The following is a 285,516-nucleotide window of genomic DNA, read 5'->3' on the forward strand; positions in this document are numbered from 1 at the left end:
TGCAGCGGAGCGCCTGAACTTAACCACTCGGCCATGGAGCCGGCCCCTCTCCTTGGATTTTAATGTTATGTGACAAAAGCCAAAAAACACTTCACATCGAATCCAAAATATAGAAAAGAAATGTGCATAAAGATGTTTGAGGGAAACATGCCTCATTTAGAGAAGAATGCCGAGCATTCCACGGCAGGGAACGGTCAGGCCAATGGGGATGGGACAGACGATGACAGCATTGCTCAGCACTTGAAACCGATGTGTCTGAAGAGCTGCTGACGACCTTGCAAACAGCCATCATAATGTTGGGTTAAGAAGAAGCAGGGTATAGCATTGTGCATTTTGTATGATTTCAGTTACATGAAAATATGTCTAGGACAAAAAGCCAAAGGGATGAAAGCTTTCACTGCATCACATTGCCCTGGAAGCCAAGGGCAGCGCCCGAGCCCCAGATGGGCCAGCAGCCCAGGACTCTGGTTCCCGACTCCCAGCGCAGAGGCAGGAGCGCACTGTCAGCAGCAAACGCCTGGCTTCTCCCTCTCGTGCGAGTATTAGGCACACAACCACATTCTTCAAGGGAATCACTGGGGGCTGCGCTCTAGGGTGCCTGGCCTTCTCAGAAAACAGAAAGATTATCATTGACACTGGTGTGACGCAACCTGAGGGCTTCGCAGAACCCCCTGCGGCTCACATAGGGGCGAGAACCTCCACCACACGGAGGTGTGGGAAGAGGAAAGCTCTCACGATGCTGTTAGTCACCTGACTGGGAAAATGGGCACTCGCGGCTGAATGGGTGGGAACCAACGTTATGGGCCAGAAGAACAATCTTTACAGCAGAGAATCCCTCACCTCATGAAACACAGACACACACACACGGTACACACATCACGCACGTGCACACACCTACACTTACACACAACACACACACTGCACACATGCACACACAATACACATTCTCCAAACACACACACACACACACAATATACACATCTACACACACCACACACACATTACACAGCATACACATATCACACACACGAACGCACTTACACACACATACACGCATGCATACATTCACACACAAACACACAAACTTATATAGGTGTATACACACGCACAGTGACGCACAGGCACACACACAGTCACACATATGCACATGCACACACAGAGGACACACATGCACATGTACACTCACAACACACACACTACATTACAATGTAAATATTTAGCAGAGGAGTACAAGGGGCCCCAGTTGTGGTCAGATGGCCTGACACTTAGTCTGAATTGTTAATAAATGAACCATACAATTTTGTCTAAATCGCTTAAACTCTTTCCTTCCAGCCCCCAAAGAGCGGTTGAACCAGACCCTCTGTGAGATCTCTTCTCATTGTAAAATTCTGGGATTTCAGTGGGACAAGACACCTCATCCACCTCGAGCTGGTCTCGGCCCCTTCTCTGTACCCCTGACAGGAACCCCACAGGCTGGAGTCACAGCCTTCGGCGCCTGGCCAGGCCGCCCCACCACGCATCAGCCCGAGAGTGCGGGCGTGCCACAGCCCCACCCAGGGGACCTCTGCCGCTGATATCTGTGGGACTTCATCCTGCCCCCTCCTCACGCCCACACGCATCTTCACTCCTTTTTGATCAAAGAATGGCCTTGTGAACAACAATCAGGAGCCCACAACAATCTGAGGCTGGGCGGTCCTGGGAAGATTAGCAGCTGTCCCCTGGGGTCGTTTCCCACTCTGCCACGTGCATTTCCAGGGGTGGGGGCTGATGGAAGGGGGCTGATGACTACTTAAAACCCCCTTTCGGGGCATCTCCCTGGCACACCCTCTGGCCAGGACATTCAGCTGTGACAGATGCTCCTGTCCCTGTCTGGGCTCACGTCTAGAAGCCACTGAGTCCTGGGTCTGAGGGGCTGGAAGCTCCAGCCTCTCCCCAGCCCATGACTTGGTTGAAAAGGAAAATTCTGACCTTACCCTCAGGTGGCCACCACAGCACAGCCACAATGCCTGCAAACAGCCCCCGAGAGCGAATTCCTCAGGAGCCGTTGAGCTGAGCCCAGTGGCTGGCCCAGGGGAGCCCACAGGCCCACTTGGCTCCACGCCCACGTTGTGAGCCTGGGGCTGGTGCCCACACTAGGGGCTGAGCCAGCGTCTGGGGAATGGTGGGTCAGAGCATGTTACTCCTCATACACAGTTTGGCCTGATGAAGGCATTAAGAATTCAAAGTCCTGAAAAGACTATGCCACCATCCCATGCATGAATTCAAAGCGAAAAAAAGAAAAAAATGAACAGCAAGCAAAAAGAGAAAAGAAGCCAAGGGAAATTCTTACTTCTTCCTCCTGTGATAACCACTTTAAAGATTTTTTTTGAAATAACAAATACCAAATATACCAAAGAATAACAAATATTCTTCCAAAAAGCAGTCCATCCTTTTCTCTGTCCCTCCCTGGGGGCCGGCGTGGCTGGGCTGCTCTGAACACATGGGGCGTCTTGTACATTTTTCTGCAAGCTTTGCTGTTACCTGGATAGTCTCAGGTTCCTACTTCACCTTTTTTTCCCCTTCTTTTAAAAAGATTGTAGTAAAAGAGAGATAAAATTTCTCATTTTAACCCTTTGTGACCACACAGTGCAGTGGCACTAATTATGCAGTGACGTTAATTCACATTGTGGTGCCACCATCACAACCATCCACGGCCAGAACTTTTTTCATCTTGCAAAACTGAAACTCTTGTCTTACTCTCAACGAAGAACTTCCACTCTCGAGCTCAGGTCTCCCAATGACCCTCCCGGACTCACAGCCGGGCTGGCATCTAGCCACTGTTCACGCAGGAGCAGCCAGGCTGGCTCTTCCCTTCGGAGAGGCTTTTCTGGGGTCACACTGTCAGGGTTTAGTAAGACTTGTGTGGACTCTGGACACTGACAGGGCCGAATGTTGTTTCAATTTCAAGGAATCCTGTAGTTGTTATTGGAAACCCCTGTCTGCAAAAAAGGCCACCAGAGTCGCCCCCAGAGTTCCGATTCCTTTTCGAAGGTGTGAGATCCAGATTTTGGAACCAATCAGAATTCCCCGAAGTGCCCTCCAGCCCATGCCACAGAGGCCCTGCGTCCCATGTGGAGACCTCAGGCCCCCCAGGGCAGCCGGCATCTGGGCTTTGTACCAAGGGGCAGCCACAGCCCAGAGGCCATGAAGAGCATGTTGTCCAAGCGCATTTCACGGCAACGCTAAGAAGGGCCCCACGGAAGGCTTTGCTTTCTGGCTCCTACACACTTGCACCCTTTGATTCTCACTGTGCCCGCAGGAAGTAAGCTATGGTCTGGTTTCTTCCCGCTGCAGGAGGGACAGCTGTCTACACATGGTGGGGCTTTGCCAGTTTCAGCCTAACCAGGTTCATGGCATGACCCCAAAAGGCACGCTGAACGCCCCTCAAGGCATTTCCCAGGATGGGGCAATGAGCTCAGTGGTCCTGAAGCTCTTCAAATTCGGGTTGTACTGAATCCTAAGTATGGCTTCAGCACCTCAGGAGCCCAGGAGGCCACGTCACCTTATGAACTCAGGGCCTACAGAGAAGTGTGAGGACCCTGCAGCACTCTGCGCTGTTGGCCACCATCCTCCCTCCGCCCTTCTGTTAACACAACTCCCAGCTGGGGGAGGACTGCTCCTTCCCAGGAGCCACTCTGGGCCACTGGGGCCAGGCCAGTCGGGTAACTCTATCTCCCCCAACCACCATGCTTTGCGTAAGGACAGCTCTGTGACCCAAGATGGACCGGTCAGAATCCTTCTCTGGGACTGGACATACAGATGCTGCCAGAGGCGAACCCCTGTCCCTGAGGTCCAGCTGCCTGGCGCTGTATCCCCGCAGCGGGAGGCACTCTTCCAAAGTAGGAGCGAATGAAGTCAACATCTAGGAGGAAGCTGACACAAGAAAAGGAGATTCCACTCTTCCAAGGCAACTAGAATTTCATTTTCCTTGTCCTCCTTTCTAGGCAAGTCCATGTGTAGCTTTCAGGTTTATTTCATTAATATTTCTTTCCTCATTGTAATAGTAAATCATGTTTACTGTGGACAATTTGGGCAAAACAGAGACAAACTGTATTCCCACCATCACAGAGAAAATCGTCGTCACCATTTCAGTCTTTTTCCTTCCAATTTTTTTTCTTCACCCATTTCTTTTCAAAGCTGTCTTGAGATTTTGCTAAATAGAGGTCTTGTCACTCAGAGCTCCCAGCGGGTCACAGCTGGAGTCCCAGCTGCTGGCCTGGGTGGGGGGCCCAGTGAGACAAGGGGAGGCAGAGGAGGGTCTTCCATGCAGGGTGTCCTTGCCGCTGCAGGGCCCCACGCCCTCCACCTGTGTCCAGGGACAGGAGGCTTCCCCCGCCCCCCGCTGCCGAGACTAAAGGATTCAATTTGGTGTTTGGTTCACCCAAGGACATTGGGATGAGCCCCTTTTCTTTAAAGTGAGAACAAATGTGATCATCTGGGCTCTTTTTACTTCCTCAGACCATTCTCAATCTGAGGAATAATTGAACACCTAAAGAAACTGGGTTGTCTTCCACCCCCAGGAGTTTAGGTTTAATGACTTTGTGCATTTCAGATTGGTTGTCCCCCTGGGTGGAGTACTGGTAAGTGAAAACAAAGCAAAGAAAAAGAATCCTTTTTGAATTGAAGACCAACAAACTAATGTAACAAGCAACAGTTTATTTTTTAAAAAAGGAAAAAAATAAACAAAAAAGAAAAGAAAAACAAACAACTTTTTACTACATCTTATAGATTCAGTAAAAATACCTGTATTAATATATATGTATATACATATTGCATATATATATATATATACACACACACATATAACATTAAAATTACATGCTTCTCAGGACAGAAGAATCAGGACATGTTCCCTCATATCAATTTAAAACTATCACAATTTAAAACCACTGCAAGAAAAGTTGCTTCTTTTATTTTCTCTCTCGGACTTCAAGTACAGGAAATTATCAGACAGGATCTAAAGTGGAAAGCCACCTGCTCGCACAGACGACGGTGGCCTGCACGAGTCAGGAGGCAGGGTCTCCGGGGTCCTCACGTGGCCTCCCCACCCTTCTGCGGAGCAGCCTCCTCCTGAGAGGGCAGGAGCGAGAAGCGGGACATCCTGAGGTCCATGTGGACGTTCACACGACGTTTCAACAAAAGCAAACGAGAACATGTCTACCGTAGCAACAGCACTGGCCGGACGGCGCTCTGGGGGGGCGTTCCTCCCTCCCCTTTCCTTGACAAATGAAACACGAAACCGCTGGGAACACAACTCAGGGTGAAGCACCTCTGGCGATGATCAGCAAACAGCAGGGGACAGAGGGGGCGTTTCCTTCGTGACAGCTGCTGGCTGACTCATGATTTCAAACACACCCTCTTCTGCAAAAGGCACTCACATAATGTCTGTTTATAAATCATACAGTGCGATTCCATACATGGGAGTTTTTCCTACAAATATAAAAGAGAGAAGCTGAGGACATGGTATAACAAAGAAAAGAGTATAAGAAATACACCTTTTGGATAAATGTGCGCTTTTTTTTAAAGGACAATCTATATAGTAGTTAAAAAAATTTTCATTGAAAAGTTAGGAATTCCAGTAAAATTATCAGTAAGAAGCAAGGTACTAGAGGATGAGAGATGGGGTCCAGAACACAGAGCAGAGGGGTGCTAGTTTTTCAAATGGCCAAAGGAAAGGATATGGTCTGTTCTTAAACTAGAAAGACCATGTAATACAACGGAACGTGTGGGAAGGAGGGAGGTAGTGGCAGAGAAATAAGTGATGTGGGAGGGAGGGTGGCGTCCCTCAGCAAGTGGGCGGACGAAGGGATGCACCGGAATCTCTGACGGGAAGACGGGCTGATCCCCCTTGCTTCTGCAGTCCGAAGAGACCCTGCCCAAAACGAAGGCTGCCCTCACCGGGACACGACCGAGCTAATGGAATTATAGGACGTGCCGCTGTTGCAGCTCGAGGCGTAGGCCTCCTGGCCACTGCCGTCCAGGTTGATTTTGAACACAGAGGAGGCCTTCAGCAGAAAGTCGGCCGCATCCCGGCGCCCCAGCTCCCGCAGTTTGGACATGAGGACGCCGACCGTGCTCTCAGGGTAGGAGGTCCATTCCCGGAGCAGGGCGTGGAGCGGGCTCGGGAGGAACTCCTTAGGAGCCCCATTATTGGTGTTGTACTTTGCCACAAGGTCAGGGAGGCCCAAGTTCATGGCCAGAAGGCACCAGTCCTTCCCCATGGGGTCGGGCGGGTCCAGCAGGCGACTGAGTTTCCTCCGGGTCAGGAGGTTCAGGTCTGATGCGTGGATGTCCATCCCCAGGCTGGCCTGCGAGTAGATGTCATGGCAGCCGAAGCACATGATGCTGCTGAAGCTCTCCCTGTACCCGCCCATGGTGTTGGTCAGCGAGGTCTCCTTCAGGGTCTGCGCCCGGAAGAAGTCTCTCGGCTGGTAGATCATGACCGGCTCGTGGTGCTCCCTCAGCTGCTGGGGGCTCAGGTAATGCTTCACCGTCAACAGCCCAGGCAGCGTGGTGGCCATGACGTTCTCGATGGTGCTGCACACCGAGTCCAGCAGGAGGCAGCACTTGATCTTTTCCGTCTCCAGACCACGCACCTGGACCTCGATGCCCTGGCCGTGGTTGACCAGCAGCACCAGCAGCTCAGCCCCGCGGTTGGCAATCTTGCAGCCATTCACCCACAGGCGGATGTCTGCGTCGCCCTCGGTGCTCTGTTGGTGGATCCACCGGCAGAGGTTCACCTGGACCTTGTGAAAGATGCCGCACGGGAAGGGGGTGAGGTGCTCCACCGGGACGATGCGCACGCCGCCATAGACCATCACCTCGTCCTCCTCGTCCGTCCAGGAGCGGTGCAGGCTGTCTGTCTTGATCAGGGCGGGGATGTCCACCATGGTCCCACTGCTCAGGTCCCGGGCGCAGATGTCCATGGCATCCAGGATCTGCAGCAGCTCCTCCACGTCGCTGTCGGGCACCAGGCGCTGCACGTCCTCCATGGTGTAGCGGCCCCGGTAATGGTGCAGGGCCCGGGGGGTCTCGACGGAGAGCAGCTTCCCCAGGACGCTGGTGCAGAGCCAGCGGGGGTCCAGGAGCAGCACGTCCTGGACTGTTTCACTCTGCATGATGTTGATCTGCCAGAGGGGACAACAGGAGGTCACACACAGGAACATAAATGGATGGGTGCAGCAGCTGCTCAGAGCACCCAAGGGCCCGAGCAGTGACAAGATCTGTGCGGATGTGGCAAGGAATGACCCAGGGCATTCACGTGGATGGATCTGGGAAACCAAACGCTGAGCCCGAAACCCAGCTTGGGAATGTCATAAGAGAGATTCTGAAAAGACTATCTTGGACTCTAAAAAATGTAATGAAAGGCAAAAAAGAGGGAAAGAGATGGCAGCCAAATGTAATGAGTGATTTTTGACTGGATTCTGAATCCCAAAATAAATACATAAATGAATACAAACAGCTATATAAGAAATCATTGGGACAAGTGGCAAACACTTGAATGAAAACTACATGTTTAATAAAGTATGATATCAATGTTACGGTTCCAGAATGTGAAAATTATATTGCGGTTATGTGGAAGAATGTCCTTCTCCTTAGAAGATACAGGCTAAATTATTTAGGGGTAAAATGCCATGATATTTAAAAAGTAAATAGACAAATAGACGAGAGAAGGGTAAAGCAAGTGTACCAAAAGGAGACAATTGGTTAATTTAGGTGTGGTGTATACGAGGATTCGCAGTACTATTCTTGCAACTTCTCTGAAGGCTTGAAATCTTTCAAAAAAGATTCAGAACAATGTTCTATCACTACATAAATTTCTCACACACATTCATACAAAAGGTGTGGCAGGACATCCACCATGACAGTGGCTGGCCCTGGAGCGGGGAGGGAGCGGGCAGGCTGCAGGTGATCCGCGAGCCAGCATCTACTTCTTGATAAGGCATCTGGTGGGACACCATCTGCAGTTGAGACCACCTGTCAGCTCAGGGTCATCGAAGACAGACTGATAAACTGTCCCATATTGGAGAAGACTAAGGTTGGCTAAGCGCATTGTGGGGTCCTGGGCCAGAAAAAAGTCGCTAGGAGGACAACTGGTGACATTTAAATAAGATCCGCAGATTAGTCCTGGAGGGCAGTAACAACGCTGGAGGAGAGGCTGGCGGCCCTCAGAGGGCCACCTGATTTGGAATTCCCTTCTCCTTACCCCCCCCTTTTTTTTTTTTTGAGTAAGATTGGCCCTGAGCTAACATCCGTGCCTGTCTTCCTCTACTTTATACGTGGGACGCCTGCCACAGCATGGCCCAACAAGCACCCGGGATCTCAACTGGAGAACCCCGGGCCACCAAAGTGCAACACGCGAACTTAACCTCTGAGCACTGGGCTGGCCCCTTTTTTCCTCTACTTTCAAGTCTTTGTTTATTTACGTGCTACATCTCATGGGCAAGGAGGTATGTGATGCCAAATAAAGTGAATTATAGGCTATGATCGAGAAAGCTGTTGATCAAATCCTAGACATGAGAGAATACCGTGCCAAAAGGAGTGAGTGTATGATTATGATGAAAACATCTTCTCATATCCAGCAGCATTTTATAACGTGGCCTTTAACCCTCCAGCTACCCCCATCCTCAGACCCACTTTAAAGTGTCGTGGGAGGGGCCAGTGGAGTAGCGGCAGTTTCATGAGTCCCAAAGCTGAAGCCATCCCCGCCTGAGGCTCCAGTTTTCAGGGTCACTGGCTCTGGACTCAGTTTTGATTTCAAGCTGATACGATTCACACAAACCAGCCACAGGGTCAGAGGTGGCACGTGAGATCGGAGGGGCAGCTGCTGTGCTCTAAAATTCTCAGAACTGCTCTTCTTGGCCCAGATTAGCCTACGCCGTCTCCTGACTACACACATGGAGAATGGGAAGGCTATGCCCCCCCTTCTGGAGCCGGGCACACAGTGCAATTTAGAACAGGTTCTCCACTGCATCTCAGTGCCGAATGTGGAGCAAAGACTCCCATCTCTTGGTCATTCCTGCGGGTCACTGTGCCTTAGCGTCTCCAGACATCGCATTGTCACAGCCATTTCTTGACTGCCCGTGAACCCAAGAGGTCTGCTTGGAGCGGTACCAGCCCGTGGAGAGCAGCCATCCTGAGGGCAGCTCAGCCCCAGGTGCCCCAGGTCGAGAGCAGGGAGGCCCATCCTCCGGTGCACTGGGAACTGTGCTCCTTAACTAAGAATCTGGAAAACAAGCCAGAGTGAACAAAACCACAGCTCTTGGGGTGGAGAGGGGCGCAGGGAACGGCTCAGGCGGTCACTGAGGCCCTGTGCAGCAACCTCGTGTCTGGACATAGTGTGGGGCATGGGGCGGTTTCCACACCGCCTCCCCAGGCCCAGCCTACCCTCAGATGCTGGGACTGGTGACAGAAATGAGTCCCCGGAGGCACCTCAGAGCCCCACCTAGCTGGAGAAGCCCTTACCTCGCCCGCACTGTGCAGCTGCTGGGCTATGCGCCGGAGGTCCTCCTGACTGGCCAGGGGGTTCAGCTGGTCCTGCACGTCACACACGAACTGCTGCAGTGACATCAGCTGGTTGGGCCCGTTGAGCTTCCTCCAGGAAGGCAGCGTGGAGATGATTTTCTCGCACAGGTGAGTCATTGGAGGGCAGACCTAGAAGATACAGGACCGGACAGGTCAACGGACGGCTGTGGCGACTCAGGCGGAGCACGGCAGAAACGGCGCCACTCACGTCTGCGCCGACGCTCGCGAGTCTTTGCGTAAGTTAGGGCTCTTTTGGTGAGGCACTGGGCAGTTCTTACTCCAGCGTGGCCCTTAAGCAGAACCTACGTATGAGTCACGCAATTTGCAGAGGCTTTCATTTCTATTGCTCACGTTAGCCAGATGGTGAGGCTTCACAAGGACGTTTCTGGAATTGTGGACTCAATCAACTAACGTTCACTAATTCCTGATGTTTTACTCCCTCCCTCCCTCACATGGAATGACAGTGTCAGCCAGAGGATGGTCACTTCAGGAACACAGAGAGGAAAAGAGAATAAGTATCGTGATCAATACCAGAGTGGGTTTTTAACAATAAATTCGATATTTATGGAAATTGTTGTTGAAATATTATTTCAAATTAGCCTAATTCTTGGTAATTGGCTTGAAATGGCTTTTTAATCTCTTAACTTAGTTAAACAGATCAGTCTATGTTACAGACTCGTATAATCAGCACCCCTTCCTGACTAGAACCACACCAGCCGGACACTGCACTGCATCACTAATCCGGCAGCCCCTTCTGGAATCCTGCCTTTTATGTCAGTTACGTCCACTCCCTATTAACAAACACAACTCCCAAGGAGAAAGGGAGTTTATTTGGTGGGCTCCACCTGCCTGACCTCAGGAGTTGGGGGGGGTGGAGCAGAAGGCACGTCACACCCCCCCTAAAAACTCTCCAGGGACTCCCTCCCCCTGCAGCATCCACAGATGGCCGTCCACTGCTTTCTGTGGCCAGGTTGCTCTGAGGCCCCCAGTCTGCTCCTCGCCTGCTGGCCGTGCCACGGTGGGGCCCTATCAGAAAGCGGGGGCCAGGCTTCATGAGAGAGCAGTGGGTCCCTGCAAACCCCGCCAGCTCGTCTGGGACCGGAGCCTGGCGTCGGAAGCTCAGCATGTCCTGCCGGGCAAGCCGTAAGCTGTCACTAGAGGGGGCACCCGCTGGGCAGGGGGCGAGAGGCACGTTCCCCGAGTGGACACTGGCTTGTGCAGCACGAACATTTCCGGGGGCATTGCAGCATTTTCCCCTCGGGACGCTTGCCCTTTCCAGACCAATTTTGGAGAGTTTTTTGAATAGTACAGATAGTAACCTGTTATGTGTCAAAGACATTGAGAATATTTCTCCACAGTCTATCTCACCTTTTAACTGTGTTGATAGAACTTATTTGCCAGAAAAATTTTTTTAACTTTTATTTTGTCAATGAGGCATATTTTCTTTGAAAACGTCTGGGGCTTCCTATCTCGGTTTAAAAGTTTTCCCAACCCTTCCCAAGTTGCTGTAAAAATACATTCTCTATTTCCACTCAGGATATGTTTTATTTTTTTCCATTTAAAGCTTTAATCCACCCAGAATTTATTTTGCACCATGCAGTGACCAGGACTTCGACCTTATTTCCCTCTAGGCAAACAGCCAGTTGCACCAGATCATTCATTAAATAACATTTTCCCCATCAAACTGAACAATGTCTTTCTTTTCTATTAAATTTCTGTAGATGTGATTTACTTCTAAACCCTAATCTATTCCAATTATTTATTGATCGATCAATTACAGAGCCTTTCTCATACGTTTTATTTATTCTTCCATTGGAATTTTAAGATAAAAAGCCCAATCTCCTCAATCCCGTCTAGCAGTGTATGAAGTCTAAACAACCCGGGAAAGCTAACGTACGTTAGTAAGATCTTGCCATCCAAGAATACAGTCTCATTCCACTTGTTTATCCACTATTTCATGCACCTCGATAAATTTTGCTGGTAACTGTTTTTCTACTTTTCTAAATGTTTCATGACAAGCACTTTTAAATTGATTTTGTACATGTGTAAAAAGCAGCTTTACTTTCACACAAACCTCTAAAACTGTCAGAATTTCATACACTCTAAGGTGGTCCACCTTGCCCATAGCAACCCCTGCACCTCCTGGCCCCCTTTGTTTCTCAACTCTTCCTTCCTCATCCCAGAGCAACAGAATAAAAACATGTCCATCGGCCACCTCTACTGGGCCCCTGAAAGCCGAACCAAACCAAGCCGGCCACTCAAACCTCACGGGGCCACTGGATGTGACTGGACGGTCTGGGCGAGGCTGGGTTCCAGCCCTCCCGGGTGTACTCACTGAAACAATCTGGCTCCGTATTTCTTGCAGGTGATTTCGAAGCACCTTCATGTCCTTAGACCCGGAAGCCCCGGCGTCCAGAACAAACAGCTTATTTGAAATGTGAAGATCGTTCCCAAACCTGAGGGAAGAGCAGTGCCCTTATTAGAGTGACTCAGTGTGACCAGGTGTTCCCGTGGCTGGGCCAGGCTCCTACTGGTCCAAAAGCCTGGCTGGAGGCGAGGAAGCTCTGGTGACCTTGCAAAGTCCCCTCCACCCTGCTGTTCACTGGACACTGTCACGTTACCCTGGTGCCGAGACTTGGGGAAAACTCAGAGTCATGCCGATGGTGCCTTGGCTTCCACAAAGCGGCAGGAACACAGCATGAAAAGATAACAGCTTCCCCAGACACAGGCAGGGTGAGGCCTAATGCGCTCACCTTACAACTTAGGAGAAGAGATGCTGTTGAAAGTCAACAGACTAAGAATAGAGGGACGAGTATGAGTTACTCCCTAGACCTAAAAATACTAATAGAAGCCCTATTTTTCATATCATGAAGATAATATAGAAGTGTCTTCGGTTGATAAACCAAGAATTCGAGTTATAGCACGTTATATAGAGCTGCAGGTTCAAACTTTTTTGACAGACATTAAGTAAAAATACGTATTTTTACACTGTGACCCTGTGCACATTCACATTTATAAGTGAAACAAAAGTTTAACAAAAATATTTGACATGAAATGCACTCACATCTTCCATTCCCCTCCATCTACCCCGCTCCACCCCATCCCACTTTACAAGGACGTCGGTAGGACCTCCTAAAGGAGTTTCATGACCCTCCATTGGTTTTAACTCATAGTGGTATGATGATAACCGCCAAAAGAACTGAAAGCTAAAAACTAAAATAAGTGAGGAGCTGCTGTAAAGCCTGGTGGCTACAGTTGGCGACACTGCATTATAGGATCAAAATTTGCTGCAAGAGCAGAACTTACATGTTCTCGAGAAAAAGAGCTAAGTGTGTGAAGTGATGGACGTGTTAATTAACTAGATGAGGAATCCTTTCACAATGTATACACACATCAAATCTCCACGATGTACACTTTAAATATCTTACAATTTTGCCAATTATACCTCAATAAAGATGAAAAAAATACCTGAAACAACGAGAAGAAGTCCCTTCCGGGCAGGGGTATCCGAGGGGAGAAGAGGAGTCGGAAGACCAGGGAGGGGTACTGAGGGGAGAAGAGGAGTCGGAAGACCAGGGAGGGGTACCCGAGGGGAGAAGAGGAGTCGGAAGACCGGGCAGGGGTACCGAGGGGAGAAGAGGAGCAGGAAGACAGCTGCCTTGTATCCCGCGCTCTTGATACTGTTTGATTTGTCATTATGTGTATTGAATGCTTTGATGAAAATAAAAAATACAACGAAAAAGGCAACTGAAGGAAAGAGGCCTTGAATTTCTTTAATTCGTTTCTCTGGCTCACACGACCTGGGCTGTGTTACCCTGAAGACCCAGCACCTGCCCCTTACCTGTTCCTGATTTCTTTCAGCAATGACGTGTCTTTGTCATATCCAAACTCGCCTCCGGCTGGACGAGGCACATTCATGATGTCGGCGTGTGTGGCCACCAGGACGACTCGGAGTGGGTTCTTCAGCTTGCCGCCGAAAGCTGGGGGGGGGAGAGAGAACTGTTTCGGAGAGGGGTTCTCCTCCCCGGCCATCTCTCCTCCCCAGGTGAGGAGGGGCGCGCTGGCCTCAGGCCCAGCTGTCTCTCCAGGTGGATGTGCACCCTGCCCAAAGACGCGAGAGCCCTGTGCCCGCAGTGAGGCGTGCCCTCTAGAAGGCCCCAGGCCCAGCCAACAACAAGGAGCCATTTCCTGCGCCTCAAGGAGGCTGCTCCGAAGTGGCCCAGAAACAACGTTGGAACACAGGCAGCCTCTCAGCTCTTCCTCCAGAGGCCCGGCTTGCACGGCAAGGGAGCTCTAACCTCTGCCTTGACAACACCAAGCACAGCCCTCTGAACGCAGCAAACCGCAGACACGGCTCAGAAGAAGAACTCCTGCAGCTCACACGGACGGAGAGCCTCTCACTACGGGAGTGTTTAAAAGAAACCAGGAAAGGGAAGGAGAAAGAAAGGCAAAACGGTGGCACGCCGAGAGTGATTAAGCCCCAGTTATTGGATTGTTAGATGCTTTTCAAGAGAAAATTGACTGCCGAGTTTTATATTTCACCACGGAAGGCGGCTGCTTTTGTTGTATGAAAAGAAGAAAAGCACTTTATTCCACACGATCGTCTCTTCAAGGAATAAAGTTAACGCCTTCAGTCAACATGGGCCTCCTCCTTCCATTCCTGACGGAGCTACAGCAGGAAGGGGGCTCACCCTGTTGACTAATCCCGGCCATCAGGTGAGGCACAGTCGCCCTCAAAGGAGCTGTTTCACTTGGCACCCAGCAAAGGCGACCACGCCGTAAAGAATGTAAGAAAAGGATCTCAAGCAATTGCTCAGACTTTTGTCTCCATGGCAGGAAAACTCAATCGTGAAGGAACTCCTGGCAGAACAAAGGAACAGGGGAGCCTCAGAAAGCCTCCACCGTGGGAATCTTCCAGGAGGAAGGAGGGCCGAAGGCAGCCGCAGCTGTTGGCCGCAAGCTGCAGGACCTGGGCACAGCCGGGGCGCAAGGCTGGCGGGAGGGGCCTGCACTCCCCCGCATTGGAGCTCACCTATGGGCTCTTCAACCGGCACAAGAGACTTCAGGAAACTGAGCCAGAAGATCACTTGGTTCAGCTGGATCTCGTAGGGTTCTTCCAGACTAAAAACGATGACATGGATCGATGTGGGATCGTTTGCAGCAAAATAGTCATAACAGCAGAAGTATACAGGATTTCCAGAGAACTCCCACACACTGAAATCGCCAACTCCTAAGGAGAAAAACGAAGATGACTACGGTGAAACAGCACTGCCAAATCTCAATCGCTTTTCCTAGCACTTTAGGGATTCCCAGTAGGGATGTCCACGGCATTCATCTGTTTATCTGTGTATCTGCTTAAGCACAGATCTATGTACGTAACATCTATATATCCCTATTACGGATGCCTATGTGTGTTTCTATAGCCACACCTTTTACCTGTAAATCTAAAAATCTACTTACATCTCTACCTGCTTATCCATTTTGCTAAACACTTTCATCATTGTATCTGTATCTATATCTCTATCATGTCTACTTATAAATACCCTGGAGTGGTATAGACACACACACAACACTCTCACACACGTGTGTGTGTGCATGCCTATAAGCATACATGGACATGTGTGTATACATACATACTTTGTTTTTCCCTCCTAAATATTATGAAATTGAAATGCACTATGAAATTATTATGCTCTCTGAAATGCAAGCTTAATTTTGGTTAAGCAGTAACTAAATTCACCTTCTACAGGGAGTGAGCGACCTGCTCAGGCTGGTCAGAATCAAGCAGGTGCTGTGCACAGGTGTAAGATGCACTAGCCCATTAGCAGCTCTGCATATGAAGGATGTAGGTGGAACTGGAAGGAGTCGGTAGGGGCAGAGTCAAGCAGGGTTCCAAGGTTTAGTGTATGTGTCTATGGGGGGGGTCAGCTGCTCCCCCACACTGGAGCTGCAGGTGCCCTGGTTTTCCTAAAGTGCCCGAGGGTAAGATTCTGACCTGGAGTTCCCAAGGCACCTAGAACCTCCTAATGACTGTCCAGACACATGGACGCCCCCACTTCTATACTGCCGCATCCCCCCAGGATGGTGACCACCTACCCAGCGGCCTCTGGGGTGGCCTGGCAGAGCCACTTATGTTACAGGATTTCAGGCTCTCTTTCCCTAATTTTTCCCCTCAGTGCTTATTCTGTGCCAGGAATTCTGCAGTTAGGAATCATTTTGGAAGATTCATTTAGAAAAGTCAGGGCTTTTCCAGAACTTTCTCTAGGAGCATGGGCACTCCTGGGGGGATGACCCTCGAAGTCTGGCAGCTCGAGCCTCAGTGTGAAGAGTTCTGGAACTCAGAAATAGGCCCTCTGAGCCTCGGGAGCACTGTCAGCCAGACTTGGAACGGGGTGAAGGCCTATGGGGGACAGGGGGTGAGGGCCGGGATGGTGGGGTACCGTGCACACGCCTCTCCCCATTTTACAGATGCAGGAACTGAGCCTCAGAGAAACTGCTTTATTCCTGCTCTAAACTGCATCTCAACAAGGCAGGGGGCTGGGGTTCTAGTGATCTGGGCCCAGCTGGGGGCCCTGGGAGCTCCCGGGCTGCAACACCGAGAAGGCAGTGGTCACTGGAGGAAGCAAACCTTCCCTGGGAACATTTGAAGCTTCACCCCCTTGGAAAGGTTTGAGAGCAAAGAACACACTTAAAATTTAGCCTAAAAAAAAAAAAATGCTGTGTCTCTATCAGAGCATTAGCAATGAGTGTAGATGATTTAGAAATAATTCTTCAAATGGCTAGTGGGAACTTTATGAGATTTCCCATCCAACTGGGTATTTAGCTCTACTTTAAAAAATGTATTCATTTACTCAACATTTAGTAGGCACCTACTGTGTGCCCATGCTTTGCTGGACGCCAGGGACACCAGGCTGTTTAGTTGACTTTTTAGGGGCATTAACCAGCCACACTTCAGTCCTGGGTCACTCCCAACGGCACTTGCACCGGCTCTCCCCTGTCCTTTGTGCAGCCGTGGTGGACGCCCATAGGACAGGCTCCCTAAGGGGAATGACTCACAGCCCTGGCAAAGGGAACCTGAGGTCCTGTCCCTGGGGGTGGGTGGGCCATACCGTTCAAATAGGCATTCTGGATGTCGATGGCCTTGGTGGACTGGTCATCAGCGGAGCAGTGCGGGTGGTGGGACGGTGCCACAAACACCTCCAGCATCCCTTTGGTGAGGCCCGGCTCGAACATCATGCTGCGGCTCCTCACGCTCACATTCTCGCAGCCCGGGTACAGGTTGTTGATGCTCACGGAGACTGCAGGCCAGAGAGGACGCAGGTCAGACCTCGTGCGTGCGTGCGTGCTCCCCTCCTAGCCCTGGCCCATGCGTGGTCCCTTTCCAGTACACTCTCTGTCCCCACTCTACTCCTGCCTCAGGCTGGGTTGTATGTATGCCCCCGACATGTGCTGTGCAGCAAGGTTCCCAGGGATGTTGTCCTGATTCTGTTTGCTCCACCTGCCATCTCCCTTTCCCGCACTGCCCTGGGCCCCAGCACTGCAGCTCCCAGACTTATTTGCCATTTGCCTTCTGTCCAGGCCAGCCAATGGGAGGCAGGGGAGAGGCTGGGAGGAGAGAGGCCGAGGCACTTCTTTCCTCCTCGCTCCCTGATGCTTCTCTGATACCAGTTGTGTCTCTGACTCGAGACCCCCCTCAGCGGCTCTATCCCCGGAACTCCAGCTTTTCCAGAACATGATTTTCTCCTCTTGTCTTTCAGCCCCCGGGGAGGTGATGACTTCCCTCTGTTAGCAGCCTCCAGACGCCTGTCTCTCGTACGTTCCTTTGAACTTTGCCCAGGAGTCTGCTCTTTCGTTTAAGTCCCCACCAGGACCCTGATGGATGCAGACGAGGCGAGTACCACTCTGGTACATGAGACTGTTTTAGGTTGGCTGCAAAATGACCTGCGACAGTGGCAGGCCATGGCATGAAATCATGCAGAATGATTGAGACAGTCATTCCTTTTAAAAATTTAAATAAAAAGTTATTTCTTTTCAATTTAAAAAATTTAAAATGGGAAACAGTACACAGCCAGATTTTAATCACATTGTTTGCTGTTCATTCTGTTTATTTTAACTTATGGCAGTGGTATTGGTTTTTCATTTATAGTAGGGCTATTAACAATTTATTTTCAAATCAACATATTCTAGTAATAAAAAAGGTGAATCAGTTTTAAAAAATTACATAAACAGTAACAGTGGAATTTGCGGGGCAGCTGAATAACCCTGCTTGGGTCCCCTGCATCTGGACACAGAGCCTGTGCATCCCCAGGAGGGGAACCTGTGCTTAGTCACTGGCTTGCCTGTCTCTCCTAAGAGACCGCGCCCCCCCCCCCCCCCACCCCCGACCCCAGTGTTGTGAAGGCAAAGCCGGCCTCTCTGCCTCAGGGCCAGGGCTCAGGGAGGCTTGAGGCGGGGGCCCCATGGGTGCATGGGGGAGGGGCTTGCCCTAGAGTTGGCACCTATGGTTTGTAGTTAATAGTGACTGACATTGCAAAGAAATGACAATTTTACCTGGGCCACCTGACTTTTAAAAATGGTGATCCAAATGCAAAGGTAACTCCTTGTTTAAAGACCAAAGATTTCAGACTGAGGATGGGGACAAGGAGAAAATCCAGGGGGTGGGGGCAGGGAGGAGACAGGCGGAGCTCAGGGTCAGGGTCAGGTCTGAGGGAAGGAGGAAAGGTAATAAGATGGGAACAGTTATTAATATATATACACATATATATTTCTGATTACAAGTAGAAATCTTGGCAAACAGAAATGTAAAGAAGACAAGATGACAACTCTCAGTGTCAATGAGGCTGACATTTCAGTGTCTTTCTTTACATATCGTTAGTCAAATCTGACAAAGGTTATGGGGCTTCCCAGAATAGGCTTGTTCATTTCCCTGTGCCCTGAGACCGTGTCTGGGCCGACCACTGTCAGGTCACACTTGTCTGGGGGTCGTGCGGGCTCATGCAGGCTGAGGCAGAGCAGGCCAGATCTGGTAAACGAGAATGCCCCTCCCGGATGTTTCGCTAGGAGGATAAAAGGGTAGGACAGGGTGTGTAAACAGTATTAGTGAATAACAACTTCACAGGGAAAGGGTGAAATTATAGGAGGAAACCATTCCCTTTTGCTAATCACTGACCCCTAGTGGTAAAACATGGCAGGCCTGATGGAGAAGCCACCTGTGCTCTGGGAGAGCTTCCTCCCTGCGGCCTGCCTGGGGAGGGCAGGCTCACCTCCTGCAGGGCTCCTCCTGGACCTCGCTCCTCCTCTGGCACTGGGTGCTCCCTTCCTCCTGCGAAGCCACAAACCAACAGCTACGACACTCAGCTGGCCACAAAGCGAGTGTGTGTGTGGCAGCCACACAAGCAGTGTGGGCTGGACCATGACCTGTGGTGAGCGGCTGCAGGCAGGGGCGCCTAGCTCCTCCCGTGCCACCTGATCCTGTCTCCTGGCTCGTGGCTCAGCCTTTAGCCTCCAGAGTTCTCAGGAGATGGCAAGGCAAAGGGCCAAGTTTCTAGAGGTGAACTTCCTGTGCCTGATGATACAAGTGTGCGCCGTGGGCATCCCTCCGGGGAAAGGAAAAGGCCTGTCCATTCTAGCAGAGGTCATGAATGTCCAGAGTCTGGCCTAGGAGACAGCAGAGCAGGGACCCCTGGCACTGGCAGTGCCACTGTGAGGTGATGATGCTGCTGTTTCTGGAACCAGACCTCCTTCCCTGGAGGCGACACTCTGGGCAGCCTTTCCTGGGTGTCCTTTCTGCAGTATCCATCCATAGACACTGAATGAGAGCTGGCCGCCTGCCCCCAGGCCAGTCTCCTCCAGGCAGCCCTTAATGCTGTTCTGTGAGGGCCAGGAAGTGACAGGTGAGCTGGCTGGTCTAGGACAGGTGGCGTCCAGGCCCTGCATGTTGCTGTCTCCGCCAGCAGCTCCCTCGGCTGGGCACACTCGCCCTTGGGGCAGGATGCAGCCTGCTACAGAGCCCGCGGGCAGAGCTCTGGGCTGTTCCCGGCCCCGGGCCGATATTTACCTGCAGAGTCTGGTCTCTTCCAGGGGCTGTTTGGGGGAGAAACTCTACCCATCCTGGGAGTAGATCAGCCACCTGGGCACTAAGCAGCACCAGCCTCTATGGGGTTACCCTCTCTTCCATCCTTGCCTAGGCCCCCCAGGAGGGCGCCTGGCTTTGGTCAGACAGATCTGGGACTGACGTCCCCCTCTGACATTGACTAGGGGTGACCTCAGCCTAGGAGTCATGTGCTCCAAGGCAACCTCATTTCTGTCACAGGGCAGAATTTCGTACATGGGGGCGGGAGTTGGCTCCTGAGCTCTCTCCTGGCCCATCGGACTTGTGGGGTGCGGGGCTGGGTGGAGACGGGGACGTGGTACAGAGCCTCTCGTGGGGCGGCCGCCCTCCTCTCGCTAACCAGCACTGGGCAGCAACGGGAATCCAGTGTGGCCAGAACTCCCAACCTTCCCCAGGAAGTCACACAGCCAACTTCTTAGCCGAAATCTCCTGATTTTTAAATGTTGGCAGCTAATCCGATTTTTCTCCTTCTCTCCCCCATATTACACAGAACACTGCAGCTCACAGGCTGCTGGACATCCACCTGGGCCTCAGGCAGCCATGCCTTACATCTCCGAGCCTTGCTTACTTTGCTCTGGAGTGGGTTCATGACACAACCTCACAATGGTGCGAGAATCCGAGAGGACACGTGTGCACAGGCCAAACTGATAATCACACGCGTGCCTTTCCACACTCTTTTGCTTCTACATAGGTTTTGTCTTGTCTCCCCAAGGAGCAGCAGCTCTGCCACCTGGATAACCCAAGAAAAGCCCCTTGGCCTTCTCTCACGTCTTTGAGGCATTTTCTACTGTCTTAGGTCTTGCAAATCCCCACATGGACTTTCCTCAGACAAGTGACCGCAGAGAGCAGAGTGCCTCCTGCGAGAACGACGATGTCAGCTCCCAGGAGAAGGGAGTACATTTTGAAAGTTTTCTCCCTTCAGCTCCTTCTGGTAGCAAAGCCAGCGTCCTCTGAGATGACAGGACTTCAGAAGGACTCTAAAGAACTCAGTCGCAGGGGACATAAGGCAGAGCAGCGTCTGCCTCCTGACAGTCTTTGGAGGAGCCCGGCCCCGCTGGAGTGCTCCCTTGACAGAGACACTGACGGGCAGAGGGGGAGGCAGCTCTGAACCCAGGGCGGCCGAGAGGACAGGAGAGGCAGCCTCCCGAGACGCGCGCCTCCATGCTGACTGCGGCCGGGCGGCTCGTTTGGTCCAGAGTGCGCATCGTCCCCGAGAGTCTTCTGTCACTGTGCCCCAGGACCAAGTCTCTCCCAGCACTGGCTGGAGGACACATGGTGAGCTGTGCTGACAAACCGGCCATCCTGAGCTGCGTTCGTCAAGAATCTACTTTCAGATGTGGAAAATTGGCCAGAAGGAAGATGGCGATAGTACTCCTGAGGGGTGAGGACTGAGCAGCAGGTAAAAGCTCTCCCTCCCAGGGGGCCCACGTGCCACCTGATGTGTGGCCGCTGCAGTTCAGTTCCTGGGCTCCCGGCGCAGAATCCTCACACCCAACGCAGACTTACAAAATCTGTCTGTCTCCCTCTGTCTCTGTCACACACACACAGACACACACACAGACACGGTCTTCTTCTGCGCTCTCCCCCAACAGTGGGTTAGACTGGAGTGACCTTAACCCCCAGCAGGACAGAGTGGGCTCCCTCTAGAGTGACATGAGGAGCTGCCAGAGAAGTCACCTTGAAAGAGAAGCACTGGCCTGGTCCACACACACAGGCTGAACCTAACCATTAAATCTGGAAAACTAGTGGCTTCAGACAAGGTGTCAGCCATCTTACATCCCAAAACTGAGCCAAAACTACAGTGGAAAACGGAAAACATGTGCATGAAAATGCCCCTACTCAGACGGAGTTAGAAGTGTCGTTAACCAGCACTGGCTCTGGAACCAGACACTTCATCACTGCCAGCTGGGACACCAGGCAGCCTACTTGACCCCTCCAGCCTTCAGTAAGACGGTGGGAAAAACGCCCCGTAAGGCTGTCGTGTGGATTCAATCAGGTGTCACACGTACCAGATTTTGCTCAGTTCCTGGCACACAGTTAGTGCTCAATAAGTATTAGCGATATGTATTAGCAATATCACAACCACACTAATTATAAATCTGTTTTGGTTACTATTTATTCCCCAAGTTTCAATTCTATTGCTGTGTTCAGAGAAAAGAAGGCGAAAGTGGCACGTAAACTCAGTCAGCTGTCCCCTGGCTAAGGCTCCCCAGACACCCTCCTCATGGAGAGAGAAATCACACAGAAACACAAACTCTAAATCATTTGTTTTCACCCCAGGAAACAGCTACGACACCTTTGTAATATCATGTACAGAAAACCGATCCCAGCCACAAAGTGTCAAAATTGACATTGCTGGGAGGCTCTTTAAAGATCTCTATTCTTCACAAAATTTAATCCCCTCACTCTATTATCATTTTTGTGTGTGTGTGAGGAAGATCAGCCCTGAGCTAACATCCGTGCCAAACCTCCTCTACTTTGTAGTGAGATGCCTCCACAGCATGGCCGATGAGTAGAGCAGCTCTACACCTGGGATCCAAACCCACGAACCCAGGCCACTGAAGTGGAGTGTGCAGAACCTTAACCACTGGGCCCTGGGCTGGTCCCCTAATATCCTCACTCTAAAGGGGGATTCAGGAGAAATAACACCCCAGATTGCACAATCTCCTGTCTCAGTGAGGGTGCTTCCCCTGGGGAAGGACAGGTGACATTCAGCTCCGTGGCTCCGTGTCCTGGAAGGAGAGGAAGACAGTGAGCCTGCTTCCCGAGAAGGTCAACGTGAGCAGAAGGGCCCACCGTGACTGCCACTAAGGGGCTTTCAAAACCACCACCCAGCTCCGGGAGGCGCAGGAACGGTGCTTCCCCGTGAATCCAGCTTCACGGCTCCATGGGCGAGGACCTCTGCTGGGGACCGACATGCTGCCCGTGCAATCTGGGACCCATGTCAGTCCAAGCTCTGTGACTTTCAGGGCAGAGTCCTCGAGGAGGACAGGATGCAGCCCTGCTACCTGCACACCTGCGACTGTGACTGTGATTTCAGGGAGGCCCCTTCCCGCTGTCTCCGGGCAGCCTGCAACTGCCAGTTGAGAGGAGATGGACACAGGGCCCACAGCTGGTCTAGACCACACCGGAAAGCCACCAAAGCGGCGGGGTCCAGCCAGTATGGGTCTAGCGATCGAAACAGCGCCATCGCTCAACCTGGACCTTGACCGGAGGGAGCAGGAACGCAGCCCACAGAGGAGGGCCGGACCTCGGGGCGGGGCGCCTACCTGCAGGCCTGGAAGCCAGGGGCGAAGGCGGGAACCTGGCGGAGCTGGCGGAGGAGAGGCGGGGCCGGCGCCTGCGGAAGAAGCTCCGCAGCAGCCCGCACTTGAGAGATTCCACCAGCGTGGTTTTCCCAGAGCCCGAGTGGCCGAACAGCTTCAGTTTGATTCTTGGCTGGAGGGTCTGCGTGGGTCGCAGCTGCTGGATGAAGAGCCCTCGGTGCGTATCCTGAACACAGACGAGAGAGGCCCGTCAGTCACAGAGAAGAAGGCCCCGAGCAAGCAGCAGGCGCCGGTTCCCACCATCCGAGCCCCGCGGCGTCCCTCCCACGTGTGCCCGTGGTGCAGATGCTTTTCGTTCTGTCTTCCACACGTGTAAAACATTCATGTACAATGCACAGAACACACAATTCACCATCTTAACCAGTGTAAAGTGTACCATTCTGAGGCTTTCAGTACATTTACAGTGTTTTACAACCATCACTGCTGTCCAGGTCCAGAGCATTTTCATCAGCCCCAAGGAAACTCCACCCCCCGTTAGCAGTCACTTCCCCCTCCCCTCCCTGCCCAGCCCCTGGCAGCCACCCATCTGCTCCCGTCTCTAGGGATTTGTGATTTCCATTGCATTCTGATGCATAACGAATTGGGTGGCGCCATTCCTGTGACGTGATCAATTTAAAAGTGGAATCTGGTCAGCTGTGTTAGACTGGCCTGGGACATCTGCTCCTCGCTGTTGGGAGGGGCCTGGTACCTTCACGACATGTCATAGTAGAAGCTGACCAGAAGGAGGGGCATCACAAAGTACAAAGCTAAACACCGTGGAGGAGGCCAGGGCACATAACCTCTCCACTGTCCCTCCTCAGCCCCACAGGGAGAAGCAGGAGTCTCCCCAACACAGGGCCACTCCCTCCCTCGTTCGTTCATCAACAAACATTCATGGAGGGCCTCGCATCTGCTAGACAGAGCGCTGGGAGTGGGACGGTGTAGAGCCCCCAGATCTGTGGGCCTGGGGAGACACAGGCATATGAACGGTCTGACGTCAAATCTAACATGAGTGCCTTTGACGGGATGGTGTTGGCGAGGTGCTCTGTGCACCCAGAGAACCCACCTCAAGGTCTACACAGTGGGGCCTCGATCCTGCCACCCTGACCCCACGCTGGCCTCCCGTGCCAGCCTCGTTTCTACCACCCTGGCCTAGGTTTGGCTCCCTAACAATAGCAGCTCTGTTGGACCAGAGGCATGCAGCCTGGGGGCAATTCCTTGCCCCAACCCAGGATGGCTTTCTCTGCTTTCGCCTGTTAACTTCCACGCATCCCATGAGACCTATCTTGCTGTGATCTCTCCCGGAACTCTCCTCCCTGGCAGGCTCAGGCCCACGTGTGGTTCTCCACTGACCCCACCTGACTGTGGGGTAACTGTGTGGCGCTCTCCCCCTTTAGCCTGGGAGCCAGCTTGAGGGAGAGATGGTGTCCCCAGCACCTGGCACAGTGGGATGGCGCTGCAGAAATAACTGACTTGGAGGTGACCCACGCAAGAGCATTTCAGAGATGAGAGCCCGCCTTCATGTCACAGTGGGATCTCACACCTAGCCAGCCACTGCTTCCCGTTCTAAATCCTGGGGGTGCTGAGTTACTGCTGGTCTCTCCCAGCTGAGCCACTGTCACGGTGCCCACTCTTGTCAGAGCAAGCTCATGTAACACTCGTAGCTCTCCTGAAGGCTCCAGTCTCTACTCCCATTTTCTCCCAGGAAACTGTGACCCACTTTTTTCAACAGAGGCAACACTGCCCCCGGCGGGCATTGTGGAGATGGGAGGGGGCATTTTTCGTTCTCAATGTTGGGGAAGCTACTGGCGGTGGGTGCTAGGTGCCCAGATATGTTCACACAGAGTCCCCAGTGGTAAGAACTCTCCTGGGTCCCTGGACCTCTGAGTGTGTGCTGAGCATTGATATAGGAGAAAAACCTGTTTATGATCATCTGAGCTTAGGACTTAACTGCATTTCACCTACGACCCCGAGGGCCTTAGGGGGCACTGTTTGATACATACTGACTTTTTCAAGAAAGTACTATTTTATAAGTTGGTGGAAGAATATACATATACACATAGATCTGCAGATCTTTCACGAGCTCTGTCTCCCGCTTGTGAAGATCACGACGGCATGCAGCAGCAGAGCTGGAATCCACCCCAGCCTGCAGTACCCCAGGCGCAGGAGGCGGTGCGCTCAGGGTTCCGCGGATGAGGCCCTGGAGCTGCTGGTCCCACTCCGTCCCCTCAGGCCCTGTGCCCGGCTTTTACACACTGAAACACACTATGTTTTACTTAAATATCTTCCTTTGATGTCTTTGTTACATTAAAGTTAGGGCATTCTACTGATCTTCTAAAATTATCTGTGTAGGTGCGTTGTTATCTATGAGTTTTATTTCAGGAGAGTAAAAGGGTGTCACAAAATGTATGTCCTAAGATGCTGGGTTGGCTACGCTTGGAGACCACGGCTTGCATGGTGATCTGCAGAACATGAAGTTGTCCGTGTTCTGGTTTCTTCTTCTAATCTCAAGTCTCCACAGGTTCAGGGACAAAGCACTGCGGGGGCGTTGAGGGGCCGGGCTATCTCGCCAGCACTTCCCCTGAACTATTACCGACTCAGCACAAAAGCTGAAAAGGTTCTGTCCTGGGACAGTTACTCAGCGGGGTGCTGCCGACCAGGCTGGAAGAATCGGGCGCTGGCACTCTCCCCGATGCTGTCTGCTGCTGCAGCTAGGCCAGGAGCCCTGAAGCAAAGGCACCTTCCCTCATTCTAATTTAACCTTCTGAACCAGCCCTTCGTCTTCCCCGTAAACCAGGCGCCCTGCTCACAGCTCCACCTCGTGGTGAGCAACTGAACTGCAGTCAGCAACTTGGGAGCGCCGCCTTCCATCATGAGCATCTCACTGGGAAGATTGAAGAGCTCTCCACCTTTCTCGTGACACACCGCTTACTAACACACGCAGATCCCTTGTGTGAAGCCAGTGGCTGCTTCTCCTGAGATGGAGGAAGGCAGAAAACCCGTTTCCGACTTCAATCCAATCACTGGGTCCCGGGTGCACTGTGCAATCAACTGGCTTGTGGCTCTTTCCTTCTGTTTCTTCCCCTGTTGATCTTGACACTTTGCACGCTGGCCAACATGTCTGTCCCGTGTGAAGGAGCGAGGGCATGCCTGTCCCTTCTGCATGAGTCCTGTTGGCCCTTCGCGGTGATGAGACGAATCATTGTGACTCTGGGACACTGCTGCTGCCCTGGCATTCTTCCAGAGGCCACTCTGAACCAAGCCTGGCTGGCTTCTGTGTGGCAAAGTAGCGTCTGTGCCTTGCTCAGTGGTGGGCTGGAAGCTGCTGGCAACCTGTCTGCCTCCTTCCCGGGCCAGCCCCAGAAATGCAGGCGAGAGGGAAGAGGCAGCCTAACCCTAGTCAGGCTCCCCTGAGCCCTCAAGTTCCCGAGCTTGGGCTGTGTCCTTGGCCTGGTTAGTCCAGTTTCAGCAAGAAACCTGCCGGGTCAGTTTAGTGAAAATCCCCCACCCTTGATAACTGATCAAATCCCCGCCCCACATCTGACGGCCTGGCTGCCTTCAGCAAGAATCCTGGTGAGTCGGGGCACTGTAACCTTTAAAACCCCCCTATCTTTCTGCTGCCTCCGCATCCCCAAATGGGCTGTGAGCACCCACCCCGGTGCGCCAGTGTGACAAGGTGCTCCCCACAAGTTCTCCCTCCTGCTCTCCAGCGGTGACCCCGACATTCAAGGCAGCAGTGACATCTCCTCACGTCTCTCCTTGTGTACCCCACCCTGATCCCCAAAAAAGGCCCTTGCCACGGTCCTCTCTGCTCCCCAGCTTGGCTGAGCCCACGCCTGTGACGCCCTCTTGACCGCTGTCTCTCAGGGACCTGTGAGTATAAGGAACTTCGTTTCCTCCCGAGCCTCCCCGTCTCCTCTTGTGGCCGCAGCCGCTGACCGGCTCATAAAAGAGTCCAAAGCAGTCTGTGGAGCAAGAAGCCCCCAGCCTCGAGTTTCCTCTCAGCAACTCTCCGCCCACTGTCCCCGCCCTGCCCTTTGGCCATGATGCTCCACTCAGGAGCTGAGCCACTCTCTCTCCCCTGCCACCCCCCACAGCCCCCTGAAGCGAGTCTGCCTTACCGTCTAACGGCACTAGGAATTATTTCTTCTTTAACACCTGGAGGAGTGGAGACAGGTGCATTTCCTGTCTGTAGCCGTAAGTTCCATGTGAACAGCACCTTCCAGCTTACTTTCCTTACACTCCTTACTCAAACCTCAAACAAACTTTTGTGGTTAATGAGGTCATTCTCCCTTCCAGATGAGGAAACTGAGGCTCAGAGAGGCCAAGGCACTTGCCCAAGGCAAGGACAGAACTCCCCACCAGGTCTTCTTTCTACCGCTGTTGGCCACGGAAAGGGAGGTGGTGGGATTCTCAGAAGCAGGGGAGAAAGGGATGCATACGGATTAGCAAGGTGGGGGCAGGACCTCAAAGCAGGGCGTGCTGGGGTGAGGCACAGCACTGTGGAGTGCCTAAGGAGGGCACTGCCTGTGCTCCCGCTCAGACACTCCCCGTTGGTGCCAGGGCTCCAGTGCCCGGCTGCCGCTTTTTACACTGCATTTACACTGCATTCCCCGGAGCACTTGCTGTGGCTGCCTCCTTTTTCTGTCCTTCAGGTATTGGTTTAAGTATCACCATCAGAGAGGTGTCCCCTGACCAGTCAGTGGAAAGTAGTTGCCTGCCCCTCCCCCAGTACTTTCTCTCATTTCACCCAATTTGAATCCCCTGCACTTACACCAGGGGGCAGCAAACCTTTCTGTAAAGGACCAGGTGGTTTCTGTTGTGACAGCCATGTATGCAGAAAGCAGCCATAGATAGTAGTGTGTGGCTGTGTCCCAATGAAACTTTATCCACAAAAACAGGCAGTGGGCGGACTTTGGTTCTAGGCCATTGATGCCAACCCGACTTATCCACCTGGCACTGTATGTCTTTATTGGCTCCGGTGTGCCCCTTTTGTTCACTGTGGTCTCCCTGGTGCCTAGAACAGTTCTTGGCACACAGTGGACGCTGTGAGTACTTTTCACTGAATATTATTTGATACCTGCATTGCTCTCTGAAGCCCTGCTGAGTCTGGGTTTCTAGTTCCCTTTCTTCAGCACCTTGCCCCCTAGCAATTTAGCTTTCACTTTCTCACGAGCAAAGGTGACTAAACATCCGCAGATGGACAGGGAAGACCGCAATCTGGGGAGCCAGATAAGAGCATGGAGAGGTGATGTGGCTTTCCGCATGTGGCAGGGTGCAATTAGACCCTGCTTGGATGGGAAGAGCAACTCTTAATTATGCAAATGCAGTTACTTGTGGTGAATTTTAAATTCTGGGCAAACTCCCAACTTTGTCCTTTTTTCCAAAATATTCCTGAGCACCTTCTTCACTGTCTAGTCTTAGGCTTAGGAAAAGCAGCTACTTTTAATATCAGCTTATGGAAAATCTGATTTGAAGGACAATCAAACAAAATAAAAATGAACCAACTCCGCAAACCCCCTGAAACTAGTATTTTAAAATCAGGCAAGAATGGGAGTCCCAGTGACAGTGAAAATGGGTGCCGATGGAAATCTAAGTGCGAGCCCTCCCCGCCTGTCCTGACAAACACTGACCGCCTTTTTTCTATGAAAGCTGGTTTGGCTAAGCCACAGCACAGTCCTGGGGCGGGTTTGGAGGGCTGAACTGGGCTGTTAGCAGCGGGTGAGCATGGGGGAGAGCAGAGAGGCAGCTCCTTTTTGTAAGATGGTACCTACAACCCACAGTGTGGCTGTGGGGGCTTCCAGGGACCCCAAAGCAATGGTGTGCTGGTAAACCAGCTTGCTGGGGGAGAAAGGCCCTGACTGCAGTGTTTGCTGTGCCTGTGGTGTCACACTGCCACCAGGGCTGATTTCAGGCCCCCAGGTGGCGGCACTGACTCATAGTTGGGAAGGGATGCGTACGGGGGCTCTCCTGGACAGTCCCGAGGTGCCAGAACGACTACCCCTAAATCCTCGTGGTGACGGGTCCAGCTGTGTTCTTCCTTCCCCACGAGGCCCAGCCTCGACTGCCCTCCTTCCCCCCTGCCCCGCCCCCCTCACAGATGCACCGCTGCAGGGTCTCATCTCCCCACGCTGGCCCCTTTCACTGTCTTAAGAATCAAACATCCTCTCGCTCTCCTCTGGCCCGGCCTCTGCTGCCCCTGCAGGTCAGCAAGACGACTTTCGTTTTACTTCCTGAAGACAGAGCCCCAAGGCCTCCCTTGCAAGTGGCTGTTTAAAAATACATTCCAGGCACTGTCAGAGGTGAAAACACAGGGAGGGGTTCTTTTGCTAATTTGGCCTATTTGGAAATCAAATAGATTGACAAGGGAATTTAAGGCCAACATCCCTGCTGTCCCCATACGGACTTACTCCTCTAGGAACGTGTTTAGGATCAACACTCAGTGGGTCGACGACGGAGGGTGGCACCACCCCAAGAGGTGTCAGGAAATGTGTAGGGGGGGATACTATGACGTTAGATGCTTGGGGGTCCTCGCTTTCTGTAAGGACGGGAAGTCCCTCCCACCCAAAATGCAGACAGCTCCCTGGTGAGAAAGACTGGAAAATACGGAGGAGAAAACGACATTGATAGGAAATTGGTGACAAGATGCTCCCCAGTATGCTACCCTCTTTCCCTTCCCCTCCCCATTGTGTATGGTTGTGAACAGTCTCTTCCTCCAGATGATTCGAGTTATAACTGCAAGTCAATCTATTTGTTGGCTTTCTCTGCAGGTGTTGCTGCTCCCGGCGGCAACCTACCACAAATCCTTGCCGATGTACTCTCCAGGGAGGTGACTGTGGCATCTTAGTCACTTTCAAGAACCACGCTCAAGTACAGGTGTCCCCAAATCCCAGTCAGTTATTTATTTTGGGATTTATTTTAAAGAAAAAAGTATGTTTAGAAATGCTTGGCAGCCACCTCCTCCTTCTCTAGCTCATCAGGAAGCTGAGATCTAGAGTCATCTGAGGGAATGATTCGGGCGACCAACATGCCGGGCTCACTGAACATGGAGTGGAAGACTCTGCTAAGGGAACGGCCCCTGGTTACCCTACAGAAGGCGATCCGTGCTCGCCACAGAGGGGGTGAGCTCAGGCAGGGAAAGGACCGCCCCGGCTGGCGAGAATCAGCACCGAAACAGCCCTGAGCCCCCTGAGTGAGCTCTGAAAGCAGCTGTTTCTGTTTCCGGTCTGATCTGGGCCCTGCATGTTGCTTAACCTCGTGGAGTCCCAGTTTCCTGCAGGAACATGCCCATCTTGGGGATGCTGTAAAATTATAGGGCAAGCCACACATATGGAGGATCAAACGGTGGCTGTTACTGAAAATGACTCTAAGGGTACTCCACCACAGTTGCCATTGTTGACACGCCAACATCTGCTCCCAGGGGCAGGGTCACAGAAGAAGACCCCACGGGGAAATCTCCATGTATCCCCAGGAAGTAGATGGTCTGCAGAATACCAACAGTGATGCTTACTGTGGCAAACACATGGTGCTTCCTATGTGCAGGCACTGTTCTAAGGGCATCATTTACATCCACCCATCCGAGCCTCATCACCCTCCGGTGAGATAGTACCCTACTCACCCCATTCGACAAATGGGGAAACTGAGTCACAGAGCTGTTAAGCAACTTGCTAGTTCACTCAGCTAGAAAATGGCAGAGCTGGGATTTGAACCCAGGTCGTCTGATTCCTGAGTCAGTGCTCTCAGCCATTACCCTATATTTTGTCTCTCAAAGCAAAGATGAGAGGGGAGACTTTCAGTGCATTCTGGGCTCTAAAAAAGAGGATGTCCTTTAATCACAGGCATTAAAACGACTCTTGTCTTGATCTCTCCTTAGAGAAAAGTCACAGAATAATGGTAAAATATTAAATAAGATAATATTCCCTCTCCCATGTCCCTTTTAAAAATCTAGGCACCAAAAGACAAAGGTGCAAATCAATGGAAGAAAATAAAGGAAAACCCACACTAGGGCTGTGCTAGAACTCACTCTGTGCCAAATTCACAATTCTCGACTGGAAAACAGCCGCCTTTCCCTGAGGCACAGGGAGCTGGCAGTAGCACCAGGCCAGCTTCTTTTTATTTATATTTCTAATTACAAAGTTAGTCTAAGCTCGCTGCAGAAAATATGGGAATCAGATTAAGGGAGAAAGAGCACCAACCCAGTCCACCCAATGCTGGCTACGGGTCAGGTGTGCCCCCTTTGCGGCTTTATTCTGGGCATTTATTCATTGTTTCAGATCTGTCAATGTAATGGACATCACGTTTGCACCCAGCATAGCAAATCTGTTCTTAAATAAAGGAAAAGACCCTTCCGAAGGGGGAGATGGGCAGGAAACAGCCTTGCCCAAGGGAAGGCCGGGTGCTCCGCCTGGGGAGGCCTTTCCCGGACGGGCAGTGAGGCGGGGACAGCGGCTCTGCAGCGGAGCTTCCTTTAAAGGCGCAGCCTGCCCCGCCCCAGGTGCCACTGCTCTGTGGTGAGCGTTTCCGAGAGGGTGCACACCTCAGCCCAGGGAGAAGGTGGCAGGGCATTTCCAGGATGCCACACTGCGAGAGGCCCTGCTCCCGTGCTGGCTGGGCCCGCAGACACCGGGCAGGGACAGTGCTGCTGCTCAGGGCAGGATGGCGGCACGGGGGATGGTGGGCAGAAAGCTGTCTCTGTGGACTGGGAGATGTGCAAATAGCTCAGCCAGCACGTCCGTAGATCTGTAAGGCCTCAAGGCCAATAAAGTGTTTCCTCCTACCATGGACCACAGCAGAGACCAAATAATTCACAGTGACAATGCGTGCTCATCCAGGTGTGGAAAGGTGGATCTCATTTCAGTTTCTTTTCACTAACAACGGATACTATAATGGGTAATGGATATAAAACAGCCCCTATATTGTGACACTTGGTCCATAAACCTATGCCTCTATACTCCAGTGCAGGGCTCCTACCATAACCCCGCAAAGGCCGGGGGTGCTGACCAGCCACCTGCAAGTCAGCGTGGCCTGGAGGTGTGTTTTGTTGGGCTGACATATCACTTCAAACAGAGTGAGCTTAAAGATGAGGCTTTCTGTGGAAGTTCATTATTGATTTGCTGACAATGACTGACCCTTTGGCGCCACCCTCCTCTTGTTTTGCTTGTAAACAAAAAGTTTCCCTTGTTTTTCTAGTCCAAATTCTTCTCACAAGGAGACAGCCCCTGGTGGTAGAGAGCAGAACACGAAGCATACTGTTAACTTACTATTTCCCCTAAGAACGTGTGAGTAAGGCTCGGGAAACTTTTCCAGCCTCATCTCTTTCTGGAATTTCGATGGAAGCCTGGCAGCTGCTGGGAGAGCTCAGTCTTCACCAGCCGTCTCCCCAGGGCCTTTGTGCCCAGTTCACATACTGCACAGCACAAAGGTGTGAAGACGAGTTATCCCCCCACGTTAGCTCCCAGCGCTGGGAAGGAAATTATTTCAGCCTGCATGTCTCTTCCCGCACCGGGACCACGGGACACCAGGGAAATTCAGAGTGTCAGCGGCTGTGAAAGTTACAACATTCCCACCCGTGCCTAGGCACTTGTCAGTGTATGTGGCAGGACCTTTGTGGGATACGCTGAGCTTATTTTGGACAATACCTTTTCCATGAGCACTTAAATCGACTGAATTAGTTTTTAATTTCTCTAAGTTTTTTTGAAAAATTATTACATGATTATTATAAGAAATTTGAAAGAACAATAAAGTTTAAAGAAGAAAATGTTCATTACAATAGCAAAATTCAAAGACACCACTGTTAACATTTTCTTTCTGTGCATTTTTTTTTTTTTTTAAAGATTTTATTTTTTCCTTTTTCTCCCCAAAGCCCCCCGGTACATAATTGTGTATTCTTCGTTGTGGGTTCTTCTAGTTGTGGCATGTGGGACGCTGCCTCAGCGTGGTCTGATGAGCAGTGCCATGTCCGCGCCCAGGATTCGAACTAACGAAACACTGGGCCGCCTGCAGCGGAGCGCGCGAACTTAACCACTCGGCCACGGGGCCAGCCCCTCTTTCTGTGCATTTTTAAAAGATATACTACGGATTATAACGTGCACATAATTTGTCTTCTGCTTTGATGCCCAGGAACATCTTAAGCATTAAACTCCTGTTACTAAAACCTCTTCAAAAATAATTTAATGGCCAAAACCCATTGTATTCTATGGCGGTATGACAATCTTCTGGACACTACTGTTGGATATCTGATGTTTCCAATTTTCAATATTGTATTATAAATAACACTGCAGTGAACATCTTTGTTCATAAAACCTTTTCTCCCTACAATTTTTTTTTTAAAGATTGGCACCTGAGCTAACAACTGCTGCCAATCTTTTTTTTTTCTGCTATTTCTCCCCAACGCCCCCAATGCTCCCCTCCCCCCATATAGTTGTATATTTTAGTTGTGGTCCTTCTAGTTGTGGCATGTGGGACACCACATCAGCGTGGCCTGATGAGTAGCGCCATGTCCCGGCCCAGGATCCGAACCCTGGGTCCCCAAGCGCAGCCCCAAAATAACCGCTCGGCCACGGGGCCGGCCCCTCCCCCCCACGATTCTTTAGGATAGAGGCTCAGATACATAGAGTTCCCGGCTTAGAGAATTCGACTGTTTTGAAGTCTCTCCACACCCACTGCTGTGACGGGGGCTGGAAGGCACAGCTGCAGTTACTTATTTCTGTGATGTTTCGCTAAACCTCAGAGCAACGAGGTGGGATAAACCGGAGCGCACGTGGTGCGTGGGCGCGCCAGGCTTGAGAAGGCCGGGAGCAGAGAGCAGGCGTCTCACTTCCTCTCTCCTTTCCAGGGGGCAGTCGTCACCCAAAGGGCGGGAGGTCGGAAAGCAGGCACAGCGACTGCCAAGCGGCCAAAGACTTTCCAGTCCAAAGACAAGAAACAGGAGCAGGGCAGGCACATTTATGCAAATTGTATGCAAATCACAGGGCGGGGACAGACGCCTTCTCAGACCCGCTGTGCGCCCAGAGCCTCACTTTATTTCTCATGTTTACAAGGGAAAAGACAGAATTTTTCACATAAAAACAGAGCCTTTCAGACCAATAAACAGAATTTCTCACCTTTCGGAGTCTTGCAAGGAGACCTGCTACATGTTCGTGCTGTTCCGATTTGGCAAGATCTTCTGCCGTCTTTCCATCCTGTTGGAGAAAAATAATTAGTTCTTTTCTTCCCAACAGAGAGCTTGTGTTCCATACACCAGTTCCGTCATCTGAGGCAGAAGCAAGCCTAACAGGTGTCGGAAGAAAATGAGCTGGACAGAAAGAGCACACCCTGCACTCTCACTGTCTGGGGAACCTCTACTTTGTCTGACTGTCCAGGACAGCAGGGGAAGAAGCAGGAACCCAGCGTGACCTGGGGTCCCGCGAGGCACCGTGAGATGTCTCAGGCCCACAGGCGTTGATCTGACTCGGCCCCTCGTTAGTGGGCAGAGGACTCTGTCCTGAGCCTCTGTCCAATCAGGCGGAAAACAAAGATGGTCATTAGATGCCAAAGTCTAGTCGGTGCAAGCTAGCGTCTTAAAAGCCACCCAAGCACCAAGGTCAGCACGCATGGATGCCCATCATCGGTAAGTGCCGTGCATTTTGAGGAAAAGCCTGAGCTGTACAGACCACTTTGACCTACAGATTTTCAGTGAACATAAAAGGAGGAAATAAGGGTCCACAGCACTTCACTGTTTGCTTTTTAATTAGGGAATGTTCATAGGGTGCCGTTTCATAATGAACGAATTCACGTCTGTCTCTAAGCCGTGAATACGCACGACCCTGGCTGACCCGGCCGAGCGCCTCTAACACCGCGAGCCTGACCCAGCTCTCAGTGCTTGGTGTGCAGTAACCTCAGTCACTCCTGGGTGGCCGGAACTCTGCCTGTTCACAGGCTGCGAGGAGGAAACGGAGGCTTAGGGGCTATTCTGCTGCAATCTTAGAAATCATTACAAATTTAAAAGTAGAAATATGGGAAGGAGTTTCCACATAAATAAAGGCGATATTCTTTAAACAAGAAAAACAAGAACCATTCCGGCCCATCTCTCAGTGTTTCTCACTAACAGTTTAGTTCCGTCCCGTGGGAGCTTAGGGATGCCCGCAACCTGCTGCACAGCACACCTTCCAATTCCTCCACTCAAGCCACAGCCCGAGCCACGGCCGGGCCCAGGAGAGCAGCTGGGCATTTTGGACGGGATAATCCTCTTTGTGGGGGCGTCCTGTGCACTCCAGGATGCTGAGCAGCATCCCTGTCCTCTGCCACTAGATGCAGTAGCACTCCCCCAGCTGTGACAACCCAGAGAGTCCCCAGACACTGCCAAGTGTTCCCGGGGGGCGAACTCGCCCCCGCTGAGAACCACGGCCTCAGGGGCTTGTCCAAGCTCAGCTAGGGGGAATCAGGGATCGCGTCAGCGGTTCCTGCCCAACTGCCAGATCCCCTCCTGATGTGGTAGGAACGGCCTCAGTGGCGCAGTTCTCAAGCCACCGCACACTGGAACCCCGGGGCCTCTCAGAGCTGCTGCTGCCTAGCTCCCTCCTGGACACGCCACCCTCACAAGGCTGGGGTGCCGCCTGGGCCTCGGGCTTCTGAGCACTCCTGGGAGACACTGTTATGCAGCAAAGAGGGGAAGCACTGTCCTCGCTGGATGGACCTGCAACCTCCACCAACACTTTCTGTCTCTGGCATGTCTGGCCGTCTCAGTTCCTTCCCTCGGAGATCCCGACCTGCACGTCGCACAGGCAGAGGAGGCACACTGGCAGAGGCTGCTCACCGCCACAAGGCCTCTTGAGGGACAGGAGAACCACCGTCAACAGTCCTTACATTGGCGCCGCACTCTACAATTTGCAGACATGTTGCTCTAAAGGACACTCTTCAGGCTTCCAAAGGAAGCGCCTGCCCGAGTGGTGGCAAGCCTGAAGTTTGGGGTTCAGGGACCCAGGTTAAGTCTGACTCTGCCCCGCACCAGTTCTACAGGTAGTCACTTGGCCTCCGCAGCCCGGGTTTCTTCATCTGCAAGATGGGAGACAAGCCCCTCACCACACAGGTTCTTGAGCAGAGTACAGAAAACCAAATGGAAGGAGCCAGCCAAGTGCTGGGCACAGAAAAAGCAAGCAGCAGGGGCTTTCAATAAAGAGCTGAGAATCTCCCCAAACTCCCTGGCTTTCTGTCCAAGAGAGAAGTAGCAGCAACTGGGCCTTTCCATTGTGGCCTTGCTCAGTCACTGCGCCTGGCCCATGAGCAATGCTGACACTTACTGCCCTCCTTGTTACAAACAGCGGTCCGGGAAGGCCTGAGGAGGTGATATCTGAGCCAAAACCTGAAGAAAGTGAGAGAGTAAGCCATTGCATACCTAGAGGAAGTTCTGCAAAGAACGGCAAGTGCAAAGGCCCTGAGGCAGCAGGATGACTCTCATGTTTGAAAAGTATCACAGAAGCTCATGTAACTGGTGCAGGGGAAGCAAGAGATGGGGTCAGCGAGGTAATGAGAAGGCCAGATCTTTAGGGGAGCCCCCACCCTAAGGACTTTTACCCTGATGGAGGGTCTGAGCAGAGGAGGGACATGATCTGACTTTTGTTTGAACAGGGTCCTACAGGCTGCTGTGTGAGGAAAAGACTGTGGACCAGTGAGGAGACTATGACAAATTAAAGGAGATCATGGCCAAGAGCTCACAGCCTTGTGAGAAAATCAGCAGTCGATTCCAACAGAGCAAGGAAGTGGGCAAATCGTACCTGCTGAAGGGGGCTGGGAGGGGGGGACTTCCTGGGGCTCCAGTTGAGTAAGGAAAGATGAGGAGTTAGCGTCCCAGAATCTTCCTGCCACTAATGTCACCTGCTGCTGTGTGCCTGGTGCCTGCTCTTAGGCATTACAAGTCTCTCACTGTGAAGGCAGAGGGGTGTGTACATGTGCACACGTGCACAGGGAGTGTGTGCAGGGATGGAAGGGGTGGGAACTGAGGAGGTTCCCAAGGGAGAGCACAGCACGTGCCAGATGATGAGGGCCAATGAGCGAGGGGCACCCAGGACCTGCTAATAGCCCTGCTGGGTTGGGTGTAGCTAAGGGAGCGCACAGTAAAGGGTGAGGCTGGCAGTGGGCAGGGCCAGGTCATGCAGTCACATCCTGCAGGCCACAGAGCTCCAGAATGATCTGAAATCGGAGTGCACTGTAGGTGGGCTCCTCCAGAACAATAAATGTGGTGCTGGGGTGGAACTGCCAGGAGGCCACGAGGCTACAGTCAAGGGACCCGTTCTGAGGCTGAGCTGGTCCTGGGGATGCACCCAGTGAGGTCCTTAGCCAGGTGGAGGCAGGCGGATGGAGCACTGGGAGTTCAAGAAGAATCTAAAACGTGGACACCAGTGTGATGCAGGGGAGGGGAGCTTCCCCGTTTCTGGACTGGGCAGCCAGACCCAGGCTGAAGCCCTGTGCAAAGGTCAGACAGCGAGAGAGAAGAGCAGACCTGGAGGAGGAGGACACCATGTGTGCAGGCTGGGGCCTCCCAAAGGTGGTGTCCACCAGGCTGTGTCCCAGGGTGGTGTTCGGGGGCAAGCAGGGACCGGGGACCCGGACATGGGCCTGAGTCCAGGAGCAGCTGCAGCCCCGGAGGCTGGAGAGAGCAGCAGGGAGCGGATGGCAGGAGGGCAGCGGGCAGGCACGCAGGAGCAGGGCAAGAAGACCTGGAGCCCGAGGAGGTGGCAGAGCGGGAGGATGGGAGGAGGCAGGCAGAGAGTGCCGACAAAGGGTCAAGTCCAGGGAGGAAGACAGTAGAGAAAGGCAAGGAAGTGGCCACTGCCAACGTCAGAGCAGGGTCACACTGCAGGGAGAGGGCTACCTGGAACCGGCCTAGTGGCTTCCAGGGCAGCCTGGAAAGTTCTAGTTCTTGACCTCAGTGGGGCTACAAAGGTGTTTGTCTTGAAATAATTCACCAAGCTTTACTTCTGTTCCTGTGCTTTTTGAAAAAAATCTGTTTTACTTTATAATAAAACAGTTTTGAAGGAGAGAGCTACCAGGAAGAGCCTGGGACTCTGCTGAGAGGCATGTGGAGTGGAGGACGGGCTGTGGAGGTGAGGTGGCCAGGCCGCAGGCAAGGGCAAGGGGAGATGGACGCCCATGGCTGGCAAGTTGTCTTGGCTGGGAAGGTCTGGGAGGGCCTCAGCTGGAGTGCTGCAGGGCCCAGGGCTCCGGGAGGCCTGGAAGAAGCGCCAGGCTCGGGCCCAGGTGCCAGCTCAGGGGGAAAGGCAGAGGCTGGCGCAGTGCCCAGCGAGGGGCAGCGCCTCGCCTCGTGGCTACTCAGCACTCGAGGTGTGGCCGAGGTGACATGTTGTGGGTGTAAAACACAGGGGATTTCAAAGACTTAGCACAAAGAATGGGAAGTGTCACAATAATTGTACAATACTGATCACAGGTTGAAATGAGAAAATTTTACATATTTTGTGCTAAATAAAATCTATTACTGAAATTAATATCCTCAGTTTTTTTCAGTTTTGGATGTGGCTTCTAGAAAACTCAGAATGACACACGCAGCATGCGCCACCTTTCTACTGGATGTGGCCTCGGCCCAGAGCGCAGGGGGCAGCCCCGAGACCGCAGCGTCCTCGCGCCCTCGGGCGGCCAGGCCCAGGCCACCCGCTGCTCCTCCTGGGCCAGCCTGCCACCCACCGCAGTCCGCTGTCCCTGCACCCCACCAGGGCCCGAGGCCGCCTGCTCGGCCTTCACAATGGGCACTGCCACGCCCCATTCAGGGCCTGGCGCCGAACTCTCTCTCTGTGACTGTGTTTACTGCCCTGACTGATGGTTCCCCCTCTCTCCTGTCAGCCTAGGAGTTTGCTGAGGGAGCGGCGCCACCTGTCTTGGCCCCTCGTATTCCCTGGCCTGAGCAGTGCCTGGTGCACAGCCTGCGCTCAGTATCTGTAGAAAGAATGAACGAGTGAAGAAACGAGTGAGGCTCCGTGAGGTGGACTCGCAGGTACCAGGGAGGGGCAGTTACTACAGAGGAGGAGCGTCTGCAATGAGCTGGGAAGGGGGAGAGCAAGGAGGCACACCCAGGGCCTGCCAAGGGGGAGCAACGGCAGGAAGCAAGAAAATGGCTGTCGTGGGGAAGGACAAAGGGAGATGACGGGGGCTCACAGTCCTGGGGTGGCCCCAAGGACCCCGCTGAGGCCAGAGGACACACATTTCAGGGGCTCCAACCTGACTGCCAGGTTTGGCAGAAGCCAGTTGTTGGCATCTTCAAAGCCATCCTCAACAGTTAATTTTTTTCAAGGCAGTATCTGTGACAAAAAAATACTTTTTCTCATAAAAATGCATACAAATGCTCTATTGTAGAGTAACTAAACTGTGTACCAAGACAGGGTTGGGCAGGTTTTGGTAATAACTGATCAGGCCTAGAGGTCCACGCATGGCCGAGTGTGGGTCTGTGATGGGCGAGGAGGTGCCCTAAGAAGGGGACAGTCCCATGAGAACTGGTAATCACTGGGCCTGCCAAAATGCCCCACTCGGGACACTGCAGAGAAGGGACCCACTACTCGTGGGGCGAGAAGGCCATCAAGGTGACATCAGTGCAGTCGGAGGCCGTGTCCTAGACCAGGCGTCAGCAAACACTTTCTGCAAAGGAGCAGACAGTAGATATTTGGGGCTGTGTTGCAAGTGCTCAGCTGTGCCCTTGCAGCATGAAAGCCGCCAGAGACAATACGTAAACATGGGCATGGCTACATCCAGATAAAACTGCTGACACAATCAGGCAGCAGGCTGGGTCTGGCCCTCGGACCGCAGATTGCCGACCCCTCTGACTCTCCAAGAAACGAGGCTCTCCCACCAGCCTCAGGGTCCCGATTTGCCTAAAGTTTGCCGCCGTATTTTAAAACTCCAATGAATGTCCTCAGAGAAGCGCTTTATGTCAGCAAAGCCCTAGTGAGTTGCAGCAACGTCCCCGGAGAGCGCGGAGACTCAACCCCGTGGGCCCGAAACCAGTCACCACCGCAGTAAAACGGCTACCTCATCTGCACAGCTGACGTGTCCTCCCTGCGTGGTAGCTCGTGAAATGTGACTCAGAGGACCGCTCCTACAGGGAGGTACCAGGTCTGCAGCGGGGAGTGGGAAGCGAGGGGAACTGAAGAAATCTCACTTAAAGATACACTGCATGCCTAAGAACTCGGCCAGACGTTTTAAACGAGACAGCAGCTCTTGGCCCAGCGCTGGCGGCCACCGTCCCACCCGCCCCGTGCCCCCGCGCCCCGCTGCCGAGGGCAGCATTCAGGGGCGGAAGACATGCGCGTGCCCTAAGCCAGGCACAGACAGCGTGCATCAAAAGCCAGCGGGAAACCACAGGTCTTCCTGGCAGCGTGGCCGAGTGAGATGGGGACGGCGCACTCCCGAGAGGTGGCCCGGGGTGCGGCTGCGTGTGCGGGGCCGCAGTGCAGATGCCCAAGCGCCGCGCAGCCGGCCGGCTTCGCGCAGTGGCCAGGCAACCCCGTCCCTCCGGCCTTGAGGCCGGAGGCGTCTTAGTGGCTTTCTCCCGCCAGCAGGTTGCTCACCGAGGTCAGCGCCTCCACGTTGGCGCCCGTCAGACACAGGTAGCGGACCACGTCCAGAATCCCGTTGTTGGCGGCCAGGTGCAGAGGCGTTCGTCCATACTGGAAGAGACAAAAAGACCCGAGAGGGTCCTTCGCGATTGCTGCGAGGATGACATCTGTGGCGTCTAAGCACTGTGTGAGGGGTCTAGGATCTGCCAGAGGGAAACGCGAGGTGCGGTCTCCCTTCTCGGGAAACCTGCTGTCTCCTGATGGAGGCAAGCCAAGCAGAGTGTTTTCAAGTATTTTTCAGTTAAAAGAGTAACTTCACAATAAAACTTCAAAGGATGAAAGAGTGGGAGGCCATCGTAAGATAACTAAATCAGGTCTCCTGCTGCACTGGTGGAAAGGAGACTTGAGTCAGGGCCCCAGGCCCAAGCTTCCAGAAAGATCTGCCCGACAGTTCAAATTCAGACACAGCAAGGGAAGGGGAACGGAGGGACAGCCATGGAAGTCGCTCTAACGAGGTGAAATTCCAAGGCCATGCCCACCATTTTTCATGCCTGTGGTTCCCAAACTGTGCCAGGCACTTCGGGCAGGCAGGGAAGGCACGGCGTGCTGGGGAATATTCTGAACTTCTGACGGAACCAGCGGGTTCAGACGCCAGGTGAACCACTAGCTCCAGGCAGTTCTGTCTTACGGCAGACTGCACTGCCTTCCTCCAGCGGCAGCATATCCACCCAGCCAGGGTCTGGTGGTTGCCGTAAAAAGAAGGATCTTCAGAAAATCAGTGTGAATGGGAAATAAGCGGGGTGGTGTCTAATCTGAGTCCAAAATTTGAGGAGCTGTGAGGTGCCCAACAAGCACACATCTCATTAGTATGCAATTGTGGTTATGTAAGAATGAAATAAAAATATTAGTTTTCTTTTGATTTATGTGGATCGTCTATTCCAATAGCTACTAAGTTGTGAGGACATAAATACTAAGTTGTTTGGGCCAAGCTACTTAATAAACAAAACTGTTAGGTATTTCTTTTGCCCTAGGGAAACTGTAAAAAAAATTACTGAGACACCATGGACACTGTGAACTGAGAAAGTCTGGGCATCTTTGCTTTATGCTGTCTATTTGCAAATACAGGTTTTTGTTATGAAGTTAACACATGCTCATTTAGAACATCCAAACTACATAGACAGATATCTGGTAGAGAATGGAAGTTCTCCTCCCATCCTCCACCCCTCCCGACAAGTTCCCCTGCTCAGAACTAGCCCTACTTAACCCTCTGGTGCCTGTGCTCCAAGCTTTTATCTATGAGTCCATAAAAGGAGATAAATAATTTGAAAAGCAAGAAATGATCATACTCCACGTTCTGTTCTGTCAATTGCTTCATTCACCCAACAATAGAGCACAAATACCTTTCCATGTCTGTAACTAAATCCATCACCTTCTTTCAGATACCTGGATGATATTCAACATACGGATGTGCCATAATTCATTCAGTCAGCCTGCTGAGGATGGATACTTAAGGTGGTTCCAATTCTTTGCTATTATGAATAATGCTGCAATGTGTGTCCATGTTTATGTTTTGTTTACTCTTATCTTCTAGAGTGATTTGGAAAGTAGATATTAAGCTTTCAAATATTGTCCAGTTACAGTGAGAAGGAAAAGAGAAGTTCTGGAAGATCTGGATGAAATGTTTGGGTCCATGTGTAAGGAAGATAACCTTAGCTTAGGATGTATAGTTTCATAGGAGGGAAGAGGACCATGAGGAGCAGAGTGCTGAAGAAAGGGGACTAGGAAGTTTACACTTTTGAAGGGCCCCTCCCCTCCTTTTTTTTGCTGAGGAAGATTTGCCCTGAGCTAACATCCATCGCCAATCCTCCTCTTTTTTTGCTTGAAGAAGACCAGCCCTGAGCTAACACCTGTGCCAGTCTTCCTCCGTTTTGCGTGTGGGATGCCACCACAGCATGGCTAGTGAGTGGAGGAAGTCTGTGCCTGGGATCCGAACCCATGAACCTAGGCCACCAATGCGGAGTGCGTGGAACTTTAACCACTGGGCCACAGTGCAGTGGAAGCCCCCATTTTTGATAGAACAAACCCCAAACTCCTGAGCATTAGATTGAAGGCCTTGTACCATCTGGACCCAACGTTCCTCTCCAGGGCTATTTCCTCTCTTGCCCCTAGTCTCTCCCTCCCTAAACACCTGCCCACGTGCCAGCTACAGACAGTCAACAGCCCCCAAACACACACGTCCACCTCCCTCGTCTGAGACAGGCTTTCCCCTCTTCTTTATCTGTCAGAATCCACAGGTACCACTGTAAATGATCGCCTTCCCGGGTTTCTCTAATGTCCAAGTGTCTGTGTTTCATTAGGACCCATGCCTCTGCTATGCAGTGACCACAGCATGAGATGGTTTTATATATTGGGATGTCTGTGTGTCCATCTAGAAGCAGCCTGAGGGCAAGAACCATTGACTCTGCTATCCACGAGCTCCCCTCTCCCCATGCATGGCACAGTCCCATCAGAGAAGGGCATCAGGAAACGCAGACGGCCACGGAATTCTCTCTCAGGTTCCCGGATATGTGTGTGCATGTGTATGCATCTCTGAGTATGTCTGTACACAAAGGGTTAAGGCCATGTGTCTGCGCCCTCTATTTCCTCCCCTCCCGTGCATTCTCTAACACATCAGGAGGGTTAAATAGCCACTCTCCTGATTTTCCTGTGAGAAGAATGAAGACAGAGAAATGTCTGTTTCACTGCAATGAGTGTCAAGGAGAGTGACAAGTTCTGTCACATAATGATGACGGGTAGGATCTGAATGGACATATTTATCTCTGGGGGAACTTAATCCAGGTAAGGAAGAGGCAGGACACACCACGGGAAAAGAGTGACAGTCTGCCTGTGGGACGTGGGCTGTCACTGTGCCACATCCACGCTGACAGCCAGTTACTAGGGTGGGTCCATAAAGCTGTGCTTTCTGGGGAAATGATGTCTTCCTCTTATTTTTCTTCACATCTTTTAAGCTCCTCTAAATCCCTCATTATCTTTCCTAAAATAAAAATAACAGAGAAAGGAACAGAACAACAAAACTGACACTGAGCCCCCTGAAGAAGGCGTGCAGCCTGCGAGGGTGCGGTGTGCTGAGCTCTGTGCACTGGAGGCGAGCTGGGGGCCCGCTGCTCCGGGGGACTCTCAACACTGGCCTCAACTTGGCTGCTGATGCAATAGGCTGAAATTGTGGCACTAATGCGTTTCGTGTCAGCTGAGCTTAACTCACTGACAGACTCCTCCACTGGATGCCTGCATGTGTGCTGCGGGGCCTCAGGTGGTCAAAACCCAATCTGTGTCGGCACATGTGAACTCCCATGGCCATCCGCAGTACCGGAGGAAGAGCTTTCCCATTAATAAGCCAGTTGTTTTTAAACACGAGATCAAGGATTATCTTGTGGCTATTTTAAAGAGCACATTTAACAAGTGCACCCTTTGCATTTAGGCGTGAGGTGAACACCTGTTCCCTTCTTTAGCTCAGTGCAAAGCAGCACGAGACGCAGGAGACAGCTAATCCCAGATGCTGTGCACACAGTAGGCCAGCTGTGCGCACAATGGCAAGTCTGAAGGTATTCAAATGAGGACCACGATGTTCCTTGAAGCCGCTTTGTATTCACTTAGACTCCTGGAAGGAAAGCCAAGGTCTTGATGCTGCTTAATATCACATTTGGCTCTCCCCTTAAGCCACTTACGTAATTCACTTGGCAAGATTAGAATGGGATAAACTAAGAAAGCAAGCAGCAGCTAACGGCTAAGACCTAGGGTACTGCCTTTTCATATTTCCAGAACGTGAAAATTACCCATTTCAATTTCCATTAGAATTAATCACATAATATGTAAGAAGAATAATTTTTTTAGAAGTAGAATTTTTCAGCTGCTTCAGATATTAATTCTTTTATCTTAAACAAATCCTAACAAAATTCTGCTGTCATCATGTCTGCCACTTATAAACACACATTTCCCGCAATTAAGAGTTAATTCTACTTGGACTTTGTTTTAAACACAATCATAACAGAACAGTGTTTGCCTTTTATGCAGCTACAGGGCTGAAACCACATGACTAGCTAACCTTATATGGTAATGAAAATCCAGATTATTCAGGGGGAAGGGAAGGTGTTCTAGAAGTCAACATAATGGGATTTTTTTTTTTTAATCAACCTAGGAGCATGTAATTATTTCTTTTCATTTCTTTATTATTCACCAAATTATAGCATCCCCTTGTCTCACCAAATTTATTTAGCTAAAAAAGATGTTATGAACTTTTGGCCATAAAACTCTCATGTGGGAAGCTAAGGAGAGAAATCTGGTCCCAGGAATCCCAGTGACATCACAGCCTGTTAGGTGTTCTCCTGAAGGCCTGGTGCTCAGAGAGATGCCCCAACTGTACCACATTCTCTGACTCCTTCCAGGAGGACCCGGATACCCTCTTTTTCTCTCTCTGGATGGCCAGAAGCGGTGAGCCAGGCTAGGCAGGAGTGCTGGTTAATTATCTGTTATTCTAGGAAATTATTCAAAAGTATTATGTAAAATATGACTTAAAACGGAGTACCCTATAAAAAAGAACAGGTCCATATGAGCAGTACCGACTTGGAACAATGAAGCGATGCAAAGAGAACCTTGGCTAAAACCCAGAAGTGGGTTGACGGACAGACGCTGCCGGACCCTGCAGGGGTCCCCTCTCCGGCTGTACCTTGTTTGCGATGTCCAGATTGCAGTCTGCCTCACAGAGGGCCACCACAATAGGCACGTTGCCATCTTTGCAGGCCACGTGGAGGGGGGTGTTGCCATGCCTGTCTTGGAAATCCACAGAACATCCCTGGCTGATGAGTGTCTGGATGACCTCCGTTTGACATCGTCTTACAGCAAGATGAAGAGCAATGTGTCCATCCTGCAACACACACAGGGGCCATGAACACCTGCGCTCAGGCACACGGGCCTGGCCACTCGCCTTTCTAGCCGCCATCGGGCCAGGTTTAATTGGCAACGCAATCACTATTGCAAAGCCTGAAGGAGGATTAAAAACCACCAACTTTACTCCTGGGGGGTGTGGGAGAGGCTTCCTACATCCCACTCTGAATAATTAGAGGCTAAGCTGGCCACCAGCTTGATTATTCTAGGTGTGGCCAGGACAATCAGATAGAAAGACTACTCTTTCTTTTTGTCTCTGAATTTATAGGATTGAAGTAATTGTTGGTACTCCAATGACCTGTTTTATCAAGTATTTGAAAAACACTTTTAAAAACATTCGCTTAGCAATCTTTATCAACTTCCTAAGTAGAAAGCCCATTATTTTAATCTACACCAGAAGAAACTGAGAAAGTGAGGTGAAGCCATTTGCTCAAGGGCTGTCACCTCTATGAGAGGTACATACGTACGCTGAACCTCTGCACCCACTGAAGACCAGCCTGGGCGTGCCTTCCAGCCATTCTAGAACATTCTATCCCTGGTGAACAGAGGTGCTGCGTTCCAGGAGAGTTTGGAGACATTTCTACAATTTCTCTGCTCTGGGGTTTCTCAGCCTCAGCACGACTGCCATTTCGGGCCTGTCGTCCCAGCCGCAGTGTGCAGTATGCAAGCAGCCCCACTGGTCTTCATCCACGAGATGCCAGTAGTAACGCCCACTCTTGGCACGCGGACCAAAAAATGTCTCCAGCTATTACCAAATGTCCCCCAGGGGCAAGGGCGCCCCCAGCTGGGAGCCACTTTTCTGTACCAAGAAAATACTCCACAACTGGCAGTTACTAAATTAACTGGTGTCAAATCTAACTGTGTATAGCAACATCCCAGCCTCATTTTAAGTACAAGTTCACAATAAAAACAGATTATGCTGAATTTGCTTAATTAAAAAAGGAATACCTGTTCTAGAATCGAGACTGCCAGACAAATAAGAGTGGTTTATTGTCTTTCTACAAAATAGCAGGTGTGGAAGTAAATAAACCACCTATTTCTTTGTTTATCTACAAATTAAGGGTGCCTTGCCAGTTTTCGTCCTAAACGAGGACGGCCTTGGCCTCGTGACCAACACTGCACCTGCTCCAAAGATAAAAAGGCTAAAAATAAAAGAGACCAGAGTCATCCAGCCAATTCCTAAATTCTGTTACGTGCCACAAACGAATATTAATTCTTACAGAATCTAGAAAAGTTCACAGGATCTTTGCTGCATTCCAGTTTGGTTTTTAGGGAATGACTGAGGAGTCTTATGGTCCCTCCAGCCCCCAGGTCAGTGCTCGGCGAGTGTGACCCATTCACCACAGCACCTTGTCAGAGGCATTCAGGTCGGCTCCGTGCTCGGCCAGACACTCCACGATGTCGTGGTAGCCCCTGGCGGAGGCCGTCAGGAGGGGCGTCTCTCCTTCTCGGTTCTTAACGTTCACATTGCAGCCGGCCTCGCAAAGGGCTCTGGCCACAGAGTGGTAGCCATGCCAGGCCGCACAGTGCAGGGGGCTTTCTTCCTCCTGGGCAGGGACACAAGCGCAGACAGGAGAAGGTGATAATTTGAAAGAAAGCAGAGGCCCGGTGAGGCTCCAGCTGAATTCGGCAGCAAAGTCAAGGTGGCAGAAAGAGCTCATGGCTATTGGGGCAAAAACGGACACGGGTCTGAGGTCTCTCCTGCACTAGTTCGCTTTCCTCAACGCCTTGAGTTGGACGAATTTGGCTTTCTCAGCACTTTACTGACAACCGACTTTAGGGGGCCCGCGGGGCCACGGGCTCAGCTCTTCTGAAGGAGAGCCCCCGCCTGGGCGGCTGACAGCACCATCTGTAAAGGGCCTTCGTTTGCCTCACCTGAGACTGCAGACAGCAGGAGAGCATGGCCCTGCACAAGAATCCCTTCGACAACCTTGAGGCCTCACGCTTCCGCCACGCACATGACGTAAGATGAGCCACATAACGTACTGTTGCCGTGGCCAGGGAGCAACCGAGACAACCACGCTTTACCAGGTCGAGGAATGGGCCGGCCACAAGGCCTGTGGGACTGGAAGGCCTAGTGCTCCGTGAGCGACACCATCAGACGCACACATCTGTCTGCGAGAGGCCGTTAGAGTGCAGCGGTCACGAACATGGACTCTGGAACCAGACTGTGTGGGTCTGCCCCCGGCTCCACCACTTACGAGCTGTGTGAGCTTGGACAAGTTACTGAACCTTTCTCTGCCTCAGTTTCCTCATCAGCAGAATGACAGTAACCGTGACTCACCTCGTAGGGTTGTCCAGAGGACTGAGTGAATGAATGAATGTTAGAGAGTGCTTCTGTTTGAGTCCCTGCCCACCGCAATCTAAGCAGAAACTTGGATAAAACTCCAAAGGACCAGGCTGTATCACTTGGCTGCCTGCACGTCCGTGCAGAGCAGAAGGAGGGGAGCACATCGGCTACCAGGACCCACCTTGTCCTGGAAATCGGGGTTAGAGCCGAAGCTGCACAGTAACTGAACCACGTCGGCGTGGCCATAGCGAGCTGCCACGTGAAGGGCCGTCTCTCCAGACTGCAAAAGAAACAGCCAGAGGGTCAGCGCGCCCAGGACCAGAGGCCAGGCACGCCTGGCTCCACGTCCTCCCCTTTGGGGTGCCCGCCCCCCGGGGCCAGAGGCCCTTTGGTGATGGGTCAGGCACCTGGGGGCGAGTGACCATCATACAGCTAGTGTTAAACCCACACCGCTGGCCCATGCTGTTTGTCATAAAGCTCCCCAAACGAGAAGAATGCTTTCCTTTCTCTGTGACGGCTGCTCTCAATCTTCTTTACAAAATGATGCTTTTCACTGTGATTTTTTTTAAAAACACAAAATTCCCTCTTAATACGAAGTGCATCACATAGCAGTTATTTATTAACAAGTTTCTGATTTCACTGTCTACGTGTAGAATCTTGTTTCTTATGTTCTCAGAGATACTTAAAACCATCACTCTCAGCCCATACAATAACTTGCTGTGAATTAGTAATAGCTGCAACTTCCTTAAGGCATTTTACTTATATCTGCCAAAAAGTCATCAGAATAAACTGATTTAAAAAAATAAACAAGATACTTTATTGCCAACTGATAGAAAACTGCCATAATACATATGTGTCTTTGTTGCGAATGTCATTCTTAGATATGGTGCAGTGCACAATCCATACAACTGTATGTGGCAGCCCTGACTGAACATGACAAATTAGTCTACAAGCATGAGAAGCAGAGAAGGGTTGTAGTACAGTAGACTACAGAATGGATGAAAAGTAGGAATCCTAGGTGCAGCTTCCAGCATTGACAGCTCACAGGACTGTTGTGTAGACTGCATGAAACACGTATATATGAAAGTAAGGTATCTTGCTAAATCAATAATTTTTATAACATCTTTGCCCAAAAAGCCTTACTTTCAGTTGTCTCATTAATCTTTCTAGCGTCGGCATTGTCAGCCACTTCAAAGATGAAGACAATGGTCAAGAGTTGTGCTTAGAAGCATATGTTGAGTCAATAAGAGGATCAGGACTCAGATCTCTCTCTGGTTGTCTTTCTAGTAGAGCTCTGAGTTTTGATGTCATGGAGAAAGGAATTCACTGCTTGCATGTTATGGCGACTACCTGGCAGATTTCAGCAAAAGGCAAATTTTAATACTAGACCAAGCCACCAGCAAAAAGAAACTTCTAAATTAAACTCTCTGCAGGAAGATTTTGGTCCTGAACCCTTGTTCTTCGGGTCCTGGTGCACACAGCACGCCAGAGCTCAAATGCATCCTTTCATTACTCCTTCCTGTCCCCAAGAAGAGAAGTGGCCTTACCTTGTCTTTAACATCTAACGGGCATTTGTTCTCAATGAGAAATTTCAAGGTGTCCACGTGGCCATGCCGCGAGGCCCAGTAGATGGCATTGGATCCGCCCTGTAGAAAACCAACATGGAGTCACATTCCCAGGGCGCCGAGGGATCTGAGGGCTCAATGGCTCACACTCACTCACTTCCCTTCCCACGAGGCTGCAGGCTCCAAAGGAGCAACTTTCAAGAGCAAGAAAACTCCCATTTCTCTTTTCAGTTGGGACAAAGGGGCTGAGGCCAGGGAGACCTTAACGTTGCGGGAAGCTGTGTGAAGGGGCTAGGGACCTCTCCGTACTATCTTTGCAGATTTTTTTGATAAGTCTAGAATTACTTCAAAACAAAAAGTTGTTTTTCTTTTCTGAAAACTCTCCTCTGGCCTCTGGTTGGAATTCGCTCTACTGTCAAGGGCCAGAGCCAGTCGCCCCCAGCTCTGTGGAAGTGCTGTGGACGCTGAGGGCGGAGCCACCGAAATGACTGTGTCCTCCTTACTCTGTTGCCCTGTAAACCTGCCAGCAAATACATTTCTGATGAGGCTAATTAGATAATAAAAGCTTTTCCAAATGTGACATCTAATAACACTGTGGAGTAAGTGTCATCAGCAAGGAGCAAATCGGGGTGTTTCACAAAGAAACGCTGACGTCGAGCAACCAGAGCCGAGAAGGAGACACGTTCGCCTCCTTGTCCATGACCTGTGTTGGACTGGACCAGGCTGCGTGAGCAGTTCATCTTCCTTTATAGGAAACTCAGAAATGAAGGAGGGCATACATGTTATTTTTCTCTGTTACTTCTATGATTAGGAGACATCTGGAAATACTTAAAACATTAATTCATTTGCAATAAAACAGAATTATGACCTTATCCTGGACATCAATTCTTGAGCCTCTTTTAATGAGCAACTGTAGTATTTGAATATTCCCACAGCCAGCAGCAATAAGTAACGGAGGTGTCCCATGCTGGAAAAGGAGAGAAAAAAATACTATTTTTCAGGTTTGGTAGGAAAGAAAAAGCCCAGCCGTCACTGCTGCCCCACACCTTCCCGTCTCAGCAGCACACACCTACTGCTGCGGGACAGGAACGGGGTGGTCAGAAGACCACAGCCGCCCTTCCGCTCTGGATTCACAATCAAAGGCGACATTTCCATTTGCAGGATAAGCACACTCAGAATTTCACAGGTAAAGGAGCAATCGGTGCATGCAGAAAGGCCCTCAATGAAATAAGGCCTTATTTCTGACTCAATCCACGCTTTAAACAGAAGTGACTTTTTCCACAGTATGGAGTTTGCAACAGGAAGGGAGAAGGAAGAAGCAGATGGGGTCTTTCCACTTTAAACTTGGAGGTACACGGTCTCTCTGACCAACCCCTCCACTCCCCCTGGCAGGACAGCATCTGACCTTGTTGGGTTGGTTAACATCGTAGTTGGACAATGAGCCCAGGAGGTGCTGCAGGCCTGGGACGTTGTCGTCGTTGATGGCGTGGATGATGGCTTTCATCACAAAGGAGTCTTCCTCATCCTCGAGAGACACAGCGAAGAGGGAAAAAGAGTGAGCTTGCCAGCCACCATCCTCTCATCAACATAAGAGAAATTCAGGCTCATTTGTTAAAAGGAGCATTCAGAGCAAAGCAAGCCATTTAATGCCAAAATCCACGTGGTGATGAAGGGAAGCAGGAGGTTAGTTTTGCCCCTGCCGTGTTGGAAACTAGCACCATCTACTATTTACCTGTGCCTCATGTCACCTGCATCATAACCCAGAGAGCGAACAGCTTTCAAGATTCAGATTTAGAACAATGATTGATGACAAACTACCCTTTGTGTTTATCTTAGGAATCTTTCAACATGTAGGCCCAGAAATGATGGGTGAGTATAATTCAGATTCTAAAAACCATAAAACCAAGGAAATGATACCTTTGAATAAGATACTCTTAATTTGTAATTTTCCCAATTACAGAATTGTCATTTTCTGATCACTGGAAAATCTTCCTTCTCTAGGTACAGAATAACGTGGCAAAACTCACTGAAAGTTGGTCACAATTATTAAAAAGTAATTGGCCCTTAAAGGGAAGAAATATAAAAATAAAGGCCAGAAAAAAGAAAACAGATACATTTCTAATTACAAAGGGAAAATAACCAGAGAATGTTGAACAAGTTTGTTAAATCTTTGCTACTTTGTCAAAGTTTTCTCATAATAAGAAATTCGCAAAATATGGTACATTAAAACCAAGGAATAAGCTAGAAAATCCCAAACAAAATTTCTGCACTTATAGAGGCCACTAAAATTTCGCATCTGGAAAAGTATATCTCCAGAGGCTTGGTCTCCGCCTGTGGGCGGAATGGAGGAAGCCGCTCTCTGAACTCTGCTCTCTCTTCTCTAAGACCCGAGTCCAAGCACACTTCGTGAGGGCTTTAAGGATATCTGTATAGAGGACACGTTTAAGAACGGCACTGGTTTTGCTTTTGTATCACAATCCAAGTTGATGAATAAGAGACATTTTCTTGAAAGCGACAGGAGAAATGCAATAAAGTGTGGTCACGACCAGCAGGATGCTGGGGTGGGAGAAAACCTGAGGTCTGCGAGGGGTCTTCCTACCCGGAGCTCCCACACAACCCTGGGCCCTCTCCTACCCTAAACTTTCCATTGTGACCCATCTATTTTCTCCATCTGATGATTCGGGATGATTTTAATTTATAATATTTAATCACTCCCATTACTTTACTTAGATTAACTGTTTTTACCTTGTCCCTGATCCCACTGCCACCTTCAAACAGTTCCCAAACCCAGCCTCCCCCCCTTCTGCTCCCTTCTCCTCCTGACTTGCTTCTCTCACACTTCTTTCCTCTTTTTAACATCTCCTCTTTTGACTCTACAAGGCTGGGCCTGGAGCCTCAGTGAAACCACTGGCTTTGGGGAGGAAAGACAGGGCAGGGCGGGTGTCTGATGGGCGACCCCGTGCCGGAGCCCAGCCTCCACTCAGGAAGCTGACCTTCAGCTGCAGCCATGGAGCAGGCTGGGGCCCACAGACCACCGCTCCCACCTTTTCTGGAGCTCTTGCCTCCAGGGTTACAAAGCCCTGCTGCCTGACTCAGGGGAGAGTCTCGTGAATTCAGATGGGCCAGTCAGACCTGAAGGGTTACCTTGACATTAGGTTTCAGTTTGGATTAGGGGAGAGAAATCATGGAGTGGTTCCCAAGGATCTTGGGCAGTCCATACAAAGCCAACACAGCAGGTGGGTAAGTGGGTTTAGCCTTCTGGTCTACCATGAACTCCACCCCAAGCCCCACTGCACTTCCCCTGACTTCAGGCTTTCTCAGTTGTTGAAGCAATTGAACAACTTAAGCTTCTAAATACACAGTGCTGAGCAGGAGCCTCACCAGGGCACACAGGCATGCTTACCAGGGTATCGTCACTTCTGGCAACACTCATGTTACTTCTGGACAAGAACGACCTGGACAATCTTTGGCACAGTGATATCAAGCGAACGGATTGCTTTAAAAAAAAGAGAGGAGAAAAGGGCAGGGGGAGGAGGAGAGAGATCTGAGGTAACAATACTCAAGTCCGTGCACCTCACAGTCTCTGCGACGGCGCTCACGGCTGGCAGCACGCAGGGGCGGGTGACGCCACAAGTGCATTTGCTTAAAGAATGCTTCTCACGGTCTCGTGAATCAAGACAACAGGACAGAGAGCAGCCTCCTGCAGTTCATCATTAAATTGCAGGACCGCACCCCCTGCCTCCCTTCTCTCAGCATCTCGTTCTCTGCTCCAGGAACGGGATCTGACCTAACAGCCCCACGCGTGCCCCTGCAGAGAAGCCGTACGCAGGCACCTTGCCCTGTGTCCTGGGTGCCCAGACAAGCTGGCAATGGTGGATAACGTGACTATCAAACCCCATACAGTGGCTGGGAATGACCCGGTGGGGACTCCTCAGACTACAGGACAAACACCCCTCCACTTACTCTCAAAGTAGACATACAGGTAAAGAACGCGTGTGTGTGTCTGTGTGTGAGGTGGTTCACTCTACATTTAAAGCCTTCTTCTAAGGGCTTCCCTGAGACTGACAGTTAAACCTTAAGTAACCCAGTGCTGCGGTCCCCCTCATCCCTATCGTGCCGCCCCCAACTCCATGTGTGCAAGAACACGGCGCATTTCCCATCCACTGCAGGGTAGACACGGCAGGGCCCTGCTTCCTCTGGACTGGACGTGACTCTGTGCTCGGGAAGCCATCCTGTCACCTGCCTAACCCTGAGTTTTGATTTGTTCGGGGATGGCTGGAATGCCCTTTAGAGCCACATCCCCCACAGAGGCCGTCCACACCGAAAAAGTGCAAGAGACCACACTGCAAATGCTCACCCCCCGCCCCCCCCCCCCCCCCCAGACCAAGGCTGGATTCAGACAACCATCCACACGAGTTCCGGTAGGAACATAATACCATGCTGCTTACCACAAAGAAGACATTTATTTAAAGTGGGGCTTGCTGAATTTAGAAAAAGACTCCACTAGAATTTTCCGTGCTGATTTAAAAATTTGCCTTGGGAATGGTTTTGATTTTAAAAAATGCAAAATTACATGCGAAGATACAAGTTAAAGAGGACTGATACTATTTTTGCTTATCTTTGAAAATAAGGTAATAGGGCAGAAGACTACAGAGTAAATTAAACAAAAAAAAAAAGGATGCACTTTTGTACCAACAGTATCAGAAGAGATGAGCCCTGACACGGGGAGCCTGACAGAGGAAACAGAGTTAGCGACTCTCTCCTTAGCAAACAATCTTACTTTCCATTTTTTCCGGGCTGCGAACTTCTTGAATTTCTCCATGTTTACGGCCGAGGCTTTTCTACTAAGTGCTTGTTGGGTATCTTTAGGCTACAAGGAAAGTCCAAGAAAGAAATTTAGAGCTCTCAGATTGTGGAACTGTGGTACCCAACAACTTTGCGAAACCTCTCATTCTTCAGGATGCTCACACATTCACCTCCCTAAACAACCACACAAGTTGGAATAATATGCAACACCCAGGAACCTGGTCTCGGGAGGCTAACTTCTGTGGCTAAGGGTGTGATACAATCCACAAAGACGGGATCTTGGGGAAAAGTGCAAAAGTTGAGCTTGGATCAAGCTGAATTACAACTTTCCACAAGTGAGTTTGGGAATGGCCAGATTCACGGTGAGGCCACCCATGTTGAGGCATCTGAACTCAAGGTCATCAAGTAGGGACCCCAGAGGTCAACAAATACGGCCTACCCTACAGCATTGGAATCCCTTCTACTGCATCTTTTTCAGAAGCCATTTAGCTCCACTGCTGAGAGACGGAGACCCCACTGCGTTCTGGGGGGCCCAGGAACTGCTGGGAGCTCGCGCAGACAAACAGTTCTCCAGCTGCCCCAAACCTACTTCTGTAATGCAAGTTACTGCATCGCAATCTGCTTATAGCTTCCATGATTTTATTCTGTAACTGCCATATTCCCCACCCTTAGTCCTTTCTGCTCCAGCTGAAGCAACTTCAGTTCTGGAACCCAGATGCTGACAGGCATCAGGTAGGTAACATCTAGGTGTAACATGTTAGCGGGTGGCCACAGGCCCGGGCACAAAGGCAGCTGTGCGAGCTGCTGGTGACCTCGTGGGATGAGTGCTCAGTGTTGGTGGATCTTCACATTTTTCAAGAGAAGCTGGAAATCCAGATTTGATATGATATCTAATGCTAGGAATTAATTAAAAAATTTTTAAAAATATTGTCTGGGCCAACATCCCACAGGTCAAACCAAAATTGGCTGTTGAGTGGACTTAACCTTCAGCTCTGTGTTTATAATCCTGCGTTCTGATAGCTTACTCCTCTCCACCTCTGCTATCATTAGGATACGCTCATCTCCAGTGGTCTTAAAATACGGCATAGCAGCAAACACAACACTCCAGGTGCGACCTGTGGTTAGGACCCATGGTAACTGGTAGTGCCCTAGGACAAATGAGCCAGGATGCCCTGTAACACCCAAACCCACCACAACGGGCCACTTACCTTGATCCAGGGGTGCTGCAGACTATCTTGAATCGTCATTCTCTTCCTTTGTGGGGGAGGGGAAAGAAAAAAAATGCTGTGACCAGAGAAGCAAACACGAAGGCTGTCCGCTTGCGGCCAGGCCTGCCAAGCAGATGCCTGAGAATGCAGACTGGGGCCCGCCCCATGGAAGGAAGCCCAAAACAAGGTCAGTCTCTGTGCGACCATTTCACTGTGCCCGCAGGGACTGACTGAGCAGGTACACAGGGCCCGGCCTGCATTTTCTGAAGTGTTTCACGTGGCACGCTTCCCTCTGCCAGGCAGAAACAACCAGGGTGTCATGAGCACAGCCATGAGCACAGGACAGGTACTAGCCCTCGTCCGCCGAGGCCAGGGCTGAGCCCTTTCAGGAATAACGGACACTCACTTTGGATCCTTGACGAGGAGTCTTCTTATGAAGTCCTTGGCTAGGGCACTGGTATTACTGAAGTATTCTTCCTCAAATTCATAGTTGACGGCAGATACGTTTGCTAACGTTTCTTGCTTAGTGTCTCCAAGGAATGGGGAGGCCCCACTTAGGCTGTTAATAAAGTGGAGCACAGAACACGAATAATTACCTGTCGTGTTGTCATTTCATTCCTCTAACATCTGACAAGGGGAGTGAGGATAAGATGATAATCTGGTGCCTGGGCAATGACTTCAGAATTCAATTACACTTTATAGGGCATGTAATTGTCATGAACAAAAGCTTCAGCTTAATGCAAAGGATGCATTTAAGAAGTTAATTTGGAACGGCATCTAGTAGTTAAAAAAATCCTCTCCCCTTCCCTCAGCAGGGATGGACAGCCACGGTTTCTTTCAGTGACTATGCGGCAGTTTCTGATGACTCATTTCAAATTAGGAGAAAATGTTTAATAGTATAAACTAAATGTGTTCTGGGGGTGGAAAATGAATATGTTTACATTAAAAAGCATAGATAAGCTGAAGAGATCAACGTGATACACAGAATGGTTAATACAACATACGGTCTCACAGACAGAGGAAAAGAACGTGCGTTTGGATTCTGGTACTTACAGAATATAGGTTATTACCCCAATACTCCTAAACACAAAACAAAAACGAAATAAAAAACAAAGGTCAGAAGAACAGTAAAATAAAACAATAAATCAGAAAGATGACTACATCGGGGGGGTGCTCCTTACCACATATCTGCCTCGAGACCGAGAGGTTCATAGTTGACTATCTCAGGAGCTGAGAGGAAATGAACGCACAGTTAGTTTCAGAAGGAAGCGAACTGATAGATTCTATCTTCTTGTATAAACCAGAAACAGGTACCAGGGAAATGATGTCACAGCCGGGGAATTTTGCCAGCATCATGTTTATGAGAAATAAGTAAACACATGAGTAAAGAAACTTACCAACAAACTCTGGGGTTCCAAATATGTTTTTGAATTCATTTCCAAAGTCAATTTTATGGGCCAACCCAAAGTCGATGATCTTGATCCGAGGTTTAGGGACATTTCTATCCAAAAGCATTATGTTTTCAGGCTTTAAAAAAGAGAAACAGTACAGCAATGCTCATAGTAGCCTTATTCAAAATAAGCAAAGGTGGAAACAACCTAATGTACATCAGCAGATGAATGGATCAACAAAATGTGGTGTCCACCTAGAATGAAACATTACTCAGCCTTAGAAAGGAAGTAAATTCTGACACGTGCTACAACATGGTGAACCCTCAAGACACGATGCTAACTGAAACACGCCAGACAAACAAGGACAGATACTGTATGATTGCACTTGTATGAAGTACCTAGAACAGGCAAATTCATAGACACAGAAAGCAGAATGCGGTAGCCAGGGACTGGGGCGGGGAATGGGGAGTCAGTGGTTAAGAGGTACAGAGTTTCAGTTTGGGAAGATCACTAAGTTCTAGAAAGGGATGGTGGTGACAGTTGCACAACAGTGTGAATGTACTTAATGCCACCGAACTGTATACTTAAAAAGGGTTAAAATGGTAACTTTTACTTTATGTTTATTTTGCCACAATAATAATCTTAAAAAGCTATCATATGTTACGCTAAAGACAAGGTGGCAGAATAGTTTTCCCTCTTCCCTGAAAAAACAACCAAAAAATAGGGATAACAGGGTAGTTGAAAGAGAACACCAGGAAAAATAAATGTCCTGGTTTAGGTTCTCCCAGAAGCAGACCTGAGACAGCGACTTGGGTACAAGCGGCTTATGTGGGAGGCGCTCCAGGGAACGCGTGCTGGAGAAACAGGGAAAGGGAAATAAGGAAGCCCATACAAGGTGTCTTATCAAGGCGGGGGTGACTCAGAGTTTCCCACCGGAGCGCAAGGGAGCTGGGGTGTTTACCCACCATCTCCCTGTCCCCTGCAGCTCAGAGCTGCTTCTGTGGCATTCGCCCTTTGGCGTTTCCAGCTCCCAGCGCCAGAAACCAGGTGCAGGCAGAGAGCCATGGCGTTCGCAGCAGCAATCCCTGCGGTGAGTTAGTGAGTGCTGGGGGATCTGGATGGGGTCTGGACAGCTCTGCTACAACAAGGAAGGAGAAATTCCTCCCTCCTCTGATGTCTTGTCCCAGCTCCAGTGATCAAAATCACTCACCTGGCTGCTTTGGGACACTGTCCTCACTACCGTGGATGGAGCTTGAGTCTTACACTGTCACTTCCTGTTGCTCATGTACATGTCTTCCCTTCCCAAAGAGACCACAACCTCTGTGACAGCTGGGAGTACGACATGCCATTTTAGCTCCCATAATGCCTTGCTTCTAGCTTGGCAAAGACTCCAATTAGCCAGTCTCAGAGTTTGGCAATTGCCAATGACAGTCCCGCTCGTAAGCCTTCGTATCAAGAGGAAACTAGAGATCAAGGCATCTTCCATCTTATGTGCCCTCAGCCACAGAGGGATGGAAACTGCATAACCGGTGGCCACTCCAGGCTGAAAATACCCCATAACCAACAGCAGCCCCCTTGTTTAAGGACCTGACTGAGAAAGCTCCTTAATTCTTGCCCAAGGATTCTAGAATATAATCATTAATCTCAGCCTCCATCCCACAAAAAGGTTAGGAGTTCCTGCAGTAGGCATGCATGATATACTTGCTGATTTATATTGATAACTGTTTGTTAAGCCCATAGAAGAAAAAAGTATCTCTTTCAGACGCCTCAAGTCTTCTTAGCAAACAAACAATCAGGGCCGTGTTGGCATAAGCCTCTCTCTGGCTCATGCTCAGTGACATACCTTCAGATCAAAGTGGGCAATCTGGAGGGAGTGCAGGTAGTAAACACCGTTAAGAATTTGCTTGAGAAATTCGGTTGCTTCCTCTTCAGTCAAAGATTCCTTTTCAGCCAAGAAGTCAAACAGCTCACCGCCTGCAACGCTGCAACCAGGAAGCAGAGGTGATTGATGCAGCCGGCCTTCCATCAACCTGTCTCGCACAGACTGTTGGTGCGCTCAGATCTCAGGCAAGAAATCAGCATGAGCACATGCTGAGACTGCCAAGCCAGGAGTCAGAATCTCGCCTCTCATCACTGGATGAGAATTCGGCCTTCAGGTACATTTGTACATTTGTCCTTGGGTACCATTTTCCTAATGTGCTAATGTTCACAAATGAGGGGAGGAAGCAGAGATGTGATGGGGGGAAAAATATCAATTGATCTTTAAAACATCTTAATCAAACAAATTTAAAGGCGAAGACAATTCACCGATTTAAAAAGGACCTACAAGCCAACTTTGTACAGAATTTATAGAATACATCTTCCTAGCCCAATCAGAGAGCACCTGGGAAGTTCATAATCTGTGAGTTAATCATTTTGAAACTCAAAATCACAACAGAGCCTGACAAAAATTTTTCCTTTTTTGTTTTGTATTTGTTTATATGTAAATACATACATATTTATAAAAATCACATTTAGTAATGAATTTAACAAATACCTTAACTCATAAGAATAAACTTATCACAATGCACAAAATCACAATGCACGTGGTTGTCTGGGTTACTGTGTCTGTCTCTCTGACCAGACTGGAAGCCCCTGGAGGACAGAGGTCAGCCCTGGCTGTGGCCCGCAGCTGCCCCCACCTTCTTGCACCGTGCCAGCCACATAGCAAGAGCTCAAAACATCTTTATCAAGTGGTTAAATGAACAAACTCCCCTAAAAAATTCACGGTAGTGATAAATGGCAAATAACAGGGAACTTTTAATAAGAGTTTTTATAAGTTAATCTTGATCAAGTTTAACTGTACATTCACAACATAATAATTATCTGCAATTACCCATGTAACTGCTGTGTGCGTTATCTTTCTTTCCACAGATGGCTCCATAAACATACCTACCATGTCTACATCCAGAACAAGATAGCTACTGCTGGTGACATTAAACTCAAACGACAAAAAAGCCGTTTTCTTAAGGAAAAGCTTCAGGTCCGGTCCCTTCACCCTCTAAGTCCGTGTTTTGCTAAGCCCGTCCCAGGGTCCACTGGCATCAGAACTGCTTGGTGTGTTTTAAAAACACAGATTCTGGGCCTGACTTCCAAACTGCTGCCTGGGAGTTTCAAAGGGTGGGGGCCAGGAGACAAGCACCCCAGCTGATTCTCAGCACACCATAGACTGAGGCCAGTTTTCAAAGTCTTGATTACATGGTCCTCCCTCTGATACATAACTTTGGGATATTTATCCAGAGGGCGAGGTGACTCCACCCCTGGGACCCCAGTAGATAGCCGGCAGATCTGCCACATGCCACATGGTGAGAAGCCCCCGTGGGTGGCAGAGGCCTGCAGCTGGCACCAACACTGCCAGGCAGTGGCCTTCCTGCCTGCCCCCTCCCAGCCTCGCTGCCCTCTCCTCTCCAAGCGCCCTCGGCCACGCATCTCGAACCGGCTCCCACTCAATGCCACGAGCCCTCCGCTTCTCACTTTTCTGTCTTCTTATCCCTCTTAAAACCAACAAAATGGGAAGAGGGAATCTTTCAACTATAGGGAACAAAAAGGAAGAAAAAATGGGAAACTGTGAACCGACCAATGCTGAGAAAGATGCGCTATCATCTGCTTCTGTGCTCTCTGGCGTTGGTGGCATTGCTTAAGTGACTGCAGCATCTTGGGCACATAGTGTAGGGATGGTCCAGAGTGCGTGCATCCGGCTCGTCTTAATTCTGCAGCTGGAAGGTTATTCCTTCCCCCTGAGCCTCATTTCCTCATCAAACAGGAATAATAGGACCTATTCCTTTGCGGGTTTTAAGGATTAAAGAAAATAAATATATGTGAAGCAGCTGGCAGGTCTGGCTTGGGGCTGAGGGCCTGTCAGTGGCACTGTGCCATCATAAAGGAAGGAACCACCATTCCTGTAGAATGCCAACGCTCTCCCTCCCCCGCCCCGGGCAGCCCACAGGATGGGAGCCCCTCCCTGCCCTGCCTCTCCCCTCTCCCCCTCACATCCACTGGTCTGGCCTAACCATGGCACGCCCAAGATGAGGGGGCTCCTGGCCCCAGCCTTTCCTCGCTCTGGCTCCCTTCAGGGTCTTCCCCACTCCCCATCGCTCGCACAGACTGCTTGTGCTTTTACTTATTTGTTTATATTTTGTTGAGGAAGATTCGCCCTGAGCTAACATCTGTGTCTGTCTTCCTCTGTTTTGTATGTGGGTCACTGCCACAACATGGCCTCCAACAAGGGGTAGAGGTCCGCAGCCAGGAACTGAACCTGGGCTGCCAAAGGGCCGTGCATGAAATTTAACCACGAGGCCACGGGCTGGCCCCAGAATGCTTGTTCTTTTAAATACATCAATACGTCTCCTGACAATGAGAAATGCCTGGGGTTTCGCTGCCTGCATCTCATAGCACCCAAACAGCTCAGTGGGGCGTGGAGATCCAGTCCTTCCTAGGAACCCGGCCACTGCCCCAGGCCAGGCCTTTGCTCCTCTTCTTTGGCTGGCTTTCCCTCCCTCACATGTCCCCTGAGCTTCCTCCAGTCAGTGAAGAGCAGCCTACTTCATCCTCCTGAGGGCTCTAGGCTCTGTGAGGCAGAAGGGCAGAGGGCAAGGAGACCCGGTCGAAATCCTGCCCAGTTACCCAACCTTACCGCATCTGGGATTCCTCTCTGTAAGAGAAGGGACAATCGCACCCTGTAAAGTTGTTCTGAGGTTCCAGGACGTGTAGAGCCTGTCAGGGCTCAAGAAATGCTGCTTTCTTCCCATCCGGCTTCAAACCAAGGGTCCTCCCAGAGCAGCAGTGGTGTGCTGGACTGTAGTTAACAACCGGCTCTCTGGGGTTGGGTGGGGCAAGCTCATTCCCAAGGGGTCATATTCCCACCATGGTCATTTCAAGCTACTCACGTGACGGCAGTGACTGTGGAGTTGGGAGAGGATGTGCCCTGGGGGAGCCAGCTACCTGGCCCACTGAGGCATTATGTATTTTCCAAAGATAGTGTAAAAGCATGTCACCCCATGTGTTCGTCTGTGCTGTGATCCTGCATCTGTGGCTTCACCTCCTTGAATCTGCCATCGCCACACACCAAGGGCAGGAGTGTGCACTCACCAGCGGAGCGACGGTGGAAACAGGTGACAACACCCCTACCCAAGCCCCCCGCGATCACTCCTAAGCCCAGGGGGGATCCCCAGGGTCCCGCACCCACCAGCAGGAAAGGCCTCCCCTCGCCATTAGCAGGGAGGCCCTGCCCAGAAGCCAGAACAAAGAGAAGCTCCTGGTGGGCCTGGCATGGCACCAGACCGCAAGCTGCCACTGAGCTCACGGTCTCCGGCGCACGGCTCAGTGCAGGGGGCACTCGGACTTCCCGTAGACGTGCTTGGGGACACGGCTGGAGCTCCAGCGCCTGGCTCTGCGGCGCGGGGGAAGGCTCCGGGGTCCCACATCTTCCCAGCAGGGAAAGCCTCTGCTCACCATTAGCAGGGAGGCCATGCCCAGAATCCAGGACAAACGGAAGCTCCCAGTGGGAGGATCCCCTGGGGTGGCTCCAGGCCGCAAGCTGCTGCTGGGCTCATGGTCTCCTGCACACGGGTCGGTGCAGGGGGTGCCCAGACTTCCCGTGGATGCGCTTGGGGCCTGGGTGGAGCTCCAACACCCGGCTCTGTGGCCTGGGGGGTCGCTCCAGGGTCCCGCACTCCCCCAGCAGGGAGGGCCTCTGCTCGCCATTGGCCCCGCCCAGCATTCAGAACACCAGGAAGCTCCCTAGAGCAGAATTCCCCACAAGGCAGCAGCTTACAAGCCACTGCCAGGCCCACGGACTATGGCCGTGTCCCAGACGAGGCAAGGGGCTCCCAGAGATCCCGTGAGAGTGAAGTGGGGCAGAGTAGAGCTCCGGTGAAACAGCTATGTAGCCCGGGGGGATCTCCAGGTTCTTACGGCAGCCTCAGCGAAAGCCTCTGCACAGCACTAGTGGAGAGGGCCCAACTGGCAATCGCAAGGCGGGAAGGCCCTGGGGCAAAAGCAGCACAGCTAGGTGAGCTAACGACAGACTGCAGAAGATACCCATAGCTCTGCTGGGACCTATAGTGGACAAGTGTGATCTGGTGGGCTCTGTTAGAGACAAATCGGAGATTATAGGTGATCCTGCTCCTGGCTGACGGGAAAGCCCACAACACCGCTGCAGACCACAAGGAGGGAACGCATCTAGGTGGGCTGCAGCAGTAGGCACCAGCAGCCTGAGGCCCCCTTGCGATTGCCCCCACAACTGATGAGGGACCCCACAGGACCACTGTGACTACGAGGAGGGGTCCAGGCCCAGTCAGTAACAGCTGACAGGGTTCCTGGTTGGTGCAGTCTAAACAGCTTCCCCCCCACCCCACACACACCAGACGCAACAAGTGGAAGCAGCAACTAAACTCTATCTCTATGAGGAGGCACAAATCCATGCCATCAAGCAGTATGAAAAAATATATTAAATCTCCAGAACAGAAGGAAAATGATAAGCACCCAGAAAACAATCCCAAAGACAATGAAATCTATAACCTAAATGACGATGATTTCAAAACTGCCATTATGAAAAAACTCAATGACCTAAAAGAGAATTCAGATAGACAACTCAATGAGTTCAGGAGCTATGTCACAAAAGAGCTTGACACTATAAAGAAGAACCAATTAGAAATACTGGAGAGGAAGAACACAATGGAGGAGATTAAGAAAAATCTGGACTCTCTGAACAGTAGGGTCGATAATATGGAGGACAGAATTAGCAATTTGGAGGACAGGAATATAGAAATGCTGCAGGCAGAGGAGGAGAGAGAATTAAGACTAAAAAGAAATGAAGAAACTCTCCAAGAATTATCCAACTCAATTAGGAGATGCAACATAAGGATTATAGGTATGCCAGAGGGAGAAGAGAAGGAGAAAGGGGCAGAAGGCCTGTTCAAAGAAATAATAGCTGAGAACTTTCCAAACTTGGGAAGAGAGATGGAACTTCACGTCACAGAAGCCAATAGATCTCCAAACTTTATTAATGCAAGAAGACCAACCCCAAGGCATATAGTAGTGAAACTGGCAAAAGTCAACGACAAAGAGAAAATACTGAGGGCAGCCAGGCAGAAGAAAATAACTTACAAAGGAAACCCCATAAGGCTATCAGCAGATTTCTCAGGAGAGACCTTACAGGCTAGAAGAGATTGGAATGAAATATTCAAAACTCTGAAGGACAAAAACCTGCAGCCAAGAATACTCTACCCAGCAAAAATATCCTTCAATTACGATGGGGAAATAAAAACTTTCCAAGATAAACAAAAGTTAAGGAAGAAGTAAAGCGATCCCAGGAGTTCACCGGTTTGGATCCTGGCCGTGGACCTACGCACCGCTTATAAAACCATGCTTTGGCAGGTGTCCCATACACAAAGTAGAGGAAGATGGGCATGGTTGTTAGATCATGGCCAATCTTCCTCAGCAAAAAGAGGAGGACTGGCAGTGGATGTTAGTTCAGGGCTAATCTTACTCAAAAACAAACAAAAAAAAAACCACAAGAAGTAAAGCGATCCCAAAACCATTGTGTGGTGAGGAGAAACCCTGGAGACGAGACACCCCATAAAGAGAGAAAGAAGTGAGAAGCACTGAGCAAGGAAGGAGCCCTGGAAGTGGACCCTCCAGTCCAGCTGAGGCCACAGAGGTCAGACTGTCCACCTGAGCCCTTCCAGAATTCCTGACCCACAAGCTGTGAGCACAAGAAAACGGCCATTGTAAGCTGCTGTGGTGGACACCACGAGCATCCCCTGCATTCCTCCTGGAGGAAGGATCTGCTGTCCCCACTGCTGAGGATGGAGGCAGCACAGCCCTCCACCCTCACCCCTCCTGGGCTGGCCTCTGCTGCAGAGCTGCTCGCTCAAGGTCACGTCCTTTCCCAGGAAGCCCACAGCCAATGGCTGATCAGTGCGGGAGCATAAAGCAGGGGTGGACAAACTTCTATGAATGGCTAGAAACTAAGTATTTTAGGCTGTGTGGGCCATACAGCTTCTGTTACAACTAATCAACTCTGCCCAAGCAGCATGAACCGGCCTTACACAATATGCAAACGAGGGGGTGTGGCTGTGTTCCAATAAAACTCAATTTACAAAAACAGGTGGCCACCTGGATTTGGCCTGTGCACTATCATTTGCCCAGACCTAATACAAGACCAGGTCCTCTCAGCCGGAGCTGCGGCGACTCTCAAGGGTCATTCTGGCTCCAGGACTCTGTTGGGCCAGCTGGGGCTGTCACTGAGCTGCAAGGCAGCACGACTTCTGCCCACTCCTGCTCCTTCCCCCGCTTCCCAAGTCTTGATCCTAAGGGCAGTTCTTAAGAAACATCCTGCACACTTGTCGCCATCTCGGAGTCTGCTTCCCAGGGATCCCAACCGGCACCACCCTGAGCTTGGCGGTCATTTGTTACGCAGCAATAGATGACCAGGACTCTTACCACCTTTGAACTGGGTCTCTTTATGCGGCTCAGCCAATGGAAATCAGGTTTGCCTTTCTCTGGGCCTGGTCACCTGGTGCCCCATTCAGTCTTCTTGCGCTGAGCAACTCAACTCCAACAGTGCTTCCCGACCACAGAAGTGAGAACCAGGCACGAACCCTGGAGCCCCCTGGGCGAGGGACCAGCCTGCAAAGTGGCAGTGCCTGATCAACTGAGAGAGGAGGCTCAGTCGGCTCCAGTTTCTGCCTCTCCCCTTCGCCAGGCCTGTGCAAATCTCATGTTGTTCACAATGCGGTCCACACTGCCACTTGCCCAGGCGCCAAACTGTTCAGCTAGATGCGAAGAGGGCTGGGAGAGCCCCCATCTCCCTGGGCCCATCACTGGCTCCCTGATGCCCTGAAAGCCCTATATACATATTCTTCCTCCTTCACGCCAATCTGGGAAGGCACATGTTCTAGCCATGAACCTCTACTTATAAAATCTTTAGTCAGTAATGAAAGTAATTGAAACCGAGTGATTTCAGCAAAGGTTTGGGAGCACAATAAGCATCATCTGATAATCTACCCCCTGCAGGTAGCCCCCCAAATCTCAGAAGGTAGACAGTGACTGCAAGATGCTTTCCACATGGGAACTTGCACAGACGTGCTAGAACCGGAAGGCAAACGCTTCCGATGCTGCTGCTGAACGGCAGAAAGACGCTAACGAGGAAATCAGCCAAGACCTTAGTACTTTTGCTCGTTGTTCCAAATGTTACACCCTGCTTAAGAAGGAAGATGGAGAGAGAGATGAGCAATCTGAGCAGCAAATTTAGAAAGCGTTTCACCTCCTTTATTAGGTCTTTGAGCCAGAGGGTTTTAAATTATAGCATCATCATGAAAATTGTGTGAAATGCATGCTAATAAGCATTGGCTGTTTTCACCAAGACAGCTGGAAAATATGAAGGTTCCCTCTCCTCCCCTACCCCCAAGGCCTCCCAGAAAACCTAGCGGGAACAGAATGTAATTAGGACACATCACAGCTTTAAAACAAAGTGGGCCTTCAGGGTGATGTAAGAGAAACTATTAACGGGATTCCAATTTCTAGATTAACACTATTCACAGTCCCTGCAGCCATCTTTGGAAAATATAATGTCCTACTACCTATGACAGACGAACTGAAGTCCTCAATCTTATTTCAACCTAAATGTCTATTTTATAAGGGTTAGGGATAGGTAGTTGTCTTAATTTGCTAGGGCTGCACTAACAGACTAGATGGTTTAAAATAACACAAATGTACTGTCTCCTAGCTCTGGAGGCCAGAAGTCTGAAATGAAGGCGCCAGCAGGGTCTGCTCCGCCTGAAGCCTGCAGGGAAGTCCTTCTGTGTGCTCCCAGCCTCAGCAGGTTGCCGGCAGCCTCCGGTGCTCCCCCGCTGCGGACGCACCACTCCCAGCCTCCGCTGCACGGCCCTCTCCCGGCCTCTCCATGTCTGGGTCTGCGCCTAACCTCCCCCTTTCTGTAGGTTCACCGGTCAGGTCAGAATGCATTAGGGCCCACTCCAGCGGCCTCCTTTTAACCTAGTCACATCTGCTAAGGCCCTGTTTTCAACTAAGGTCACATCCTGAGGTGCTGTAGGTTAGGACTTCAACAGAGCTTTTTGGGAAGGACACAGTTCATCCTGTAAGGTGGCAGTTGCTCACAGGCTACAAATAAATGTTACAGAACGGCTACAGCAGCTCGGGATCAAGGATAGGAGCAATGCGCAGGGGCAATCCGAGTCCACTGACGCTTTTTGCTAGTCTTGCTGTCAGATTCTCTGCTGTTACGACAACTTTCACATTCGGGTCAGGAAACGTGGATAAGAAACGCATATCTGGTCCATCCTGAAGAATGTCCCCAGCACCTTGAGATGATTCTCTCCCAGAGCTGATCTGCGGGTGGATGACGATGTGAAGGCGCGCCTGGAAGCACCCAACCACCTCTTGGCTCTGCCTTCAAGTGCAGCAAAAATCGGAGCTTGGCTCCACGGCCCAAGCCGCGTGCTGAGCACCCTTCTCGTTAAGCCAGGGACGCGGGCGGGTTTTCAGGCTCTCGCAGCTCCCATTCTAATGGAAATGCCTCGGTTCCGCTGGCTCACGTTCTAACGTTCTAAGAGGAAGTCCCCGGGTAGCCGAGAACCTTGCGGAATGTGAAAGGCAGGCTCTGTGCATTTGTGAAACAGGTGTGAATCTAAGGTCGGAAGCAGATTGAGGGTTTGAGAACACCACTCTTTGCCTATATACTGTGTTGCCCCTTAAATCACATAAATAGTATCAAAGGAGTTCCTGACCTTCGCACCTCCTCTGAATTAGCCTGGCTTCCTTTGAATTCAAAATCCAAGCTGCATCTGAAAATACATTTTCTGTCTGTCTTTACCTCAAATTCAAGTAACAACTTAAAAACAGCTTTGGGGATACTCATGGAAAAGAATGCCTGTCACTCAAATTCACAGGGGAAGTGACGTTTCATTTTACCAGGAAGTTGTGCAGAAGCAGGGAGGAGCCTGTGGAAGCTTCTAGAAGGAAATCCCTAGGGGAAGGAGATCCCTCAAGGTGAACATGCGGTGGAGGCAGGCATTCTGGGTTTCCATCTGGGCTCTGTGCCCTCAGGGAGTTCAGTTACTTTCTGAGGCACGGTTTGTTCGTCTGTAGAGTGGGGATATTAATACCTACTGTTCATTATTACTACTGGGGGTGAATGGGGATAACATGACTTAGGATATGAGCGTCTGTCACATGGTAAGTATGTCAACATTCCCTCAGCCATCCTTAGCTCCTCTCAGCCACACACGTCTGGGTAAGAGAAGCCCCTGACGCTCCTCTCTGTGTATCTCTTGTGCAGATGCTGGCCTGTGGAGTGGGACTCCGACGTGGCTGTCGTGGGAACAACGGAACCAGGCCACACACACACTCCTGTGGTTAAACAGCAGGCGTTTCCGGAAATCGGTCAACACTCCTGGGGCCAAAAATCTGGGGGAGAAGCGGGTTCTTAGATATGAAATAAGTTGGAAAGTGGTCTTGGCTCCCTGAACCGTCCCTTGGGTCTGGACACAGAGGAATCCACATGTGCTTGAGAGCAGCCGGGGGAGAGAGGCTGCCCTGGGAGGAAGGGGACGGGGGCTGAGGGCGGGGCGCCGTGCCGGCAGCCCAAACCCAACGCCACCCATTTCTTGCGATTCTCTAGTTCCCTCCTGTTAAACAAAGACTTAACTAACATGCTTCTGTCCAGTCTCAATTACGCAACGGGAAATTAAGGACAAAAGGCTTTTCTTGCCTAGGCAAAAGTGGTAAGAGAACACTGAGGCCAGTACAGAGGTGACAGATGATTAGAAAGAGGCCTCAAGGGAAGTTCAATCTCAGGGGCCACAGCGCCCCCCACAGCCAGATGCCCCTCCCCTGCGCCCCCAGGCGCCAACCCAGCAGATCCGGGCTAACCCAGGGAAATGGCCCGTTCCCTTACAGAAGCCACTCCATCTGGGGAGGACTGAACTTTAGCTTGGTCTCTTAAAACTATTATACAAGAAATACATATATTCTCCTTAAGAAAAATTAAAACATCCATATATAAAACTGAAGTCCCTCTGTCCATCTCCAGCTGTGGCAGACGAACGTGCTGTGGCCTCCCAGCCTCACTTCCTTGGTATTACTACTTTGGGCCAATCTGATGATGAAATAATGAATCAGTGTCTTATCCTGCATTTCCCTGCTCAGTAGTGAGACATACTCTCTCACTTTGAAAGAGTGATCATCTGTCATATGTTTATCGGCTGTTTGTAGCTGTGTCCCATTTTTCTACTGGACTGTCAAGTGTTTCTAACTTTAACTGATCGAGTCCCTTACATCCTTTTGATACTAAACTTTGATCTCTTATATATTCCAAATGTTTTCTCCCAATCTATTTGCCATTTAACTTTGCTTAAAGTGATGTTTAGTTAAACAGAGATTCTAAAGTTGCATGCAGTCAAACTTATCACTCAAGAAATCAAGATTTTCCAGGGGGCCGGCTCGGTGGCAGAGCGGTTAAGTTCACATGTTCTGCTTCTTGGCGGCCTGGAGTTCACCGGTTTGGATCCCAGGTGCGGAGATGGCACTGCTTGGCACCCCACATATAAAGTAGAGGAAGATGGTAACGGATGCTAGCTCAGGGCCAGTCTTCCTCAGCAAAAAGAGGAGGATTGGCAGTAGTTAGCTCAGGGCTAATCTTCCTCAAAAAAAAAGATTTTCTAAACCAAAAGTGAGGACAATGAAATATCAGGTGGAGTTCAGCAGCTGTGTGATCCAGGGCACGGAACTTCATCTTGCTGTGCCTGTAGATCTAATAATGGCTGCTAGTGAGCTCAGAGAGGCAGAGGGAACTTCAAAGGACTTTTTCCCAGCACTATTGTTCCTCCCCAAACGCCTGCCTGTCTCTCGATTAGGAGCTGCACAGGGGCAGCTCCACATCCCGGCGCGCCCCTGAATCATTACAGTGGTACACTGGAGCGCCGAGAGCCGCTGACACGCATCTCTTCCCAAACCCACTGTTTGTGACATCGCGTCAGAACTGGCAATTGGCCTTGGTGGCATTTGTACCATAGAAATAGACAACGTTACAAATCAGGGCTTTTCTTGCCTGGAGAGCCGGTCGTTACCCATTTACCAGCACACCACCGACCTCCAGTGTCCGAGGCACAGACACCTGCTGCACGACCTGGGTTGGGAGCTGCTGCTCCTGTCAGAAACTCCCGCTCACGTGGCCTGAACTCCGGCTCTGGTACCGCAGGTCCTGATTCTGCCTCTAGCACAGAGGTTGGCACGCTTCCCGGAAGAGGCTTTGTGGGCCAGAGTCTCCGCCGCGACTTCAGCTCTGCTACATGTGCTTCTTGCCTTTGTCCTCAACCATTTCAAACGCAGCCCCTTCTTTTCTTGAAGTCTCGACATAAGCAGCCGGAGGCTTTGGCCCACTGGCTGCAGTTTGCCAACCTCTGCTCACGGACAACACAGGTCGCAGAATACAAGCCACACTGTGACCTATGCAACTGTTCTTCCCGTCTCTGAAAATGGCTCTCGCACACCCCTGGGTCTTTTCTTCTCAAGCCCAGGATTCTGCCAGGGTTGCTCCTAAAGTCCATTTCAAATACAGGGGAAGTGATTTAGAATGTTTCTAGAATCTGCTTTACCAGGACTCTGTAGCTGTGGTGGGCACTGACATTACAGACCAGTTAATGGCAGGAAAGGTACAGAAATCTGGACTGAGGTCAGTCAAGGGCTCTGGCCAACTCCAGAGTGTCACAAGACCCAGAGGAAGCAGAGCACAGGGGACCTATCCATGTGCTAGCTGTGTGATCCAGGGCAGGGCACTTAACCTTTCTGGGCCTCTGGCAGAATAAAGATGGCCGCAAATTCTCTGACACTACCCAGTGAGAGCTGCGGTCTCCTTCCCCTCTCCGAGAGTCTGTGCAGGCTGTGACTGCTCGATCAACAGAAGATGGGAGAAGCGATGCTGCATCGGTCTTAAGACACGGGCAGCCTTCTCGTCCTGTGTGGAACACCTGCTCTGGGTGCGGCTGCCACCTGGTGGAGAGCCCAGCAAGACCAGGAGAGGCGCACACGGAGCGGAGCCAACACCCCCGACTGCCTCCCGGCAGCAGCCAGCACCACCTTGCTGGTGGGGTGACAGAGACGTCTCAGAAGGGGGCCTGCAGCACCAGACAGTCACTCCACTGATGCTACAGGGAGCAGAGAGGAGCTGGCCCAGCCAAGCCCTGCCCACGTCGTAGACCCACGATCAAAATGACTGGTGCCACCTTAAGCCAGTAAGCTTTGGAGGGGTTTGTCAGGCAGCAAAAGACACCCAGAATGGGCCTCAGACCCCACCTCCCTGGGCCTTCTCGAGGGTTAGACTTGTGCTGGGCTCAAAGCCTGGCACACGAAAGTCCTCAATGAATGACAATTATTACTCAGAAAAAATACAGCTGCTTGAGCTCCTTCCAGGGAGGGACAACATTTTACCTCCTCATCTCAGGCGGTGTGCTCTTGCAGGCCAAGCTTCCTGAGGAGGCTCATGTTTTTCGTGGCTTCTTCATTAAATGAGATGAAATGAAAAGCACTTAGCACAGAGTATGGCAGACAGTGGTTACCCAGGAAACGTTCACTCCCTCCCTTTCAAAAAATCCTTCCGCTTTTACACCCAGAAACTTTCTAAAAGCTTTGTCTCACTTGCACTCCCTGCCCATCACGTAATCACCTGGGCAGCTATGCCCAAGGCCCAAACTCTCCCCAAACTAACGATTTTATTTCAGATCCTTTGCCTCCAGGTAGACATGGGGCCTCCAGGATTCAAGGGGGCCAGACTATTGAAACTGGCAAGAAAAGCTGAAATTGTATCGAATAAGCAGAAAGTTGGTCTATATGCTTTTAGGAACGTACACTTTGTGCATGAGGGCCCAAACCTGTTAGCTCTGCCAGCTGTGGCAAGAAAAGGAAGATTCCAGCTTATAAAAAGACCTGCGTTTGGAAATAATTTGGGATCCCCAAAAGGTCCCTTGCCTCAAAAATCTGGTCTTCTATTGTCAAGGAGAACTCATCTGTGAAGCTGGATTAAAGTGTGGCCTCTATGGAAAACTGAAGATTTTAAAGCAATCACTTTCATTCATAAATGAAAGAGCAGAATCACGACTTCCTTTCTGTATCCAAGATGGAAACAGAACGCTGGATTAGTAAACAGAAAATGCATCATGATTTATCACCACCAGCGGGCGTGACATGACACAGGACCAGCACACATGACTGAGCTGTTCAGAAGGTGGCAGCAGCTGTGGACAGAGAATAATCAGGACTAGCTCCAGTCCGAGCGTCCCCTGACACGCTCCCCCAGCCCTCACTGAGATGACCGCGTGCACAAAGTCAAGGCCAAGTGATGGAGCGGCAGTCTACTGAGGCAGATTTTCAAACAAGAGGCTGCAGTTCTCAGCTAGACATGGCACTAAAAAATAAAACCTTTATTTTTTTTCAAATCGAAGAAGCTTTATGTGGAATATAATGCGGCATTTATAAAACAAGCCAACAAACCAAAAACACTTTTGCTTCTCTCTTTCTCTTCCTCTTTCAGGGAGCAGAGTCTGCTTGCCCTCTACCACTGACTAGATCAAAATGATTCCAACTCTTGAAAACATGAGACTAGTTCCGAGATGTGGTTTGTAAGAGCCAGCTCTCTGGAGAAGAAAGCCTTCATGGTTGTTTTTTGGGTGATCCAGGCCTGCTGCTCAGGCCGCGGGGTGACACTCAGGCCTAAGGCTGCCTTATATAGGCAGTCATCACACCCACGGTGCATTAACCTGAGCCACAGCCCTCCCACCCCTGACTCTGGGTCCTCGCTCATTTCTGATTCCCTACTTGCATTTTTGTTTCCAAATTGGAAAGGGACAGAGGGGACATGGGAAAGGGAATGGGTGGGGGAGGTAACATAAAAATATTACAAATAGATAAAATCAGGTTAAAGCTTCCAGAAATGAAAACGATGGAGTCCATCCGTTCAGGAAGAGAAACAGGAGAAAAGTAAGACAGCAAGAACGGAAACCTCAGTAGAACAACGGCTCAAAGTGCTTCCCAAATTATTATATGAGACTAAAGGATGCCCTTGGAGAGAGGTAACAACGTGCAAGGAAGGGCCGTGTCGGGAGCCCGACGTGGATGCTTGGAGAACCTCGGGTCTCTAGGTAAAGTGGTCAGGAGCCCCGGACCTGGAGCCCCCAGGCCTCAATTCCACTGAGGGTGGAGGGAAGAAGAAAGGGAGGGCAGAGAGGGAAAGGCAAAGGCATCCACTCCAGTTGAATGATAAATTCAGATGAGAAAAAGCAGGTGCCAGTGCACGTGAAAGGGACCCAGGGTCGGAGTAGGTCCTTAGCTCCCCGTGCTGGGAACGCAGGGTGCATTAAAATCTGAAGCACAAGGCCAGGCCCTGTTGTTCAACATCCTGAGGATGGCAGACAGCCTTGGGCCCTACATTTTAAGAGAGACATGGAGACTGGAGAATATTCAGGAAATGCCACGCTGACAATGAGGGAGACACACGAGGCTGTCAACAGAGACTGTCCCCTCCCTAGGAAGTTTAGTGAGGCCGGGAGGTGCAGGAATGCTGGGCACTGTTGGCCCCAGGAATGAAGGAATCATTGGCTGCGCTGGTTCAGACAGGAAGCCCACTAGAAAGGCCACATGTGGCCTTCTGGGCATGGTGTCCCAGAGTTCAACGGCCAAACCTGCCAACTGGGTTACCACAAATGGGGTACAGGTATTCAGAGGTACAGGAGCCCCAGCCCTCAGGTGTCTGGATGGGGTCCAGAGCTACCTGGCTGGACCTTGAGGGTGGTCATCTCCAGCCACGAATGGCCTCATGCATTTACTCAGGGCTCTGAACAAATGATCACGTGCAATGTGCACTGGCATGATGTGACAAAGGGACGAGAAGCACGGCTACAGGCAGTATGGTGGGGGAGCGTGGGTGGGGAGGAGGGGCTGAGAGGCAAACTGTAGCTCCAATCGGTCCACGCAGGTTTCTTGAACTAAAGAATGCACTCATATAAAGGGAAATCAGAAACTCAGCAAGACTGACCACAGCGGACGCCAAGCCTTTTTTTACTCTAATGGCTTCAGTCCAAGCTTTGGAGACCCACAAAAATAACTAGGCCAATCAAAAGTGGGGCAAACGGAAAAGCCGGGGCAGCCAGACCTCTCTTCAGCCTGGGTCGCTAGAACAAAAGGCCAGTGGGAAGTAAACCAAGCTGGGGCAGCCGTAGATGGAGGGTCACTCCAAACTCAGCCTGTCCCGTCTAGAAGGAAACAAGGAAGGCTATCATCCAGGGATGCACAGCCACCCATCTCCTCCCACTCTGCGACTGGGTTTATCATGACAAGCCAGTGCAAAGGGCTTAAACGAAAGCTGCTGATTGTTGTTAACGACCCGGAAATCTTGGGATGAAAGACCACCGGCCTATCAGATAGGGGCACCAGCCAACCTGGAGGATGGTGCTGCCCGTTCTTTAGCCACCCCTAGATGTGGAAAGCTATGATTTAAAATGGGAGTGAAGTAGAGTGGTCCTTCCTGAGTTTGAGGATGGATTAGAGGAGGAGGAAGATGACTTGGAAGAGGAAGAGGTGGAAAAGGTGAAAGAGCTGACATTCACCCAGCAGGTGGTGAAGCTCTGACATTCACCCAGCAGGTGGTGAAGCTCTCAGACCACTTCCTACCTTAGCTTCCCCTCTTCAAGCTCTCAAGAGCCTGGCCACTGACAGAAGACGGGGACTACAGTAGAGAAGGGGCATGGAGCTGGGTGCCTCCCACCGACCACCTAGGTAAAGGGAAGGGTGGGCAGCCTGAAACCCCACTCTGTTGGAAGAGGAGGCCCAGAGCAGAGGGCCATGCCCACCGGAGCCTCTAAGAAAGATGGAGATGGGCTCTGGATCTCTTTTTCAACAGCACAGTCAGCCTGGGCCAGGCCAAGGCTGGAGCAAGGCTGGCTGGATGCAGAATGCTATAATGGGCAAGGTGACTTTCCATTGTCTGAAGAGCTTACTTTCTTTCTTGCTTGATTTTTTTTCTTTGCATAGATGTTGACTGAGTGAGTACCTGCCCCATGATGGGCATTATTATACTAGATCAATGACAATCAGAAGCTTCAATCTTAGCCACCCACCTCTGACTGTCATTGGCATTCAGCATCATAAAGTCAGGCATATTGTATGTTCTCAGCTCCTGTCCCTTGGAATCCCATCAACCCTCCTTCTAGCCCACTTTTTGCCCCATCCTGTGCACCCAATTTAAACACATGGTCCTATGTCCCAACCCTTTCAGGCCCAAGGTGGAAATTAGCTAGGGTGACAAACTGCTCTGTTCTCAGGAGAAAAGGCTGCTTTCACAGGTCACAAATGATGCAGCGCTCTTGGCTTTGTCTCCTCCTTTCATCCCACTGTCCTTACTCTAGAAAGGCCCCTCACTGCTGTTCATTAAGATCTCCCAGCTGGTCTTCCTGACAGAATTCAGCTTTAACCACTTTTACCGGCACCGACCATGTGCTGGTATTCATGCCCTCTGCTAGAGGCTTGAGATAGAAAGACAAATTAGTAAAATGCTGGCACATGCCCTGGAAAGCTCACAGTCCACTACAGGAGAAAGACACACAAACATTTAAAACATAGTACAGTAAGTACTATAATCAACACACTTCTAAAAGGTGACGAAAACACAAATAAGAAAGCAATTAAAGCTAATTGGGGTAGGCAGGAAAGCCAAAGAGAGAGAGGGTGATGTGTGAGCTGGGCGCTGACAGATGAGCAGGAATCCTCCAGGTGGACAAGGTACATGCCAGGGAGAGGATGCGGCAGAAACAGCGGGTTGGGGGCGCCTGAGAACAAGGCAGAAGCTGGTGAAGGCAGGAGGTTCTGTGTGGGTTGAGCATCAAGGGCAGAGGCAAAAGGGGTGGAGGGGAAGCGGCTGGATATAAGAAGGTGGCCAGACGCAGGTTTAAAGATCCTACACCATTCTGTGGATCGTGGGCTTCATTCCGTGGGCAGGAGGGAGCCATCAGAGATATTTTCTAAAGCTTTACTGAACCCTAACTCACATACCATATAATTGTTTCTTTTAAAGTGTACAATTCAATAGTGTTTACATTTCATATAAGTCAAATCGTATGATATGTGGTCTTTCGAGACTGGCTTCTTTCACTTAGCATAACGTTTTCAAGGTTCATCCAGGTTGTAGCAGGTACTAATTAGCACCTCATTCTTTTTTATTGCCAAGTAACAGTCTACTATGTGGATATACCACATTTTGCTTATTTATTTATCAGTTGATGGACATTTGGGTTGTTTCCACTTTTTGGCTATTGGGAACAACACTGCTATAAACTTCAAGCGTAACTTTTTGTGTGGACATATCTTTCCATTTCTCTTGGGTGTAGTCTGAAGAGTGGAAGTGCTGAGTCATATGATAACATTTTGAACATTTTGAGGAATGGCCAAACTGTTTTCCAAAGTAGCTGAACCATTTTATTTCTCACTAGCAGTGCAATTACATTACATTACATTGTTACATTTTGGAGAATGTTCCAATTTCTCCCAAATCCCCACAAACACTTGATATTGTCTGTCTTTTTGACTACGGCCACCCTAGTGGGTGTGAAGTGGTCTCATAGTGGTTTTGATTTGTGGGGATACCTAATGACTAACGATATTGAGTATCTTTTCACATGTGTATTCATCAAAGATTTCTGAGTAAGAGAAGTAGCTGTTCTATAATAAATCTGAGGGCAAGCTAGACAGGAGAGAAACTAGAGGATGTTGTAATAATTCAGGGAAGAGTTAATGAGATGCTAGACCAGAGGAAAAGTATGAGAATGGCAATAAAGAGAGATTCAGGAGCATTTGCAGAGGCAGAACCCACAGAACTTAATGAAAGATTGGCTATGAGGCACAGTGGGGAGTTGAGGGGGAGAAGGAAGTGGCAAGGATGGTGCCAAGGTTTCCAGTCTGGGCAACCAGGATGACAGTGATGCCATGAACTGAGCCACAGAAGGAGAGGGGATAAGTAGGCTGAGAGGGGAGACTATGAGTTCAGTTTGGGGCGTGTTAAGTTCAAGGTACCTGGGGGAGATCCACTTGGATAGAGACGTTGAAGAGGCAACTGGAGAAGCAACTGTGGGGCTCCAGAGAGACCTAGAGATATAGCTTTAGGGATTACCAACATATTGGGACGTAACAGTCAAGTATCATGGGTTGCATATCTATTGAGGAATTTTGCAAACGAGGAAGCTTTGGCAGTCGTCCTTTCAGTGGCAAGTAGAGAGATGAAAAGTGGATTAAAGTGATCTGAAGAGGGAGTGAGAGTCAAGGAAGAAAGGGGCAGGTACAGATTGCTTCCCATCTCCATGAAAATCCTTTCCACTGCATCATTAGACACATGGAGGCGAAGGAGCATGGAGACAGCTCCCATCCATTCCGAGAGGGATGCAGCACGCGAGGGGTGGGAGAGGCAGGATGAACACAGCTCTCCTGCTGGAAGAGCTGCCCTGGCAACGGAAAGCCATAGAGCCAAGACTTCTACCCTGGCCCTCCGTGTCTCCACCTCCTCATTCCAATAAAGCTTTTAATAAAGTGAAAAATAGGGAAAACACAGGGGGGTCAGGCTTCAAAAAAATGTACTTCCTTTTTAAGAATCTGTAATGGGCACACAGCCTTTGAGAAAAGAGGGCATGAGATCAAATGGATCCCAACCATCCTGTGACAAATTGTATTCTTCAGTAGATTTCATCAGGGGGCGCCAGAAAGTTTGGATTCTAACTACTTAGTGTCCAAAGTACTACAGAACCAAGAGAAACCCTTTAAACCCAGAGCAAGATTACTTTCTATCTCTGGCTCCAAGTCTGTGCCCCACCCTTCTCCATTCAGTTCTGGGTGCAGGCAGGCTGCTCACAGAGACTGAACGAAAGGCTCTGTTGTCTTCTGGTCTGGTCTGGGCACAGCAGCAGCACAGGGAAGGAGAGCGAGGTCAACCTCACTTCCCCCTGCCAGGCTGCCATGGGTTGGCCCAGTCCCTCTACTGGGGGCTTAGCTCAGGTCAGGTGGTCCTCTCTATGAGGTTATCCTTTTGAGGTTCCCCAAGCCACTGCCCTTCTCCTCTTCAGGTCTAAGGGTGGTGAGAGCTCACAGCCATCACCACTCCTAGGGTGCATCCCCATCATGTAATTCTTTATCCCTTGGACACACCCCTGTTAACAGCCTCTTTATTAAATGCTCTTCAAACTTCCCTGTTTGTGTGCACCATCTGTTTCCTGGTAAAACCCAGACTGACTCAAACTCTAATGTTCAGAGTTTATTCCTTATTCTCTAGGAAACCTGGTCAAGATGACATTTCCTGAAGCCCAAGCAGGTAGATCAGCGTCTCACAAAGAAAAGCGTCTCCATCAAAGGTCAACTGGCTCTTGAGCACACATGACCCTTCCATCACATCACTTTGTTCTTCTTGCTCCATTGGACTTTCTGCACTTTTATTGGGCCGAGCCAGTCTTAAGCGCCACGGGCCAAAGCAGGACACGGTCTTGCCTTCAGAGAAACATACTGAGGAGGCAAATATGCACGTGCAGCCTTAACACCAGAGCCCTCACAAAGCCATCCCACCTCCTGGACTTCTTCTTTCCCACAGGAACACTAGGACACTTTCTGCCCTCTCCCAGCACCATGGAAAGGCCAACCAACAAGGGGCAAAAACAACACGGCTGCCAGAGGAGCAGCGCTGGAGAAAGAGACGGAAAGGTCTGCAAAGTCCAGGCTGGCTTTCAAAAGTCGTTCAGTCACTGCTTTGAAACTGAGGAGGACAACGTGGCTCCAGAAGGACCGATGCGAGAGAATCTCTGCCCAGGAGGATGGTCAAAGGTGACCGGCAGCCCTGCATGGGAGGGAAAGTAGGGCAGCCTTGCAACGTCCTCCTGCTCCAAAGTGGTCTTTTCATTTCACTCCCCCTCCCCCAGCCCCCAGAGAGGACGGCTTAGAGAAGATGGACAGTGGGCCTTCTAGGCTAAGTCCAACGGGGGCTTGGCAGAATTTTAGGACTCAAACAAAAAAATTCCATCCCCAAGAAGCTACTGTCTGAGAATTAGAATCCCCACCACCTATATCCGGATAGAAGGGGCACAGCCTTCCGAATGTGCAGGGTGGTGACAACACCACCCTCCTGGGGGCGCACCAGGTTTAAATGAGATAATGTAAGGCAGGGAACCACAGTGGCTGGCCCAAAGATCAGAGGGAGTGCAGCTTCCCTTTCTTCTCCACGGAAAGCCTCTCTTGTCCTTCACCTATGGACTCATGGAGGCTTGCAAAGATTCACACCAAACTGGAAGTACCTTAAAAGAAGCGACCATTCTTCCCTATGTTTCTGAAACAACCAATTCTACCTGAGTTTTCCCATCAAAATATTGGAAGAAAAAAGTTCCTGACACTTCTGCCATCTAGGGAAGGCCAGTCCTCTAGCCACACCTCACTCACAGCTAACTCTGTCAACACCGCAGCATTTGCGCCACCCTGCAGCCACGCCTGGCAACCACGGGCATTCAGAGGCCGGAAATGAAACCAACATATTGGAACGGAGCAGGCAGATGCTGACTGCGGTCCTACCCAGCTCAGAGGTTCCTCATGTGCATCACAGTAAATATGACCTTATTAAGAACAAGAAGATGAGGTAATATTCAGGTACTTGGAGATACAAATTAAGATAAAAAAGCAATACTGGTTATTTTAGAAGTATTTCTGTTTGCTTTTTAAACAATGTTTGCGATGACATGAGGCAGAAGGGAGGCTCCTAGGGGCTCCAGGATGGTCTGGAGAGATGGTTACTGACCATCCTCGGACACTAGCCTAATAAGGGAACCCCCCATGGCCTGTGCTCTGGGCGCTCTCTCCTCTGGAGCTCCAGTCGGCCGAGTCCCTCTGCTTCCTCTCTCCAAAGCTGACCCCAAGCACTCTCCCAGATGTCTGCGCACGGCGTACCTGGACATGGGTGCCAGATGACCAGCACTTAGGAAAGCCAGGTGGAAGGTTTGGGCTGAGCCTGGACCACCCAACTGGCAGCCCTTGGCCTGGGAGGGACCTGGGTTCTGGGGACAAAGAAGTGGCCGCGTGGTGCAGGGAGCCTGTGACCAGACGGCCTCCCCCATGCAGAGAAGAAATGGGAGCAGCAAGAAGAGGGAACAGAGCAAGAGGAGAAACCGCAGCGTCGAAAGGGTGAGTTGAAGCCACAATTCCACAGTTCCCTTCTGTCATGTGCTTTCGAGACGGTGGCTGGGAGAGTGGCTGGCCAAGACAGGAAGAAGAAGAAGATTTGCGACATGGCTCTGAGTTTCCAAGAGGAAGTGTGCACAATTCCCAGGGATTTAGACTATTCCAGAGTGTCATAAAGTCGAGTCTGTGGTCCCTGGGGTGGGGTCTAAGCCCGTGACGGGAGCTAGGGAAGTCCCCAGGGCTGGCTGGCCCCAGATTACTGAACCTTAACAATTACAATCACGGGTCCCTTAATAACGGGGTATGTTCTGAGAAATGCGTCATTAAGCAATTTCATCGTGTGAACATCATAGACCTAGACGGTCCAGCCTATACCTAGGCTGTATGGTACTAATCTTATGGGGCCACTGTTGTATACATGGGCCACCACTGACCTAAATGTTGTTGTGCGGCGTGAGACTGGATAGGTCTTTCTTGGAGAAAAGCAAAGATTCCAATACCTTCTGTCCTATATAACGTATATACAGCACAGAAAACATCAAGCCAGATACTAAAATTACGAATATATGATAAACATCATGATAGATCTATGAGCTCAGATACCACGTCATTGGTTTTTATGATCTCCATTGTCCCAATTTTTCTAAGACCATCCAGAAATCAAGTAATCCACTTGAGTAAGTAAAAATGCCCATTTAATAAACACTAAGGAAACACTGTTCAAGTGAACTGGCAAGAAGTCAGAGAGTGGGGGAAGACATACGCACAGGGTTTTATTTCTCTGAGAATGCCTGAATGGAAAATAACCTATTTTACAGGATTTAATTCTGTTGTGAAAGGTTGAGACTGTTGCCAAAAGCACTTCAGTTCTCTTTCTTGCCTAATAGCAGATATCTGAGGGGCCAGACGCCAAAAGTGCAACCCAGAACAGTTCTTGAAACTACCTTTGTGAATAAAAACAAAAGTGCAAAAAGTCAAAAGAGTTGGCTGGAGCTCAGAGAGGAGAGAACAAATGTAGCAGCAGAAGCAAGCATTTAAGAAATCGGAGTGTGCTTTGCGTCTTGTGAGGAGCGGGAGAGGAGGAGAGGACCTGTCGGGAGGGAAAGCCCCGGCATCAGGGCCACCTCATTAGCCAGCATTGCTTACGTCCGCACAACTGCACTCAGTCTAACGCAACTCTGCCCCTTTCCAGCTTGAAATCAGCGCTGAAAATCACGCATTCGCTTCTTGAAAGGCTTATACAACTCTAGATTTGCTGACAGCGCAGCACGAATTCATCCACTACATCTGCTGCGTTGATATACAATGAAAAGAACTCATTCATATTCTTATTGGTTTGCATCTTGCTTTAGCTAGGAAAGAGAGTGAGCCAACTTAACGATCCTGCATAGAGTGACCGAATATTGCACAAACGTTTGAAGGCAACTCAGCAGTTGTTAGCAATGGACAAACTGAATTCCAGAAATGATTAACTTAGCCAAAATCAAAAAGAGAACTAAAAAGCGGAGTTGTTTCACAGGTACAGAGTGTCAGTTTTGCAAGATGAGAAGTTCTGGAGGTCTGCTGCACAAGGTGCTATGCTAACACTACTGTACTGTCCACGTAAACACGGCTACGGTGGGCAGCTTTATGCCTTTTCCCACAATAAAAAAATTAATGTTACCTTTTTAAATTAAAAAAAATAATAGAATGCATTATTCATTCCACGTCCTGCACTTGGCTACAACCACAGCATATGCACTAATTAAACTGAATTTCCTGTCACTAGAGAGAGAGACAGAGAGAGAGAGAGAGAGAGAGAGAGAGACAGAGCGCCTGCGAGTGCCAGCTAAAAAAGGGTTACTCGGATTTAAAGAGCTGCTTTAAATTCCAAGCAGAGCAAATAAGGGGAAAACCTGAGGGTTGGAGAGCCCACACTGGCTTGATCTCTGGAACAATCTGCCACGCCAACACTCACACTGCACACTGCAATTCCCAGAGTGCTACTCTACAGATCTGACAGGTAACCATTCACACAGGTGAGCCAAAGCTATAAGGCGGCTACTCTGAGGCAGGTGGTGACGGGTGACCCAGCACGGCCAGCTCTCTCTCTGCCCAGCCGTCCGTGGGGAGGGAGGTTTACGCCTTGCATCGGTTCTCAGTTGCCTGATGGAACCGCCATGATCAGGTGTTCTCCTTTGCTTTTAACCAGCTTACAGAACTTTAGGTTAACATGTGAGTGGGCCCCCCATCTAGGAATTATCATTTCTATTCAGCTAGTGTTTCTGGCTCGTCTGCTGGGGCTGCAGTAGCAAAGGACCACACACTGTGGGGCTTAAACAACAGAAACGGAGTCTCACAGTTCTGGAGGCAGCAAGTCCAAAATCAAGGTGTGGGTTGGCGGTCCTGGTGGAGGGAGAATCTGTTCCAGGCCTCTCTCCTCGTAGCTTGTGGGTGGATCATTCCAACCCTCCATCTTCACCTAGCACCCTACCTGTGTCTCAGTCCTCACATGGCATCTTCTTCTCAGGACACCTATCATATGGGATCAGTAGCCCACCCTGCTCCTGTGTGACCTCATCTTAACTAATCACATCGGAAATGACCCTATTTCCAAATAAGGTCACATTGTGAGGTAAAGGGGGTTAGGATTTCAATGTATCTTTTTTGGGTGACACAATTCAACCTTTAACAGCTTCTTCTTCTTTTTGGTTTTTTTGCTGAAGAAGACTAGCCCTGAACTAACATCTGTGCCAGTCTTCCTCTATTTTATATGTGGGTCACTGCCACAGCATGGCTGACAAGTGTTCTGGGTCCACACTCCAGATCCAAAGCCATGAACCCAGGCCACTGAAGCAGAGCACACAGAACTTAACCACTATGCCATGTGGCTGGCCCCTATAACAGCTTCTTAAAAGATGAACCCCACACCAGCAGCATCAGCATCACCTGGGAATTTGTTTAAAATGCAAACCCTTGGGCCCTACCCTATACCCACTGAATCAGAAACTCTGGAAATGCATCCAAATAATTAAGAAGCCTTCCAGGAGGTTCTGATGCATGTTCAAGTCTGAGAACCACCATTTTAAACCATACTCTGCATTAAAAAAAATCATTTTGTAATGCTAAGCGTGTATCCTGCCCTTCCAACAGAACTGCTAGCCCTCTGGGCTGTCTGACTGCAGTACCACACCTTTCTTCCTCCACAGCAGCGATCAACTAGTACTTCCTGCCACATAAAGCAGGCTAGAATCTGGAGGCCTGGGCAGCCCACACATGGTCTTCAGGTAGGTTTTATTTTGTCTGCTCATGAGTACTATGAACTAATTGCCAACATTAAAAACCTAGATTACAGACTTGAAAAAACTGTAAGATCTGCCAACATTGGGTCCAAAATCTCACATGGCAACAGTCAACCAACTGATGGCTGCCTCTCTGAGGTAGGGCATGAGGGTTCCAGTTAAGCCGCAGTCCTCACCATTCCCAGACGTCTCTCTGACACTGGGGCTTCACGCAGAACAACCTCACTCATTTACACTGCCTATCTGGCCCCTAATGGCATTTGGATTTAAACCACGGCTGCACAGAGGGAAGCGAGACCGAAAAATGCATCACTCTCCACAGCCTGAAATACCTAGCTATTTCTGATCAGCAAGTTAGGATCGGAGTTCTAGAAGCCAGTGTCTCTGATTAGCACCGACTTTAAGTTCTGAGAGTTCAGCTTCACTTTTCATTAAGTAACAGGGCAAGTTATGAAATGACTCAAGCAGTGGAGACCAAAGTTTTGTAGTGGCCTGGCTGTGCGATGATGCGTGGGCAAGCAGAACTCAGGGAGAGGGGCGTTTGCACCGGCACGCTTTCTTCAGGGAGCCACGCAGTGTGGGGGACACGCAGCGTGCTTCTGTGCATCACACTGCCCCCTCCATGTCCATGCTCCGCTGAGCCCAACAGCAGAGTGGCTGTGAAGAGGTGACCATCCAGTGAAGCAAGTGGGGAAAGTCCCTCTCGAAAGCTACTTCCAGGACATACAAAATTTTTAAAGAGCAGATCCAGACCAGGATTTAACAACTGTGCCTTTAACATAGACACCAAACCGTTTCTGTACAAAGGACAGAAAAGATCCCATTTCTGTGCCTCGCGCCGGTCACGCGGGTGGCTGGTGAAGCCGGGAGCAGAGCGGTGTTGGGGCCCCTTTACCTCTGCAGTGAGAGTGGGCCTGGAGTTTGGAGGCGAGAACTCACACACACGAGCGGGGACAGGCACACGGTTCCGACGAGGGCACAAGCCTGAAGGGAGCTGGACTCGCCCCGGAGTTCACCCCAAAGAATACAGCGACAGTACAGCCACTCAGAGAGGCCAACCCAGAGGGTCCAGACAGGTGGCCCCATTACGTCACAGGGCTATTTTCTGACAAATTCCTAAATTTCATTCTCTCCTTAACTGCCACTGTACCGCAGCAGTCCTAAGAAAGGAAAGAGGAGATGGAATATGCCACCAATGACTAAATTTGCCTTTAAAGCTACTGGAACTTAGAACAACGATAATTTTCGCAAAGGCAAAGAGGACTGTTTCTCCCAGGCAGACCTAATATTTTGAATAGTCTATCAAAAATTATAACAGCTCTCCACAGCAAAATAACTATATACAAAAGGGAGCAGGCTTGTGATGTGGAAACAAAGGTGCCCTTTCCTTCCTTGGTACTCATACTACCACATTAGCCAGGGTTCTCCGGAAAACGGAACCAATAGGATGGACATACACATAGAGAGAGAGAAAGGGATTTATTATACGGAAGTGGCTCACATGATCATGGAGGCTGACAATCCAAGAGCTGCAGGGTGAGTCAGCAGGACCCCAGGAGAGCTGATGTTTCAGTTCCAGTCCAAAGGCAGGAAAAACCAATGTCCCAGCTCAAAGGCCATCAGGGAGGAGGAATTCCCTCTTATTCAGGGTAGGGTCAGTCTTTTTGTTCTATGTGGGCCCTCAACTGATTGGATGAGGCCCACCCACCTCAGGAAGCCAATCTGCTTTATTCAGGCTACTGTTAATCTCATCCAGAAACACTCACAGACACAACTAAGGAAATGTTGGAGATGTTTTAGCACCCCATGGCCTAGGCAACTGACGTACGAAAGTAACCATCACTACCCCCACATGCCTGGTGGTTGAAAAGGCAAGGACAATCAGCCCACAGGAAACGCTAGAACCTGTGAAGAGCAAATACGCAGGGAAGAGAAACACAGGTCTGATGCTCTTGCTGAGCTCGCTGAACTGTCATTCAGGGTCACCACGCGATGGCCTAGGTAAACTGCGTGTCACTATGCACCTCCTAGAATGCCTGCAATCAAAAACAAATACTGACAACGCCAGGCGCTGGTGGAGCCATTGGGACTCTCGCCCCTCGATGGAAGGACTGTTACATGGCTCAGCCACTGTGGAAAACAGCGTGGCAGTTTCTTATCAAGTGCGACGTACGCTGACCACACAGCTTAGCAATCCCACTCACAGGTACTTACCCCAAGGAAACAAACACTTACGCTCACACACAAACCTGTGTGTGAACGTTTACAGCAGCATCACGCATGCTCACCCAACACTAGAAACAACCCACCGTCCTTCAAGGGCAAGTGCACCAACAACCATCCGTGCAGTGGGAGCACTCAGCAATGAGCAGGAGCACAGGCTCACGCACGACTCTCAAAAGCGCTACGCTCAGGGAAAGCAACCAGCCTCAGAACAGTGAAGACTATCTAATTCTACTTATACGGAATTTCAAAAAGACAAAACTACAGCGATGGACAAGAGCTCAGTGGTTGCTGGGGCCTAGGGGTGGAGGATGGGGTGACTGTGAAGGGATAGTACCCACGAGTTTTCGGGGTAATGAGACTGTTCTGAACCCTGATTTCGGTGGCGGTTACAGAAATCTACACGGTTAACTTTCACAGAATTATACAACCCCCTTCCAATGTCAAATTTATTGTATGGTAATTTTAAAAGTTTAAAAATCAAACGGTAAAAAAATAATCATATGTCGCCCATTTTATGTATAGAACGGGTGGGAAATATCTGTGGAAGGGGGTCAGTCAAGAGAAGCTGAATGTGGAATGTAGACATGCAGGGGGGAGCGAGAAGACAGTACTCACAGGCCTCATTCATACAGTTTGAGAGAGAAAGGGGATAAGCGACATTCTTGAGTCACTGGGCACAACCTGGTAATTCTCCGAACAGGCAAAACAGCTGTGATTTGCAACATTTCTTTCCCAGGAACTTTGGATTCATGGTCTCTTCTAACAGCCGCAAGGAAGGAAATTTAGGCTTAGAGATGGTAAAGGATTTGCCCTGGATTCTGATCTCGGTCTGTCTGGTTCCCGAGTCGCCACACGCAGCCACAGCGAGGACCATATCTTGGTTCCTCTCTGCACTCCAGCAGGCCCCTCAAAGTCCTGCTCTTCCTTTAAAGGGGGGGTAGGGGGGCCGTGCCCCCAGGGAACATGTGGCAAGGTGTGGAAACAGTTTTGGTTGTCACAGCTAGGGGGCAGGGTGCTAGAGTAATCTGGGGGTAGAAGCCAGAGATGCTGCTAAACATCCTACAGCATACAGGACACCTCTGAACAAAGAACGATCCAGCCCCCAATGCCCCCAGTGCAGAGGCTGAGAACCTCCGGGTGTAAAGGAAGGCAGGCAGGAAACACGTCCAGGAGCCAGATGCGGGGCGAGGTGCTTTTAATTTCTCATCTCACTTATCTCCTCAAGACCCTCTTGAGGTAGGTGCTGTTAACCCCAATTTGTAGTGAAGGAGGTCACAGCTCAGGCCCCTAAAGGAATGCGCCCAAATCTCAGTGGCAGACAAGCACCTGTGGCCCCCAGGCCCCGCTGGCAAGGCGGGAACATCGGCAGTGCGGTGCCCCAGGGTGGCCGGCCCTCCGCAGACCTCCCTCCACTTCCTCTCTTCTCATCTCAAAAACCCCCCTTAGCCCTGAGATCGGCAAACGAGGCGGGCTGCTGGGCCGGCAGAAGGGCCAGTGTGAACGTCAGAGGCTCCGGGAGCTGGGCCGGGTCTGTCAGCACTGAGACCTGCCCAGGACTGACTGGTTTGCCTTGTTGTTTAGGGCACCAACGTCTCCTCCGTGCAAAGAGCCCAGACACACCCAGCTGCAGTCCTGGCCGCCGGGCTCTCCGGAGCAGGAGCCCTGGAGCCGCAGCAACGCACCACCATTGCTTTCCCAGGCGACCTCTGATGGGCAGGGTGCCCAAGGACACAGCCAGGGCTTTCAAGGCAAGTCCGGGAGCACCTCTGAGCCATTCCCTTCACTTTCCCCTTTCACATAACTAGCGTTGACAGTTCCAACAGCTGGAAACGGGGGTGTGTGTAAGACAGAGCAGAAGGAGAGGAGAGGGGAGGGGAGACCGGGAGAGAAGCGGGAGAGATGGAGAAAGCAGAGGGAAGGCAGAGGGACAGTGTGAGAGGAGCATAATAAAACTCAGAGAAGGGACGGGGCTCAAGACAAACAAAGAGCACCTCCAGGACGCAGGAGCCTCCTGCAAACGAGGGGGCACCCTCCTGCAAACGAGGGGGGACCGCGTTAAGTGAAGCTGTTCTCAGACTAGAGTGGCGGAGGCAGACCCCAGGGGTGGGGAAGGGGCGGGGAAGGGGCGGCACTCACAGCTCCAGGATGAGGACGACGTCGGTCTTGCTCTCGTAGACCTCGTGCAGGGTGATGACGTTGGGGTGCCGGATCTCCTTCAGGATGCCAACCTCGCGCTCGATGTCCTCGCGGCTCACGCCGCGCCGGCTGGACCTGGTCCTCCTCTTCTTGATGAACTTGGCAGCGTACTGTAGCCCGGTGCTCTTCTCACGGCATTTCTTCACGACTGCAAACTGCCCGCTGAGGAGAGAAGGTGCGGGAAGGTCACGGGTCATTTACGTGGACTTTATCTTTCCTGAAAGGTAGGATCTGTGCAAGGATGCGGCACGGGAGCACCAGGGCATTGTGAAAGGTCCAAATTGTGGGAAATTCACAAACTTAAAGAGGAATAGTTCTTAATTTATGTATTTCAGTTTCATTAAGGCTGTTTCTTTATGGATAATGTTGCAAGGAATACAAATTATTTTCTTGAATTTTACTGACTAGGTATTAATGCCTCCACTTCTGCGCTCTCCTCCTTCCCTCCCATGTCATATTCGGGACGGAAGGAGGAAGGAGCTCCGATCCCACCTCACTTCTGACAAGCTCTTTGTTTGTCTGTCTAGGAAAGCAAAGGATGGAGACCAGAGAATGGGTAGAAAAATATACAGGGCCTTGCCTTTGATGACATATTTCTAGCACCAATATTGATCAACTGAAACAGTGAGAACAAAAACACTACATCCTTTGGTGACTCTGCAGGAACCGAGAAGCCATATGTACTAGGCATTTGTTGGTATCTGGACTTCTCCAGTATCACCTCCCTTCTCTTCCTGTCCCAACAATATATCTAGGGATCCTGTGGTTCTGGGAAGCTGACTCCACCCTCACCTAGAAATATGGATCACGTGACCTAAGCTAGGCCAACCAGTGCACTATAGTTTCCTGGCTCTGCTGAAAGACACAGGACCTAAGTAAGACTTTCTGGAAAATGCAGAGACAAAGACTTTTTCTGCGACTCTTTTCTCTTCTGGATGTGAACACTGAACTACATGACAGCAAAAGCTGCTGCCAGCCATCTACACAAGGGGACCCTCTCTTGGTTTAAAACCAACCATTGTAGGGGCAGAGCTGGTAGAAGGAAAGAAACTAGGTCTGGATCAACCCTAGTCTGAAGCCATCTGCCTTTGGATTTTCAGCAACATAAGCCAATAAACTCCCTTTATTACTAAAGCCAGTTTGATTTGGGTTTTCTATTTTTGCAGAGGAAAGGATCCCTTATGCCACAGCACATAACCAGATCTTCCTACCCATACATAAAAGAATATAATAGCAGAACTTAACACAAAATAATGTGAATATGTAAGCAGGTGAGATCTTGCAAGGGAAGCAGGCTACCCTGAAAGTAAGTGAAACACAAGGAAAAACCCTTCCTGTATGGGCACGGGCACCCTCACTTCTTCCCTAGCGCCCAAGGCGGGGTGGACGCACCCAGTACAGGAGCTGCACCTTTCTCGTCACCTGCTGCACAACTGCGTGTGGAGAATCATCACAGTTATTTTTAGCTAGCTATATTCTCCACACGTGAAGACAACAGGGGAAGAGAAAATCAAATTAAGGGTAATATTTCAATGTTACAGAATGGATACTTTATGGGGCCGGCCTGTGGCCGAGTGGTTAAGTCCGCGCGCTCCGCTGCAGCGGCCCAGGGTTTCGCTGGTTCAGATCCTGGGCACAGACATGGCACAGCTCATCAGGCCGTGTTGAGGCGGTGTCCTACATGACACAACTAGAAGGACCTGCAACTAAGATATACAACTACGTACTGGGGGGATCTGGGGAGATAAAAGCAGGAAAAAAAAGATTGGCAATAGTTGTTAGCTCAGGCGCCAATCTTTAAAAAAAATGGATACTTTAAAACGTTACTCATTTACTTTAGCAGCAGGAGGCCAGTGAAGAAAAAACACCTAGTGAAGGATTATTTTTATGGCAGTGTCAACTTTTTTGCATGGCAGGTTATTAATATCCCCGTCCCCGCACAGCAGGATGGCAGAGAAGCTGAGGAATGAGTCACACTGGAAGGCTAACATCGACTGCCCGTAAACTCGCCACCTTAGAGAGTCATAGGATCTGTGACGACCTCATCAAACCATGCTCCGATTTCTTGGGGAGTCAAGACCTGGCGTTCTCTCCATTGTGGGGTGGGCCGCAGAGATGGGGCTCACAGTCCGCCCCTCACGAAGACGGGATGGTGATCCCACTGAGCGCTCCCAGGCGCACCAGGACGGAGGGGGCGGCGCACCGGCCCCCCGGGGCCCTCCACCCTCCACACAACCCGCGCTTCCAGGGGCCGGCCCGGCGCTCCTGTCATGGTCACGATGACTTGTCTGAGGCTATAAACACTCAAGGAAGCCTCTGTGGTTTGAATCACGTTGCTTTAAAAAACAAAACCAAAGAGCCAAAAAGTAAATTTCAGCAGGGGAGCCACCAAGAAGTAGAATGCAAGCCTAAATTCTAAGACTATCCTGAATGTGTTTTCACCCCCAAACATCCCATGTTGACCTTTCTCCCCTTTTAATTACAGGAAGCTGAGAACGTCAAGGCCACCCAGCCTAGCAGCGGGGTTAAGGCGAGCTATCCACATCTGGAGTGTGGAGGCCAGAGGCTGTGCGCAGCCTGAGCTGACTGTGGTCCCAGGTTTGCCGAGAAACACAGGAACTCACTCCCTCACTGGAGAATCGAGTCTGCTGTCACACTTTGGGGTCCCCAGACACAGGGTGCTGCTGGGAGAGGAGCGGACGAGGGGCCAGCAGGTGGGAGAGGCTCTGGCCCAGGAGAAGACGTGATTCTCCTGCCGCACGGCTGCATGCTAGTGTCCCTGCTGACCTTGGCTGCAGAGGGTCAAAGAGGGTCTAGAGTGATTTGGGGGAACATTTTCCAGACCCATCTCAATGCCGCCTCTTTAAAGACACTTTTCCTTATTTTTCTCCAGCTCCCCACCAATCGGCCCCCCACCTCCTGCTCCAATGCAGTGCTCTCTCCTGCACCTCGTGCCCTTGTGTGTCACTTACTGCTCTCTGCCTTTCCTGGCCCATTGCCACTCCTCTCAAGATGGTAATTCCTTGAGGACAGATGGCTGTTGGGTGCATCACATCCTCCTACCCCCTGGGGCAGTGGGTGCAGAGCTCTGCCAGGAACCCGCGCACCATGCTGACCTGCTGCTCTTAAACTCCAAATCCAACATTCGAAAACCAGAGGAGTTAAACTGAAGATTCTCCACTGTAATTAAGCAGAACCGTGCAGGGCTGGAGCACAGACTGCCTGTGTTTGAGGCTTGGTTCCACCACCTGCTGGCTGTGCAACTGTGGGCTTACAGACTATTGAATCACTCGGTGCCTCAGTTTCCTTATCTGTAAAGTGAGCATAATAACAGTGTGTACCTGGAAACGTTGTTGGGATGGAAGGGGAAAGATTTAAAGAGTTAAGCTGGGTGAAGCGGTTAGAACAGCCTGGCAGTGGGAAATGTTCAGTAACTGTTACCGATTATTAATCTTTGACAACTGCAGTTATTTTCATTAGCTCACAGTTGCTTAAATCTCCAAGCTGTGCAGTATTACCCCCAAAATGTCACCTCTCATGACTGCCAGGGCGAAAAGAGCTCTAAAACGAAAGCCACAACACGGCTGTACTGTGTTAAAGTGTGCAAAACTATTGCTAAATCTGGCAGCTGGCTTCAACCTTCAAGCTATTGCCCCGCCCCCTGCCTCTCCCTGCCCCACAGAGGGAGTGTGGCCGCTCCCTGCCACTCCCTGCAGCCTGGCCGCCTGGGGAGCTCACAGTCACAGCTGAGCCAAAGCACAGGCAGCAGGCCCACAGGGCCCAGGGGCCTTGGGGTGCCACAGCAATGCGGGTGGGGACTTTCACAGCGGAATCTCTTCACCCAGCCAACACTGGGGACAGACTCCTGGGAGAAGAAACGGTCTGCGCACAGGAATTTGCCATGTGAGGCCTAATTCGAGCTGGGCTGTTGGTTAATTGCCACTTCCATCCTCTCCTTCCTGGGCAGCTGGCCCCCCGCCCGCCTCCCTGCACCCACTCTGGGGGCAGTTCCTCTTCTCCAGTTCCTCCCTCCCCCACCAGCAACTGAAGAAACAATTTGTTTGGGTTTTGGGGACAGGGGCGTCTACACTGTGGGCTCCCAGAGTAACAACCTGATGACGCTCCCAGGGTCTGCTCTTACAGGGAGGCAGTAGGTGGATGCAGAGAACGTGGACCCCAGGGCCGTGCCTGGGGGACGGCCTGTCCCTTAGGACCCCATCAGGGATGGCCGCCCATGCAGAGGCTGCAGCCAGAGCCACGTGGCTTCTTCCTGGAAACAACCTTGCTGTGTCCCAGGACACCTGCGCCTGAGGAGCTGGAGCAGGCGAGCCTCAGTTTACCTGTGAACTTGCCTGCTGGCTAAAATGTACCTGTAATCTCAAAAGCAACACTGGCAGTGCTTCCGGGTGGTTCGCGGATCTGAGCCGCGGGATGTGCACACGCCCGCTGAGTGGGCCAAGGCCACGCTCTGCCTCTCATCCTTTTTATGGTCTGTTTAGCGCCACGTTTTTTCACGTTTTGAGCTTTTTGTTGCTAATTTGGCTACTTGTACCGGCCCCCACAGGTAGTGCTGAAGTTGGTCGGCACAGAGAAGTGTGGGCCGACTTCATGAGGGCACCACTTGAGTGCTGTGGCTGTGAGGTCAACATTAGAGTCAGCAGCAGACATTAGATAAGGTGCCTTTTCACAAAAACACACACGAAAGGAGGTTAGGCACCGATCTGTTGACGGAAATGCGACCCCAGGCTCACAGGAGCCCAAACCTGTGCTTCTCTAGGACGAATGGTCCAGAATTGGCTAATTCGGGATTTGTGGTGAATTTGGAGAACATCATTACCATGAATAATGAGAACGGGCTGTACGTCGCTTTTAGAAAATGCACAAGTATTCTTGGTCATCCAGCAATGGACAGTGTTGCTAGGTACAGACAGCCAAATGCATTCTACCATAAAACTTCCAATTAAATGTAGCAAACAATTACTAACTACTGGTGGTCAGATACATACAAAGACGAGGAGACATCCCTGCTTTAAAGAAAAACTCCAGCAAGCCACCCCCTGTGAAGCCACAGCAGGACTGGAGCGTCATTCTGGGCAAGAGCTTTGCGAGGGGAAAGCAAAGAGAGGGACTTGTGGTTAAAATAAATTTGGGCAACGTTGCCTTCTTCTCCCCATTGAAAACTCACACTGTATTTTAACTAATTAAAACCACCGCTGTAACATGTTTTGAGGTTCTCCGCAATAAAAAGAAAACCACATTTGCACGTGTGCTTATGCAGCACAATACCAACAGCTAGAAAGACCCACAGAAGATTCACAAGGTCAGCATAAGGATGACGTGCCATTTGTGAAGCATTCATGTTTCAGTAGGTCTGAGATATTTCACAGTGCATTAAAAATAAACCTGTTAAACTTCGTTCCACTCAGTTAGGTTTTATTTTCAAATTCACTTCTGTGTCTAAGCTTTGCTCACTTGGGGAAAGACAGGATGGACATACACTGTCGGAGAAGATGCCGCATTCAGAATGGAGGAAGAGCACTCTGGCTGGACGTGACAGTTTGCTCCACCTCGTGGCTGGTACCTAACCCAGGGCTCAACATTTTCATTGCTGACCTTGATCCACACACCACATTACAACAAGCCACCTACCCAGAAAGGTGGTGCAGATTCAAACAAAGTGACTAAAACAGCGTACAATTTTTTCTTTGATTTTAAATATGTATCCAACGAGTACATATGACAGTTAAAAATTACTTATGATAACTATTTATTATTACGAATTCCATACATTAATGCTGGAAATTTAAATCTAAAAGCTGATAAGTTCCATCTCTCCCTTCCTCCCAAGTCTTTGCAGTAAGGTTTCTAATTAACAAGAAATAATTTTTACTTTAAATTCATATATTAACCCCTGGCACAAGTTTAGTGCTGGTTTATGGGCCATCTGTTTTTCTTGAAGAGCTATGTTGAGAGAGTGGTCGTAGCAGAATTCTTCTGGAACACTGGAATTACAGGTCTTAAGCAAGAGGTGAGGTGACAGAAATGGTTTTTCAAGGATGAGTTAACATTTGATAACTCACATTTATGGCAGGAGAAAAGATCCCAAACAGTTTATAGACTAACGGCAGAGACAAGCATGTAACACAATCACGTGGGAAGGGCCATAAAAAGGACATGGCCACTCTGGGCCACTCCTGAGGACAGGGTGAGGTCAGGAGACCCAGGCCGTGTCCTGAGGGCTGAGTGCCAGCTGGGAGATAAAGGTGTATACAGAGGGATGGTTTCCAAGAGGAGGCACAGCATGAGCCAAGGGAAGGAGGCATGAGAGAGCCTGCCTTGTATTTCCAGAGAGAAAAGGGAGTGGCAGGGAGGTATGAGGGCAGCCTCACAAACAGGACCCCGCCCAGGATGGAGCAATGCCAGCCCCAACCCTGCCAACAATGTGGGAAATCAGAGACCTCTCTGAGCCTCGGTTTCCCCATCTGTGCGAGGGCAATGATGACATGAAACGAGCCCACGCATGCCAGTATAAGCCGGGTTCTCTAAACACATCAAGCACATGTAAAGGATGAAAATTAGGAGGCTGTTTCAGTTTCATACTTCTCAAAGAAGCCCAGAGGGTGGTGTGTCAGTGGCTGAAAAGCAGCACCAAATTTTTTCTTGGCATGTTTCTACCCAACAACTTTGACAACTCAGTGTAAAGTCCCTACATTTTTTCCCATTAGGACTAACAAAGCTGTTTTCACTTCGGATGGAGACCTGTTCGATTTGCCTTCTTTGGTCTCCAAGGACCTTGTGACTTTGCTTGGATGCTGAAGTTTTAGCCTGTGGGCCAGCAATGGGAAGTAGACTGCGTTTTGCAAAGATGGCCTCAGCCACACCTTCCATCTCACATGCTCTTCTGCAGTGTGACTCTGCCTCTGCCATCACGAGGTGGGCTCTCGTCCTGATCCCCAGGAACCTGAGGCTGGCCTCACCAAAAGAATGTGCAGAAGTGACCTGGGGCTTCTGCCTGGGTTTCTCCGAATGCATAGTCTTGGGAGCTCCCTCTTGGAACTCAGCCACCAAACTGAAGTGAAACCCAAGCTATGTGGAGAGGCCATGTGGAGGAGGTGCTCTTGTCAACAGTCCCTGTTGAACTGACAGCAGCTGTAAAAGGCCGGCCAGGTGAGTGGCCACTGGATGTATGGCCCATCAAGTCTTCAGCTGGGTCCAGCCCCAGCTGACGTCTTAATGCAACCACACGAGAGAGACCCCAAGCAGGAACCCTCAGGCAACCCACAGAAGCATGAGAGATCACTAACCGTATTTTGGATGGTGGGTTTAACAGATGACCCAGGCAGCTGTGTGGAGGAAAGATTCGATACAGAGGGTGAGGGACCACCAGTAGGTGGCCACTGTCATGGACTGTCCTAATGGGAGAGCATGGGGAAGGAGTGACAGTGCCCAGCCCGTCTTGAACGCAGGTCCCACCCCAGGCTACACAGACGAGCCCTCTCTTCCATCAGCACGTGTGGGCTTGCTTCTCAGGTTCTTTGCATCTCATCTTGGCAGCAATCCCTCATCTTTCAAGGAAAGTGCTGCATCATTTAGGAGGGACCTCTGCCAGAACCCGAACCAACAACAACAAACCCCAAAGACTCTCACTGAAACACCTTAACAGATTTCTGCCGAGCTGTGCTCGTTTCTCGTCTCCAATCTACCTTTCCCAGTCTCTGTGGTGAAGCAGGTCCTGCCCCGAGAAACACAGAAAACCAAACGCCCCGACAGACCCAGCAAACATACAGTTGCCTGATCCTCATTCTGACCGTCCGGATGCCCGGGGCATTCCCAGGGTGACCCACCTTTAGGGGACATGGGAAGAGAGAGCACTTGTCCTCTCATTCAGTGGAAACCCCTTCCACCCTAACCCACCCCCACACGGATGAGGCTAGCCCCTCACGGGAACGGGTGCTTCAGCACTAACTGCGCGCAGTTCCCTTGGAGCGTTTCTGTGGTGCAGCCCACACTTGGAACTGCTCTCTTTCTGCTCCTTGAGGAGCGATGCGTGACAGGAAGGCAAATCATTTTTTTACCAAAAAGCCAAGCTGGTAATTTATTATTATTATTTTTTTAAACCCTCCCCAAATTATTCTGAACTGCTATCGTGGCTCAGTCAAAACGGCACATGATTTGGAGAACAAAGTTCTCCCAAGAATGAGACAGCAGCGCAGGTTGCCAGGGCCCTGACAGGGAGAGGCAGGGTTTGCCGAGGCGGGTAAACGGCAGCAGCATGTCACCCTGGGAACCGTAACAGCACGCAAGAGTCAGGAGTGAGATGCAGAGCGACAAGTGCTGCCTAGGGACGGCTGGGAGACATGAGTTAATGCACCAGACAGAGGAGCATGGCGCAGAGAGGCGGATCCCATCGGGAAAGCATCTTCTCGGACGACAGGACCACAGAGAGAGGTCTGCCCAGGAGAACAGGGCAAAACCCAGCATCCAAGGCAAGGGCAGGCAAGGGTGTGGCTTCCCAAACAAGTGTGGCGCTGCCAGTGGGTCAAAGAAACCAAACACACAGTGTTGGGCGGCTGGAGCAGCCTCATCCTAATTAAGGAGTTAGCAAACCAGAGCAGGTGAGGCCTCGGCAAGGAGGACAGCAGTTGGTGCCTTTGCTCATTCCACAGGCCGTGCGATGCCTCTTTGGAGGGGAAAGATCTGAGATCCATCTGGAAGAGCATTTTCCAAATAAAGAGATGCTATTTGCAGAAAGGGTTTCATGGCCAAGCAGGTTTAGGGAAAAGGGGGTAAACAGAGTCACCACAGGTCTCTGTATGCAGGACTCAGACCTGCCCTCTCCCAGAGGAGGTCCAGCTTGGACATTTCGGAGGGTTGGGTTGTTGTTAACCAAACCTTTTTTCTTTTTTGCGTCACGGAGCGTTGCGAAGCCCCGTTCCCCAAGGAGGCTGCTTCGGCCTCTCTGCACGCACCGCCTCCTTTCGGTTCTCAGCGCAGCGCTGCTCTGGGGGGGCTCTCTCTTGGGACCCGACGCCGGTCACTGCCGCCTGAGGGCCCACGGGGGCAGCGCTGCGGTGGCAGGAGCCCAGGGGGTTCAGGCCTCTGGGCACTCTGGCCCATGAGAAGAGAGGGGACCGCTGGGTCAGGCCCGGGAGAGGGGGCCGCACTGCGAAGAGGGGACGGGCCCAGGCCTGCGCGCGCGCCTGCTGCCGCCACCTGAAGCAGTGGGGGCCCGGAGTCGCACACGGGCCGCCGGGGGGTGTTTCCCATGGAACCGAGACAGCGGAGCAGCTTGGGGGGGGGGGGGGGCGGAGGCTCAGGGCAGCGTCCGGTGACACCTGCCGGTTGACTCGGGCGGACGAGCCTTCGCCGCCACCTCGAGCCACGAGAGGCGCCGGAGCGCGGGGTGATGGGCGGGAGCCGGCGTCTCCGGGCCCCACTTCCACGCCCGGGAGCCCCGCCGCCTGTTCTGGGGCCGACCCCGCGGGTCTGCCGCCCGCTGTCGTTGGGAACCTCCCCGAGGCGGGGCTGGCGTGCGACACCGGGACTCACGCCCCCGGGGTGAACGAGGCCCGTCCACAGCGCGGCCCGCGAGCGCGGGAGCAGCGTGGGACCCACGTGCCCGGCTCAGACCCGGGGCCGCGCGGGACACGGGCCTGGCGCTCGCGCGCTGTGTGCTCGTTTTCGTTTTTAAAGCCGAAAGGGAAAAGAAAGAAGAAAACAAGTGCTGGGAAAGTGTCATGTGATACAATCTAAACGGGACCTCCGACGGACCAGACAAATACAACCACCTCCAAGTATTTTCTCCAAATACAGGAAGCCCCATCGGAAGCAGGCCTGCCTTGCGGTCCAGTATCACGCAGAGTAAAACACCCTTATAGGAAAGGGTGTCACGCAGGCTCAGCCCTCTCATGTGACGAATGGTGACCATGACAGGTGACTGGAGAGCCGCACAGGGCTCCGGGCCTGCTTGATCCCTCCAAGTCCAGCATGCCACTCCTTGGGCCAATGCCATTATCTGATCATCCTGACTTTGTCATAGAATTCTGTTTCAGCTACTGGGCCAAAGTTAACTGGGCCACAAGGTACGATCTGTTCTCAACTCAGCAAGCTGCTCTCAGGGGAAAAATCTGAGAAGGGAGCAGGAGGCTCACACGACTTCATGGGGAAAGAGAAGACAGACAAGGAGCTGCGCTGAAGCCAAAAAAAGGAAAGTCAGATTTGTTCAAGGTGCTGATTCGAGATGGGAAACAACCAGCCAAAGGTGACCAGCGAGGAAAAGTCCAGCAGAGTCTGCCGGGCATAGGCTGTAATTATGCAAACACTATACTCAGCTGCACAGCCTGCATGCAGTTCACACGGGTACTCTGCCTGGGCCTGGGCACCAGCGGCACTGCACAGGATGTCTGAGTATTCTCATGTCTGCCTTCTCAGCTCACGTAGAAATACTATTTGCCGTGTTTTCATGGGCAGGTTTGGGACCCTGTGTCATGCTTTGTCATTCAAGAATTAGCTCCATCTTATCCCGAGAACTCATGTCTGTATTGGTGAAGAGTTTGGATGAGTGACGTGGAGGAAATTCAAATATGCTCGGTGTCACACGGCTTTCAGTGCAGCCGCAGAACTGACGTGCTTTGGAGACGCTTTCCAGGAGCCTGTCTGGCTCTCGAGACAATACAGCAGAGAGGAGTGGCTTCTTCAGGGTTTTCCTCCTCCCGAGGTAGAAGAGGCCTGGGTCTCCACGAGGCAGCGAGTGGCTGTCTGGCTGCCAGCCCAGCCGGAGGAATCCTTTTCACAGCGCTCTTTGACAAACCCTTCCCCCTGGTGTCTACACATCTGTCACCTTGGCTCCAAACCAGGTGGGGATTCACCTCGCAGAGGAAGTCTGGGGAGAGGAGAAAACAGGTAGAGGACCGAGGGGTCACTTCAGGCCAGGCAAGGAGAGGCTGGCAGGGAAATTCACTGCTGGAGTTACCTGAAGAGACAGCCACGCAGATAAAACTGAAAGATGATAAGTTAAAGAGACACCAGAGCTCCCGGGAAGTCTGAGTGGTCCCTCCAGGGACGCAGAACTCCCTGGAAGCCTGCCACGTGGGCTGACCTCGCCCTGCAGTCAGGCCTGAGCAGACAAGGGGCTCATCGTCAGAGGCAGGGGAGGGTGCCAACACCAGGCCAGGAGACGGAACACACGGATGATGGGAATTCTCCCAGAAAGGGAGCCTTCTGAGGAGCAGGTGTCACTGATCAGGTCTTAGGTCAAACACGGAAGAAAGTAAAAACAGTTCGGGTGTATGAGGTATGAAAGTGATACCGCCCGCATCAGGGACAGCACACCCCACGACCTTCCCACAGGGTGTTGCTTCCTAAGAAAATGTGGGATCTGAATTCAGGGAGACTCAAAGCTTCCTTTTCCCTTAACTAGAAGTGAATGGCACAAAAATAGAACCCATTTTTCCAGCTACTTCCTGATTTGCTAGGCATTTGTGAGAGATACAGGCCTAGTTACTACACTTAGAACACTAGAAGAACTGGTTTATTCAGTTTGAATTCTAATCCCCTTCATGGTGATCAACCAATATATTAGCTTTTAAAAAAATTGTTTATATCACACTTGTATATAGGATTCTTTCTGACAATTAACACCATTATTGAGTGCCAAGAGCCCAACATGGTACTTTCAATAAAATTTTAGAATTAATACCTGTTGACTCAATCTTTAAGGGTCCCTCTAAATGTCTATGCTAACTACCTATCTGCTTAAATTGTTTCCACTGACCTTCTGGACACGGAAAAACAGTTGCTCCAATATTTAAAAATATCACACAAGATGTCTTAGCATTTGCTTTAAGAACAGCCTGGCCCTGGGCAGTCCCTGTGCATTTACTTCTCTCAAACATTTACTGGACTCCAGATTTGTGCTAGGCCCCAACTGGCCCCCTGGGAGCTGCCCACCTGCCTTAGAAGCTGGTCAAGGGAACAATCAGTGTGTTTGATCTTACACAGTGATTTGAAAAGCAAAAGTTCCTTACAGTCCCCATATGGGCTACTGACACTTCAGGGGCATTCTCCCATCTCCTTGGGACTAAGGTCTCCTCGGGCCAAGTGCTTCGCATCTGCGGTTGCCTTAGGCCATTACTTTAGGTAACTGGGCAAATTCCCTAATTGGAGCACAACCTAAATATTTTTTAAACAAGAATTTTTCATAGTCATTAAGCAATTTGTAAGCAATTGGCCCTTGAAAGGTAAACGCAATTTGCAAATTCCATGAGGTCAGATTGCTGAAAGAATGGAAAACGGAAAGCACAACTCATGATCTTGTATGAATACAACAAAATAACATGAGTTACTCAAGAAGTCTAAATGCACTAAGATTTGGGAAAGAAAAAAACTCCAAAACTTAGCACAAAATGGACGAAAAGGGCTAAACATGGCTGGCGAGAGTCGATGGTTTAATAGACATTAATTAAACAGAATTAATTATTTTGAGCCCCCATTTTTTCATGTGTGAGGCCAACGCCCGTCACTTAGTGAAACTGGGCCCAACCTGCTTTCAGTATACTCAGTTAGTTGTCTGTTCGCAAAAGTAGTTCAAGAATGCATTACTGAAGCCCACCTATGGATGACATCTCCCATGCCTGAGTCACCATGGTAACAGGAACTGAGAGTGACTCCTCGTCCACCTAGGGCTGGTTAAGACCATGACTCATCAACTGGGCCTGCCTGAATGCCTAACAGGTGACCCTTTGATGTCAAGGGGCTGAAAACTCTCCCCTCGGATCACGCTAACGCCGCCATTTTGTGAACATGCGTCCTGTGAAGAGCCACAAAGCTGGACTACGCTTTCGCAGATCATCAGTCACCTCACTCATCCTCACCTCCAATCATCTATTCCCACTTCAGACGCCCCCCCACCCCTTTATCCCACAAATATGTCTAATCTTCATTTTTCGGGAGGTGGACTTGATGGTTCTCCCGCCTCCTCGCTTGGCTGCCTTGTGATTAAACCCTTTCTCTGAAAGCCTGTCGTCTTGGTGATCGGCGTAATCATGTGGTGGGCAGAATGCACCTGGTTCAGTAACATTAGGGAAGAGTTGAGAAAACACTGGTAAGGTGGAACTGAAGCCTGAGTGCAGGAAAGAGACAATCAAAGACTGCCTGGCTAGGCACTGAGAAGGAGTCCAGATCTCCAGATGTGAGAAAGTGAACCCGCAGTGAGGCGGAAGCCAATCTCACATCATTGCTGTTAACGTGGGACAAATGTGAAGGAATGATGCCGTACTGATGTTCAGAAGAAGACCAAACTCAATCCCTCTCTAAGATGGATTAGCTCGTTATTAGACTCGATTGAGACTTGATTACTGATGAGATGAATTAAAAGTAATCAATAGGTAGCAAAATTAGCAAGAACTTTCTCCCTACCTGATTGGGTTATAAGATGAGCAGAAATGGGAAATGATATAGACAAGAAAGAAAATGTTTTGATTTCAGAAAGGCCTGCAACATAAGTTTTCGTGAAGTTTTTGTCGATGAAATGATATATCACCTGTGGTGGACTCTGGCAAGATAGAAGGCTCTCGAGTTTAGCCCCGTCCTGGACAAGACATTTTTCAGAATATCAGATAGAAGCATACTTACCACATTTTTAAATAACTAGTCTAAGAGGAATGGTTATATTTACTGACAGAACCTAAAATCTGAATTTATCCCAACAGACTGAATAATAAAATTCCTAAGAGAAATAAACAGAAATCCCTATATTAGGTTCAAAGAAATTAACCTCACGTGACAGCAGTTCATATAGAAAATGCCTGACGGTTCCAGCTGACCACAGAGGACGTGCACACAGTGTAACCTTGCTGTCCCCCAGGCGTTTAAGGGCTGCAGTGCCCCTGCACTCAGCATGCGTCTGGGCCCCATGCTGGCACTTGCACTTGGCAGGAAAGACGCTGACAGTGTAGGCGGCAGTCAGTGGGAGGACCAGCACAACAAGGAGGCTTTGCTTCTGGGCATGAAGACTGTTGCTATCTGAAAGGTGGTCGAGAGGAATCAGGCCATCAGCCAACCTCAGGATGCTCTGCTTCTCTGGGCTGCAGAAACTGAGGCCCCGGCTTGCTGTACTCCTCACTTCACTAAAAGAAAACGTATTGTCGAGCACAGCTGAAATCCTATGACAGAATTTCTTCATGCATTTTCTGAATCTCTGGTATCTAATGATCTTCCCAGATTGAATCTCAAAATAAAATCCATATTTCCATCAACTTCTCTAGAATCTACTTGGAAATGTATTTTATGCATTTGTGCCTTAAGATTAACTTTCCAAAGTGAGGGAGAGTACTGACAACCTCGAGCAGAAGTGTATGGTGGGTGGGAACAGTGCTGGGCCAGGAAACAGCAGTACTGGGTGCTGGCCCCACTCTCCCATCTAGCTCTGGGTGGAAGGCCGAGCCTTCAGCATGGTCATTTGGGAAATAAAAAACCCACACACATGAAATTAATAATGCTTAGCTTATAGAACAGCCGTAAGACTCAAAAGAGGTAAAAAGATATGATTGTGTTTTATATACTTCATACCATCACACAAATATAACGTTAATATTTGGAAATATTTAAGTGGTATCACAGCTGGGAATAAAACCCGTGTGTCTGTGTCACTATGTCCAAAGATCACTAATAGATTCAGTCTCTGATAGGGGATGACGACGGAACGAAAAGTCTTCTTTCAAGCAGGATTTAGAAACAGCCAAGTCAGCTCTTCCAAAACTAAAACTTAAATATCTAGACAGATAAAGTTAATCTTCTGCATGACATTACGACTCTCAAACTTTGGAGGTAAAGGGCCTGGTTTTGAACCCTGGCTTTGCCACTTACTAACTGTGTGATCTCGGACAAGTTACTCAACCTCTCTCGCTGTGGCTCAAGTGCCTCATCAGCAAATTGAGTGTAATAACCACATCTATGGTCAAAGCTACTGCAAGGATTAAATGAGTTATACATGTGGTACTTGACATATAATATGGGCCAGAGGCTGGCTGTTGTAACCAGAAGTATTATCGTTGTATACGGTCGCTTACAACCATCTGCATCTCTTAGGCACATGCCACGGCTCATCATTGTTCTATTAGAGAAAATAAGAGAAGGAGAAACCCATGCCAGTTCTTCTCCACGCTGCTCTGGAGGAGCCCTCTTCAGCATGGCCTGCTGAGTGGATCTCCCACGAAGGCTGCTGGCTTCATTCAGGACACCTCAGCACGTGGGGATGTGCTAACTGGCGTGGGCTCAGGAAACACTGAAATATTCAGGGGGAAGAGGAGGAAAGCGTGAGAATAAAAATAGCCGATTTCCACGTCTTGGGTCCATGATTAAGAATATTCTGACTTCTTTCTGGCCTCACGGCCTCAGGAGTCAGAGGATGGTCAAAACTTGGGGGTTGACCTCACCCTGGGACAGTTATATGCTGTTGGTCTATCTCTTGGACTGCCATGGAGGAAAGACCCTAAGTGAGGCTGTTTCCACCTCGAGTTTGCATACATTGAAAGAAGCCTCAAATTTCTCAAGCTAACTGTGAACCCTGATCATTCAAGGCCACCATTTATATGCATGAGAAAAATAAAATTAGCATTTTCTGGAGGCATAGAAAAGCTCCCTGTCTGAAAACAAAGCATTAAAAAGAAAATTTAAATATGCGAAGGGAGTAGAGAATGATCTCCTCTTGCTTTCTCTTCCATTATTAGTAAGGTAATGTGAAATGCTGTCACCGCCTGCTGTGAAGGCAGGAAGCATGAAGCAAAGCTTTGTGCCCAGGAGCTGCTAGCTTTAAAACCATCCCCATCAGCCTGACCTGACAATGAGGCAACCTGTTCAGCTTCTAGAACATATCAGGTAGTTCCAAATCTATGCCTTGGGCTCTATCTACAAATCCCTGGAACTCCGTGGTGAGGGAGTGGAGTTCTGACCCTGCTGGGACTCATGCCCTACCTCCCTCTCCTCTCGGCAAATGTTTGCTGAATGGATGGATAAATCGATTTGTCCAGACTTAGCCCTCGGAATTCCAAGTTTCTCTGGTTAATTTTTGATTCATTGGCCCAAGCACGAAAGAGAACGTTAATCAGATGCTTTTCATGACTAGACCCTTAAAATGTGATAAAGACATGTGTAAACAAATGTAAGAAGGGGACTTTTAGGATGCTGAATTAACTTTAAAAACGCTTGGTGTCGCGTCGCTATCTAACTGGTTCAGAGGAGTTCCCGAGAGTGGTTCAGGGGAAAGCAAAAGGAAGTGAACTTTGCACTGGTTCCAAAATTCTAACCTCCCTCAAACACGTCCTTAAACAGAATAAAACTTCACAGAAGAAGAGCTATGAAGACTTAGAATCTGACTATATTAAGCTTGACGTGATTTACATGAATCTATTTAAGAATAGTGCCAAGTGTTTGTTCAGAACACGTGCCCAATAATTCTTTTACTACAGGAAGTGAATTATAAATACATAGTCTTCCTAATAAGGACATAGATGTAAATTTAAGTTTTAAGCAACAAATATTTATAAGTTAAAACAATGCCTTATTTAGGACACAGCTGTCCACCAGAAATAAAAGACAAGCCACAAATGCAAACCACTGTCAATGTTAAGTTTGAATAGCCACATTAAGAAGAGTAAAAAGGAACAGATAAAATTAACTTTAATAATGTATTTTATTTATCTCAACATACCAAAATATTATAATTCCAACACATAGCCAATAATGAAGAATTACCATCACACGTTTTAATCTTTTTTTGGTGCTTGAACCCTAGTGTACGCTCTGCACCCACGGCACACCTCAGCTTGGACCAGGCGTCCTCCAAGCGCTCTATAGCCGCAAGTGGCTAGTGGCTGTTGTGTCGATCAGCACAGCTTCAGGCTAATTTTATGGCTATAATATAAAGCTGGGATGAAGCTTGATTATTTTATTTATAGAAGGGAAGTGAAGTCACTGGGAGGTGAACCATTGCTAATTTGGCACATTAATCATTGGTAGATACTACTGCTGACCTTATTAGAAGAATAATAGAGATCAAGTTCTCTTGGAAACCCACACCATGTATTCTGGATATTTTCCTTAAAAGCATGGAAATGCATTTTTAACTTCATTTACATGTGCTTTTTACACATCCTCTGCTGTTTGGAGTACAGAAGTCAACTGGAAGACCCACGTGCTCTAACAAGCACATATGTTCTTGAAAGCATTCTCCCTTCAGTCTTCTCTAGAAAACTCCTGTTAGTTTAACCGCTGGCTAATGCAGATGAGCTTATGGCTCCAAACAGGCAAACACAGGAATTCTAAGCAGCTTACTACAGGGGCTACTAAAATGTATCCAGCCCAGTGAGAAACACAGGTAGAGATGATGGTTCAGCTAATTTTGAAGGTTTGATCCTATTTGGTAAATTGATTTTCCACATGGTCTCATTTATTTCATAGATCGCCCCGCCTCCCTTTAGCCCAAGGACTAAAGTAGAGAGGGAAGAGAAGTTAGGGATAGTGAAAAAGTGATGGATGGCCCAGAAGCTTCCAATGAGAGTGGTTACAGCGGATGGGGTGGCAAGTCAGTGGGGAGGAGGTGCTGTGAGCAGGGCTGCCTGGAAACGGAGACTGGAGAGAGTTTCTGGTAGTGCCACGGGGCGGAGGAAAAGGTTACTGGAAGTGAGAAGGTCAGAAACTAGGAGGCAGGGTAACATTACGTCATCGGTGAGGAGGCTGAAGCTGCCCACAGGATGGCGGCGAGAGAGAAGGGGAAGCCTGTGAGCCAGACTTTTCTGCTCACGGACATCTGCCCGCTCCATGCACCACGTTTCTCAAACACAGGCTGATTCATTTCTTCTTCACTCATGTGAGGTCACAGTGCTGATATCCATTATCTCCCTTGCCTGTGCAAGCCGTAAGAACTAACAAGGCTGTCACACAGGACTCCCTAAACCCGCTCTGGGCATTTATACACAGAGTGCTTAGCGCTCCTGCCAAACGGCAAGTTACACATGGAGTGAAGGGGTCTCTCCTGGGATTCCAGGTGATTGCCACTCGCATTCATTCCCTCAGTGAACACTTCTTGAGCACTGTCTATGTGTTGAGCACAGTATGCTGGGGATTTTTTCCCTAAAATATCAAAAAAAGGGGGAATGTGTAACCATGAGACGTTGTTCTTCCCTCTCCTGGCTGAGAGCTACCATCTCTAGGAATCTTTCTCCCTGTTCGCCATTCTTCTGCTTCCTTCCTTCTCCCTATTAAATAATGGAAAGATACATGTCATACCATTTTACAAGTGGCCAACTGGATCCACTGCTGGCCTAGAGATGACAGGGCCCCAGACCCCAGGGATCAGCTACTTCTTGACAGAACATAAACATAGTGTGCTGCTGGTGTGGTTCTGAGCACCCACACCTCAGGGTCCTTTACAGCACAGAGACCTCGTCAGAAGCGGGGGCAGCTGGCAAAGGGTGAGCATGGCAGGAAGAAAAGCTTCACGGTCATGGAGAAACATGGCAGAAGCAAGTGACGTGGAGTGGCAGTCTCCATAAACTTACCAGCCCCTCCTGACCCTGCTCACACTGCACCATGACCTCGGACTTCCAGCCTCCAGAACTGTGAGGGATAAACTTCTGTTGTCAGGCCACCCAGTCTATGCTATTTTGTTATGGCAGCCCGAGCTGGCTAACGTACAGCTCCAACTTCACTCTGCTTTAAACCATTTGGGGCAATCAGAAAAGCTGCCGAGACCCAGCAGTTCTTTCAGTATTCCTTTACGAACACTTACTCCAGATCGCGCTACATCCTCCAGCTCATTGAGAAAGGAAACGGAGGAGAAGGGCGTACCTGGTACGGGGCCACATTCCAGCAGAGCACAAAATCCATCTTTGTCGAAAACATAAAGTTGATTATTCTAAGTAGTATAGCTTTGAGGCCTACTGGATTTGTTTTCTTTTTAAGTTTAGTTATTTTTTGTAGAGTACCGAACTCTGTATGTGAGGCTCTGTTCAAGTTAAATTTCAGTTAAAATTTATTGCATTAAGCCCACGAGTTTCAAATTGAAGAAAATGAGAGGGAAGAATGCTTAACGATGCAGATGACCTCCCAGGGCGTGATCGGCTCCATGTGAAGGGCACACGATGAATTGCTGGTCTGCCCCTGGCCGGGCACCCTCTCCCTCTGGTGAAGTTTGTCCAAGTTTCCAGGCCAGCCCCGTCGGGCAGGTTTAAGGCTGGCTGTTCCGTAGCCAGGTCGTGTGAGCGCACTGCTTTCAACCCGCAACAGCTTATCTTCCACGTGGCCAAAAGGGTTTGCGGTAGTAGGGAAAAGAATCAAATTCTAATTTACATCCCAACCTAGCCACAAATACACACAGAACATGTGGATCTCAAAGCTGAAGTGGGCTTAAAGGCCTCCAGAAACACTGGCTCTGGAGTCAGCTTCCTCTATTACTGATAAGGAGAATTGCAATTTCAAATCCATTCTGATTGCAGGATATCATTGTAAATAAAATTAACAAAGTTTTTAAAAAAGCCACAGCTTGGTTCCATCACCACGGTTTGTGCTCAGGCAAACTGAGTCTGTCCGCCTTCAGACAGAAGAGCTTTCACGGTGCTCATGAGGACGCAAAAAGGGAAGTCCCAGCCAGACCACCACTCACGCTATTCCCAGCTTCTCCCCTCGGAAGCAACAACGAAAGCACAATAAAACTATGCAATTTGAGGAATACAGTTTGTGTTCAAGGAATAATAAATATACCCACGCATCTCTAAAAGCTATGTGTTTTTGGAAGCCGGTCTGAACAGCTGAGAGAAACAACGTGCGTCACAGTTTTAGACGATGAGTCTGAAAGTGGTTAAGGTGACCAAAGCCAGGGGGAGAGAAGCAATCCGAGGAACGACCTGATTTTTATCTAACTGGGGTACACATTCACTCTGTGCCGACTCCGTAGTTAGGGGGAGTGGGTACAGCGGTCCCACAGAGGCCTGTGTCATCTACATTTTACAGCAGAGTCCACACCAAGTTGCATGCAGGCCACGTACTGAAATCCTGATCCAGTACGCACATCCAATGTCCTCACATGCTGTGAGCACCGTGCTCTGAGCACTGCTTCTCCTTCAACTTCAGACAGCCTCTGGAAGCCGCGCTGGGGGGCTGTGCATGTGCTGCCCACACAGGGGCCATCCGGTCACTACTGGGATGCCTCGGGGAACTGAAGGGAGCAGGCAGCAATCTGCGCAGTCACCCTTATGCTGGCCTTGGAGACAGCCGTGTGCACAGTAAGTGCTCAATCCTATCTGATAAACTCACCTTGGAGCGAGAAATTCCTTCAGAGATGAAGGGATTAAGGATAGACTTCATTCTTGCGCGGTATGCTATGAGATTGTATTTTCCAAACCAAAAGTAGGGCATGTACTCAAAAACTGCACCCATACTTACGAGGACAAAACATTTGAGACTGCTTGTGCTCTGAGACCCGCCCCCACCCCACCCACGTTAGCGTCCTGTAGCCATCTCTGCCAAGCCCCTTTCACCAAATCAAGTGACCAGGTACAGGTCCCAGGGACCAGAGGAGGACGTTACTGGGGACCATGATCCAAGCCTACCACATCCCCAACCTGGGCTCACCATGATCACGGGCCTTTTTACTGATTCACTTCTTAAATTAGGAAGTAAAAGGAATTGTCGGGAGGATGGAGGGGACCGAGCTGTTCCACCCGTATCCCTGAAGTTCTTTCTCTCACAGTTAAAGGGCTTCCCTGCCTCCTTCCTCAATATCTATTTTCATGCTATAACCACTGTCATTAAATACACATGGCTTTATTATTGGCTAATTTTCTATACATTTGTCATAACACCCAGTTTAAGTGAAAAAAAATCTGCATATGTCGGGGGTCCACACCAGGCTACCAGTGGGCCTCCAGTGCGCAGCACACACTCAAGTGTTGTACATTTTTGCTGTGCTTTAGGAAACCTTGGACCACAAGTGGCTGCTTTCTAGTAGTAGGTATTCAATAGATTTTTATTGGAAAGATGGAAGGGTAGATGCAAGGACTGATGGGACAGAACGCATCCAGGGGCCTTTGGGCTAAAAGAAAGACCGTCAGTTTGTTCCTGCAGCATTAGTTAGCTGAATTCCCTAAACTGAAAAAGAGGAATCACTTGGCAAACAAACAGAAGAGAATGTGCGAATCTGTGGCCTTGATCCTGGAGAAGAAGAGTTCCATCCGTCTTCCTACCCTTGTTCCTGCTGAGCTTCCCCACCTCCCAAATAATGCCAAGTTCCTGGAATTCACCGACAGCTGGGCCGCCCTGTTACTCTCTCAGACCACAGATGCTCTCAGCTTGAATTCAAGCTGGCAGGTAGATGTCTCCACTTCCACAAGGAGAACACCCAGGATGTGAAGGTGCCAGGAGAAGCCTCATGAATCAGAACAATGATGATCCGCTTCTTCTCCACTGCCCTTCCAGCACGGAGATTTCCTAGGAGGGTCCCAAACCCGAAGACAAGTTATCTCAGCTTGAGGTACATGGCTTAGCCATTGTGACAAGCTGGGCTGGCTGCACGACGTGAAATGTAGATAGTGGAAATGTTCTCCACCTCTTCCCCTAAGGCAGGCACATTCAGTTTGAAAGGAAAGTCTCCAGTTACAAGTCATTCAGGGCTTCAATTAAATATCAATGGTCAAAGAAGACCAAGAAAATGGATTCTTTGATTATTTAAGTTGGGAGTCCCAAAAGACCCCCCTGCAAGACTCACTGAAGCAGCACACTTGAGCATGCGTGCGTGTGTGTGTGTGTGTGTGTGTGTGTGTGCGTGTGCCTGTGTGTGTGCTGGGTGGGGGTGCAGTATCACTCCTCCAAGAGACAACTTACACCCTGGTGATCTAGAATCATTTAACTTTGACTGTAATGTTCTGCAAGCCTTCCCAGAGCATTTATTAAGGGTCTCTTTAGGGTGTGGTCCTAAGCGTCTTCCTGGTAAGCACTGCTGTGTTAAAAGGTACAAAGGCACACAAGATGAAGCCCAGATACAACGAAGATGGACCTTCAAGAGCGCAGAGCTGGGAATTCCAGATGGTCTCAACCCCACGATAAGAGGAAAATCCCCAAACTAGAGCTCTCCGTCATTAAAAGACGAACGTGATTCCACAAGATGAACAAAAGAAGAGAGAGGCACATGGGCTTAGCAATCTGTGACCACATTCACAGAGAGCCACTGGAGAGCCAAGACACGACCACGTGGCTCATCAAAATGACAAATTTTGTTCGTTTTTAAGGTAATAATCAATGTTAGCGAAAGTACCGGACAAAGGCCTGCTCTGAGAGAGGCAGTGAAAATGGCTTAGCCCTCAGGAAAGAAACAGCACAATGTAACAAGAGCCTTTAAAGGGTTTGTAAGTTTTGGCTCAGTGATTCTACTTCTAGGAATCTATCCTATGGAAATAATCAGAAAAACAATCAGATTTACTTACATGAATATTTGAACTTACCATGGAAAAAAGAATGGAATTAACCAGAGAGAAATGGCTGAGTCAATTATGACACACCCACATAGTACAATCTGATGCTGGCTTTGAAAATGGAAACCAAAGAACATCATGCCAAATTATCATAATATAATGCTAGGCAAAAAAGCAAGATATGCAACTATATACATTGTCTGATCTTAATTTTATATTAAAAATGACATATACACGCAAGACTGGAAGCTAATACATCAAAACGTCAACATTTAATGGAATCTTTGGAAGAACAGGATTATGGGAGATTTCTATTTTCTCCTTCAAAGTTTTCTAGGTTTTTTCAAACCTTCTGCATGAGCATGCGGTACATTTAAAATCAAAAGACTGCCATCAAAAGATATCAGAGCACTGTAGGAAATGAGGCAAATGCGATGGAAATTTTCTATGGCCTATGGGTAGCATCTCACCCAGTGTCCATGATCGCCCCTGAGCTCATGTTACAAGAAAATTCTTCTTATAATTCCAATCATCTCACCCCAAAGAGTAGATGAAGGAGGAAGAGGCAGAGAGGGGAAGAAGGAAAGAGAAAGGACAAGGCAGAAACTCTTTAGAGCAGAATTTTTCAATCCTGGGAGCACATGGGAATCACTGGTGGAGACTTTAAAAAAATCCCCATGCCTGGGCTCTGCCCCAGACTCACTGAATCAGAGTGTCTGGGAGCAGGGCCCTGGCGCTGGGGCTTCAGAAGGCCTGTCAGGGAATTCTAAGGTCCAGCAGGGCCTGGGCACCCAGGTGTCGAGACTAGTGGCTCTTCAACATCAGTATGCATTCAACTCACCCGGAAGTCTGATTAAAACACAGATCGCTGGGCTCCACCCCGGAGTTTCCAGTTATCAATCTGGGGTGGGCCCGAGACTCTGCATTTCTAACAAGTTCCCACATGATGATGGTGGTGATGATGCTGGTGCGGGCGGGGACTACACTCTGAGAACCACCCATGGGGGGCAATAGCTTCTCGGACTTGCCCCGGTGACCCTGTTCCTCAACAGGTTCTCAGATAAATTTTAGTGACAAACCAGATTACTCTTTCTTCCCCTAAACACCGACTGGCAGGTTGTTTTCCAAAGAAGGCAAAGGGAAATCAGGAGAGAAAGGCAACGCGCATTCGCTGAGCAGCTGCAGGAGCCAGGTGCTGGGCTGGCCCTTCACGCCCTCCAGAGCTCACCTCACCTCCTGGGAGGGGCACAGCCACCTCTGTCGCAGGAGGACGAGACGGGAGACGCGGGAAAGGCGGTAATCTTCCAGGGACAGGCAGCGGGCAGGGGTGAGGCCGAGGTGCCACCAAGGCGCGTCACCAAGGCGCGTCACAAGCCCGAGTCCTCGCTTCCTTCCCTCTGAGAACAGATCCCCCTGGATGAAGACAGAAGCTCCCCTGCCAGCAAACACGCTCCTGAAGAGACCCGACTTAGCACGGGGAAACACGGGAGCAAACGGAAGAGGCCACCCTCCTGCCACTTTATTCTCACACTATCGGTACAGACGGAGAAGCCACGCGGTCCGCACAGGAAAACACTGCCCAGACTGCCGTCGGCACAGACTCAGACCTACTTCCACCGGCCCTGGCCTGTGTGTGCGTGCACGTGTGGGAGGAACGAGCCCCCCAAACTCCATGCGCGTTTGGAACAAGTTGAAGCCCCACCAGAGAGGGTTACTTGAAAACAGACACACTGCGAGTCAGAGGAAGCCAACGCAGAGCCCCGGGAGGCTGCCGCCGAACACGAGGGGTCTCAGGACTTCGCCGTGTCACAGCCTCCCTCCCAAGGCCTGGCTGGGTCGGCTCCGGGCCCACGCAGGACCGCTCGCCCCACACCTTCTGTTCTGCCCCCGTGTCACGCCCAATGCCTGTGGAGGTGAGGCTTGTTTGGTTCCATCTTGGGATGATCAGGTTGAAGAAAATTATTCTTCTACCTCTCTTTGCACAATCTTTCTTAAAGAGAAAACTCTGTGTTTGCTGTTACGACAAAAAAAGGGGAGAGGGAGGTGACCACCTTCAGCTCACTGAGGAGTCTTCACCTGTACAGGAGTCACCCTAGGTATCTTGTAGGAACCAGGCAGAACATTCTAGAAAGAAAACACAATGGCCCATCAGCCCTACACTAGCCTAGAAATCTATTTATCAGTGTTCAAGTGACAGATGCCACTCCTCAGATCGCTCCTTTGTGACCCCATGAAGCCCCCAAGCCCATCCCTCCAGCTCCAGGCCTTTTCCAGAACAAGGATCTCAGAACCCCACACTCTCTAAGATTCATCGGCTGCATCCTGCCCCAGAAAGTGCCCAGGGCCGACCCACAACCAGACCCTCCTTCTGGGGCTAAGACTTGGTCCATTTTTCTGTTCTCGCTGTAGTTACTGCTGTCAATCTCTTCGCCTGGCTCAAAACACAAGTGCAGACGTCGCCAGGGAGCTGGAGACGGCACCGGGGGGCCGCTATGAGTCTCCCGGGATCGCCTTCTGCCCTTAGCTTTGATTATCCTCAGCAACTTCCTCCTTATATCTGCAATCCGCATCTGCCCTAATTAATTAATTGTCATAATCAATGGAATAACATCTATAATGTCCAGCGTGGCTCCTCTTAGAGGAATGCTTACAAGATCCAGCAGGATCCTAAGTCTCCTGGCTCAGAAGCATCCATCTGAAACATCTGAACCTAATGCAAACATTACCTGGGTTTGAAAATGACGCTAAGACCCTAGTAAGGCACCGACAGTGGTCTACTCCAATATTTGATCTTTCTTTTGTCTTAAGTTCTAGAATTACCAACTTTTCGTTGAGAATTGGGCCACTTGATATAAGGACTACGTTTCCTAGCCTTCTTGTGGCCATGTAAGTATCTAGCTGTGGCCATGTAACTATGTTCTGGCTGACAGGATGTAAGCAGAAGTGTTATGTGTACCATCCAAGGAATGTCCTTCACGGGAAAGGGTATGCCTTCTTCCTCCCTTCTCCCTCCTTGTGGGATAGAATGAAGACATGACAGCTGGAGCACAAGCAGCCATACTGGACCATGAAGTGAAAGTCACATGCTTAGGATGGCAGAGTGACATCACAAAAGGAGGCAAAATCCTTGATACCACAGAGCTGCCACACTAGCTCTGGACTCCTACATGATGTAGAAATAAACCGCTATTTTCTTGAAGCCATTATTATTTTGGGTTTTCTGCCACAAGCAGCCAAAACTAATCCCAACAAACACTCATTAACGAAAGTGCTTCTAAACAAACCTTCAAAACCCCAAATGATGGGGCTGGCCCCGTGGCCGAGTGGTTAAGTTTGCGCACTCCACTTTGGTGGCCCAGGGTTTCGCCAGTTTGGATCCTGGGCAGGGACATAGGACCACTCGTCAGGCCACGCTGAGGTGGCGTCCCTCATGCCACAACTAGAAGGACCTGCAACTAAGATATACAACCATGGGGGGCAGAGACTGGGGACATAAAGCAGGAAGAAAAATGGCAACAGTTGAAAAAAAAACAGCTCCAAATGACGCAGTATCAGCTTGGATTAGAATCACAGAGATCAGAGGCATGAAGTGAGTCCTGCAAGGCCATTTTGTAGAGTGTGTTAAATTCCTAGACACTCAGAGGCCCGGAGCTGTGCAGGGGTGACTAGAAGGCCAGAGGACGCTGACACAGGCGCTGGCTGCACTTCCAGAGTCTGGGTCCTCCCCAGGGGCACGCACCACGCAGCGGCCACGTGGGGCGACCCCGGCACCACCGCCGCCTCCGTAGACGCACCGGCCTCCTCGGAGGCAGGATCCCCGCGCCCCAGACTACCCCCACCCACCGGCCCCGTCACCTTCGGATGCTGTGAGAGCGAGCGGCCGAGGGTTGAACTGGCGTGTCCCCGGCTACGGGGCTCAGCGTGGCCCTCCGGGCCGGAGGAGCGTTACCATCGCGCCACCTGCGAGGGACGCGGGGCCGTGGGCAGGGGCTGCTGGGCCGCAGCAGGGGGCTCGGCCCTCGGGCGGGCGCGCGGGTTCACAGGGAGGGACGCAGGCCGGTCAGCGCCGGAGAGCCGTCCCCGCGGGCCTGTCTGCTCGTCCTGTAAAAGCGAGGCCGCTGTCTTAAGAACCAGCGTCCAGGAGGGAGGAGGAAACCTCCCCGGGACGCCCCCGCAACCGGCCAGCAGCCTGACATCGAACCCGCCGCCCCGTGGCCCGTGGGCCCTCCCGCTCCGCAGACGTGCAGACTCGCGGCCCAGGCCTGTGAATGGGCGTCTGGGCGCCAGCAAGACCCGGGACTGTGTGCACAGTGACGCTGGGTGCGGCCTTACATCCACGATGTCACCACTCCAAGGAGAACACAGCAGAGTCAGCCATTGTCCTGGGACCCAATCGAAATACTTGCTTTTCATTTTGCTTCATTTTTAAAATAAAAACCACTCATTGTAAGGATTAAAAGTGATAATACTTATAAAGGGCATGGTACAGTGTGAAAGGTCAATCAATGCTAGCTTTGTTTTTGCTACTACTGTTGTTGTTATTAGCTGCTATATTCATTGGTCTAGCTTTACCAAAACTCAAGAGACCCAATGGGGGAATAGGAATTTCGAATTCTGAAGCCACTTTTCACTTGTGACACTTTATTCCCAACCCCTGGCACAACCACATTCTCCCGATGAACAGAGGAGCTCGAAATCTTGGTCTCGACAGAGAAAGAAAATACGACGCCCTCGGACTCAGAGTCATCAACCAAAGCGCTGGCTCAAGCCAACGGCAAAGCCAACTCTTCGGCCCCGTCAGGAACAAAGAGTCTTCTAGCTCCTAAGTCACCACTCACGGAGCTAGAGTGATGTCACCTGCGTGTGACAGAAGAATCGAGGGACTGCCCTTATCCACCTTTAATGAGGAATGCCCCGGATTCTCACGATGGCATGCACCCACTGCCTGCGGATAACTCAACAGTGGGTAAATGCTCTTTAAATGGATTTAACCAAAGCTGAACTGCTGGCAAGCAGTTGGGCCAGCCACATAGTACAAGCATCAATTTGTGTCACTGGGGCTTTGCAGAGGCAGACGGAGTGGGGGAACCAGACTCTCTCTGTGCCCTCTTCAGTCTCCTCCTTCTGCTTGACATCTGGTCTCTTGGGGGACTTAGGGCCTGGACTCTTGGTCTCTTCCCAAAAAGCCAGGTCCCCACGTTGCCATGTTCCTCTCATTTGTAAGCGCCAGGAGAAACCACTCCGTAGATTAGAATTTCACACGCAAATGCCCGCAATAGTTCAGACATTTGCTCCCGGGTTCCCAGCAATGCTGACTCTGCAAAGAGTGAAGCAGAGCAAGCAGAAGCCTGGGGTCTCCCATCTTCTCCCCAGGTAATAGCTTTTGTTCCCAAAGCACAACTAAGTCACTGTTCGCTTTTTCTGTGTGTGTGCCGAATACACAATGCCTTCCATTCTCAGGGACTAAAGAAAACAGGCGTTGGCATGAGGTGTCCACATTTTCCTTAATGAACTGAACAGCACAACCCGAATTCAAGTGCTAAACTTTCAACAGCAAACAAAAAGCTTGTGTTCCTGGCCGGCTCACTGAAAGGCCGGCTCACTGAAACCAAGTGACTTTTCTCTCAGCTTGAGCCCTGGGAGAGTTTACTTACTTATTCTTTTCTTATCAGCACGGTTAGGGGTCAGTTCCACATGTAAGCAAAGAAAACAAATTGTGCATACGACACTTTGGACGAAAAAAAGAAAATCCCTGAGACTCATACCCAGCACCCTATGTGTTCCTGAATGGTTTCTCTTCCTTCTGTCCCTGAAATCTGGGGAATCAGGCATTTTGGACATTTGAATAGGAAATTCAGTCTTTGGAATTAAAATCTCCCAAACGGCTGCCATAAATGATGACGCTTTTCCATCAAGAAATCCGTGAGAACTGGGCGTGTGAGGCTGGCTCTGCCCTCCCCGCACACAAGTTCTGATTGTAGGTGTCACGATAGCCCAGCAACGGAAAGCCTGTATCACTTATCCTCGTGCAATAAGCCATTTACTCACATAACAAAATAATAAAAAGGATGGGAAAGAGCAAGGCTCTTGGGTAATATTCTTGGAGTTAAAGCAAAGTGTTTGACAATGTATAAAAAGACACTTATGGTAGATTTACATCAAAGCCATTTTGAGATGTAACAAAATTAGTTCCCCAAACATGTTTTCTGCATTTTTCTGACAACTTGCAGTATCTCTCAGTGTTAATAATCAGACAAGGTTGGAATCAGGAGGGAAGTTTCTGGTAGACGGAGAGGCCTACAGTCAGAATGAAGTCTGCCTCCTGCAGACAGATACAGGACAGAAAACGGGGTCAGGAGTCCACGCAGGCTGAGGAGGTCCGAGATCTGCAGTGTTCATACCTTCTCTTTCCTGGACCACGGCTGGCAGAAACTCTTCTCTTATCACAAAGTAACAATAAAAAAGATATGAACAAGTGGCTCAGTTATGCAAATACCAGCACTAAAAGTCCAAAGCAAACGCCAAGATGAGGAGTTTGAGAATCAGATGCGGGAGAAACAAATAGTTGTTTCATAAGCTTTTCTAACCCCTTCAGACCCAGAATCACAAATATTATATTGCCAGGAATAAAATCATGACATTCAGAGGTCTCGAACTTGTATTTTAGAGTGATTTCTTTAATCCAAAGAGAATAAGTACAACTTAATTTAACATACTGGTCCAGGTTGTTTTCTGGAGTCTTAAAAAGAACAAGCCAGGAGACAAACAGCTCTCGGTCTGCATTTACAGCTGTTTGGCACCGTTTCTATAAACCAGCACTCCAGGCAGGAAGCATGGACACAAGATCAGTGCACTGGAAGACCTCTCGTTGGGAAAGCCTCCGAACACACCCAGCCTGATCCAGTCCTTGCCCGGCCCCTTGCAAAACGTAGCCTGCCCCACCACTCCCCAGCAGTGAAGAGCTAGGCAGTCACAGCTTTTGCACCCTAACTGACATCTGTTTCGAGAAATCTTTTTTCCCCTCAAGAGCTTGTCAAAGGTGGGACACTAAAGTATTTCTATTTATTTGTTACAAACAGCACGTCTGTGTGCACACCCATTCTGGGGCACAGGGAGGGCAGCTCACGACCTAAGCCATGGATCACCCAGGGCGAGACTGGAGGTGGGGTCTTTAAAAATTTAGACCCCAGGCATCCCTGAGGCACTGATTCAGAGGGTGGGACAGGGGCAGCAATCCACGTGTTAACAAGCTCCCCAGGTGCTCTGACGCGTATGAGGTCTGAAACTCACACCTGGAGGAGCGATTCTCAACCAGAGTCACTCGGAGCTGTGTGACTGCAGGTGCCCAGACCAGAGCCGGACCCGTTAAATCCGAATCTCTAAGGCTGAGCCCAAAGACAGAGGGTTTTCAAAGCTCCCAGGAGATTCCCCCAGAGGCCCTGGCCGGGAACTAGCAAGGCTAAAGCAAACTGGGGCACGCAAAAACAAGCACGGCCTAAGGCGCCTCCTCCATCTAGAGAAACCTTTCCAAGTATTTTTTATTCACTCCTGCCAGGCTGACACTTCCTTTCAGGAGCTGACTCTATAGTCCTCGAAAACTGTGTTCTCAGTATGAAGCCTGGTCGTTCCATTAGCCGCTGCACAGCCCAGGACCACGCTGAGTCCTTTCCTGTGGAGGGCGCCTCCTTCAAATGCCGGGCAGAGATGACTAACAACTGCAACTGACAAGTGGACCTGTTTTGTAACAGCCCCCAAACTATAAACTACAGCTCAGATAGCCCTTTACGCACTTCTCAAGGAGTTTTAGAAAGTGATTTTCTAATGACTTCATCACCCACGTTACACTTTGTTAGCCTCCCTTCTATATCCTGGCGGCTGCCATGTTGTAGGGCTCAGGCCCCTGTGCAGACAGGACGGGGAAACACGGTTAAGCTGCAAGGCGATGCCACGCAGACTGCATCTCATTTTCCCACTCTTTTTAGCCAAGGTTTGTTGAGGTGAGGAGACCCAGAGCTGGCACAAGCTGCCACAGATGAAAAAACATCTCCCCCACAAACTGCATTAATTAGAAACTAAATGCCTTCAACAAACTCTTAAAAGGCAAGTCCCCTCAGAAGAAGCTAAGCCTCATTTGCTAGGGAGTGTTACATTAACTCACCGATCAAACTGGAGGGCCGTGCAGATGATTTCTGTTTGAGCCACACAGTGTGTTGAAAAGAACTGAATCCAGTGTCAATATTTTAAAGCTCTACTTCTCAGCATTGCTAGACTTGGAAGAGCCGGCAGCACGGGCCCACATCCCCACATACGACGAGCACACGGTGAATAATGCTGTCCCCTTTGGATGGTCCTGTGCTCTGCAGCTGACCACAGGCCTCACTGCTCCCTAGCACCTTGTGCCTGGTCTGCTTCATGCATCGCTGCTACTTGCAGACCCCTGCAGATATTGGAGTTTGCAAACTCTTCTTTAAGCAATGACTCACCCCAAAGGGGCAGAACTGGTGACAGCATTTGAAAGCACATTTTTGGTCTTCTACTCACTGGCCACGAGACCCTGGATGGTCACTATCTCCTCCTCAGATGAAGCCCGAGTTTCTGTAGCATTACTATTCGTATTGAACGGTGACAGCTTCTTGGGGTGTCTATGAGTGTTAAAAGGAAGTGAATGTGAATATGAAAGTGTTTGGAAACGATAAAGCATCATGTTGTCAATCAGTTCAAGCCTGCTGCTCAGAACACCCACGTCCTGCTTGGACCAGAACACCGTGGCGGGCGCTATGGGTGGGACTGGCCTCATGGATTAATGAGAAGGCAACCTGGGGCATGTGGGTGGTAGCCCCACAAGGGCAGAGACTGCAACCCCAGCACCTGGAAGAGTACAATCCTGCCAGGGCTCCCACCATGGCAAGTCCACCAGTGGAAACCAAGAGGATGCCAGTTCTTGAGCTCCAACAGACAGACTAGTTTGGGAGGCTGCAAAATGCTCTCTCATAGCTGCGCCTCCTAACTCCCCCAGTACTTCCGGTCTGACTCAGCATCTCTAACTGAGACCGGATTCTCCTGATCACACCTGGTCTTTCTCCAAAAGGAAGAAACACAGGAGGAAGGAAAGACACGGAGGAGCTGAGAAGACAGTCACTGATTCCTTCCCCGCCCCCTACAGAGCTTATCTTTCCCTACATTATCAGTTTAGTAGGTTACTTGAATTTTGGCAGGATTTCCCTTTTCCAGGGCTTATCAACGAGTCTGGAGGAGATAGCAGATGGCTGGCTACCCAGCTAGTTTGAGTACATATTCAAGAAAGTAATCGGCTACAGACTGACTTGGTACCAGCAACCATGGGAGGAGGCACTGAGTATGTCTAAAGTCCATCACATCCCCTCAACTTGCCTTCACTTGCTTTGCCACTAGTAGGAGTATATTTTAAATTCATATACTTTGTTCTGGAAGGAACTCTAGACTTCATAAGTAGTCCATCTATGTCTTGAGATGAACTACCAGCATGAATTCTAGGGCATTTCTCTTTGTGTTGGTAAACTTTCATCCATCAGCTCTCTTGCTATATTGCTTTCCAACCAGCCACCAAAATGCACAGGTGTCTTTCCAAACATACATACTGTACACTTCCAAGTGTGCATGCTCTCTCCATACTGACCGGATCTGTCCCGGGAGAAGAACACGGTCAGATACCCGACTGAAATCCTCTGTTCACCATGACCACGTTTCTCTGTTCCAGCAGCCCAGTGATCTCTTCAGACAAGAAAATAAGGTTAGCCTGACATGACCAGCTCCCTAGTGTGCACTGCTCTCCTTTCATCCTTCTAAGCACAACCAATGTGCCTATACTATCCTTGTTCTTGTTCAGGATATAGGTCCACAAAGATTTTTTTTGTTCTGTTTCTCTATTTAGTATTTGCCACCATCAGCCAGGTATGGTCTAGGCTAGCTCTGCAGTCAACAGTACTTATATAATCAACTCTCTCCACCTTAGTTTTGGTAGAGCCTTTAAAAATCTGAGCTTATTTAGAACATTACTTTCCCAATAAATATTTACCTCCTTCTACCATTTCTCTTCAGTTGGAGCACCCTTAAAATGATCAGGCTCACTTTACTAGTCGTCGTCTGTACTCTGGCCATGGGCACTACTGTCAAGACTCATCCCCATTATCTTTCTCCAAGAACCTGAGGACGTATGTTACTACCGATCGTCATTCTTATGCACTTGGATTATCTTCTGTGGCCCTGCTTCTCAAAGTATGGACTGTGCAAGCTCATTAGAAGTGCAGACTCTCAGGCCCCTCTCCAGATCTCCTGAATCAGAACCTGCATTTTAACAAGATCCCAGGTGATTCGCGTGCACGTTATTAAGTTTGAGAAGCACTGCTGTACGGTACTGGGTTATATCCAGGACTTGACAGTTGTGTCCTGACTCCCAGTGCAGCTCTCCCCCTCCCATGGGCGTTATTCTCCAAGCCTCATCACCCAACGGACTGCCATGTCCACTGTGTGCCAGGATCTCAGTAGGGCCCAAGAGTCAGTGGAAAAGAGGAAACAGCCTCTTTCCCCAGGAGCTCAGCGTCCCACGGGGGACACTAACCTGTCAACAAAGAATCACAAGGCAAGGGGAAGCACCAATAACAGAGATGTGTATCGAGGCTCCAGGGAGAATCAGGAGAGGCACCTGGGTCTTGAAGACAGGGTGAGAAGTTCCAAGGAGGGGAAGGAGAGGCAGGCATTCTAGACTGAAGGGATAGCATGTCCAGAAGGTGTCAAAAATCACGTCATATTGGGAAATGGCGAGGAGGTTGGTGTGGCTGTCACAGAGGGCAAGTGCAGGGACTGAGCAACAGTCAAACCACCCCAAATTCAGTGGCCCAATTAACAGTCATTGGTTTGTTCACAATTCTGAGGCTTGCGCAATGGGCTGGGCTCAGCTGGGCAGGTCGCCCACTCCCCGTGGTGTTGGCCAGATTCATTCACGTGTCTGCAGTCTGGCAGCTGGCTGAGCTGGCTGGTCCGACGGCCTCGCTCCCAGACTGGTGGTGTGTGCTGATTGTCAGCTAGGCCTCTCGCTCCACATGCCTCTCTCTCATCCTCCAGGAAGCGACCGAAAGCATCTTTACATGACGGGGAAGTGTTCCAAGAGACCAAGGCCTAGCCTTGGAAGTCACACAACATCTCCTCTGGAGGACTCTGCTGGTCAGAGCAAGTCACAAGGCCAGCCCCGATTCAAGGTGAGGGGAAGAACGGCAAAGCCAAACTGCCGAGGGGAGTGGCACAGGGAAGTTCCTTGGGGACTGTAAATGTTACAAGTCACCCCAGAGTGGAACGAGATATGATTAGTGCACGTGTTCACACTTCATCTGTGAGCCCCTTAAATTCAAAAGCATTCGAGGAGCTTAAAATCCTATTTACCTTTGTCCCCCCAGCTGCAACCCGCATGGTTCTTTCCACACAGTGTGTGGTCAACAAATTCATGTGGATTAATTAAATTCTCACAAATGCATATGCTTACAAACTTAGGAACTGGAGTTTACTAGGACATGCCCGAAGGAACAGTTAATAAAGGATAAAAAGTCTCTTTTGCTTACAAAAAACTTCAAGAAGACAGAATAAGAACATGATCATTTCACAAAGCCTATCTGCCCTGAAATTTACCAGTAGCAAACCTCCTGGCAGATTGTCGCTCTCCTTCCGTTTTCCAGCCTTCACTCCAAACCCCACCATTCGTCTTGAAGGAAGAGAAAAAGTTAAGAGGGCAGCACTTGCTTTCAGCCCCATAACAAAACAGAGCAAGCCATCACGTGTGGGCAGAGTCCTCTTTAAATTACTCTTTAAGCTCAATATACAGCAAACTGTCTTCTCTGCAACAGCCGCAGACGGCTGTTTCAATCTGTCTTCCTAATCTGGGCGGTTGACATGCTATCATTTTATGAGCTAGACTTGGCAAGATTTATTTCCTTCTGGACATTGTGCCCAAGATCAAGCAAAATAGTATGGGAAGAGGTTACATGGGCGATCTCAACTTTCTTCAAGTAAAAACAAAGTAGGGACTTGAGTTAGCAAATGACCCAGTTCCTGACCCTTCTTCTGTAAAAATATAACTCTTTATTAAAACAACTACTGTGGCACTGCTATCCATCACTACTTCAAGGTCCTTTCCTTTCAGCATTTGGTAGGAGGGTTAGGTGTGGCCATGTGACTTGTCCAGCAAAATGGGAGTCGAAGCACTTGTGTTGGTTCCAGAGGAAAGCTTCAAGGGCCAGGCCTCCATTTGCCACATCCTGCTCCCTCACCAACGTGACTGCAACTTTCCAGACAGTAGGGCCTCATTAGCCCTGGTCCTGGAGTTAGGAGGTGTGAGACAGAGCTTCCGCTGACTCACACTGGCCACGGGGTTGTTTGTTACAGCGGCATCTCTCCGCCCATCCTAACTTAATAACTACCATCAACAGACAACTATCTTTAAGTGCTGGGTTGAAGGAAAGGATAGCCCATGTTAAGCAAGATGGCTCCTGGTTTTAGAGCAGTTTAAATGCCAGTAGCTACGCTGCTCCCCGCTTCCCTCCGGCTAATCACTCCTATTTCTCTCTTCTTGCTTGCCTGGAGTTTAGGACACTGCTCTGTTTCCTTTCTTCACAGGAAACCCACAGAAGTTACCTGGTTAAGGGAGAGAGCCTGGGGTAGGTGTCAAGTTCCGTATCCCCCACAGACCTTTCCCTGACTCCCTGAGAGCCATCCCCAAGTCTGGATCATGGGACCAGACGACATTTGCATTGCTCATGGGGGCCACCTCATTCACAATCCTGACCCTTAGGGGCAAAGAGGGAGGCACTTGCCTAGAGTACACAGCAAACCCAGGTGTAAAACCCAGGCCGTCTTCCTGGGCTCATTCCCGGCCCAAGGCCTGCAGCCCAGACTGTGCCCAACACTAGTGCATGCACTGTGTGGAACTACTTCCTGTTGCCTGTTCTTTCCCCTGGACTCTGAACTTGCCTTTTCTGCCTCTGGACAACTGGTCTGAGGGCTCCTGGGCCTGAGTTTCCTCTGCTGCCCCGTGAGGTTTCTTTTCCCTGGTCCCACAGCTACGTCTCCCCAAAGGCCAGCTCTGGGATGCCCAAAGCCTGTAACTTCTGCTTATAGCGACTGAGAAACGAAACCGCGACCAGATTCTCCGGCACTCCCACGGAGCCCTGAGAGGCAGGGCTGGGCCCCTGACCACCCCAGCTGCCACTTCACTCCTCTCAGGAGCCAGGACTCGCTGCAGTCCCTTACTGCCCCACGGTGAAGTCAGAGGAGTCAAGTTCCACGTCTGCCCAGACCCCTGCGAGGGTATCTGCGCCACTGTGGCCCCTGCAAACAAGCATAGTAACTCTCCCATGCTTTCTCCTGAAGGCCTCACACTGTGAATAGTGTCTTTATCAAACACACTTTGATAAACTATCATCCGAAAGAGACTTCTTTAAGGGGCCAGCTCTTTTTTTCCCCTTTCTCATTTTAAAACATTTAAATAGAAGAATTTTAAAACAGACCCGTGCGGAGGAGTCCTCATACACAGGCAGCCACTTTCTCCCACACTTCTCCATGACCAGACACACAAAGAAACGGAGACCAGAAAGAGATATGGCACACCCTTTTCTCTATTTTTGGAAGAATTCAGAGCCCACACCCACAAAGGGAAATTGGCATGCTCTAGCAGCAAAAAAGGCAGTTGGATGCCGTTGGCATCAAGGCAGGCCATTTGCAAGGAGTCTGCGCCCCGAGTTCTTGGAGCTGTCGCCTGAACCCAGGAGAGCGCACACTGCAGACCGCCCCGTGAATGTGGCGCTGCTGGCTGCCTGCCTGTGTCCACCCACTCCCGTCTTCCCATCAGAATCCAATTTCACTCAGGGCAGCAACACTGGCTGATGAGACGTGAACGAGCCCAGGTGGCACTTGCAGGGAGGCCCGTCACAGGGCCAGTGAGGCAGGCGCCCACTGCCTTTGCCCTTCCTGCTTCCTCTTCTCTTGCCTGAACCATAGGCGTGGCAGATGGACCCCTGGTGGCCATCATGGAACCTCACAGATGGCAGTGACCCCTAAGGACGGCAGGGCAGAAACCCAGGAAGAGCCTGAGTTTCCAATGGCAGCAAGGGGCCACCATGTCACCACAGGCCACCTACCTCCCCACTTTTGTAGAAGAGAACAACTGACCTTTAATTTGTCTAAACTACCGCCACTCAGTGTACGCAGACATTACCCACATGCCATGCCTATCCAACCTACCATCCAAACAGGGTCATCCCCTCGGCAGGCAGGGGAATTTCCTTTTTGTGTGGAAAGTCAATGACCCAGAGAAATTAAAAATCAATGGAAGGTTTCATTAGACTAAAATCCACTCTAGCTAAACATATTTGGTACATTTTGGGGTGATGATGGGGGAGAGCATAAAGGTTCAACTCTTGCTGCTCCTAAAATATAAGCACAAACTGCTCTTCAGCTAATATAATAATTATCTAGATATTTTAATTACATATCACATTTTGGGGAAAATAGGAGGGAAAGGAAGAAAAGATAGAAGGGAGCCCAGTGTCCATCAGTGTGGATGAATGAATAAAGAAAGTGTGGCATAAACATACAATGGAATATTATTCAGCCTTAAAAAAGAAGGAAATCCTGTCACATGCTACGACTTAGATGAACCTCAAGGACATTATGCTACGTGAAATAAGCCAGTCACAAAAGAACAAATGCGGTACCATTCCACCCATATAAGGTATCTAAAGTAGTCACAATCATAGAAATAGAAATAGAAAGGTGGGTTGCCAAGGGCTGGGGGAGGGGAGGAGGGGAAATTAGTGTTTAATCGGTATGGAGTTTCAGTTTTGCAAGATGAAAAGTTCTGGAGATCTGTTGTACAACAACGTGCATTACTTACCATTACTGAACTGCACGCTTAAAAATGTTTAAGATGGTAAATTTAACGCTATGTGTTGTAACCACAATTAAAAATAATATAAAAAATTTAAAAGACAGAAGAACAAAGGAGGGAAGAGGAGAGTAGAGACATAAAGCAAGGGGGGAGACAGAAACAGAGGGAGGCAGAGGGAGAGCGAGGCGTGTGGGGACAGAGTGGGAGGCTCTCTGAGGTGCAGGTACCAGAGTGTGATCATACTGGGTCACACTTGGGCTGCGGACGTCACACACCCAAGACTGCTCCAGACATTGCCCTGCTTCCTGGCTCCCACTCACAGACAAGCACGGACTGCGCTGCGTGCAGACAGGGGTTGTGACGGCCTCTGTACCAGCTGAACTGCCTAGGACCCCGAGGGTCTCAAAAAAGGATCTTTTAAATCAATCAACCAGTGAATAGCGCCAATCAAGTCAAAGGCCGCCAGCGGTGGCCAGCCTCCCACACGCTGCTTTAGAGAGCTTCCGAGGAGGGCCCACAGCTGCGCGCAGGCACAGAGCAGGCCTAGCACTGTCCCGCACACAGCCATTTGCCACAGATGGCTACCAAAATTGAACTTAAAGCAACTAAAATTAACGAACATGAAAAATTCAGTTCCTCAAAAGCATGAGTCACATTTCACATGGTCAACAGCCACGCGTGGCTGCTGGCCACCACAGAACATCCCTATAATTGCTGAAATTCCTATTGCACTGCATTGTGTGGACTCCACACTGTATACTCTGATGGAAAGAATCCTTCCTGGGCCCTGGGAGCTGGGGGAGTACTAGTGATGACATGCAGCTTCTCTGCCTCAGTTTCCTCATTTGTAAAATGAGCATAGTATTAACACCTAGCTTACAGGCTTGTTAAGAGGAGCAATGAGATCATCCGTGTAAAGCACACACGTCTGGCACACGGTAAGGGCTCAGTGAATGCTAGCTATTCTTTGGGGGGGAAGGAGGGAGAGGAGGGTGCAGTTGGAGCATGAAATGCGAGTACATGTGTGATTCCTGGCAGAGAGACTGCAATTCGCTCCTCTCTGCACCGCCATCCGACCTCCCCAGCCCCAGAGAGTGTAGAAGGTTCTGATTAAACAACCGAAATGGACAGTACCTCTCACACGGCCCACTAGGTAGGTATCAGGCACTGTGCCCAGGCTTGGGGTGGTCTGGTCTCCCTTCTCCGTGAGCCTAACAGGAGTCCACCCACAGGGACCACGGGATGGGGATCACGTACGAGAGCCTGCATAGGTGGGTACAGCCCGGAGCAGACTCTGAGCCCCCACATGGCCTTGGCAGGCTGTTCCAGGAGGCAAATAAGGGATCCAGAGGGAAACTGCTGCCCATGCCAAGAGAAACCCTCAATCACAGCCCTACCCTGTGGTGACCCTGCAGTCACGCACGGCAGAAACAAACCCAGGGATCAGCTGGTCCCCGGGAATCGCTCATGTCCCTCAAAAGGGATATTTACACACAATGACTGTCCGCACCTTGCAAATCTAATAGACTGCTACACACATGCGTATCTGTGTGTGTGGACATATCCACGTGTGTATTTATGTGCGGATATATTTGTGAGCGTATTTGTGTGAACACAGACATGTGTAGAGCATATCATCAAGCAATTCCAAGATCCTTTACTCATCTAAGATTTTTCATGATTAAAATATATCCCTTAATTTCTTTTTTATGCTGGCTTTATTTATTTTCTCCCGTTGGTCTGTGGGTTTATCCTGGATTTGAAATGCCACCCAATGGACTGTTCATGACAAAGGGCGTGACTCACTGTGTTTGGTATCTTCCCGGGATGCTTCAGGGAGGGTGCAGACAGGCCACGAGACCCACTGTACAGATAGGACGGCAACCACGGGAGATCCTGTGACCATGATCCAAAACCAGACAGACCGCCCACCTCCTGTGCATGGCTTCCAAGGGGCGGGGAGACGATGGGACGCATGACAAGCTAACTAACGGTTATCACGTTAGGCTCTTCCTTTTAATGATTCTGATCATTCAAGTTAAAGATCGATGATGGTTGGGAAAGTGAAAGAAAGAAAGAAAACACTCAAAGGATCGCTAACTGACTTATCCAAATGACACACTTGGCTAAAGGACTAGTATTTTTAAAAACTCAATACATTTTTATTTTAATGGATTGCTTCTTGATGAGTAATGTTTTAGGTAATAAGAGGGGGAGATAGAAAAAAATCTTCTAGAACTTTGTCTCCAAGGTCATTTGTCAGTAAGAGCTATGGACAGTTGTTATTTTAAATTTATAATGTCTTAGTCTGCATGGCTTTAGAGCTCACAAAAGGGGATTCTTTACGTCCCAGCAAGAAAACTGTAATTTTCTTTAGGACACCAAGGCTCCGCACTGGGAAGGACAGGAAGGCGGAGGATGCAGCCAGCAGGGAGCCAGCCGGGATGGGAACAAGCGTCCTCCCCTGAGCCATTCGGCAGAGGCACGAGCCTCTGTTCCCCAGGGCGCCCCACGCAGGCCTGAGAAGGCACCATGCTGAGGGGGTGCTGCCCCTCCTGGGCACAGCAGCCACGGGGAAGTACGAGAGCAGAGGGGACTCCTCCTTCCTCCTTCCTGCCCCCTGGGCCAGGTGAGCAGCTGGAGGCCAGAGGGGAGAGGCTGAAGGTCACCCTCCACCTCTCTTCGCGCCCCGCCTGCCCCAGTGGCTGGCCCGGCTCTCACGGCACACCGACTGAGGAGCCCAGACCAAATCCACAGGCCCTACCTTTGTGACTCGGCCCCACTCAGCCTGGCGGGGCAAGTCACTTCTGTTCCTACTCCCTTATTGAGGGCAACAACAGGAAAAGCACTTCCTGCTGCTGAGGAGATGGGCTGAAAAGCCACACAGGCCTGGGCTGGAAGCCAAGCTCCATGTCCTAAATATCCTGGCCTGGAGCAAACGACTTCACCCCAAACTGCCTTCTGATTTTGAGTCCCACATCCAAAAATGATGAGTCCCAGTGACCAAGATGAGGATGCAAATAAACAGCTCCTCACCTGCTCCTCAGCAGTAATTACGATGGTCACATTCACTCTCCGCTTCTTCCTTCATAGCACCTAATTTTCTCATTTGTCCTTTTAAGAATAATAGCTCCCGCAGTGGCAGCATGTGGCCAGCTCCATTCCCTTAAATAATAATTCTCCAGGCATTGTTTAGTCGTGTTGACATGGAACTCACCTACCTTTTAGTTAGCCAGTAATTTTTTTTTTAAAGATTGGCAACAGATGTTAGCTCAGGTGCCAATCTTCTTTTTTTCCCCAAAACCCCCCAGTACACAGTTGTGTATTTTTAGTTGTGGGTCCTTCCAGTTGTGGCATGTGGGACGCCGCCTCAGCGTGGCCTGATGAGAAGTGCCGGGTCTGTGCCCAGGATCTGAACCGGAGAAACCCTGGGCCGCCAAAGTGGAGCTCGTGAACTTAACCACCCGGCCACGGGGCCTAGACCACGGCCCTAGCCAGTAACTTTTTATCATGCTCTTGCATGATTGCATATTTATGCTTAACAGTGAAGTTTTAAGGTGCTTCTGATGCTTAGTTTTTAAAATGTGGGGTTTAAAATTTTTGTTGTTGTTGTTTTGGTTGTTTGTTTAGTAATATTTCCCAAGGAAGAGTACCAGGTGACCCCAGGGTCATCTTCTCCCTGCGTCTGTGAGAGAGAAGACAGAGGACAAAAGGAAGGACAGATGCATTGGTTTAAAAGGTTAAGACCAGGCTCAGTTCTGACCTATCCACTTCCTGATCTAACATCTGCTTAAGAACACGCGATGTTACAAAAATGCTCTAATGAAACAGCTAGATCAGGAACTGGGTCTTCTGGGAGCGTAAAGCTCAAAAATAAGGAACTTACTTTGCTGAGAAAAAGGGATGTTATGTAAACCCCCAAGTCCTTAAACGTCATGATGTGAGGCTGCTGGAGCACACAGCTGCTCCGACCCACCTGGCTGCGGGCTCTGGGTGGCGGGTCCCCAGTTCCTCTTCAGCTCCAGCGAGTCGCTCGGCTCACTGAACCATCTAGAAAGCCATCATTACAACCTCACTGTGGCCTGTGGCAGAGAACTTGTCACCAGCTGGCTTCTGTTTAAAGACCTCCTGGAGAACCGGCAGAGGCCCCCTGCTCCAGGGGTCTGGGGAGGTGGCACAGGAAGCCAGGGCGGGACCAGCTGCCTCTGTCCCTCCAGAGTAGTTGGTGGGCCCAGAAGAGTGGATGGGCTTTGCTTGCTTGGGTCCAGGCTGCCATGGAGATTAGCAGTCCCCTGGATGTCCCCGCTACAGGACCAACTGGAACTCTCCTGATGGGGGAGCTAAGGGAGCACCCCCAAGTCCCAGGGCAGTGGGGGCTCTGAGTACAGAGTTGGTAGGCTGGGCCTCCATCTTCCTGCTGAGTCACAGAGACCATTCCAGCTTGGTCACTGTGAGTGCAAGTGTTTTTTCCCTTAAACTGAATTTTCCAGATGAAGTAAAGATGACTTTTTTTTAGCATTACATTTTACTCTTACTGTTTCTTCCAGTATTTCACAATTATTTAAATTAATGATTGCTATTGAGATTTAAAAAATGCCTTGAGGCATTGCAGAAGATGGGAATAATAATAATTTAAAAACAGTAGTCAGCAACAAGAACCCTTAAAAGCATCAGTATAACCGCATTGAAGAACAACCTCCCTTTGACTTCCATGCACTTGAAGAGATTACTGACGGCAAAACCAAGTGCCAAATGTTCCTGAATCAGTAGCGCCTTTGAACTAAGCTACTCAGATGAAAACACAAATTTGGCCTATGTTTTATGCTTTGGAACAAGATTTCTGACCTGGGGTCTGTGAGTCTGCTGAGACTGTGGGCTATGTGTTCAAGTATTGGAGGGCAATTTTTAGAAAGGGGTATATAGCTATTAACTACTCTGAAAGAGGGCCTCCAAAATGTTAAGTTTAGAGTTTACTTAATTTACAGCAAAGTTACCAAATCCAGTTCCTTTATGTCCTTGAAGAGGTCAGAACTTGGTGGAAGACACACACTGGCGTGCTTTCCTGCCCCTACTACTGCCCACTGGCTACATGTCTCATCCTCTCTCTTCCCTTCCTCTCCTCATCACCCTCATCTATGGCATATCTAGAAAGATAAATAAATAAATATTGAGCACCATACATGGCAGACACGGTGCTCAGTGTTGGGGATACCAGGACAGATTAGACAGGGTCCATGTTCTCACGGAGCTCATAGCCACATGGAAGAAAAGGACACATCAAATGGATAATCTGATGTGTGTAATAATTATTGAGATGCACATGGACAGAATGCTGGGGGAGGTGTGTAGACATCAAATATTCCCAATCACCAACACAACCCTCTGTCACAAACAAAAATCGAGAAGGAAGATATCTGAAGAGTCTGACGAATGGGGATTTGCTTGGTTTCTTGTCTAGTTGGCTGGCTGGAACTTAAATAACAATGTCAAGGATGGTTATATCTTCTCAAAAGTCATCTTAAATCCAAAGACAGAAAATAGAATGGTGGTCACCAGGGGCTGGGTGGAGGCATGGGTACAGTTTCAGTCGGGAAGATGAAAAAGTTCTGGAGATGGATGGTGGTGATGGTTGCACAACAATGTGAATGCACTTAATGGCAATGGACCATACACTCAAAATGGTTTTTAAATGGTAAATTTTATGGAATGTACATTTTATCACAATTTTTTTAAAAAGTAGTCTTGATTTTTCTGTGTGTATTTGGCAAAAAAAAAAGATGTTACTAGAGCCCTTTTCTGCCAGGGTGCTGGAGAAAATGAGTCTGCTGGGCCGAGAGTTTCACAAATCCTAACGTACACCAGGTTCTTCCATATTCTCCAGACAGCGGTGTCCCTGTCACTGCTCAGGCTGACACTCCCTTCCTTTCTCTTCCCCAGCATGTTCAGCAGGGCTGGGAAGGGAGCCTGAGAGCCCCTGACCCGGTCTGCAGTGTTCTGGACAGCCTCATCTACCCAAACGCCCACCCTTGGCAGCAGCCACCTCTGCAGCTCCCCTGCCTGCTCTGGGCTCCCTGCTGGGTCCTGGAGAGTGAGGGTGCCAGAGAGTGTCATGTTTCTGTGACTAGCAGCCTGAAAAGTGAGCCGCCCAGGTCAGGGGCTTGGACAGGAGAGTTACACGGCCTCCTGGTCATCTCAGAACTCGATCCTGGTTATCACAGAGACTCCACACCCACGAAGCCCCGGGCTCACTGGCAGCCGAGATTATCCGGGTGCGGTTCATCTAGATCCACCTGCCACTCTCAGCCCACAGAGGGATCTGAAACCCCGCAGCTGCTTCAGGCTCGTGTGTCCACAGCAGCGCTCGCTCTGGGGAGACGACAGCACACACTGATACTATCTTCAGGATCCTCCTCCGGGTTCTGTGGCTCCACCTCTGGTTTTGTTACAGCTTCTCCGTGCTGATGTATCAGGACCTGAGCTGCCCTCAAAGAGTTCCCCGGGCTGATCGCTTCCCCCTGGAGGGATGCAGGGGGCATCCCGCTGGGGCCAGCCCCCAAGGATGCCCAGGGACCCTGCGCACCTTTTCCCTGCAGCTCTGGAGGATTTCACCTGCATCAGCTGTCACCACAGGCCTGGGGACTAGAACAATCTCCCCAGCTACCCTCTGCTTTGCAGTCCCAGATAACAGGCCCTCAGCCGTGCTGTCTTTAAGGATTTCATCACTAACTTACAAGGAGATCAACAGATTCTGGCTTAGAATCTAAAGCAAGGGACATGAAGACATTGCCCACTTGCAAAAGTAGGATCCGTGGTTAGTAACTGCCGCCTCCTGACTGGACTCTGGCCCAGCAATGCTCAAGACTGCTGCTGGCGGGAGAAGGCAGAACCAACCAGCTGGGGTCCTCTGGCCTGGAGAGGAACCCCCTTCAACATCCACCCCAAGATAAGCCCCTTCCCCCAGGGCTGGCCCCTCTGGCTTCCATGTGGGTGGAGGAACTTCCTCCCAGGCTCTCCAAGATTTCTACTGGGAAACCAGGCTGTTCTGCATGATCCTAAAAAGGCTTTTATTTTTATTACATATAAAAATATGTAATATACACACACACACACATTTTTTGTGTTTGCCTTTCTGAATATTGCTGCTTCTGGATGCTGGGACATCTCACCCTTGTTGCTGGTCCCAGGTCCCTGAGATGACACAGGGCTTCTGACTATCCTCTGCTTGTCAGGAGGTCTGGAGCCCTTGCAGCCCTTGCAGCCCAGCCTCCTCATCTAGCCCGCCTCCTTTTCCTGGGAGCCCTCCATCATTCTCGGCTCATCTCTAAGGCTCTGCTGGACATCTTCACTCCTCTTTGGGTTCTATGCTTACTTCACACCCTGGCTACGGGGTCCCTGGCCAGCACCACACTGTACCCCTTCAGTCTTTCTGGGGCTCAAAGAGCCCTCCCTCCCGTGAACTTTTGTTTCAGATGGGCATCAGTTCACAGCTCAACAGTCCTGCCATGTGGTCAATCACTCCAGCCCCTCCTCAGGTCTCGGGCATCTAACGCATGCCTCATACCTCACCCCACCCCACCCCTCACTCCACCCCACCCCTCATCCCTCACCCCACCCTACCCCTCACCCCACCCCACCCCTCATTCCTCACCCCACCTCTCATCCCTCACCCCACCCTACCCCTCACCCCACCCCACACCCCTCATGCCTCATCCCCCTCAACCCTCACCCCACCCCACACCCCTCACACACCATCCCCCTCAGCCCTCACCCCACCCTACCCCTCACCCCACCCCACACCCCTCACGCCTCATCCCCCTCAACCCTCACCCCACCCCACACCCCTCACACACCATCCCCCTCAACCCTCACCCCACCCCACACCCCTCACTCCACCCCACACCCCTCACACACCATCCCCCTCAACCCTCACCCCACCCCACACCCCTCACCCCCTACCCCGCTCAGCCCTCATCCCACCCCACACCCCTTGGAAAGAACCTCTGCTCAGTCCTAAAGCAAGCATTCCTTCAATCCCAAAGAAACCTGAAGGCATGGAAGTTCTCTTATGGAAAGAACAAAGTGGGTCACTTGGGGGCAGCTGCCTGAGCCTTCCTGGTGCCTTATTATCCAGCAAAACTAACCTCACTAAACGCCACACCACCTACCAGTCTGCGAAATCTGTTAGACTTCTGTCACTATTAATCACGTAGAAACTGACTTCCTCATTATTTTATTGAACATATTCTATGTTGTAAAGGAATATTTACAGGAAAATGTCATTCTATAGGAGCCATTTTATGGCAAATATGAAATTTGTTTGTTCTTGACTTTCCCCGAGGCCTCACAGCAATTATTTAGGGGTTACCGTGGAGATGACCAGTTTCTAGGACCTGACATGCTGGCAACTCTCCACCTCTTGGTTAAATTATAGGAAAATGTAGAAGCTTTGGCTGTGTTCTTAGAGATGATTTATTTAGTCTAACAATCTTCATGCCACGGATGTGGAAACAGAAGCCCAGAGATTCACCACTGAATGGCAGCAGGCTGGAGGTGGAAGGACACGAGCCAGCGATCCCATACCTAGGGTGTATCTGAAAGCAGCAAAAGCACACAAAACTCGTTCAAGAATGTTCCTAGGTGCTTTACTCACAACAGCCAAAACAAGGACCCACCAAGAGGATGACAGCTAAACACACTGCAGTTTCCACAGTGGAAAACTATTCAGCAACAAAGAACAAACTACTGACACGCAACAACCCGGGAGGATCTCAAAATCCTTTGTTGGTGGTGGGGGTTGAACTGTGTCCCCCCTTGAATTCCTAGGTTGAAGTCCTAACCCCAGTACCTTAGAACGTGACCTCATTTGGAAACAGGGTTAGTCAAGATGCGGTCATACTGGAGCACGATGGGCCCCAAATCCAATATGACTGGTGTCCTCATAAAAAGGGGAGATTCAGACACAGAGACACGTGTGAAGGGAGAGTGAAGGGAGTGTGTGAAGACTGGAGTCATGCTGCCACAAGCCAAGGAACTAAGGAACTGGCACAAGGTAGCAAAGGGGTCTGGAATACATCCTTGCCTAACGCTTCAGAGGGAGCACGGCCCTGTCTACACCTTGCTCTTGGACTTTTTAGCCTCTACAACTGTGAGACAAAAAGTGTCTGTGGTTTGAGCCTCCCAGTCTGTGGCACTTTGCCATGGCGGCCCTGGCAGACTAACACGGTTGGCGACAGAAGCCTCACACCAAAGAGCGTACGCTGTAGGAATCCATCTACACTGAGTCCAGAGCAGCCTAAACAGAACCACGGGGACAAATTCATGAGTCCATGTACACTGAGTCTAGAGCAGCCTGAACAGAATCACGGGGACAAATTCATGAGTCCATCTACACCGAGTCCAGAGCAGCCTGAACAGAACCATGGGGACAAATTTGGAGCAATGGTTTCCTTTGGAGGGATGGGGGCGGGAATGATGAGGAAGGGGCATGAGGGGACTTTCTGGGGTGATGTTGGTGTTTTACAATTTTGACAGGGTTTGGATGATGGGGATACGTATTTGTCAAACCTCGTCAAAAGGTGTCCTTAAGACTTCTGTATTTTGCTATATGCAAAATTGCGCACACATAAAAAGAACTGTGAACAAATACTAAACTCTAGGGAACGGTGGGCATGCTGAAGCATTTAAGGGATGAGGTGTACTGGTATCCGCAATTTACACCAAAATGCATAAAAACATGAGGCGGTTTGATGGGAAGCTAGATGCATGAACAGATATGAATGGCTATGTGATAAAGCAAATACAGTCATGTGCTGCATAATGATGTTCAGTCATCAATGGACCACATCTACGATGGTGGTCCTGTAAGATCAAGACCACGCAGCCGGGGTGTGTCGTAGGTGGTACCAGGCGGCTTGTGTAACTGCGCTCTATGATGTTCACACAATCATGAAAGCTAACGACGCGTTTCTCACAGGTACCCCCGTCACTAAGTGATGCATGGCTGTAGAGCAAATGTTAACTGTAGAATCTAGGTAATGTATACACGGGTACTCCCAATACAATTTTTAAAAATTTTTCTATATAGTTGAAAATTTTGAAGATAAAATGTGAAAAACCATTATCATGGCCATAGTCTGATCTCTTTCAGGGCTCCAGTGCCAGGTGGTATGCTGGCATGACAGTGCTACCAAGCATCTAAGAGCCAACTTAACGAAAGGTATTTTAAAACGATATTTAACTCTGGGAGAAAAGAAACCTTACTTTATGTTGAAATATGTTCTGTTTACGATGAGAAATGTTTTCCCACTCTAACCTATTTGTAAAACTAATTTAAGTTGTGTGAAATGCCTATTTAATAGCATAGAGTATGGTAGTAACAAGAATTTTTTCTTCATTTCAGAGACGTCTATTCTTAAACGCCCTGAGGATAACCCAAATCCACCAACTACACAAAAATTAATTTACAGTCGGTGGTGAGTTCCCTAAAGGTGCGTGGCGGCTCAGCGTTGACGGCAGCCCCCGAACGCAGAACAGACACTGAAACCACATAGGCAGCCCCCGGCTGAGCACCCCGGAGTGCATGCTCCAAGAGGAAAATCAACACCGTGCTCCCCAAGACGACGGCCAAAGACGGGGAAGGTGGGCTCAGAAACGGTTTCCCAAGAGAAAAACCTTACACAACAACAACACTGTGCTTTCCTCTCTGAGTAAGTGAGGTGACTGAATTCGTAAGTTTAGTCGTCACTGCAGAAGTGAAGAAGCAATTTCAGCATTTTGGGATTAAAGACAAAAGAATGTAAATCAATTCAACTTTTCAGTAACCAAATGTCTTTTATTGATAATGTTACCAAGCTTATATTTGGCAGAATAGACACAGGAATAGAAACAATGCAGTCCACAAAATGGTGAGAGAGAGAGAAAAGGGAAACAACCTGTCAGGGCCTTTCCCCTGCCCCTCCCAAAAGATCCACCGGGAGAGAACTATAACCCCCGTGTGACAGATGATGATACCGAGGTTCAGAGAGGCCAAGTGACTTACACATCACTCAGCTATTTACGGAGCAGAACTCGGGTTCCAACCTAGGCTTCTGACTGCGGCCCATGACAAAAAAGTTTGGTGTTTACCTGTTAGAATGGCAAAAATATCCAAAACCAAGAGTGACAAATGTTGGAGAGGCTGTGGAGAAAAAGGAACCCTCATACACTGTTGGTGGGAATGCAAACTGGTGCAGCCACTATGGAAAACAGTATGAAGATTTCTCAAAAAGTTAAAAATAGAAATACCCTATGACCCAGCCATCCCACTACTGGTATCTATCCTAAGGACCTGAAATCAGCAATTCCAAAAGTCCCATGCACCCCATGTTCATCGCAGCATTATTCACAATAGCCAAGTCATGGAACCAACCTAAGTGCCCAGCAACTGATGACTGGATAAAGAAGATATGGTGTATATATATATACAATGGAATACTACTCAGCCATAAGAAAGGACAAAGTCGTCCCATTCACAACAACATGGATAGACCTTGGGGGTATTATGTTGAGTGAAATAAGCCAGACAGAGAAAAACGAACTCTGTATGAGTCCACTCATAGGTGGTAGTTAACATATAGACAAAGAGAACTGATTGGTGGTTACCAGGGGAAAGGGGGGGTGGGGGGAGGGCACTAAGGGTGAAGTGGTGTACCTACAACATGACTAATAATAATGTACAACTGTAATTTCACAAGGTTGTTAACTATCATAATCTTAATTAAAAAAAAGAAAAGTTTGGTGTTTAGGAAACAACTTGGCCCCTCAAAGCCAAGGGAGGCTCAGCAGCAGCGATGATAAGGCACAGCGTCTGCAGACAAGCTGCCAGGGTGTGAGGCCTGAGTGAGCAGCTGTGTGACGCTGGCCACCTGACTTACGCTGTGCGTCACTAATGTTTTCTGTAGAAGTTGTAGTAACAGCTCTCATCCGATGGAGCCCCGAGGAAAGTGCTTAGAACAAGGCCTGGCCCTCTACAGGCAGAGGCTCCAGACTGTGCTGTCCAGCTCTGTGGCCACTAGCCAGGGGCGGCTACTTAAAGTTAACTTTCGATGAGCCAAAATTCAAAGTTCAGCTCTGCAGTCTAACTAGCCACATCTCAAACGCGCAACAGCCACATGTGGCCAGTGGCTACCACACTGCACAGCGCAGACAGAGTATTCTCATCATCACACAAGCCCTTCTGGGCAGTGCTGGTCTGCAGAAGGGAACGAACGTTTTCCCGAGCACGCCAGTGGCTCTTAAGTGGAAGGCCTGCGAAGATGGCAGTGTGAGTCTTGTCTGTATGACTATGATTGTCATGACATCAGGTTTTTAAATGCCCCCTGTGAGTTTTTCTAAAGGTAAAATGGAATGCAGATTGCTCTAGTTGGTGCAGCCTTTGTCTGAGCTGATCGCATCCTCAATTAAAAGGAAGGGAGAGGAAAACAAAAAGAAACGAGATGGAAGGGAGAGAGAAGGAGGCGGCAGAAAGGAAGGAGCTGCAGAGAGAGGGTGTGGGAAGAGAGAAGGGTGCCATCCCATCACCCAAAGCCAACGCGCTGTCTGCCTGCCTTAGCCGTGCCTTCATTTTCGGTTTTTTGATACTCTGCTCTACTCTGGGGCCCTGCTGACCCTGAGGGAATGTCCCTCCCAAGGCGAGCCAGTTCCTAGAGCCAGTAAACAACTCACCTGCCAGCGTACCTATCTTATGCAAACGGACCAATCCAGAGCCCACCCCTGACTCCATCAGGCTCTCAGACTCTGGGCTGCTACTCCTCTGCCCTAATTCATGCCCCAGGACCACGTACTAGACAACTCAGGGTGCCCTACACTCCAGAGCCCACTGAACTTACTCCAGCGAGCCGACCCTAGACCTGCTTGCCCTGCCGGCCCAGCCCTTCCCATGGAAGCACAGTAAAGGCTCTTGCCCACGGTTTCCCCTCATTCCCTCCGCCTCCTGACTGACCCCAGTGCCCCCCGCCGTGTCCCCCCAATGGGATGGTGTGCCCCCTCCTCTTGGGAACTGTGAGTAACAAACTATCTTTTCCATAGCAATTGTCTTCTGACCTGTTGGCCTCACCATATCTGAGTAATAAAATCTGTACCTTAAAGTGATTTCACCCCACCACCACCAGTCTCACCACAGCAAAACTTAAGTTCATTTCCCTGAAAATCAATTTCCCAGCCAAAAAGCTGGACTGTGTCATCCCACTGAGCTGTGGGAGCAGAGAGCTCGTCTAGTACTGCAGACCCCAGCGCACCCACCTCCTCTGTCACACATCTGTGTGGATGCAAGAAAGCAGCCACCTCAAAGGAACGTGGAGTTGCTCAAACTGAGCTGTCGGATGATCGGACAAACCCCCTTATTTTACAGCTGAAACGTCTTGTCCAAGGGCACCGGCAGGGGCAAAGCTGGGATCTGAACCTAAACATTCTCACTGGTGCCTGTCTAGCATATTTTTTCTGTCTGTTCCACCTTCACCTAAAATTGAGAGAAACTAATAAATGACTTAGACTCCAGCCTGAGGTCTGCTAACCCTCCAGTATTCTGCATATTCACTTAAAGCAGCCATAACATCTCTTCATCCCGAGAAACTACTGGAGTTGAGATTATTAATAGCTGTTGGTCGAGGACCCATTTCTAAAGCTAAGCACTTCCTAACACCTCGCCGGGGAGCCTGGGCCGGAAGAAGCAGGCAGGCCAGGCTCTGGAGGCCTCCGATTTTCTGAGTAAAAGGTGTGAAACACTCCAGCAGCCAGTCTGACGACCTCTTCTCTTCAGGAGTTCTGTCCTTGCATGCCAAGTACAGGGGTAGCTGACAACATCTGGGAGGGAGGAAGGCAGATTTGAAAGCAATCGGGAGAGGCTGAAATAACCTAGAGCGTGTGAGGACGCGCCCACTGCGCAAGGACGTGGGCCTTGCCCCCAGGGAGGCTGAAGACGGGGCTGCAAAGGTGCAGGAAATCCTCACCCTGCAAGAAGGCAGAGCTGTCCTGCCAGTTCCCATTGGGGGCGGGCAGCCAAATTACAACCTTCGTTGTTCCATTTCAGCCTACAGGAAAATGCCTTTCTTCTTGCATTTTGGATACTGGAGGAGAAATCAGCCTTATGTCAATCTTAAATGCTTAATTTTTTCTTTTACATTTATTTTTATTTTATTATTAATTTATAAAATTTTATTATTAATATTAATTTAATATTAATATTATTTTTAAATTTGTGATCCATACAATCACATTAAGATATTTAATTATAAAATGACGTGATAGCAATAAGCTGAGTTAACTGGACATCTCTTTAGGATCGTGGCATCTTACAGTCAGGGAGCTGGGCGGCAGTGACCAAGGGCACCTTGTGCACTGGGTGAGCAGGTCTGCGCTGACACTGAAGCTGGACAGACCTGGGCAATGGCAAGGGCCTTAGCCTTGGCCTCAGGTAGACCTGGGTTTTACTTCTCACTGGCCATCCGTCCTTAGACAGCTCAGCCATCAGCACAGTCTCTCCATCCTTAGAGCAGGAACAATCCCTCTGACCTGGAGTTTGGTGAGGCTTCCATGAGTCACTGAATGCGGGCCAGCCAGCAGTACAGGGCCTCCACAAACACCTCTCTCAGACAATTCACAGGCACGGGAAGACCAGGCTGGAGTCCCAACAGCATCGGGCGGCTCTGGGAAGGTGAGGGCGTGCTGCAGGCAATTTCCTGCTGGAGTGCTGACAGGTTAGCAACGGTGGGTGGAGCACAGGGGCAGGGGCCAGGCTGACAGACAGGGCCTGGCTCTATCCCTCTCACTGTGTGAGCGGAGACAAAGCCTTTTACCTCACTAAGCCTCAGTTTTCTCATCTGTAAAACGGGCATCACAGCATCGACCTCTTAGGACTGCTGTGATGATTCATGGGATAATCCTTAGAAAGCATCGCTAAACGCTACCACTGTCTGACTCGTCTTAAGTTTTCAGGAAATGTTACTTATTATCATTAATAAGTAATTTGTGCCCCTTAGAAAACACAGTGTTAACTTTTCATTGCTAATCTGAGATTAGAGAGAGCTAAATCATTATGAAGTCCCACAGGCACAGATTAGTATGAGGCTTTGCAGACCCCGGACCGGGCCTGTAAGTTGTTTTTCTTTATTAAGTTCCTGACTCTTTCTTATCAGAGCTGAGGGCTTATAATTACTGCTGTTGTCCTTAACTTTGGGTCTAAAACAATCTGCTGATTTCTATTTCTTTAAAAATTCATTTAATTCTGTGTAGCCGTCAACACACCATTTTAAAGATGAGCAAAGACACTTTCTGACCTGAGATACAAGCAACAGCCAAAAACAACAAAACGTAATTGTAACTACATAGATGTGTGACAGACACATAACACAAAGGCGAGTCAGTCACGCTGCTAACAGTGGTGGCCATGCAGCTCGCACTAACACCTGCTGACGCCTAACACGCAAACAGCAGTTCACGGAAACACATCCTTGAGCAGCTCTGACTCTTCTTAATTTTACCTTCAGTCTGAACATAAACTTCACATTTCCTCTTCTGCATTTCTTCAATGTCAACCAGAGTTTTGTGGAACTTTTCTGAAGGCCAGGTGTTTTTCTGGGGGGATGCAGCCCGCTCCACTGCCTTGCCTTGTCTTTCTCCATCATCCTTTAAGTGCTGGAAGAAGAACCCCTCCCGTATTCGTGCTGGACGTAAACCACACATGAAAATAGAAGCATTTACCAAAATGGCCGATTGAGGAATAAAAGCAATATTCAGTTTAGTCAAAGCATGGTCTGTTTGAATGTCTTGATTTTGTCTTTTCTGAAAACAGTTTTGATAATTTATACAGAATAAATATTAGTACTTTTTGAAAACCTGGAGTTTTTTAATTAAAGTGTGGTAAAGTATGAGAATGTTCCTGGAAAGTCTTTCAGATGACTTTCATTTCTGTGTGAGGTCTAGGTTGGCAGGAGAATTGAAACAGATTTCTGCAGTATGTGCTGTAACTCAAATGAACTTGGCGAAAGAGAAAACAGTTCGGTGAGGGGGTCTTTCACGAATTCAACAAATACTTACATCTCAAGTACACAGCAGCCCTAGGATTAAAAACTGATTAAGACCCGGGTTCCCATAAGAGGCTCACAGTACAGGAAAGAGACAGGTAAGTGAGCAACCACACTATGGTATAATACGCATAATAACAGAATTATTTACTGTGATCACACTAATACTTCTATTATCAAATGTAATTGTCTTATTAAACAGATATAACAGCAGTCAGGAAAAGGTTATACTTCGCTTTCACCAGTACGTACAATCTATACATCTTCAACTAGACATCTATACATCGTAAATCTGTCAGCAACTAGTTTCCCCGAAGAGCTCAAGGGTGGCTTTGGATATTTTAACTGTTGCTGCAAACTGGTTTTTTCCTTTTGCTATGCTAAGGAGATGCAATCACCAACCTCCCTGAACCAGACCAGGCCTCACCACGGAGAGCTACACCTGTGACCTTTGCCCTGTTTTAATGCTAAGATCTCTCCAGGAGGAGCTCAGGCTGTCTCACCATCACCTGCAGTGTGTGTGGAAGCATGTTTCCCACTGAGCCTGCGCAAGAGAATACCCACCCCTCCTTTTGAATGTTCATCCCCCATCCCAAATAAATGTCCCTGCTTCCCTTGGTTCGGGGAGCCATGACTCTGGAAATGATTCCACATGGTCTCCTATTTGCCACAAATATGCCTCACTTTGTGAGACAACTACTGGTGGAGAGTCTGATTTAAACTTGCAAGGAGGTAACCCACTTTGGTTTTGGTAACAAATTTATACAAAATCCATCCATCTTAAACTTCAGTAACTGTCTTAATACAAGTCTCATCACTTTTAGAGACTTAATTTAAGCTACACACAGAGTTTGCATAAGAGCCCTCCAAATATACATATATAATCCAACGAGGGGAGTTCAGTCCATTTTTTAGTGTCCAAACCCGTTTACTACCTAACAAATACAAAGATTCCTCAAAGCTAGACACTCAAACACACTTAATTTTAAAAACTGAGTTAAAGCTAAATAAAAAGACAAAGCCAACAAAGAGTTTATAAAGCTATGCTAATTCATTGTTTTGTAATTTAAACTTTTTAAAATACAGGTAACCTGTAAAATTTTAATTAACCAGATGGAGGGTGGTGGCTGTTTTTAGTTGTGTGGGCAATTCCTGTAAAATCAGCCAGCAAGAGACAGCTGCGCAGAAAGCCACTCTTGCTTAAATACTGGGTCTCACCTATTTCAGTATTTTAAACGAATTCTGTTCAAATTTTTGTTCTAACAGCAGGTCTCCAGACATGTGACCTATGACATATTGAGGATTTCAGTGGACTTGAGATAAAAAGATAAAGGCCTTTCAAGTGAGAAAATAACAGAATCTTAAGTTGAATGGAAAATATTAGCCTTATACATACAACATTAACCACAGATCTGCCAAGTAACCCAACACACACAGACCTCCACACACTCACACCTCCACACACGCACACCTCCACACACGCACACCTCCACACACTCACACCTCCACACACGCACACCTCCACACACTCACACCTCCACACACGCACACCTCCACACACGCACACCTCCACACACTCACACCTCCACACACGCACACCTCCACACACTCACACCTCCACACACGCACACCTCCACACACGCACACCTCCACACACTCACACCTCCACACACGCACACCTCCACACACTCACACCTCCACACACGCACACCTCCACACACGCACACCTCCACACACTCACACCTCCACACACGCACACCTCCACACACTCACACCTCCACACACGCACACCTCCACACACGCACACCTCCACACACTCACACCTCCACACACGCACACCTCCACACACTCACACCTCCACACACGCACACCTCCACACACACGGCTGGGCAAGGGCTGAATATTCAGTCATTCTCTCTGGGTGGTGGAATTATAAGTGATTTTTCTTTTCTTTTAGGTTTTTTTTTTTCAATGACCACGTGTGACTTTTATAACTAGGAAAAAAATCTTTATTTAAAAATTGCACTCCAAGAGGAAAGATTCCTAAATCATTCTTTAGTACCATTATTTGGCTCAATTATTAGCATACTATACTTCTGTGGGAAATTAACATCTAAAATTGCCTCTAAAAAGACTCCATGACTATAGTCTTGGTGAATTCATTTGAACGACGACATTGAGTTTGCAGCTTTAGCTTTAATTAGAATCCCTTTGACCTTAAAGTAAAAATGGGAAGATACTGAATTCTTTAAGCCATCTGCTGAATTATAAAGTGTTTGGGACCAGCAAAGCAACTGCAATCCCTGTGGGACTGTGGATAAAACTGGCAGCCACTACTTTTGTGAATGAGAGCACATTTCAGCTTCTCTCAACCCCCCGGGTGGCCTTGGGCTCTGCTGTCTGAAGTTTATAGTTTTAGGGGGTTGATTTTATGAGGATCCTCCTTCCTTGGCCTCAGAACCAATCTGGTCCTCTACGATTTTCCTCTAACTTTACAGCTGCACATTTCATACCATCTGCTGCTTCCAGAAAACCTTCTCTTCCGTTAAGAGCAGAGAGGGAGAAATGCATCCTTGATGGCATTTTCCACTGCTCCTTCTGAAAACACACAAACATACACACATTGCATATATCACATACTACACAACCCCCCCCACATAGTCCACATACACACATTCCACACTCCACATACACATGCACTCATCACGTATCACATTTTCCACACAAATATACACACCACACACATACACCACATTCCACATACACACAAGTACACACATATATATCATACTCTGTATACACACCACACACACCCTATACACAATTTCCACACACATGTATACATTCCACAACCCACATATACATGCACACGCCCCACACACATCACATGCTACACACACACACACACACACACACACACGCTGCACCACACACACATCCCACACACCACACACACAAACGTACACCATACCGCACCCAGAAACATCTCCCAGGCACCCAGCCTGTCCTGTGGAGCGAGCGAAGGCAGCGTGCTTGTAACAGTAGACACTGGCACACTACTTAGATTGTGCTTCCAAAACACATTAAAACCTCATCTCTCAAAACCAAGTGAAATTTAAAACAACTATTACTGCCAAGATGATAAAACTAACATAGCTACTCTATTATAAAAAATATAAAATGATCAGGTTAATTAAAATTGCTTCCTATCTTTGAATTTTGAATAAATTTATTGTTATTGTCCTATTCAATACAATACAGAATTTAAGTAAGAATAAAATATTCTCAAAGAAGATATTTGCCCTAAAGCCAAATGGCATGGAAAGAGTAGCTATAAATGCAATAATCTGTAAAACAACTGAACGTAGCACAATGCTAGTGTCATTTAAAGCTGATACGGTAGGGGGTGATGGGAAGGAAGAGTGATGGGGAAAATCAGGTATTGATTATTTTTTTACAACTCCCACATGGCCTGCAGATTTTTTTTTAACTAATTCAGCTGTCAGAATCTTAGGCTGTTGGTTTTAAAAATCAGTACAGACAGATAAAAGCTTTAATTAAAGTTTCTCTGGAGAAAAGAATCTGTGTCATTAAGCAAACTCTGGGTCACATTCTCATTCACACGTCTTCAAAACATCTTCACCTGTGGACATGCATGGTGATTGCGTCTTCTCCCTCACTCATCCTGACAACACCTTTGCAGGGCAACCCGAGGCCCGAGCTCTCTGCACCAGGGGCTCCCAGAACAAACCGAAAAGGGTTCGTTCATTTAAGGCCCACTGAGCCTGGAAGCCTTCTCTCCCCACTGGTGTCTCTGCCACTGGGCCCGGTTTGGCGCCACCACACTGCTGTTGCTCCTGACCTCCCAGAGTGCCTGGGGGCTGACGTGACAGTCACCTCACCCGGAAGACAACGCAGACTCTAAGGCAAAGCCTGCACGGTGACCACAGTCGCCGACGCTGTACCGTGTGACTTACATTCGCTAAGAGAGCACAACTTAAACGGTCTCACCAAAAAATGAGTGTGTGTGTACGTGTGTGTGTCCGAGGTGAAGAATGGACTTCACTAGATGGGAGGAACCCTTTTACAGTGTACACGCATCAGATCACCACGACGTACACTTTAAATATCTTACAATTTCGTCCACGGTACCTCAATAAAGCTGAAAAAGCCCCTCGCGTGCAAGCCCCATCTCACTCGGGATGAGAGAGGGCTGAGGGGCAGGTACAAATGACCTTATTTAAAAAAAACAAGCGTATCATTCTGTTTCCTCCTACCAAGATAAAACATCTATTGTGGAAATTTTAGAAAACTGAGGGGCAAAAGGGAAACAAAAATCACCAAGATGTAATTTTCTGCCAAAAGATAACCACCATTGGCCTTGGCTTATGTCTGTCTAATCCTTTTTTCCCCACATATACAAACATATTAAGTAGCCTTAACTGTATGCCGTGGGCAAAGGGCATCTACCGTACCATCATCAACTGTGTGAAAAATAACACCTATTTTATCTAATAATTCTATAAAGAATTAGTGAAGAATGTTATGGATCTGGAATACTTTTTCAAGATATCTAGAATTCTGTTCCTGTGATATAAAGGGAAATAAAACTCCAAAAGGACTAGATATTTTAAATTAACTAGGACAGAGACTGCAACCTTTCTTGGAGGGAAAAAATCATATTTATAGATGACATTACATTACAAGAACATTATATATTTGACATTAAAGGAGACTTTCACACATGAGAACTCCAAGTGAGACCCAACTGAGCCCTAAAATTAATCTGAGTGTCTATAATTTACAAGATAAAAATGCTGATCCCGTATAAGAACAAGTTTCAAATTTACAGGGTTTTTTACACCACATTCAAACTCAGTAGGGCTTATAATTTTTATGTAACTCTATATCAGGAACAGATTAGCTTCATGTAAAATGCTAGACTTGAAAACCAAAATAAATCTAAGCACATTGGTGATACAGCACGTTCATAAGCGTCTCCATGCTGACTTTCTGCTCGAAGCTGCTGAGGGAACAAATAACCCAGGAAAGTAAACCCAGAAAAGGGGGCCGGAGGGAAATGCAGTCCCTAAAGCACGAGGACCACAGAAGAGGGGCCACTACAACAGGCCGAGCGCAGCAGGATTCACCCAGGGCTGGAAACACACAGAGAACATGAAAAAAGAAGGCACGGTCTCTGTCATCGCTCATCCACTCACATCATGTGGTTCCCAGAAGCTGGCAACTGATGAAGGGTTTTTATTTCTTCTTCTCTCTGGTGGGTGTGAGAACACAAGTTCTACTCTCTTAGCAAATTCTAATTACGCAAGACAGTGTTGACTATAATCACCATATTTTACATTAGACCCTCAGACCTTATTCATCTTCTAATGAAAAGTCTGTCCCCTTTTACAAACCTCCATTTTCCCCACCCCCAACCCCTCCAACCACTTTCCAACTCCCTTTTCTACAACTTTGACTTCTTTTTGATTCTACATATAAGTTGATACCACGCAGTATTTCTCTTTCTCTGTCCGGCTTATTTCACTTAGCGTAATGCCCTCCACGTTCACCCATGTTGTCGCAAATGACAAGATCTCCTTCTTTTGAATATTATTCAGCCATGAGAAAGAAGGAAATATATATTCCAACCAAAATTATATGAATCAATATTCATACATATGAATATTATGAATATATATATGAATATATATATCACTTCTTGATCCATTTATCTATTGACAGACGCTTAGCTTGTTTCCACATCTTGGCTATGGTGAATGAGGCTGCGTTGAACATGAGAGTGCACATATCTCTTCCATATCCTATTTTCATTTCCTTTGGATATATACCCAAAAGTGGGATTGCTGGATCCTATGACAGTCCCATTTTTAATTTTTTGAGGAACCTCCATACTGTTTTCCATAGTGGCTGCACCAATTTACATTCCCACCAACAGTGCATAAGGGTTCCCTTTTCTCCACATCCTCGCCAATACTTGTTATCCCTTGTCTTTTTGATAATAGTTGTTCTAACAGGTATGAGGTGATATCTCATCCTGGTCTTGATTTGCATTTCCCTGATGATTAGTGATGTTTAGCACCTTTTCATGTGCCTGTTGGGCATCTGTATGTCTTCTTTAGAAAATGTCTATTCAATTCCTCTGCTCCCCCCATTTTTTTGGTGAGGAAGAGTGGCACTGAGCTAACATCTGTGCCGATCTTCCTCTATTTTGTACGTGGGATGCCACCACAGCATGGCTTGATGAGTGGTGCATAGGTCCATCCCAGGATCTGAACCCGCAGACCCTGGGGCTGCCGAAGCAGAATGCACGAACTTAACTATCACACCGCCAGGCCAGCCCCCAAGCTCTGCCCATTTTTAGATCAGATTGTTTGGTTTTTTGCTATTGAGTTATATGAGTTCTTTACATATTTTGCATATTAACCTCTCATCAGATATATGATTTGCAAATATTTTCTCCCATTCCGTAGGTTGCCTTTTCATTTTGTTGATGGTTTCCTTTGCTGTACAGAAGCTTTTTAGTTTGACGTAGTCCCACTTGTTTATTTTTGCTTTTGGTGCCAAATCCAAAAAATCATTGCTAACGCCAATGTCAAGGTGATTATTCCCTACGTTTTCTACTATGAGCGGTATGGTTTTAGGCCTTACATTGAAGTCTTTAATTCATTTGAGTTGATTTTTGTGTATCATGTAAGACAGGGATCCACCTTCATGCTTTTTGCATGTGGCCATCCAGTCTTCCCAGCACCACGTATTGAAAAGACCATCCTTTCCCCATTCTATAGTCTTGGCTCCTTTGTCAAAAACTGACCATAAATGCGTAGGTTTATTTCTGAGCTCTCTATTCTGTTCCACTGATTTATGTAACTTTTTTTTAATGCCAGTACCATATTGTTTTGGTTACTACAGCTTTGTAATATAGTTTGAAATCACAAAGTGTTTTTATTTATTCTTTAATCTTGTGAATAACATGCCTTCTAAAAAAGTGGTGTTCATATTAATAAAAACATTTGCACAAATCAAATCAATTATAGAAAATAAATCAAGGAAGAATATAATACACTTTTAAAATGAGGGTACCTGAGAGGACAGTATGTTACTTCTCCACAACAGTATTCACCAACAAGAACACCTGAGTATACTTCAAGTTGTTTTCACTGATCCTCGGGTCAGGAATGGAATAAAAGCTAAGGCATCCTACTAATAACTCAAAATGAACTCCACGGAAAGTAAACCTTTACAGAGCACCCACGTTGGGTCAGCACTGTGTTAGGGGCCTAGGAAGACCCAATGAAATGTCCAATGTGGTACCCCCGCCCTCAGAAGCAAGGATTGAGAGGGACAAAAACTGTCAATTTAAAAAGTTCCAAGCCAAATCAGTCAGTACAGCAATGCAACATTAAAGCAAAAAGCAAAAACAATGACCGAAATAAGCCATCTGCATTTTGGTCACATGTGTGGCATGTAACACAGCATACATTTGCTGATAAATAGGCCCTGGCGTTTATCACATGTTTTTCCCCAAGTGTTCAAAGCCCTTTGCAAAATTAAAAAAAAAAATTCTCCTAAGAAATTGGGATAAGAACTCACACAGAATCCTAGTGGGGGCGATACGACCCATTAAAAATTGTAAAGCCCTAGGCAAAAGCACATTTACTCAGGCCGTGAGGACAGGCCCCGAGACGTGCTGTAGGAGAAGGCATGGGCACAACGGGCCAATTCTGGATTAACTGTTCCTGTCCTGCAAGGGTTCCCTGATGATCAAGGCTCCTCGCCGGTCCTTCAGGTAGCCGCTGTCTAGTGCATTTCACACGCTCCTCCCAGGAACCGGCTCTGCCCTCTATAGCTGCCCGCACACCACAGCACGAGCACACGTGGGCCAGCCCGGCCGCTGGCCCTGCAGGGCACCTCCACACCCGTGTGAAGCCGCCTGGAACACAGAGGCCACGTCTCCCACCCCTTCTACTCCTTGGATGCTCTTCCAGCACGGAGCCAAATCCGCAGACCCACAGCACACCTGCAGGAGCCGGGGTGTCCTGAGGACTCGCCAGCGACGGGCAAAGCCACATGGCCTGGCTAGAAGCTGGGCTGCCCAGGCCGCAACACATTTCCTTGGTCTTTAAAAACACACCTGCTCCCAGTCTAGACATTCCGCATGGACATGACTCGGCGACTTTAATTGCACAATACTGTCCTGGTGTCCAAGCGGCACAGTTCTGTCCCCGCAGCGGCCTCCGAGCCTGCCTCCCAGAGACTCCGCTATTTTACGTACAATTTCCTCCTTTATTTTATATATAGACAGACATGCATATATACATGCATACACACACACACACACACACACACACGTATTTTTTAAAGTCAAGTTTTAATTACATCATATCTGTTTGCTCCCAACTGCTTTCAACACCTCCCTTTTATTCCATTCAGTGAGTAAAAATATTGCACACTCTTTGGGCTATGTCTACTCAACAGCACAAATAAAAGTAACCCATAATTGAAATGTACCAATATCTGCAACCTATTTGGGGAGCAATGGATAGATATGTGATAGAGGAAACAAAGTAAAACGTTAGGAATCGTAGAATCTAGGTGGTGGGCATATTGGAGTTCACTGTATGGTTCTATCAACTTCTCTGCATATCCAAAAACTTTCCTAACATGTTGAAGAGAAAAAGAGGAGAGGAGAAAAGGAGGAAGGAGATTTTTTTTCTCTTAAAGCATCAGAAGGCTCTGTACGGACTCCTGGCTCTGTGGACTCATGCTGTAGACGCTTCCAGTGACCAGAATTTTCAGATTTTTATAGGGAGCATGAAAGTGCTATCAAAATAAAAATTGTTACATTACAATATAAGTGGAATTAATTTAATACATTTTAGACCTCAGAATTTTAAAAAACAACAACAGAGAATAATGGTGCAACGTGCCTGGCCTGAGGCGTAGACGCCGGCGGCACAGCTCCCGGGGAAGGGCGGCTGGCGAGCCCCAGGCCCGGGCTGCGGGGCCTCCACGCCCCAGCTCTGCCGCTGCCGTGGCCATGGCCCAAACGCACACAAACGGCGTGGCTGTGTTCCAACAAGGCTTGTTTATGGATGCTGAATCTGAATCTCATGCAAACTTCACATGTCATGAAACATTATTTTTCTTTTGGTCTTTTTTCCCAATCATTTAAAAATGTGAAAACCGTTCTTACGTGTGGGCTGTACAAAAAAGGCGGTGGCCTGGACTTGGCCTTGGAGCTGTAATTTGTGACCCCTGATGTAGACACAGGATTTGGGCCCCGGTGGGCACCAGTTATTAATGGCACATGTGTTTATCAACACGTGGAGATCAAAGGTGTCATTAATCCAAATTTGCAGATCAAAGGTGTCATTAATCCCAAACAGCACTAAAGCCTGTTTAGGAACGTGCTGTTAATGACGATGGTGCCTCGAAAAAGAAAAACCTAGAGGCGGGCCTGAACACTCCGAATCACCCATAAGATCATGGAAAAGGTGCCCAGGGGCACACAGGAGAAAACTGCATAAATAGGAGAGTGTCTGGGCGTTCTCTGAACTGATATCCATCTCCCAGACACCCTTCTTCCTGCATTCCAGTATTCTCCAACATTCCTCGAACTCTCCTGCACGCCCTAGCAGGCAATAAGATACGAGTCTAACTTTCAGGCAACTAGCGTTTTAAACTATGTACCATATATGGACCCCGTGTGAAATTGGAGGGATCCACGTCTCTGCTAGGAGGTCAACAGAAGTGGTGACTTTCTGCCGGGCTCCACGTCCCGGGTGGCCGCTGCAGCGAGTGTGCGCGGGTCTGAACCAGCGGGCTCTGCCCAGTGAGGGACTCGCCCCGGCCCCTCCCTCGCACCACGTGCAACGCCTTCAGAGTCACCTTGTGACCCTTCACAAAGTCATACATGCTCAGTGAAGAAAACACAGGAAAGCCCAAAGAAAAGGTATCGGGCCAGCTTTCGAATATTGTTTCTTCTTTGAATAAGCAGACTGGAGGCTGGCGGCACCCGTAGTGAACCCAAGCTAGCTACTGGCAATGGGCACACAGGGGCACAGCCCTCCACTCAGAGGGCACCATCCACGACAGGGGTGCTCGAGAACAAGCCATGGTCCACGGCGAGGTGCCAACGAAAAGCACACTGAACAAAACTCACCGTGTGCATCATGAAAAGATCAGACCATTTTCTCCCTAAATAATGTTTTTGACAAAGGTCTCTCTGACTCCTCTCTCCTCCCTCCCCTACCTCTTCCCATAAAGGCATTTCTCTCTCTCTGGCTCTCCTCCCTCCATCCCTCTCCTTATCCTTTGAGAGAGAGGGTTTGATGGATAGACACTTTAAAATACATCCATGCCTCTACTTGACTTTCCAAAGAGTAAGCATTTCTTAAATTCATCAGTCTCTATTTTTAAAAGGCCTGATGCTAATCCTTGGCTCACAGCTGCTCCATCTCCCTGGGGAAGGAAATTACTTAAAAACCTCCTTTGAAGCGGAGACCTGCATGAATATGGAGAGGTCACTGGTCTGGCCCCAAAGACCACCTTTGTTCCAGGGAGGCTGACCTTCCAAAGGGCCCCTTAGGGATTTCCCTGGATGTCTGTTCCCACCTGCCACAAGAAGGCTCCCCTCTGAGCATCCTTTTCACGTGGCACCACCCGAACCCAGTGGACATCAAGAGAAATCATCTCATTCAGTCTGTCCTAAAACGTCAGATTTTAAAATTCCATATGAAGGTGACGTTTAAAAATTAAATAACATGTTTATCTTTTTAAAGAGCCAAATTAATATTCCTCAAACAGGGGGAAATTATTCTGGAATTTTTGAAGAAGTACAGTGGATGAAAGAAGTTTTCATCCATTATTAACACTGCAATAGACAGCATGCAGCTGCATATTAACTTTCTCTTTCAATTTCAAAATGGGTCTGGAAAAGCAGACACATTATTCGATCCTCAGAGGGACCGAGATTATTAACATGCTTAATATAAATTGTACAAATGGAACAAACTCGAAATCAGCTTGCAAATTTAGGATCAAGCTACCCGAGGAAGGCCTACCTGCCTGGCCTGACGGCGCTAACATGCCAAATCGCAAGAGCTCTCAGCCGCTGCCCGACCACTGAGCTGACAAGCGCGTGAAAGTGACAGTCTCCGCGCGCAGCTTCTCCCATTCCGGGAAATGCTACGTTGCCATGGCTAAGTTACGGTGAATGGAATGATGACAGAACACGAGAGAAACCATACAGGTTCTTGTTGGGAAAAAGAGGAGGGCAAGATTAGGCTGTGCTTTTTCATTCTAAATCCTGGGCCGGGAGGAGGGGTGAGGAAAGCTTAAAAAACACCAGCAGCCCAGGAGTAAGAAGTCCTGTACATTTGTGCATTTAACATGCACAGATCTCTAACAGTTCCCTTCGTCTTACGCTGCGGTGAGGAAGCAGAGGTTCTGAGAAGTTAGGGAGCCACCAGGTCCTCCCCCATACCAAGCACTCTCATGAAACCCAAATTTAAAAGGCTCAGAGGCAACAAGAAGGAGATTTACAGCAGGAGACCAGATCCAGTACAGCAGAGCAGGTCTGACCGCACTGAGGGCCCGGCGACCAGGATCTCTCCTCCGGGGTCCTCCTAGGCCAGCCTGAGCCCCTGGGGCGGGGGGCTGCTTTGCTCCAGGCAGCCTCAAGGCGTCAGGCGTCCCCACAGGAGAAACGACGAGGCTGCCGTCCGTGTGCTGTTAAAGCCTTGTCTCCTTCAGGGCAACCCGGGCCTTTCCTCCAGCTTTGCAGTCAAGAAAGTAAAACACTAATAACCAGGAAACAATGCCACGCACGGCCTCGCGCACACATGCACTCACTCCATCCCTTTTTCGTAAGCACCCACCACGTGTCAGGCCCTGTTCCAGACGCCTGGGATAAAACAGACAAAGATCTCTGCCCAAAGAGCCACAGAAACAATAACACCTCTCATTCTGAAAAGATGAGATAGTAAGGCATGTTAGAAGTACCTCAGAAAGCGCTAAGTGCTGAGGGAAAAGTAGGGAAAATGGGGTACAGTGTGGGGTGAGAGGTGATTTTTATAGGGCAGTAGAGTTCGCCTTCATTGAGAAAGTGCCATTTGTACAAACGCTGAAGAATATGGGGGTTAACGTGGCACTCTGGGGCAAGAAGGAACAGACGATGCATTCTAACAATAAGCTTAAATGGAGAAAGCGTCAACATATTGGGCACCTTGAAGTTCTCACAAGTCTGACTAATGCAGGTAAGTGTTCAAGAATGGGTATGAGTCTTACATGGTACATCAGTGTTAACGTCACCAGCACTCTCATGTACAAATGTGGTTTGATATATTAATGTCTGGAATTCAAACTACTTATGTACATGGTGTATGAAATAATGTGGGATGCATATGTGCAATGGGAACACTTCTGAAATTTAACTTCCCATTTCAAAGTCACTAGACTAGAATGCAACAGTAAAGCAGGATTGAAGATTTCTGCATTCTTGTCGGCAAATGCTCACTTGCAGACAAGACCTTAGCCAAAAGACGCCTTCCTGGTCCTAGAGTTTTCTCCTGGTTTCATATCGTGCTTCAAAGGAGAAGTATTTTAAACATCACTCCCAAGAAAAGGAGGATGTGAAATAACCACAGAGGGAAGTCCCAATAATTCAGCTAGTAACAGCTCAAAAAGCAGCTTAGTGCTTGGAAATGGTCCAAGAAAAACATCAGGTTTGTGTTTGGATGTGTTCCTTAATTGAAGACAGCATTGCACGCACATCTGTATAAGGTACTTTTATCGGCTTTCAGGATCTTCTGCCAGATCACCTTCCTTACGGGCCTGGATTCAGAAAGCACGAGAAGTTGCCCCAAAAGCTCTCCTAAGGGGGAGCAGGCTCTATGTGCAGTCTGCTAGCAGGCACGCTGGGCCAGCCCAGGCCTGTCCTACAACAGCACAGTCACCCTCGATGCCCGGGGAGCCACGATGGCAGCAGGGGCCTTTCCGCAGTCCTGAGCTGTCGTTTCTGGACCCGGCAGACGCAAAGAGCTCCTATGTGCTGGGGTTCTGAGAGGATGAGTTCAGTGTCAGAGACCCAGGAGGCCCATCTCCTCCAAGCCCCTCATCCCAAAAAGAGAAACTGGAGGGCAAGCGATGTGCCCAAGGACACACAATGCTTGAGAACACAGTGTCAAGGTCAAAAGCTCAGTTTCCCCAATGTCACTCTTGGGTTTTCTTCAGTCACTGGGAGCCCAACACCTAAAGAGGCAAAGGATGGCCCAACACGACACAACGTGCAATGATGTACGCCCACACCCACTCTGCTCACTGCAGCGTGAAGCTGGGTACCAGGCTTCACTCTCACGGAACGGCTATGGAATTGTTTCCCTGAGCTAAATATCTACCGACAACTAACAGAGTCCTTGGCCCTCCACCCTTCAGGTGTCCACTTTCACAGCCTGCCCGGGATGGTGTGTTCAGCTGCTTCTTTCTGTCCCCTCCTCTTTGGCCCCACTGCCAAGAAGCTTCCTCTATTCGAATGGGAAGAAATTATGTCTAACTCTCCTCCAACTGTCTTTGAAGTAGAAAACAGCATATGGAGACGGTTTACTTTGGGTTCTGAGTTTTCAGAGAAATGCTTTTATAACATTTCTAATTGGCCTCAACATCAAAGAAGGCATGTCACTCACAAGACAGAGCACCAGAGAATAATTAAGGATGGCTAAGTGGAGAGACGTCAACTAGATCTGGGCACAGTGACACCATCACTACCACCATCATCTTAAAGGACCATTCAGTGCACAATTACACAGGCTGTCTTGGGTGATGCTGCCCCAAAAGCTTTGCCCTCAAAAAAGATACCAAACCTACTTGGTTACCAAAAGGATTCCCTGGAAAGCTTCTGACCCACTAGTAGATGGAAACAGTCAAAATACTAACAATATATTGGAAAACTCCAAATGTCCTTCAGTTGGTGAGTTGATAAACTGTGGCACATTCAGATAACAGACTACTACTGAGCAAAAAAAGAGGGATGAACTGCTATGCAACAACATGGATGAATCTCAAATGCACTATGCTAGCCAGACTTAAAAGGTACACATGCTATGATTCCAGGGCACAGATTCCACGGCTGCGACTCCAGGAACAGAAAACTGATCGGCGGCTGCCAGATGCTGGGGGCGGGGCTAACTACAAGGGGCACAAGGGGACTGGGGGGTTATGGAACTACTGTACATCTCGCTTGCAGTAGTGGTTACATGGCAATATGTACTTGTTAAAACTCCTAGAACTGTACCATAAAAAGTGTAATGTTACTGTACGCAAATTATCCCTGAAAAAAAGGCCAAAAAAGTCTAGTAATAATCAGGAAAATAAGCAAAATCCAACAAAGAACTTAAATATTTACTGTTCCTAGGTAAACTTCACTTTCATATTTAAAAACAAACTTACATCTCTCTGCACAACTGTGGCTCAACTGACTGCTCACATCCTTTAGAACAGACGGCTTCTCACCCATGCCCAGAGCAACCGGGACAGGCAAGGAGCTTCTCAAACCTTCAAGCACCCACTATGGGCCAGGCTCGGCGAGAGGAGCCGGGCCACCAGCAGAGAGGCCACAGTGCCAGGCCCTGCAAAGCTCACAGAGGGAGGAGGTAAGAACACGGAGGAGGTGGCCCAGAAGTCCCCAGCACGGACATGGCTGCTCTGACAAGAACTGCCTCGGGTTATTTCGGGAACGTGACATTGTGTCATTCACTAATTCAACTCATTTTTGAGCTAAGTACAGTGAAAAACAGAGATGCAGAAGTCCTGGAACTCACCCCCACGCGCAGAAAGACACGTTCTTCCACCCCATTGCTTCCACAGGGCCACCCACAGGATGCCATGGGATAAAACGGGACCCTGGGGAGACCACAGGGTACACCATTCACACTGTTCTGGATGTGAACGCACTGTGACTGGCGTCCCCAGAATTCCGTGAGGAGGTGGCTCTGGCAGGGAACCCACCCCAGCTTCACCTTCAGGCTTCCGAGGAAGATGCAAGTTCAAGGTGGCAAGACTGTGCTTCCCAGCCTTTCCCACCTCCCCCCATGGAACACTCAAAGCAAGGTCTGTGCTGCCTGCGGCCTGAGGTAACCAGCCTGGGGGCTCCGACGCCCCAGGGCCTACTCAGCTACCCTGAGGGTGAGGGGCACACCTGGAATGCAGGGGTGCTCCCTGGCTCTCCACTCGAGGACAGATCCAGAAGGGTACTTGCCAGTGGGTCTAGAAACTCGGGAAACAGAGTTCTAATGTCAGGGTACCTCTGGCCTATTGGAGCCTTTGGGAGAATTAGAAATGAGTGCCCCATCTTCCAGGCAGAGGCCTCAGAGCATCAGCTAGATTTCAGCCCGCCCCGCAGCCCTACCTCCTAGCCTCCTTTAGAGCCTTTGGCAAGGCACAAACTGCTCCTCCTACTGACGGCCCTGCCTAAGAGACAGAAAGTTCTGTCCTATGGCTGTCCCCAGCCTATCCAACTCTCTTGGTGGGGACACCACAGATCATCCTTCAGCAAGTTCGCACAACGTACTGACTAGCACGTCTGTGACTTGATTTGAACAAGGCAAACATAAATACCTGGCCGCTCGTTTTCTCCTAGACTGCAGCGTCATCAGTCTAGGTCAGGCTGCATTTCTGAAGCCCCCAACAACTCCCATGGACTGCTGTCTCCCTACAGCCACCCGATGCCAGAACCTCCCCGGCCGGGTCCAGCTGCTCCTCACACCACGTGCGATGACCAAGGGCAACCAAGGGGCTTACTGTCTGGACAAAGGACGCTCGGAGTCACCCCTCACACCTTCCACCCCAGTGGCTTCCAGATGGATCACAGATTCAAACATAAGTAAGGAACCACGGAAGTATCAGAAGACACTGCTGAGAATATTTTTTAATAAACTCAAAGTGGGAAAGGACTTTCTAACGGTGACACAAACCCACAAAAGATGAAAAAAATCTGATAAATTTGACACTTCAAAAAACTATCCAATTGAGATGATGAAAAAGGTCTGGAGCTGGATGGTGGGATGGCTGCACAGCCAATGTGAACGTACTTAATGCCACCGGGCTGTACACTGAAGAATGGTTAAAATGGTAAATTTCATTTTAGGTATATTTTACCACAATACAAAAAAAGTATCCACAGGGTAAAAAACACCAAAAACAAAAGTCAAAAGACAAACAACCACCTAGAGAAAAGATGTACAAATCCTGCCACAGACATAAAGGTATTTTTCATGTATAAAGAGCTCCTACAAAGTAGCATAGGCCTAGAAAGCCATTGGAAAATGAGCAAATAGAACGAACTGAGAGTTCACAGCAAAGACAAATAGTTCTTAAACACATGAAAAGATGCTTATGCTCATTCATATCTAAAAGTTAATGCAACTACAACCCAACAGCTGAGGGAGAGGGTAGAGAATCGACTGTCTCAGCTGTGGGCGGTCAGGTTGCAAAGGGACTTATCTTGCCGGAAGAGCAAGATGGCGGCACCCAGACTCTCAGAGGCCGACCCTCCAGCCAGTAGGTCCACTTCTAGGAATTTACCCTACAAACAATTTCAACATGTTATACAAAGGTATTCACTACAGAATTATTTGTAATAAAAAAAATTAGAAGAGAACCCTAAAAGTTCATAGACGGAGAGAGTTAAATACATTATGATAAACTCACAGAACAGGAGGAGGCGTTTCTTTTTGTACAGTAACAGAATGACTCTCAGGTACGTTGTGAGGTGAAAAACAGAAGTGCAGAACAATGTGTCTCATATGACACCATTTCAGAAAAAACATGAAAATGTTTCTAAGTTCGTTGACTTAAATACACACAGACTTCATCTGGAAGGATCCCCAAGAAGCTGAGGCGCTGGAGACTGGAAGACAGAAGAAGAGACGCGGCCGTCCTCTGCATATTCTTTGACTCCCATGTCATGTGAGGGAATTACCTCTTAGTTTTAGAAGACGGAAAGGGACAGAAATCTCTCGTTCCCCGTAACTGGTCGTCCCTGTTGGGTACTGATGACTACCGGAAGTCACCACGCTGCTAGACAAGAAGGCCTTGCCTCTCTGGGCCTCTTCTCTCCCAAGCCTCCTCGCTGCCCGCCGAGGACCTTGTCCTCATGGGGTACACACTGGAGCGCCATGAACTGGCTCCTGGTCCCTTTGAAACCTCACCCATCCATGCCAGCAAACTTACTGAGTCTCTAACCACGCACTCAGCACCTTCCTTGGGGCCAGGGCTCAACAGTGAGTAAGACACAAAGCCTTTTCAGACGTTAACAGTGGAGTGGGGGAAGTACCGAGTCCGCCCGCGCCGGCTCACGGGAGCCCGCCGTTCATTCTGCAGGAACTGTGTGAGCTGCTTGTTGAACACGCCGCTGTTAAGTAATACAGAATCAAACAATGGCCCGATCCCCACAACGGCACCAAAAGCTGAAAAGACAGCGCTCCTGCAATCAGCAGGGCTGAAGTTCAGAGATTCAGTTTAACGAAGATAATTTGTATAAGGATGAGAAACAGTCTAACAGAAGATCACATGTTAGAATTAATGACAATAAACTGATTGGGAAAAGAATTTGCAGACTGGGATGTGACTCCATTTGTTAAAACGTCATCAACCATAGGTCAGCCACAGCAAAAATCAACAAGTATATTCTGTGAGACAACTGACTACAAGGAATTTACAATAGAGTATGCATATTTTGTTATTATTTGTAAATCGTGTTATACATCCTTTATATCAGCAAAATTTATTTTAAAAAAGGTATGCATATGTATACACGTGTATATTACATATATACATGTACGCACGCATGTAAGCACATACACACACACATTTCAATCCACACTGAGCTGAACTCTGACATCTCAAGCCTAACTTCTCTAAGGTCTGGTTTCCCAATCTGTAAAGGAAGCATAAAAACCACTTCCCACCTGCCTCCCAAGGTCAAATAGAAACTACAAACTATAAAGTTGCAACCTAGCTGTTACCAATATCCTGACTCTTCCCACCCCACAGTGGCTAATTTTTAAATGCCTGCTCCCCACAACTTTCCCCTGTCTTTTGGCTTTCAAGCAATCATCTTCTTGCCTTTAACCTCTTTATTATCGCAGAAAGAAGTGCAACACAAGGAACAAGACTACACAGCGTTGAAAACCGCTCTGTCCCTGTCCCTGTGCCCTCTGAGCAGGGCTCAGCTCTGCACGGGTCTTTACACATCCTCACACCCAGCAGTGCCTCCACTCGCTCCCTGAGCCGCGGAGGCTAACCGACACCTTGCTGGAATGCTGGCAAGGCTCCCAACCCTCAGCAGCAGAAGCCCATTTTCCCATCATCCCGTTTACACTATTCCACTGGATCCCTCATTTCTTCTCTCTGGGTGCTACCCCAAGCACGTCCCATAGAACTAATTTTAAATCATAATTAAATCCTATCTTCTCAGAATGCATGACACACCTTTCTACGCATACTAGAATGAATTAAAATTTACTGGGGAAGACATCAATTCTATATTAAGAGTTCCTGTTTCCTTTTTGAAGCCCCAATTTTCAAGCATCAAAGAGAGCAAATTTGACAGGATTGACTGACAGCAGGGAGACTGCCATTTGCAAAAAGGTTTAACATCAAGTCCCTGCAGTTTTCACTTTTCAACTGCAAATACTGCAGGGCAAAACCGGTGTGTGGTAGAGCGCTCTGGCCCGGCTCTGGCCCGGCTCGGCTCTGCTGTGCAGCTCTCTGAGACCTGCCCACTGACATGGGCAGGTCAGGGCTGGGGCCACTGACTCTGCTACCTGTCTCCCCTGCAGTAACTGAAATGGGGCAACCACACTTTATTCCCACTACACTCACCTCCCCCCATACTTTAAAATTTGAAAGCGTACATGACACTGAGAAATAGGTAACATGGTACAAAGTACCAGAAGATTTTGGGGAACTCATTGGTATGCTATCTACAATGGAAAGGACAGAGCCATTTTGTCCACATCCTACTCTACCCAGCTGGCAGTGTGACCCCGGGCCCCATTTTATTCCTTTATGGGGCTGTCACCTCTCAGGGTTTTTCCAAGGATGATACGCATCTTAAGGAACTTCTTAGTGATTATTGGTCCACCTTTAAAATTCAGAGGAACGATGGCTACAGTCCTTAATTTCAGAATTTTGTTATGACCAGTTAAGGGAATTGATCCTCCAACAACAGATATTTCTGGAATACCTTCTCCTTGCAAGATGCTGGGAACAAAAGAATTATGACACCTTAAGGGGCTTACAATCTAGGGAAGATACACACACACACACACACACACACACACATAGGGACAGCCAGCAATGCAACAGCGGGGAGTCTAAACGCTGGATGAATGTGCCAAAGATGCTGGATGAATGTGCCAAAAAGGAAATGCCCTAGGAGCTGCAAGAGGAGGAGGGCATCACTTTGAAGTGGGATGGTCAGGAATGACTTCCTGGGGCAAATGGAACATCAACCCAGGATTCAGAGTAGAGAGGAGGGTCCCGCATAATGATAGCAGATTCTGATCAGTTGCCCCAACAGAGGGGAGGAGTCACACAGCAAACCCAGTATCATTTCACGATTGTCACTAGTGGACGTCCCCCTTTCCTGATTCTTCTCCATCTCCTCCACCTCCTCCCAGCCAGGAGGCTGCCCTGCCTACTGCACCACCTGGGCTCCCTACAGGTGGCTCATGGGAGGCACTGGAGGAAGGCTGGAGGGAAGGGGGAGAGGGAGGCCAGGGGGTTTGTTCCCCGAAGCGGCATGTGCTGGTGGCTCCAGCTCAGCCCCAGGTGTGTATCAGATCCCCAGACCATGGTGCATACTTGGCCACCTCATAAGCTTCACCTGGACCATGCGAGGCGGACTCATCTCCTGCCAGCATCCCGACCGACACATTTCCCTTTTCCACGGTGCCCTTCAAATCAGCCCCTCCTCCACCGACATGCTTCCCCAACTGACTTCCACGCCAGTGCCCCGGCTCCGGGGAGCGGGAAGCCGAGCTGGGAGATGTGGCAAAAAGCCTTCTTCTCACCTCCTGCCTGGGTCCCCATACCTGACCTTTTACCTTTAAAAGCCACCCCCCACCTCTTGCTAGGAGGAGGGGATATTTGAGACACTAACTAAGCTCTGTGGGCTCCACAGTCACACAGCATGCTATACCATCCAGCCCACCAGAGAAACAGGCACCTGGGGCCTCAGAGAATGAGAGAGAATAAAAAGTAAGGAGATAGCTAGCTTTGGCTAAAAATGAGGAATCAGCATGAAAAGAACACAGCTATTAAGCTAGTTTAAAAACGGAGTCATCAAGATGGCAGCAGAATGCCATCCTTAGCAGGGTGGACCGAGGTCAGACAGTGACGGGAATCCGGCTCAGCCATGACCCACAGCAGCCTGTCCAGCAGGGAGGGAAAGGCGGAAACTGCATGTTAGCCAAGGGTGGCTCCCACACCCAGGCCAGTGACGTCCAGAAGTCTGACCAGCCTTATCCATTGTCAGTCCCACCCCAGGCCTCTGGGACACAGCTGACCCGTCCACTCCTGGGACAGCACATAAAAGCCAGACTAAAACAGAAAGTGCCCCAGACCTCTTGCTTGCATTATTTGGCAGCCTGCTCTATTCTCTCCTCAGGGATGGACCCTCAAGGTCAATACTTTCTCTCAAGAGCTTTTTCTTTGCCCATTGGGTGCAGGAGGCTCCTTGCCTATTACCCACTCCAGTACCTAGGCCCCTCAGTCAACACGTCCCTCCCTGTCTTAATCCTGGAGCCCCAGGGTTCCCAATGAGTGGGGCGGGGGGGCGGGTGCTGCTCCTAGGATCCAGTGGGCAGAGGCCAGAGATACTGCTAAGCATCCTACAATGCACAGGACAGCCCTCACCACAAAGAACTATCCCAGCCAAACCGTGCCTAGGGTGAGATACTCCTGGTTTAGAGGGCAGAAGAAGGAAACAGGTATTGGACACATTGTATGAGCCGGGCTCTGTGCCGGATGTTTTCAACTTCCCTTCCCAGTCAGTGACAGAGGGAGAGGCCACAAAATGAGCTGCACCTCCAGTCACCCAATTTCCAGACACGGCTTAGCAGTCTGGGTCTCCAACAGTTGCCACAACCATTTTAAACAGTGTCCAAGGCCAACGTCTTTCTGAACCTCAGTTTTCTCCGATGTAAAATGTGGGTTACAACACCCACCTCCAGCCCCTGGTCTAGAATGGGCTCCCAGTGAGTCTTAGTTTCCTTGTCTCCTTCTTCATGTTTGGTTGCCAGCTTCTTCCAGGGAACATATGAGTTCAGAGACACACACACATACCTGCTCAGGCACCCACCTGCTTACATCATTACATCCCCACAAGAATCTGAATAAATGAATGAGCCCTCCCAGAAGAAGGACCGCTCCTTGCCTGAACTCCAAAAACAGGTCTTCACACTGGGTTCCTCTCACTTATTTAGGCTTCCCATTATCATTGGTTGTGTGAAGTCTGTCTAGCCTACTTGATCAGAAACTCGTCGGGATATAAGGGTCTCGCCCAACACCCTAGCCAGTGCCGTATCATTCAGATGTCCAATCAACCCCGGAGGAACGAAGAAAGCTGGACAGACATCACGGTTCACGCGACAGTTTTGTTGAACAGTCTGTGCCTGTTTTCTGTTTATAGTTATTATCACCACTCCCTGACAGTTCACCTGGACTCACCCTACAGATCCAATTTTCAGGCATTTTCCTTTTTGAATTTGTGAGCATCTAATGTCACTTGCATAAACTAAACATATCCACTCAATGGGCCCACAGAATAACGAAGCATCCTCTTACAGTGGCTTCCCATGCGGCAGCCGTGTTCCTTGAACAAATGAGACCCAGTGCGCAGGAACAAGGACGGCTCTCCGCCGTGAGTGGGCATTTACACACAGCAGCTGGTGGAGCCTCGCCACTGAGGAGCTCCTAACAATCCAGCCTTTCAGCCACCAGTCTAATAGGCTTTTCTTGGCACGGACAATCTGGGCTTGGCCAAACACTCATTTTCACGTCTTCAATCAGTACGTGTCAGAAAGCGATGGAGGTTCGGCTCTGCCGTGTGTCCTGCGTTCTGCAGCAAGCTCTTCGTGCTCAGGAACTCAGGGGCCCACACACTCAGACTCCTTTCTCCATAAAGATCCATAACAAAAGCAATGATTTGTTCCTCTGATCAAATCCTAGGGTTTTATTCAGCTGCTTAAGATGGTTTTTAATTTAAAAAGCAGCTAGAAAAATGAAACTGACTTTCCAGGAACTTAAAGGACACCACATTAAGCCTGAATTTGCGTGCTGACATGCCTCAGTTCCCAGTAACTCCAGGATGACTATTCCCCAGCACTTCCAAGCAGCTCTCTCAGGGACCAGCTAACTCCTGGCTGGCGGGCACGCAGCTTTGAGTCGCCTCAGCTTCCCCGCACGCACGCATCCATCTTAACAGACCCTCCTTAACATGGGCCTCTCTCTCCCTCTCCCCTGCCATCTGGGGGGACTTTGAAAATGGGTCCCTGTAGACTCTGCTTCAGCTGCTCACTTTTGAGCGCACAGCTAAATTCCTAGTTAATTTGCTTCTCAGGAACTCTAAGAACCATCTACCACACTATCAGGCAGACTACCTGAGGGAGCCCAGCACGTAAACCGAGGCCTGGGTCTGAGCCCCCAGAATGAGGCCGGCACACCTGGAAGGACAGATCAGATAAACACAGTCCAACCGGGCAGATGGGCACCGTGCAGGCTGAGCCAAAGAGGGGCAGAGAGGGTGAGGAGAAAGAGGAAGGGAGGAAGGAGGGATGGAACTGAGGAGAAGCGAGCCCTCACCCCACCCGGCTCCTGGGAGTCCAGGCCAGAACCTGGGCAGAGAAATGAAGAATGCACAGAGGACAGATAGGACTCATCACACAGATTCAGAAGCACGTCACACAGTCTTGCTCTCTCTGTCTTCAGCCACCACTTCTCGAGCACTTGCTACGTGCCTGGTCCTGGCTTTACATACCTTATCTACATCCTCACAAGAACCTTGTGAGGTAAGCATGGCTATTATCTCCATTCTATCGAGGAGAAAAGGGAGTCTCCCAGAAGTCAACAGTAAGGTAACAGCAAGTGTGTTCTGGAGTCCGAGATTTGGGTCCAAAGTTCCGAAGTGCTGTTCTAATTTCTGGAAAGGTACCTTCCTGCATAAGGCAAATAACAACGCCTACGGTGCGTTAGCTTAATCCCACCCAACATAAGACACAAAAAACCATGTTCTCTACTCAGAAAACTCGCAATTCATAGGGAGAGCCAACAATCACATGCATAAGCCAACTGTACAAGAACACAAGTGGCCAGTTACTTACTCCAAACTGTTAAGGGATTTAGGAAATAAGAAAGCAACCCTTCACAGTGGACCAGCCGTGGACACGCTCTGGAGAAGTCTGAGGCATATGACCGGCTAGGCCATTTCGCCTCTGCTTCTTATTTCTCCAGGGTACCACTTCTCTCCAATGTAGACGAGTTGTAAAAGTTATCTGTATCAAAGAGAATGTTGCTTCTGAAGATGAGGCCTACATAGGACGGTCCACGTTAATTTGTAATATTCATAAAACAGGATATGGTCATTCCTGTTTAGCAAAACAGAGGGATGTCATGCTTCGGGCCGGCCACTAGCTCACCTGGCCTGTCCACTGCTATATGCCAAGCCTCCCAATCTCTCCGTGCCAAAGGAGGGTGGGGGAAAGTAGACTGACACAATTCCATCCTGGAAAATGTTCCACTGGTACTGATTCATTTCCTCTCCTAAACAGTTGAATCAGCTGCCTGAAGCTCTACGTGGGGAGGGATGTCTGATGGAGCTTAGAGTGAACCCCTATCAATTCTAAATGGGAAAATTGTAAATAGCTTCCAACTATTCCAGAGCTTGTTTGAATTACAGTGCAAAGAAAGCCCAAGAACAGAGTCCCAAGCAGTCACTGTATAGGTCCATCACCAAATGGGACGACAGGTGAGGAGTCCACTTCACTCCGATTGCACAAGGTGGAAAAGCGACACTGGGAGAGAAAAGAGCAGAAGGGCCAGAGGTCAGCCAGGCCTCGCCCCGAGGACACAGGTGCCGCTGCCCTGACGCACTGTGGAGGGCGCAGCCAGCCAGGAAGGTGGCTCCTCCACCCTCAGTGGCGGGTCGGGAAACAGCCCGGGGTGATCCGAGGCCAGAGCACGCCTGAGGGCAGACGGGGAAGCTCCTGGCACTGCACACAGCAGCGCATGTGCTGATTCTAGGGGCTCGGAGCAGCAGAGACAACATTTAGAAAGACAACTTTCTCTAGTCACATCCCAGGTGTACAGTGGAAGCCCCTGGCAGGCCCTGGTTTATGGGCCAGAAAAACTGTTTCAGTAAGATAACAAATAATCTCTGAGTGCTTTCTGGTTCCAAATTCCCAAGGACAGCTGCTCTGCGGATCACCTGCAATCCAGCATCTCAAAATTCAGCAGGCAGCTGTTAAAAGTCCGTTCTCCTTCAGCATGTTTCCACATACCTCAGTGTGTATCCACATACCTACTATAGTGCGTATCCGCACCCCGACTATGGTCCGCATGTGCACACACCTACTACAGTGCACGTCCACACCTACTACAGTGCACGTCCACACCTACTACAGTGCACGTCCACACCTACTACAGTGCACGTCCACACCTACTACAGTGCACGTCCACACACAGACTACAGTGCACGTCCACACCTACTACAGTGCACGTCCACACCTACTACAGTGCACGTCCACACACAGACTACAGTGCACGTCCACACCTACTACAGTGCACGTCCACACCTACTACAGTGCGCGTCCACACCTACTACAGTGCACGTCCACACCTACTACAGTGCACGTCCACACAGACTACAGTGCACGTCCACACCTACTACAGTGCACGTCCACACACAGACTACAGTGCACGTCCACACCTACTACAGTGCACGTCCACACCTACTACAGTGCATGTTCACACCTACTACAGTGCACGTCCACACACAGACTACAGTGCACGTCCACACCTACTACAGTGCACGTCCACACCTACTACAGTGCACGTCCACACCTACTACAGTGTGTATCCACATCTCCACAGTGCGTATCCACACACCTACACTGTGTATCCACATCTCTACAGTGCGTACCGACATACCCATAGTGCATATCGACACACCTCTAGCGTGTATCCACACACCTACAGGACGTATCGACATACATACAGTGCACATCCACATATCTACAGTGCATATCCACACAGCTACAGTGCGTATCGACATACATACAGTGCACATCCACATATCTACAGTGCGTATCCACACAGCTACAGTGCGTATCGACATACATACAGTGCACATTCACATATCTACAGTGCATATCCACACAGCTACAGTGCGTATCGACATACATACAGTGCACATCCACGTATCTACAGTGCATATCCACACAGCTACAGTGCGTATCGACATACATACAGTGCACATCCACGTATCTACAGTGCATATCCACACAGCTACAGTGCGTATCGACATACATACAGTGCACATCCACGTATCTACAGTGCATATCCACACAGCTACAGTGCGTATCGACATACATACAGTACATATCCACGTATCTACAGTGCATATCCACACACCTACACTGTGTATCCACATCTGTACAGTGCATACCGACATACCCATAGTGCATATCGACACACCTCTAGCGTGTATCCACACACCTACAGGACGTATCGACATACATACAGTGTGCATCCACATATCTACAGTGCGTATCCACACACCTACAGTGTGTATCCACACACCTACAGTGCGCAGACCTTTGCTTCTGTAAAGTGAAGCAGCCTGTAACTCCCAGACTATTAAATATTACACTCAAAAGGTTGCAGTCTTTCATCACTTTTCCAGAGACACATTTCTGCTGCTTACTCATAAGTCACAGACGGCCAAAAACAAAACTGAGCTCTACACAGAGGAGGCAAAAGGTTTAGAAGAGCTTCTCAAAGGAGGGCGGATACACGAGAACTGAGTCAGCACTAACTACTGACCTCTTCTCCCCCTGGCCACTCCCTTTTTGTCCCAGCGTATCCCTCTGTCACCTTTTTCTTGTATCACATAAGTCATACCTAGCTTCTTCATATGCACCTGGGTCATGGACAGACCTGGGATTTGCCAGGCAGACAGACACCCAGGCAGCTCAGAGGAAAATCTGATCTTTTTCAACATGGGACCAAAAAAAGGGCACTGATTACTGTTCCCACATTTCTTTTTCAACTGGAAAATCCTACAGTGGGAGGCCAGGAACAAGAGAGTGGACGACTGAAGTAAGGTCTCAAAAATCCTGTCAATCTTTCAAGTTAAAAAGGAAAAGTTCGCATGCTTTCAAAGGTAGAAAACGATGAACTATAAAAGAATTATTCAACAATGGAAAAAAGTAGAAATTGGCTCATTCCATGTAGGTGACAACTTAGAATATCAACTGTACCTGATACATTTAAAAACCAGCCCCATTCATCCCATTACATCTAAATAAGAATAATCAGACAATTTTGACAGAAAATAAAACGTGTCCCAAAAGACAGTCCACACTCAGAGCCAAATTTCCCAGGCAAAAACCATCAGGGTTTGAACTGGCACCATCAGTACAGACTTTTCAAACACCAGAGATCCCCAGTTTACAGCACTCATTTGTTCAAACATTATGCTCCTCATCCAAAGTTGAATGTGTTTATAAAGGAAAAAAAATCGACAACATTCTCCCCACCCCGTTCCCCTCCTGGCAGCTCTGAACATACGTTACGTTATTGAAGAAAATTTCTCAAGCTCCCAATTGAAATGCCGACAGATCAGACACAGGGGAAAGTCCCGTGGCCAGTGCTCAGCGGTGAGCAGTATTATACTTAAACAACAACAGTGTGACCCGTAAGCCACACTAGCTCTCAAAGTCACCTAAAAGAGAGAAGTGATAAACAAGAGGCACGGAAAATGCCACTTGTCAGCTCTCCCCAGATCAGGTACCAGCACACAACTGGTTCTGTTTTGTTTTGTTTTGGACCGGGACTGAAAATACGGCACAAACTATTGTAGGTTTTAGACTTTTTCATTGTAAAAGCTCATCTAGCACATTCAACCTAGCGTTAAGGTACAATGACACTTTCTGTTTCATCTAAAAAAGATTTACTAGTTAGACAGTTACTTTCAACCCAGTTTAGTCGGATGATGTAGAAAACCCACATGTCAGTCTATTTTTCCTCCACACTCTCCTAACTGCACATTTAGAATGTTAACAAAGTGATAAACTGGACTTATTATAAATAATTATACTGCCAAATAATCTTTAAGGCTGAGAGATGATGCATTCTGTTTTGGTAATTTACCACAATAAACCAAAGCAAAACAATTAAGTACTCCCTTCCACATGAGGTCTCAAACAGTCACACACCAGCCCTAAACCAGATGGACTTGGGCCGCTGAATGAAATGAGAAACTGTCACTTAGCAGGAGGCCCACTGGCAGAGCCAAGACTCTTACACATTACAGCACTCAAAGGTTAAATAATAATGCAAGTGTTCTGTGAACTTTCTAGAAAGCTAAACTTTAACTCTGGGACTTGGGTAAAACTATGCCACACACTAACACCATTCCTAGCTGTGGGCACATGCCACTCGGAAAAGGAAAGCAGGTCCGTGTGCAGGCAAGAGGCAGTGAGAGCTCTGAGCTCAAAGGGAAGCTCTGGCGGGGGCGGAAATGAAATTTTCCTTTCAGTGGTTCCTGGTTATTCCTAACCACTTCTCCACTGCACACATTAAAATGCATCGGCCTCAGTTGGCTGCCCAAATCACCTCTCAGAAATATCAACTTCACTTCTCTTCCAATAAGGAAAACTGCCAAATCATGACTGCTGTAGAGAACATAAGGAAACAGGCCTGGCCCAAGCTTCTAGGTCCATCTCTTGCTACCTACTAACCCGCAGCCTTGAGAAAGCCACCTGTCCTGTCTAAGCACCCACTGGATGAAATGGGAAGCAGGTCTTGCTGATCACTCTGGCTTCTTCTAGTCTGGGTACCGAAGGGTCTCTGGGCTGCCCTCCACCCAGGGAAGCCCCTCCCCACACCAGCAGGAGTGATCCAAGTCCCAGAGTTAATAGGTTAGCTTTTTAGAAAGGTTACAAAACACTTTCTTCCTCCCATGATCAGAAATGAGTTTCTACTCAAATCATGCCTTATTTCATTTATATACAAAACGCCTGGTTAGCTTAGGTACCCATAGCAGTTGGGTAGAATTAAGAGTGAAAGTTCCTAACACACTTTCCTGCGGGAAGCCAGGGACTCCTCACAGAGGTCAGACAACGTAATTGTCACTCACATGGCTTAGACCTTGTCCCCCAACCACACCAACTCAAGGTATCCAGTTTTTGCCCCAGCACCCACTCACCCCTCAACCAACCCAGAAGGTTCTCTGCCTTCAAGTGGTTACAACTTTCCTGGGAGACAAGAGGACGTGTCTGACAATGTCACCTCTCCTGACATAACCCCTGTACGGGATTAGTGACATTGCTCTGAGCATCCATCTCAGAGAGCTTACTGTTTGTATTCACGGCTTTGCAGGGGCATGCCAATGTTATGAGGCCTTTGGGTTCCTAAGTGGCTGGATGAGACACAAGCTGAGGGTAAAATGGCAGAGGGGACCAAGAAGTCAGCTCCAATGCTCCTCGGCTTCCCCATCACTAAGAACCTGGACCCTCTATGTTCCCGGGCCCGTGGAACCTAAATTATGCCTGCCTGAGTGGTCCGGAGACACATTCCCACTACTGGCAAGCAAGCATTCACCCAAACTACCACTCACTACCATCATTGTGCCCTCCCTTCACATCCTAGAAGACTATAATTAGACCTTCCTAAAATGCACAGGATTTTAAAATCACTCACCATTACCCTTAATATATGTATTTGAACTTTATGTCCCTTAAAACTTTGCAGCTTTTCCTATCAGAGAAAACATCTCGGGGCACATGGAAGCAGAAACGCAAAGAGAAGGAACCCCCTGGGCACGGTCCTACAGGATGAACTCACTGGTTGACCTTGTGGGCCCACAACTCACACTTCCAAAGGGAAAACACGCCGGGCAGTCACTCCTCCTGCCCTCTGCACAGGACTGCCACAATCCTCAGGACTCCGTCCTGCAGGCACAGTAAATCAACGGGAAGATGCACTGAGACTGTCAGGATTTATTACAATTCCTAACTTCAATTAAAATGCCTATGGATTTTATGCCAAAATCAAAATGTTTTAAATTTGAATTATCTTCCAGCAACCATCCAAATCAATGTAAAATATTTAATGCTCCACTTTGTTTTGTTTAAAACTGATCTTGTGCTTGGAAATTTTGGCTGCTGTGCCCATTACTGTTCAGCCACAGAGAACGCAGAAGAAAAGGCAGCTTCCATGTTTATGAGCTGCAGCCTTTAATATGCTAAGTTCACCTCCACAGTCATCACTTATTGAAGCCACAAATACGTATGTGTGTGTGGTCATGGTGCTTTACATATCTCAATCCATTCATTCAATCAGCGAGCATTTACTGAGCACCTAGTAAGTGGCATGCATCTAATTAGGCAAGAGAGATAAAAAAGGATGAGCCAGTCCAAGGTCACAACCTGTGACAACCTCTGGGGAAAGCAGATAATCAAATCAGTAATGACTGTGCTGTGTGGTAAATGCCGTGACGGGGAAAACAGGTTACGAAAAATATCTTAGATGTGTCAGACGTTTACAGCCGCTGTCTCCAACTCTCACAACACCCTGCAAAGGCAGGTGTCTCCAATTCCCAAATGAGGGTACTGAGTCTGTCCCACACCACGCACTGCCTTGCTATCCATCAGCATCCGCATCAGCATCTGCATCCATATCAGCATCTTCAATCCCCACTCTGGTCTCAATATGGCGCCTGCAGCTCCGCATGAGCTCGTTCAGGCATTGCTCACACTCGTGCCTGGGATTCCCCAGGACGCCGCACACGCTGGGAGAAAGGGCCACACTGAAGGAAGGCTCAGGCCACTACAAGGAGCAACACAAGAGTAATCATAACACAGTGTGAGGACGGAGCACAGCTGGGCAGGTGGTGGTCACGGACCAACAGAAGGCTTCAGACAGCAAGACAGTGGGCTTCCGAGCAGGAGAAATCATCGTGGAGGCATTTATTCAGGAGGTGGCACCAGGTCTTCAGATCACGTAAGGCCAGACAGCAGAGGAGGAAAGAGGCCACCCCCTCAGGAAAGCAGTGTTCAGAGAAGTGCCCAGAAGCTCACAGGGTAGGCTGAAGCGCGGCTAGGGCTGTCACTGGAGCCCTATCGTGGGCCACGCCAGCCTGCAGCTGCCCCCAGTGCCAAATGATAAGAGCAGAGGAGGCACGCCGGGGCATTAAAACAATGCAAGTGTAACAGCAGAGGGAGGCAGCCGCAGTGACAAGAGCTCCTCCCAGAGATTACACACGGACGGAAGCAGCTCTTGGTTCTACCACCTGAGATCGAGGGAGGACTCCAAACGGCCTCCCGGAGTCAACACAGAAGGTCACCAACAGTCGGCTAAGGATGATGGTCCATTCACTGCAGGGACTCGTTTCCACTTGGGGTGTGCAGGTTCGAGGCCAGGGCCGCATTATTCCCAGAATCACAGCGGACAGGCCGAGCGCTGCAGCCACAGGTCTCTCCCGGGACCCTCTTCTCACAGGGCCGCCCCACCCAAAGTTGGCTAACAGACGCTTCAAAGAATATGGACTTGCAGGCCAAGTTATCAGCCTGCCTGGAACATGGTCATGTCTGGGCCAGCCCTGCAGAAGATATCTATGTTCACCTCGTTACTTGAAAAAATACTTTTACGTGAGTTAGATCACTTGATTTTCACAACAGCCATGACAAAAGCACTAGGCTTCTCATTTTACAGATGAAGATCCCGAGGGTCAGAGAGAATAAGTGACCTGTTCAAAGTTGTAAAGCTAGCAAGTGGTTAAGCTGATTTTGGACCACGATAGCTGTCCGGCGATCTGTCTGCTCTGTCACTACTGCAATAACCCTAATACTGTACAAAGTTCTTTAGAGCTGACAGAGAGCTTTTACAGTAGTCCTGGGCAGTACACACAGACACACACTAACAGACACACACACACACCTGCTCACCCTCGTACATACATACTCTGTTTTCCTAAAAGTAAAATAACAAATACAACAATAATAATACTTTATTCTACGTGTTTAAAAACCTATCTTCCCCTCTGGCTACGGACTTCGTGTCAGCAGAGACAGAAGGTAAGTGAGGCGCTATTGTTTAGACTGTTAGAGATACGTGCTAAAGTCTTAGATCCTAGACGCTGGTCCGCTTATAACTCACAGTTCAGAGCACTGGCACTTGAGCTAAAGCCCTGCGCGTGTCCATCATCAGCCCTAAGGCCGCCTCCACCCCGCTTCCAGACCCGGCTTCAGGAGGACACTACTTCCCAGGCAGACGTCAAGATCCCAGGACTCGGAGAAAACTCCAAAAAAATCAACTATTTACCCCATGTTTACACAAAAACAAAAGATATATCAGACAGACAGGCACGTATACTTTACTGTAAAAAGTCCCCAACTCTCAGTTTTTCAGAGCACTTCTTTCAAATTCATATTTCACATACATTAAATTATTCAATAAACAATATGTCGATTAGTCTTGCACAGTGGGGAGAAAGTTCCACACAAAATGCAGACAGAGCCATGAGCAAAGCGAAGTGCGAGTGACAAATGAGTAAACAGCCTCGCGGAGGGCTGTGGGCACCCGAGCCAGCACAGGTACGGCAGCCACGGGTCGCGTTTCTTCTCCTCCTAACACACAATTCCACCGAAAGATCTTAATGAAAATGAGGTCAATACACTTAATCCATAAAGCAATCATCTCATCTAATTTTAATCATCCATCTTTTCAAGAGAACTTATATAATCAGGCCACACTACACAAACAAAATCATAATATATTTTTTCACCTCTTTTCCCTACTCCCAAAGGAAAACTCCACATACTGCTCATCTTGCTGAAACCACAGGAATAAAGTGATTTAATTAGAGTTAGACCAAGTATTTTAACCACATACTCAGTCTTAAACATACCCACGAAACACGGCTTTTGAGAGCTTTCCTTCCTCCTGACTCAGTAAATCTCAACATACAGCACACACAGGCTCCCAGTGACGTTCTGGGTCAATACCAAACACACACAGAAATACTCTGATACTGTAACTTTTTAAAAATTGCTTTCATTCTGCACTACTATTCAAACCATTAAAAAATTTTAGGTAAGCTCAACTTGCATAATTCTCATCATGCAGGGTGTGGGTGTTTGTGAATTTCCTTTTCACCGAGAAAAAGGAAGCTCTGTACCAGGATGTCAGGTGTGCATGGAAAAACAAATATTTTGATACACGTAAAGTAACTACAAACTTTTTTTATTTAAAGATCCTTTTGCCTACTTTACTCACAATACAAATACTGCAGTCAAGTTCCTTGTGCTGAATTTAAATTCAGGTGTTAAAACTGGGTTTTCTGCTAAAGTTTGACTGGAGTGCGATATAGCCTGTCAAATGCCCAGTCAAGGGGGAAGCGATCCAGCCCTAAGATGCCCCCAAAGAAATCATTCTTTGTTCACCTAGCAACTGAAACTCAGAATCACAGCTCCTGCAGTGATGGAAGTATCCTCAGTCCAGAGAGCCGTATCAGACCTGTCATTGATTTGTTAAAAATTTAACATTGTGAATGAAACCAATTCAATTCCTGGTTCCGAAATGTTTCAAAACCCAAGCCCAACATCAAGGTGTGGCAACTGTGCATTTATGACCTACTTACACTTGTGCATGTCACTCTGAAAATTCAGAAAGAGGGAAAGTATTAGGATTTTAAGAGCCTATTAATCAGTTCGTACTCTGTCGAAATCACACACAGGAGCCAACTCCAGCTGCAATCATGTTAGGGTTTGCCTCATGGTCTCAGAACGGCAAGAGCTGACAAGAGTTACTGCAGACAATTCTGTTGTTGTCGGGGGTCCTGATCAATACACTGCATCATAGTCTAACACTGAAATTGCTTCTCCTCCACTCCCAGCCCCTCGGATGAGGTGGTTTATTTCGGGTCCCTAGCCCTCGCTGGGTTAGTAACTCTTTTCTCTATAATTTGCGCGTCTTCTGGAAGGGCAAGGCAGACGCCTGATTCAAACCGCACTTGTTTACCAACCACTGCCCACAATATTATGCATTCCAGCAACGCCGCAGAGCGCTTCCGGCACCCCCTGTACCTGCCAAGCTCCTCGCCGGTGTCGTAGTAGTCATCCACGTTCTCCTGCCTGAACACCGTCATGATAAACTGTCACGCCTCACCAAAGCCCAGCGCACTTCAGCTCCGCTTCCCAAACCATCACCACCGCTCCTGCGCCTCCGTGGGCCCCTCATGCATCAGTCTCCAGTCCTTAAAAGGGAAAAAAAAAGGCAATAATAATAACAGAATGACAACCCCAAAAGGAAGTAGACCTCCCCAGGGCTAAAACCCGCTCACGAGCTGAACACCACGTCTCGGGAGCGGCCCCTCCCCGCTGGGTGGAGAGGAGCACCCTTTGTTAAACCCGGGCCAGGGACGCCCCCAGCCCCGCGTCGCCGGCGCGCGCGTGGGGCCGGGCGCAACCGCACCCCAAGGTCCGCGTCCCCGAAAGCAGGGCGCTCTGCACGGATCAGAACCGGCTCCGGAAGTGACCAGCCTCCCCTCCTCCCCTTTCTCTGCACACACGCCCACCCAGCTCCCCACCTCCAGGGGCGCCGAGGAAGAATGCAGCCCTCGCCCAGGCGGAGAGCGCCTCGCTGGATGCATCCCTCTCCAGCCTGCAGCGGCGGTGCAACCCCCGCCGCCTCTCGGCTCCCGCACCTCCCCGGCCGCTGCGGCCACCCCCTCTCCTCCCTCGAGCCAGGCAGTCCCCAGAGGCACATTCCTGGCGACTCCCGCTCCGTTACCCGGCCGACCCGGCGTGCGGCCGCCCGGGGGAGCTGGGGAGGGAAGGGAGCGACCGAGGGAGGCGCGGCCGCCCGCTCCCGGTCTCCGCGCCGCGACACAAAGCGCCCTGCCCGGCTCGCGCCACCTGTTCCCACCCGGCCCGCGGGGCTGGAGGCGCCTCCTGCCTGCGATCCCACTCCTCCTCGCAGTCAAGTTTCCCCCGCCTCGGCCTTCCTGGTTGTCCTGGGCGCTGCCCGGGCAAACCTCGCCGCGCCGCGGCCGCGAGAGCCAAAGCAGGCGGCGGGCCCGGGGAGGAGCCGCGGAGCTGCGCGCGACCACTCACCCGGGCGCCCCGGAGCTGCTGTCCCTCCGGCGCGCTGTCGGAGGCCGATCGTGGGCGCCAGCGCGGGAGACGAGCGGGGCGGCGGCTGGAGCGCGGGGGAAGCGAGCGCGGGGCGCCAACTCCGCTCGTCCTCCCCGGCGTCGCTCGGCAGGCTCTCCCGCTCCGACTCCGGAGCGGCCCCTCGGCTCCTCGCCGCCTTCCGGGCGGAGGGCGGCCGGCAGGCGGCCAATGGGGACCCCGCGGGCGGGCTGGCGGCAAGGCCCACCCACCTCCGAGCTGCCCGGCCGGCCGGCGCTGCGGGTTCCGCCCGCGCTCGCTGCTCCTCCCCGCGCGGCGCTCGGGGCTCGCCGGCGCGCTCTACCGCGCGCACCCCCGCGCACCCCACCCCGCACCCCGCGCCCACGCCGGGGGCCGAGCCCGCGCGCCGCGCGCCGCGCGCCCTGTGGGCGCCCCACCCGGGAGGCCGCCACGCTGCCCGCTTCGGCTGGGTTCCGGAGAAGTGCGAGTCCTTCGTCCTGCAAATGTGTACTGAGCGCCCAGCGTGTGCCACGCACCATGCTCCGCACCGGGAAATCGGAGACCAAAATAGGTTTTAAAAAACGCCTGCCCTCGTGGAACTTACATTCTGGCGGAGAAGATAGACAATAAATATGTAAGCAAGTAAATGAGATCATTTTAGAGGAGATGAGTTCTGTGGAGACTAAGATAGCAGAATGGGATCGAGAATGACGGGGAGTGGGCCACAGTAGATGGGAATCCTCTCCGGGATAGGTGTTTTGAGCTGAGACCTGAACTATAAGATGATGTGCGAGCAGAGAAGAAAGGGTAGGTGGTGGTCTCGGAGGCTCAGTGAAGCAACAGAAGCGAAGGGTTTCTGAGTGCTGTCTAATGCGGCATTGGCTGTTGAGGAGTTGAAACGTGGCTAGTCCCCAGTGAAGGCTGCATTGTGTGAAATATTCCAAGACAGTATGCAAATAAGAATGAAAAATATCTCGTGAATATTTTTACTTTAATTACGTGTTTAAATGCTAGTATTTGGGATATATTGGTTTGAGTATATTATTAAAATTAATTTCACCTTTTACTTTTTAGAATGCTGCTACTAGGAAATGTAACACTACCTATGTGGCTTGCGTTATATTTCTGAGGACCCTCCTGATCTACAGAGACCCCTTATCCATTCCTCTTCTTGCCCCATGCCCCTACCAAGCGTCTGCGTGGAGGAAACAGAAAGGATGGTTCCCCATAGGGACTGCTGGAGATCCCAAACAGAGAACGCTCCTCCGGGGAACTCAGCCTTACTGCCTAGAATTACAAGAACCAATATGAGAGCCCTCTGAGATTTCAGATCTATATTATGGTTAAAATGCCCAGATTTTCTAAAATGAGATGAGTTAAATTCTTTTTGGTTCAACAGAAATTTTCAACCAAAGAGATTTGGCCTCGCGAAAAAAAAAGAAAGAGAGAGAGAGAATGGCCCCCAGACCTTCTGTCAGAGTCTCCTGTCAAGAAGCCTTCATCTAAAGGCCCGCAGGAAGGGCACACGACGTCGGGATGGTGGAATCAAGGGGAGGTTCCAAATAGGGAGCTATCCAAGTTCGTATCAGGCTAAGTGGTGGGTCTGAGAATTAATACAAAAGGATCTTGAGAGGTGAGAAATACAGTCCAAAATAACAAAGAAGTGATTCATCTGGGAGAAAGGCAAATGAATACATCTGGGGGGGGGGGGTTACAAACACAGATGTTCGGGAGAAACTTGGAAAGGGCTTATGGGTGACTGCTTTATGGGTAATATTTTTTCTACAAAATAAATGTAAGTGTGTTTTCCAAGGCAATGAGAGGGATTGGCTGTGTCTGGGGACTAGTGTGTCTTACCTACCCCGTCGACTTGCTGATCACAGATGATTTTCTGGGGCAGTGAAAAATTCGCGGACTTGGAAGTCACAGAATTGGACCTAATATTGGTGGAACCATTTAACAGCTGAATGACCTTGGATGTGTCCCTTAGCCCTGAACTTTATGTCTGCACTAATTGAGGCAAGGATTCTAGAGAGGGGAAAATGTGGTGGTTGAAAAACAAGGCCAAAAATTCAATCAAGAAGCGGAGTGTAATTCTCCCCATGAATGGGAGTTGGCCATAGTGGCTGGCTTCTAAATAAATGTGGTGGAAGTGACACTGTAACCTCCTTCCAAGGACAGGTCATAAGGCATTAGAGCTCTGCCTGCCCCTCTGTTTCTTTCTCTCTCTCTCTCTTTCCGCCTCTCACTCTCGCTCTCTCCACTCACTCTCGAAGCCGTCAGCTGCCATGGTTACCCCGGGACTGCCATGTGGAGAGACCACGTGGAGACACCACAGAAAGAGAAGCCGGAGCGAGCCAGCTGTTCCAGCCCTCACCCTACCTCTCAGCTACTTGTGTTTTCACGGCCCAAGTTCTGTGAACAGAAATAATGATCATTACTGTTTTGAGTCATTATTTTGGGGTGGTTTGTTACACAGCAATAGATAACTTATAAGAAATTACAAGAAAATAAGAAAACATAACTCTTAACAGGTATGAGATGCTAGGCAGACTAAATCAGTCTCTTGCTTAATCTTCAAGTAACTCTGTAAATCAGTTGTTTTTTCCACTTTGTACTTAACCTTCTTAGTCTCAGTTTCATCGCCTGCAAAGTGGGGACAATAATAGACTCTTGTATATTCTCAGAGTTGTTGGGAGAATATAACGAGATAATGCATGAAATAGGGCTTGGTACATTACAAAATACGTCAGAATGTTGATATTACATTTTCTATCATGTTCCAAGCAAGAAGGGCTCTGAGGGCCATTTCTCAAATGGCGGATAGTGCTACAATAATCCTCAAATGATGATATTCCAGCTGGAAAGAACTTTCATGAAAATAACTGATTATGATATGGACTATGGATTACAATAATCATGGCGATAGCATTTAAAACAGATTCAAGCATAGAATTTAGAACATTATTTTATATCTGCATTAGTCACGGTAGAGTAACTGCTGCTGTAGAACCCAACAAATCTCAGAGCTTTAGCACATTGAAGGGTTATTTCTTGCTGTCAGGCCAAATGTTTGTAAGGGTGGAGTGAGGGCTTGGCTCCACATAGTCGTTCAGGGACCCAGGCTCCTGCCTCTACTGGATCCGTGGTTCCTCAGTGTGTTTGAGTTTCTCAATTGATCCTTGTCTTCCATTGGCTGTTGAGAAGGGACAATCCAGAGAGGACTGCAGTGGAGGTTTATTTAGATCAGGTTTGAAGTCTAAGGCTTAATCGTTTTTAGGCAAGATGCTCTAAGATCAATCTAAGTGGACTGCATTAGCTCAGCTCACCTTTGAGCTACTTTTTAACAACAGGCCTTTGGCTTTTATCAAGGCCTAATATTTTTAAATGGCTCCATGAAGAATGTTTCTGCACCTGTGGTTTCCCTGTTGAGGATTCTGCCCATTATGCAGTTGAGTGCCTCTTATGTAAGCAGTCACGTGACTGGTTCCAATTCCTCCCAACATTGAGCACTAAAAGAACTCATTTCTCTTGACCAAATGATGTTTCCTTTTTGTCAGACAATGAAAATTATAAAGCTCATTCTGTTCTCCATTTTCCCATAGATTCCAGAGAGCATGTGGCAAACTCCAAAAGTGTAGTTCTCCAAGTAATGTCCAATTCACCATATTCTCTGAATCAATCAATAAGCATTTATTATCTAGTATATATTAGATATTAGGGATGCAGAGTTAAAAGAAACATTCTCTGTCCTCAAGTAACTCAGTCTAATGAGGGAGACTGAAGAAGGAGACAAATCCATTACAGAGTGACTGTGCGAGATTGAATCCATTCGCTTCTCTAGATACACTCTCCACTCTTCTCCACCCTTTCAAGTTGGCAGATTGAGCTGTAAGATTATTTTACCTCGTTTCCTTGTCCTCTGGCTGCCGGTAGTTTGGCCAATGGGGAACTCCGGCGTGAGGTCAAGTAAGAGGGAGGAGAGTGAGGCCAGGATAGTTATTCTGCTTTCCTCACTGCAAGGTTGCCTGGGTCACTGTCAAACAAAGGGCACTGCTCCTCACCAGGGAACCTCTTCTACGTGATTTTCTCCGTCCTGGTGCTGGTAACCACTCTCTTTGTCTATTTGAACCTAGCGTCAGTGCCAGCTCCACTGTTACTAACCTGAGAGTTCCTGCCCCATCTCTTAAGATTCCCCTGTACTCCTCGCACACCTCCTTGAATCGTCCTAATTTGAGTGTGCCGTCTGTTTCGTCTGGGACCCTGATTGATGGCGTCATGAGAGGGGCATCTCAGACTGCTAAAGAAGCACGGAGGGAGGGCGATTAATTCATATAAAGGCCAGAGATGGAGGGTGAAGAGACGGGTGAGCCTGGAGTTTCAGGGAAGTTTCCTAGAGGAGCTGACATTGTAGCAAAACACATGAAAGGAAATTAAGAGTTAGCAGAACAAAATGGTGGGCAATGGGGTGGTGGATTATTGGGTGGGAGGGATGGAGAGGAGGGCATCTAGACGGAGGAGAAGAGTGAGGGGAAATCATGGATGTGAGAAAGGTTTTGGCTCATTCAGGCATCTGTAAGGAATCAGTGCTCAGGCAGTGCAATGGCAGGAAGTAAGAGTAGAGAGGGGAAAAGTCTTTCCCTCATGCCCAGGACTTGGATGACAGCAGAGAGGTAAACCGAGGCAGATCTTGGCGGCCTCGTCCATTATGCTCAGCATTTGGGTCTTCACTCTGCAGACTCTTCGATACTCAAGATTCATTGGTGCTAATATGGCACATCCTTGGAGATGGTGGGTAGAGAAAACCAATGAGATACTTCAAGGAGGTAGAAATCATAGGACTTGGTACTTGAGGAAAAGGACAGAGTCAGGGTAATATCCAAATTTGGGGTTGATTGATTAGGTAGATATTGCTGCCATGTAGGCTGAATTTCAGGTGGACAAACTGGGGGAAGAGAAGATGAGGTCAGTTTTGGAGATAGGGAGTTTGAGGTGCCCATGGGGCATCTAGATGATGTCCAGGTGGAAATGGGTACCTATGGGATGGATGGGGGTGATTCTGGTGTATGCTAGGGCCGCCAGGAAGAAGATGGGGTCATTTATGGACAGGATGCAGGGCTAAAAAGATTGCTGTGGGCAGAACTCTTGGGAACAGAAGGATGTTAAACCAAGTAAATATGGCAAGTATGCCTGGCCAGTAGCTATAGATTGCCAGTTAGTCCAGTGAGCAGCTATGGGTTTTTCTTGTGTTTCTTGGGGCCAGAATAGGCATCACCAATGGGTGATGATGTAAGACCTCATGAATATAGTGCTTCATATGCCTACTGTGTATAGAGTGCAACGTGAATAAATATTCATGTCTTCTTGGTCTAACAGGTTACTAACTTCCTTATCTATGCTTAACACATCTTGTGAGTTATGTCCATCCCATTTATTTTCTTGTTTTCTATAGCAGAATTGAATATTCATGACCAAAACAGCAAATGCACCTTACACACCTCCTTTGGAGCTGTGAGCTATTAGAAGCACCTCTCCAACCCCTTTTCCCACCATTACTCCAAACTCAAAGCCTTTTTGTAGTGCGTGGGTTTAAGCACAAGGCCTTCACATTACCTGCCTGGCCCTCTGAACTGGGAGTTTGTGACCCCAGGTTTAAGACCCCATGACATGGATTTGCCTACTTCTCTATCCCTACTTTCCCTGTGACTCAGTTTCTTTCCAATTTTCACTTACTGTACCCTGTGCTATTGAATGTATCTCTAGCTCTCATTAAGTCCACTGTAAAAACAAGTCAGGTAAAAACAAGTACACATACAAATCACTCACAGAGTCTGAAAGGCCAGAGCAGATTATAAACATCTAAGGTTACAGGTTTACTTTTGCCCTTAGCCTGATTTCTTTTATGCCTGGCCCAATTTCTTTTAGGTTCTGACACTACTTGAAACGAAAGATTGGTAACACTTGGCACTTATAAAACTCATGGCCTAGCATGTCAGTCAGCTCCTAACTAAGGTTAGCTGCCTCTGAACAGTGTACACTTCACTCATTTTACTGTTATGTGCAAACACAGCATTCGTGTTACGCGTGCCCTTCTCTCCCACAGGAGTTCCCCACTATTGGATTTTTAGCACAGTTAGCTACCAGATTCTGCCTTTCTCTATGAGAATATTTAGATATAATTGGGAAGGAGAAGAGTGGAACATTCAAAGGAGTTTCTGTTTTGTCAAACAAACTTAAGGCAAGATTGAAAAAAAAGTCATCCAGAAAAAAGCACTCAATATTGTTCATCCATTAGAACTAGATGGGCCAATCACAGTTACAGATAAAATGTGAACTTATAACCACATTGATTTAGTGAATGTAGGTATATTTATTTTCTATTGCTTCCAATTCTTTTCTCTGCTGATGACTGATGAACCTCTTTCAAATCATGAGTCTTAATACCATTGATTTCTATTTATTTTTCTTTTGGTGAAAATTATGGTAAAAATATTTTCAGTCTGTATCAAAATCCATCTCTTTTGGGGCAGATAGGTGTTAAATATTACAGAAGATTCAATATCAATGAAAGCCTCTGGGTTTCTTGCGTGTGGTTTCATGAAAGACAAGTCCCCATTACTCAAGGCAGGGAAGTGACTTACAGCCTTAGTCATTGCAGTTTGCTAGGATTTATAGAAACATTGCTTTTTAGGAAAGACAAACTTGTCATAAATTTTTCCAGAAGGTTCTGTCCATTGAAAGATTTGCAAATAGAGCAATAATCTTTGGCCCTTTCAATACTGTATTCTCATAAATTTATACACCTGTACAGTTAGTGTTTTCTGGTATATAGACTTAGTAAGTACAAATATATTCTTTTCTTAAAATTGTATAAGAATGATTGGCATAATTTAATTTGTTGCTTAGGTATTATCTGCCACTTTCTCTTAATGTTAAGAAATTTTGAGATGATGAAAATTTCTGAGGAAATACTCCTCAAGACCACTGTACTGGGTTTATAACGTCTTAGGAATCCAGAATTACATCTGGTAGCTTAACGCTCATTCATTCAATTATTTTTGGAGTGATAAGGATAATGGTGATTAAGACAGGCCCAGGGAGTTATGATTTAGAAATAGCCACATTTTTGTATTTCTTAAAGAAAGGATCTGCTTGGTATTTCTGAAATTACCTGCTTAAGTTTCCTGGAAGAAATCCCCCAAGTGGAGCTCTCCAGCCACAATCAATAAAGTAGTCCCTAATCAAGATCACAAAAAAGGCACAAGAGTTGGAAATGCATTTCCCACCTCTTCTGCACACCTCCGCTCCACTCCTCTCTCTCCAGGCCACCTCACTCTCTCAAGGTGTAGAAAAGCATAGATTTCCCCTGTCCTGAGTCCTACCCTAACTTTTTGCATAGGTGATTCATTTTTCAAATATTAACTAAATAGATTCTTTCATATATTAAAAAATTACATTTTAACTGATTTAATATGTCTGAAATGACTTAAATATGTCCTTTAAAATGGTTTTGCATCTGGAATAATTTGATTAGATATTTGATTCTAAACCACATTTATATAAGCTTTTAAAATATTTGTAGGCTTCTTGAGTGTTAGAAGTCTATGTTTTACATCTTTTAGAATATGTCGAAAAGTTGGTACTAAAAAAGCATAGTAGTAGGCACATGGTGAATATTTTCTCCTGGATTAATTACCTTTTAGTGTAATTAATTAGCTACAATAATTTTGTGATACACAAACAGTCTTTGCTTTTAACCAAAATGCATTCCAGGAAACTAGCGCATCTTGCAGCCCTTGATAAAACAGCATTTCCGTGGAAGAGTGTGATAATTGGAGGTCCTACTCCTGACCTAGGATTTGACATGATATAAATCATGGAAGTAAACAAAAAATGTCATCAAAGCAAAGGCTTAGCAGCCATCACTCTATGAAAATACAAAACAGTAAAATTATGCTCCAAGCCTAATAAACTGCGCGTAAATGCACAGGCCACATCTGCCACAGTGCTCCATTGTTGTAGATATGTGTTTGTGTGTGTATAAATAAATATATGTATACAATATGACATAAAATGCAACTTTATAGCATCGTAATTTCTAGTTAAAATAGTATTCTAAGTAAAATAATTAGAACTATTAGTCAGTAATAATTGTGCTTTCCCTCTTAAAGCTTGGAACAGTTTTGGGAAGAGAATCAGTGTGGGCCGGATTTCTAATATCTGTCCAAGAAGGTTCGAGCTGATTCCCCTTTCTCTTGTAGAGAAGTTCCTTAAAGCAACCAGAGGCTTTGAAACTCATCAGTGCTGCTGAGAAGATGGTAGGAGGCGCTCAGCACGTGTTACTTGCTGACAGCAATGGCTGCTGCACAGAAAAGTATATTTTTAAGGATCTCAAATTTGACCAAAAACATCTCCCTTTCGCTGTTTGCTGCATCCTCAATCTATTTACAAGTACTGTTTGTTATGAAATATAAGAAAAGCTCCTAGAAAGAATGCACAACAGCCTTTTTCAGCTCATTGGAAAACCTTGAACTTATAATCGTTTTGTGTATTCCCCTAGAGTTGCTGAGCGAGGCATATAACAGAATCTGACCCACCTGAGCTCCTCTGGCGGTCTCTGACAGACACTGCGCAGTGGAGGCCAAAGGGCGTTTTGAATCTGGCGGAATGGTAAGAGACCCCAAAACCCCTCTAGCTATAAGATACTAGAAACACTAAGAACAGATAACAAGCATCATTTAAATGCACATCTGCACCCACAGGGAGTAAGAAAGATACAGCCAAAGGAAAAAACAAACAAGACAGCAGTGGGGAAGGGGGTCAGCCTCGAAAACAAGGGGCTGAATTTTTAGTACCCAAGTGGGACAGGAGATGAGACATTCAGCAATTTTGGATAGAACAGACACTCTCCAAGTGTTTAAACCTTCAGTAAGGGTAGATTGGATAAAAAATCCACTCACTTACATGGGCCAATGACAAAGAGTTGATCTGCCATAAAGTGCGTGAGAATTTGAAACCTCAGGCCTCTTCCTCACACGGAATTGAGTTTAAATTTTACGCTTCGTGTCGGTCCAGAATCACCTATGCCAGGAAAATGGTGCTGTACTGGTAAACTCCTTAGGAGGGACCTGCCCTCGTCCCCTGCGTGGGAGGATACACAAACCCCACTGAAGATGAGCTCACAATCAAAAACCTCAAAACCCTGGAGGAACCAGTGTAGCGTAATTAGGAACCATCAGGTTTAGTAAATAACGGGGATAGCTTCCCTCCCAAGAACTTCAGATCACAAGACAATTAGATAGAGACTGTAAGAATAATCTTTAAAATAATTTTTTAAAAATAATTAAAGACATTAAGGAAGGAATCAAACAAAAATTATAAAAGAAGTTGATGAGTTGTTTAGTGACTGTCAGGCAGGATGGAATGCAAGAACTACAACACAAAAAGGAATGAAAAGCGGGAGCTGTGGGTCTTATATATGTTTGACTAAATTGAATTTTTCTCCATACACTGCATTTGGCCACGACTCTTTTTAGTGTCTATTTCAAGGTAAGAATGGAGTGGAAGTGTTCCAGTCCTTAAGGAGAATTAACAGATCTGTGTGGTTGAAAAGTAGACCAGACGTCCTTATGAAATTGGTTAGTGATCGCAAATGCTTGTTGGGGCCATCTGTATGCTTTTGAACAATTTTGACATTTTTAAAAGGATAAGGCATTTTTCTTTCATCACTTCTTAAAAAGATTATTTATATTTGGCCACATGTGGGTTACACTTTAGGCTTCTATGTTGTCCATCAAGGTCTTTGGCCCACTTTTAAATTCAGGTTGCTTGTTTCTTATTGTTGTAATCACTGCTTCCCGATCTGCGTTCCGGGGAATTCAGTTCCTTGACGTGTGTATTCTGTGTAGCAGGTGCACTCTGTGAGAAGGGGCGTTCCGTGGTCAGATAAGCTTGGAGAATTCTGAAGTAAACAGAGCTGAACAGTATCTCTTCAGCATAACTTCTCAGACCTTTAATATCTTAATGTGCGGGGCAGTGCTCCAAGTCAGGAATCTGGTGAGCCAGTTGTCCCTAAGTTATTGGACCTCTATTTTTCCCAGGAACCGGAGAACATCTAGGAACACTAGATGTTGGCAAACTACTTTTTATATCTTTCAGTTCCATTGTTCTGCATATACTCATATGGGTACATTCCAATTATGTGCTATTTCTAAGTCAGTTTAGGTGGATGAAAATATAGGTCATGCCACTCTATCAAAATTATGACTGTATGTACCAGAGTATCCCTAAATTTGGAAACTTTCTGTTAAGAATATTAACCACCCCTTAGGGCCAGCTCATTTTCTGTTTCCTCCATGAAAATTTCCCTAATATTTGTGGTCTACAATGATCTCTCTTCTCTAAACTGCTTTGACCATTTAGCTTTTTCTGTGCAATTTTACCCCCAAATATGTGTTCCCTTGTATAGTCTTCGTTATTCCAGGTTTGATGATTGCACCTTTCGATACAGACTTCTCTTCCTCAGGAATGTGCTTTCTATTACTGCTGAGTGTCTGACACATGGCTTTTAATTACAATTGTCAAATAATTTTTTCTTTCCTAGGCCTGCATTTCTCCCTTCCTTCCTTCAATTAACAAATACACGTTAATTGAAAGCATAACAATTCTATCTATTTTCGAAGTAGATCACAGTAGTGCCAAATTAGATCGGCTGGCTTCTAATATGCGCTGCAAGCTGTTTAAGCACACCAATGCACAGGGGTTCACAAGGAGCAAATTTTACGGCACCTTTAAATTATGCATTGCGGCAATCTCGCCCAATGACCTATAGGTTGTACAGTTGCCAAAAAGCAGTGAAAAATGTATTTAATGAAGACTAAATGTATTGTATTTTAACAGTGGAATAAACCATTTTAAAATATGATTGCAAAAGACAGACTTATATGCAGCATTGCAAATGTTTGACATATCATGGCCTGCCCTTGGAGTGTTTTGTGGTGCTAAATAGGATTAGGCAGGCGGATTTCTCAGTATTCTGATGTTAATGCAGAGACCACCAAATATTTGTTAAAATCTGTCATCAGGGAAACTCAGGCCCTTCAGTCTCCTAGCTAGCAAGAACTGAGTCTTGTACAAACAAATAACCTAGATGCAGGAGCAAAAACTCAACACATACTTTCACCAGAGACAATCACTTCTAGAAGGAATCACAAAATATACTCAGCATCACTCAATTGTACACTTAAGTGAATTTCAATAAAGCTGTTAAAAAAAATTGTACAATTTTATCCAGAGTAGTATGGAGAGGACTGCTCTGATATGCTAGAAGCTACCATCTTACGCTTAATTCACAGTGTAAGCATCTTCTTAAGATCTCTGAAGTGTGGCTGAATTAGTTGTCAGAGAACCTACAGAATTAACACCCTCATCAATTGTTACTATAATAGTTTTGTTTAAATAAATTGTTCACAATTTTGTGTTGAAGGACAATTTCAAGTGTAACGACATGCAAGATACGTTTTTTGAAAAAGCTTTTCATCGTCTTATTGAAAACACAATGCGTTATCCTGGAGCGAGGCCATTAGTTAAGCACTTGAAAACAGACAGCAAGATGCTGCCGTGCAAGAACATTCCTCAGTAGGTATAAGCATGCAAATACCTGAATAACGCATTTGTTAATTGGCATTGAAGGGTTATGTTTCGCCTATTAACATAATAAGAATGTGCCCTCAAAGAACCTCGTGGGAGCAGCTAGCAATGGAAGCTTCCCCAGGTTGTGTGCATATGATTTTCCATTGTTCCGCCTGCCTTGCGAGGCACTCAAACCCATCTACAGACGCGGATGTGGTCCACCCCTTAATTTCAGCAGGCAGACCTACGAGTTTATGAGTGCCCTGTGACTTTAGTTTATGCTTTGGTCCCACAACAAGATGACAAGATTACCTGGGTGGACATATGGTTTCTTTCTAACAACACCTCTTGCCAGTCAATGTTTGATTGACAATAACCACTGCCGAGGTCTTAGCTTTCCCTATTTTATGTTTTCTCACACAAAGCACTTATTTCAGTCCCACCAGCCAGCCACGAAAGGAGAGGTCGAGGGCTGTCCTGTGCCGCTGACAGTACTGTGGCTGGTTTGGAGAAACATTAAAGTGATGTCATCATCAAAGTGATGACATGATCTCACCTGTTCACAGTTTGAGTGAGTCGCCGAAAAATGGTGGTGTCATTTAACATTGTGAATGAGGAGTTGAAGGATGGAGAGAGAAAGGACTGCTAGGGCCGTCTCCCGGGACAGGAGTGGCCGTTCTCCGAGGCTGTCTGCAACGGCTCACCACCAGAGGCCACACTGCAGGCACCAGTGCGCAGTGTGTCAGGACTCCGGAGGCCTGAGAGAGGAAGCGGGGGAAGAAGAGGGCCAGGAAGAGAGAGAGAGGGACATTTTCATCAGCTGTGTTACAAAGATTTCTTACATTCTTTCATAGGTAATGCTTTTTTATATCAACATTCTAGGGGCAGAACTAGCAAAATGGGATCTCTCTCTCCCACACACAGAGATTTGTAAAATATAATATATCCTGCATATGTAAAGTATTATTAATTACTTATTTTTCCAGCCCCATTATATTTCTCCTGCCTTCCTGAGCTCCCTGGAGCTGGTGAGACCGAGAGACCCCGTCCTATCCCCTCTCGCCAGCCTCCTAGCCTTGCCCCATTGGTCACCCAGCATGTCAGTAACCTCCTTTCACTGCCCCTCCACTCTCTGTTTAGCTGCTCTCCCCAGACTGGGTCTGTGGCTCAGACAGTCCTGCTGGGCTTCTAGAGGCTTCGATGTGTTTCCTTATTCCCAAGCTGGCCCAGGGGAGAGGGCAGCAGGGCACGGGCCCTGTGTTGCACCCCTGGCACTCCACGGCCCCCAGGCTGGCACCCTTCTGTCAGGGTTGGCGTGGCACAGGCCCCACTGGGTCTAGTTTGCGCCCTGTTGTGAAGCGTGGGTTCATCTTCCAGGCCCCAGGCACTTCGCTTGCTCTTGGGTTGGCAGTCTGCCCCAACCCGCTTTGGGATGGCCGCCCTGATATCCTTGCCTGGTCTTGCACGGCGCTGCTCCCAGGAGAGGAGATGTTCATGACCCTGGGATGGTGCTGTGATTCTCCCTTCGGGAATGAAAGACTGATCTTCCCAACTGCTGAGAGTGCTCCTGGCAGAAAACCCGTAGTTGCCAGTCCACGGGGGACTCTCCTCAGCCAACGAGAGCCTCCTCGGCCCGGCTGGCGTGGGCTACATCCAGCGACCACTGGCGGTGTGGTCCCAAGGCCCACTCCCCTCGCAGGAACTTAGGACAACTCTCAACAGGTTATCCCAGCTTCAGACTCCTGGCGGAGCAGTCTGTGGCTTTCGGCTACTCAGCATCTCCCTCTGCCCAATTCTGTCTCCTGCCCTTCCCTTCCTCAGATGTTGATCTCAAGGGTACTCACAAACTGACCTCCTGGAGGCCAGTCTCCGAGGCTTAGAGTCCTGCCCCCCACACCTATACGTGGGCCTCCAGGGCCTCTGAGAAGACACCTCTGTTTGTCAGGTTTCCCGTATGCGGAGCCACTTAGATTCTCTTGCTGGGCTCTGCCCATCTGGCTGGCCACCCTCTTTCCGAGTATTTCCTGAAGTAAAACTGAGTTCTTCTGCTTTAAATGTTTGGAAGAAGGTAAGTTTACTGAGGTTTCACAGATAAGCTTAAGGAAGCTTTCCCCTGCATGAAAGCAGAAATTATAATATTTTCTATGCCTGAGAGACCTTGATGCTGTATTATAGCTGTTTTCTCTCTGTTGTTATTTTGCCCCTGTTTTCTTCCAGTTATACTTAGAACTCACTGGTTTTTCTGGAGGGAAAGGACCCACTTACACCGACTTTTAACCAAGCTGGCTCGGCCCGGCTGCTCTGGTTAATAAGCATACTCCGAGTTTAGGAGATGAAAGATAAAATGCCACATGGAGAGATAGAATAAAACAGATTGCATAACAGCAAGCTGCACTGACTGCAATTTTCTTTTCCTTAATGACCCAGAAGGCAAGTAAGATCTTGGAGAATTAGGAGCATCTTCTACGGAAGTTCCAGTTAACAGAGATTTGGAGGTGCTGAGGTATCACTGAAAACTGTTTTAATGCCACATAGAAAGTGAACCTCTGGGGCCGGCCCGGCGCCTCAGCAGTTAAGTTCGCACGTTCCGCTTTGACAGCCCGGGATTCACTGGTTCGGATCCCGGGTGCGGACATGGCACTGCTTGGCAAGCCATGCTGTGGTAGGCGTCCCACACATAAGCTAGAGGAAGATGGGCACAGATCCTAGCTCAGGGCCAGTCTTTCTCAGCAAAAAGAGGAGGATTGGCGGCAGATGTTAGCTCAGGGCCAGTCTTTCTCAGCAAAAAGAGGAGGATTGGCGGCAGATGTTAGCTCAGGGCCAGTCTTTCTCAGCAAAAAGAGGAGGATTGGCGGCAGATGTTAGCTCAGGGCTAATCTTCCTCAAAAAAATAAAGTGAACATCTACACCCCAAATAGCCAAAGCAGTCTTGAGAAAGACAAACAAAGCTGGAGACATCACATTCCCTGATTTCACACTATATTACAAAGCTATAGTAATCAAAACAGTATGGCACTGGCATAAAAACAGACACGGACACACAGATCAATGGACAGAATAGAGAACCCAGAGACTGTCCAAACCCATGTGTAAACCCGAGCATATACAGTCAATGAATTTATGACAGAGGAGCCAAGGCTATACAGTGGGAAAAGGACATTCCCTTCAATAAATTGTGATGGGAAAACAGGACAGCCACATGCAAAACAATGGAACTGGGCCACTTTCTTACACCATACACGAAAACTAATGCAAAATGGATTAAAGACTTGAACATAAGACCTGAAACCATAAAACTCTTAGAAGAAAAAGTAGGCAGTAAGCTCCTTGACATAGGTCTGTGTGATAATTTTTTGGATTTAACACCAAAACCAAAGGCAACAAAAGCAAAACTAAACAAGTGGGACTACATCAAATGAAAAAGCTTCTGCACAGCAAAGGAAACCCTTCCTGAATGGGAGAAAATAATTGCAAGTCATATATCTGATAAAGGGCTAATATCCAAAATATATAAAGAATTCATATAACTCAATAGCAAAAAAACAACAATCTGATTTAGAAATGTGCAGAGCATCCGAATAGACATTTTTCCAAAGAAGACATACAGGTGGACAACAGGTACAGGAAAAGGTGCTCAGCATCACTGATCATCAGGGAAATGCAAATCAAAACCACAATGAGACATCACCTCACGCCTGTTAGAATGGCTATTATGAGAAAGATAAGGAATAACAAGTGTTGGTGAGGATGTGGAGAAAAGGGAACCTTTGTACACTGTTGTGGAAATATAAATTGGTACAGTCCCTATGGAAAACAGTATGGAGGTTCCTCCAAAAATTAAAAATAGAACTAACATATGACCCAGCAATTCCACGTCTGGATATTTATCCCAAGAAAACGAAAACACTAACTTAAAGTGATAGATACACCCCCTTGTTCGTTGTAGCATTATTTACAGTAGCCAAGATATGGAAACAACCTAAGTGTCCATCAACGGATGAATGGATAAAGGAACTGTGGTGTATATATATACAGTGGAATACTATTCAGCCATAAAAAGGAATGAAATCTTGCCATTTGCAACAACATGGATGGACTTTGAGGGCATTATGCTAAGTGAAATAAGTCAGAGAAAGACAAATACTGTATGATCTCACTTATAGGTAGAATCTAAACAAACCCAAAAAACCAAGCTCATAGATACAGACAACAGATTGGTGGTTGCCAGAGGTGGGCAAAATGGGTGAAGGTGGTAAAAAGGTACAAACTTCCAGTTATAAAAGAAATAAGTCCCAGGGATCTAATGTACCGCACGGCAACTATAGTTAATAATACTGTCTTGCATATTTGAAAGTTGCTAAGAGAGTAGATCTTAAAAGTTCTCATCACAGGGAAAAAAATTTTGTAACTATGTGTGGTGACAGAACTTAACTAAACTTATTGTGGTGATCATTTTGCAATGTATACAAATATCAAATTATTATGTTGCACACCTGGAACTCATGTACTGTTGTGTGTGAATTATACCTCAATTAAAAAAAGACAAAGAAATTGAACATCTGGTACATTAGTATTCTTGTCTCTGAGTTTGACTTGAGCTGTTGAATTGATTATTATGGCCACACTTTTGCCTAAACTCACCTATTCGAGAGGCTGTGAGGTGTAGAGAAATTTGTTAACTGGATAATGGTTCTAGTTTTACCAAAAACTTTGTGAATCTAGATAAGCCACTCCCCTACTTTAGAACTCTGTTGTCACTGTGGTAAAAAAAAAAAAAAACCGAGTTGGTTTGGGTGTTGTTATGGACTGAGTATGTGGGTCTGCCCCAAACCAGTGTTGTTGAATCCTAATGCCCACTGTGGTAGCATTGGGAGGTGGCTAGGTCGTGACAGGGATTATGGCCCTTATCAAGAGATCCCAAGAGCTCCCTTCTGCTTCCACCATGTGAGAATTTAGCAAGAAGTTGGCATCTGCAACTTGGAAGAAAGCTCTCTCCAGAACCCAGCCGTGCTCTCACCCTGATCTTGGGTTTCCAGCCTCTAGACATGGGGGAAACAGATTTCTGCTGTTCATTAGCCACCTGGTCTACGGTATTTTGTAATAGAAGCCTGAACGGACTGAGATGGGGTCAAGCTCTATGTCTGTGATTTCTCATAAAGTTGGCTGCATCAGAGAAATCCTACTAGGGTCCATGGAGTCAGGTGGTTTGGTTGCAAGGCATCCCAAGTCTTCACCTTCTGGGTTATATCTTATTCTCAGCTATGGATCCACCGCTCAGCTTCTGGCTGGCATCTCCCCTGAATGATGGATAAAGCCACCTCTTTATTTACAATATTTCCCTTTGGAGTATTTGTGCTTATTCGTTCTGCCTCCATAGAATGTTGTTTTGAAATCTCAAGAAGGAAGAGTAAAACAAGAAAATAAAACCTCGGCGGTTTTTAGTGGGAGTCATACATATTGTTACGACCACAGAGGACCTCTGCAGTTAGATGCTTTGTTTTAAATCTCAGCTCCATCCCTGTGTAAACACAGGCCAGTTATTGAAGTTGCCTATACCTCAATTTTCTCCTTAGAAAAATAGGGACAACAATTAGCACCTGCCTCATACGGCAGACGTGAGTTTTAAATGCATGTGTAGCCCGGTGCCTGGCACATAGTAGGGCTCAATGAGTATAAGTTTTATTTTAATTATTTGATCTATGATAGTATGGCCATCATAGAGATTATGAGGGGTTGAATATTACTATTATAGAGATATAATTAAAATAAAAAATAATACAATTAAAGGACATCATTTAGTCTTAGACAATAGCTAAATTATTATCCTATATGTCAAGTTATTGTTATGATCATGGGAGGAAGAAAGAGCCAGCATTGACTCTAACAGTCCCGTCTAGGGAAGGGATAACAATGGGATAATGATTTATGAGCTCAAATTGAATTCCTCAGCAAAAATAGAACAGTACAGATTTCTCACATACTCTACGTTCTGAGGAGGGAAAAAATAACTCAAAGGGAAAAGGATGAAATAGTGTAGGAGTGTTTCAAAGTGGGCTAGGAGAGAGGAGTCTCTGGCTGCTCCTTTGAAGTTCGCTTGAAGTGAGTCTATTTCCTACCCCAGAAATGAAGCATGACTTGCAGTGCATGTTTAATTTTTGCTAAGAGAAAGCCAAGGCAATATTTTCATTTAAGAGAAGCCAACTTTGCTGTTGTTTTCTGTGTGGGCACTGTGTTTTTATTCTTGCCAATCAATAACCAAAATTCAGAGTCTCGGTACACATTCCCATTAAATGATTACAACCCTATCCACGGTCTTTCGGGAGGTTAACGTTGAAAGCAGCAGAATCTCCAAGGGTAAATGTTTCTTTCTCCGGTTGATGTGTGCATGTCCCTGACGGACCACCAAGGAGTTACTTCCAATGTTCTACCGCGTTTTTTCCCACTTGAACCTGAGGCCCATTCTTCTCGTTGGTCACATATGAACATAATCTAGACCATTTGATGCATTCTCCTTTGCATACTTGGAGCTGCGGTGGGAGGCGTGGAGGGTGCTGGGGGTGGTCAGAGCACAAGTTCGGAATCAGATACACCAGGACCCTAACCTGTGCCGCCACCTTATATGCCAAGCCTTAGTTTCCTCATTTGTCAAATGGGGATAATAATAATAATGCCTATCTCATGGGGCTTTTGTGAGAATTAATAAGGTCCTGTATGGGATATGAGTTCGCTGGAGGGCAGCATAAGCAGTGGTTAAGGCTCTGGAGATTTCAAACTGCCTGAATCTGAGTCCCATCCCCATCACTCAATAGTCATGTGATATTGAAAACACTGGGGTTGAGGGCTTCATCTGTAAAATGGGTATAATGATAGCGGCTACTCCACTAGAGTTGAGGATTAAATGAAATGATACATAACAACAACTGCCATGTGCTTGGCTACACTTGCTTAGTAGTATCTCTTCTTGGTCTCTTCCATAGAGAAGTTCATATTTCTTTAGTCTTCTACCATGGGAATTATTTTTCAACCCTTTAAGCTTCCTTGATTTCTCATTCTTCTGAAGTCCTGTAGTAATTTTTCATACCTCTCTTATAGCCCTTATCCCATGGCATAGTTAGTTTCATGTGTCAACTCAGCTGGGCTATAATACCCAGTTATTCAGTCAATTCAGTTCTAGATGTTGCTGTAAAGGTATTTTGTAGATGTGGCTGACATCTACAGTTAGTTGACTTTAGGTAAAGGAGATTGCCCTGGATAATGTGGACGGGCCTCATTCAGTCAGTTAAAGGCCTTAAGAGCAAAAACTGAGGTTTCTTGGAAAAGAAGAAATTCTGCCTCAAGACTACAGCATCAACTCCTGCCTCAGTTTCCAACCTGCCAGCCTGCCCTATCAATTACAGACTTGCCAGAGCCTTAAAATAAATCACAAATCTCTCTCTATACATACAAATACATAACTAATAGACAGCATACCTTGGTCTATATATGTACAGTACCAACAGGAAGAGAACTTATTTGTTCTCTTTCTCTGGAGAACCACTTCAACCCCACCTTTTTTTTTTTCTTTGTATGAGAATTTTAGTTGTATGGTCATCTGTCCTCCTGGACAGGAAGCTGCTGGAGGGCAAGGCACATGGAATAGAAATCTTTGTATCTGACCCAGTTAGTGCCTAGGGTTGTATCTGCTCCACGGTAAATGCAAAGTCATACCTTGCCTGCTTCCTGCTTGGTCCTTTTCATTTGGGTCTGTACAGTATTTAAATTTTTTAAAAAATTAGTTGCCAATGGTAAAAAGAAAGGAAAAAGGATATTTTTCATAAAAATTTGAGGATTTGGCTTCTCTTGTAAAATCAGTAGATTTGGAAACAAGGAGCCATATTCCTTCATGGTGACAATTGGTTGCAGCCTCATGGGGGCTGTTTGCCCAGACAGAGCTGTTATTCAACATACCTGACCATAGACACCTGTGTCTGCCAACCCTTGATACTTCCTATGTGTTTGTTAAGTAAAGAGGGAAGAATGGATGGGGGATTCATTTAAAGTTGTGTTATTTTTATTGGAATTTCTAGCTTTATTTTTAAAGCTATGGTGGCCCAACTATTGGCAGGACCATTAGGATTATCTATCTATCATCTATCTAAATTTAATAGCTTAATTATTTATAACTTAAATGTTTTTACTACCTGAATTCCAGAGAGGGAAAATGAATACTGTAATGTTAAATTGGGGAAAGGGCCTTGAATGTAAAATTCCAGCAATGACAGATTGTGACAGTGGCTTGGCCCAAGTCCTCTGAATGAAACCCAGACTTTGACTGAAATGAGCTGTTCATGGAAAACACAGATGCATTTTTATGGCATCAAATAGATTTAAAATTACTGTAAAAACTCTGGACAACTTTGAGTTCAACTCCCCATGGATCATCCACTTCTCATTTTCAATTTGCTTACTGCTTCCTCCATCTTATTTGCCTTGCTTCACTGTGCTTAATGAAATTATTCAGGAGCCTCTCCTGATTCATTTCAAATTAGAACCAGACTGAATTAGCCTCCAAAAACAGAACCACTATGGTCTGGTTTCTGTGAAATGACTTAAAACTGAGTGAAGCTGTATGTTCTGAAAGTAGAAATTTGAGAGTCTTTATTGAAACATTGAGCTGCTACCATTGCGTGCATTGCACACACGTACCATTTGTGTGTGCGCATACTGTGAGCAGTTCAAAGACAAGTGCCAGCCACATCCCTGGGTGAGTTTGCATCGTAGTGGAGAAACCAGAAGAAAGAAAACTGCCTGCCAACATCTGCCCAGGGTGAACTAACAGGAGACAAAGGGCAGGGCAGCGAACTCAGTGACAGAGGAGCTGGGGCCATCTTTAATCAACGTGGCAACTCCTAGTCAAGCCACACTGGGCTTATTATTAGTAGCTTCTTCTCCACTTCTGTTTGACACCTGCAGGATAGGATGAGAGAGCAAGGACAGAGCTGGCAAAGAATCCTAAAGGGGCTTTACTGACCATCTTGAGGGATGTATAGACCTGTATGATGTTGGCACCAATTTTAATTATTAGATTATAGAATTATTAGGCTTGCTTAGAAAGAACTATAGTTAGTCATCTTTGGCTATGCCCCTGTCCCCTGAGCTGTACCATTTTAGCACTGACATCTCTTTGTCTGCAGGCTTTCTCTGTCTGCTCCATGCAGGAGGACAGAAGTGCCTGGGATTAACACATGCAGCCCTCCTGGCAGCCTTTAACTAATGCCTGATGGGAAATGGTGTATAAACACCCTAGCTCCCTCACCCAGGTGGGAGGACATAATTCTGAAGCACAAATTCTGTACTGTTCCCTAAAGTTCCCCAGCGAGATCAAGCTCCAGTCACCCACAGTGATAAAGGCTTGAGAACACACCCTTCATCAGCCCCTCTCCTTCCCAGCTTCACTTCTCTACTCCCTTCCCAAATAGATCACTTGCACTTAAATCCTTGTCTCAGGGATTGCTTCTGGGGGAACCCAAACTGAAATAGCATCTGTTTTCCAAAAGTTTCTCTTTGTCTGTGGAATAATACTGTGAATGCCTGGGCTGCCACGTGTCTATGTTCCTTCATTAATTTGTTGACTTCTTCCTTCTTTCAGAAAAATATTGATGGAGTGTCTATTTCATGCAAAATGGCTGACCTAGGTGCTGGAAAGACAGAAGTGAACTGACATAAGTCTTGGCCTCCAGAGCAGCCTGTCTCATAGAAACATAATGTGAGCCACATGTGTAACTTAAATTTCCCAGAAGCCACACTAAAAAAAAAAGAAAGAAAAAGGAACGACTCCAATATAGTCAAAATACTATCATTTTAATGTATGCTAAGTCTTTGAAATCCAGTGTTTGTTTTACATCTGCAGCGCCTCTCAATTTGAACTTGCCACAGTTCAAGTGCTTAATAGCCACATGTGGCTAGAGACTTCCACCATATAGAACAACCCAGCTCCTGAAGTCTAATCTAGCGAGCGTGAGGGAGGAGCAGGTCACCTAAGAGGCAATCACATAATAAGAGATTGGTCACTTAAATTGGTGGTTCTCCAACTTGGTGCATATCTGAGTTGCCTAGAGAGCTGATAAAGAACATGGAGTCCAAGGCTCTTGGAGGTAGGAGAGTGCCTGGGCCTGTGTATCTTCACCAAGTTCCCCAAGTGATCTGGATACACAGCCAAATTTGACCACCACTGCCCTACCTCACCCCAAACCTAGTCTCCTCACTCCCAGTTCCTTACGTAAGTGGAGGGGAGGAAAAATAATTTGCCTTCCACCCTTCTAGGTTCTTGGCTGAGTCCTCCCTGTAATAAAATACAGATTAACAAGAGAAAAACAAAATAGAAGTTTATTAACATGTATACCTCCTGTATACATAGGGAGATGACGCTGGCTCGGCGAGCCAAGGAGTCGAAAGAAAGATTTCTTGGACTCTCAAGGTCTGATAGTAGTGCTCCTCTGTGCAGAGAACAGCATGAAGTAGCACGGGGACAGGACCCATGGGCAGTAAGAGCTGCAATGGGTTGAGGGTGGGGCTAAATTTATAAGGCATAGGTATGTGAGTTATTTCTTTACAAGACAAAGGAAAGATCATGTAAAAAAGTCATTAAAATGCTATCAGTGCAGGTGGGGTCTGGTTATTGGGTGGTCCTATAACTTTAGATAAGAATCAGATTGGATCAGGTCAGGATGTCCTATGCTTCCCGGAGGATGATACAGATCAGTATGTAGGGCAGGACGCCCTGGGCTTCTCTCCCTGGGGCAGCCTTGATCCTCATCAGGAGACATCCAGGAAAACTGAGTAACTCCCCTAGACGGCCCAAGCCACCACCTTAAATGTCGTCTTCAGCTAAACACTAAAGAAAGATTTTCAGGGTGGGGGTGGAGGGAGGGGCGGGAGGGGACCTGGTTATGAGAGGTGACCAGGAACAGCCCAATAAAGGAAGGTAAAGTTGTCTTGCAGATTTAAGTGGTGACGTCTCCTTTGATACGAGTTTCTTGTGCCTTAGAGTCATCCTCCTCTTCCTGGTACTCAGAAGGAGACGCCTCTACAAATGGAGATTTCCCTTATAAACGTAAATGTCCCTTAGTCGAGGTTGACTTCTACTGTGTTTCCAGAGCTTCTCCTGTGTCTGCAATTTCTCAGAATAATCCTTATTCCAAAGATGCACATGCTATTTTGGGGAGACATATTCTGCTATGCTTCATAAGACTGCTGTTCTCAAATTTGTTTGTACCTTGGATACACCTAGGGAGTTTTAAACAGACTCATTCCACAAATTCTAACTGAGTGGTGAGGAGTGAGGCCTGTCTCTCAAGGTATTAGATGTCTCCCCAGGTGATTATAACACACAGCCAAGTCTAGGACCACTGACCTGAATTATGGTGAGTAGCAAAACAGCACGTATTTCCGATGTCCATTTGGTAAAAATATTCTATTTTTTGTCTATATGTATGTGTGCCCACCAGGAAGAATCTTGAAAGACATGTACAAATATGCCGTCCTAGGAGATGCAAGTATAAACAGAAAGACTTTCTTTTTGTTTGTCTCTATTTTCTGATTTTTCTGTTCTAAGAGTGCATGAACTACAAAATAATAAATGGAAACCCAATTAAAGAAACAATATGAGTTGGATCTGAATTTATTTGGGGTTTTTGTTTGGCTTCTGCTTCTAATTTTCAACCTATTACGTCTTCTCTACCCTTTGGCAATGCTTTCCTAAGTGTTTCACTTGGCCTTGAATTGAATGAGTTGAATGTTTCCATCTTTGGCCCCTGGAAGGATGGACGATCCTGGAAGCCCCATAGAGACCTGCTGGAGCGGGTCAGAGTAGGCAGAGAAACGGGTTAGGAAGCTGGTATTGCCAGGGAGCCAGATTTCGGGGCTGGATATGTGGGCGTGCCTTCCTACCCTATTCCTGGACCTCTGCTCAGGTGGGCCTTGTGGTTGAGGCCCTGAAAGCTACAGCTCCTGGGAGGTTGCATGCTGCTTTTTGCTGGGTTGGACCATCAGCGGTGAAAATCCCTGAAATGTCAGGCCTTGGCTTCAGGCATAAACCAGCTTGCATTTAAATTAAATATTGAATGAGTTTAAGGCTGTAAACATTGATCTTCTCTGAGGACAGTTGCGTTTATGTCTGAGTGGTCAGATTCATGTTTGCGTGAATGATCCCTGGTGCTGGAGATTGATCTGAGCGCACTCATGCGGCCCAGACTTAGATTATTGGGATGGAGGCTGGGCTTCCCTGGCAGATGCTGCGTGACGTGTTTAGAGTTTCCATCTATTCATGGACGTCACATAAGGCAGTTTTTACGTTCTCTTTGAAAATTGAAATAAAATTAAGCTTAAACTTTTTAAGAGTCGTCTAAACAGTGATTTTATCTGGTCTGATAGAAATGACAAATTTAAGCCAAAAAACAAAATTAAGCAAAAAGGAAGGAGCAACGTTTTCATTGTTTTATTCTCATGACTTACTTGGGTTTCACATCCATGTTTATGCACTTTGCTTTGCATTTCTTTCCTGGTGAGCTTGACCTGAATCTATAGACCTTTTTAGAGTAGTCAGATGCTAAATTTCTTTCAGCACCACACAAACTGGTTTATTCTCCCCATATAGGCTTTTGCTCTGGCACCTAAAATGACAGGAAAATGCATGTAGCCAAGATACCTTACTCGAGTCCATTACAAGATTCAGTCCAGACCTGTCTGAAGAGCTGGGGGCAGGTCATTAAGAGGTGATTTGCATGAGCTAATCTGCATCCAGCCTGTTTGTTTGCAGGAGAGTGAGGCAGATTCCAGTGTGCCTAGGGGAGACACAGGGGCATGAGGAGGGTGTTCTGGTGCCTGACCCGCCTCTACCTTGCTGGCCCTGGTGGAGACATTGGTGAGAGACTCAGCTCCCTTCAGTGCCTGGTGACAAAATGTGGCCCAGAGTCAGTGATGCTTTCTCCCCAGTCTTCAGAGAATACGTCACCAGACTATCATTGAGGCTCAGTGCACGTGGGAGCTTCCAGAGAACCAGAGAATGCACTTCGACCTTCCTCTGGCGGGTCCTGGCAGCAGGGCCGAGGGTCTCTGAGGGCAGAGATCATCAGAGAAGAGGCTAGGCAGAGACGCACACAGTGAGTGTGCCCGCCTTGGGGGGTGTAGCTGAGGAACCCCGGTGAAACGTAGCTGGGGACACCCAGGACATAACCTGGAACACTTTTCAGGCCAAGAATCCAAGAAATAAGGGCTTTTCCCATTAACATGACTCCATTTATACTCATCTCCTGTGTTTCAGCAAACAGACTCAGTCACTTGGTCAGGAATGAGTTTGCTTGGCAACAGAAACGCTTCTTTAGCGGATGGATAGGTCCCTGAGTGGGGCAGGCCAGTGGGGAAAGACTACACATCCAGTTAAGTCTTTAATTCCTAGAAAGATTCCTAGAGATCTTGCACTGGAACATAAGAAGAAAGAAGCAGTGTTTGGGTTTTCACAGAACTGCCCTTGGCCAGAAGTCATCCCCAGGAAATCCTTGGAAATGCACGAGCCGCCCAGAGGTGTTGTTTTGGGAATACCTTGTAATTAGTTCCAAACTCTTACCAAACAGCAGCACAGCCTATAATTTCTATGTAAACTCAGCTCACTCTTTGAGTCAAGCTACGTTTCTTTGCTCAAGATTTGTCATCGATTTAAAAAAAACCACCTTTGGCTGTACACAGTAGGCAGTCACCTGAAATGGCCGGAGGCAACAGTCAGTTTGTACAATGCAAGGGGAATGTTCTGGTGGGAAAACCACGAGACCCGGAGAGGGGAAACCCGGGATCCTCTCTCACCTATTGTGTGACCCAGACCAAGCACCTTTGCCCTTCTGAGCCTGGGCTTCCTGTCTTGTAAGAAGAGGGGTTAAACGCAGGTTCTTACTCCATAACTACTTGTTGACGAGCAGATTTGTGCCAGGTGTTTCCATGGGCCTTCCGCAACCCTGTCATCGCCTCTTTGTTTTAGGGCTCATTGCCCAGGTCCACTGCAGTCCTAGTAGCTTTATGTGCCTGGGGACTTATGTTCCAAATTCCATAAGAAACTTAACTTGCTGTGTAACAAATGTGGAAACATCTCTATTGTTTTTCCTGATTTCAACTTGCCAACTGTAAGTATTTATACAAACAGACATTTATAAAATAAAAATCGCTCGAAAGCATCTCTCTCGGCAATAGCTTCATCCATATTTTGGTGTAGCAGCATCTAGACCTATTTCTGTGGAGACTCACACACATTTGCTTTTCCCAGGGTATTTTCAGAAATCTTCCAAGTCCCCATGTGGTTTTTTCACCACTTGTTATGTGGATAGCTTTCCGTGTCAAGGTGAGAACTTTTCATTTCAAGAAATATAGTTCCATGTCATCATTTTCAATGGTTTCAGAACATGTCATTATGTGCTTAAATCATAACTTATATACTATTCCCTACTGTGGGCCTTGAGGTTGATTCCATTTATTGGAGGAAAACAAGCTAAGATTAATATCATTGTCTATCTATCTTTGTGAATATATATCTCTATTTTCCTTCCCCCTCCTTTAGATAAATTCCTGGAAGTGGAAATCCAACTTCAAAAGATATTCAGAAAGGCTGTACCAATGTACATTCTTACTACAGTGTATAAGTGTCCATTTCTCTAAACTCTAGCCATGTTGGCATTATCATCCTTTTGAATTTTTACCAGTCACTGCACAAAAGATGGTATCTTGTTTTTAGTTCTCTAACTACTAGCAAGGTTGAAAGGTTGAACATCCTTTGATGTGTTTATTGACCACTTTATTATTTTCTTTTGGAAACTGCCTATCTATATCTTTCTCTCATTTTTCTACTAGACAAAATTTTCTTATTGCTTTGTAAAGACTCTTTCTATGTTAAGGATAACCTATAAATTCTAATACAGACTATACACCTTTATTCTCAAATTACTCTCATTTTAAGTTAAGGCTCAATCCATCTATTAGTGTATCATTTATAGAATGAAAGTTTGAGGTATGTTGGGACGAGTGGATTGCCACCTGGAAAAGGCCAAACTTTATTTTATATGGTAAGTTAATTTACTTTCAAATTTCCCTTTTTTCTTTTCTTTTTATTTCACTCACATTCTCTGTACATAACCCTTTCCTAACCCCCCGCTCCCATTTCAGCTCTCCAAAAGTGAGGCTATTAAGGTACTCAGTGATTAGAGGATTTGAACGTTTTGAAAGAGACGTGGGTGGTGACGGCACGTTATTGAAACTTGAAAGAAAGCCAGTGTGATATAATTTCACATTGGGAGCTGATCACTATGGCAACAAAGAACAAATTTTGAAAAATAAGGTTCAATAAAATACAATTAGGGGAGAAAAAACTGATTAGAATAAAAAGGCTGTTTATCTCTGTTTCACTCTCAACTTGTTTATCACATGCACTGAACTCTACATGAGCACCCAAGAAATATATGTCTGCTTTCAAAAGCAACCACCTCTTAATATATTTACGTAGTATAAAGCCACAAGAAGGAAATTCTTTTGGTAATATTACTTTTGTCTGTGACAATAGTGACAGTATCTCTTTGGAGTCTTTTATGTGAGAAGAAATAACATAATTTAAAATTGTATATAGCTTTGAATTCTTCCTTTTTTCAACTTAAACTTTTCATCCATCCAAAACTATTCACCGAGCCACTGTGCTCAGAACCGAGAAGAAGAGCTGGAGCAAACGCAGGCCTGCTCTCTCTTCTCAGGGAGTTTACAGTCTGTAGGAGATTTCGTCCTGTGTCCTCAAATATTCTCTGAAACACGAATTTAACAGGACCTAATATTCCAGTGTATGTATATGTGATAATTTAATTATTCTACTATGGTTTGACTTTTAGGCTGATTTTAGTTTTTTATAGTGATCGGTGACTAAGTGATGACCGTTGCTGTGTACTAGTCTGAGTTTCTGATTGTTTCCTTAGGAATACTTCCCAGAAAGGGGATCACTAGCTTAAAATTGCTAAACTTCTTTCTTTTAAAAAAATCCTAGAACTTTAAAAATAATAAAAATAATAGTCTTTCCAGTGGAAAGATCATCTTATCCATAACATTATTTCTAGAAATACAGCACAGACAGGCTAGGGTAATAAATTCCTTTATTTCATTCGTGTCTCCTAAAGTAGGTATTAAGTGTTGAATTTTGCTTTAGAAACCAAACTAAAGTTTAATAACGTGTCAAAAGTCAATACTAGAGGCTTTGTAGAGAAGGTCAGCTTTTGATCAGAAAGAAAAAAGATGCCATGTCTCTGCAGTAGGGTTGTGTTTAAGAGAAAAACATGATCCACATTTGAAGTTAATTTCTTTCTTCAGGAGAACAGTCTCAGAGTCAACAGCCAAATTGGGAATGTCAGAGTCCAGTGCTCTAAGACTCCAGTTAGGAGCTGGCTGTCTTATGGGTCTGTCATCACTCCTTACCATAATAATTCCCCGTGACCAGAGATGGCTTCTTGTTGCCATATTTTTATCCCATGAAGACTTCTCATTCCTCCTGTCAATTACATCATTTTCCAGAATATAGTGTGTTCAAATGGAATGCATTTTATTTGCTCAAAAGACATCTCAACTATATTTTCAAATCATCATAGTATTCTACAAAATTTGCATTTGCAAGAACCAAAATCATCAATGCCATTTCCTTTTATTTGGCTCAAAACATATCTTCCCCAGGTAGTATTCCTCCATTAACTCCACTTCTCCCTGATAATAAAATGAGCAGAAAACTGCACAACTGTTGGAGCCGGGGTTGCTAGTCTTGGGTCTGTGTTTGTGTGACCTCAGGCAAGTCACTGAATCTCTCTGTGTCTGAGTTTTCTCTCATGTAAAAGAAGAAGGTTGGAGTAGATGACCTCCGGGGATGTCCAGCGCTCCTTCTTTTCCTTCTTTTCTGCCCAGTATACTGCCCCACACCCCTACACACGGTTTATCCCATTTTTACTTATTACCATATGTTGCTTTGTAAAAGATCTTTAGAATCAAATCTGTATGTGTGCTAGTTATGACTGTTGTCCCTTCAGAACTGAAAGGTAAGCGCCCAAAGGAAAGATAGCTGCCTCCTCCTCCTGGTCCCCTCTTTTCCTCTCTAAACTCCTTCTCATTCCGCCCCTTGGCCGCCTCCTCCTCCTCTGTTTCTCCCTGTCTGTTTCCTCCTCCCTCTTCGTCGTACGACTGTCTGCCTCCTACTGTGGCTGTGCCGTGGTTTTGTTCAAAATTAGGTGCCTGGAGGGGGACAGGGCTCCATGACCTTGGGTAGGTGATTTAATTTCTTTGGGCTTTAATTTTTGCTCTTGTCTCTTTTATTGGCCTAAACTTCCTCAACCCCATTACACATACACACGTGCACACAGAGACACAGACACAGACACAGACACACACACACACACACACACACAGTGTACCAACTAAAATCAATCTATTTGCCCTCTCTTCCCATGGAAGCATGCATACATGTGTCTTCCTCCAAATGGAGCTCATGTGCATCCTCAGGGTTGGCCTCCATCCTTCTCCATCTCCTCCAATCCGTGGTCTAAGGCCCAGTTCAAATGGGCCTCCTCACCAAGCCTTCCTCGGTACCCCTTGCAGGTTAGGACGACATTGTGCATTCACATACCCACACCTGCCCTCCGTCTCTTTCTATCTGTAGCTTCAAACACACTCAGCAATACATGAAAATATCAAAATATTAAATATATACATAAGTGATAAAGGCATGTTTCTCCCCTAAACAAGACAAAGACCTCTCCAGACCCGATCACAGGACAGAGACACAGAGCAGTGAGCAGGCTGCTGGTCTCTGGGTCTGAGACAGCAGTCCAACTTCTGTGGGGTACTTGGGATCAAAATACCCCATGAAATGTGAAGCAGGCACACTACCTAAAACTGGGGAATTCTGTCAAATCGCTGGCCTATAAACAGGCTGCAGGAAGCGCTGATGCCATCTGGAGGCAGTGTCATCAAGGGAGGCACCTTGGTGGCCAGAGGAAGCAGACGCAGCCTCACTCCAGGAAGGGGGCTAACTATCTTCTTCACTCGTTTTCTTCACCAGCTGTTCAGCCTTTTTGGGGACCATGATTACCTTGCGGTAAAACTTCTCAGGAAGATAAAGTTATAGCTCAGAAAAACATCTTTCAGTCAAAACAGAGACTAAATGAAAGCGCTGTGATGCACTACCTGGAAACAGAGGCTGCACAGCACAGGCGGAAGGGCGGTAGGAGATGCTCCTTCTGCAGCCTCCTTGCCTGGCATGTCCAGGCAAAGCAAAACATCTTGGGGTCACCTGAATGGGGAACACAATCCTAATTCATCCCACATGTGAGTCCTTGGGTAAACTTATCAGCATGGCTTTGTGTTTAGCGTTGAGCAATCCATTTGCTACTTAGGAAACTTTGGGGTAAAAAAAAGTCATTTTGTTAGAAGAAAAGGAATTGGTTGTTTGAAAAGTGAACCTTTTGAAGTACCTGTACAGTGCAAAGTCGTTAACTGAAGAGTTATTAGCCTCGTGACATAGGTCTATACTTAGGAGGGTGAAAGGGAGGTGGAAGTTTCTGGTGAAGTTACCCAGATCCCCCTTTTGGAGACGAATGCCACTGCTGAGAAGTCTCTGCTTCTGTCTGTGCAGCTCATCTGGAATACGGTGGAAATAATAGTGTGTGACTTCCAAAGCTAGTTCATGAAGGTGTTAGAGCTTCTGCATTGGAAGATGATCACACACAGAGGGACGGCGTTGGCATGTAGGGACAGCTGGTGGTAGTACACCCAACAATGAAACAGACCCAGAGCTAGGAGTGAGCGTAGGGGATTCACAGAAGAAATAAAAGTGTAGTGATAAACAAATGGAAAAGTCCTCAACCATGCTGGTTATCGAAGAAATACAAATTAAAACAATGCAATAGTAATTGTCACCCAAGAAACTGGAGAGTTGAAAAGGCTGGTGAGGGTGTGGCCCACCTGCTGGGAGCCTGAATTAGCATAAGCTCTTGGGAAAGCAATTTTGCATTATGTGTCAATAACCTGTAAAGTTCATACGGGTTGACCCAGCAAGTGTACTTCTGAAAATCGCTGCAGAAGAAATAATCAGAAAGTCGGAAAAAGATTTATACATAACGATGTTAATCACAACGTCATTTATAAGGGTTAAAAAAATTTAAAAGACTATTTCAGTAAAATATGGTTTAATCACATAAGAATATAAGGTCACTAAAATCATGTTCTTAAAGAATTTTCAGGGGTATGAAAATAATCGTGAAAAAATAGAATACAAATTCTATATATTTTATCCTCCCAATTATGTAAAATAACGAATTCAATTGGAAACAGATCATGTAAACCCCACATGTAAAAAAATATATATATATACACACACCAAAATATTGTGTTTAACCCTCAGTGGTGGAAAGTCAGGCAATTTTACTTTTCTTCTCCATAGTTCTCCAGATTTTCTGTAATGAGCATGAATTATTTTTATAATAGAAAAGCATCACTTTAAGTAAAACTTTCCATGATTTGTGAAGGTGGGCCATTGGCCTTTCTGCTTTCGGTAGGGTTCTAACTTGGGTAGAGAATTAGTCTCTTTTGTTTTTACTCCAAAATGAAAGCTTGAGGTGGGATGGGGATTCCCAAGACATCTAAACTCTGGTTGGGATCATTTGCGTGAATTCTAAGTTAGCCTCACGGAATTCTCCCTCCATAGGAACTCAAAAAAGTGCGGGGAGAACAGATGTCAATTAAAGGATTGTCCAGAGGTTTTAGTTCAGTGCTTCCCAACATTAATGTGCACCTGAACCAACTAGAGACGTCGATAAAATACAAAGTGAATTCAATAGGTCTGGGTGGGGCCTGAGGCTCTGCATTTCCAACAAGCTCCCAGGTAATGCTGATGCTGCTGGTCCATGGGCCAAACACTGAGTAACAAGGCTTAGAGTTCCTCTCTTAGGGACAGTCCAGCATTCCCTACCAGGAAATATAAAAGATTTAGAAACAAGTTGATTCCACAGGCATTAATTAGGCGAGTAACATGCATCTGGCGTCTGGGAGCCCACATCTGGGGAGACTGTTCTGTGGTTATGGGGTCATTAGGACATCAACAAATGATCTCATAGTGCAAGTGCACTCACATGAATGTGTGCACACACATACATCTTCTGATACATGTGCATTTGTGTGCATTTGTGGTGAACTTCTTTTAGGAAGTTCTTGGGCATTATATTTCATCTTTCCTGATGGGGTTGCATTAGTGATCAAAAGAGCCCACCACCAATCATTTCCCTTTGTCTTTTTCTTTTTCCTTTTCACAAAATCTCTAGTCTCTGCATGAGTGCTCAGTAATAAGAGAAGCCAAGGCCTCCTGTGGGTCCTAGGAAATGCATTATCTAATCTAGAAATAGACAGGAGCCCATTGTCTCACGCAAAAGTAAATCCCACATACTAATCCAGTAGAAAGTGATCTAGCCTTTTAAAAGATTTATTAGTTCCTAACCTTCTTTCTATGCACGACTATTTTTCATCTCATTGTGTGATGGAGAAATTGACTTTAGCAAGAGCTAAAATAACTTCTTTTTAAGGATATATAAATCTTTGTGATATAAACCTTGGGGTTTAGGAGGCCTCAAAGTACTTGAAAAATCCAAGTGTTAAGAGAGAAGGAGAAAAGTAACTGTTATTATAGAAACAGATGGGTTCCCAGCAGTGGGGTGTTGTAAGTGTTTAACAACCAGCTCTGAAAAAACAAGAAATATTGCCAGGGGCGGAGGGAGGGGGTATGGGGAGTGACTGCTAATGGATGTGGGCTTCTTTTCGGGGTGATGAGAATGTTCTGAAGTTTGATAGCAGTGATAGTCGCATAATGTAGTGAATACACTAAAGATCAGTGAATTGTACAGTTCAAAATGGGGAACAACAACACAAAACCCACCTCCCTCCAAACTTTGCACCATTTGCCAATTGCCACGGTGTAAATACTCTCACTGTGTCTGACTCCAAGCTGCCCACAAGGAATCCCCAAACGTGGAGCTGGGAAGGGCACAGCTCCAGCACGCTGCTGGTCCCAGCGTGGAGATTTGTGTCCTAACCACTGTGGTTCAGGGAGACGCTGAGGGGTACACAGCATTCCCTGAATGCTAGCTTTTGGAATGTCCTGTCTTGTTTTTCTGGCTTTTTTGTTTTTGCTGTTTTTTCTCTCTTGAAGTGATCGAGATGTAGCGAAAAGAGCCCCAGAATGAGATCCTCGAGTTCAACATTTGTGTTTTATGAATTTAGGTTCTCAACATTTATTGAGCACCTCCTCACACGAGGCTCTGTGCTGTATGCTGCGAACTTTAAGGTCCGTGAAATAATGCCTGCCCATGAGGAGACTAAGTCTAGCCAGCGATACGAACCTAAAAACACCAACTGTGGACCGGGAGTGCGCGTATTCTCTAACAGAGGAGTGTGCACTCTGATTGAGAGAACTATTTTGCTTGGTGGATGGGGCATGGTTGTGGTCTCGGTGAGCATGTCAGAGAAGAGGAGGATGACCTGGAGTCAGGGAAGGGCATTGTAACTCAAAAGAACAGCATGAGGAAAGGCACAGAAGCGTGGAAGTGGTGAGATGCTGAGTTATCCATGGACGCTTGACACAACAGAAGGCCGTATGATACCTGGGTTGTGAGGAGCCCAAAATATGTCTTACATGGGAATCCCAGGTCATCACAAACTACCAGAACATCAGAAGGGGACCCCTAACAGTTTGCAAAGGAAAGCTGGGACAGCAGCTGTTAAGGTAAGGGCATCAGAAAAATTGTGAATGCCTTTGAAATGAGCAAAGCAGATTACCGGACGTCGGGTATAGCACACTTTTCCAGATTATGTCTATAGTTTCATTGTCTTTGAGCTATTTTACAGCTCTGTAAATTGTAGATAACTGATAGCAATAAAAATGATCCTTGTCCATGGGCATGCAAATAAATTTTGTCTGGTGGAGGGGCAGTTGATCTGCTCACACCTTCACCTTCAGAAGAAGCACGTTTTACATCTATTAAGCAAGTTCACTTTAGCACTCTTGGGGCCTCTATTTATGTCTGCTCTTTGATTTCTCCTTTGAACTGGTTGTGATATCTTACTGGCTTCCTCATAAACTAATGAGTTAAATAATAAAACTTTTGACATATGTTCATTTTATGACAATCATGATTTCACTCTTTAAAAAGAACGATCAGTTAATGACCATCACAATTCCTTCTTACACATTGGAAAACTAGGGTAAAGGGTAGAGTTGCTCCATCCCCAGGACATCATCAGGGTGCTGGTGAGGAACAAATAGTGATCCGGAGGAGGGGAAATATCGTAAGACTCCATCTGGGGTACAGTGGAGGTCTAGCTTCTATTTCCCCCAAGCAGGGGGAGTCCGTCCTCAGGTAGACCTTAGTATGGGTTGTCAGATTTCTGGGCTATGGGAGATTCGGTAGATGTGTCAAGGATGGACACTGTGTGGAGGAGAAAGGAGTAAATTAATACTTTTAATGAGTAGGAAAATCTCAACCAGGGTTCAGAAAAGTTCTCCATTGTAAAAGGACGTTGGGATATCCATCAAATTTTTCACTGCCCTAAGAAGCATGGTTGTGTGTCTCCTTATATGCATAGCATAATGAAGCATTAATGATATGTAGAATAGGTGGTCAATATTAGTAGGACAGGGGTTTGTTTCTTATGGATGATCCATTTAGAAAAATATGAGGATCCAGCTTTTCTCAGGATGGAGGCAAAAAGGGTCTCAATGACTCACAAAGAGCATTAACAATATGGTGGCCACCTTTCAGGAAGCAGAGAATTAGCAAAGGGAGGAGGGAGGTGGACAGAAGAAAGTGACTCTGGGAGCCCAGGGCAACCCAATGTGATCAGGCTTCAGTATGTCAGTGGTTTTCTTGGTGGTAAACTGTGAACAATTCCAGATGTGGCAGGTGCTGATGAAAGGGGGTAGATGTAAGGAAGACCTTTGTAGGGGAAGGAGATGCAGAGACAGAGGTAATCCACATTGGAGTGTCCAAAGCATAAACCATGTGGGAGCGGCCAAAGCAGAGCTTGAGGAAAATGTATAGTATTACACATAGATGTTACAAAATAAGAAAGAAGCTGAAAAGTGAATGGCAACAAGAAAAGAAATCCAAAGAAGGAAGAAAACAAAAAAGATAAGTAGAATTAATAAACTAGTAAACAAAAAAACCAACTTGATTTTAAAAAAAAGTGAAAAAGTCAAACTTGTAGCAAACCCAATCACAGGAAAACATAATATTAGAAATGAGAAATTGACATCACTGCAGAAAAGCAGGATATTATGTACAAGTCAAGCTAGCATATTTGAAAAAGTGACTTTCTAGGAAATTGAAAATGATCAAATTTCAAATCTATTGCCATTTAAAAATCCAGAAATAAACCCCTAAAATGTGTAAGACGTATATGAAAAAAATTGTAAATCTTTATTAAAAGATACAACATTTGGTTACTTGTTGGAGAAATATAGCATGGTCTTAATGGCAAGGCTCAACATCATAAGGATTTTACTATCTGCCAAACTGATCTATAAATTCAGGACATTCCTAATTGAATCTCAGGAGGATTTATGGGCAAAATAGTTACAAATTTCCCCTGAAAGAGGAAGCACAGAATGGTCATGAATGCTGACACAACAAAAAGAACAATGGGGGTGAGGGGAGATCTCTCACGGTTGCCATCCTGTACCAAACTCTGCCATGGAGCCAGAGTAATTCAGTGTGCCACAGACGCAGAGCACTAATTTGGACAATTTGATAAAAAATGTTGGAACACTAAACTATTTGGTAAAAGGTAAAATTAGGCCCTTAGCTCATGCCAGAAACAGAAATAAAGAGCTAATCTCAAGATCTCACAAAAGTATCAGAAGAAAACACTTTTATTTTAAAAAATAATCTTGAGCATGGGAAGGACTTCCAAGGCAAAATACGAAACCCAGAGCCCCAAAGGAAAAGACTTGTAGCTTTGACTGCATAAGAAGTAACAAATGTGGTTAGGACAAATGACACTGTAAACAGTTAAAAGACAATTGGTGGACAGGGAGAAAATTATTGGTATCTGGAAAATATAAAGAGCTCCTAAAAATCAATAAAAAACCACAAATAGATATAAGCAAGATATCTATGAGAGAATAAATACAAATGGCCAATAAACAGATGGGAAGATGCTTCGCCCTGCTAGTAGTCAGGTGAGTATGAATTACAACTCCAGCTCAGACTCTGTGGGCAAGGAGGCAGAGGAGCAGGCGTCCACACTGTTGAGGAGAATATCAATTGCAAGTCTTTTGAAGGGCAAATTACCGCAATTAAGTTCCTTTGATCTAAGGATTCTAAACCTAGGAGTTTGTCTAAAGAAATACTTGCATGTGTACACAAATCTATGTACAAAGATGTTCATTGCAGCATTATTTATAATTTAAAAAATGAGGACAAACATGAATGCCCACCGAGATGGAGTGGGGTGCAGACAGTGACGGGGTTGGGGAAAGGGGGCATTTCATGTTTCATTCCTTCTTCTCCTCTTAAAAAATCTTTTAAACAAGAATGTAAACATTTATTTGTTTAGGTTAAAAAAAAAAAGAAAGAAAAAAAATGTAAAGAATTACACCAACATATATAAAAAATTATCTGTGGGGGCCGGCTCGGTGGTGCAGCAGTTAAGTGGGCATGTTCTGCTTCGGTGGCCCAGGGTTTGCCGGTTCGGATCCCAGGTGTGGATATGGCACCCCTTGGCAAGCCTTGCTGTGGTAGGCGTCCCACATATACAGTAGAAGAAGATGGGCACGGATGTTAGCTCAGGGCCAGTCTTCCTCAGCAAAAAGAGAAGGATGGGCAGTAGCTACCTCAGGGCTAATCTTCCTCAAAATAAAACAGTTTGGATGGTGGCGTTTTAGATGTGTAATTTTTTATATTATTCAGATGATCTATAATAAGCAAGTATTATTTTTATAATCAGGAAGGGACTGAAAATCAGCATATAAAATCTTGGATACGTCGTGTGTTTACATTTATATGTAAAAAATGTAAACAGCAAAAATGCTGGAAGAAGATAAACCCGTAGGCTTGCACGGTTGTATCTGGATGGCAGCTATATTGGTGATTTTCTTCTTTCTTCTGGTTTTCTCTTTTTTCCCAAGTATTCTGTGATGAGCACGTTTTTCTTCTAAACTTTAAAAAGATTTATTTTTTTAAGGAATGCGTTGCATGTAAGTGATATAATGTAGGTGCTGTAAACACGAATGCATTTTGTTTTAAATAATTATTCATTAGTTATTTCCATCTTTCTAATTAAGATGAAACCGTAAGTGACCATGTGTGTATCTCTGTATGGGTTTACTGTACAGTAAAACTGTAATCATTGTTTTACATACTACAGGAATAGCCATGTATCTGATGCCTTATGCACAGAAGTAAGCAATCTGTCAGGGCTGTTGCCTCTCTGTTCAGTGGGTGCTGGCTTCCAGAGCTGAAAGGGAGCACATTTTGGTTTTTTAATAACCACGGGTCAGGTACAGGCTTCAGAGCAGAATTCCGATTTTCCATTTTATAGGGGAAAATGCCCTTTAAGACACGGTCTCTGGGCTGACCAGGTCATTAATTTTAGTTTAGCAAGGTCAAGGCAAGGAAAACAAGTGGTGACTTGAATTTTAATTTTAGTGTATTAACATTTCTTCAAGTTTTCTTTTGGAGGAGTGGGGGTTTTTAAGGAGTTAATGAAAAGGAATTCAGATTTTTGTGTCTAATTAATTTTCTCCATTGTCATGTGCATTTTATTTGGTAAAGTCCTTGCTGAGCTATATCTGAGTGAAGGAATTCCCCCGGGACAGGAGTGCTTGCTCTTTCCTTAAACATCTTCTGGGGACAGAGAGCGGCCTGGGCGGCAGGCTTGGAGCTGCTGTGCCTGCCCGCGTGCGTTCCTATTGCTCCGACTGGAGGCTTCAGGCCGGGAGCTGTTGTTTGCATTTGGGGGTTCTGCTTGGGCCGCAAGCCCACAGCCCCTGGACACTTGCACACGGCGTTGAGGGATGGCTCTTTGCCCCCCGTTCGCTACCTTCCTTCAGTTTCTTTGTTGACATCTCAGAAAGTGGCATCTTTTCATCAGTCAAACTCTCCTTTTCAGAACCCTCAGGCCACGTTTCCAAATGTAGCAAGGGCAGCCTTTGGGGTCTGAAGCGTCCTCTGTGTCCCTCAGGCTGTGGCCCAGCCCAGGCCCGGAGAGCTCCTCCGTCCTGCGAGGGCACCCCTACCTGGGCTCCCGGGGCTCTGGGGACATAAAATGGCAGACTTCTGTGGAAACGTGTTCAGTGTTGCTGAAGCCTGCCTTCGGCTCTCGTAGTCACCGCAGCTCTGTGTTTGTTCAGCTGGAGAGGTCAAATGGTTTGTTCTTCCAGAAGTTAATCATTTATGACAAATTTGCTTGGCCGACGCCTGTGCTGTGCTGCAGACCAGCTGGAGAAGAACAGCAGAGCGCGTTGGCCTCTGTCAAAATGCTTGTGTTCCTCCATGTGCTTCCCCCATTTCCTACCGTCACCTCAGGCCACTCTGTTTTCTCATCACCTTGTCTCCCTCACCTCCCCTATCCCTTTCTCCCCTCCCCTTCGCCCCGGCTCTCAATGGAAGGCCCAGAACCTGCCTTCACCTGCCAGGGCCCGTGAGGCCGCAAGCGCCTTCCACGCCCACCGAGGTGGATTTTCTGAGGCAGCGGAGCTTCAGGGTCCCTTGCCTGCACAGGCCCTCGCGATGTGTTCACGTGGTTACAGGTTGTAAACTGTACAAGTGTCCGATAGTTTCCTCTCTCTCTCCTCCAGCTTCTCCTCAGGCACAGCCCGCCTCGTATGGCTGGAGTTCAAGCGTCTGTGGCCGTTTTTGGGAACCGTGTAAAGGGAAGCTGAGCTGAGGACGGATCTAGTGTGGATGTAGTGGATGGACCCGTTTGTTTCGCACTCATGTCTGTACAGTTCAGTCGTTGCTGGCTGTCCTCATGGGGGATTGGCCCGCTCTGCTGCTTGGGCGCGGAGACACTGAGGGGCGACCCAGGTAGCCTGGCGCCCTGCATCTGTGGCGGTGGGGAGAGGCATGGAGTGAAGGGCGTGGGACCTGCAGCCAGTCTGTGAAAAACTTTCGAATTTTAAAGCTCATATGAGAAGGAAGCTTGATAGAGATCTCCCCAAATTTGACAACAATTCCTAAAAAAACAATTCCTAGAACGTTATCAATAACAATTGCTAAAAGAGCTTCCTAAGCTATTGATAAAAAACACTTGGTCAACCATGCTGAAGAAGAGGTCTTCGGGCTTGTCCTGGATGTGACAGCGTCTAAGTCATGTGAAGAGGTGGTCAAAGAGTAGGGAGCCAAAAATGTAGGAAGGAAGATATTCTTGAGACGTGTCAGGAGTTTAATTTTATTTATTTTTATATTATTTTCCCCTGGGTTTTATGATGCTTGTGATATTTGTCAGTTTTCTAAAATTTGTATTTCAATTGTGATTTCCGATTTCCCTTGCATTGTACCCACTTTTGTATCCTTTTTTGAAGAGGATAGCTGAGATTGTTTAAACCTGAGAGGCCTCACCACCTAAAGCAGTCCCTGCCCTCAATTGTTTGAAACCACTGTGATGCTTTTGAAAAAATCATTTATTTAGTAAATCTTCTAAATCAGGAGGTTTCTGAAGTTAAAACTTTGAAGGCAAAATTCCTCTTCATCTTTCTAGTCTACCGTGTCCCGAGATGCTTGCAACCGATAGATCTGAGCCTGGAGAGGAGTCCGTCAATACTGGAAGCTGCTGTTTTGAATCCGCGCTGAGATTTTTCTGGCTTTTATAAAGTAAGATTTCAGCTTCGAGGACATCCATTTCCACACATTAGACCAACACTCAGAAATCTCTAAAAATATAAAGCAGTGTTCAGCAGGAAGGAAGCCATGTCATGAGAATAATTTGGCTGGTTCTTAAGAACAGTTAGTAACTGGGCACAGCTCAAAATGGTGTGTTTGTCTTCTAACAGATCATAATACCAGGTGGCACAGAAAAAGGAGGAGAGGAAAAGCATGCAGCGTGTTGCAAAGGGAGTAGCTGTGTTATGCAAAAGGCGTGGATCCCGGAGGAAGACATGTGCGGTCCCTTCTGCTCAGATGGGGCTTGTCTGGCGCTTGGTAGCAAGGACTCAGGGAATAACAGACTGGTAGGACCTTCTTACGGGAAAGGAACCTTCTGGTGCCCCTTATGAATAGGTCCTAAAGGATAAATGCCTTTGGGACATAAGGTAATTCAGATCTGATTATATTGTTGTGGTTCTCAAATTTTAGCACCTATAGCACCTGGAGGCTTGTTAAAACAGATTGCTGGGCTCCACCCCATGGTTTCTGATTCAATAGTGCAGGGTAGGGCCTGAGAATATGCATTTCTGGTAAGTTCCGAGGTGATGCTGAAGCTGTTGTCCAGGTTCCACAGGGACCACTAGGGGCTGAATCTGATCTGCCCTGTCATCTTCTTTATTCAGAAGTGTGCCGCAGCAAGGGAGCCAGCCACCATCACTTAGTTCTGGCAGCCATTCAAAAGCAGGCAGAGAAGTGGGGAAGCCTTAGAGTGGAAAAAGTAGAAGGTTTCCTGTGGGGCAGAGTGCCATGCACTCGTTATCAGTCTAAGGGAGTAGGGTGCCGAGCACCTGCCAGTCCCAGGGGAACACTCATACACTTCTGCCCACTGTGTCTTGGTATCGGAGTCTCCAAGGAAAACACAGCACGGTCGGGAACTGGATGGAGCAGCACTACTCACATAGAGAAGACACAGAGCAAGAGCAACTCCAGTAGTGGGTGTCAGCCCCCCACGGCCAGCAGGTCTCTCCTGGTGCATTTGCCTACGTGCATCCCTCTTGTGCTGCTGTGGAAAGACCCTGTTCCCTCCCCATGGAGGGGTTGGTCAGGTGCCGTATGACGCACACACTTTAGAGACAACAGAGCATTCCTTGAGCCAGAAACAGGGACAGGTATTTCCACACAAGGTGCTAAGCCTGCACAGGCGGTGTGGACCCTCTCTCTTGTTCCAGAGCCAAGACCCATTCTCATGTGGCTGAGGAGGGGTCAAAGGCTGTGTGTATGAGACTGCTTTTACCAGCACTTCAGGCGAGCTCTGAGAGGTGGCTGTTGGCATGGGGAAACTGGCGGTGGGCTAGTGTGGGGGACTGGAATTGGCCACCCCAAGATATGTCCCTTTGGCATGGGGATTATTTTGGGCTGGTTACTTTCAAAAACTGCAGACGAGAGAAACTCTGAGAAGCAGAAGCTACCCTTTGTAAGAGACATTTACATTTATAAGGGAAATCTCCATCTGTGAAGGTGTCTCCCTCTCTGTACCAGGAAGAAGGGGGCTGACCTTATCTCTAGAAACTCTTATCAATGCAGAAGGCAAGGACTTAAATCTGCATAATAACCTTACCCTTGTTTACTGGGGTTTTCTGGTAATGTCCTGTAACTGACTGTCCAGCCCCAACATCCTCCTTTGTCTTTAACTGAGGCTGGTATTTAAGGGGAGAGCTTCTGCCATTTTGGCAAGTTGCTCATTTTGCCTGAGTCTCTCCCATGTATACATGTTATAAAACTTTGTTTGATTTTCTCCTGCTATTCTGCTTCATGTGGAGTTATTTCATAGCCCAGCCAGAAGCACCCAGAGTGGGTGGAGGAAGTGTCTTCCCCGCCTGCACCAGCTAGAAGTGGTACCCTATGTGATTAGTTCATGGGGCTTATTTGGCTTTCTCTGACTGGTCCTAAGCTAGAAGTGGGGACAAAATTTAGAGAAGTTGTTGGTTATTAAGTCCTGGCCATTTGGGGCCTATTGATATAGAGGTTATTGTTTGACTTCCTACACTTGTTGTTAGAGGTAGTGGTCTGACTTCCTACTATTCTGATTTCCAGATTTGTAGACTGGCTGGTTTCTTGGGCTGGTGACTGTCGATACTGGGTTGGTTTCCTGGACTTCTTGCTGCAGATTGTGGGTCAGAGTTCCATTTTTACATATTGTTTGACCATTGTCCATTCGTATATTGTCTCAACAAAAGTTTACTGCCTCAGTGAGCAAAATCGTATTGACATTTACAGTACCCAAATCCAAGTCCCTGTTCACTCACCCACTCTCGGGTATTGGTTAAGCCCCTGTTCTATGTCACACACCATATCAGCACCGAGGGTGCAGTGGGGAACAATGTACACTGAGTCCCTGTCCTTTTGGAGCTTACGGTCTGGATAGAAACAAAGAACTTTAATTGAGTCATTATAATGAAATATGGTGAGTGACTTCATTGAAGAAATATGAGATCTGTTGTGTGAGAAAAGGAGTCCTGGAGAAAGAGAGATTTATACTGAAATTTAAAGAGGAACAAAAGTTAGGTGAAAGTTGATGGAGGTGGGAGGCAAGGGTAGAAAAGTGGGGAGAGCATTTTGTAGGCTGAGAGGTCATCGGGTCAATCAATGCTCACTGCCCCCATCTCAATGATATTACATAATTAAGGATTATTTTTTATTCATGTCAAGTCCAAGGTGGGTGAGGCAGCTCTTTGGCATGACTTTCTTCCAAGCAGTGATTTTGGGACCAAGGCTGCTCCCATTTTGCAGCTCTGCAGTCCTTCACTTCCAGGTGCACCAATGGGCGAAAGAATGACTTAGCGTATGGAAATCTCATACCTGTTCTTAAGACCTTGCACTGGAAATGACTCATCACTTTTGCTCACACGTCATTGGTGAAAATCAATCACGTGACCCTCCTAGATGTATAGGGTTTGGGAAACGAGACATAGATGCATGGTGAGCGCTAGTAGTTTCTACAACAGAACGTCATGTGCAAAGATCACAGGCAAGAGGTAGTGCTGCATTGTTGAGGAGCCAGCTGGGCAGGGGCACAGGGGGCGAAGCTCTAGGGCAGCTGTCATGGCTGGACAGGAAGACAGGAGGCCAGGTACTTCGGGAACTTGGAAGCCATCTTGGGGAATTTGTGTTCACTCAAAGGACGATGGGAGCCACTGAAGGGTTCAAAAAGGGAAGTGTTGAGATCAGATTTGTGGCTTTTAGAAGATTTCTCTGGTTTCATCTGGGATAATGGGTTGGAGCATGGCAAGACTGGGCAAGGAGAGAACAATGAAACATGTCGATATTCTATAAAATACAATACTAGTGAATTCTTCATCTTTAGTTGACAGCAAATACTTAAGAGTTCAACATGAACTTGGTATTAAGCAATTTTAAAGTTATCTGCTTCACTTAATATTTTTGCTGATTGCTAGTTTAAACATGTTCTAATATGCTTTGCAGAACAAAACCAAATCTTACTTTGGGGTTAGATATATGAGCATGATAATTTTTCCGTAGGGAAACAGAATACACTGCAGTTCTAATGTGATAGGGATCCATTTTATTTTGAGTGGAAAGGACAAGTCTATTTTATTTGAGTGAAAGGGAAATGGAGATCCATAAACCTGTAATTAATTGACTTGGCATAGAAAATTCTCAATGGGAGAAATCAACCTAAAAATTTGGAACTCAAGTGATGAGAGGGACTCGGAGGAGACTCTAGCTGCCCTCTGGCTCTGACACAGTCTTGTGTCTGTTTTTGAGTAAATCACTTGTGTGCCTGAGCACTCTCTTGCTGCCCCAAAGGAAACACGGGAAACCCAACCTCAGACTTACTCTATAGGCATAGTGGGAAAGCGAGGTCACGCACGTATCTCCTAGGGCACCACTGGGAGTAAGTGCATTCTTCTAAGCCCCCTTTGTGACATGATGCAGGAAACCTATCGATCACGGGGTCAGAGTTTAGGGAAATAGTCTTTTTCATCTGCCTATTTCCCCAGCCTCCCACACCCCTGTGGCTTTCATCGTTCTATACAGGATAATGACTTATCTTTCTGGTTTAACCACAGGGCATCTTCTTGCATGGAAGAGTCTGGTATGTTTTTACTTTTAAGAGTAATACAGGGGCTAGCCCAGTGGCACAGCGGTTAAGTTCGCACGTTCTGCTTCGGTGGCCTGGGGTTTGCCAGTTTGGATCCCGAGTGTGGACCTACACACTGCTTGTCAAGCCATGCTGTGGCAGGTATCCCACATACAAAGTAGAGGAAGACAGGTATGGTTGTTAGCTCAGGGCCAATCTTCCTCAGCAAAGAAAAAAAAGAAAGAAAGAAAAGAAAAAAAGAGGAGGATTGGTGGTAGATGCTAGCTCAGGGCTAATCTTCCTCAAAAAAAAGAGTTATACAATACAGCTGGTTTTGAGGACTTCACTATGTTGCATTGTGTCTTCTCATAAAGTAATTCCTGAGGTTGCTTATTTTAAAAGGGTTGGAGTTACAAATGAAGTCAACAAATTGAAAACTGTTTACTTTTATAGACTCTTGCTACCAACAGTCTCGTTAGTGCTTTTCAGGGTGTAAAAAAAGAACTGGTAAATGCTGTGTTCTGTTTTGTTGTTTTGTTTTTTTAAGGCAGGGGAGCCAGAGGAAACACAACCAGTGGAAAAGATCCAGGCCTCAGATTTGTTGCTCTCTGCTATGATCATGGCTGTATTATTGCCAGGTCTTCGTTGGAGGGATTAGCTTATTAAGAATCCATTTTTCACATTCTTTTAAGATTTTTTTTTTTTTAGGAAGATTAGCCTTGAGCTAATATCTGCCACCAATCCTCCTCTTTCTGCTGAGGAAGACTGGCCCTGAGCTAACATCCGTGCCCATATTCCTCTGCTTTATATGTGGACACCTGCCACAGCGTGGCGTGCCAAGCAGTGTGTACGTCAGCACCTGGGATCTGAACCAGTGAACCCCAGGCCAATGAAGCAGAACGTGTGAACTTAACTGCTGCGCCACCAGGCTGGCCCTCTCTTAAGACTTTTAGAAAGCTCGCACTTACATATTAGTAGATAATGACTATTATTTTGCAAATTCAGAAGGCACTCCTAGTACTTTTTGGTGCTCTGTGATGCAGGGATGGAGACCTAAGGTAAAACTCCTATATGAGTAGACACCTTAATTTTTTTTTGACCTGAGTATAAAAGTAGCATAGGCTCCTGCCCATTGTCTTCATCCATTTGGGCTGCTATGCAAATACCACAGATCGGTGCCTTAGGAACGACAAAAGCTTACCTCTCACAGTTCCCGAGGCCGGGAGGTCCGGGATCATGGCGCCGACAGATTCGGGGTTTGATGCGGGCTGTCTTTCCGCTGTGTCCGCACGTGGTGGAGGGGACTAGAGAGCTCCAGGGGTGTCTCTTTTGCAGGAGCACTAATCTCATTCATCAAGGCTCCGTCTCATGACCTAAGCACCCCCAGGGCCCAGCTCCGCACACCATTTCACTGGGCATTAGGACTCTGACAGGTGAATTTGGGGGGCACAAGCCTCCAGACCGTAGCACTCACTGAAAACAAAAAATACTAACAAATAGAGTTAGATTTTAGAAAGTTTCATCTACCGGAAACCACTGTATACAGGTTTTTGCACTTATTTCAGCCTAACCACTCCCCCCACGTCATTAATATTTCTCTGCAAATATACTTTTAGTGACTGTAATATTTTGTCTTATGAAATTTCCATAATTTACTTAACCCTCTGTCTATGGTTGATGCTTAGGTTGTTTCCAGTTTTGGCAGCTACATAAAATACTGCCATGAGTACCTTGGTGTGCACATTTTTTGTCTTTATTGTCATTCCCAGAGACTCCATAAATTCTAGAGGTAGAGTGAGACAAAAGGCATAAACATTTTTAGGGTTCTTTTTTTCGGTCACCATGGAAATGATTATGTGGTTTTTGGGTTTTTGTTAGTCTTGGAGTGTTTTTATTTATTTCCAATTTTATTGAGAGGGAATTGACATACATCACTGCCTAAGTTTAAGGTATACAGCATAATGGTTTGGCTTGCATATATTGTGAAAGGATTATCACGATAAGTTTAGTTAGCATCCATTATCTCATATAGATACAAAAAAACGAGAAAGCAAAAAAAGAAAAAAACTTTTTTCTTTGTGATAATTCTTAGAATTCACTCTCTTAACAACTTCCATGTACATGACACAGCAGTGTTGACTATCGCCATCATGTCGGACATCACATCACTAGTATTCATTTTTGTACCTTTGATCACTTTCTCCAGTTCTCCCTCCCCCCACCTCACCTCTGCTAACCACTAATCTGATCTCTTTTTCTACGAATTTTTTGTTTGTTTGTTTAGATTCCACGTATAAGTGAGACGTACAGTATTTGTCTTTCTCCCTCTGACTTATTTCACTTAGCATGACACCCTCAAGGCCATCCATGATGTCACACAGCAGGATTTCCTCTTTTTTATGGCTGAATAATATTTCATTGTTTATATATGTGTATGTGGATTCTCTTATTCAACTTATTGATGCAGTAAATTGATCTGTGAAAAATAATGTAGAGAAAATTTGAAAGAGACGCTGCCTACTTTAATTGTATAGCATGCTCCTAAGGTTAATTTAGGTAGGATATTGGAAACTCACCGTAGAGGAGGGAGCACATGGATGTTTCGTGAGCATTAACAGCTTGTGCTACAAGCCAGCAAGTACAGAGGTCCAAAGGCAGGAGAGAGTGGCCGCAGAGCATCGTAATGAAGGGTTGAAGAGCATCCATTCCATGTTCCCCTATTTTCTAGCAGCATCTCAGCTGCATAGGGTGCTTTACCTGGTGGGATGACTCAAACCTTCAGTCGTGTGGGATCTGACACCCTGATTGTCTTGTCTTTATTGTATTGCCTCCATTTTCCATCGGCCAGAAGCATTGGGCTGGTAAGCGTTGAGAGGCCCCTCGGCCAATCTCCTAGGTTCCAGATCAAATGCTCCTTACATTTGTCAAGTCACAGCATCCAATGCCTCCCTGTCACCTTGTCAGGACAGAGACACTCTCCTCTGCTTGTTGGGCCAGTTGTATGAAGAGCCCAGACTGGTCCTGGAGTAGTCTCAGCCTCTAATATAACAGAACCCAAAGCGTATCCCCTGGCAGAAGAATTTCCCCCTCAAACATTAGGACTAGAAAACCCTTCGATTCCAAGATTTGGGTGGGAAAATAAATTTTCCCCATCAAGTAATCTGGTATAAAATTGAAAGGGGACATTTCTACCCCCTCCCTTTGGTTCCCAAGCCTATGCATCCTGGCCACGGGGAAAAGAGAGTGAGAAGGCACACCCTCTGTCTAAGCACTCCTCCAGAAGTAACACGCTCCCTCGCACACTCTATGAGTCAAAACTCAGGAGCAGAACAAAGCCAGCTGCAAGGGAGGCTGGGAAATGTCTTCTGGCTGTGTGCTGAGCAGGAGGAGAAAGGAGTCTTGTGAGCATACAGCAATCCCCACCACACCGCCCTCACCTTGACCAGTTCAGTTTTTGCTGCTCTTTGAGCCCCTCTTCCTTGAATATGTTTCAAAATTATGATATATTCTGGTTTCATTAAAGATGCATTAAATACTTCTTTTTTCTTTCATGTTTGGCTTGTTTCACAGAGAAGACAAGTCACTCCTCCACTTTTTTTTCCTGAGGAAGATTAGCCCTGAGCTAACAGCTGCTGCCATTCCTCCTCTTTTCGCTGAGGAAGACTGGCCCTGAGCTAACATTCGTGCCCATCTTCCTCTGTTTTACATGTGAGATGCCTGCCACAGGATAGCCTGACAAGCAGTGCATAGGTCCGCACCTGGGATCCGAATTGATGAACCCCAGGCTGCTGAAGCGGAACGTGTGAGCTTAAGCACTGCACCACCAGGCTGGCCCTGTCACTCCTCCATTTTCAACCAGAAACCAGACACCGTCGATTGAACTACCTGATTATTTTCACCGGCCACATTCTAGGCTGCTGTAGATTCTCACATTTGGAATAATTTAGATTTTTTCTTGGCACATAGGTCACTTTTTAGGTAATTAAATATAACTTGGTGCTGCCAGTTATGTTTTGAAAATACTTTAGAAGTGATTTTTGTTTCTTTGTGTACAAAAATATCCAGAAAAAATCCAAGATCAAACCCTGAATCCAATATTGTAAGTTCTGAATGCAAATGTTTTGTGTTGAAAGCAAGCAAAAAATTACAAGCCATTCTTCTTTGGATGTACTCTTAGTATGGTTTTATGTAAGAACTTCCAGGAGAAGCCCCTGTGGTGATGACTTCCTCAACCAAGTCATAGCTGAGGCCAAAGACGGGGTGCAACCCCTTCATTGCTGGGTGGCTGAGCTGGAGAGAGAGCGGGGAGGCATCTCAGTCAGCGCCTTTGTATCAGGTGCTTCCTGGGGCTCAGCACTGTCCGGGAGCCCGGGAGCCCTGCTCCCCGTCGGGAGAGCTGGTGTTAACAGTGGGATCAGGCATATTTGAAGGGCCAGGAGCCTTGTACGGATCATTTAAAAAGTTTCATAGAGGCATCATAGGAAGACTTTAGACTCAAATAAGGACTTTATTATTGTCCATTCGACTTCTCCTTATTTTGTAGATTTCAAACAGCCCTTGATGCTGTTTGGAAAGACATCTGTCTAGATACAATAAAGAGGCTTTTGGAGATTAGAAATATGCCAAATAAATAAGCTTTATTTGGCATATTTGAAATAAAATAACTTATGAGCCATAAATACATGTGACGTAAATAAATATATGTACAAAATAGATCAAGAGGGAAAGGTTTTTTAACCATGGAATTTTTTAAAAAGGAATTATTTATGTTTCATGATCATTTTCAGAAATGCAGCACTCCTTTTAAAACTGGGAACCATCATTTAATCAATGCACTTACAGAGTTATTGATATTCAGGCAAAATTGCTTGCCTTAGTTTGCACAAATAGGTGTCAGAGATGTGCTTGCTGTCATCATTGTATGAGTTAGTTTTGAAACAGTACAGTGGGATCCAGTGTTTGCTAGGTGCTATGTTTCACATGTTTACAGTTGGTTCTTTCAAGGGTTTTTAGCTGGGCCTCTTTGGTCTCTTGGCACTGCAGAAGCGCCTGCACTGTGTCCAGAGCATGCAGCACGTGGCAGCAGCGCCTGCACCATGTCCAGGTTTGTTCCAGCAGCGCCTGTACTGTGTCCAGAGCCTGCAGCATGTTGGTTGCAGCAGCACCTGCACCGTGTCCAGAGTCTGCGGCACGCTGGTTGCAGCAGCACCTGCACCGTGTCCAGAGTCTGCGGCACGTTGGTTGCAGCAGCACCTGCACCGTGTCCAGAGTCTGTGACATGTTGGTTGCCGCAGCCCCTGCACCGTGTCCAGAGTCTGCAGCATGTTGGTTGCAGCAGCATCTGCACCACATTCAGAGCCTATAGCAAGTAGACTCATGATGAAACACCAGTTCTGGGACACAGGGTTACCTGTCATGGGTTAGATAGGGCATCTCCAGTACATGTGGATAGTCCTCCTCTTGTCTTCCACCTTCTCTACTTTGTCTTTGTTCTCCATTTTCTATTTTTCTTATCATCATCTGTTTGTGAATCCATGAGTCACCATAACAGGCTGTCGATCAAAATAACCATCCTACGGATAGGAGAAATAAGGTGAGTTACTTGAGCCAGAGTGAGGATTATAACTTGGGAAGGCCTTAGTAGGCGTTCCAGAGAAGGTTGGGTTTCAGTACAGTCTTATATCTTTTTTGAACAAAGAAGATACATTAAACACACCCAGGATACATTTTCAAAGAGGTATTCAATTGCAAAGTAGAAGGTCAACATGACCATGATGCCAGGAAAGGGACTAATCTGGGTGTTCCCAATAGGGCGAAGGAGGGGAAATATGTATTCTTATCTTAAGAGAGTGCATTCTTTAATGGTTAAGCAGAGATACAATATATGTTTGACGGGCTGTAAGTTAGGCTTTTTAGCTCAAGCTGAATCAGTTTTGAACCAGAATAGTTACCCCATATACTTCAATATGTGAAAATCTCTTGTCATTTTCCCCTTTTGATCAATAATTTTGATTGAAAGCATTGCTGATCAAAATATTGTCCCTCAGTGCCAGGGTGGTTGCTGCCTGCCCTGGGTCCATCATGTCCCTTGGTGCTAGGCTTTTATTTCATTGATTTGCCCAATTATCCATGTTGGGGGGAAATAGTCAGATATAGTGGACAAGCATAGAGGTATATACTAACAGAGGAAGTGTTTTAGAGGCTATGTAACTTGTCAGTTATTTTTAGATTATTTCACAAACATTGCACATGTGCCTTTACATGACTTCTTATAGTTACATTGTTTATAACATTCATAGAACAGGTAATCCAATACTTGAAAGTAGCTTAAAAATGAACTCTTAGGCATATCCTTAAGAAAAGGGGATTCATCCAGGGTTGTAAGATTGATCAACCATGTCAAGTCGCTGAGCAATCATTACTCTAGCTTGCATGCCAGTCATACAATGCTAAGAAAACAGCAATTAGTTTAAATATTATGAATAATACAAGAATTTCAAGGAGTAATAGAAATAGGAATTGCAATCCATGTTGCAAATGGAAGCCAACACTGGAAGGGAGCCAACTAAACAAATCAAGACCAGGTGTAGGATTGCTTAAGGCATTTGCCTGCTTTTCTTTTTGTGCTTTAGCAGAGATGACACATTGCAAGATTCATCAGGTATAAAAACACAGCACTCAGTCTGAATGACTTATATGTGCCACCTTGGGATGCTGTAAGAATATCTAAGGCCATTCTATTTTGAAGGACTGCCTTTCTCATTAAAGACATTTCAGTATCTAATAAGGCTATTCCTGCTTGACTACTGTTAAGGGCTTCTGTGTGTGATATGGCATCCTCTAGCCCCAAAGGAAAAACCATAGCTAGTTGCTCTGTGGTCGTACCAGTGGAACACTGACTGAGCCCACCTGGCCTTAAAGAGAGGGAGATTGGCAACAGATGCTAGCTCAGTCTGAATCCTTCCCTGCATCCAGGGGAAACTCAGGGTGCAGTGTTTTAGCCATCCAGGCAGTATCCAAGGCCAGAGATTTGTTCCACATAACCATTGAGTTCCATTAGGAGCCACCCAATAACTGCCTGGCCTTCGAGACCAGTCTGTTCCAAATCAGTCACTTTCTTCAAGTATGATAGTATTTTGAAACCTTAAATGGAACAATTATAAAATAGGTATACAGTTTAAGCATAACAAATGTTTGAATGAGGAGATACAAGGTTGGGAAACAGGCCTGCTCCAGAGTCTTGGGACAGCTGTCTAAAACAGATACCATTTTCTTCTCCCCCTAGTTTCGAGATATTTCTCTTGGTCAGTTGAAGTCTAGTATCAGGAATAGGAGCTGAAACCAACTCAAGTGGAGAGGCCTTTTTTAAACGAGAAATGTGAATCCATGAGTCTATGCCTTTTGATTCTGCAGAGCATGAATTGGTTAAAGGTATCTGGTATGGTCTTTTCCAGCAAGTCTGCAAAAGTCTTTTATTTGGTACCTCTTCTGATAAATTCTGCAGGTTATAGTCCATGATCCTTAAGGTCTAGAAGCTCTTGTGAAAAGAATCAGCTACCAATATTTCATTTATCTTAAGCATCTCAATGAGACCCTGATAAGAATGTAATATCTCCCTTAAGCAAAGTTGGTTCATGTATTTCCTCACCTAATTGCATAGGCTGTCCAATTATTTCAAAAGGTGGCAGCCAATGCATACCAAAGGGTGCAGCTCTAAGATCGAAGAGCACCACCAGACAAATAGATTTAATTTACTTAAAGCTGCCACTCTTCTGAAGGAAAGTCATCAAGCCAATGTGAGAACACACAGATCATTACAAGATACATTTATACCCTTCAGATGGTGGCAAAGTCCAATTGCCATACCTCAAAGGGTCCCTTAGGAAGGGTAAAGTGGCCTTGTGATCCATGAAATAGTTTCCTTACATTATATTTTGGGCATATAACGCAACAAGTAGTGACTTTATGAGTCACTGTGGGAGAAAGTGTCCAAAAGTATTGTTTTTCCCCCTTCACTGCCACCTTTATTTATTTTCTTCCATGGCAATTTCTTGAGCCTACAGAAGGAAACATTTTACTGGGTTAGCACAGTTAACAGAAAGTAGCAGGCATGCTTGAGGCTGGACAGCATATCCAGCTTGATAACATCCTTGCTTACATTTAAGTAAGACCCATTGGTAAACTAGTTAAATAATAGAATGCAGTCATGGTCTTTTCCTCTTGTGATGTTGGAAGCAAGGCAGCACGGTTAAAATAGTGGATAATCTTTACCTATACAATATAACCTAAGAAGGTTTATCATCATTTACTGGACAATGCTTCCCATGCAATTTAGCACCAAACAAGCCGAATTAGTATCCCCACCTTTATAGGAAGAGAGAACAAATTTCTTTGAGAAGTCTCAGGGGCCCTCTGAAAATCCTCGGAGAAATTCCCTTCCTTCTTCCAGGTCAAAAGAAAGCCTTTATCGAGGATTTGAATATTTTGTTTGGTGGTGGTGGGGGGGAGCTTGGTAAAAATATCAAAAGGTTTTCACACACTTGCTAAACAAGAAACAATGCTCACTGTGAAACAATGCTGAGTTATCTATTAAAGAGTCAAGGGCAAACAGTGACATAAAACAGCCAAAAAGTCTTAACAGAGAGACCTCAGTCTTTCTGGACATAGGAAATTATTGTAATAAAACATAGATTTTCTGTCTTTAAGGTAGACTCACTAAAAAACAAAGAAAAGCTTTTTATAACCTATTTATCAAGAGCAGATCAAGAGTTCAAGAAAATTATCCTTTTGAGAGAGAAAATCAAGTTCTAATTTTTGCACCACTCATTTTTGCCATTAAAACTCGTTTACTTAATTGGATTTACTTTAATCTTAGCCAACTTGACCAGGCATAAAACTCCTGTCAGAGTTTATCTTTCACAAACTTTCTACAACTTTCTTTTTACATTCAGACTTTGTCCCATGCTCTCTTCCCTTCTAGCACTTTAGGATGAATTTATCTTTCTTAACCCAACAAACAAAAATACTTCCATTCTTTATACCTTCTTTACTGAAGACATATTTTACTTTCCTTGTATACAAAGCTGTTTTCCTTATTAATTTTTAGTGGCTTTAATTACGTGTATTAATCAGAATTTTTAACCCTTATAGACCCTAGCAAAACTAAAAGATGAGCAACTATGAACTGTCTTTTATATCAGCATTCTAAACACTTTTCAGAATGTCTAGAAACATGCTACTTCATAGTAATAAAATACAAGTCATGTTTACTAATAGACCCAAACCCTTTTTAGTTTCTCTGTAATAAGAAGCCAAAAGTAGATAAACTTAGATACTTTTAGCAATAATGTTTTAGTATGTTTGAAAATGACCCAGATACTCAACAAATTTTTATCATTTAATTTAATTTAGCAAAACTAAGTTACCAAAAAGAATTTAGAAGCTTTTTTAAAAGTATTCAGACCATAAAACATAATTATTGTACCCACAAACTCTTATCCATTTTTATCTATCTAAACCATTTGTTTCCAACAATTATGTTTGGATTACCCACTTCATGAGACTTTAGATAAAATTACCTATCATTTAAAGCTATTATTTTGCTGTTGAATTTGTAACAGATAACAAGGGCTTATTTGACTAGTAAACCCAGGCTGCATGTCTGCATCATATCCAAATACTGACAATTTTAAGGACATGCCTATTTCCATCAAACGAACAAACTTAAACAAGCTTTTGTTTACCAAAGATTAATTTATCTCATGTTAACTTGAAAGACATTTGGGTTAATTTCCATTACATTTAGAATTTATGTAAGCACTTACTTTAAGCTAATTAATCAGTGCTCTTAATTTTTTCCATACCATATGGAGGTTAAATATCACACATATATAACATACATATAGACACACACGGGTTCTCCATAGCTATTGTTTTAAAATTACTGCCATGAATCAGGTACAGTAATATAAAGCTCCCTGGTTACGAATCCAAATTTTGTTTTAAGTCTCTTTTACTAATATTTGTGGAGAAGATGGTCAAAGTGCTAGATTTTGGGCGAGGCTGCTCTTATGGCCATTTTCTGGCCTTTCCCCTTCAGTTTTAGGAATTGGTGATGAGCTAGATAACAGTTCCTAGAGAGGCGAGGCCATAATCCTTTTTGAGATAAAGGAACTGGGTGGACCCTGAACTGCCTCTAGAACTGCTTTTCCAGTCGTGCAAGGGTTTGTAAATCGAGGACGGTTGTTCTACCTGGAAACCACATCACTGTAATATGCTTCTTTCCCTCTAGATTCTTAGTTTTAATTTCAGTTAGGAAAGAAGGCCTGGAAAGAAAATTCCCATTAATTTCTGAATATCAGTTTCCAGTTTGGCCAAATTTCTGATCCTAATTTGCTAAATCCTTTGGGATACTTTGTTGGTTTCAGCCAGGACAAACAGTAACTACCCGGTGATATTGAACATTCCAGTAATCTTTAGTGTAGCAGTTTCCCAAAAAATCTCTGAGTCTCATTAGCTCATAGAGCAGATTATGGGAGTGTCTCTAAAGTCATGGCCTAGAATTTCCCTTTAAGTACTATTTATAACTTAATTTTCTATTAGCTTTTTGCAACAAAACTTTCAATAAGATTACTTTGGAACGTTGAAATTTTTGCTCTTAAGTGCAATTTTTAGATGATCTTATCTAATCAGAACGTTCGCTCTAATGTCCAATGTATTCCCTGAGGCTGGCAGCAGCTTGGTAGGACCCTTAGCCGCGTACGGAGTGCAACCCATATTTCTGTCTGATTATCTCTGACCGCGGAATGGGGTGCAGCGCATTTTGTCTGACCATATTTTGGGACCTCTAACCTGATGATTATTAAGCCAAGCCCTCTGGACATGAAACAAGCTTGGTAAAATGTTTTTTGCTGTTCTTTGTAAATATTTACGGCTTCCAGAACCTTTAGTTGGAGGCATTGTGCTGGAAGTTGGTGAGCTCAACTCTTCAAAAGTTTTCCTGTTGCTTGGCTCTTAAAAAGAAGCCCCACAGTAGCTACTGTTAATTTCAAATTACCCCGGGTCATCTTGCCACCCATTTACAGCTATCCTTATTTCCTTAAGCGCTTGCAAGTCACAACATGAAGGCAGCCAGAGTTCGGAGATGAGGCTGTCCATTTGGGAACTGGTCGGCTTTTAGAAGCTCAATTTCCCACTTTTCTTTTAGTTTTGTTTTGCTATAAAGTCTGAACAATTCCTAGGGACAGTGTAGTGGGTCAGAAGTGTGCTGCTTGTGGGTGTTACTCCCTAAAGAAAGGTGGTAAACACTCTCTTCATGCCTCAGTTTCTCCTGCTGGCACTCTAAGACTGCCATGGGGGCTCGGAGGTCGGGTGACCAGCCCTCATATAAGCTTCCCTGGACGAGCCTGTAATTAATTAACGTGAATGATAGTGGGGTTCCCTATGGAACTGCTACACGTCACGAGGCATTTGATCCTCCAACACTCCTGCTGAGGTCCTCAGTCACCTGAGAATGCCTTTCAGCCAGAAGGAGCAGTGTCCCTTTTCTTCGGAGCTGAACACATCAGTCTCTCATTTCTCTATCCGGCAGTTTGTTCAGACTTTATAAACACAATTCTTTACAATTTAAAGACAAATTAAAAAGTTCATCCTGCCCCATTCACTCCAAAGGTCCCTCTAGGCTCTGCTGGCCTGTGAAATTCTCCCTAGGTTTCTCTTTCCTAGGAATTCCCCCACTAGGTTCCTCTTACCTAGAGTATGTACCAGCACCCCCTTAAGACACCTAGTCTTAAGGTTTGAAACAGCTCATATAAACTCTGGACCATCAACTTAAAATAAGGAGGTCTGGGTTTCAGGAGAACTCACCAGGGTCACCTGAAGAATGCAGTGATCTGGGGGGCTCAATGGGCCCCTACTGGTACCGAATGCCGGTTCAGTGTAGGTTCCAGGTGGTCTCTGGTGGGTTTCTCTGAAATCCTGCTGACTACACCAAGAAATGCTGATGCAAAATAACCAATAACCATCCTACAGATAGGAGAAATAAGGCGAGTTTACTTGAGCCAGAGTGAGGATTATAACCCAGGGAGGCCTTAGAAGGCCTTCCAGAGAAGCATGCGTTTCAGTACAGTCTTAGATCTTTCTCAAACAGAGAAGATAGTTAAACACACCCTGGATGCATTTTCAAAGAGGTATTCTGTTACAAATTAGCAGGTCAGCATGACCGTGATGCTAATCCGGGCGTTACCAGTAGGCTGAAGGAGAGGAAGTCTGCCTTCTGATCTCAAGAGAGTGCATTCTTTACTTTAGCGGCCAAGCACACATACAATGTGTGTTTGATAGGCCCGAAGTCAGGCTTTCCTGTTCAAGCCGAATCAGTTTTGAACTCGAATCATTACCCCATATGCCTCAATATGTGACAATCTCTCGTCAGGGCTCTGGTGGGTTTTAACTTGAGCAGCGAGTAACTTCTACTTCCAGTTACTGTGCGGATGAGCTGGGCTCGTCCAGGCGACTCAGTCTCAGTCTGGAGTAAAGCGGATTTCTTCATTGTCTTGAAGATTTGACCTGCTGGGAGAAGGGGTGTGGGGTGGGAGCTGATGGTGGCATCAGCCAAGCCTGCTCCACTCGGGTCCCTCCCCCGAGCTCTCTCTGCCCTCACATATCCGCATGACTTGCCCTCATACCTCCTTTAGGCCTTGGCTCAAAGGGTGCCCTATCAGATACCTCTCTGAGCATCCTATAGTGAAGGACCAGCCCTCCCCATTCCCCAGCCCTGCCTCTCCCCCTCGCCTGCTTAGTTTCCCCCCACAGCGCTTATGAGCCAGCACACGTGTAAGTTGTTTGTCTCACCCCGCTAGAATATAAGGACTTGGGTTTGTTCAAGTCTGTATCCCAGCATCTGGAGCAATGCCAGAGCGCAGGAAGTATTCAATCGATATTTGTTGAATGAATAAATGTTGACAGGGTCCCTGAAATTTAAAAGATGCTGCTGCCCTTGCACATGTTCCCATTGATCCATGCTTGTGCAGTGGAAAAGATCCAGATATGCCAGTCCCCCCGGCCAGTGCATGGGGGCAGGTTCTCCCCAGATTTTAGTTGTTCTTTTCAGAGAACGTTGATGTTTGAGTCCTTCTCTTCTTGGGGTGCTATAAGGATACAAACTTGACACTATTTGGCCAGGGAACCCAGGAACGCCTACTCCCCTTCAGAGCACCAGCCCCACCTCCTTTAGGCTTCCTGAGGGAGCTCGATGCACATGGAAGCACAGGAATATATCTCTCATGATTATCGTCCTCAAAGCCCAGTTGGAAAGAGCTGAACTGGACCTCATGAACATGCAAACATCTTGGGTGAGAACTTCAGTTTTTGCTGTTCAGTGATCATCGGAGGCGTGCGGTGGGTGGGCACTGTTTTAGGTGGGGGACATGCGGAGGTGAGAGACACAGCCTACGAAATGGACATGATGATGTATTCAGGGATATGTTGCTGGATCACGGTGCGTATTGACTGCAAGAATGCACAGGAAATTTTCTGGTAACTTCCAGAGGACTGTACATGTGTTAGCTATCTTATTGGAAGACTCTAGATGGCCAGCCGCAAGAAAGGCAAGTCTATACCAGTCTAAACCGCTCTGGTGGCGTGATGAGCAGCACCTGAAGCTCCACATCTCCTCGGCCTTCCTAGCGAGTCCCTGCCAGGCGCAGTCTGAGACCTCCTTATCGGTTGTAAAAGTACTTACTGCACAGGTGGAATTCAGGACAATCTCTCAGCTACACGCAAACTGAGGGAGTGTCCCATGCGTGTTGCTGTGTGGCACCTGGGGTCTTCACACATCATCAATCTGTTGTCGTTGCCATAGATTCTGCAAAAGGGCCCATGAAGCCCGAGGTGGACTTCGTTGGCCTTGCCTTCATCAAAGAGAGGCCCGAGGAGCGCACAGCTGCCAGCTCTTGAGGACAGGCTGCTGTGAGCAGCAACACAGCTGAGCTCCCTTGGCTTCATGGTGGGAGATTCATAAGGTAAATGAAACTTGAGGAGAATTTTCAAAAGATGGAAGGAATGATCATTGTAATAGTGTATATATTACTTCTTCAGATGACTTTACTGACTTTCTTCTTTTGAGCTTTATAACACCAGAACTTGGGTCTCTCATTTCTAAACCCAGTGATCTTTCTATTCTACCGCTATAAAGGGGGCTGACAGGTGACAAAGTGTAGCTGGGTTGAAGAAGCGTCCGTCAGTGGCATATGAGTGTGGAGACAGGACAATGAAAAATTTTTCCTGAATATACAGTTGAGGGTATAAATAGCAGAGGGTTGGTGGAGGACCACAATTTGGAGGGCGTATTTATGTCAGCGTGTAGTGATCAGGTCTTTGAAATTCATGACCAGAAATTTGGGTAAAATGCATTCAGGAACTATAGAGGTCTTGTCAGCACCAGAAAGGTAGGCAACGCTTGAGAAAGATCTTTTGGTTGCTAACTTTGAAGGGGCCAGTGATGAGATGGACAGCCATTCAGAAGGTTCAGGAAAGACGTCCTTGTGGTGAGTGGTCTTGCCCTAAGAAAGCCCACAGCAGGATGTGTTTAGAAATGAGTGTTGGGGGAGGAAGATGAGAAGGTGTCGAGACCTTTTGCCTTATCAAAGAATGTGTGAGAAGAAGGGATTGATTGTCAGAGCAAAGAGAAGCACGGAGATCTAACTTTTGATGCTTATATTTGGTGGGTTTGTCTTTTTAATATTTAATCATGGTTTTGAAAGACACAGACAAGGAAGTATGATAATGTTAATTGCAGTGGGTTGCAAACACGTCAGCATGTTCTTTGACACTCCTCCAATTGAGAGTCAAGCTCCCCTTCCCGGGAATGTGGGCTCACTCCTAGTTAACGGATTGTAGCAGGCGTGATGCAGGACCACCCCAGAGGCTGATCTTAAAAGGTGATAACCCATCTTTCTCCTGGGACACTTGCTCTTGGAACCCAGCCGTCCTGCGGGAGGAAACCATGGCTGTGACAAGAGATTGTCACAGCTTGAGGTATAAGGGGTAACTATTTGAGTTCAAAACTGATTTGGCTTGAACCAAACAGCCTGACTTCTGGCCTGTCAGACACACATTGTACATCTGCTTATCCACTAAAGAATGCGCTCTCTTAAGAATGCACACTTCCCCTCCTTTGCCCTATTGGATTAGTCCCTTTCCTGGCATCCTGGTCATGTTGACCTGCTAATTTGCCACTGAATACCTCTTTGAAAATGTATCCTGGGTGTGTTTAATGTCTCTTCTTTGTTCTAAAAACATATAAGACTGTACTGAAACCCAGGGCTCTCCGGAATGCCTGCTAAGGCCTTCCCGGGTTACATTCCTCACTCTGGCTCATAGTAAACTCACCTCAATTTTGATTTGTAAGTTAGTTATTGATAATTTGCATCAACGGCTGCCTGGAGAGTCGTGTGTTGGTGTTCTGGCCAGTAGTCCTCGCTGAGCTGCCGGCCAGCTCTGCATCAGCTGCCAGACCTGTGAGTGAGGAAGCTTCATGAAGACCCCGGCCTCGGTCCCCATCCGACAGCAACCTCACCAGACACGCTGAACGAGAACCGCCTCGCTGACCCCAGTCAAGCCCTGGAGATGAGAGAGATTTTCCTCCTACTCTTCCTCCTGATGAAGATTGCTGCTGTTTTATGCTACTAAGTTTGGGCTGGCTTAGCACACAGCAGTAGATAGCTTAAACACTGATCAATGGCATATTTCTAAAAATTGTCAAAGGCCTTACACTAATTTCCTCTTAATATTCTTTTTCTCTCTCCTTTACCCTTCCTATTTCTGTAAGAAAGCGTCCTGATGGTAAAGCAGGGGCAGTAGCGCAGAAGGTGAGTTTTGACCAAGCTCTGCCCCCCAGGGCAATGATCATTAGTGGGCGTCGCCAGGTTGTAGGACTGTGTCCATCTCTTGTCTCTCGGAACCTCTCCATGTGCGCAGGGACAGGGTGGGACACCCATCCATACGTCTGGGGTCTTTGTTTCTCGAGCTGTGACACGTACTTCGGCTCAGTGTCTCTCCCTGACTCTTACTGGACTTGGGGCCAGGTTTTGGGGTATCACTTGGCAGTGTGCAAACACCACGTCTCCGAGGGATGTCTGTGTGAGGCAGAGGAAAACTCTAGAAGGTGGGGCAGGAGGAAAAGTGAGAAATCACGCAGGAGTGAGGAATGTTAACTCCCATTGTACCTGTTGTCACATTATTCTAAAACATAATGTATGTTTTGCCCTGTGAATAAGACTCAAAGACTTTCAGAATCACCCTTCTTACCTTAAAGAGTGAGTTTTCTGTATTCAATGTGTAATTATATGAAAGTCGTGGCTATTTGACATCTGGGATGGACTCAGCAGTACCTCACTCAGACATCGCCACACCTTCTGAAGAAAGAAACTTGTTGGCCTCTTTAGAGTCTTGAGAATGAGAGGAAGAATTGAGCGTTAGTGGCGTCCTCTAGGAAAATGGAGAAGAGGAAAGAGGAGAGCCACTGCCACGGGGCTACCCTCCCTGATGAGGATTCTGCCCCAGTCCCTTGCGCCAGCGAACGGGCGGGACACAGCAGGACCTGGGGGCTGCCTGCCCGGCCGGCCCCCTGCCAGCCGCGGAGGCACTACTGGCAGCAGGGGCTCCGGTCAGCTCTAGGAAAGGAGGAAAGGAGGCAGGACGGTGCCCAGTCGGCTTTCCCCCATGTTATCTGTTTCTCCCAGGCTTAGAGAAGTGCTGTGCTGCTGCCACGGCAAGACAAGCCGACAGCAGAGGTCGGCACTTATTGAGCACATACTGAGTGCGAGGCTCCTGGGGACCAGGATGAATAAAGCACACTGTCCCCCTGACCCTGAGACAGGCTCCTGCACGTGGTCTCTGTGTAACGTGGGAGGGAGCGAGTGCAGGGCTGTCCGAGACTTGGGGATGAGAGGGGCTGCTACTGATGGAGTCGAATGCTGGCTGTTCAAAACCCTGCACAGCCCGTCTTCCTCATTTCACTGCTTGCTGTTATACTCCTGTCTGGTCGCTGACCGCTTTTTAGGGTGTTCTGCACCACTTCCCAGGAGTGTCACAGAAGGGACTCGTCCATGTAACTAAATAAAGAATCGTGTTAACTGGCATCTACTGAGGGCTTTCTGGGTGAGACACCGTATGAAAACGTCTATCAATATTTTCTTGTTTAATCCTCCTAACAACCTTACTAAGAAGGTTCTCTTGTCCTTGTTTTACAGGTGTGCCAAATGAGGCACGGAGGGCTTCACTCACTTACTTAAGTCTCACTGCTGGCACGTGGCGGAGCCAGGATTCGGACTCAGTTCCAGAGCCCACATTCTATACATGTCTGCTTCCAAGTGAACACTGCTGTCCCTCCTAATCATGAGATTTTATGCTCAAGTAATAAACTCTCCGTTGGACCAATTCTTTCTGAGCAGGAATGCTGTGTGCCTGAGCCCCGCACGTACAGATCAGACTCCAGCCTCTCCCATGACTCCCTGGGAGTCCCAGGCTGGTGGCCCTCCGGGGTGGCTCCCGAGAAGGAAGCCGGGTGTGGCCTTACGCCCGTGCGACGGAGCCCTCACCTTCTTAGGACCTGGAACAAGGGGTCACATTGCGCCCACCCTGAAACTCGTCAAATTTTGGATCCATATCCTTTTCTTTTTGGCGGATGTCGGGATTTGATTTGTCCTTGGTACCTGTTAGGGTCGCAGTCACACCAGAGCCCACTCCTTCTGTGAGAATCCCCGTTGGCTTGGTCCTAACCGGCTGCTGGACTTCAGAAAAAAATTTTACATTTTTACACCAAAATATGTAAGTTGGAAAGCAAGGATTTTCCAAATACTCTTCCTGACGTGTTCAGTTCACATACCCTAAGCCACGAAAAAGAAAAAAAAGTTACTGCCTGCCTGTGGTAGGTAAGGTTTTCATGGTTTTCTTCTAATTTTCCTTTTCATGCTCACAGTTAAATTCATTCTCAAGGGCTTTTCCATTGTTTGGCATTTGTATCTGATTGCGTAATATTATGAAATATTTCTTAACCAAAGTTTTCTTTTCCCATTGCTTTCTTTCTTTCCTTTGCACTTCCCCTTCATCGAGTGCTCTCCCTGACCTCGCACTAGAAACACCTGGGATCTTCTACAAGTTAACCCTGTCTGGGCTGCGTAAATCAGGATTTCTGGGGGCCCGGCCCAGACATGGGTACTTTTGAAAAGCTCTCTAGAGGATTCTGAAGTGTGGCCAAGTTTGAGGACCACTGGAGTGACCAAACTTCCTGTTTTCAGCGAGATTCTCATGCAAGGGATAAAAATTCAGAGAAAAAAAGAAATGTGTTCTTGACATTTGAGTTTTAGCAGCCTAGCAGGATAATGGAAAGGACACGAGACAGACAGAGGATCCGGCGACAACAGCATGAGTCATAGCAAGGAAAGGAAAAGGGTTCTTTAGGCTGCAAGGAAAGTGAACGGGAGAACCAGAGGGGAAATGATGAGGCTTATTTATTTGGGGGTTTGGAGATCCTCCCAGACACAGGGATAGACTGTGATGGGGGACCAGGTCGGACGACGGACATCTTCACAGATGCCTGCATGGGTAGACACATAGAAAATCAGATGCCAGACCTCTTCCTTGCCCCAGTCCCTTGGCACAATGCAGGCTTCCTCGACCTGAGATGCCACGCTTGGGAAGGAAGGGGGACTATTGACTTATGGTGGAGGAGAGCTCGGCACGGAAGTTAGGACTCAGTATAGAAAATAAAGACTGCTATATATCTTACGCAGCTGCTTCTGACATTTGTACATGTTGTATTTGGGTCTATCCTCTGGCAGTAAGAATAATGAGGAAGACTCCTCTGTTGGGCCCATTGATTCTGCTCAGGGCCAATGGCTTTGCCTTTGGCCACCTGGTATTTGAGAGTTTTATGTTCTTTTTTTTTAAAGATAGGCACCTGAGCTAACAACTGTTGCCAATCTCCTTTTTTTTTCCTTCTGCTTTTTTCTCCCCAAATCCCCCCAGTATATAGTTGTATATTCTAGTTGTGGGTCCCTCTAGTTGTGGGATGTGGGACGCCACCTCAACGTGGCCTGATGAGTGGTGCCATGTCCGTGCCCAGGATCTGAACCAGTGAAACCCTGGGCCACCCAAGCGCAGTGCTCGAACTTAACCACTCGGCCACGGGGCTGGCCCCCAAGAGAGTTTTATGTTCTTAATAGAGGCCGAGGGAAACGACGACAGGGGATTGTGGAAGGTTGATACCAATCACCACTTGAACATGAACGCACGCTACCAAACTGACCACTTCCTTTCGGGAGCACTGCCACGTAGTTCTGCGTCTCACGTCCTGTGATCTTACCCATCAGAAGAAGCAACTTAGTGAATTGAAAAATTTACAATTCGTTTTATTTGTGTTTGGAATAGGTAGTATATTCACATAGTTTTAATTCAAGAGAAAAAAAAAGGATATATAGTAAAAATCTCCCTTCAGTTCCCGTCCCCCTGCTCTGCAGCTCCCTTCAGAAGCAGCCGGTGTGATCAGTTTCTGGATGTCCTTCGGAGATGGTCAATGTACGTAGCAGCAAGTGAGTGAGGGTTCTCTTCTTTATTTCTTTTTGTCGTCAAATGGCAGCTAATATAAATTGATCTGGACCTTGATTTCTATATCAAGACATAATGGGGTCCTTCGTTCTTTTTATGGCTGAGGGGGGTGTCACTGAATGCATACACCAGGATTTATTTAACCACACCTTATTGATGAGTAGTTTTAGATTGTTTCCCTCCATTAAACGTTTCAAAAAATGACTGAAAAACTAGGATCCTCTGAAGAGCTTCATCTCTTCCTCTTTCTCTAGACTTACCACTTTGGTAATGATGTATATGTATGAATTTCAATCGCTATTCAGTTCATTTAGAAAGGATTTTAATTTTACACATTAAAGGACACTTTATCACTAATTATTACATTTAGAGTCTTACAAAAGTTTATGAGCTTTTTTTGTTCATCTTTGCTAACCTCATAAAGTTTTTATGTTCCCAATTTTTGCTATTTTGCATAATGTCTGTGTTAGTGCAATCGGTAGTCTGTTTCAATATGCTATCACGCTCTTCCACTACACCAAAGTGTAGAATTAGAAATATCATTAACAATGAAGTCATTTTCCATTTACACATCCTTGCTTGCTCTAGAATTACGTGCTTTAACCGCTCTAGAAGCCTAGCTTAAAGCAACACCCCATCTTGCTGGAGAAACATATCATACTTTCCATTAGTTATAATTTTTCATAAATAAATTCAACTTAGCCTCTAAAGGTGTTAAGATTTAAGCAATTTCTGAGTGAAAACGATATCTTCTGAAATGATGATATCTTCCTTTTCTACAACTGTTTGGTTGTGTTTTGAGATTCCATATTGGTGTTAAATAGATTTAGAATCACAGATTCTTATCATTGGTCATAAGATCCAGCCTTCAGTGACAAAACCCAGGACTCCTGTCTCCTGACCAAAGCTGCCTTTGCTTGGCAATTTTTTGGGGAAGGAAAATACTGGGAAAATTATTCCATTTTTTTAAAAGAGATTTTTCTACTTTTTATGCTTAAATATAATTATCTTCTTTTTAATCAAAAGAACAACATATCACACTAACTCTTCTGGTGACAGAGGGATTACACTAAAAACAAATGGTGGATGACGTGAATCTAAAATCAACAGAAATCTGAAAAGGCATGAAGAGAAATTTTCAAAAGACACTGATTTCCCTCAAACCCAGGGTCAAAAGTATTAGAAAAAGCATGTTGTTAAGATTTTTATTTTCCTTGCCTACTCTTGAAATTCACCCAAATGAGACTTCGGATGCTAAGAAGATTCCCTAATGTTTGAAAGCATCATCTTATTCTGAAGATCCTGACTCCATATTCTGTTACCATCTTCATATCTTACATTGCTGTAGGTTGGGACTGGGCTAATGGTCAAGAGACATGTCGTTTTGAGGTGGCATTTGAAAAGGAGATCGCCACAGTTGATTTAAGACTCAAAAATTTTACCTTTCTACACGGGACATATGGGCATAATAATTCCTATAGTGATGCTGTGTTTATACGTGATGCTCCATTGTTTTTGAGTGTGAAGCTTCCATCCTCTACTCCCCTGAAATTGCCCCCAATTTTCCTTTGGAAAAGAATGTCTCATCTATTGGATGTAATGCTGATGAGACTGGTGTCCAAGGTGTCTCACATTCACCTGCCATGGGGTGGACATGTGATCCCAAGTTCAGTTCTACTCTCCCCGTGGAATGTGAATGTTAGGCAGAGGTGGAAAACAATTAGTATTCATTTGTTTGTTCAAGGGTGTTACCCCAGAGAGACTAACATTTAGCTCTTATTCCCTCATGAGATTTGTTTCTGTAGCCATGCCTCCCATTCTCTGAGCCATTCAATAAACTCCGCTTTTACTTAAATTACCTTCATCTGATTTTGGTTGCTTGCAACCCACAAACTCCAATGGATACAATGGCAAAGACAGAATATTGCTTGCAAATAGTTTAAATGTCTTCAGATGATACCATACCAGAATTCTGTTTCTTTTATTTAACTCCAACCAAAATGACCATTGTTGGAAGGCTAATTATGGGATCTTGCACAGCAAATGGAGTTGGAAAAACCCATATTAATTTTCAGTTTGGGGCTGGCCTGGTGGCGCAGCACTTAAGTTCTCACGTTCCGCTTCTCGGCGGCCCAGGGTTCACAGGTTCGGATCCCAGGTGCGGACATGGCACCGCTTGGCACGCCATGCTGTGGTAGGCATCCCACATATAAAGTAGAGGAAGATGGGCATGGATGTTAGCTCAGGGCCAGTCTTCCTCAGAAAAAAGAGGAGGATTGGCAGAAGATGTTAGCTCAGGGCTAATCTTCCTCAAAAACAAAACAAAGCAAAATAAAAACACACAGTTTGGAGTTGTTGGGCTTACACAAATATTTTGACAGGTCTACTCTTTCTGGATCAGTTTATACCGTCCTTTGGATGAGTTAACCAATCTGGTGGTACCGTCACTGTAGCTCGAAATTGGGGAGCGGTGTCTGGACTCCGGCAGATTTCACAGTGAAGAGGAGCAGCTGTCGCCCAGCCCTCACGCTGTTTTCCTCTGGTCTGCATCATTTGGGCTCCTACACCCATCTCCAGATTCCATTCTAGACTTTGGGTCCCTTTTCCAAAATCTCTCTTTGTCATCTTCATCATGCTCCACAGGTGGACTCAGCTGGTCTGTGGAGGCAGCATGGATGTCAATTTGTAATTTTTTTGTCAATTTGTAATTTTAATTTTTGAAAACAAACTTTTTCCCAATAAGTGAAAAGACTGACCTTACACTACTCCATCTCTGTCTCTCAAAATCTGACCTATTCTTCAAGCATAGTGAAAAATCCCCCAAATTTTTATAATGCTTTTCCAGTTGACCACACCTAGAAAGATCCTCTCCCACTCTGACATCCTTTGATGCGGGTTGTCTGTACCAGTTTGTCGGTATTGCTGTATAACCTGGCTTCCTAGTTACAAACCTTCTTTCCTCTCGTTGTTCCTTAGCTTCTGGAGGCAGGCATTTGCATCTTCTCTAAGGCAAGGATGAATGAATGGCGTCTTTTTGCAGCGCCCCCCCCCAACCCTCTGCCCCAAACCACTGATGTCAACAAGTGTTGATGAACCTTATTACTAACTGGATGGCACTCATGACAATGAGATTTAGTGTCAGCACAGCCATAGAGAAATGAATGTTCTGGCAGCATCAGAATAAGGGTGCCTCAGCCTGTGGTCCACAGGCTGCTGAAGTCCACAGACATGTCTCAAAATATGTGTTTAAATTAATTGGAATTTGAAGACTTTCAGCAAAGCAGGTGCTCTCCACTTCACTGCAGGCCCCACCTCTCTCCTCTGCTCCCACTCCCTAGTTACACATTTTTGGTACTTGATAGGCTCTGAAGATCTTTGCATTTGGGACCCCAATTAGGTTTTAAACCTTGTTGCTATATCTCTGAATACTCTGCATATCTGCCCGTGGATCTCCATCTTTCTCTAGTGTGTATATTTTAAAACTCCTTGACAAGAGTGATGCTTAACTGGAGGCCACTACAAAGCTAGGCCTTTGCTAAATATTACCAACTGTTGACCTTGAACTTGAGGTTGCCATGCGAGCAAATTCATGCCGTGGATCAACACCTGGCTCTCCAGCTTTGAAGTCCTGCTTCGGCCTCAGGATGAGCTCTTCTCCTCTATGAACTTGGCAAACATTTGCTCCCTCAGCTGCTCTAGTTCAAGCAAATAGCATGAAGAAAACTTACATTTGTAAGAGTGCTTGTGTGGTGAGCCTGGTGGCCAACGAGAGCAGCGACACCATCTGAGTGTCTCTGTAGGCAAAGTATAAAGGTGCTGGGCTCTAGACATGCAGGTTAACTACTTTACCAACTAGATGTGCCAACAAAGATGAGACTACCCAGCAAAGCTTTTAGGAGAGCTTTGTATAGAGGCCAGAGCTGTCTCCCCGAGGGGATAAGCAAATGCCTGGGACACCTCAGGCACCTTGTGCGTTCCTGTGTTCCTTCCTGGGTGGAGCTTGTCCTCAACACTGTCTTTCTATCTCAAATTGACCTTGAGGCTCAGGCTAGTTCTGAGACAGGGCAAAGAGAGGAGAGAGAAAAAGTGAAGAGCCAGGAATGACAGCAGGTGGTTTTGAAAAACAGCAGCAGGCGTTCTCAGAAGACCATTCAGTACCTCAGTGATTTTAAAGTTGTAAAAGTAGACACAGGGAAAAGTGGAGAAGGAAGATAAGGTGTCATACGTGTATTAGGACTCAATATGTATGTGTTGGCTGTTGATAAAGGAAAGCCTCTTCTAATTTTTAAAGTGAAATACTGTGATAAGTATATTTTATTTAATATTTTACATTTACATATCATCTCACAGATTATATTTTCACTTATCACGCCACTGGAAACAATGCAGGAAAAGTAGGTAGGGAAGTGATACATCCTTTCTCAGAAGGGAAACCTGCTCAGGATTCCCTCTGGGTCCTCGATGGCAGTGGCCCAAACGAAGCCTTCCAACCCCCTTTCGGAGCTCCTTGCCTCTGAAATAGTCTCAGTGTGTTTTTGAAATGGGGCTAATAATTACATGACAGGCTCGTTATGGCATTTGGTCTTACCTCTTTGCCTTTCCCCGTTGTGGGGGTGTGGAGGAGGAGGCGGGAAGCAGGGTCTCATCTCCCTCTGAGGGACGCAGTCAGTGTCGCCCCCACGCCGGCAAGGCTGATGTCCCGCGGTAAGGGCCCTGTCACTCTCCCTGCTTTCCTTAATGCCCTCGAGGGGCGTGTAGTGTGAGCATTGACGTGGAGCGGGTCGCCCAGAGTTATGTTTTATCCTGTGTTACTTTTCTCTAAGGGCAACGTTATCTATTAACCACCTTCTCTTTGCCCACGTTCCCGCTGGGTGTTGTGAAAAGTAGAGACAAAAAATTTAAAACTATGATAAGGAAAAACCTCTTTTGCAGGAGGTGGCACTGGGGGCTGGGAGGGAAATCAGTATGCTTGTGTCTCCCAGTTCTGTGAGTTTATGAACATAAATACATTAGCTCTAATTTAATTTGTTCATAAAACTCTCATGCGAGGTGATTTCACTCACAGTGAAAGATGAGCAAACACGTGGACAAGGGAACAAAGAGAACAGATTAGTGGTTACCAGAGGGGAAGGGGGCTGGGGTGCGATAAGAGGTAAAGGGGCACATACGTGTGGTGACTGACAAATAATAGTGTACACCTGAAATTTCACAGTGTTGTAAATCGTTATGACCTCAATAAAGTTATATTAAAAACAAAAAACAAAAAAAACCTCTCACACTAGGAATATTCTGGGTGTGAAAAGCCGTCAATAGGTTTTGCCTGGACTATTAACGATAATTTTCTTGTCGATGTCCTGTCCTCACTTTCTGTCACTCCCCAAGCGACACTTGTTCTCCATTAACTGCCCGCACTAGCTTTCTAAAGCATAGACGTGCTCACGGGGGTACTTTCCAGGACTCAATCCTCCTGGGCGAGGGCCCTCACATCAGTCAGCTTGTGAGGCCTGGAGCCCAGCCCAGGCTGCCTCCCAGCTCTTCACCCCGAATGCGTCAGTCCCATCGCTCGCTCCCACAGCCTGGAGCTTTTGACCATGTGGCTTTCTCCCCTCAGGGCTCTCCTTCCCACTTTCCTCCTCTAACCACTTAGCGAGTTTCAATCTTTTAAAAAGTGTAGCTCAAATGTCCCCTTTCCAGAAACTTCTGTCTCCTCCCTCTAAGAACTGATTCCTCCCTCGTCTGTTTCCCATAAACTATCCTTATGTCACTTTTAGAGTTCTACTGCTATATCACAGCTAGTTGTTTAATGACTCATTTTGGAGAGTGGTGTGTGTGTGTGTGTGTGTGAAGAGAAAGAGAGTAAAGGAAGACAGCATGGAGCTTGGAGAAATGGAGAGTCTTTCAGAACAGGAGAGATCCCTGCAGGGCACACCCTGAAGGCCCGCGCTAGATTGTTCTGTTGATGCCTGTGCTTGGCACTGCCTTCCCTCATCAAGAAAAGGTGGCTAGCTCAGGGGGAACAGTTCTCTTGTGGAAATTCCCTGAGTGCTCCGGGACCTCCATCAAGAGCTCGGCACCGAGCCCAGGGCAGGGGGCTCAGCAATTGCTGGCAAAATCTACAACCCAGCAGACAAGAGGCTTTTCATCAAGGCGTGACACTTCCACCAGCCTAGCCCCTGTCCCTTGACTTTGCTCTTAACGCCACCCCTCTCACCCACCCCTGGCCTGCCGGTGGATGACTCAGTGCTACTTGCCTATGGGACCTGGGCCAAGTCAGACTTCACCTGCGTCTCCACATCTGTCTATATGTAGCCTGGTCACGGGGTAAGTTTCACACAACTGAGGGTCTGACACAACTCAGGCTCTGCCCATCCTGCTCTGGCTGTGATAGAGGCATGTGAAAGTCAGCTCTTCTGCCCATCCAGACACTCCTCTCTCCCTTAGCTGGGAGTTGCCTGTTTATGAATTCTTTCTGCCTTCAGGAATGCCCTTGTTTTTGCTTTAACCTAATACCTTCTCCTCAAAATAAACCAACAAAAGCAAAACAAATCCAAAACACAGTCAAGGCTGTGCTCTCCTAGATGTGATTTTGTGTTTTCAAAAAACAAGTAAATTGCTGTGAGCTCCTGGGTGAATTTCATCTCTTTGGTTCAATGCCTGATACCTGACATTAAAGCCTTAGGCAGTACTGATTAAAATCATAAACTTACTCAAATTTCAATCTTACCGATTTTTGTAGATAGGCAACAAAAAGGAAAGTTGTTTTTAGTCAGAGTGTTTTGAGTAGCAGATGATGGGATGGAGCAGTGGGGCAGCCAGAGGCCAGTGCAGCGCCGTTCCTAAAAGCCGCCACTTCGAAAGATAAAGACCAAATTTCCACTCCTTCCGTAAGCTGGCTCCCTACTTGTTCTTCAAGGGGTAGGAGGCATTTCTCTCTCAAAATTATTAAACTCACAAAATTTTAAGCATCAGGACAAGAGAGAATTAAAAGTTTTTCAAACTCGGGGAGGTATTATTATTGATTTCTTCATGTGTTTGAATTTGTCAAGTTTAATTTTTTAATCATTGCAATTGTTAACAAAAAAAAATGTGAAATTCCACACTTTTTAAGTCCAACATAGTTTACTCTTTTCTGAAGAAAATAATCAGGCTGGCACTATGAACAAAACAATGCTACAGAATTTAGAACATATACTTGGTAAGGTTAAGGGAAAGAGAGTTTTGAAAAGCGTATTTATGGATTCAAAAAGCATATCCATAGATCTTAAACTTTATAGATGTTGATCGCATATTATTTGGAATTTCAAATGTGACCTCTGAAGCTCTATGTTCTAGAAAATATTAAAAAGATTGAGAGACTTTTGCTTCTAGTCAAGATAGAATAACAGGGACTGGATTTGTTCCCTGGTCTGAAGTAACCAAAAAATCAAACAAAAATACATGGAAAAATGGCTCTCAACATCTAGGGCATCAGGTAATGAAGGACGATGACCCCAGAGAGTTGGGAAACCAATGCAGGGAGCCCTGGATTGCCTCAGCAGACTATGTGGGAAGAGTTTTTGGTTTGCAGGGCAGGGAGGAGGAGCTTGGCAGAATCTGGTGGTCCCCTTGAGTGGAGAAGACAGATCGGCGAGGCTGGGGAGGCCAGGGGTGCTAGGTTTCACAGGGCAGAGCTCCTGAGAGGAGAGAGCTGTCTGTGGAGTGAACTCCGGACATCTGCTGTGTTCAGTTAAGCACTAGTCAGTGTATGTGTTTGAGGAAACGGGGCTGGGGCAAGAACCGCCCAAAAGGATTAGGTGAAACTGTACCCAGTGTTCACAAAGTCAAAATAGTGCCTGTTCCCAACAGCCCGAGTGGAGAATCAATTAAAAATCATGTTGCGTCAGGACTAGGGAAAAATTAAACCTGGATTAAATGCTGCTCTGGTCCTACCTAACAAATAATAAAAGCAAGACTCAAGAGATTTAAACTGTTTTCAAATAGTTTATTGTTACTGAGTCATTGAACAAAAGCTTAAGGAAAGTTATAGGAATACAAAAGTATTTAGCACTCAACAGATAAAATCCATGGGGTCTGGCTTCTAGACAAAAATTCACAGTGATAGACTTGGTAATCAAGGATATTAAAACAGCTATTATGACTGTATTTCACATGTTCAAAAGGCCAGAGGAAAGATCGTACATGTTACACAGAAATATGGCAGAAAAAAAAACCCCAGATTGAACTTCTAGAGTTGAAAACTGCAATGTCAGAGATGAAAAATACATTGGATAAGATTAACAGCAGATTAGATATTGTGGAAGTATTAGTGAACTTGAACATAGAAATAGAGACTATCCAAAATGAAATTAGAGAAAAAACAAAAATGAAAACAAAATGAAGGGAACGTCAGTGAACTTTGGAACAACTTTAAGAAACCAAATATACGTGTAATCGGAATCCCCCAAAGAGAGAGGGCATACAGAACATTTGAATGGCCATAATTTCCCCAAATTTGATAAAAACCATAAACCCGGATCTAATAAGTTCATCAAATTTCAAGCATAAGAAATATGAGGGATGCCTGGGGTTCACCAGTTTGGATCCCGGGTGCAGACATGGCACCACTTGGCAAAAGCCATGCTGTGGTAGGCATCACACATAAAGTAGAGGAAGATGGGCATGGATGTTAGCTCAGGGCCAGTCTTCCTCAGCAAAAAAGAGGAGGATTGGCAGTAGTTAGCTCAGTGCTAATCTTCCTCAAAAAACAAAACAAAACAAAAGAAACATGAGGGAACAGACACTGTGGCACCCGATAAGCATGTTGCTTAAAACCAGTGAAACAGAGAAAACCTTAAAAGTAGTCAAAGAAAAAAGATAATTACATACAGAGGAGAAAAATAAAAATAACAGCAGCTTTCTTGTCAGAACAACACAAGCTAAAAAGGAATGTTCTGAAAGAAAAAACCTGCCACCCTAGAATTCTCTACCAGTGACGTCTTCTTCAGTCATACAAAAGCTGAAAGCATTTATCACTGCCAAGCCTGTACTACAAAAGCATGATCTATAAAAGAAAAAACTTATAAATTAGCCTACATTAAAATAAAAAACTTTTGGGGCCGGTTCCGTGGCCGAGTGGTTAAGTTCTCGAGCTCCGCTTCAGCAGCCCAGGGTTTTGCCGGTTCAAATCCTGGGCGTGGACATGGCACTGCTCATCAGGCCACACTGAGGCGGTGTCCTGCATTCTACAACTAGAAGGACCCACAACTAAAAATACGCAACTATGTACCAGGGGGCTTTGGGAGAAAAAGGAAAAATAACAAATAAAATCTTTAACAATATGCAACTATGTGCTGGGGGCAATTATGTACTAGGGAGAAAAAAGAAAAATAAAATCTTAAAAAATAAAAATAAAACACTTCTGTTCTTAGGAAAATGGCATTAAAAGAATAAAAAAGCAAACCTTTAACTGAGATAAAATATGTGCATATTGCCTATCTGACAAAGGACTTGTATCCAACGTACATAAAGAACTCTCAAAACTCAATAAGAAGATAACTAAAACCCAACAAAAAATGGGTGAAAGATTTAAACAAGCACTTCACCAAAGAAGATATATGGATGGCAAATAAGCATATGAAATGTTGCTCAACATCATTAGTCACTGGAGAATGCAAATTAAAACGAAGAAATACAACATATACTTATAAAAGTGGTTTACATTTAAAGAATGACAATATTAAGTATTGATGAGGATCTGAAACAACTGGAACCCTCATACACTCCTGATGGGAGTCTAAAATTGTATAACCATTTTGGAAGTAGTTTGGCAGTTTCTTCAAAACTTAACCATATACCTACCATATAATCCAGCCACTGAACTCTTAGGTATTTACCCAAGAGAAATAAAATGATATGTCCATACAAACACTTGTACACAAATGTTCATAGTAGCTTTATTTGTAACAGCCCCAAACTGGAAGCAACCAAAATACCCATCCACAGGGGAGTGGCTAAAGAAACTATGGTGCACCCATGCAGTGGAGTACTAGTCATACTAGTAGAGAGAGATAAGCTGTTGATGCACACAGCAACGTAGACGAATCTAGAGATCATTATGTTGCAGGAAAGAAGCTAGACAAAAACTGCACACATACTGTAGGATTTAATTTATATAACATTCTAGAAAATTCAATCTAATCCATAGTGACAGGAAGCAGCTCAGTGGTTTCCTGGAAATAGGAGTGGGGAGAAGAGAGGGTTGGGGAGGGGCAGGAGGGAGGAGTTACAAAAAGACACAAGGAAAGTTTTTGGATGCATGTGCTCATTATCTTCACGTGGTGATGGGTTCACAGATGGACACATTTGTCTATTTTATCAAATTTTATACTATAAACATGTCCAGTTTATAATATGTCAATTGTATCTCAATTAAGCTGTTTGAAATAAAAGGCTGTGACATAGGAACTCAGTCTGGGTTTCAGAAAGGAACTGGTATTTCTATGAACTAGAGAATTTGATCAGGAAAATCATATAAATATTAAAATATTGTATAGCCATTACAAGTAATTAAAAACAACCAAATATTGAAATCTGTTGAAAAATATTCAACTCAGAAAATAAATATACTTTTAAAACATATGGGTGAAGGTGCTGTCTGTGTGTACAAGGTTTGTCCATTCCAAATGTTGCCATCTGCTAAATAATAATTTGTTTCAATAGGAAGGGATGATACTACAAATCTTGACATGATTTAGTAGTGCAACAGATGTCATCAAAACTGGTTCAATCTTTTGAAAATTATCAAGGAAGCAAAAAGTTTGAAATGCCATTGGCCAAGCGTGGTCATATGAGCACTAATAGAAACAACGATAAAAATGAAATTGTTTGGAATTGTAAGGAAATACATAAAAAGGTCATAGTAAGTTTGGAAAACAGTTAATTTTAGATGCATCTGCATTTTAAGCAATGAGGTTTTTATTTATAAGACATTCAAAAGTCCTAAAACATCTGGCACTAAACTATTTTTGAACGAATGAATATGAATACGATATTGCAGATTGTGCTTTGGGTCTGGATCTTTCTCTTAATTTTTGCAATTCACATTGAAACTAAAAGATAACTTGGCTCAGGTGAATGGAAATTACCACCGCATCTGTCAGGTCTTCCTACTTCCTTACATGGGATCTCCAGAGCCCCTAACTGTGCCGGGACTGGAGAGAACTCAATGTTAGAAATTGTAAAACCGACCTGGGGCCTTCCACCCTCGTCTCCTGCACTTTGACAACCTGACTCTGAGCGACAAGCCGCTCTTCTTTCCTCTCTCCGTCCTCCACGAATTCCTCTAGTCCCTCCAGTGAAGGCTTTCCTGCCAGGCCCGGGTCGTTCATCATTTTGATGTGCTCGTCTGGGAAGCTGACAGCCTTCAGGCACAGTTAAACAAGGATCCTGAAACTTGAAACACAAACTGATAGATGTCTTGTTGACTTAGTGCTGGTGGCCTTTTCTGTGAAGACCCAGAGATGATTAAAATGCTCATGATCATGGAAGCTGAAAGCAGGAGAAAGGACACTTATTGCTACAATTATTTTGGACTTTCTTTTCATAAACCACATGGGGAAAAAGGGGCATTTGTCTCTTTTCCTGGTAATACACTGTAGGGGACACAGGTTGACCCATGACACTGTGATTTTTGCCCTGAAGAAGTTGCAAAGATGCGTTTAACTCCCCAAAGCCTTTGCTATTTCAGCAGAGATCGATCTGTACTTTAATGGCGTTTGGTTGACTTATTTCATGTCCAAAATTAAAAAAAGAAAACCAAAACATTTTTTCCTCTTAGCTAGTTATTTAAATAATAAAGCCAATACTGAAAATTTATTGAAATAGGTTTTCAAGTAATAAATGCCCTGGGGCCCCCTGTTAGGCTATCTATTGTATTGGGCTTTCTTATAAAGACAGATTTTTAATTCCACAAAATAAACAGTACCCTTAAGGCTTAACTAAATTAAAAAAAGATCTATTCTGAGAATTTAAATGGCTTCACCTCTTAAACTTGATCTAATTTGAATTGCATAATCAATGCATGAGTCACAGTGCATAAGGCAGAAATGTGCTGCTGGCCTTGAGGCCTGCTGTCACGTAGCCCCTCAAGGAAATACAAACCAATTGTTAAAAACCAATAAGATGGGAAGAAAATTGCTAAAATGGTTTCTGAACATGCTGATTGTTGGTGAAGATTGCCTGCTCATACACTGCATTATTCAGCTGGAGCTGCCTTAACAAAATGCCTTAAACTGGGCAGCTTAAGCGATAGGAGTTGATTTCTCATAGTTCTGGAGGCTGGGAAGTCCAAGATGAAGGTGCTGGCTGATTGGTTCTTCAGTGAGGGCTCTCTTCCTGGCTTGCAGACAGCTGCCTTCTCACCGTGTCCTCATATGGCAGAGAGAGAGGGAGAGAGGGAGAGAAAGGGAGAGTCTGGTCTCTCTTCCTCTTCTTATAAGGACACTAACCCCCATCATGGGGTTCCCACCCTCGTGACCTCATTTAAACCTAATTACCTCCCAAAAGCCCCACCTCGGAGTACCATCACATTAAGGGTTAAGACTGCAACATATGAGTTTTAGAGGGACACAAAATTTCCGTCTATGACATTCCACCCTGATCCCCCATATTCTTGTCTTTCTCACATGCAAGATACATTCGTTCTATCCCAATAGGTTCGAAAGTCTTAACTCATTCCAGCATCAACTCTAAAGTCTAAAAGTCTAAAGTCTCATCTAAATATCATCTAAATTTGATACAGATGAGACTTGAGGTATGATTCATCCTGAGGCACAATTCCTTTCCAGTTGTGAACCTGTGAAACCAGACAAGTTAAGTGCTTCCAAAATGCAGTGATGGGACAGGCAGAGGATAGACTTTCCCATTCTAAAAGGGAGAAATAGGAAAGAAGGAAGGAGTGATGGTTCCCAAGCAAGTCCAAAATGCAGCAAAGCAAATGCCATTAGATCTTAAGGCTCAAGAACAATCCTCTGATTGGAAGCTCTGCCTTCTAGGCCCACTGGGGCAGCAGCCTGACCTCCACAGCTTTGGGTGGGGGTCCCACCCCCGAGTCTCCGGGTGGCTCCATCACCAAGGCTCCTGCCCCTAAGAGTCTGGGTTCCTGCCGTCTGAAACCGAGGCAGTGTCCACCCCCCACAACCCCGTCAAAACTGAGAAGGCAGCCCTGACGTTCTCTGGATTGCCTTCAGAGTCACTCTTCCCTTGTTTTGAAGAATAGTGCCTGTTCCCAGATGAATAGCTCTACGGCTTGTTCCCCCTCTGTCCCCTTCGGTTCACACTGGCAGTGTTTCCGCTCATAGAATCCCTTAATCTCTTTATCAAGTGAGAGTCCTGCCACACCCTTGACATTCTCTTCTAAACACGCTCTCTCAGTTTTCGCAAAGTGGACAGTCTAAGAATTTTTAAGTTCTGGTTTCTTTTTGCTTAAAAATTTCTTCTTCAGGGGCCGGCCCCACGGCCGAGTGGTTAATTTCCTTGCACTCTGCTTAGGCGGCCCAGGGTTTCGCTGGTTTGGATCCTGGCGCAGACGTGGCACCGCTCATCAAGCCATGCTGAGGCTGCATCCCACATGCCACAAGCAGAGACACTCACGACTAAAATATACAACTATGTACTGTGGGACTGTCCTTTGGGGGGAAGAAGAAGAAGAAAAAAAGAAGACTGACAACAGTTGTTAGCTCAGGTGCCAATCTTGAAAAAAAAAATTTCATCGTCAACTCATTTTTCCCTTGCGTTTTACTACAAGCAGTCAGGAGGAACCAAGTTGGCCCTTCGACAGTTTGCTTAGAAATCTCCTAGGCTAAATACTCAATTTTGTCACTCACAGTTTCTGCCTTCTGCCAAACACTAGAACACAGTTCAGCTACTTTCTTTGCCAGCTTGTAACAAAGATTGCCTCCCCCCCCCGCACCCCAGTTTCTAGTCACATGTTCCTCATTTCCCTCTGAGACCTCACCAGATGGCCTTTAACGTTCATATTTCTACCCACAGTCTGTTTATGGTTATTCATATATTCTCTGAGATGATAGAAGCTTTTTCTCCAGCTCTCCTTTTCTCTTTCTGAACAGTGTGCCAGGCTGGGAGCTTGGTTTGAGTTGTAACTCAGTCAATCACAGGATGAGACTCTGCATCTGAGTTTTAGCAAGCTCAGCCCTGCGGCTCTGGGAGACAAGGGCCTCCTTTCGGGCACACTAGAAGCTTTCAGGTCCTTTCTGTGCTGCTTCAGCTTGGAATTCAAATCCCTGAGCTCATCCTTTTGTTTTATCACCTTGCCCAGCAAATTAGGAGCAACCAGCAAACCTCATTGTATTTGCTGGATTTCCAAAAATGTTTGAAAGAAACATAAACACTGTCACCCAGACCCTCGTAAGTGGTTGATGAGAAGTACCCAGTGGAGGTGTTTTATGTATGAATATCAGTGCTCTCCTTAGGATGAGAAATAGTGACTATAGCATCTTTGAATCTAATCGGTTTACAGAGCCACTTCCAGAAACCTCAGAGCCAATTCAGAAAAGTCATTCTTAAAATTCTGTTCCCCCAGAACCATTCTTGGTGCCAAAATCTGTATTAGTCTGGGCTCTCCAGAGAAACAGAATATATATATAGAATATATGTGTCTGTATATTTAGATGGAAAGAGACAGATAGAGAGACTCACTGTTAGAAGTTGGCTCACGTGATTATGGAAGCTGAGAATTCCAAGGTCTGCAGCTGGCAAGCTGGCGACCCAGGAGAGCTGAGGGTATAGTTCCAGTCTGAGTCCAAATGCCTGAGAAGCAGGAAAGCCGATGGTGTAAATTCTAGTTCAAGAGCAGGAGAAGACCGATGTCCCAGCCTGAAGATAGGCAGAGAGAGAGAGAGAGAGAGAGAGACAAAGAGAGAGAGAGAGTTCTTCCTTAGTTGGGTTTTTATTCTCTTCTGGCCTTCAGTGGGTTGGATGTGACCCACCCTCACTGGGGAGGGCAATCTGCTTTACTCAGTCTACTGATTCAAATGTTATCTCATCTAGAAACTTCCTCACAGACAAACCCAGAAACAATGTTTAACCAGATACCTGGGCACCCCGTGGCCCAGTCAATTGGCAAATAAAATCAACTATCACATTCACCAGTAAGGGAGTATCTCCTGATAGCTGGGCTACACCAAGAGCACAGTCTGAGAGGGAGGGAGGCTGCTGCTCCAAGAGCTGTCCACGTGTGTCGTCCACGTTAGAGGTGGGGCAGCTGGGGCTGGGCCCACGTGCTCCCTGTGAGGAACCAGCTCAGATCTGACAGCAAGGAAGAAAAGCTTCATCAGTGACTCCTGATTTCAGGAAAGCAACTTGATGCTCTTGTGGAAAGTGATGTTGTTTGTAGTTGTTTACTAAAGGTTAGGGCGAGTCTGAGGAGAGACCTCATTCTCCAACTCTGCTCTGAAATGACTCACAGGGCTGACGCCAGACCTTTAGAAGGTTGACTCTAGCCAAGAGTGGAGAAAGACTCATTTTGGTCATTCAAAACCATTGAGTTCATTGAGTCAAGAACCAAACAAAACACACACACACACATGGACACATGCACACACACACACACCTATTTCCCTTATCAGTCCACACGTGCGCAGATTCTGAACCAAACAGAAAACTTATGGAGTTGTCTATTGCTCAGTTGTCAAAACAAGATTCTCATTGTCTATCTATCTTTCAATAGGATTGTTCTTTTTGTAATTGCTTTCTCATCAGATGACTTTCACTTCCATTATAAAACCCTATTTCAAAGTGTTGCAACCCGTCAGCTTTTTGGAGGTGGTGGTGATTAAAATTTTTATTGAATGATAACATGCTCGAAAGAGCGCACAAATCATAAGATTAACTTGATGAATTTGCATAAAGTGATTACATCTGTCTAACCACCACCCAATTTAAGACATAGACCATTACTTTAGCCCCCTTCTAATTCTTAAAACCCCAAAGGTAAACCTATCAGTTAGTTTTGCCTAAATTTGCACTTTACATAAATTATACAATAATAGATAAATAAATAAAATGTAGAATATACAATACGCAATTTCTTGTGTCTTTCATCTTTCAATCTGTAGTCTACACAATGTCAGAGTTATTTGTGTTGTTGAAGGCAGCAGTAGTTTTTACATTTTCATTGCTATATAGTATTCCATTGTATGAGTACGCTAAAGTTACTTATTCATTATGTTATTGTTGGACACAGGTTATTTGCAGTTTTTGGAAATTATGAATAGTGCTACTGTGAATATTATAATGCATCTATTTTGGTGGGTACCTGTATGTGTTTCTGCTAGGTATATATCTAGGAGTGGAATTCCTAGGTCATAGTGTACGGATATATTTAGCTTGAGACACTGACAGTTTTCCGAATGGTTGTAACAATTTATACCTGCACCAGCTATGTGTAAGATTTCCAGTTTCTCTACATCCTACCATTTGGTATTGTTATTCTTTTTAATTTTAATCAATTTAGTGATATGTTATTGAGTTTTTGATCTACATTTCTCTGATGGTTAATGAGGCTGATCACCTTTTCGTATGTGTATTGACAATTTGAATATTCTCTTGTGAAATGGGTTGAGTTGTCTGTGTTTAATTGGTTTAAGAAGATGCTCCATGGAACCAAACTTTGATCATGTCCAACATGGCGTTTTTGTAATTCAATATATTCATTCTCTAGGTGGTAGAAATCTGATCTCCAGCTGTGACCCCAGTAGTCAAGTATGTCTGGATAATTACTCTGATCTTAAATGAATGGATTATTATTTACATAATAGTGTTGTTCTCACCAGGTTCTGTCAGTTTACTCAAATAAGGATTCTTAGTGGCAGCCAAGGGCTCATTTTTGACATAAGTTGGTTGCTAGGATTTTGCAGAAACATGGGCAGTGGCCCGGTAATTTGTTGTGGCAACATCAGCTGTTATCAGCTGAACACTGTCCCTCCTCCCAAGTCCACATGTTGAAGCCCTAGCCCCCAGTGCCTCGAACGGGGCTGTGTTCGGGGATGAGGCCGTTAAGGGGGTAATGTGGGTAAAATGGGGTCATTAGCGTGGGCCCTAATCCAGTACAACTGGGGTCCTTCGAAGAAGAGGAGAGTTGGACACAGACACACACAGACAGAAGACCCTCTGAAGACACAGGATGACAACCATCTATAAACCAGGGAGAGACAGCTTGGAAGACATGAACCCTGACAACACTTTGATCTTGAACTTCTAATCTCCAGAACTGTGAGAAGATAGATTTCTGTTGTGTAAGCCCCTCAGCAGGTGGTACTTCGTAATGGTAGCCCTAGCAAACTAATTCCCTGACCAAACTGAGAATCAGAAACCGATGGCCAGGTGGCCATGAATGATTGTTCTTCACTCACGTAGATAAGCAATATATTGTCTATAGTCTGCATATAGACTCCCACTGGGTTCCTTACAGATAACATCTCTGACGCTTGGGTCACCATGGTAACGGGGGCTTAAGTTATTTTTCAGGAGCTGAGGGTCAACTCTTTGTCCAGTTCAGGCTGGTTGGGGCCACGACTCATCAACTGGGCCTTCGTGATTGCCCGATAGCTGACCCTTTGACATCCAGGGGCTGAAAACTTCACCCTCAGTTCATGCTAACACCACGATTTTGTGAACACGTGTCCTGTGAAGAGCTATGATGCTAGAGTAGGCTTGCACAGATCATCTGTTAGCTCACTTATCCTCACCTCCGATCATCTATTCCCACGCTTCATATTACCCTGCCCCCTTATCCCGTAAATATCCCTAATCCTCATTTTGGAGGAGATGGATTTGAGACTTGTTCTCCCGTCTCCACGCCTGACTGCTTTGTGAATGAAACCTTTCTCTGCTGCAAACTCGTCATCTCGTGATTGGCATACTGTGTGGTGGGCAGAAGGAGCCTGGTTCGGTAGCAAATTCATCCCAGGGAATCAAAACCACTGAACCTTGGAGTTGGAAGGTCTGGTTCAACGTCTTTGACCAGTAAAACATTTGGGCTCCATTCTTCCAGGGATGGGGCACTTTCGATCTTCCAAAGAAGTCCCGGGCAGAGATATCCCATTTGACCCTCTAACTACCGAGACAACATCCTGTCTGTGGCTACGTGGTTTTCTCATATTTAATATAATCTGTTATTCCCTTTTCTTTTATTACTTTCTTTCTGGAGGCTTTCCTACTACTTTCAAAAGCCAGAGCACAAAATCGCTTCTCAAGTTGGGCCACTTAAAGCTGCCCAGCTGGAGAGCAATAACAGTATTCCTCCCAACTGTGCTCAGCCACTCTCTATCCGTATGTGAAGCTTCTAAGCACAGTGTGCTGTGGCAAGTTACATTATGGTTCATTCAATTCAACCACCGTGTTTTGTGTGCCAGGCACTGTATGATAGGCGAGGGATGCAAAGTAGAATGGGACGCTAAGCCCACCCTAATGGGGGGAAATTGCTGAAATATTGCAAGGTAATCTGGTGACATTAAGTGGGAAGTGATACAACACGGGACCTGGAATTACTTAGCAAGTGACTTCCAGGAATCACTTGGTGATGGGTGTTGAGAGATGGCCTTCTTTTGCCAAAAAATACCTGTGTACACTTGCCTGTGTGGCCTCTAGAGCCCCAAAGTATCTGCCTTCTGAAAACACACCAGGACAAGAGAGAAGCCTGGAGGAAGACAAATGCTAAATCTTCCCATGGAACCAGGATCCCTCTGGTTCTTTCTGGATCACTCCAACTTTTGTAACTTAAGCTCTCTCCAATGTCTTGGGCACTTAGCATGGCACAAAAGAGCACATTATTTGCTCCCAATGCACTCATGCTACAACTTAAAGAAAAGGGGGAACAGCTCAAATGGAGACCTGGGAAGAGGCAAGGGCTGTGCTGGAAGTGGGGGGAACGTGGGAGGCAGGGCCCTGAGGGCACGTGCGTTGTGCACAGCCGGGAACACGCAGGAGCGAGGAGGCAACCTGTAATTTTTTTAATTTTAGTTTGGAAAAAGAATGAGGAGCTATTTCTTGGTTTGTGAGCTTTGCTATCGTTTGAATTTGCCCTCAGAGGGCTGGTGATGTGGGTGGATGGTATTGTTCGATTGTAAAATGGGGTAGCAGTTGGTGAGTGGTTAATTTAAGGGCGAATCATCGGTCTGACAGAACGACCCATGTGTGCTCTCCCATATGCGTGGGGGAAGGGAGCCAGCAGTGCGTCTACTGTGTGAACTGACTCTGTGTACCAGGGTTAGTAGCTCCATTTTGCAGAAGACAGGTTTAGAGAGGTTAAAGCAACTCAACCAAAGTGAAACCGAGGGCAGAGTTGGGATTCAAATTTAGCTTAGGCCATGCACCTCCCACCAAAGAATGGGTTTTATTTCATTTATTATTATTACTTTTTAATGCCAAAAAGAAGAGATTCAACGGTGTCCATGTGAGGAAGGAAGGAAGTGTACCGGGTCCCACTGTGGGGTCTGTGACTGCGCCTGGATTTCCTCGGGTCAGTCCCCCAGAGCCACTCCTTTCTGATTTGGCTGCAGGTCAGCATGGTGCCCTGGTCCACTGAGCCCTGCAGCAGAAGACCATGCTGGACAGCCTCCAGGATGCGGGCCCCAGGGTCGCTGATAGGCTGTCAGGCCCTTATGGAATCTTTCCTCAGGCTGGGGAAGGGCACGCAGAGAGACCATTGGCCTAGAATGACCATTATTGGAGGACTATACACACAGGGGTATGAAAATGACTGTTTCTGAGACAGTTTCAAAGCAGTGGGATCTGCTTTTCAAGTATTAACTAATGCCTTCTTCCCCCGAGTGTCCCCATTACCACACGCCCCTTCCTCCTGCTGCCTGATTTGGGAAACGGCCAGGACACCTCTACTCATCACCAGGGAATGAATGAGGCAGCAGCAAGAGAGAAACTAGGAGCCTCTTTCCCCTCGGCTTTTAAGTTTCAAAAGAGTAGGCTCTTAGAGTGACATACAAAGGTAAATTGAAACCACTTTTGTGCATCTTAGATGATAAAAAGAATTTGGGACAATGCGAATATATGAGAACAAAGCTTTCCTCCCCTTCTTTCCAGTAGAAAAAACTTGCTAGACCAAGGGAGTGTGGGGAAAGACAGAGAGGAAATGTAAAGGGAGACAGGTTTATAAGGTTCTAGATGAGAGCATGGGGCCCTAGTGGACCCCAAGTGGATGCGTACCATCTGCACTCAAAGATCACTAGCCTCCCTGGAGCCAGCACCATCACTGACCAGCATCCAGGGCCCATGTGGGAAGTCAGAAGCACCTGACGATGCCTGTGATAGAACACCATAATCATACTTCCCATTGGCTTCTGGTGAGGACCTCGTTTTGACAGTGTTCACAATTCATTTTGACAGTCCAGCAGGAGTGTCACATATTTGAGCTCTGAGTCTTTTCTCAGACTCCATTTGACTTAACCCACATGTAAAATCTCTGCTCCCATTTTCCCCAGATGAGTGGGTCCGAGACACTTAGAGAGGGTCATGTGGAGGAAGTGGGAGCCACTCTTTCGGATTTGGATGAGCTGAGAGGAACCACTTCCAAGTCGAAGTTAGGCCTCACTCCCACGCCCCATGTCATCAGCCTCAGTGCGCAGGAGTTCTCATAGACACTTTCTCAGGAGGCAGGAACACACAGACATCCACCTTGCAGAGACACAGGCTTATTCATTCCTGCGGCCCTCGCAGGGCCAGCAGAAGTCTGCTGCTAAAGCTGGCTTTCTGGCACAAGTGTTTCTGTGTTTTATGTACTTAAAATTCCATCTGTGCAGGTTCAGACATGACCTGAGTGCTTAGCAATTCAGGTTCAGCTCAGCCCTCCCAGGGCTTGGGTTTGGAAGAACGAAGCATTCCTCCGTCTCCCTCATGTACCCGCCCTGCTGAGCGAGCAGCTCCCTCTGCCCCTGACCACGCGGTGTAGGACTTGTTGAGAAACTGGGGTGACTTCATTATCCCCACTTAGCACGTACCGAGAATGAGTCGGGAGATGCTGTAGGAGCCCTGCTGGCCTCGATAAAGACGGAAGCCCTCTCGGAGAGGGTGAGCCGGGCTTGCCAGAACTGCATGAATACTGGTGACAACCCAGGAATAGAGTCAAAGCTGGTGACCTTCCGGAAACCCAGGACAAAATATCAGCTTCCCTTGTTGTGGGCTGACATCCTAGAATTCAAAGCAACTGCGTAATAAATGGAGGGATGTGCGGGGAACTGGAGATGCTCCACCCACGTCCCCATTCAAGAGAGGACCTGCTGCCCATGCTGCGGGGGGTGTCGTCAGCAGACAGCCCTCCGCTCAGCCTTTCTGGGCCTGCCTCTGCTGCAGCCGGCCACCGAACCCAGGAGCATGCCTAGAGGGTGGGCTGCAGCCACTGATGATCAAGGACAGAAAGGCCGTCTCAGCCTGCAACGACGTTGACACCAGCTACCTGGAGTTGGGCCAAACTCCACAGGTTAAGGGCATGGTTTCCCACAGGCTGCTCCCACTTCAGATACTAGCCATAAATTTGGGGTCCCCAGGCCTCCTTGACTTCTGACCAGCTGACTACAAATTTCGGGATTCCCACTAACCTCTCAGGTTTGATAATTTGCTAGAAAAACTCACAGAACTCAGGAAAACTCAGCACTTATGATTACAGTTTTATTATAGCAAAAAGAGGACAAATCAGGACCATCGACAGGGAAAGGCATATAGGGCGAGGTCCAGGAGGGTGCTATATGTGAAATTTCCTTCTCTTTAGCACATGTAATTCTGTAGATCATGAATGCATGACAAAGCACAGAGCCACCTAGGGAAGCTCACCCCAGCTTCTATCTCCATAATTTCTACTGGGGCTTCAGTATGCAGGCCTGATTGGTTGAATCATTGGCCATGTAACAATCCCCAGTTAGCTTCTGCTCCCGCAAGGTCAGGCTGATATCCTGTGGCTCAAAGCCCCAACCCCCTAATGACATGGTTGGTCTTTCTGGTGTGATCAGTCTCCATCCTCAGTTGTCTGCTTAGCAGGAATGATCAGGTGTGGTCCAGGGGCCCACTGTGAATAACAAAGACACTCCTATCACTGGAGAAATTCCGAGGGTCTAGAGGCTTCCTCCCAGGAGCCAGGGACAAAACCCAGCCAGATTCTTTACTATACACAGCCCAATGCAGGACAACTCTGATGGGCCATTTTGCTATAGAATCCTCATGCAGGTGGCTGAGGCCATTTCTTTCCAATCCTTTCACAGGTATGAATCCCCAGGGCATTCTCTATAAATCATCCTAAGCACTAAATTCTGTGTCAGAGTCAGCTTCTGGGAGAACCTAAACCATGGCATTTGGCTCTAGGAGTGGCCCAAGAAAGCAGGTGATAAGATGGAATATTGGAATTAGATCACATGCTACCCAGCTGTTATCTGATGTGTTATCTGAGGACAAGGACAATGCAGAATGGAGAGGGGAGAGGGGCAGGATGAGCATCAGTGGCACCTCCAAGCCCATCGGAAGCATCTGCCAGAGACTCTTATGTTGGTGAGAGGAAGCTGGCAGATCTTCAGGAGGGGAAATCAGCTCACATCTGGACCTCGCATATCTGAGTGTGGCTCGAGGTGGAGTCTGTTGCTTGGGTGATGCCTAAAACAGCTTGAGAAACTGCAAAGGAGCCTCACTCCTGTGGGAGTTGTCCACGGGTCCACACCCTAGTCTCCTGCTCCTAAGAGCACTGAGATAAAGTCTCCATGACGCTTTACAGTGTCAACGCGAATAGTCCATAACCAACCATAACCTATAAATCAAAATGGGGCGAGTTTACTATGAGCCGGAGTGAGGACTATAACCCAGGAAGGCCTTAGAAGGCATGGTTTTCAGTACTGTCTCTTTTTTTTAAAGATTTTATTTTTCCTTTTTCTCCCCAAAGCCCCCTGGTACATAGTTGTATATTTTAGTCATGGGTCCTTCTAGTTGTGGCATGTGGGATGCCGCCTCAGCGTGGCGTGATGAGCGGTGCCACATCTGCGCCCAGGATCCGAACCCGCGAAACCCTGGGCCACCAAAGCTGAGCGCGTGAACTTAACCACTTGGCCACGGGGCTGGCCCCTCAGTTCAGTCTTATATCTTTTTAGAACGAAGAAGATACATTAAACACACCCAGGATACATTTTCAAAGAGATACTCAGTTGCAAATTAGCAGGTCAACATGACCATGATGCCAGGAAAGGGACTAATCCACGTGTTACCAACAGGGAGTAGGAGGGGAAGTATGCATTCTTTATCTCAAGAGAGATTTCTTACTTTTTTTTTTTTTAAGATTTTATTTTTTCCCTTTTTCTCCCCAAAGCCCTCCGGTACATAGTTGTATATTCTTTGTTGTGGGTCCTTCTAGTTGTGGCATGTGGGACGCTGCCTCAGCGTGGTCTGATGAGCAGTGCCATGTCCGCGCCCAGGATTCGAACCAACGAAACACTGGGCCGCCTGCAGCGGAGCACGCGAACTTAACCACTCGGCCACGGGGCCAGCCCCAAGAGAGATTTCTTACTTTAATGGATAAGCAGCTGTACAATGTGTGTTTGATAGGCCATAAGTCAGGCTTTCTAGTTCAAGCTGAATCGGTTTTGAATTCGAATAGTTACCCCATATACCTCATTATGTGACAATCTCTTGTCAAGTCACCTCAAGGGCCAAGACAGGCCATTCCAAGTGGCATTAAGCCCTTTAGTGGATGAAGATGATGGTGACAGTCAAGTCTTCCTGGGAACCACTGGACAGCCAAGGAGTTTGGAAGAGCAAAGGGACAAAGGTGAACCCGACTTCATTTAGGGCAATCCAGAGCTCAGGGAAGGCAGGCGCTTGTTCTGGACTTCAGTCGGGAGAGAGCAGGTAAGGAGGAGGTGTTCCAGGCAGAAGGCTGTGCACAGGCAGGGACAAGTGGTGGGAAGGGCATCGATGAGGTCAGCAGAGGAGAAAGAGCAGGTAGGTGGACCAGAGCCTGGGAGAGGAGGAGCGGGAGGAGGGCAGCTGAGGGCTGAGGGGACCCTGGGGTCCTGAGCTGTGCTCATGCTGGCTCCATAGTTCCAGGTCTGCAGGAGGCTAGCTGTGGCCTCTGCACACGCCCCTCTCCTGCCCTCTGGCTGCTGCCTCTACCTGCTGGTCCAGCTGCTCTCCAAAGAATCTCATACCTGCTTTTGTCTGGCACCTTCTCAGAGTTCTGTGGGCATCTCCTTTTTTTGAGGAAGACTGGCCCTGAGCTAACATCTGTGCCCATCTTCCTCTGTTTTATATGTGGGACACCTGCCACAGTGTGGCTTGATGAGTGGTGCGTAGGTCTGTGCCAGGGATCCGAACTAGCAAGCCCTGGGCTGCTGAAGCTGTGCACACGAGCTTAAACACTGCACCACTGGGTCGGCCCCGTGGGAATCTCCTTGTGCCCAGGCCTTTACCTTTGCCCCTTTTCTAGGTGCTCACTCTTGCGGGAGCCACAAAACATCATGGAGGAGTGCCATCCCAGCCCCCTCCTGCAGACCTACTGTCGCCCACCCTCCAAGTTCACTTTTCCAACTGTGCAGACACATGTCAGCTTGGACCTAGGGCATCTTGAAATCAAACTCGTTTTTCTCTCTAAAATGAACCCTCAGATTCTCATTATCCCATTATTTTTTCAGCTCTCAACCTAGAAGATTTTGGCTTCTCTCTTTTGCCCCCAGTGCCTTGTAGGGGAGGAAGACATTTCCTCTACCCACTCTAGGTCCTTCTGGCCTGACTGTGAATTAAATTCACGTGAGACAGAATACAGGAGAAAATTAAACAAAGCTTTATAGCATGTGTACATGGGAGAGACCCACAAAAACTGAGCAACTCAGCAAAAGTTGGAAGCTCTCCCCTTAAATACCAGCCTCAGCTACAAAGGAGGATGTTGGGGCTGGGGGGGAGCCAGTTGTAGGAGGTTACCAGAAAAGCACAGTAAACAAGGGTAAGGTTATTATGCAGATTTAAGTCCTTGCCCTCTGCATTGATAAGTTTCTAGAGATAAGGTCATCCCCCTACTTCCTGGTACAGAGAGGGAGACACCTTTACAGATGGAGATTTCCTTTACAAATGTAAATGTCTCTTTACAAAGCGTTAAATTCTACTTTCCAGAGTCTCTCTCAGGTCTGCAGTTTTTAAAAGTAACCAGCTCTTGGGGTTGGCCTGGTGCACAGTGGTTAAGTTCTCGTGATCTGCCTCAGTGGCCCAGGGTTTGCCAGTTTGGATCCCAGGAGCAGACCTACGCACCACTCATCAAGCCACACTGTGGCAGGCATCCTACATATAAAATAGGGGCAGATGGGCACAGATGTTAGCTCAGGGCCACTCTTCCTCAAAAAAAAAAAAAAAAAAAGTAAAATAAGTAAAAGCAACCAGCTCAAAATAATCCTCATGCCAAAGAGACATATCTTGGGGTGGTCAATTCCAGTCTCCTACAGCCTCATCCAAACTGTTAAAAAATTCTGCGCCCTCTTCTTTAGAGATTTTCCTTGGTATTTTTCATTCCCTTTTGTACCACATCCAGCAGGTCCCAGGTTACCCGCCCCAAGCACAGCGCCCCGCCCCATTCCTCATCCCCGTGCCCTGTGAGATCTGTGAGAAACTTGGGGTGCAAGCCCCAGGAATCTGTATTTCCAATAACCTTCTGGGTAATTAGTTTGCCTCGCACTGAGGTCAGCACAGAAAGCCTGTGCAGAGGGAACCCTGGGACACAGTCAGGGTAGATCAGGTTATGCTCTTGTGACAAATCAATCCTGAAATCCCAGTGACTTAACATAAAACATATTTATTTGTTGCTCACACAAATTCTAATATGGGTAGGGCAGCCGCCTCCTTTTTATAGCTACAGTATCTGGAACATGTGGTCCCCAAGATGCTGAGACCAGGAAGGAAGGAGTTGAAGGGATGTTTCTGAGGGCCAGGCCCGGTATTGGTTACATGATCCCACACTGAGCTGCAAGGGAGGCTAGGAAGTGCCTGTGAAGGTCCCAGGAAGAGGGAAGTCTTTGCAGCAGCCAGGCTCCAGGGCTCATCTGGAGCCCTGTTTTCACAAGTGTCCTGCAATGCTCTCTATCACTCGCACTGACTTGAATCAGTCCTTGGTTCTTAGTGCTGCGAGAGCTGGACACAGCATTCTCCTCTGGCAGCACGAGGCCCAACTGCACCCCCTTCATTCTTCTTATTAGGGTGATCTCCTGGTTCTCTTCCAGGTATATTCCAGGTTTTTCCTGTCGAGTTTCCTGGAATTTCCACTTGAGGAAAGAATAGAACTTTCTAGGAGTTCCCTGAAGGAAGATCGTCCTATACTCACTTCACCTTTCAAAGATGAATTGAGACAAAACTAAGAAGGGCTTAGGAATGTGGACCAAATGTTGAGGCATAAACAACTATTTCTGAACTGCTTTCTCCACCTTGGCTGCTAAAGTAAAACCAAAGCTTTTGGAGACTTTGGCTCAAGTCTGTAAATATCCAGAATACTTCCTCGTGCTCCCCAGGTGAGGCAGCGCGACACGGCGGTGTCGAGCGGGGGGTCTGGAAATAGGCTGCCTGGGTTTGAATGGCAGCCCTTTCTTTCTGGTGGCGAGTCTTGGGCAAGTTACTTCACCTCGCTGAGCCTCAGGGTTCTCATCTGTAAAAAGAGGAAAACATTCACATCCATACCTCTCTCCTTGATGCGATGACTATGGAGCACAATGGTCACTGTACTGGCTCATCCTGCGGCAATAAAGGGAGGCTCTAACTGATGTTGCTAGAAAACACTTATCTACCCTGAAACGTGAACATCTTAACTTTGATTTTTGATAGATAATCTGTAAATGTCTATTCAACAACAAATTTAGGACACATCATAAAAAATGTACTCTGTACATTCTTATGGAAATTCTGTGACAAAGGAATATGTTTACTGTGGATGAGAATGGGGCTGCCCGCCAACCGTGAGTGGCAACGCTGATGTCCCTGCTTACTGCCAACAGTCTGCATTTGTCAACTGGCAGTGATTTTGTGACACTGTCCAAGGCCTGCCTGAAGCGCCTGTGTGGGGACTCTTCCTTAGATGGTTCCCATCAGCCGTGGCTCTGCTCTTGCTTGACTTGGTGCGCGGCCTTGGAGAAACAGGGGCACGGTCTGGGGATCGAGTCATTGCTGCTGTGCCCGTAGGCTTTTTTCCTTTCTTCTCTTTGAGACCCCAGGTGCTGGGAACAGCAGGAGAAGGTGAAATTAAGAAAGTTAAGGGTGGTGGGTGCCAGATCTGCCAAGTGCCTTGCTTGACAGCGGGCGGGGTCTCCGCGTCCTTGCAGGGCCTGGTGGGGATTTTCGCTCAGCCTTCGTTCTCCTATAAGGTAATGTGGGCAGAGGCGGAAGTGGGGGTGTCACCTGTGAGCCATAACAAAAGAAAACTGGAGCTTGGGGACAGCAACAGGGAGGATCTTGGAATAAATTTTTGCCATAAAATAAAGAAAATACGGGCCGAATTATTTCCCCTCTGAGGGCTAGGATTGAACACGCTGTGTAGAGACTGCTTCTGATGGGCCCACAAAATAATGTGAGCACACCTTTTGGATCATTAGCTGCACATTTTTTCTCTTAAATTTGTTGTTGCTGTCGTTAATCAAAGGTGTTTAAAGACTTTGTTAATTTACTTTCCAGTTCTTGAACTCACATTTCTTAATATTTTAAAACTAAAGTTAGCCTAGGACAGGTCTGCATTCAGGAATATCAGAATTTACAAGCTTAGTTCAACTTCACGTAATTCCAAATAACTACGACATATATCTTCTTTCAGTTCCGCTTCCCTCTTCATTCTGATTATTCCAAGTTATGCAAATTAAGCTAGAGAAGAGATTTAATTTAATCAACGGTGGGTTTGCTCACACCGATTTGAATATTAGCTGTCGTTTATATGTAAATGATTAGCGAGAAGGAAGCTTGTTGTTGTGCCCTGTGACCTGCTCCCCAGCCATTCTTGCCGGCTCACCTTGTGCGGGATCTCAAGGTCAGGCTCACCGTCAGCTTGGTTGTGGGAGGTCGTCTGTGGGCCCTGGAGGTCGACACTCCACTGCCAGGTCTGTGCTTGGGTGATTCTAAAAGATGACTGTTTTTTTTCTCTAGATATTGTCAGAAAGACCTCCATCTTGTCTGTGATTTATGATTTATGAGAGAGAAAGAGGGACGGAGGGAGACGGATTGTTTTCCTTTACCAAGAATTCTCTATTCACTCAAATGAAGTGGCATTCTTTGCATTCCAGGCCAGGGAAGGTGGCTAAGGTATCCATCCCCTGAGGAAAAATAGGACACCAGGCTATTTGGAGCTGTTAGCAATCTAGGAGGAGAGAGAAACTCTTTCTCCAAATCGCACAAAGGGTCAAGAACAGAGAAATCAGCAGCACAGAGTTCTCAGCCAGCAGGGAGCAGAGGACAAACTAAGAAAGGTTTTTCAGGGGCCACCAGGCCAGCTGACCACAAACAAAATACTCATCTCTTTGAAGGGCTAACGTTGCTCTCGAGTGGGGAGGAAAAAGAAAGGAGAGGAGACTACAGGTTATAGGCAGGTTATCCGTTTGTCTTGAAGGTGCCAGGCAAGATCCCAGGACAGATGTTTTGTTTCAGAAAGCCAGAGATGTGTTCTGCAGCGGAAAGCTGACCAAATCCTAGAACTGATTTTTCTTCCTCTTCTTTTTCTTTCCCCTAAACTGGGTCAGGGAGAGAGTTTCGTGTTTGTGTTGCTGTTGTTAGGCTGCCAACTCAGGAGCAAGGCCACTGGCTGAGACTTCGAGCTCAACAATTAGCGTTAAATACAGGCAGCTGGCTGGGTTTTGATTAAAAGCCACAATCAAGAAATCTGGCAATCTGGAATTTCACGACGGCTGAAGCTCTTTTTTTTTTCTTTTTAACCCCATTTGCACAATTGCTAGTCTTTTGGGGCCTTTTCCTTTACTGTCACTGTAGTTCTTCCTGTTTATAAAATTGGCAGAAATCCCCCAAAGTCTGCTCGGCCCCCTGGGGCCTGCCGCGGGGAAGTGTGTCGCTGTCCACGTGCTTCGTGGTTTCTGCTCTATTTGATGAAAACGAACACTGAAGCCATGGATCAATTTGTTAGCACAATGTTTAATTATTTTTTTTTCTACTCAATTAATTGTTCATAAATGGGAAAACAAAACCGACTCGGATCAACACCTTTCCGTGGCAGGGCCGTTCTGGAGGCTGTATTTTGTTGCTTCTAGCGCCACCTTGTGGAGGACTGCATGTAGATCTGGAGTCAAGGATGGATTCATTTGGAAAGTGTAGTATATTGTCCTTGTAACTTTGGACTTCTTGGTTATAAAATCTGAGTGTAACGACCACACTTAGTTTCCCTTAGGGAAACATTTCAGAAAATACCCTATAATAGGAAAAACTAATTGTGGTGAGTATGGAGATTTATGCACCACTATGAAATATATGAAGAAAATCCAGATTTTGTAATTTACATAAATCGTCTGCATTTCCTCGTAAGTCCTCAAGGTTGGAGGTGCGGAAAAACCCAGGCAGAGCCTAACTTTTCCGACTATCTCAGTATTTCAGATTTCTTCTCCCTGCTAACACCTAGATGGCACCTGGCTATATGAGAGAACTGATGTGACCTTGGGGCGGTGAGGAGAGAGACGTTGGGTCTCTGGGCACTGGCCCCACATCTTCTGGCTGCAGATGGGCTGAGCCATTCTCTGGGCCTCTCTCTGTGGAGTCCGCTGTGTGCCACTGGTCTCTTCTGGTTTTCTGGTTGTCATGTTGGGGATGGGTCATGAGTCCCCATGCTCCACAGATCCCAAAGCCCCTGCTTTGTGACCGTGAGCTGGCATAGGCCCTCTCATAACTTTTGGGTCTGTCTACTGAGGAAGAGAGAAATTTCTGGATCTCCTGCAGACCGTGCATGGGCTCTGGGGCACCAGTAACATGTTCTCAGGCTATCTATGTAGACATCTCATCCACCATTGCTGGTCTTGCCATGTTGGATATGGTGCCACCCCTATGACCACTTCCCGAAGACTTGCTTGAGAGTTGTCAGGGTTCCCACATCTATCTGCCCGAAGGTGGGAGTGAAGCTCAGATATTGGGAACACTGGCTATTGATCCCTTCTCTCCATCTTTTCTCTCTTCCTTTCTCTGTTCCGTCAAGGCTAGAAGTTCTTCTCCTTTCTGCCTATCAGGGATTTCCCCTTCATCACATCTTGCGCTCTCTATTCTATGACTTACAGCAAAGCTGTGGAATCAATTTTGCCAAGCCTGACTTATATATTCACAGAATTGTCAAAACTATAATCTTTCTCGGAACTCAGAAATTCAATTTTTATAGTCAAAGCCAAAAATTAACTCTTTCTCTTTGAGCACTTTTGAAATAATTATTCTGATTCATCTTAGAGGCAAATGGATGCTTCTGGCAGAATGGGGAGAGAGCATGTACTTGAAAATGCAAATTGAAAAGCCCATCAATGTCTTTCAATGAAATATTATCTTCATTTCATTGTTATTATTAATTCTAAAAATGCAAACATCTCATAGTTTGGATGAAAACTTGGAAAGCAAAGCGCAGCATCTATGTTAATTTGTCTCAATGTTTCTCCCCTGACTCAACTAAAGCCAGGTCATTTGGTGTTTGGTTTTGCATTGACAGTCTCCTTAGGAAAAGGCAGAAGCAAGGAGACAGGAGAAACTGGTGCATTTTAATAGGGACCCAGCTGCCCATTGCAAAGAGGAGAGTCCTCACATCGACCGTCTGCTCGCCAATCCAGTCCCTACACGGAGGCAATGTTAGCCCCTTCTAAACAAAATCACCGTTATTATTTATTCCTTTCAAAAACCGTCAAGGTTCCCCTGTGGATATAGATTGAAGTTCAAACTTTCAAAGTCCCTTATAGTACAACTCGCATTCCCTGTCCAGATTGACCCCCTCCACCGTCTAGTAGATGGCTCTTAGGCAGACGACTGTTTCTCATCTGTCAGCCTGACACGCTCTGCCCCTTTCCACTCCCCCGCTCTGAACATCTGGTCCTTTCTTTTCATGCTATTTAGGTTTAATTCATTCTTCCAGGCCCAATTCAAATCCCTTCTTGTCTGTGAAACGTTCCCTAACCGGTCAATCTCTTCCTCCTTTGCATTGCTTCAGGCCAGTGGTTCTTAACCTGGAAGGAGCGCCGAATTACCCGGCAAACATTTTCCATGCATGTTCTAGCCTCAGACTCAGATTCTAATTCGCTTGTTCTGGGATTGGATCCGTGTGGTTGTGAGAATATCGCTGATTGAGCATCAGGGCTGAAGTTTAAGGTCTGTCCTCTTCTGATCCGTTCTGTTGGCGCGTACCACCTGTTGCTTCGTCCTGTCAGTTACCCCTTTGCGTGTAACGAGACATCTGGGCAGGGTCTGATGGCCAACTGTCAGACTCTCAGGGCTGATGGTCCACACATTCCCCCCAGAGTCCTCTGTGTGTCCTGGACACAGCAGCCTCTGCTTTTGTGTGGAATGCTCCAGGAATGCCAGGATGTTAAGGGACACTAAAGTTCCCACACACTTTCCTCGATTTACACTGTGGACAACGTCGGTGCTTTTCCTACCATTTTGGACATAGGGGTCCCCTGGTGGTCTGGAGGATAAAACAACCAAAGTCCCAAAAGAAACATCACCACAGGGAGGAAGAAGCAGTGATTCAGTGACTGCAAATTTATGAAATACCTGTTATGTGCTGGACAGCGCGTTGGAGGAACGCGACAGCGGACAGAAGCTCTCCGCCTCCGTTCACTGGGGCGCCAGAGGGCCCTTCAGCCTCCAGTGACGATTTCCTCACTCGCTCTCCTTCCAGGCTCTGGTAGTGGTTTCTTTAAGGCTCTTCTGGTCCCTGCCTGCCACTCAGTCCCAGAGCCAAAGCTGCATATTTTAGGTTTTTGTTGCAATATCTCACTTCAAGATATCAAGTTCTGTTTGAGTTTTCTATCACTGCAGAATAAACCCTGAACAAAATAAACCCTAAAACTTCGTGCCTTGAAATAACAGCGATCTAATTATTTCTCATAAGTCTGTGGGTTGAATGGACTCAGCTGGGTGAGTCTTCTGCTCCATGTGACGTCAGCTGGGGCTGCAGTCAGCTGAGGGCTGGACTTGGGTGGAAAACCCGGGAGTGCTTACTCGCACATCTGGCAGCTGGTGCTGGTGCTGGCTGCAAACTCAGCTAGGCCTGTTGACCAAGGACCTCAGTTGTCTTCCATATGGGCCTCGGCACGTAGCTCCTCAGGCTTCCTTAAAATTTGGTGCCTGGGTCCCAAGAATGAGTGTTCTGAGAGGAAGGAGGTAGAAACTGCCAGCTTAAGGTCTGGGTTTGGAATTCACCTCTGGTATATTTTATCAGTCAGAGCAAGGGGCCAGCCCAGATTCCGAGGGAGGAAATAAACGCCTCTCAGTGGAGAAGTGACATTCATGTACGGGCAGGGGAGACCAGACGGCATGCTGGTCGTCTCTGGAGACTGCCACAGCTGGGGGTAGTAATGACTGCCGCTTGCAATAAGGAATTACGTTGAACCAGGCTCTACTTTCCTTCTGTGGAGGAGACAGACCTCACATTTCTGGAGCTTCCCATCATTGTTCCTTCTGATTCATCCTGCACACTGAAGGCGTCTTAATGCTTACTATTCAAACAATTGATATTTTGCTCTCTGTATACTCGAAATCCAGTATAAGAAAAATGCATTGATGCTTTCTTCTGTTGGGCAGTAATTCTTGGTAAAAAGTTGGAAAAATAGGAATTGAAGCATGCAGCAGTGTCTTTAGCAGAGATGTGCGATACAGAGTCACCGCAGCGTGCCTTTTTTGTAAATATGATTTTGTAAATTGTTGTGAATTCTCTGGCTGAGCATGACCTGGGCAATGGCATCCTGAGACGTGGAGCCCTCCCTCCCTAAAGAGAGCAGAGGGAGACTTTCCCCCACTCATTTTGTTTCAGTGTATTTTTTTTTAAAATACAGATTAACTTGCTATAAAAATTCAAACAGTTCAGAATGACGTAAAATAGAAAAAACTCCCTCTGCTCGCGCCCCACCTCCTTCAATCAGTCAGCACCGCTCTTCAGACACAATCAGTGGACCCTGGTGTCAGAGCTTCCAGTGGGTGCCATGGGAAATAAATCTAATGTATTTATACTTATCTTTCTTGATTGGTAAATTTAAACAGCATTTATTGTGTCCTCACTAGAAAGCAGTCGTTCCCAAATTTTAGTATGCATCAGACACACCTTGAGAGTTTCTTAAAACACCCCCAGAGCTTCTGATTCAGCAGGTCTAGGGCGGGACCTGAGAACTTGCTAGAAATGCAGTGGTTTTCCTGATGCTTTTGTCTGGGACCGTATTCTGAGAACCACTGTCATGAAGAAAAAAATTCTTTGTTTTTTGCCTTACACTGCATCCTCTTCTCTCACTTGTCTATTGATTTTTCTTAATTATATATATTTTAATTCTGATATTTATCTTTGAGTCACGTGAAAACATACATGTTTATTTCTTGATTGGTCATCTTTAGGCAGCATCCATTGACAGCCACAGCTACAAGCGGTGAGGAAATATGAGAATTATTTCTGCTTTACCATTTTGTTACTATTAAAATTGATGTCTTTTGGGAAAATTGCATTTTTAACCATTTGGTGTTGTTATAGAGAGAGGCAATTTATTTTTACATTTTGTTCTTAGATCCAGTCACCTTGCTAATCCTTTCGTAATTCTAATTTTCAACTTGTTTGTAAGATTTTACATGTTGATACCTGCATCTCTAATTAATTCGTCGTTGCTGTCGCATAATGCTTCGTCCTGATTATGCCACACGTTGATAATCCATTCTCATGTTGACGGACATTTGTAGTTCAGACAGCCTTCTCCTTCTTTGCCATTACATAATAATGCAACAATAAAATTGTAGTGTATGTGTCCTTGTGGACATGTGTGATTTTTTTCCCCAAAATATACCAGGGAGGAACTACTGGGTTGTGAAGACTCAGATACCACTTATGCACAATTCATAGCCTGTTGGCCTGACCTGTTTTTCCAGTTATTGCCATGGCAACCAGCTTTGCGTGAGCTCCCAGTGACTTTGCACGAGGCTTCCCTCTTGTCTGTTCTGCCTGCCTCTTGCCTCCAGCCCAGGGTGGGGCAGGGGACCCTGCAAACCCATGCGGGAACAACCGTGAAGTGTGAGGAGTTAATGTCCCTTGGGGCAAACCTTTGGCCCTGGGACACAGGAGCCAGTGGATAAACCCTCCCCTTTCTGGACTAACTGCCCTGCAGTGCAGTTTGTCTGGCCTCTTGAAGGGCGATCTCATCAGACCCAGCAGCCAGTAGCATCCCCGCTGGTGCCTCCCTCCTGCCTCGCTCTGACCACTGCTGAGAGACTGCTTGTCCTTGGAGGGTGAAGCAGAGTCTGCATGGGCCCATCTCCCGGCCTCGCGAAGCTGCTCTGAGATACCTAGCTAAGGGAGGGGAGGGTCGTGAAGGGGCTGTGGGGAGACCACTCACAGCTCAGGTTTGGGGCTGAAACGACTTACACTGTGAATGCTGCGCACGGAAAGTGCGGAAATCTGGGCTGCAGCTTCGGGTTCAGACTAGACGAAACTCGTGCTAGCAGAAATCCTAGTTTAGGGGTTGGTTTGGAGCAATGCAAATTGACTAGGGATTTAGTGGTATATTCTGAATCAGGAGGTTGAAATGGATGTGACTCGGGTGCCCATTATCAGCTTCGATCAGTGAGCCTTGTCAGGGCAGATGGCTCGCCCAGCCCCCACTCTGCCTCCTTTATGGTTGACTTAATTTGCTGATTGAGTGTGTTGCGTTATAGTCTAGGATACGATCATTCATGGTACAAATATTTATTGACAACCTACCACTATTCTATGTTCTCTAAAAATATTAGCTAATTTAATCCTCATAACAACACTCTGAAGTGAGAAGTACTATTACCTCATTTTATAGATGAGGACATTGAGGCACAGAGAGGTTCAGTAACAAACTTCAGGTCACACAGTGCTGGAGCTCTGTTTGAACCCAGGAAGTCTATACCTAGGCCGGTGCTCTTTACCACCTTGCTACACTGATTCTTTTCTTTGTACCTCATCCTCCCTCCCTCTCTTCCTTCCTTCCTCCGCCTTTCCTTCCTTTTTCTTTTCATGTCAGATTTGTTGAGGTATAATTAACATATGGTTATAACATATTATTATGTAATTAACATATGGTTAATTATACCGTAATCAAGATATAGACACTTTCATCACCCCAAGAAGGTCACTGTGTCTTTTCCTCCACCCCCGGCCTCTGGCAACCATGAACAGTCTCCCCCTCTGTAGTTGTGCTTTTTGGAGAGTGTCAGGTGAGCGGGATCACAGAGCATGCAGCCTTTGCGACGGCTTCTCTCACTGAGCGCAAAGTGCGTGAGACACGTTAGTAGTTGTTGCTGTTTACGACTGAGGAGTATTCCATCTTGTGAATGTGTAACATTTTGTTTATCCAATTACAGGTTGATGGATTATTTCCAGCGTTTGGTGATTATGAATAGGGCTGCCATAAATATTTGCCTACAGGAATGGGATTGCCGGGTCATATGACAAGCAAATATTTATAAGAAAGAGCCAAGCTGTTTTTTCACTTATACCATTTTGCATTTTCACCGGCAATGTATGATTTGCTTGTTCTACATCCTTTTTAGCAATCGATATAGTCAAATTTTTAAAAAATTTTTACTCAATCTAATAGATGAGTAGTCGTATCTCATTGTGGTTTTAATATGCATTTCCCTCACGACTAATGAAGTTGAGCGTGTTTCCATGGGCTTATTTGCTATCTCTATGTCTTCTTTGGAATGCTTTCTTGCAAATGAGATTTAATTTTCATTAGCTATATGCTTATTAATAAATATCATTAATCCAACAGTACACATGGATGCTGACATACGACTCACATTTTTACATTTCTAATCATTGTGGAGGATGCAGAAGAGTGCAGCAGCTGGGGATGGGGCAGGGCTCAAGCTGCAGCTCAGTAACTTACTAGCCTCCTGCCCTTGGGCAAACTGTCATGAAACTGTCACTGTTTCCTCATCTGTAATGCGAGGCTAACAAGAGTGCCTCCTGCAAAGACTTACTGTGAACATAACAGGAGATGACTCCTGGGTGTACATGAAACAACCCCTGACACACAGGAAGTGCCGTGAAAGTGTTAGCTCTCAGCAGCAGCATCCTCACTACCACTTCATCAGCATCATCAACATCTGGTCTGTGACATCGACTAACACACACTTAGGAAGTTCACTCATTTCTACCTAATTCCAGAACTGTAAAGGGATCTAGTCCAATCCCCAAATAGCACAAAAGAAAACGAGAAGGCCTGGATGGTGTATCTTGATTGCACAGCCTACATGACCAGCAATTGGGAGACCCTGCAAGTACTTCGTGCAATGCCAGTTCAAATATGGAAAATCTCAGTCATTTCCAGACCTGCTTTGGCGTCTGGAAAAGTTTAACAACGGGTTCTTCCGTTGCTCCTCCAGATTCTCCAACAGTCAATAGACTCATCCTGCCAGAACTCAGGTAGTTCTCGAAGGGCCCAGACTGACTTTTAAGACATGCTTAGAATTAAACAATTGTGTAGACCACTTGTAAACACTTTTAGGTGAACAGACATCATTTTAATCAGGTGGAAATATGTCTTTGCCCTTTGTCGGTACAGCTCAATGCTGACTCTCTTTTCTGGTCGGATGTCGTGATTTTATGAGATTGTAATGGGGTTTGAGTTGGTGGAATGGATCTTTGGGAAAGTAAATTTAAACACAATTTAATTTAATGCTGTGAAATGGCTACTAGCTGCTGATGTCAGTGACCACCACAAGCCGACTTCCTGTTCTTAAATGCGACGGGGTGGGGGGGATATGTAATTGCTCAGTGAGTCCACTGAGGGGAGCCATTTCCATAGCAAAGATAGTGCAAACGTGAAATGGTGATTGTGTTCAGGATCCAACATCAACTTTAGAGGATAAAGATAAAATTACTTACGCATGGGGTCTTCAGAGTCCTAAAAGAACTATGATTTTATAATGACCAGACAGAACCATATTCAAAAAGGCAATACAAACATTTAGCTGCACTGACTTAAAATAAAAATCTGTTGAGTTTAGGTGATGATATATCTCCCTGGGGGAAGGTAAAGATTTGTTTGTTTGTTGTTTTTTTTTTTTCTCTTTGTACTCCCTTCAGAAATATCCAGCACCGAGCAAAAGTTAGTTGTGGGAAGGAATAGCAACAGATAATGTTTGGTGAGGCCTTGCTATGAGCTAAGTACTGACTCATTGAATTCTCACTGTGATCCTATAACATTGGGAAGAGTTATCATCCCCATGTCATAGTTGGGGAACGAAGGCACAGAGAGGTAAGTGAACTGCCCAAGGTCACAGAGCTGGTGAGAAGCAGGCAGTGTGTCTGCAGAAGCCACAGCCTCGGGCCTCACGGTGCTGCCTTTCCATGGGAGGGTCCATAAACCGCAGCTGAGTGGATGACTCGTGAGTGAAGGAGAGGAGAGAGTGAGACAGCCACATAAGGCAGTTTAGATTACTGTTCCAGTGATCAGATGAGAAGTATCTTCGCTTGAGACCCAGAGAGAAAAGTCAAAGTAGACAAGTCGATCCTCCGCCCGGTGCCATGAATACAGCACAAACGTCAAAAGAAAATCAATGAAGACAAACTTGTTTTAAATATATTTTAATGTTGACAACTGTCAAACGTCCTGAAGGATAATGACGCTGGGGATGGTAGCAAAGGTTGTGACCTGGGTGGAGTGAACACCGGCATCGGAGAGGCAGCGTCGGTGAAGAACACGGTGCGTTACACAAAACGAACCTTGTCAGGGTTTCCTTTCTCTGTATTTTGTTAACATTTCCAGACTTGCATCATCTTCCTGGACTGTCTTCAAAAGTTTTTCCCCCTCTCTTTTCTTCCCGTTTTTGCAGCTGTTTTCAAATACTCTGACTTTGCCATATTTTCTTGGCTTTGCTGATATGTGAACCCCAGTTTGCCTGGTGATAAAAGAGGTCTCACTGAGGAATCCAAAAAGTTACACGGCTCAGCCAGGCCTCCCTGACTTCAAATGACTCGGGCACACTATATCCAACACATGAAACACCAAACATGAAAGAGGTAAATGAATCGTTTATAACCCAAAAGAGAGGGAAAAAATCTATTAGAGACTCTTCTGTTCTGAGAAAAAATGTCTACCATGGAGGCTGAGAGATGTGGCCTGCACTCCTTGGAGAACTCATGACCCAGCTGTGTTCACTTGCAGATTATTTTCTTGGCTAAAAAAAACACATGGTAATTTAGAAAAATTGCCTTACGGAGACTCTCCGCTTTGCCAAGGGAAGTGAGAGAGCCCTGTTTTATTATCCTTGTGAGTCATCTCTTTTCCTTGGTTCTGTAAAAAGATTGTTATGAACCTCATCAAATATTACTTAGGAATAAAACCAAAGTTTGCAATTCATTTATAAAACAGAAGTTAATTAATTCACATGAGTAAATGTAATTTTAACTTCAAAGTGCTGTGAAAGGCCATTTGCCATTGGAGACCTGCCTGGTGTCAGGCGTCGCTTGTCTGGGTAGAGCCCTTCTGGACCCTCTCGGGTGCTCCATTTCAGGATGAGAAAGACAGTCAGCCTTGGAGTCACAGTTGACTGCTTGGCCTCTGGATGAAAGGTGCGAGGAAAGTGACCTGTCTTTTATCCCAGTTTGATTCAATCTCATGAAGGGCTGGAGCAGCCAGATAGGGGTCCCAGGACACCAGGAGCCCTGGAGAGTGGGGGGCAGAGCTCAGTGAGATCCCAGAGAAGGCCTGGTTCAGCCGAGAGTCATAACTGGAGAGCCCACATCTGTCAGTAAGTTCCAGAGGAATTGGGGTCTGGGAGGGTGCAAGAAGACCCCCAGAGCACACACGGGGGTTGGAGAACCCAAGAGAGGGCAAGGTCTAGGAAGCTGCCTCCGAGGGCTCCCACCACGGCCTGTAGCATTGCGTACTTGTCGCATGTCCCATGGCAAGGTCAGAGCCATTAAAGTATGTAGTTGACGTGAAACCACGAAGGCGAGAAAAAATAAATAAAAGGACACATATGACCAAGTTAAAAAAAAAGTTCTGCCTGGTAAATGGCATTTTAAGAAAAAGTTAAGACGCTTTCTCTTAAGAGAGTAACCCTTTGTCTATGGATGGGGAGAAAGGAGCTGGGCAGGGAGGGGGTTTGGGGTTCAAAGCCTCGCCCATGTTTGCCCTCTCCGGGGAGCTCCTCATGGCCCTACAGGTTTTCCCTTCCTCCCCACCCCAACCATTTTGATGGAGGCCTGTGGTGACTCAGAACCAGGGTACCCCAAGGCCTGTGACTGGGTAGGTGGCTGGGGAAACCCACCCACGGAGGTGGAGACTACGCCCCTTTTAGATTCTTACAGCTTGGGTGCACGATGGCTCCCCCAGACTCCATGGGCAGATCTGAGAATCTATCATGTATGTTATATACATATCGATCATATAATATGCATATGTATATGTATGTAATATATATACTTTTTATAGTACATGCATTTATACAATTGTGTTATATACACATGCATACATACACATATACCCATATATACACATTATTATATGTATATAACTTTTTGATAGGAAATACCCCAAAATATGTTTCCTTTGGAACCCAGTACCTGCCTGTATTGGGGACAGCCTGATCCTGACCCATATTCCCTCCCAGGAGAAGGATCCTAGCGTTTTTTGCATCTTGACGGAGCTTCCTTCTCTAAGAAAAGGATTAAGATGGACATCTTAGAAATTCTCTCTACTTGGATTCCCTGCTCATCACACTGGGAACTCGAGGAAGATGCGTGTTTATCTGAGCATAGCAAACACTTGCTGTGCTTTGTTCTAAGTTCTTTATGTATTTTTACTCATTTAATCCCCACAACAGCCCCACAGGATGGATCATATCCATGTATAGACGAAGACCCTGAGAGAGCTGATAAGCGTTGGCTGTCTCTGAGGTCAGCTGTCTTAACCACTCTACCAGCTTGTCTCTGAAAATGGAAAAGCAATTCAGTTGTTTCTTTCCCCTTTGTTTTTGCACTAGAAGAGTGGAATGCAATATCTTCCCTGGCCCAAACCTCTTGGAAAATTTGGAGGTTAAATCTCCTTGACTCTCAAGAAAGTGAAATTAGTTTTGCTTTGGGGGAGGTTTCTGGGTCCAATGGGCCGTGTACTCGAGTGCGAAAGAACGAGATGAAAAGTGGGTTTGAGATGCAACTGCCTTGGGAAGTAGGATGAGATCTCTAAGACAAAATGAGGTCAGAGGAAGAAGAAGGAGAAGCGGAATTACAGAGGAGGCGCCCGGGAGAATGGGGCTGGTCTGAGAGGAGGTGCCTGAGGAGTGAGCACGTTCACCCTGGGAAGACTTGGGCGGGTATGTGGACTCGGCAAAAGACCGTCATGAAGATGCAGTAGGTTGTCACTTTTGCGACTCTCAATGAACCACGCCTCCTGGTATTCACACACTTATGTTGTCTCCTCCTCTTAAATCGGACCTGGTCCTGTGGGTTGCTTTGACCAATAGAGCGCTGCAGAGGAGCTTCAGGGCAAGTTGTGGACTTCAGTTTTGAGGCCTGGTAGTTACAATTGTGTGTTCTTGGGAGCCTCAAGCAGCCATATAGTAAATTTGGATATCTTGCTGGAGAGACCACATGGAGAGGCCGTATGGAGAGACCATGGGGAGAGGAAGAAGCACTGAGATTACATGGAGGAGACCAAAGAACCCATCCGGGAGTGAGAGGCTGACCCATGACCCCAGTCAAGCAGCTCAGCCACCTTCCAGCTGTTTGAGCCACTTCAGTGGAGGCACCAGATGTATGAGTGAAAAAGTCCCAGCAGACATCATATGGGACAGAGACAAGCCATCCCCTGGACTCTGTCTGAATTCCTGACCACAGTATCAGGAAAAATGATAAGATTGTGTTGGTATAGGCCAGCCACTAAATTCGAGTGGTTTGTTTCACAGCAATTGATAATCAGAACAGACTGCACTGTTTGTACACCCAGGGGCTATGGGAAACCGGGGCTTCATCTGCTGCAGGCCTACGCCCCTTTACTTGATCCAAGCTCCATGGATCTGGTGAGAACTTCACTTCAAATCTGTGTCCAGCATCTCACCTGTCAGTCACCTCGCAGTAGGGATGCCATGACTTTGCATAGGTTCTTTCTGGTTATCCCACATGGACCCCATGCCCCTCCTACAATGTCTTGGGATACTCATAAGCCCAAACAAGTGGAAGGGGTGGAAAACTGGACATCTGGTGGGATAGTGTGATGGTTAATTTTATATGTCAACTTGTCTGGGGCACAGTGCCCAGATATTTGGTCAAGCATTATTCTGGATATTTCTGTTTAAGGTGTTGTATGGATGAGATTAACATTGAAATTGGTGGTTTTGGGGTAAAGCAGATTATTCTCCATAAAGAGGGTGGGCCTCATCCAACTGCTTGAAGGCCTTAATAGAACAAAGACTGACTTCCCTGGGGCAAGAAGGAATTCTGCCAGCAGACAGCCTTAAGTCTCCAGCCTGGTGACCTAACCCGTCAGATTTTGGACTCACCAAACTTCCATAATTGTGTGAGCCAATTCCTTAGAATCTCTTTCCCTATATACACATACACAGATATCTGTCTATCTATCTATGTATCCATGTGTCTATGTATCTATGTATCTACGTATCCACGTATCCACTATATATGTATCTATGTATCCATGTATCCATGTATCTATGTATCTATGTATCCATGTATCCATGTATCTATGTATGCATGCATCTATGTATCCATGTATCCATGTATATATGTATGTATCTATTCTGTTGGTTCTGTTTCTCTGGAGAACTCTGGCTAATCAGACGGTAAGGTTTGTTACATATATTCTTTGTGTTACCAAATAGAATAAGCTCAAGACCTTCTGAGTGGGGATAGTGAATGACCCCTTGTCACATGTATGAGAGCAATGATTGGGTTGAGAATTTGGAGCTGTGTGTTAGGCTTCTTTGGCTCTGCCCCTCTGTGACCTTGGGAAAACCAGGCAACCTCCCTGAGCCTCAGTTTCATTAGGGCTGTAGCTCTCAAAAGTTTCTGTAATTTAGATATGGTTATTAGGCAAAAAAAAGAAACAATGCAGCGATTGTTACCGCAATAATGAGTGCTTAATCATGGCCCAGGTGGGGACCATATAATAAGCTTTTTTTTAAAAGAGTTTAAATAAGTGGGCGTATTTTGCACTTCCTACTTTCTACAGTTGTATGAGCTGAATAGAGGCGGATTCTTGGAGGTTACCATACTTAACCAATTACCCAGGGACATTAACTAGCACACTTGTTCACATTTACCTTTTTATTGCTGGGCCTCAGGGCCAATAAAATTATAGCTTGTGCAATTCATTCTCATCATGCATTGATTGCTTTAATCATACATTTTCTCCCAAGTGTCTGAGAGGACTGGGGAGAGTGGCCACGAAAGTGTCAGGGTCCATCACTGAAAGGGAAACCCAGATTCTCTTTGACTTAAGAGGCCTGATCACGGGGAGGCGCCCTCCGGGCCTGGGCCGTTGCATCTGGTTTTAGCGTGTGTTTGCTAGAGCGGTTGTGGCCTGTGTAAGCGCAGTAGCCCCAGCTCCTGGGGAGTGTTAGGGAGGACTCTGATGGCTCCGTGCACTCCCAGTGCGGGGTCTCACATCATCAAGGTCCTACTGACGAGGGCTGGCTCAGGTCACTTTTATGACAAAACAGCTGTGACCTGCTGATAAAACAACAGGGCCTGCGAACAGAGGAATTCCCCACGTGCCATGGACACAGACCGCAGAGGCAGAGTGACTCTGCAGTTAATGCCTCTTAAGTGTTTTCTGACTTCTGGCTCTGCGTCTCTGGACGAACAGCGATGGTGGACTGGTTGCTGGTGTTCCATTGGAATTCTGGAGCCACAGAGATTTAAGAGCGGAAGGGTGTGACCTTAGAGATGGTAGGTTTAGTGGTTTTCAAACTTAACCTTACCTATGGAGCCTTTTATTTAAAAGAAATATGGCGCAGAAGTGCAGTAGGGAAAGCTGACAGAAGGGGGCGCTTCAGGTTGAAGTGCAAGGCAGGGCATGAGGCTGCTACCTCCCGCCGGGGTTGCCCCTGCAGCCCCACAAAGACCCCAAGGGGCCAGTCCCTGAGAACCAGCCATGCGGCCCACCTTCTTCCTCTTAAACGTGAGGAAACTGAGGCCCAGGGATGTGAGGGCCTTCCCAAGACCACTCTGTGAGTGAGTGGAGCAGCCTGGGGTGTTCCTTCCACAAGTTCCCTCCTCAAGTCATTCCCACACCACCACACTGCTTTTGCTCACGGCTTGCCACGATGAAGCATTTTGGTTTGATTTTCCTGTTGTAAATTGTGGTGGCTGCTTCCCGTGATCTCCTGGGGACGGTTCTGCCGTCACATGCGTTCCCCTTGGAGATGCTTTGGGGAGGGCAGAGCCCCAGCCTGGGAGCTGGCTGCCGCATTTGCTAGCCCTGACTCCCTGGCAGCCTAGCTTCCCGATGATGGGGAAGCTGTTTTCTATTGCTGAGCCTGCTGAGCCAGAGTCTCCTCATCTGGAAAATGAAAATCATAACATCTAGGATGCCAGTCATATTAGCTTTCTGTTGCTACAGTAACAAGTCACCACAAACTTGGTGGCTGAAAACAACAGAAATTTCCTCTTTCACAGTTCCGTGGCCAGAATTCTGAAGTCAGTTTTGCTGGGCAGAAATCAGGGTGTCGGCCGGGCTGAGCTCCCTCCTGAGGCTCTGGGGGAGAATGTGTTCCTTACCTCTTCCAGCTTCGGGGGCTGCCGACATTCCTTGGCTTGTGGCCACATCCCTCCAGTCTCTGCCTCCTGGTCACATGGGCTTCTTCTGTTCTCCAGTGTCCCTCTGCCCTCCTCTTATAAGGATACCTGTGATTACATTTAGGGCCCACCTGATAATCCAGGATCATCTCTCTATCTCCAGAGCCTTAACTTACTCACATCTGCAAAGTCTTTGCCATTTAAGGTAAAATTTACAGGTTCCAGGGACTAGGACCTGGTATCTCTCAGGGCTATTATTCAGCCTTCCACACTAGTCAGCCTGGGGAGCTTGTGGCCCTTAGGAGAGGCGTAAGTGCGAGAATGCTTTCTTAATGATAAGCAAATGTATTAAGTATTGCTTTCTTCAGTGATAACAAATGTATTAACATATTTTTTCTTGTGATAATGTCTGTGTCAATAGTAGAACGTACATTAAAATAACACAGCAGAGTAAGATGTTAACTACAACAGAGATCTTATGTGAGGTAAATTGGGGCCATTCATTCATTTCTGCAAATATTGATTGAGGACCTACTGTGTGCTAGGCCTCTCTAAGCACTTGAGAGCTGTTAGTAAACAAAGTAGATAAAGATCTCTGGCTTCATGGAACTTGTTCTCTAGCAGTGGGGGCTGGAAGGGGCAGAGCATAAACAAGAGACATAATAGTAATACATTTGTGGAGTACGTTAGGAAGTTGGACAATGGTCACCTTGGAAAAGCAGGGATCGGGGTTGGGGTGGTGGTGGGTGGCAGTAGGCCTCCCTGAGTGGAGACGTTTGCGCAGACTTGGAGGAGGCAAGGATGAGTGGTACAGGTCGACCACGGTTGTGAGAGGCTGGAATGGATACTTGGGCAAATTGTTAATGGAAAGGAAACAGTGCTCAATTTTTTTTCAACACGATTCCACTATTTGCCTGTTTCAGGGATTGTGAATGAAAATACGTACAGAGCCCACTCACATCGGTGAGGCAGGATGGCAGGAGGCAATTGGAAGTCATACAGATGGCAGAGAGTGTCTCAGCCACGAGGACAGCCCCCGCACACTCCAGCTGTCTGTGCTCCGCAGGATGACATCGATGAGGCTGGAGCGGCCACCTGTTAAAGGAGAAGCTGGAAATCCAGAATTTTCTTGTGAAATCTTCCAAATTTAAAGTGTTGATGGCTGCCAAATCTTATAACCTTTGTATTCTGTTCAGTAAACATAATTCCTGCCTCTTTTTTCTTTTTACATTCATCTTTCGATGGGCTCAATCTTATGATCTCAAATAGTTTTAATTAATTTGTTAATTTATTAATTTAGAGCTCATATGTGGGAAATTTCCTGTGGGTTGAAGTATTTAAGAATGGCTGATGTTCATTTGCACGGAATCAGGCCTTGGTTATAGACTGGTCTTAGGTCACAATGTTTTTCCTTAATCCTTTGAAAATTTCAGACTTTCTTCACCCTGTCAATTCTGCTTATTTTCTTCCTGGAACCATAAAGAATCTTTTCTTTATTTAATTACTTATTTAAATAAAGTTATAGATGTATATAATTTTAAGAAACCTAACAGTTGTAGGTACACCTGCAGTGAAAGCATAGTACCTCCTAACGCAACTTTTAAAACTTGAGAGAGGCAGGAGAGTTTGTAAGAGTGGTAAATGTCTCTCAAAGCCCCTCTAAAATGGAAACATGTTTAAAGAAATAAAACACAATGATTCTAAAAAATAATTTTGATAGAAATTGGTTTACTGAAATAGTGGGCCACGTGAAATACATCCACAGGCCAGATTCAGCTCAGAGGCCGTCACTGTTCAGTTCCAGGTTACGAGATACATTTAGCAACCTGAGACTGTCTGCCCAGCCAAGGGTGGGTAACTAATGGTTTCCCCAGGGTCAGCATGAGGAGGGCAGGGTGGGGAGCAGTGATGTCTCCTCTCTATCCTTGAGGCGACTGGGGGCTCACCCTACAGTGTGGTTTCGAGTTGCCCCCCATGAAGATCTCTGCGCTGTTGGGTCCCACTGACGCCTTGCCCTTCAAATCCTTTTATCCTTAGATTCAGCACCTGGCCTAGCCCTTGGTGTTGATTTCCCAGCATGTTGTGAGAATCTTAAGGAAAGGACCATTTCAAAACTTTGGGGGGCTTCTCATATTGCTTGATAGAGCTAACCTATAGGAAAATGTTGTGTAATTGTAAAGCACTCTCTAAATGTTAGCAGTGGTTTCCATTGTGGTTGCCAGTGGATGTCTTCCCATCATTGTGTGAATAAACGGTGGGTTAAGCCTAGAGACTAGTGTTAATCTTTTTATTTGATACTTTCTTTTATTAGCAAAAGACAAAGGGAGTAGGGATGGCAAGTTTTCACCTGCCTTTCTGAGTTACTGCACTGTCCTTGTTATTATTGGTGGGCAGTGTGGCAGGTGTCGCTGCTCTTTCTCGGAGTCTGGTTTCCCCCTGCTTCCAGGCACCTGGGAGGATTGTACATCCCCGCCCCGTGGAAGTGGGGCGTGGACATGTGACTTGCTTCGACCAATGAAATATGAGTGGAACTGACCTGTGTCACTTCCCAGATGAGGCCTTTAATTGTTGGTGCTCAACTCTGCAACCTCTTTTCCCAGCCCAGGAGTGTGGAAGCGTTTACCGATACGAAGAAGTGATGCCGAGTCATCACGGGGAGGACAGGGCGGCCTGACCTCCAAGACATATTTCATGTCACTGAGAGTTGGGGATTTGTTTCCATAGATTACTCCTAGTTTATCCTGACTAATACATGATACATACAATAATATTACATATATAATAATTAGATATCATATATA

The 285,516-nt window shown here is 47.3% G+C and overlaps 1 protein-coding gene and 2 long non-coding RNA genes across 8 annotated transcripts; 2 read left to right on the forward strand and 1 right to left on the reverse strand.

Moving 5' to 3' along the window:
- Nucleotides 1–4,676: 4,676 nt before the first annotated feature.
- On the reverse strand, nt 4,677–175,827 carry DAPK1 (death associated protein kinase 1). 5 transcript variants are annotated; one of them, XM_014826971.3, is made up of 26 exons: nt 175,519–175,827; nt 174,490–174,659; nt 87,609–87,830; nt 58,562–58,700; nt 56,725–56,854; nt 56,509–56,557; nt 56,381–56,407; nt 55,734–55,886; nt 55,328–55,373; nt 54,094–54,183; nt 52,717–52,809; nt 50,719–50,838; nt 50,182–50,280; nt 49,296–49,394; nt 47,930–48,028; nt 46,808–47,005; nt 45,241–45,438; nt 40,530–40,628; nt 34,083–34,160; nt 22,945–23,167; nt 16,674–16,862; nt 14,597–14,794; nt 13,406–13,544; nt 11,900–12,020; nt 9,505–9,693; nt 4,677–7,166 (listed from the first exon to the last, which is right to left on the reverse strand). In XM_014826971.3, exons 2-26 carry the CDS (start codon nt 174,549–174,551, stop codon nt 5,934–5,936), a joined length of 4,293 nt encoding a protein of 1,430 aa, XP_014682457.1. In that variant the 5' UTR covers nt 174,552–174,659; nt 175,519–175,827; the 3' UTR covers nt 4,677–5,933. The 5 variants fall into 5 exon arrangements, with proteins under 5 accessions (XP_014682457.1, XP_044612938.1, XP_014682458.1 ...); XM_044757003.2 differs by having other exon boundaries at nt 175,788–175,812; XM_014826972.3 differs by lacking the exon at nt 175,519–175,827 and adding an exon at nt 174,993–175,129.
- LOC123280273 (uncharacterized) lies at nt 86,513–88,805 on the forward strand. 2 transcript variants are annotated; one of them, XR_011497236.1, is made up of 4 exons: nt 86,513–86,708; nt 87,054–87,220; nt 87,648–87,843; nt 88,196–88,805. It is a non-coding gene; the product is annotated as an uncharacterized lncRNA (long non-coding RNA). The 2 variants fall into 2 exon arrangements; XR_006519075.2 differs by lacking the exon at nt 86,513–86,708 and having other exon boundaries at nt 87,034–87,220; nt 87,648–87,892.
- A 40-nt stretch (nt 175,828–175,867) lies between the features above and the next one.
- Nucleotides 175,868–176,983, forward strand: LOC123280272 (uncharacterized). Its single transcript, XR_006519074.2, has 2 exons — nt 175,868–176,170; nt 176,611–176,983. It is a non-coding gene; the product is annotated as an uncharacterized lncRNA (long non-coding RNA).
- Nucleotides 176,984–285,516: the final 108,533 nt, after the last annotated feature.

This window comes from Equus asinus, chromosome 23, assembly GCF_041296235.1.
Source record: "Equus asinus isolate D_3611 breed Donkey chromosome 23, EquAss-T2T_v2, whole genome shotgun sequence".
NCBI classification, from domain to species: domain Eukaryota; kingdom Metazoa; phylum Chordata; class Mammalia; order Perissodactyla; family Equidae; genus Equus; species Equus asinus.

Bases quoted from the DNA above. Each gene is read 5' to 3' on its own strand.
- DAPK1 (XM_014826971.3), bottom strand. From the start codon at position 174,551: ATGACGGTGTTCAGGCAGGAGAACGTGGATGACTACTACGACACCGGC. The intron at 45,439-46,807 runs GTGCTGTGGTGA...TGTGTGTTGCAG, and splicing joins ACCTGAATGCCTCTGACAAG to GATGGACACATTGCTCTTCA. The intron at 9,694-11,899 runs GTGAGTACACCC...TGTATCTTCTAG, and splicing joins TACGGAGCCAGATTGTTTCA to GTCTGCCCTCCAATGACTCA.